The 210,681-nt window shown below is 36.1% G+C and overlaps 3 protein-coding genes across 11 annotated transcripts in view; 2 read left to right on the top strand and 1 right to left on the bottom strand.

Annotated features, from left to right (window-relative positions):
- Positions 1-7,477: 7,477 nt before the first annotated feature.
- On the top strand, positions 7,478-10,214 carry LOC124239374 (prolyl-tRNA synthetase associated domain-containing protein 1). The gene is made up of 2 exons (XM_046661172.1): positions 7,478-8,249; positions 9,368-10,214. The coding sequence occupies exons 1-2, from the start codon at positions 8,166-8,168 to the stop codon at positions 9,800-9,802; spliced, it is 519 nt and encodes a 172-aa protein (XP_046517128.1). The 5' UTR covers positions 7,478-8,165; the 3' UTR covers positions 9,803-10,214.
- Positions 8,258-130,270, bottom strand: CCDC88A (coiled-coil domain containing 88A). 8 transcript variants are annotated; one of them, XM_046661169.1, is made up of 33 exons: positions 129,483-130,270; positions 129,286-129,386; positions 102,553-102,661; positions 93,725-93,794; positions 91,771-91,829; positions 83,916-83,999; positions 82,226-82,366; positions 76,781-76,953; positions 67,180-67,261; positions 64,876-65,034; positions 63,269-63,415; positions 62,525-62,669; positions 59,349-59,533; positions 55,927-56,064; positions 53,593-54,663; positions 51,754-51,881; positions 48,429-48,570; positions 45,067-45,231; positions 41,284-41,445; positions 40,032-40,309; positions 39,662-39,805; positions 36,722-36,908; positions 32,873-33,018; positions 28,992-29,084; positions 28,650-28,864; positions 25,227-25,310; positions 24,038-24,238; positions 23,372-23,443; positions 22,310-22,390; positions 20,194-20,462; positions 19,537-19,999; positions 15,866-15,965; positions 8,258-9,077 (listed from the first exon to the last, which is right to left on the bottom strand). In XM_046661169.1, the coding sequence occupies exons 1-32, from the start codon at positions 129,543-129,545 to the stop codon at positions 15,901-15,903; spliced, it is 5,622 nt and encodes a 1,873-aa protein (XP_046517125.1). In that variant the 5' UTR covers positions 129,546-130,270; the 3' UTR covers positions 8,258-9,077; positions 15,866-15,900. The 8 variants fall into 8 exon arrangements, with proteins under 8 accessions (XP_046517125.1, XP_046517124.1, XP_046517123.1 ...); XM_046661168.1 differs by having other exon boundaries at positions 8,258-9,074; XM_046661167.1 differs by lacking the exon at positions 8,258-9,077 and adding an exon at positions 10,854-15,334.
- Positions 130,271-200,298: 70,028 nt separating this feature from the next.
- CFAP36 (cilia and flagella associated protein 36) overlaps positions 200,299-210,681 on the top strand; it is a 29,346-nt gene continuing 18,963 nt past the window's right edge. The window contains exons 1-3 of one of the 2 annotated variants that reach the window (XM_046663387.1): positions 200,299-200,593; positions 203,644-203,708; positions 204,351-204,452. In XM_046663387.1, the coding sequence (XP_046519343.1) occupies positions 200,479-200,593; positions 203,644-203,708; positions 204,351-204,452 (282 nt within the window). In that variant the 5' untranslated portion in view covers positions 200,299-200,478. The remainder of the gene's footprint in view (positions 200,594-203,643; positions 203,709-204,350; positions 204,453-210,681) is intronic. The other variant, XM_046663386.1, reaches the window with a different exon arrangement.

The following is a 210,681-nucleotide window of genomic DNA, read 5'->3' as shown; positions in this document are numbered from 1 at the left end:
AATTTTTGTATTTCTTTTTAAAGCATAATTTTAAAATATTTATTTAAAGGAATAAATTCATGCAACTTGTTAAAAAACACTAAACAATATTTTCATACTCAGAAAAAGAAAACTATTTTACATTTTGGAGAAATACTGAATGTGAGTTTGTTTCTTATTGAATTGGCCTTTTTTGTTCTTACATTACATCCAACACATTTCAAAAAATGTATTTATTAATATTTACTCAAATCAGCATTTACCATAAATAGGTAAATCAAATCAGCAGGAGTAGAGGAATAATATGTGATTTCTGGTCTCAGTCTTATAATTTTGCTAAAACTTATGCAAACATATTCCACTTGCAAGTTAATTTAATGCATTAAAATCACAAGAAATTTCTCTTGTTAACCAGTAAGTCTAGGACAGAAATTCCTAAGTAGTTCCCATAAACCTAATCCAATCAAAACTAATTATTTTGAAATGCTAGACTTAAAGAAGCTATCTCTAGTCCATACACAAAGTAGGAAAAAATAATCTATGTTATAGTTCTTTTGTATAGAAGTCAGTTTTCTTGGGTTGCTATGAGAACGACCTACAGACCCTGTAATAGCACTGAATATAAGGCTCCATTCATTAATTCCGTGGTCTAGGGTCCACTGGGCCCAGAAAGTTAAGACTGGCTTGAAGAGCAGCTCAGAGCGAGCCTTGCTGGCCTGGCCTCCTTCCGCAGCGGTTCCTGAGTTACAGTGATTGCTGCTCCACCCTGTGTGGGGTTAGGAGGCCGCAGTTACTCACCAGGTGTTTACAGCACAGCCTGGGGCTCAAAGCAGCATCTGGAAACAGTTTTGTGTCCACAGTAAAGCTTCCTTATGACCGTGCAATTTTTAAATGAGTGTTTAAAGGGAACAAAAGGGAAAGAAACATGCTACTTCTCTGCTTAACCAAGTTGTGGCCTATCACACGCAATTTGAAACCCGTTTCCCAGGCAAGAAAACGAAATGTCGTCACCCATTTCATATTTTAATTTGGAGGTAATTGTATTCAGTTTGCCACTTAACTTTTTTACATTTTAACTTTCTTCTCTTTTGAAGTCTTTGTTGAGAATACCCTCAAGTGATCTTAGCTGTGGAGATGTGATTTACATTTCTTTCTATTTGTTTGTTTAATAACATTTTGATCTAGGGGCTGGCCCCGTGGCCCAGTGGCCCAGTGGTTAAGTTCACACGCTTTGCTTTGCTCCACTTCCGCCGGTTCGAATCCTGGGTGCAGACATGTCACCACTCATCAGGCCATGTTGAGGCAGCATCCCACCTGCCACAACTGGAAGGACCCACAACGAAAACTACACAACTATGCTTTGAGGAGAAAAAGGAAAAATAGAATTTTTTTAAAAAATTTTTTATTGAGTTAATGATAGGTTACAATCTTGTGAAATTTCAGTTGTATGTTATTGTCTGTCAGTCGTGTTGTAGGTGCAACCCTTCACCCTTTGTGCCCACTCCCTACCCCCACTTTCCCCTGGTAGCCACTAATCTGTTCTCTTTGTCCACAGGTTTAAATTCCTCACATGAGTGGAGTCATACAGAGATTGTCCTTTTCTATCTGGCTTATTTCACTTAACATAATTCCCTCAAGGTCCATCCATGTTGTTGCAAATGGGACGATTTTGTTCTTTTTTACGGCTGAGTAGTATTCCATTGTGTATATATACCACATCTTCTTTATCCAATCATCTGTTGATGGGCACTTAGGTTGCTTCCACATCTTGGCAATTGTAAATAATGCTGCAATTAACATTGGGGTGCACAGGACTTTTGGAATTGCTGACTTCAAGCTCTCTGGATAGATACCCAGTAGTGGAAAAAAATAGAATCTTTTTTAAAAAAATAATAAATCACATTTTGGTCTTGATCTTTTTAAGACTTGGCTTACATTTCTTTATTTTTTATAACTTACTGATCCCTCTCTTGTCTATAAAACTATATGCTCAACATAGAAATTTTCAGAAGATAGAAAATATATAGAAATATTTAAAAATACCCACAGTTCAATCAGTCAGTGACAACCGCCTCAAGAAATGTGTTTGTAGCAGGTGAGAATTTTAGTTGCCAGCTCTGGTGTGTGGGAAGTGGAGCCATGTCCCTGCCCCCTTGCTCTTGGTGCACCAATCGCACTGACCATCTTTCAGCGCCTCTTCCTTTGTTTGCTTCCTCACCCTTGCACATGGCGTCAGGCTGTTTCCTCTGCCTAGCACACTCCCCTCTCCTCTCTTTGCCCTCTTAATTCATACTCATCTTTCAGATTTCACTTTAAGCTTCACTTCCTCAGAGAAGCCTTCCTTGACCCACTGTACCCACCCCAAAGTAGGTGAGATTCCCCTAGTATAGCCTCTCATAGCATATAGATCCTTCTTCGCACTCGCCACCTAGGCAATTTAACATTTGTTTTTGTGATTATTTGACTAATATTTGTCTCTTCCAATAGACTGTCTCCCTTCAGAAGACAACTAAGTAACCCTTCTATATATGTACAATACAATTTTCTATTTCTCTTAAAAAAAAAAAAAAAAAGGGCAGTGTCCACAAGGGCAGGGTCTCTGTCTGGTTTTGCTCACCACTGTACCTTCAGCACTTAGCTGATCTTCAGTCATATTTTATAGAATTGAATTGAATCTGGCCCAAGTCCCTACGTGCTGGAGCTGGAAGGAAGGTTAACCTGAGGCTGCTGTCGAGATTCCCTCCCAACTCCATGGGACCACGCAGGAACCTGAAACTTAGGAGGAGCCCAGGAACTGAGTGGAGGCTTGGACTGTGGGGTGATTGTCCTCTTCATCAGGGCTCCTTATCAAGTTCAGAGGGCACCTGTGCCACACCAGCTTCGGCAGGGCTGCCCCAAGTGGACTGCCTTCCACTGACAGCAGGTTTCCATCTTGCCACCCACGGGAGGGACAAAATACCAAAGGAGGATGGTTCTCCACCCTCCCAGCTTCCCCACCCCAGTCCTCACGCTCTCTTCTGACTCTGAGGAAACTTAAATTTCCTCCTAGATCCAACTGCTTTCCTCTCCCTTGTTCTAGGAACTAACCTGTATCATCTCCTGTCCTGGGATGAATCCTCCTCCTTGGGACTTTAGAAACCAATTTTTGTGGACTGGGGTTAGGGAAAGCAGATGCTAATATTAGCCTTTTTTTCAAGTTGCTTACTCTGTTATACAGGAAGTGTATTTTGAAGCAAAATTGGTGCCATATTGTCTATACTCTTCTATAATTCACGTTCCCTATTTACTAAATTGTATTTCCCTCTATCCTTAAATATTGAGAATATAATTGAGAATATAGAATTCCTTAGAAAGATGTCACCTAGTTTATTTAACATGTCCCTTTATGGAGGATATTCCTGGTCCCTTAGCACAGAATGTAGGATCCTTTGTGCCTGGCTCCAGCCCGTCTCCTGCTGACAGGCCTCTCTTCCTGCTCTACTATCACATCAAATCATAATGCCCCGGGACACATTGTGCTTTTTCACCTCCATCCCTCAACTTCCAGAGTTTCCTCAGCTGGAGCAGATTTTTTGGGCAAACTCCTACGTATCCTTTAAACCACCATCCTCTTCCCCTAATGCTTTCCCTGATGCCTCCGGGCTCCCAAAGCAGCCTCCTCATGCCACTATCCTTGCATTAGGCACGGTTTCTTGGATTTATCCACTGTGAATGTTTCAGTCCTCTTTGCTAGATTTTAAGGTCTTGGAGGGCAGAAAACATGGCACATATAGATGCACCATAGTGTATCTGGCACATAGAGATGTTCCAAAAGATATATTGAAGAGACACAGATTGCAGCAAGCATTATGTTCTCCTATTGTCTCACTTTCTTTTTGAGTATGCACAGCTTCTTAGGATGGCTTTCAACTTACCTGTCCTGGAATTGCCCTTTGTTTCACTCAATAATGAAGATTTCTAACATTCTTCACCTAATAAGTGCAATGATGCCCAGTCCCCATGGTGTTGATAAATATTTTACAATTTTGGCCTTTTCATTTCCTTTGCCAGGTAGGGTACAGCTGTAGCTGTTTCTTTGCTTTGAGCACACATAAGATGAGGGTACCTTCTTCACGGACCTTGGCATGCCATCTTTCAGCTCTCTTTTCCAGATTCTGTCCTTACCCGCCAAGTTCCCATACCCTTCCTAATGATAGCAAGGGTCTTTCCTTCCACGTGTTCTTGTAGAAATGCCACAAGACTTTGCACTTATGAGGTCTTTACCTGTTTGTAAAATAATTTGGTAATCCTCTTCCAGATGCTTCCCCTCTCCTAGAAACATGAGATTTCATATTCAAGTTGTGATTAGCTATCTAGTTCCTCAAGTTCATCCTGTTAATTTTGAATTTAACTTGTTTCATGTTATTGTTTCCAAAGTAAATTTGTATTTGCTTTGAGGACCAAGGACCACACCAAGGATAACATTTCTTTTGTATTTAATATAGTTCTGACATATATGTTTGGTAAATAAATACCGCATTAAACCTGAATTACGATAGCTTTTAAACAGCAATACAAGGTTCTTTTCACCATAGACAGATTTTAGTTCTATTTTATAATAAAAATCTTTGGGTGTAAGATTCACTTGGAGCAGGATACTTGGTCATTCAACCACACGTAGACTAAAATTAAGAGAACACTAGTGTAGAGGCTGACCCTGTAGTCGAGTGGTTATGTTTGTGTGCTCCGCTTCAGCGGCCCAGGGTTTTGCTGGTTCGAATCCTGGGCACGGACATGGCACCACTCATCAGGCCATGCTGAGGTGGCGTCCCACATGCCACAAGTAGAAGGACCCGCAACTAAAAATACACAACTATGTGCCGGAGGGCTTTGGGGAGAAAACAGAAAAATAAAATCTTAAAAAAAAAAAACAGAGAACATTAGTGTAGACTGGGGGAAAATAGTTTGGGCTAGGGTGATGGAGTGGTGAGAAGTGGAAGGATTTGAGAAACTGAATTGAGATGGATTAGCTGAGGGTGGGGGAAGGGAAGAGAGCTTCATGCCTTGCATAACTGATGGATAGCAGTTCATTTCCAAAGAGATTTCTAGGTCAGAATGATGTGGATTAAGGCTGCCCCAGCTAGAGAAGCCCAAGGTGACCTGGCCTACATGCCAAACTACATGACCCGGTGGATTTTTTTATGTTATGAATTAGGGCTGCCCCAGGGAGAGAAGTCCAGGGCATCCTCACCTACATGCCGATCTATATGGCCAGATTTGTATCTAAAAGTTATATGACCGCACAATAACCAGACCCCATCTGCACTGAAATCATTTAATGACTTTTTACATCATCTTTTCTTTTTCCAGTAAAAATAAGTCACGTACCCGTGCCTTATAAAATTAGCCCTAACCCTCAACTCAGGGCAGCAGCGGGAGCTCTGACTGCCCATGGGTCCAGTCCCCATGCAGCAGCAGCAGCAGCAGGAGCTCTGACTGCCCATGGGTCCTGTCCCCATGCAGCTGCAGCAGCAGCAGCAGGAGCTCTGACTGCCCATGGGTCCTGTCCCCATGCAGCAGCAGCAACAGCTCTTCACTGACCATGGGTCCTGTCCCCATGCTATTCCATACTATTCTCTAAATAAAAGAGCACCACTGCCAGACCTTGAGAGTCCAAGAAATCTTTCTTTCGACTCCTCGGCTCACCGACCCCGCATCAAGAACATCCTATTGCCTAGATCAAGTGCTGGATGCCACTACCAATTTTTCCTCTTTGAATTCCTATTTGTAGCCGTCATGGAGATCCTACCCTTGGTTAGTGTTTTCCTACTTTGGGACATAATTTACACTTCTTAGAATCAGATTCCAATTCTTCTTTCCCCTGTTTACTCTCAGGTCACCATGGTTGGATTTGGGTATTCTTGAAAGTCTTCAAGCATTTAATGACAATCATTTGGGATATGCAATATCTTCAAATGGGTGATCTTTGCTATTCTAATGCTTTATAATTTCATTCTTAGAGGGAAACCTAGTGAAAAAAGTGAGCCCCACCATACCTTATATGCCAAAGTAAATTTTAAATAAATTAATGAATTGAATATTCTTAAGAAAATGGATGGAATATTCTACTGCTGCAGGTTAGCTTTCTAAACTTAGATCAGAATAACTTAAACAGGAAAGAATGACATTTGGTTACACAAAAACGAGTAACTTGTTTAGATAAAACCAAACCAACAAACAAAATCTCTCCTTGGGGCTGGCCCAGTGGTGCAGCGGTTAATTTCCCACATTCCGATTCTCCGCGGCCCGGGGTTCGCCGGTTCGGATCCCGGGTGCGGACACGGCAACGCTTGGCATGCCATGCTGTGGTAGGCATTCCACGTACAAAGTAGAGGAAGATGGGCACGGATGTTAGCTCAGGGCCAGGCTTCCTCAGCAAAAAGAGGAGGACTGGCAGTAGTCAGCTCAGGGCTAATCTTCCTCCAAAAAAAAAAAAAAAAAAAAAAAACCAAAACTCTCCTTAAATGGGAAAAATGAAAACTATTTTGAGGATATGACAAAAAAGGCACTTAACTTGATTATATAAAGAGCTCATATAAATCAACGTGAAACGCATTAACATTCATTCAGTGGCTAAATGAGCTAAGACAGTAACAAAGCTAATTCTCAAATGGGGAAATAAGATAATAAACATGGAAAAAATGTTCTGAGTGATCCTTTGCCCCTTGTCTATGTTTTCTAAACACTCTGTAATGTGGTATATGTTGCTTTGATGTTGACCTGATTTTAGCAGGCCAAGGGTAGCAGCCTGTTGTTGGTTTTACAATCAGAGATCCAAGAATTGGATGGAGTCTTGAAGGGAAACATGGCTTAATAGTTTTAAGAGGTGAGTTAAGCTGCATTTTAAAATTGCGCTATCCAGGGCCAATTTTGGGTGAAACTGTGAAGCCGACTCTGATTTCCTCCTCTTTCATAGCTTTCTTAAGGGTGTTTTAGGAGTGAGGACTCAGATCCTTTGCTGTGTCTTATTAAGAGGCTTCCTTCTTCAGGACTTCAATTTGCGCTCCAGACATAACCTAAATTCATTCACACTAGAGTTAAACGTCCTTAGGAATACCTATGTTTCATTTGGGATTTGAGGCTTAATCTAAATTCACCAATGAAATCCTAACGCGGAATTAATTTCATGCTTCATTCAAGGGGTGAGTGTGGGTTTCACAGGACAGCGGCAAACATCCCAAGAGGCAGGCAAACTACCTCGGAGAAAAGGTGAGTCGTGGTTGCCTCGGCTAATTGTTCGTAGATGAATAATAACAAAAACTAAGAAAAGGTAAAATGTAACGTAAATTACAAACTAAAAGTTGAAAAGTCTTAAAATAATAGGGATTTTGGCTTCCTCCACTTTCCTAGTTGGTTCACAACCTTGGGGGTTCCTGCGTGAAAGCCGAAAGTGGCCTTCTTACACAGAGGGCAAGGAAAAGCTAAAGAAAGAGGCAGACCACTCCAGATTGGTAGGTGGCAGTTTTAATAAGAAAGGGAACTTACAGAAAAGGTTTGTCTTGCCTGGCTGCAAGACGAGTAGATCTCCATGCCCGCTGGCCAGAATCTCGAGTTTGAAGAGTTCACATAGAGGCTTTAAAGAGACTCACCACGCATACAGTCCAGACGGTTTCAATAACACATTGCTGTCTCAAGGCTGCACCCTTCAAGTTGCTCCCAGCCCTGGTACCGTGGGCGGAAAGTACATTCCGAGGACAGGGGAGAGGGAGAGGAGCCTCAGATTGCCGGAGTCCATTTAGCGGGTCAACTGGCGGTTGTGTCTTCTCCATGATTTCCTCCAACATTCCCTAAGCTGGGACGTTGTTACGCGGTTCTGATTCAGTTTAAATGTAAAATATGCTGGAACTAGGAAATCTTCAGCCGGATCAACGTAGGCTATGAGAACGCAGGCGCCACAAGAGGGAGGCGCTGTGGGCCCGGGGTAAGAAACCCCGCACACCTTGCAAGGCCGTCTCCGCGGAAGACTTTCAGGGACGCGCCAGGTGAGGTGGCGGAGGACGGCGCAGCCCCGCCTCCGGAAGGCGCCGGCACTAGACTTCCGGCGCCGGCCTTACTCTCTCTTTGCGCTTCCGTTTCAGCTTCCAGCACAGACGCGGGAGGCCCCGCGTAGTTTATTCCCTGTCTCTCGCCGCCGCCACGACAGCAGCATGGCGGGCGCAGAGATGCGGGCGGAGCTCGAGCAGCGGCTCGACGCCCTGGCCATCCGCACGGAGGTCGTGGAGCACCCCGAGGTGAGGCGCTTCCCCCGGGAGAGCCCGGCCGGAGGGCCTGGGCTTTGCTGCAGCGTCTCTCGGGCGAGGTTACTAAGACCATACGTCCCGGGAGTAATGTGCCGCAGAAAGGTCTGTTCCAGGGCATTTCTCGGGTTCGAGTCCGAAAGGGACCCGATAGGCATATCCAAGGCCTCTCGACTCGGGACTGTGATGTTATTGCGCGAAAACTTGTTTTCCTCTTGGAGCGATTCGATCACATTTCATGTTGAGAACTAGCGCACCATATTTAGAACGTGCGCATCTTAAACTGGTGTAGGATGCTGGTATGTCCACATTAGGTGTAGATAAAATGTTAGGAAGCAGTAAACCGTCTTTGCAGTGTCTGTGATGTGTCGGGCATCATGCATACAGCAGGACACAAGGTTAGAGAGTTTGATAATTTAGTGTATTGATGTGAAGATTTGCAAATATTTAATGGAACCAGTGTGTAACTTGCGAGATGTGGGGCCATAAAGTTTTTACCCAAGGCTTGAGTAACAGCTAATGATAATAGCTAAACATGGTGATCTTAAAAGGGTAGAGAAATACATTGCAAGTCTTGCTCACCTTAACAAATCAAAACTATCATTTTCTCTGATCTTCTTTCCTCCGGTAGAGTCCACACACTCTCCCTCCCTTCTTTACGTGTGCATATTGCCAGCTTTTCTGATGTTCTTTATGTTAGTCCAAGGTCTCATCCTCTCACTGTGGTTATTTATATACATATGTATTTGCAGAGTGGAGGTTGTCACATGGTCTGGATGTAGTAGAATGCTAAGGAATAGGATCTTGGGCTGCTATAAACTTCTGGTACCAAAAGTTAAAAAGGAAAAAAAAAAGAAGCATTTTAGGAATGTGAGGGCTTGGCTAGCACACTGGAATAAAGACTTGGCCTAAGAGAAACTACTGGAGGTCCCATGAGATGAGGAATTGAGATGGCAAAGACTTACAATTTTTTGGTAATTGGCTGGGAATGGGTCTCTACCAGTGAAATCCAAGGCATTAGGTACTCCCTAACCTTGCTATTTTCATCCAGCAAGCTGCAGTGTGTGTATATACATGCATATTATTTTTAAACTTCTCATGATATTTTACAGGTGTTTACAGTTGAAGAAATGATGCCTCACATCCAGCATTTGAAAGGAGCACATAGTAAGAACTTATTTCTTAAAGACAAAAAGAAAAAAGGCTATTGGCTGGTGACAGTTCTTCATGATAGACAAATTAATTTAAATGATCTTGCCAAGCAGTTAGGTGTTGGGAGTGGAAATCTGCGGTTTGCTGATGAAACAGCCATGCTAGAAAAACTGAAAGTTGGTCAAGGCTGTGCCACACCCTTGGCACTCTTCTGTGATGATGGAGATGTGAAATTTGTTCTGGATTCTGCTTTTCTGGAAGGTGGACATGAAAAGGTGTATTTTCATCCAATGACCAATGCTGCAACCATGGGATTGAGCCCTGAAGACTTTCTCACATTTGTGAAGAAGACAGGACATGATCCCGTAATACTAAATTTTGATAAAAATAACTAATTGGGCTAATGTTTACAATATATTTCTGAAAGCAGTTTTTCTTATTTGTAATTTACAAAAAGCATTACAATTGAGGAGACTATTTAGCTCCTTGGTTTGGTGACAGCTTAAATCATTTCAGGAGGAATATTTCATCTTAAAGGAGTTGTTTTTAAAAAGATGTATTGAGGTAGTTTTAGTCAGCTCAGAGATTCCACCCCCCCATTCCCCATGACAATTACTCATGAAGGATGCCTTCAACAATTAAGAATTAACATCAAAACTAAGATTAGTTAGGGGCAGCCGCGGTGGTGCAGCGGTTAAGATCGTGCACTCCGTTTCAGTGGCCTGGGGTTCGCCAGTTCAGATTCTGAGCCTGGACCTGGGCATTGCTTGTCAAGCCATGCTGTGGGAGGCATCCCACATATAAAGTGGAGGAAGATGGGTACGGATGTGAGCTCAGGGCCAGTCTTCCTCAGCCAAAGGAGGAGGATTGGCGGTGGACGTTAGCTCAGGGCTAATCTTCCTCAAAAAAACAAAACTAAGATTAGTTAACTATCTTGCATCTCCTTTAGGGTGTTTATTATACTTGAAAAAAGCAAGTTGCAAAAACAGCATATATAAAATTATACATGACAGTGTGCACATAGGGAAAAAATCAAAAGGAACATAGGAATATATTAAATTGTTAGTGGTGGTTATCTTTGGGGAATGGGAGTCCTTAGGAAGATAACTAGAACAAACATGGGGGTAAGGGCAAAAGCTTTCTATTACTGGCTGGCTGTTTTTAAACTAGTGATTTTTTTCCAATGGAAAATAAGCTAATTAACTTTCTATATAAAAGTGTATCTTTCAAAAATTTTAATCTAGAAAAAACAACATAGGGATGGAAAATATGTCACTCATTATGCTTATAAAATTACATTTTATTTTATTTTTTTTTGAGGAAGATTAGCCCTGAGCTAACTGCTGCCAATCCTCCTCTTTTTGCTGTGGAAGACTGGCTCTGAGCTAACATCCATGCCCATCTTCTTCTCCTTTATACGTGGGACGCCTACCACAGCATGGCTTGCCAAACGGTGGCATGTCTGCACCCGGGATCCGAACCGGGTAACCCCGGGCCACTGAGGTGGAACGTACAAACTTAACTGCTGTGCCACTGGGCCGGCCCTGTAAAATTACATTTTAAAACTAAGTAGCAGCATATACATAGGCCATTAAGAAGGATTTGTTTAGTGCTTGTTCAGAGGTTAGAAATGTGAACATACTTGGACAAATTTCTTCTATCCTCTAAGCTGTATTAAATTTTACTCATCCCCTTTCAATTACAGCATCTAAAACAGTATAAGAACCCAGGATAATGTACTGTCAGTTGTCATATGGAAGCTAGTTAAAAAACAGAGTGAGGAAAATTGACATTTTTAAACCTCATTTAAATTCAAACAAAACCCTTCATTAGTCGAGGGCCTGACATACACTATGCTACAAAAATAGTCTAGAGTCTCATCATGAAAATTCTCATGTTTGCCTGTAGTATAATCAAATGGGATATTTGTAAGATAAACATATTTTCCTAAGTTTGATCACTCAAATAATTTACATCCGGGAGAGATATTGTACTTAATTTGTACCAGTTTGTGTTACTAAAAGGCAAAAGTAAAGACTTGTCATTTCTTGATATACATGATCAGAAACTATATGTCTGCTCATGGCAGAATTTTTATGAAAAGATGTGGAGTTAATAAATATTTTCCATAAATGATAACCTTATTCTGGGGTGCCATGTTGGTTTTTACCTACTCTGTACTCTCTATCTCTAAGAAAGAGGCAATTTTAGGTTGCTTTGTATATAAAATGAAGGTTTAATGAATAGAATCAAAGATACTGAGAACCTTAGATAACTGGCCTAACACTGCCCTCCCTCCCTCATGGTGAAAACAGGCCCAGCAAGATGGACCTGCCCAGGGACACAAGGCCAGTTGCTGTCTCTAACATTCTGCCTCCCATAGACTGTGAGTGAAACTGAAAGAGATTGATTGTACAATCTATTATTGTATTTAAACCTATCTGGGAATTGACAGAACCGCTAGACTCTCTTTTCTTTCTCCCAAAACCTCTAATACTAACCCTAAAATGATTAGGACAGAATCATCTAAAACAAGGTTATGGGTTATGTCTGATAATAGGTTTTCCAGGGCAAAGGAAAAGGAATAACACTTGGCTGAAATTGTATATTAGAATTTTAAAATAATTACTACTTGTTATAAAAACACCTCTTTGCTTTATTTCTTTTTATATCAGTTTGATAAGTGAATGTTAAACAAACTTAACTTTTTTTTAAGGAGAAATAAAGTGAAAAATACGAATGTTTTAAAGAAGACAAATCAACCAAACAATGGTGTCTCTTTTGTTATAACCTGGATTTCTGTGGCTGATGTTAAGTATTGCCAAGTAATAAACATTTTGCCATTCAACTCCAAATTCCTCAGTAGCATTGCTTTTAAAGGAAATGTTACAGCTTTTATATTATTTGATTTCATATTTAATAACAGTTATAAGTACAATGGCAAACATTGAAAAAGAGAACCCTTAGTAGAAAAGAAAAAGACAATTTAAAATCAGGTTTGTTAAAGGGTGTTAGAAGTGCAACTTTATCCATAAGCATTCCTTTTAAGGCATTTTCATTGTTGTCCAAATATCTCAACATGTACATCAAGGTTTATATTATAAAATGGGCTCCTTTTGTATTCATTCAAGGCTTGAAGAAAAAAATACATCTCAGGACTAAGTGTAGTGGAAAATAAAAAGACAGAAATTCACTTTTCTCATAAAATGTAACTTAAAATACAAAAGTCATTTAGGGTACATTACTACTCCTCATTGTAATTCCAGATTTGGTACAGTATCTTTCACTTCCTGACATAAACTCTTAAGACAGTACAAGCTGTCATACTTCATTTGTGAGGTGGCTGCAATTCTGTAATACACACAGTGATTTTTAAATAGGCTCTTACCATGCCTTGCATGAAAGGTGCTACATACAAACCTGTTTCATGAACTCTTTGGTAACCACCAGCTCAAAAACTTGGACCAAACATTTCTACATGGCCAGATGTGAATTGGAGCTCTGGGCTGAAGCTATTACCCTGTAAATTGAATTCCTCCATTTCCTTGGGGGTTTAGGTGTTGCTTTAGAATAGAGCCAGATAACTAAAAGCATGTCAGACCCCAGACAGAAAATGGCCCCAGTTAGTTTCTGGTTGGCCCTATTTTGTTTGGCAGAAGTAGTTTATCTTAGCAAAAGGAGTGACTTCCTACTAAGCTTGCTTCTGACAGTATCTTTTGGAGAAAGTAAAATATTCATGTGGTTATTATTTAGTTCTTTCTTGAAATGGTTGAGAAAGGTGACGAATATGACTGAGAATGTTCATACTTTTGCAGTCTCAAGTGTGTCCCTTGGTTGTCTCTTGAACTACACTTTCTCAGCGTCAGCCTACAGATTCAGTACTTTATAGGCTGCCCTTAAGCATTTTCTCTATTTTAGGATATTAGTGTCTTGGAGAGGTCAAGCTGTGATAGCATTCACCCTCACTGGGCCACCTACTCATTAAATTTCAACTTTCAGTAATTGTCCTGGGTTGTGTCCTAGTTGTGCAAATTAGATGCTAGTTAATATAAATCTAAGTTACCCACTTACTGTATTTAGCTAAAACATAATTTCTATATTTACTTTCAATTTATCCACCTAAAAATGAATTTACATTTTTACATGCAAGTGTCTCTAGACTGCCATGATGCCCATTATCAATTTGATACTTGAATCTAGGGAGTCATGATGGAGAGATGTTTCAAAGCCTAGAGAATACGTTTTAAATATGTCTGTTGTGCAATATTTGTATTTTAGTAAGAATCCTTTGTATTTACATTTACATAGCACCTTTCATCCAAGAGTTTAAAAGTGATTTAACTTTACAGCATTATTTGGTGGCAAAACCTAAGTTAATGGTGGCATTAAGTTAACTAAGTCCAAGTTCTCTAACTTCCATTTCAATTCTGGTCAACTATACATGCTGTCTTCTTTTCATTAATGGTCTTTCTAAAAGTAGACTATGAACACAACGCTGCTACTGGCCTACCAAAAAAAAGGAGGATGAGAGAAGGAGGGAGGAAGAGAGGGAGGGAGGGAGAGAGAGACACATTTCTCATGGCAACCAGGTTAGTGATGAAATACATAGTTCATAAACTACACACTATGGAATAACTCCAAAAAGATTTTTTAGAGCTGGTAATGAGAGCCTAAGAAGTATACTGTTAAAATAAAAAAAGTCAGTATCTTCCTCATTTCAGAACTTTAAGATTATTCTGATATTTATGTTAAATAATGAATTTGTATTAATAAGTATCAATGCATTTTTTGATTTCATAAGAAAATAAAATTGTGATATAAAATTGGAACTACAAAAAAATTGATGTTTCCCTGGGTTAACTAAATCTACTTTTTTTGTGCTTCTTTCAAATGTATAAGGTAACAAATGCATACAAATATTTCAAAAGTACCAATAACAGTTACCAACTTTAATGTAATATTATAAAGGACAAAAACAAAAATTCTTATTAATAAGTGATAACCTTAATAATAATAACTGAGTTCTTGGCAAAATGCAGATCATAGTAAGTTATTTACATTATTTTTGCCATAAGAAAACTTCTTAAGCAACAGTCAGCTCTCAAGTTAAAAAAACAAACACACACATAATCCAATACTAAAGAAGGGAAATGAGTTAAAACACACCAGCTTTATCTTGGGAATGCCATTTGCTGGAAAACCACCCTACTAAAAAAAGTCTCAGAAAAACACTAACTTCCTTGGATCCATGTGTGAATGCTTAGTGTTTCTTAATGGGAAATATGGAAAGATTAATATTACTGTAAATTTTTTATAACTCCTATCTCATTATGGATTCTTCAGATTCATAAACTGAATTTCTTTTGCAGTGCATCAAAATAATTGGCTTAAAAAAAAAAAAAAAACAAATACTAACACATGCAGCCTGCTAACCAAATAAGGCTCTGACATGCCAATACAATGTTCTCTGTATCTTGATATATAGTACATTCCACAACATACTACAGCATTTAATTTAGATTTACACAACTAAATATAAATGGCTAGATTTTGGCTAATACTTAGCAGAAGCATTAAGCAAACATGGATAAATTCATAAACAAATGATGAAAGAAGTAGATTGTTCTTGGAGAACTTCTTGAAACCTTAAAACATTTGGTCCTTAGCGAGAGAACATCCTTTATGCAGTAGATCTTAACAGTACAATGTGTAGTAAGTCCTAAAACCTTCTAAAAATTTTGGCAGTTGACTCCAGAAGTGCTCCTTGATTCAAGGAAGGAATGAAGGTTTGTATTTCTTGCCTGCTCTAGTCACGAAGGATTGTTTAAAGTCTCCTTAAAGATTTTTTAAAAGCTTCCTATAGTTGGGTGTCTTGTTACTTCAGAAATAAAGGCTTCATACTGAGAAACTGAAGGACACTTTTCTCTCTGTATTTAGTTGGAAGGTAGAAAGAAGAAAGAAAATATAAGAAAAGCTTGAAGATAAGAGAGATATAAAATACAGAGCAGCCATATAAGAACAGCATGCACGAGATACAGGTATTCTATAGGAATGAGAATGACAGAAAGTCAGAGACAATTTTTCTTTGAGTGGCTCTTCATACAAAAGGCATTTATTCTCCTCAATTAATTAAGAACATTCTGGGAAAGTTGTATTCCTATCACAAAAAAGGACTTCAAGCTAAAAAATGAATTCCTAAAATATTATTCACTAGTAAAATCAAACTTAAATTGAGGAAAAAAAAGAAAAATAATTTTTAAAGGTTTGCTTCCTGCACTGACAGGCAAAAACTTAGGGCAATCAACTAATCTTGCTTTACTAGTAAGTAAGACAGAAAGTCATGAATTAAGCAAGCAATATTTACATCTGTTAATGCAATTGCACTTGTTCTTATATTTAACTCGGTTAGTCTGTATAAATGAGACTAATCTCATTTACATTTTAAGCAAGAAACTCACCACTTGGCCCACATGTCATGTAGTGGGTAATAGAATTAGGAGCTTTGTTGCTCCCTAGACCTGCTTTTTGAATTTCTGCTTTCTTGTACTTTGTCCACATCTGCAGGAGAAAAGCATTTCATGTTATTTAATCAAAGGCTAAACCATAATACAATTCATGAAGATAAACTAAAGAGCTGTTAATGTGCAGGGCAGGAGAAGGAATCCAACTCTGGGAAATTTGTTAATCTGATAGACATCTCATTACTTAAAGACTTCTTTTTACATTTTAAAAGCTATAAATAATATGCCTTCTAAGTGTCAGATAGGTTTACTTACCATGTTTATTTACTAAATGGTCATATACAGTTTTAAAGTAAAAAATAATCTTGCATGCAGCAGCAGAAACATCCACAATGAAATATTTGTATTACTAAGAAAACCAGGGCCTGAGGCATATTTTATAGGCAAATACTATACCTACTTACAGTGTTATAGCTAAAATTGCTTTGGTCAGAAGGGACCCAATGCCCAACAGCATATGTTTACAATGTCACACAAATAATAAGGGTCTCATTTCTAGAAACCTAGGCCAGGAATATGAAAGCTAATCAGTTTTGTCTAAAACTAGGGTACTGAATCTCCAAATAGTTTCTCAATCCTTTGTGAAGCTGGAGGATATTTATAGAGATGTCTTAAAGGAAAAAAATGCAGCTACTCGATCGAGTCAGAGTTGCTTCATTTTTATCTTAAAAAAAAAACAAAAAAAATTGGGGCATCTCTGTAAGATTTCATTTATAGAAAGTATTATGTTGATTGTTTAAAGTTAGGGAAACACTGGCTTTATATGATTTCTAAGGTTCTTCCCAGTGCTAAAAATTTGATTCCAAGTGCTATGAGGAAACACAGGTTAGAAGCTAGTGTTTTGGGGGAATTTTATGACTCCATAGTTGATGATAATTTCTGGAGGAGATCTAGCCTGTATTCTCAGACAATCCTCAAGACACATGGGCACGGTATGTATCTGTCTCACAAGCACAGTGTGTATGTTCTTTTGGAAAACATGCTATACATCTAACTATAGCTGTTTGGGTTAGAAATACTTCTTTTCTGTAAGTCTAATTTTGTAAAATAATCACACAGTTTTTAATAGCACATGATTTCTCAATGTATTTTGCATAAATATTTACTATTTTAAATTTAAATTGTATGGCCAGATTTATAATATCTAAAAAGTTGAAATAGTTGTGAAATAATCTTTGACTCAATATGGAAAAGAAATAACACTAATTATTACATTTGTATCATATATGGCACCCATCTAATCTCACCCATATTTACCATTAAGTTTTATTATTAGGTTATGAAAAAATAAAAGGGACACCAAAAACATCTAAAATGTTAGAAGTGACTGTGAAACAAGTGACATTAAAATAGATTGATGTATTCATATAGAAAATAGGTAGTACTAAAAAATATGAAAATTTTCTGACTGTGTTCATTTGATTACCTGCACTAGGACCATTTTCAGCAGTAGCAAGCTGTGAGAAAAGAAGTATGGTCAAAGATATAAATGGAAGGGGCCTAGCCTATGAAATGACCTTGTGTAAGTACAAGAGGAGGCTTAATTCACAGAGGATCAAATTTCATTAAGCAAAGATTCTCTATAGATTCTGTTTTCTTTGGCCCAGTTAATAACAATAATATAACATGTATAAAATACTAAGTTCTTCTCCATTTAGTTACATTTTAAAACACTCCCCAGATGCCAGGTTGAGTTACTATCAGTAATATTTCAGCTGAATGCAAATAGCAAAAACACTTGAGAGACAGGGATAAGATATACTCCTCTAGAAGTAAGTGAATCAGGGTTATACGGTTTTTTGGGGATTTTTTTTGTTTTATTCTGGGAGTTAGAGATTTAAGTTTAGCTGATTTTGCTTTAAAAGTGCTATGACCACAGCAAGATAATTTTAAAGTTTATGACACTGGAGTCAGAGTTAGTAAATATTTTCTGCATCTTACATGGTTATTTTTCAGCTAAGAGTTTGTATTTATTCTTAGTTCTAAAATATCTTCTATTAAAAACATACTTGTTTGTTTAAATAGTTACAAATCCTAATTTTACATTTTATTTTATCACAATGTACTCATTTTAGAAAATTCTGTTTTAAGGACAGACATATATAATTTAATAATAAATTATGGAATTCTAGAAGTAATCTTCACCACTTTATAAACTTGCTACCCTTTTTGAACAGAAGTAAAAATGCAAATTTCCAACACATTGAGCATGAATTGGTTTATTTCTCTTTGATTCTATATAAAAAAAGAACTGGAAAAACTACTTAACTGATTTCAAGTAAAAAAGTCATCTTGAAAGAAAGATAGTACTTGAGCTCTTATATTTATCAGATAAAGAAAAGTGCAGAAAAGAAACAGAATTAATACAAATGTTCCTAGTCACTGTATAAGTCACATTTAAATTTGATGGTTTTTTTTTTTAAGAATTACACTAAATTTATGAGTATTAACAATGTTTTAAATCGGAACAATTTTATAAATATGGGAAGTAGTTAATATTCTCTACATAAAGTATTAATTGAGTTATTAGCTATTTCTATGAAAATAAAACAGCAGGACAGAAGGCATAATTAAATGACAAAAGAAAATGACATCTTTTTACATATTTTCCTTACCAATACTGTACATGTGCAATATGAAGTGCACATTCTGGGGAAAAAAAAATGGAGTGAGAGGGAGGGAGGGAGAAAATGAGCCTTATTTTTTGGAAGCAGCAAAGTAACTATGACTTGGAAATGCCTTCTTGGTAATTAGAGCATGCAACTATTTTAACATGCTTCTAGGTATCAGAGTAACAATATCAGGCAACAAGAAATGTGAAAGAGGAGCATGTATTGCTAAGGTTTTTAAAGTCATGCAGAAAATGTACAATGCACTCCATTCATGCAGGCTTTGGTGCAGTTACACATTCACATTTATACACATGCCATTATGTATACATGAACACTATGCCATAATATAAAAATAAAAATATAAACCTAGCCAAATGATACTTTTCAACAGCAGCTCTTCAAATCAGATTAGAGCAGCATAGTGCATATCAAATGACATCAGTATTATATTGTGCAGTTTTGATCATACACAACCATATTCATACCAAACAGTTTGATTATCCTCAGAAACCAACAATGCAGCTTCTGTGTCATCAGGATAGAGGCATGCTGGAGTGATAAGACTACTGCCATCTACAGAAGACTGTGGGTTATTGTTATTAAGGTTCTGATTATCAGAAAACTGTTCATTATCTTTCTGTGCAGCTTTATCCAAAGAGGTAGAAGCCTGGTCAGCTACTCTGGTGACTGGCCTGGGAGGTAACCCGCTTATGTTACTAACTAATTCTGTATTGAGGGATAAAAATGGCTGAGATGGATGAGCCACAGTAAATAACTCTATGCTCTCTTTAGCTGATATTCCAAATGCATCATCAGACACATGAATAGTGGCAAAACTTTGGTTTTGAAACCGTGACCTTTCTGTTCTTGAGTTTCTAGCCTGAGCACAGAGAGACTCTGGCTTATCTGCAGCTAAAGCATTTTGTGCATGATAACCTACAGCATGTGTTGGACTGTGAAGTGTCTCAGAGGACCAGTGGTGTAAACGGTACTCACTAGATGCTGCAGTGATGTTGCTATCAGCAGTAGCTGGTGGTGAATCACCTGACATAGGCAGTCTACTGTCCTTGGTCAAAAAATCATGGATGCTTGTCCTTCGAGTAGTTCCTTCAGCAGTAGAGATCACACTGCTTGCACGAGGTAAAGTGGCATAAGGATTACTGTCTTTTGATTGTCGTGACAGAGAAGTTTCTTTTACTAATTTTATCTTCCCTTGAGTGCCTGCTGTAGGTTTTCCTGGAGAACTACTGAAGTAGGTATCTTCAGTCTTTCGAGGACCAGGTCTCACAAATTGTTCAGGCTTAGTTGTCCGTCTATCAAAGAAGTCTCCTGGGGTTTTTCCACTTACTGACCTGGCCAGCCCACAACTAACTGGTTTGCTTTTTCCCAAAAAGTCAGAAGAAACAGACAAACTTTTCATTACTTCATCTAAAAGATTCTCTTGACTTGAGGACTTCATCTGTAAAAAAAATTATCAAAACAGATTAGTGAATATAGCCATGCTTTTACTCTTCTGATGTATTAGACTATATGATATAAAATCACTACTATCTCTAAACTTTACTCCTTAACTTAAAAAATCGCTCTGAAGTTCAATCTTAGTAATTTAACTTGTGGTGTCCATCTAAATTAAGGTCACCAGATAAAACTAACCTGTATTGAGGTAAGCTTGTTGCTTTCTTCCAAAAATTGTTGTAGAGTAACAACTTCACTTCCAGGGGAACCAGTTTTGATCTTGTGATGTGCTCGACTCTCTAGTGTTTCAGGCATTTTGTGCTGGAGCACTGGACTTGATCTGGTCTGTCTTTTCAAGTACTGGATTGGGCTGCTACCACTGCTGGACCAAGCCTCATGATCATGAAGCAGGCTAAATTCTCCACTGCTGTGGCTTTGTGGCCTGCTTTGGATATTAACTGCACCTGCTTTTGGAGTACATGGTGTGTTAAGAGTTCAATAATAGAAATGAGACTAAAACTATGTAAGTAATAACATTTGTTGACTGGATTCCTATGAATAGCCAAACTGACTTACAACCTTTATTTAGAAAGGCTTAGTAAACCATGTTAATCTTTCATCAGTCTAACAATAGTCTACCATAGCCTGCTTTCTCATTTTGTGAAATTGACAGATATTATAAGCTCCGCAAAGGCAAAGATTTGGCTTTCATCACCATACCTAGAGCCTAAACATACAAAGCAGGCACACAATACATTTGATGAGTAATTAAATGAATAATACATTTTTAAAAATTTAGGTTCAAATAATTATAAAACATCTCACAATTTAGAACAAAATATGATTAAATGAATTTTAAATTATTTCAGAATGTTAAAACCAAAAACTGTTCTAAATGCTAAAAATTCTAATTCTTTGCCTTTCTAATGAAGTCTTTATTCCTTACTTGAAGGCTTCTCTGTTCATCCTAAATGAATAACCTTAGAGAAAAACATTTTTATTTAAATAGCAGGCATATAAAGGAAAGTCAAATGGAGACGTGTAATTACTTAGAAAATTCCAGTAAAGATATAAAATCAAATATATAGTATTTTATTCTTTATTTAATGTCTAAATCATCTAATTGTTCCTGCTTTCCACTGTTGGTATGGTGGCCACATAACCTTAAAAGATTCACTGAGGTTGAGCAACTGTATAGAATGCAAATTACTAGTTCTGAAAGAAAGTTCCCTAAGGTTTATGCTATTCCTTAAGAGTGCTGATTCATTTTGATCAATACCAAACTGTATAGATACATTAGATATATAATATAGATATATTGAGACAAAAAATGCCACTTTCCACGATTTCTTAATCACAGAGAGTAAAGTGGGTCATGAAAGAATCTGGCTCAAGTTATGTAACATTTTATAGAAATAAGATTTTCTTAAATTTTCAAATCAGAAGAGAAACACTTCGTATTTTCAGACATTTTTCTACTAGATATAAGAACACGATTACAAAAATGAAAAAAAATTCCTCCTTGAAATCAGATTTTTCAGATCACTGCAACAAAGTCATAGCATTAATGATAAAATAAAATTACAACTGAAACAAGATGATTTTATAATACAAAAAGCAACTGAACAAACGCATTTACTATAATTGGACAATCCTGGAGTATAGAGAATAACTACTTTAACCAACTTTTATAATCTATTAAACAATTCCAGAATCTGAATAGGCAGTATATCTTTAAGAAAAAAAGGTAGTAGTGAAGGCTTCCAGACATTTACATAAAAACCTCACCTTGGAATGTATATTAAAAAATTAAGGAAAAAATATCTTGAAATAATTCTTTATATGAGCTATATGCATCCATTTGGCTCTTGTTACATACACACTTGTCTTTTCAAATTAAAAAAAATTTCCCTTTATTTCATGGATAAAGTAAGCTAGAAGTATTTCAAAACACTTTCTGTAATGTGAGTTCAATGTACATGCATTATGAGAAAATTAAGGACAACCATTTTCACGACAAAGACAAAACATATGTAAAAAAAGGACCTACAGATATTTTTGAAGTATAAAGATTAAAATAAAAATGTTATCTGTGAAGATGAAAAATGGAAATCAAAATAACTGCTCCTGTTTTTACATTTGTATACATTGAAATACATTTGTATTACAATGTGAAAAGTACAAAATGTTCTAAGGAACCATGTTCCAAATGTATATGATTTGGATTTCATACTTTACCCCAGAAACTTCATCAGTTTCCCACTTCTAAATCTGGAAATGGATGGAGCAATTAATAAATTTACCTACAGCATACCTTTTACTTCATGGATTGAAGCATTATTATTGCTATTGCTAGTGGATGTTCTGCCACTATCAAGGCTGGCTGGTCTCGAAGCTAAATGAAAAAATCAGGAGACAGCGTGATAAAACTTCCAGTTGATGACACTGAACTTTACATTCTGATCACAGAATGCTTTGAGGAAGCACTCATGCATACTTTCACAGGCTGAGCATGCCCACAGAAAGTTGAATCTTATGGATCCGAGAGCAAAGGCATTTCTAGATAGTCAGTTAGACACTTCAGAACAAGACACTTCTGAAACAATAGTTGAGATTTAAAGAAAAGAAGATAAAGTGCATATTTAGATTTGGAAGCGATTTCTAGATGGATACTAGGTCTATTTTAGCTGAATAGAATGACATCCCCCCCCCACTCCCCTCCACCCTGGAAAAAAGTGCTAGTGAGGTCACCTACAACAGATCAGACAAGGAACCCTGCACATTGCAGAGATGCCATGGACAGGAGAAATATGAGCATCTGCACAGTTAATGTCCTGTATTCCTATCCGTACAAGGGAAACAATTGCACAGTTAATGCGGTCCTGTCCTACTTCCTAAAATCTTGCTTACATATGACATTCCTTTAACATGTTATCCATTTATTGTTAATAATTTAGTTTGGTAAGACAGGATTTTCTAGATAGAAATTCAAAAATGTGAAGTGCTCAACATTATAGAAAATGTAGTTTCTTAGAGTTCATCCTTTACCAAAGTAAATGTTTTTTAAATCAATGGTAAAATGTCTCTCTCATAGCTTTAACTTTATACCAAACTGGCAAAAAATTACCTTTGAGCATTGTGCAGACATACGTTATAAATGACCTTGACTAAAACAGAGACTATTTAGATGAAGCAATAACCTTAAAAGGGGCAAAAGGGAGTATTAGATTTGAAGAAATGGCAGAGGTAGGTAGGAGATGCAGGTTAGAGAAAACATGCTTGCTGGCAAGGCCACATTCACCAATTCAATGCAAGAGTCTTAGCATTCCCATTCTGTATGTAATATGTACTCTCTAAATAAAGTTCATTATCTTACCATGAACTCTTGATCCCGTACTAGAATCATCACTAATACCTTGTGGACTTATATCTTCAAAGGATGTAGTATCTACATAAAATAGTAAAATGGATATAAAAATATTTTTTAACAACAAAAAAAATCCCATCATAAAATTTTATTTACATAGACTATGAAAATTCTTTTTCAATCATGTATAATACATCTTGATTTAACATATTGCATAGACTCAACCAGAAACTGGAACTAGGAGTAAGAAACAAAATAGCTCTAATGAGACTTGACTCGCTTAGGGAAAACACCAGAAGCAATGAAACAATCTCCCTTGTGACCCTGCAAAGCAACAAGAGCCTGGGTTGTTCTACATGGTTTTCTCTGTTTGAAGTGGTAGTGTTTTTAGGTTTTTTAAAAGCTTCTATCACTCTCTCCTTTTCTCACTCTTTGCTTGATTTCCTTTTCCTTTTCTTGTTAGTTCATTAGCCGTTTATTATGAAAGGCCTAGGAAAGATTTTAGTTATTTATATGATGCTTTAAATTTCTGAAATAATTTGAAAACTCCCTCAAATCAAATCCAGATTGTTTTGATAATTATTTCAGGTTGATGCTGTCAAAAAAGTACACGTGGGAGAGTCAAATTAAAATTCCTGTTGCCAACAGTTACACCACAGTGCAAATAGCCTATACCTTTATTATTAACCAACTGCTTGGATCTGAAGCCTGTAGAAGAGTTGACAGTTGAAAAGTTGATGGCTGTAGTAGAGAAGGCCATAGCTCCCAATTCTTTTCTCCTTTTACCCGTTGAAATATCATCAGGAACCTCCAAATTCTCAGTACTACCTGTCCACTGTCCTGCTAGGACCATGGACTGCACCAGGTCATTCATGGCTGGGATGCAAATGAAAGCAAATGAATCAGCATGGTTAATGTATTTGCTCTTATTTGTATTTTGTATTATAAATGATCTGGTTTTTGTCTATGGACTAATGCAATGAATATCAAAAACTATAACCACGTGGTCACTTGAAGTATGACATGCATTCAGCTGAATGAAATGAGTAGGCCAAAGGCTGATAAATTTCTGTAAATATTTTTATCTCACCTCCACCCCCTTTAAAATTAGGTAAAGGATTTTACTCTGTACAACTGCCATGCTTTTGTGCAGTCATGTACAATATAATTACAAGCCTTCATAATGTTGTTTTGTGGTGACAAAAATGGAATGAATAAAGGGAAGATGGAGAGCAGTTCTTATACAGCATCATTATTGAAAATGACGAGTCCTTGGTCAGAGCAGGTTACTGAAGAAATTATTCATTTTATGACTCAAATAAGCATACCATTCAATAAAAACCTAAAAGAGATGATATCCAAAGTGACAGACATTTAATGTGATTATGTAATACCCATTCCACTCAAAAAAAACGAAAACCAGAGTATTATTATATAAAGAATGACAAACATTTTCAAAGATTACAGGCCATTTTATTTATTTATTTAATCTACTTCATTAAGGAAATAAATTCCTAATGCTAAAGGTTTTATTATATTTTCTTTAAGTAAATTTCTTTGGGGAAAAAAATCTCTATGGCATATAAAATTAAAGGTTTTGTTTCTGCCAACTTTTAGAAAGCACTGGAAATTTACAAGTATATTACATGTATGACTAAACATATGCATGTATATGTATCAGTGAACATACATATAATGCAAATTCAGTGCCAGTTTTGAAAAAAATATTCTTCCAGCTCCTTGTATTAGAGGAAGACTGCACTTTTCAAAATAAGAAAAACAGTCCAGAGAAAGGTTAGTAAAAAATTAGTAATGGAAGCCAGTGGAGTCATTTGAAAGAAGCTGAACTGTCATAAAGTCTTACACATGGAACGACGGTAGCAGGCCTTCATTTTGTCTTTATCCTTCGGTCTGTTCCTCAAAAAGGGCAGTCTTTTCAGTGCAACCACTTTAATGTCAGAGCATGAGGAAAAACAGAAACAGAAAAATGAAAGAAAAAAGGGAGAAGAACAGATGGGAGTTAAATGTTGAAATTAAGGACAGAAATGAATGTCTGAGTTTCAGCTATGTATGCTATACTAAAGCTATTCTCGTGCTGCTGAGTGATAATGAAATATGAAATATGTACTTTGATACTTTAAAATACTTGAAAAAGCACTGAAGACAATGATGAGGAACATATACTTTGAAAGCTTGGACTGGCTAAAGTCCTATAAACACAGAACTGATTAGAATTACTTATGGAAGGAACCATTTTCCTAGTTAAGTAGTAAAGGTATACCTTTAAGATTAGGGCTATTGCTGGGTCTCAGAGTATACATCATGAAAATGTACAAGGTTTTTCAATCCTTTATTTTCTTTAACGTTTTAAATTATAAGGCTCTATTTCAGAAAAAAATACTGTAGGAAAATGTATATCCTACAAGAGCATTTTAGAAATATACATCAACAAAAACTAGGGTGCCCAGGAGATGTTTAAAACAATCTAGAGAAACTTTTAAAACTTTCATTATTTTCATAATCTTTAATAAAGAAAATAGGAAATTACTTCTTGGTTTAAACTGAATTCTGGTGAATTATTTAGCAGTACCATGGAATTATACACTCTTTTGAGAAAAGTCTTTCAGAAGATGACATGAGCAATAATATTAATTTCATATTGCAAAGGCTGGCGGGGAAAAAGAAAAAAAAGTATTTTGACAGTAATAGGAAGTGCTCGCATGAAGCTCTGATGAGGCATTCTAAAGCAAGCAAAAATGACAGAAAAATATGTGTGTATAACATTTTTAGATATTTTGAAGGGCTTTTGGGGTGAGTTTATTAAAAAAAATCAAAGGTTGCACTGTGCAAAAAAAAATCTGTGAATGAAAATTGGGGTTATAACTACAGTAGGAGTCATTAGCATAAAAATAAAACGTTTGTTCACTACAGTAACTAACATCTTTAAGCTATATTTTAATAAAATTTGAATATAAAAAATTGTTACACCTTTCTGGAACTGCAATTTAGCAGCTAGTGAAACAACCTGCATAAAGATTTAAAAGCATATTGTACACAGCCTTAACTACGCTCTCTTTCAGAGTTTGCCATCATCTTGTAAATAAGCAAAGCTTTTTTTTTTTTGGCAAACTGACAAGTATCATTCATTAAGGAGAAGGCAGTGGACGTACAGCTTTTTAACTTATTTGATTGCTATTAGGAATAGTCACAATTCATTTTAGCTTTTAATTTGACCTATTTCTTTTCTAGGTTGGTAAACACAGCTGTTTTCAATGATTAAAAAGAAACGAACTGAAAGCAATGTAAAAATGGACACTTAGCTAAAACAAAGCTGAGTGGTTGCAGCATGCACACGTTGTCTTGTTTAGATACTTTTTCTGTTTTCAACTGTTTTCCAAAGACTGCTTTACTGACAGACACTCTTCCAAAATGGAGAGGATAAAAGGAATCTTAAATTTGCCAGTGAAGGAATATGATCCTTCTTATAGCAATTAGTTTGTAGATACACAATGTTTTTTTCCCAAACTGTACTGAAATTAAGGGAACGTTAGCATTGTTGGGTTTTGTGTTTATTTAAAAAATTCTAAAAGTGAACAACTGCAGGAAAAGAGAATATTACTTCTGATTTTTATTCTAGATGTTTCAGCAGAGTATGAATGTCAGATTTTATATTTAAAACAAACAAGATGACCTCAAAAAAGACTTGTCATGCCTCTCTTGTGTATGTTCTAATATTTGAATTGAAATATCTTCCTTTAATTAAAAAAATTAAGTATACTCATTACCATTTCTCATTTATTAAGATGTCAGATATTTTACGTCTAAAAGTAGCAGATAAAATTGAATTATCTGGCATCTTTTTAAAGAAAACTTGATGATTTCTATAACAATGCTCAGAGGTTTCATTTAGATTTGGCTGACATGACTAGACAGCAAAAGACCCAGGTAACAAAAATATTATGTGGGGATACAGAATTAAACCACTTTCTTGAGACTTATGTATACACACACACATCCCCCATATGTATATGTACATATGTGTGTGCATGATGTATTTTGTTGCTTATGGATCCCAGTTTTTAGAATAATTGCATATTCTGAAATAGATATGCATATATATTGCATTCTGAAATATACCCTGTAATGAATGTCTAATCCCCTATGCCCTAAAATATTGTCTTTTCAAAGATAATTCTCCTGAGGCCAAAACACTGCCTATAGTTTTCTGAGTGTTTTGAGGTGCCCATATGGAGAGTCTAACCGTGGTGGAAGCAGTAGCCATTTTTGAAATTTACTTCAAAAGAATAGTAATGAAATATGTATATATATATAATACACATAATATATATTTATATAAATATGTAAATTTATAAATGTATATTTTTAAATTTAGTGACTTTGGTGATAGTGTGAATGGATTCAAAGTATCCTATTTATAAATTTTATAAGAACATTGATAGCAGTCAACTTCTTAGACAGCTTCAAAGGACATAGCATTGAATTCTTTGTCTCAAAATTCACTTCTTTAGGCTTTTACTTTGCTCTTGTTTAGCTAAGCACACTAATAATGAAATAAAGAGATTATGAACTGTATAGGGCATGTTATTATGTGTACCTCCACATCTGTAATTTAAAAGTTAAATCACAAGTTTATACACAAACTTATATCTTCACATCTATTTTGTTTTAATTGATCCTTTACCAAGCAATCCCTCAATAATTTTCATAATGTTCAATTATTCCTAATTTGTTGAATAACATTCTCTCAAATTCACACCTATTTATCTTTGCTTCCTCCCAATGTAACTTTGCTCCAATTTGACACCATCGAAGTATATAAATATAAAACCTCATTATAAAATGCCTTATTATACTATTTAGTTATAAATAATTATGAAAATGAGCTCTTATAAATATTTCTCACTTGCTCCTCATAATCACCCTGTGAAGTATGATATAAAGGTAAAAGGCTTGCTCATATTAACAGAACTAGCAAGTGGCAGAGGTATTCTGGCTCTTATTTCAATGTTGCTTCTGCACTGTTTTATCTCCCTGGCCAAGTTATGATATCTCTGTGTATGGTATATCTCTAAACACATAATACAGAAAATCAGATGATTATGCATTACCACAGGATGCAATGAATTTTATAATCATATGGAGTTATTAAGAGCTGCATTCATCAGACTATTACCCCAAAGGACAGTTGAAGTTATTTAAAACAAATCTTTAGAAAGGATTCTAAATCAAACTAGAGATCACACGTTTAAAGAGTTTAAGCACTCACTGCTGCTTTTCTTGGTTCCCAGAGTTTGGCCATCTTCTAAAGAGTTTGAACCTACTGAAGAACTATCTTGACTATCTTGATGGGGGAGTTGAAGAAATCCTTCACTGGAGTCTGAGCGGGTAGGTGTTAATGTTAGAGATTTCTGACGTTCCCGATTAATATCTTTCTTAGACTTTATCAATTTTCTCATTTTTAGAGTAATCCAGTTGCCTCTCCTAATAGAATAATTTAAAAAATTCTTATCAGTGTAAAATTCAACATACACATTCTTCACAAAATTAGAAGTCTTAATATAACTTTCCTTTTTCAAAATAAAAATGAATAAAATTTGGTTAATAGTACCTTCTAGGAGGAGATGGGTCATAAAATTTATATTGATCCATAATTTTCTCTTCTAATTTCTCCTTTTGTCGTCTTAATTCATTTAACTTATCACTATAAGAATAAAAATTATGTTTTAGGACATACATATTTTGTACAGTTATGAATGATACTAAATTATTTTGTGACTATGATCTAAGTTCTCCCCAAAACATAAACAAATCCAGATATCATAGTTGACAACTAAGAATTTATTAGGTTAGTAACAATTATTAGGTTTCTAAGTTTCTTCTTTTCTTTAAATTTACCACTTACTTAAATAAAAGTATATAGGATTTAAAGTTTTAATTTTTCAATAGGATTTATTTGAAGAAAATTTTCCATAGTATAATCTCATCAAGACAAAGGAATTTTCTGAACATCTTTTTACAGAGATTAAACATTATATCAACATTGACTTTTCTCCTATTTTTGGATCTTTAGTATTGCAAATCAATTTTGGAATGAAGGGTAATTTATTATGATTTATATAGGCAAAAATTAACATGTTGGGGGCCTTCCTGGTGGCACAGAGGTTAAGTTCAGTGTGCTCCGCTTCCGTGGCCCAGGGTTCATGGGTTTGGATCCCGGGCACAGACCCATACCATTCATCAAGCCATGCGATGGTGGCACCCCACATACAAAATAGAGGAAGATCAGTACAGATGTTAACTCAGGGCCACTCTTCTTCAAGCAAAAAGAAGAGAAAGATTGGCAACAGATGTTAGCTCAAGGCCAATCTTCCTCACCAAAAAATAAAATAAAATAAAATAAAATATTGGATAGTTTACAATTACAAGTATAATAAACAATCTTGCAACCACATCTTGATGCAACCAAATTTTTTCCTTTATGGCAGAATTATTTAGGCTTAATTTACTAGTAGAGAATTATTTCCTGCCTCCAGCAATGCATGAATATACTAGTTTCACCACATCTTAGTCTCATTTTTATGTTCTTGGTATTACAGTCATTTATCGCTTAACTATGGGGACACATTCTGAAATATGCCTCATTAGGTGATTTCAATGTTGTGCAAACATCATAGAGTGCACTTACACAAACCTAGATGGTATAGCCTACTACACACTTAGGCTATATGGTATAATCTTCCAGGACCATTGTTGTATATGCAGTCTGTTGTTGACCAAAATGGCATTATGTGGTGCATCATTGCATATGTTATATAGGAAACATCAAAGATCACAGACCAAAGTAAAATGATCTCTCTAAAAAAATGTAATGCCAAAGAATACTTACTCAACAGACATTTAGTGATTATTTACAATGAGGAAGGCATGAGGTGTATATAAAGATGAATAATAAGTAGCCTAGCTTTGCTTATAATATAGTAGGAGAGGGGCCGGCCCCATGGCCAAGTGGTTAAGTTCACGCGCTCTGCCGGGGTTTCGCCAGTTCGAATCTTGGGCGCGGACATGGCACGGCTCATCAAGCAATGCTGAGACAGCATCCCACATGCCACAACTAGAAGGACCCACAACTAAAAATACACAACTATGTACCCGGAGGCTTTGGGACAAAAAGGAAAAATAAAATCTTTAAAAATATATATATAGTAGGAGAAAGAAGATATATATAAATGACTATTATAATTCGAGGCAGTAGTGATGTCAAAATAAAATTACTGTGGAAGTACAATAGGAACTTATAAAAGGGAAAATATTTCCCTCTCGGATGAAAGCCTAATGAAGAAAAGAAAGCCTAATGAAGAAAAAAGCCATATTAGATAGACAGAAAAGGAAAGATAAGAATGCTAAATTAAGCAGTTCAGCTGAGGGGAAGAAGTGAGGGGAGTTTCAGGTTTAGATTTTGTCCAATAGGAAATCAGAAGTATTGGAGGTTTCATTACAAAGTGACTTTATGCAAACTTTGCTTTAGGTACCTTAACTGAGTGATGGAACAGGATATATCAGAAAGTATGGAGGTAAAGAAGGCATTCAGGACGGTAATGGGGTAGTCTATTAAGACTGAATTAGGGTAGTGGGAACTACAAGGAACTGACTTGAGAGATTCTATGGAAGAAGATACTTTGTGAACAGACGTTGTCAACACTTATACCACAGTGCCAATAGCAGATGACCTATACCTCCCAATTCTTTTCTCTTTTTACCTGTTGAAATATATGAGGAACCTCCAAATTCTCAGTCCTAGCTGTTCACTGTCACTCTTGCTAGGACCATGTGACAGAAGCATTCAGCTAGAAATGTGTGACATGTAAGATGGATATTTTTAATTTAAATTCAAAAAGTCAGAATAGACACTAATATTTGTAAGTCAACTATATAGATACAATCACGGAAACCTTGGAAATGGAGTATTCACCAAGGATCAGAATTTAAGATAAAGCTTTGGGTAATAATGCCTCTGCTTAAGGGAAAGGAACTTCAAATGCCAACAGCTTTACATACACTCACTGCTTCTTACGCTAAAATACCTCTTAAAGCAGAGAGTAAAGGCATACACACTCCTGAAAGGACTGAAGGTGCAGTCCAAAGTGGCCAGCGCAAATGTAAAATTTCTTTGAAGTTTGCATTTATCTTAAAAGTTCATGAAAACTCTGCCTTTTGCTCCATGATATCCCTGTGTATTAATATAAAACTGTTCCTTGCCCCAAATTTTATATTAAAATTGATGCTTCAAAAATGTATGATGTATCCTGGTTTCATATGTGCTCACCATCATGTACATCATGTCTGAAAGGCACAGACATGTTATTTCATTTAATCCTTAGGATAATCCTGGGAGCAGGTATTATATCTCTATCTTAGAGAAAAAGAAACCAGTGATCAAAGAAATGAAATAACTTGTCTAGGGTCACATAGAAAGTGACTGGAAGAATTTGAATTTGAATTAGGAGCTGTCTGATTTCAACATCTGTGCCATTTCTGTTATACTATGGTGCTTGTCATTTAGGGAACAAAGGAAAGAGAATAATTTAGTAAAGGTGAATCCATGGTGTAATACAAAGACTACCCACCGAGCAGTCTAGGCCAAAATGCTTGATTTTTACCAGATTCCTCCACTCTCAACAGAGACACAATTTACCAATAATTTTAAGCCCGGTCAATTCTCTCTCACACATCTTTCTTGTGTATGGTCTCAACTGCCACTGCTTGTGAATTATTTCTGCTAAATTACTCTAACTGCCTTCTTAAAATGTAATCCTTGTCTCTGTTTTCAGAACCTCCAATCCATCCTCTAAAATGTCATTAGTGGCTTTAAAAAAAAAAATGTAAATCCAATCATATTACTCCCCTGCTCAAATATTTCAGCAACTCCTTTTATGGCATAGAAAACCCTTTGTGAAGTGGCGCCTGAGGATTTAGTCAGTTCTCTGCTGCTCCTCCTTCCTCAATTTTGCTCCAGCATGAAGAATTAATCTTTAGATCCTATGCCATAACACACTTTCATCACACCGCCATGTTTTTGTGTTTGCTGCTCTCTTGGCCTGGTATGTTTCCTCAGGTGAACTCCTATTGAATCTTTAAGTCTCAGCTCAAGCAATCATCTTTGGAAAGTCCACCTTGCCTCTCCCAGACTAAGGTACTCCTTCTCCTATATGTGCTATATTTCTACGGCTTCCTACACATACCTTCATTATAGGAATTATTTATATTTCTCACTTTATATTACTTTTTTCTTAAGAGCAGGACCCATGTGTTTTCATGTTAATATTTCTGGTTATTAGCATAGTTCCTGGAACATAAGCATTCAAAAAATATATGTTGAAATAATAATGGTAAAAAGCAAGAAAAATTAGCATTGAGTATTCTCTGCCACCAAGTATGGCAATGATAAAATCATGAGTAATATTTCAGAGTGCAAAATTATTTGGTACCTACATGTATTGTCTTTGTTCAACATGAAAAAGATCCTTGCTTTCCATATTCTGCTCCAATAGTGTTCTGTTCTGTAGCATTAATGTCTGAATTTGATCTAGTAGATGCCGATTTTCTTCTTCTAAATTTCCTTTAAGTTGGCTTAGCAACTGTTTAAACACAAACTTTTTTTTAAATATCAACATTTACATTTAACATAAATAATCCAAAACATCTGAAAAATATGAAGTACTTCACAAAGACTTAAGTCTTCTGCTATTTGAATAAGTAGACGGTTGAACTTTGATTAGAATATGAGTGATTATTTTAGTAATAATGACAGCTACAGCACAGGGTTGTGTGCTGTTCATACATATTTTCTTGATTCTCATAAACACTGGATTTAACATATAATAAATTATCTAGTGCCCCAAACACTGCTTTCTTCAAAACTATTTAACTTACAGTCTGAAAGTTAGATTCAAATCTCCGGCCTTCTGTTTAAGTAGCTATGAAATGCTGGACAAGTTAGTTAATTCTCTGAGGATCAATGACCTCATCTATAAAATGAGGATAGTAACCCCCACACCCCCCACCCAAGACTGTTGCAAGGATTAAATAATATATGTAAATAAAGGACCTCGTGTCATGCCTATGGCACACAGTAGGTACTTAATATACCTCATTCTTCCCCCAACTACTGTTTCCAAGGAACCTTAAAAGTTTGTATATAGTTTTTGTGGCTTGATTAAGGGAGTCAGGTAACCGTATCAATGGTTGGTATTACTAGCTGATATTACTGGGCTACCAGCAGCGGTGGACTGCTTTTGCTCTGAGGTTAGTAGAAATTGGAAATATGCCTTAGTTAGGCCAGAGGCTTGAGTACAAGTCAGAAAGCCCAAAGTAGTCATTTTCAAAATTTAGCATCACTTGTAGAATATATTTTTAAATGTAGATTTCTGGGTCCTAGCATTCAAATTCAGCAGGTCTGAAGTAGAGCCCAGAGATCTGCATTAAAATAAAAAGTCAAGAATAAGCCTGCCTCCAAAAAAAGGGGAAACAAACATTTTGAAAATTCTCAAAAGGTACATAGAAAAGCAGATAGTATAATACTGTGAATACCCATATACAGCCATCTAGATGTAACTACTGTCAATATTGTGCTATGTTTGTTTTATTTATCTATATATTAAACTGAAATGTAACATATGTGGCAGATTCACTGCAAAACTGAATGCAGTTCTCCTCCTCTCTGTATCTACACATCCTCTTGCAATGTGACTTCTCACTCTTCCCATTAAGAAGTAGAATCTATTTCCCCTCTTGTTGAAGTTGGAATGCCTTTGGAGAAGGAGGAGGAAAGTGATTGTGTGACAGTTCCAAGCCCAGGCCTTTCACACATGTGTCAAACCAGCACCCAGATCAAGAAACAGCACATTAATTGTATTCCAGAAACACTCTGCTCTTTTCAATCACCATCCCTTCCCACAAAGATTAACTACTATCCTGACCTCTTCTACTATGGATTCATTTTTCCACTCCCTCCAAATCATCTTATTACATGACTTAGCCCCTAGCCAAGGGTTTACAGTTGACTCGAGTTGCCACAACCAGCTATGGATAAGTAGGTAGCTAGGGCCCTTTCTGGTCTCTCCTAAGCAGCCTTCCAGACCACCAGTGACAATGTGGGACCTTATGAAGACTCACTATGACTGGCTGTCTAATTCCTCAGATCTTCCAGTTAAATTTCTGATTAGTTTGCTGGTCTGTTACCCACCCCAACCAATATCCCAACCTCAGGCCATCTGAGAGGTGGCCTTTAACAACCCTCCCAGGCATAGGACTTTTCTGTGCTCTGTTCAAATCAAATCAGTCCCTTCCAGTAGCAAAGCTGCTGGTTTTCTTGGCTTATTCTGCACCCTGGCAGAACTACCAGATACTGGAAGTGGGAAAGGGGGAGAAGAATGGGAATGGGAAGAGTTATAGATAAAATGCTTCAGACAACCAATGTTCCTACCTAAAGTTGATTAGTTTTTTAATAAATGCTTCTCAATTTGTTGTATGCTTTTGCTTGAGTTCCAGATTTCCAAAATGGTTGTTTTTGATGGTTTTGTTCAACTTTATTGTTTCTTGGGGAGCTGATTTGTCATGTTCCTCACTCTACCATTCTGTAAATCCATTACCTCAATTATATTTTATTTAGACTTTTATAAATCATTGGCAGAATGAATGTTCGATACTTTCTGAGCTTCACTGGATAATTAAATGTATATGATTTCAAACCAGTTTTTCTTTCTACTGGTTTATAATTTCAGACAAAAAAGCTTTTAGGTATTACTTTTCTGATACCGTCTATTCCTAATTTCATTTAAGGGTTTGCTTAAGTGCTGGTTTCCTAAAAGTTCCGTGAAATTCAGCTGTTCAGCTATATTCAAACTTTAATGATTTAGGTACCAACCACAAAACTTAAGGATTATCTAAGGCTATCAGTATCCTTTTTATATTTCAAAACTATTAACACTTATCATGCCATCATAGCAAGAGGCATGGAATTAACAGAATTGTATACATAAGGCAGATATAATTTCTGCTCAAAATCCTCCAATGGCATACCCATTTTACTCAGAATAAAAGTCAAAATTTTTTTACACTCACCTAAAAGGCAACATATCTGGCCCAAGCACATCTTTGATCTCATCTCCTACTACTCTCTCCTTTGCTCATTCCACTCCAGTCACACTGGCTTCCTCTGTTCCTCAAACACACCAGGATTCCCCTGGCCATAGGGGCATTGCTTTGGCTGTTTGCCTGGAATGTTCTTTCCCTTGATATCCACACAGTAGTACCCTAATCTCCTTCTCAAATCTTTGTTCAGTGATTCCTAACTAAAATTTCAATCTACACTCCCTCATCCACCCTGGCAGTCCTTATCCCTCTTTATCCTACTCCATTTTTACTTGCACATAACTTATCATCTTGTAACATACCATATGTCGCAGACTAATTTTCAAAATGGTTACGGCAGTATTTCCAGTCCATGTGTTCTTCTAGAATCTTGCCATTCTCCATCAAGAGGCTGAGTCTATTTCTCTTCCCCTTGAACCTGGAAGGGACTTTGACTGCCTCAATGAATAGAATATAGGGGAAATGATGCTGTATGACTTTTGAGGCTTGATCATAAAATCAGAGATGGCTTCTGTCTGCTTCTCACCATGTTGTGAAAAAGCCCAAACCAATCCATGGGGAGACCACGTGGAGAGGAAACTGATGCCTCCAGCTGATAGCCAGCATCAACCAGCAAATACGCACTCAACCTTCCAATCTTCCCACTGAGGGCCCAGCTGCAAGTGGATCAGAGATAAACTGGCCCCACTGTACCTGTCCAAATTCCAACCCACAGAATCTGTGAGCACAATAAATGGTTGTTTTATACCACTAAGTTTTGGGGTAATTTGCTACGTAGCCATATGTAACACAACACTGAAACACTACATATTTCACTTGCTTATTATGTTTATTGTCTGTTTCCTTCCACCAGAATATAAACTCCATAATGGGAGAGATTCTTACCTTTTTGTTTTACTAGTACATGCCAGGTGGTCAGTAAACATTTTTTCACTAAACAAGGACACAATTTTACAATTTTCAAAGTATTTGCACATACAAGTTTAAACTAATGGTAAAAAATGTTCAAATTAATGATAAAGGAAGTTTTTCTGAATTACTTGTTAATTTCAATTATCCCTCACCAATTCTTTTAGAAATACCTCACTAATTATATACTGCTATTGTCATTACAATATAATCGTTTATTTTTTCACCATGTCTTGATGCCTGAAGAAGGAAATAGTGATTAAACTTGTTAAAGCTCACCTCACACTGGTTATTTAGCTTGGTGGATGTGATGTCCAACTGCTGGTACTGTTCCTTTAGCTTTGAAAATTCAGCTTCTAATCTTGTTTGTTCCAGTTTGGAATTATTTAGAAGACTTTTTAAGTTTTTATGGTCAGTTTGTAAAACTTCAGTCTCTTTTAAAAGCTGATTATATGTATGATTCAGCCTATAATTAGAAATCATACAAAATTAGATTCTCTTAATAGCTTTCATTGTAATTTACACAGTGTGAAATGCTGTAAATCACATTCAGACATACTTAGAGAATATAAAAGATTCTTTTGCCAGTTACTAAACTTATGAAGAATCAGTTTCTAGTTTGTAAAAACTAGATTAAAAAAAAGTTGAGTACTTTTCCCTTGAAAAGAAATCCTTAGGCATTTAAACACATTGAAGATGTAAAGACACTCATAATTTTATCAGACAAAATTTAAAGTATGAATAAGAAAATATTTAGATTAAAGAATAAAAAAAATTACCAATCCAGTTTTGATTTCATGGAGAATTCAAAGATTCTAAAATTCAACATGAAAATTCAAGAAAGATCAGATGGAGAGAATTAATCAATCTAGTGTGAGATATGATAGTCTATCACTCTGGTGCCAGATAACTGAATATACAGGCTTAAACCAAAATTTTAGTTATTGAGATTTCTGCAGTTGTGGCAAATTATTCGTATTTATGCAGTTCCCAATTATTAATGATAAAGTTTGGATTTTCTGTAAAAATCAAAGTATAGCCTTTTCTGTTTCTTTCCACTATTATACCTTCAGACCAAGGTCTATGATCTCCAAGAGCAGAGATCAGCAAACTTTTTCTGTAAAGGACCAGAGAGTAAATACCTTACACAGTGTCTGCGAGCCACATCTACTCTATAGCATGCTCTTCTCTTTTGTTTTTTCCATAAGCTTTTAAAATGTAAAAATTGTTTCTTAGTTTGGAGGCTGTACCAAATCTGAAAGCTGGATGTGGTCTGCTGAGGTGACTGACTATAGTTTACCAACCTTTATCTTATACCATTAAGATCAGGAACCCACAAAAGGAGGAGGTAGCCAAAAAACCCAAATTTTTGCTCAGGGTAGTACTTGTTCAGAACATCTAGCAACTTACTTCAACTCATTCCCCAAAGAATTTGAGTCAGCTTACAAGAACTATAAATAATAAAAGAATACATTTAAAAAGTCAAGACTAAGTAAAAATATACAACAAAAGGCCAGAAACATACAGTAAATGCTCCATATATATGTTGAATCCATGAAGGAACACATGCCATGAGTATAATAGCTGGTCAAACCTCACTGAGACATACAGACAGCTATACAGTATATCAATACCTATAGATATCAAAGATTTTCCTACTGATGCTTCGGGGGGTGCAGGATATGAATATCATCTCTGTGGCAAATGCTAAACTGAATTCTTTAAGAGAGTTTTTTACACTGTCCTTCAAAGCCAAGAACATTAACACCAAAATGCAATTCAGTGAAAATAATTCTAAAAAGGCCAAAGACAACCCAGTCCATGTAAGAAACTTTCTCGGTTTGGCATTATCTAAGATTAAAACTTAGGCCATTTAGAGGAATGGATAAACCACTGTTCTTCAGACAAGTCTTCATAATTATCTTTTTTTGGTGAAAGAGCTCTTTCAGGTTTGACTTAAAGCCTTTTCTTCCCTTAGAACACAGACATGAGTGCATAAAAGCTGAGTAAGAACAGCTTTGGAAGACAGAAAATATTCTACTCAGGATCTCTCTTCCCTCACAAGGCTGCAGAATCTTCTGGTTCAAGCTCATCACACTCAATTTCTCCTTTTCATTTAGGCTGAGTTCTTTCTCTGGAGGCTCCTCAGTAACATAACATTAGATTCCTAGAAAGCCTACCTAGGTTCACAAACTGTCCCAGTTTGGTTTGAATCCTAACAACGGAAAAAAGGTTAGGTTCAAGATGGGACTTCACAGTAAATGCATTCCCCAATGTTATGTATGTAATAGAAATGACCCTGTCCTTGTATTCTATAGCTTGTTACAATTTGGTCTTCTACTGCACATACTCTACAATACATCCTTCATTCTAGCGTGTTGGTGGGCTTGTTGAAGTTCAAATCCCCCAGTACAGAATTTCTAATTGTAACAACCACTAAATTAAAAACTACTGAGCATGAAAATGAAAAGGGCTCCAGACGCTTAGGGATTTTCTGGTAAAGGAAAAGAAAGAAAAGTTTAATTCTAAGAACGGGTTGTACTGAATTCATAAGAGGACACTCAATAAATGAGCCCCATTTGAATTTTGTATGCTGCCTTTCAGCACTTTGGCTATGGCAGTGTAAGTGAAGTGCTAATGTTTAGGCTGTCTGAACTTTTCAAAAGTTTCTAAAAGACTTCTGAAAATGTATCCTTATGACGCAGTGTGATTACCAGTTGGCAAGTTTTGATTTTACCAAGGCTTCAAATTAAAAAATAATTGCCCCATGCCAATATGAAAACATTAATACCTAAGACAGTTAAAAGTCACAAATCAATCAGCTAAGAAATTATAAGGCAGCTCACTTGTAGCAACTTCAAAAGATAAGAATTGGGATACCAGACTAGTGAAAAGAGAAAAAGACACGGAATCAGGTTTCATTACATTCTGTCTCAATAAAGTATGTAAATACTATCAAGGTACAGAAATTTCATTATCTAATGTGACTTCAAAATGTAATTAGTTGAATAAATCAAGAGAGAAACAATGAGAGAAAACAGGAAATCTAGGCTTTTGTCTGAGCAATTCTATAACCAGGTGCATGATTTTGTCGGGTAATTTACTTATTGCTCTAGGATCTTTAATAAAATTCTAAGTAATGGATGGTACCGCAAAGGGGCAGTATATACTTTGGATGTAATGAATAATACAAAACTAAAATATATAAATATTTATTACCTATCATTTTCACCACAAAGTTTCTTGTATTCTGCAGCTACAGTCTCATGGTTTTTGTTTTCAAGTAGCATTTTTTCTTGTTCTACTTTCAGTGTTTTTTCCAATTCTTCCAACTGTCCTTTCTGTTTTAGTAACTGATTATAACTAGAAAAAAAAGTTAGGTATTCGGTTTATAATATTTCCTTAGAAAAAAATATTTTGTAAGTGAAGGAAACAAGAGTAATACTTAATAAGTATGACATAAAACATGTAAATTTATATAAATTTCCTCCATAAATTATCTCTTAGATCTGTTTAACTCATAAAATTTATTATATTACCCCAAACGATTGGTTTTAAATTAACAACATAAGAAAATATAATAAATTACCGGTCTTCGAGGTCTTTATGTTCTACCTCAAGATTTTTGTGGGCAGACTTTAGCGTTCCATGTTTAGCAATGAGAGACTCATACTCTGAAGCCTGCCGTTCATGAAGAAGTTCCAGCTTTTCATGATCTTTGACCAGAGAATCATAGAGAGATTTCAGGTCCTCTCGCTCTTTGATTATGGATTCATTTTCATTTTCTAAGGAAGATTGCTGGATTAGGAGTTGTGCATTCTGGTTCATAAGTGAGGTACTCTGGGAATTAAGGGTGGAATTTTCAACCTAAAAGAATGCATACTGTTATCAGACATAAGAAAAATAGTGTATGTTGTTCTTTTTTCAAAAGATTACGTTAACTTTAGGAAGCTCTAAATAAATCATAGCAGATATATTCATATTATACTGAGAAAATTTGGATTTAGCATCCCAAAGAACAAGGCTACCATTTAATTTTGATTTTTGGTAGGTCTTAATAATATATATTATGAGACATATGTTTTGGGTTGAATTATTTTAAATGAAGGTGAATAGCAACAATCTGCATTCCACTCATCAAAAAGCACAGAATTTGAAACACTAGTTTATCATTTTCTAGAAGTTGAGAGTTGGTAGAACTGAAAAATTACTTGTGAAAACTCAATAGGAAATTTTCTCCAGAGCCTAAATTAAATTAGTGTTGCTTTACCATTTGGAAAACAGTTGCAGAAAGAAGAACTTATAGATTCAGAGAAGTAATTTCTTTTCTTCTGCTCTTTAAGAGGTTTCAGAGAGTTGCACTTTCCCCCACCTAACTGTTCTATTTGAAAAGATACTGGCAGTGTTAAGTGCAAGATGGATCTTTCGAACTAAGGACAAGTCTGAAGACAAAATTCTCATGCTGTGTTGTTTCCCATTAACTTAACTGATAAGAAAGCTGTAAAAATGAAACAAGGGATGGTATGTTGCAACCATATTCTAAAGCAAGGATTTCTACCTGATATAATCAACTTGTTGAAATGGGTGAAAGGCCATATTAGTGAAATTATCTTTTGTTATTTATATTTGTTGATTGAATTTATTAATATTTAAAGGCTCTGACATTTAAAAAACATTGATATCTCAAAGTTTGGCATAGCACTAAAGAAATATTTTAATTTATCTTCAACTAATTGTTAAATTCACTCACTAAGAAACAATGTTACTATGTCTAGTCATCCTTATTTTAACAGCATTATTCAAGAGTTCAGTTGCATCTCCTCAAAGTATTACATTACAACCTGAAGTTTGGCATTCTGTGTTTGAAGAGTAGTATTCTGCTCCTGTAAGGACACCGTCTGCCTCTGAAGTGCAAGAATCTGAGCCTGCAAGTTATTGTTCTGTGTCTCAAGTTGCTTCAGCTGAGTTTTCAGTGCTTGCTTCTCGGCTTGCAGTGTAGCATTCTTAATAAAGAAAACATACATATTAAGGATAAAAGCAACATCAAACATATTTCTGTTTAACAGGTACTAGAATTTTGTATGAGTATTTATTACCATTACAATCCAAACAAATCCTAACAATCTTAAAAGAGAAAAAGATAAAACATTTCCCCTCTATCCCAAGTTGTAAATAGACATTTAATCCAAGAAAAAGAAATTTGGCCAGCCTGGTGGTGTAGTGGTTAAGTTCGCAGGCTCCACTTCGGCAGCCCAGGGTTCACGGGTTCAGATCCTGGGTGTGGACCTACACGCTGCTCATTAAGTCACACTGTGGTGGCATCCCACACACAAAGTGGTGGAGGATTAGCATGGATGTCAGCTCAGGGACAACCTTCCTCAAATAAAAAGAGGAAGATTGGCAACAGATGTTAGCTCAGGGCCAATGTTCCTCACCAAAAAAGAAGAAAAGAAGAAAAGAAAAAGAAAGTAATAATACTAAAACCTTAATATACTATTGTCTGTCTGCTTTATAAAGTCCAAAAAATAAAATATTATATTTGAAATATATTTATTAACACAAGAAACTAGAATGGGATTTTCAGTTGTATGGTTTTTCTGCTATTTTAAAGTGCCTAGAGTGTGTGGGGGGCTGTGTCTAGCCAATGAAGTGTACCTTTTCTAACTGCACAAAGGCAAATACATATATGTATATATATATAGGTGAATAGTGGTCCCAGGGGTAGCAGCAAAACTAAGTATTTTATAAACACAAATATTTGGAAGAGAAGCAGGAACAATCATAACCATCTGTTTAAAAAATTTAGTCCATAATGGACCTAACAGATGTTACATATTCTCCTTAGTGATTTTTTTCATGGTATAAAACACTCACTAAAATTGTATTTCATTTATAGAACTTCTGGAGCAAATTCAAACAGAACATACCACTTTCAATTTTTCCAGTACATATGACCATATTTCAATTTTATAGTTAAATGGTTGAATTACTATGCAAATCACAGATCACTGTATTTACTGTGATACATATTGAAATATTTGTCATGGATATTATATTTTCAGCATTATTTCTAAACATTTCCAAAAAAAATAAGCATCAAAAATTATAAAAAACCCTCTAGCAAACTGAAATAAAACTTTAATATACAACAAGGCCAGAATTTGTATGTAATTGCAATATGCATAAAAAGTTACAACTGAGTCCCCAAAAATCACTTTTATTATATCTCTAATAGGGAACAAAGATAACATTCACTTTATAGGCTTTCATGCTATATACACCACACGTCACTGTATAAAAGACAAGTCATGATTTAACCCACGTACTATACCATAAAATCAAAGCTGAGGAAGCAAAATGCTATAAGATGGGTTTTGATATTCTAGTTCTCTTTTGTTCATTTGTTCAAATAAAAAGGATGACAATTTACACTGGAAAAATAATTCAGAATACTGATGTATTTACATACCATCTTGGCACACCCAACTGAACCATGTTTCACTCACATATGTTAAGTACTACTCTAGTTTAGCTCATTAGAAACCAAAATGTACAAACTCTAATGATGAGTCTGGGTATCCCTAGGAACAAGAAAAATTCCCACAGTCTATAATGAATAGACTAGATAATTGAGAGTAGAAAGGATATCTCAGAACAGAAAAAAAATTAAGATGGAAAAGTATGAGCTTAGCAAATATACTGGCAAATGCACAAAAATTACCAGTCTAATATTCAGCTAGCCATCTTTATAAACCCATTATCTAAAATGGCTAAAATATGACAATCAAATAATTTTTTTGAACAGAAATTCACTACGGAAATCAACGGGAAAAAAGATTTACCTTAGAGAGTGTTATATGCCAGCCAAATTTTCTGAAATGTAATTATTAATCCAAGTGATAGAGGTGTGTGTGTGTGTGTATATATATGTATATAAATCACTAAATAATAAAAAATAGGTATTCATATATGGCTAATAAATGTATGAAAAGGTATAAAATGGCACACTAATAATTTAAAACATACAAATTAAAATATTTTCTCCTATCACTTTAACAAAAATTAAAAGGCTGGTAATACCCAATGTTCATCTGGAAAAATAGTACTCTATTAGTGGGACTGAAAATTTATGTGATTTTGAAAGTCTAATACAATGATATCAATTAAAATTAAACATAAACACAGACATGAATATATTCTTTGGCCTATCAATTTCAATGTCAGGAATTTACTACCCTATATACATGTTATATGTGGATTTTCATTGCAGCTAAATCTGAAAATAACCTAAATGTCTATCTATGTGGAATTTATTTAAATAAATTATGGTAACATCCACACTATTGAATAATACATGGTCATTAAACAAAATGAGATAGAGCTGTATCTGCTAAAATAGATCTCCAAGATAACAATCAAAAATGCAAATAAAAATATTGTATAGCATGATCTCACAGGTGTAAATCTGTAAGAGAAATATATGTCTATACACAGATAAGTCACAAACATTTTTCTGGGAAGATAACTGTTTACGGTGATTATTTTTGGATGAGAAGTAGCAATCAATGGTGTCAGAGGTTAATTTCTGGCTCTATGGCTTAAAGTTTTCGACGAATGTTAAATTAAAAAATAACATCCACCACAACTATTTTACTTGTTAGCATGTAGATTCTTTCAGCTCATTCATTTTTGAAGGATAAATGTTTGTTGAATTCATTTGATTATTGTTAAATATTTATTGAACTTATTCAGCGAATGTTTATTAAGTGTCTGCTATCTATCAGCCATTATCTACATACCGAAGGCACAGTGGTGAAAAAGACAGACAAGGTACCTGCTCTCAAGGAGCTTTTTTTCAGTAGACCAACAACAAATAAATGAATAAAAAATATAATTTCACTAGTGAAAGTCCTGTGACAAAACTAAGACAGACAGTGATGTACTCGTGTATGAGTTTTGGCTGGGGACAGCTACTTTACTAGGGTAAGGGGTCAGAGAAGACTGCTTGCAGGAGATACACGGTAAGAGAGCTGCATGCGGAGGGAAGCCAGCCGTGTGTTCCAGGTAGGGAAAGCAAGCAGAAAGCCCCTGAGATAGGAACAAATAGAAGAGGTCAATATAACTAGAATTAATTTACTTATTATTCACCAGGTGTCGTTTTGTGTTTTTTAGATATTCACAGATAATAATATTACCCCCAGATTAATAAACAGGGTGAGTGGAAGAGAGTAGTATAGTATAAAGTTAGAGACATAGGCAGGGCAATGTCAGGAAGGATCTTGTAGGACACAGTCCTATAGCTTCTGCACAGAGAATGGGTTAGATTGGAAGGGATGGAATGGAAGCAGGGGAAGCCAGTTAGGAGGATATTCTATTTGTCCAGATGAGAGATGACGGCACCTTAGACTCGAGTGGTAACAGCAGAGATGGAGAGAAGTAGATGGGTTTGGGTTATATTTTCAAGATAACTCTTAGCTCTTCGGTCTTTATAGTATAGAACAAATCAGCCAAGAAAGTATAAAGTGAACAAAGCTACAAAACCAGATTAATTTTCTGAGTTACATATCTAATAATCCTTTATTTATAAAAATCTTTATTTCTACTAAAAATTTTAAATTACTTACATTTCTTTCTACTTCAATTAATCTATCTTTAACTTTCAGAAGCTCTCTAGTAGTTTCTTGACTTTCTCGCTCCCATTTGTTATCTTCACCAGAAGTTGGAGGAGAGCTCTGTACCATCCTTTCCTCATCTTGTCTCTGTTTGAGAGCTTCATAATTCTTTTTCACCTAAGATTTTATTTAAAATATTTTAATCAGGAGAAAAAAAAAATCACCAAAGTTATATTTCTCACAATTAATTTGACTCTGCACTGGTCTCGTGAATGTGAGAGACACTTTATTTAAAAATGTGATAAATAATATATACGATTATCATTATTACCATGATCACAATGTATGCTTTGCAAAATGCAAATCTTTTCCTCCTAGAAATATTAAATATACTCTGCTTATGTGCCACGATTCTACAGTATATTCTGTAATTTCAGATCCTATTGTTTATGATGAAAATGAGAACAAATGACAAGATTCACTGGACACAGACATGTTGCTAATACTAACAATTGTTTTTAGAGCTATCTATAGCTGATTTAGAGATTTCAGAGATTCCCATGTAAAGAACAAATAAAGACTTGACACACGTAATCAGTCCTCTTAAAAAAATACTTAAAGTTGAGGAGGTATCTATATATGTCTGCCCTTTTAAGAAGGATATGCCATACAGAATGAGTTATGTTAATTAATGACTTCTTTATTCAGCTCTTGATCCATATATAATTATCATAACATTTTATAAAGAGGGAATAAGCCAAGATATATCTTATCCAGTGTTTTCTGGTATAATTACAACCAAATCCTATTTTAAGAGAGCCAACTAAAAACGAACTTGGTCATCAGGTATTAGGAAAATTGCCAATTACCTACCAGCTCTCTTCAATTTAAATTGATTACTATTATACTTATCCCGAATCACTAGTTTATTGTAGAAGTTTACCATAAATTTATAAATCAACCCCAAACTTTCTATTAAGGCAAGGACATAAATGTTTAAAATAATTCAAAGTCTAATGCAAACTTTAAGAAAGCTTATAACTCAACAATAAATTTAGCTACTTTTGAGTTAGAAAATAATGACGTGAGACTAAAGAAAAAAGATGCCAAGATAGAATGTAATTTAAAACTTGGCAAGTGATCTAACAGGTGTTTTGGGATTTGGATTTTCCAGGGTTTTTTTTTTTTTTTTTTTTACTTTTAGTACCCTAATAACATAGATGAGTGACATCATTTCTAGTCTCCTATTTTACATTAATTTCCCACAGGGTCTTACTTCTAGACTTAGAAAGGTTATAAGACATATGCCATTACTAACAAGGGGAGCTGAGAGTAAATCTCAGAGCTTCTCATTCTTAGCCTATTGTTCTAACAACTAAGTTTCAAAAATGCTTCCTTTACCTTGTGTATCATAAATCAAAATCTCTAATTTATGTTCACACAGAAAAGGACATCATTTTCCATCAAGGTTTCTTAGAGGCAGCATGGATGTGGGTGTGGCCTTTTCATCTACTCTATTCATCTCTAACTTTTAACTGGGGTGTTTACACTTTTATATTTAATGCAATTATTGATATGGTTTGGTTTAAAACTGCTATCTTGCTATTTGTTTTCTATTTGTCCAATCTGTACTTTGTTTCCCCTTTTTCCTTTTCCCATCTTTTGGATTTTTTATGATAATGGCATATTAATTATACTTCTTTGCCATGCTACCTTAGTGGTTATTTTAGGCCTTATACTATTCATATTTAATTTTCATAGTCTATCTTCAAGTGATATACCTCTTCGTGTATAGTACTCAAAATTAGGACAGTATAAGTCCAGTTGAACACATGTTATTTACAACAGGAAGCTTTCTATTTATTTATTTTTCAATATTTATGCCAAAATGTCTGCAATTGGAAGACAATGATGGAATTTTAAATCTTTACGTTTTATACTTGAAATACACATATACCAACATATTCCCAAACCCACTTATTTCCTGGCTGAGTAGGTTCATGAAGCTGACTTTATTTGCAACCTAGTGATACTGCTGAATAGGGTAAAATATTCAGGAAATAAAGCAGATTAATGAAATATGGCGCCAAGTTTTATTTTATTTTTTAGATAATCCTTTATATGTTAACTAAGCAAAGTTCTAGAATTTCTTCTGTAACAATATATGTTCCACAGTAATGTCTAAGACAAATACCAGCAATGATGGTAAGGGCAATAGGAGAACAAAATCTTTTTCCCTTTCTGCATGAGAAATTCATCTTTGGGTAACTGTTTCTCTGTAAACCTAATAAAATTGGAATGATCTACATTACCAGGCAAGATTGCTTGAGGGAAAAATGACCCCTGACTGAAACTGTTCTTGGACTGGGAGAACTATAAATATCTAACAGAAAGCCATATCTTTGAAGTTCTCTGAGTACAGCAACTCTTAAAACTCGTATATCCATTGTGGAGATCCTAAATCTATGCTTTTGGAGTTGTTGTAAGAGATGATGACTGCTGTGGAGCATGAAATCTCAAAGTCAGGGCAGCTCCTGCACACACCCAATGTGAATCTCATTTCTTGCACTTGAACTGTCATCTGGTGGGAAGATGACTCTTAGACAAGTATGTAAAGATGGACAACTGACAGTGCCCTGCTATCTACTTGTATTTCCTATAGTGTTCTGAATCAAATGGTTCTAAATGTGGCCTATAGTAATCTCGTCTGCCTGAATGTTTAGTTGACTGTAAAACCATTCCTGGCAGCACTGCAGAGATGACAAAAGGGAGAATAAACCAGAACATAATTCTACCAATCTACCATATACTAACCCTATGGGATGGGCAAGCCCCTTTAAATTTATTCATGTAGGGAAAACAGACAGTTGTCCCTGCCTTGTTTACTTCACTAGATAATTCCAAATATGACAAGAAAACAGATACAGAAAAGACTTCAGATTTATGAAATCAGGTTCTTTCTTACACCACACATATGATTTCCCTCTACTTGGCAGCCTCATAACCAGGTCTTGCCTATCAAACTTTTACCTGGATTCTCAATAGAAAAGACTGTCAAAGTGTCAGTATCGCATTGAGAGCTTTTCCCATTGAAATAAGCCTGCCTTTTCCCTATGCTACACCCACAATTTTGATATGTCCCTAACTGCATGGAGGACAGACATACACACATGAAACAGGATTGAATAAATTATAGTGTATAGACAAAATACAGTGTGTCAGAAGTATATGACAAAGATTTAAGAATACTCTCAAATTTAAGAAAAAGGAAGAAATAAACTATTAATAAAATGATGTTACATTTTTATTTTCTACTTTACATTTTTCTGTCCAAATATCTGACAATTAAAATTCTTTCCAAGGAAACCACTTACTGTTTTAAGCTCTTGGCGCAACTGCTGGTTAAAATTTGTGGATTCTTCTAATCGAGCTTCTAAAGCAGCAATTTTTTCTTCTTTTATTTCAAGTGACTTCTTTAGAGTGGATTCTAACTTTGATTCCAAAAGTTTGTACCTACTATCCAAGCGTAAAAATAATACAGTTCATCATTGGAGGTCAGAAAATTACTTTTAAAGATAATTTATCAACACAGATACTGATGCCATAAATAGGTGGCCTAAAATAATCTTTTTTAAAGAGGCAAATTAAATTATCCTCCTCTTACTGCCCCAGTCCGCCTTTTAAACTATCCCTGGTCATAAAGAAACCAATCACTGCGTAACCAGAGCTCCAGAATACAGTCTAGGTTTTCAAAAGCAAATACTAATGCTCAAAAAAGGAATCTGAAAGATTTAAGTCTCAAAATATTCCTTTTAGTTTTATAAAAATAGAATCTATAGAAAGAAGTGGTGGATGGATTTATTATATTATCAAGAATTTGTCTCTGATAGTAATGTGTAAAAGTATTTATACAAGGACATATGAATAGTTAACTCCTAAAACTCAGACTGTCTTCACTAAGACTTTGTCTTCAGGGTATAAAGTACTTGCAGAATATTTTAAAAAGAGAATGATATACTAAAGACACAGAACACTGGTGACAGAGTAGGAAAAGGCAGATAGATGTGAATGTCAGTATTTTAGTTGTCTTTTTAATTGGGAGTCATGTTTAATTATATTTATTCTTAAGATTTTTTCTTTACAAAAAGGATGGTGCATGAACACAGTTTGAGAGTGAATCATAAACTAGAGATTATGATTAATCTATTTTTTACATCTGAGAACAGTGACTAAACAAAATAAAAACCTACAGTATATATTTGAGAAATTTTATCACATTCTGCCTTTTACTGTAATTAATTTCTATGTATGTATTTTCTTCTCAACCAGATTTTAAGCTAATTGAGAACAGAGAACAAATCTTACTCATTTTGGTATTGGCTTGAGTCAACAAACGTTTTTAAAGCATTTAATGAGTCTGACTTTGGATACGTTGAATTTGTGATGCCTGAGGTGCTTCTGGACTGTCCAGATAAAGATGTCTAGTAAGCAGAGAATAATATGGATATCAGGTGAGAGGATGGATGGGAGTGCTCAGAATGAATGAATAAGAGGTCTGAGAATATAACCCTAGAAAACTATACTGAAAGAGAAGACGTTTGAAAAGAACCGTTAAAAGAGCCAACAGTGATGACACAGCACTCTGTTTACAACTCTACCACTAAATTTAGTTGGTTGCAATTTAATATATTTATACATTCAATTCCACAAGTAGACTATATATTCCTTGATGGCAAGAATAAATACCTTAATAACTGTATCTTCAAAGGAGGTCAGAGAGAATGACATCAATTGGAAAGATGAAAAGGTTAGACTAACAAAGGAATTAGGGACACCATCTGAGATTAGGGGTAAAGACAGATGCAAATATACATAAATTCCAAGATGGAGGGGATGGAATGTAAAAGGAATTTATGTCTACAACCTTTTATTTTCTTTGTGACATTAAGGCTAACTTACTGGGTGAGAAAGAAGCTGGTTTAGTGGCTTAAGACACTTCTTTTCCTGATCCCCCAGATTCGATCATAGTTATAAACTGCTCTCAATTCCATTTCCTAAAAGTGTTAGTTCAGTATATACCCTTATCTCCATGTTTAATGCTTTCACTATATAAATAAATATGCATGGATTAATAAATGCATCACATCTTGCCTAGACTATTACAACAGCTTCCTAAGTGGTCTCTGTGCCTCCAAATTTGCCTCTTTTCTAATTCATCTTTCATGTCACTCTAACTTGCACAACACATCTTTGTGCTTTATTTGCATGGAATGCCCTTCCCCATCATTTCCACCTAGCAAATTTCTGTCATTCTTCAAGGTTTAGCTGAAGCATTATCATTTCTTTGATGCTTGATGATTAGCAGATAACAAGAACTCAATTAGCAGATAATAAAAGCTCAGTTAACACTAATTGTATGAATTCAGGTTTGGGAAGAGGCGCCAAGCAGTATGAAGGGCCCATGTGGAGCTGGGTTCATAAACTTGTGACAGGGTCAGTTAGGGCAGCTACATGCTTTACTCTAGTTTTTTTTTTCTGCTCTACTTTTTAAATGTCTTACACATGGCAGGTAATAAATCTGTTTGAATTAAGAAGTGATGTATATTCAGTATCTATATTAAAAGACAGTCAACAAAACTGGCCCTTAACTATACGTTTAACTCAAATAAAAAACATTTTCTCATGTAATATCTGTATAATTAATTCAATTATGGTTGCTTGAATTGATTGCTAGAATAAATGCCTCAAATTACTTCTATTTGTTATTACAGAACTAACCTTTAAAAGTATCTTCGAATATTCTCAAAATCACATAAACAAATCCCATATAATCAGCATTAATTTCTCCTATATACATTTAATACAGACTATAAATACTTATTAGAACAGCAATGAGTAGATGATAAAATACCAATTATATAATTACAAAAATTCCAATGAATTAAAATCTAGTCTACATAAAACAATATTCATAACAACATTCGCTTCTATTCTAGCTAGAATCATGTGGCCAACTAGATGCTCACTAATAGACTACTTGAAAATTAGATTAACTGTTCGAGATAGACTGTAATTACCATGGGAGAATATAAATTTTCTTTAAACTTGTATTGATCATTCTCAAAATTGAAGGGTATCTAACTTAATTTTTTATTTTGTTTGTCAAGCCTTAGTTTTCCACATTATTTTTATTCCTTAATTTCTTCTTGGTATATTTTTCTTTGTTTCATACTTTTCCTCCATTTCTTTTTAAGTCCACATTTTGGCACACAAAATCAATGAAAGAATTGAGACATTTAAGCATGATTCAAATAAGAAATAACTTGCTTAAATTGACTGTACATTTCATGAGAGAGGGGTTTGTTTGTTAATATCTCATTCTACTTTCACAGGCCAATTATAGCCTCTGATCTTCTGCTACCTGAATGGCATCCTGTTTTCCTATTACATAACTGTTTTTATATAATAACATTTTAGCATTTTTTTCTTCTATCAATATTAGGTTGTCTTTATCTGATTTATACTTTTTTTCCTTACAGAATTTTCTCTTAAGGGAAGAAAGGAACCAGAAACAGGGCGAAATACATAAATGTATTCTTGTAGCTGGTAAGAATCAATGGAAAGGGGAAAGGAAAGAATCAATGTTTGAGGGAAAAAAAATATTATTTCAACTGTCTGCCAAACAGACGTAATGCTCACCTGTCATCAGTACTTTGCTCATCATGTAAGAGTCGCTCTTTATTTAGCCCTATCTTCTCAAGCTCATGAGTTAATTTTTCAAGATCATTATTCATTTGTTGAGTCTTCAGTTTTTCACTCACCAAATCCTTATTTTAAAAGGTATACAAAACTCACATAAGTATCAAGAACATAAACATCTAAGAAATTCAGCCAAGATTCTAACTGTCACCATCCAGAAATATGTATAATTTGAACCCAGCAAGACAGGAATGTTGTTGAACTTTTCCTTCATCATTAAAAAGTAGTTAAGCAACAAAACTATAATCTAGTTCAAACAGAATTGTTTTCCTTCTTTTTTTTTTTGCTAATACTTCTTAACATTTTAGTGTTAAAAACTAAAAGAATAAACCCTTTACTTGTGAATACAAACCTTACATTTGAGAACCGTGGAGGGCAAAAAAAACACATATCCACTAACTTTTTAATAATGAGCTAGAACTTCAGTGCATATTTCTTCCTATGAATACATGTTGGATTCGACACCCTTCTCTCCACAAATACCCCTCTCCCAGTGGAAGAGGCTTAAGAGAGAGAGAAGGAATTTGTTTTTTTTGCAGGGGAAGAGTCACCCTAAGATAACATCTGTTGCCAATCTTCCTCTGTTTTTTTCCTTTTCCCCTGCAAATCCCCATTACATAGCTATGTATAGTTGTAAGTTCTGGTTCTTCCATGTGAGCCACCACCACAGCATGGCTACTGACAGACAAGTGGCTTGGTTCTGTGCCCAGGAACTGAACCTGGGCTCCTGAAGCAGAGCGTGCTGAACTTTAACCACTAGACCATCAGGGCTGGCTCAAGGCTTAAGATATTGATCTAAAGAACTAGGTGTAATTCTTAGAAGATCAGGCACAAGTTGTTGTTTATGTCTGTAAGACTGAAGAACAACAGAAAGAAAAATAATGAAAGCCTAATAATGTTCCCTCTCAATGCCTCTTTAATAGAAATGCAGACTTCCCAATGTCACTTTCTGCCAGAATGGGAACCAAGATATTTTCTAATTGAACTTAAAGGGTTATGACACATAGTATAGCACAGGGACAGCAAAAAAGAGCCAAGCACGCTATCTTCTGATTTGCACCAACCATGTTTTCACAGGACCTATTGCCAATCCATTCCTATAAATCTCAGAATTCTTCTCAAAACATAGATCCAAGCAACTACCAATTGTTCAGTCTTGAACTTTAAGTTCAACCTGATTTACATGCTCTGGCTTAGAGGTCAGAATTCATGGGGCTTTGGAGTCTGAAAGATTTGAATTTGAATCTAGCAATCCAACTCTGCCATTTATTAGCTGTGTGATCCTAAGTAAGTTATTTGATGTCTCTGAAGCGCAGATTTCTAATCTAATGCAGATAATATCTATAAAGGATTGGTCATAAAAATTATATAAATATACATAAATGCAACTTATGAAGTCCTTAGTCCAGTACTTGGCACATAGTTAGCATTCAATAAATAGAAGCTACCATGCTTCCTGTTATACTTAGCATTCAGTAAGAGTCTTAATCAAATATTTTAATATTATTTTGAAACAAAAGTATAAAATTCTAATGTAGTAAGTCAGATACTACATGGAAACCTTACTACTACAATTTCTTAAAAAACACAACTTACAGGTACTTCTTAATTTAACAAAAAGTAGGAAATTTGGAAACTACTTCTAGTTCTAATTTCAAGTTTCTACTTTGAACCATAAACAGATAATGCAAATTACTGATGGGTTCCAGTAAAATTTAAAGAAGGCTTGAGTTAAAAATGTAAAAAATATTTGCCTTGAATTCAGGTAATTATATTTACCTCACGTAATGTAACCAAAGTTTTTATATCAATAGTTGCTCTTTTCACAAGCTCCTTATTTTCTTTCTCTAATTCTTTCAGACGAATGCAGGATTCTTTATAAATACCAATCTCTTTGAATAGGGTTTTGTTTTCTTTTTCTAAATTTCCAATTTTCACATTATTTTCTTCTAATGTGGTATCTTTTATTTCTGCTTGTTGTCGGAGTCTCTTATTTTCCTTTTCCAGTTGTTTTTTATCCTTTTCTAGTTGAGAAGTCTCTTGCTCTAATGATTTATTTTCTTTTTCTAGCTGTTCTAGTCTTTTGCTGGATATTTTTAACTCTTCTAGGTTTTTTTGCAATGTTTGATTTTCCATCTCTAAGTCTTGTAGTTCACTCTCTAACTGTTGAATTTTTTTATTGCTGTTTTCTAGAGCTTTCTGTAGCCTTTGATTTTCTGTATCTAAACCCTGGTAGCTAACTTCTAAGCGCTCTGTTTTCTTGAAAGATGCTTTCATGAGCTCTAAACCCTTCTTAAGTTGCTCTTTTTCACTTTCCAGTTCTTTATTTTCTAGTTGCAGCTGAGCCATTTTCATGCTTGCACACTTCAAAGATTCCACATTCCTTCGCAGTTCTAAGTTTTCCTCATCAAGTTGGGAATTCTCTTTTTCGAGGGATTCTAACTGAAAAGTAAGATTTTTAAAGCTATCCAATGTTTTTTTTAATTTCCTATTTTCTCTTTCTAGCTCTGAATTTTCTTGTTCTAAGGACTCAATTTTTTCACAAGTAATTTTTAAATTGGTTATCTTTTTCTGTAACAATTCATTTTCTTTTTCAAGATGATGCAACTCATTTTCAAGTTCTTCTGCTCGTTCTCCTTTTTCTTTATAATGTTCCAATTCTTTTCTAATTTGTCTTTTTTCAAATTCAATCTTGCTTAGCTTGCTACTTGTTTCTTTGATAGATTCATGGAGAATTTTATTTTCTTTTTCAATGTCTTTCACCCTTGCTTCAGCACTTATTTGGGAGCGCTGCCTTAAGGAAGACACAGTTTGATTCAGATGTTCATTTTCTTGTTCCAGTATTTTAATCTAATTTTTAAAAAGAAAGGAGAAAAGTAAAAACTTACTTGAGCAAAAACTAAATATTTTAAATTACGTAGTTTTTCCCTTCCAAAAACTGAGAAAAAAGAACATAAAAGGGTGCTAACATGTCTATGTTACTTTTAATTTTGACAAATATTTACTGAGAGGCCACTGCGTACATGTACTGCCAGGTCATTAAAGTTCATGTCTTTAGGGAGTTCATAACATAAAGGAATGGTTAAGAGAGGTGTATTTAATATTAACTGAAATGATCTTCAGATTATTTATAGTTACATGTGTCAAGTACAGATATGAATATAGGTGACACACACACACATCTCCTTGAGGATATAAGCTGTTACTTTCATTAAATAAATTTTTCAGTGCCTATACACAGTGGTTCTTCAGTTAATATTTGCTGTATTAGATGTGTGTAAATATATATATGGGTGTGTATGTATTAATTTCCCAAAATAATTCTAATTTGGAAACATCAAAATAACAACATCCCCTGGTACGTTTGAAAGCGAATCCTTCAGATTTATAATATGGCCTAATATAACACACTCAAAATTTAGTGTGTTAAATAATTCCCTGAGAACCTTGTAAAAGTACAGATTCATGCTTAGCTCTAGAATTTTTGTTCTGTACTTCTATAGAAATCTGTATTTCTACAGGTGGCCTGAGGACTATACCTAGATAATATAAAACAAACTGTTTTACTTCTAAAACATGAATAGAGATTTTAAAATAGCAAGTCACTCAATCTATCTAGGTCTCATTTATCTCAAGCAAAAAAGGAGAATATCAAAAAACACCTGAAAATAAATTTGAAAGTATCCAAGATGGTTGCTGCCATCACATCTCCCTCTTTAGCAGGGTCAGAGTACAGCTGCATTTCTCCCCAACAATTTCTCCCCAGCTTCACTCAGGGACTTTAGAATTTCCACAGGTTAGCTCTATGGAATGAGCCCTATTCCACAGACACTTGAAAGCACAGCTACTACAAAATTTTATACTAGATAATTATTAACCATACTAACAATTTAAAATATTCTAAGCTCTCCCTTCATCTTTCCTAAAATACATGGGATAGAAAATAAGGTAAAACTATAGTTACTTTAAAATCTAAAAAATTCTAAAATATTTCCCTTTAGTGTTATATGAACATTTTGCTTGCATAAACTTTAAAATAAGGTTGTTAATAAATTTTAAAATAAGGTTGTTAATAAATTTTAAAATACATTGTTTAATAGGAAATTTATGAACCTGTCTCTCTGAGTTTTCTCTAAGTGTTTCAATTGTTTTTTCAAGCTGAGCTTTCTCCTTCATTAGATCCTTGCTTAAATTCTGACAATTCTGAAGACTTTGCTTTTCTTGAATAATCTCATTTTCAAGAATTTCAACCTGGAGAAAATTAAATCATAAAACAATATATCATTAAATATTTTACAACAGTGGAAACACCATCAAAACAAAAGATAATAAAGGATATTGCTGGAAGATTGATGAATAAAGGGTAATCTCAGTTTTAATACCCAAATGGTGAAATTTCAGATTTCAGTAGAGAAATTCTAGTAATATTCCATGCTACTTTTAGCAGCTGTACAAAATATGCAAACATGACTGTCTTTCTTATCCTCTGCATCTTAGAGAGCAAATTTCTACTTCTAAACACAAAGACAAACCCAACAGAAAATGTGATAATTATGTGCTATATGAAGATTGTTCAAATCTTACTGAAAGACTCTTGGCTTGAGTGGATTTGTAAAGTAAAATTTTAATTATAGTCAAGGAATACAGTGAACAACAAAGAAGAAGGGAATACAAAAAGCATGGAGGAAAAGCTGAGAAATGGTGGTATAAGTTTAACAAGGAACCAAGAAGGGACTTGGCTTAAAATAAAAAGGAAAAAGGAAGAAAAAAGGAGAATACTAGAGTAAAAAGGGCCGAACAAAACTCCAGCAAATATTTATATTCTACATTTAAATTTACTTTCAATTACATATTTTAAAGATATAATAAAATATGTGGTTAATAAGTATGAAAAAGCAAATTCAAGTTCAAAATATGCCAAACCATTGCTTTGGTTATTAAGAATGAAAAAGCAAATTCAAGTTCAAAACATGCCACACCATTGATTTTTCCCTTATTATGTAACATTCAAACCAGGTAATAAAAAAAATAAAGATTTAGCTATATATAATATTTCCACTTCAAGTTTAAATATTACTTAAATCCTTATATCAATAAGTGAAGAATTCTAAGAATTCTAATAGTTTGACATAAAGCAAGTTGAATTTTCCTATTTTAACATCAATGGAAGATAACTGCACCTAGAAACAATCTTCCAGCAATATCTCAAAAGCATCAAGTCACAAACCTTATCCAGTAACTCAACTCAATGTTAATTTACATGTCCAAGAAGCTTTTAGCTATTAACTAAGTAATCTGGTTCTTCCATTACAGATTGAAATATGTGGATAATAGTTATTTCATTAAACTCATTTGTTGTTTTACATCAATGGAATTCAAGTGACTCATTCAATTTACAAAGGAAATCTTTCATACAATGAATTTACCAAAAATTACTAGAATTACTAAGAATTTACTAATTAGACTTCAAAGCTAATTTCAAAATCAAATGGTAACTTACAGATCCAATTACAATGACAATCAAAATAAAACTGTACCAAGTTCTAAATGGCCACTCCTACTTTAACAATATATTGATTGTTAAATGCTTATTAAGATTATTTGGTTAATGGATCAAAGACAATGCAAAAACTGTTTTATAAGAGTAAAAAGCTTACAAGAAAATCAAGTCTATCTGCATTACCTAAGACAGTGGTTCTCAAAGCACAGCTCCAAAACAGCAGGATAAGCATCACCTAATAACTTCTTAGAAATGAGAATTCTTAGCCTCCACCCCAGACCTACCCAATCAGAAACTCTAGGCATGAGGCTCAGCAATCTAGGTTTTAAGAAGCCCAACAGGTGATTCTGATGCACACTATAATTCAAAACAATTGGTCTAAAGGAGAGGGAGATTTTCATAACCGAGTCTAGAAACCCAGAATCTATCAAAAGAAAAACTAGACATGGTTGACTACATATAGAAATAAAACCTAATTGATAAGGACATATGAGTAAGAATATTTCTTACAGTATTGTTCACAGTGACTAAAAACTGGAAACAAAAGAGATAGCACATTTGGGGGAGTAGATATGATGGAGGTGTTCATGAAAAAAAATCATGTACATCTTTGTGATACAATTCTATTTATGTAAAATGTGTGTCTGTGTGTGTTGTACGTGTATGCAAAGATATGCAAAGATAAGTTACTTGGTCTCACTGTCGCACAATTGGAATATTTCTGTTCAACCAAAGACTACTTAAAATTCAGGTTTCATAATGCCTAAACTGTGGTCTTTAAATACCATTTCCTACTAAAAGGAACAAGAGCTTTCTGGAGAAATGTCTGTTTCCAGGCCTGAAGCAGAAATGTTCATGAGGAGCGTAGACAAGTTTGTCATGGTAGAAAGCGAGGACACTCTCAAGGAGTTTAAAGGTTGTCTCATAAGGATTTAGGAAGCAGCTTAAAGAGCTAGGACAGTAAGGAAGATAAACGCAGTGGACTGAAACACTTCAAATATTTTTAAATCCATGAGTTCATAATGACACTAAAATATACAACAAACTCACTCATTAATTATCTCAGGAGGATATGAGAAAACCAATTCATTAGTAGGAAACTGGTAAATAAAGAGACAATCAATCATCCTGCTTTTTCTATGAAGGCTGTTGCTCAGAGTAACTGATGGTGGTTTTTTTTTAAACCAACAGTTTTTAAAAGAAGGTTTTTCTCTATAGAAATACTCCAGCTACCAAATTAAGAAGGGATGATATAATTATAATATCAAGATTTTGCAACCTCTGATTAAGGGATCTAAGCAAATGATTTTTCCATGACAACTAACATCACAAAAAGACAACCAGACATGTGCCTTCTGATTGAAATATATATATTCCTTATGAATATTCTTACTAAAAACTCTATTTGAACCTGATTAAGCCTACAGGTAAAACAGGAAATAAGGGGACAAAAGAACTTTCTAAGTGACAAAAAAGGATGTAGTCAGCAAAATCTAGATTGTGGGGAACGCTATTAGACAAACAACCTGGTTTCTTCAACACAAAGTGCTAGGAAAAAAAGAGTAGACCTACAGACTAAAAAAGACTTAAGGGACACATCAATTGATTGAATGTACTGATCTTATTTGGATTCAGATTCAAACAAAATGTAAAAAAAAAAAGCAAATCATAACAGAATTGGAGAAATTGAAATGTTGACCAAAAATTATTAATGTATTAAGTGTAATAATGTCACTGTTCTTGTTTTTAAAAAAATTCCTTACTTTTTAGAGATATACATTGACAAATTTATTACTGATATGATACCATGTCTAGGATTTACTTCAAAATCATCTAGTGATTGTGAGGAGAGAAGGGGTAGAAATAAGACTGACTATAAGTTAATAATGTATGTTTGTTTGAAACTTTCCATAATAAGTTAAAATAATATTGAGGGTATATTAAAAACTGGAAAATAAATGTTCTACCATGGTGCTATTTGTTTATACTTTTACATATATTTTTTAACATTATATTAAACATTAATTTTATTCACCTTTTTACTCAGTCTTTGATTTTCTTTTTCAATTTTCAGGATTTTAGAAGTGTTGCCTTCTGCAGAATCCATAGTACTCCGAAGCTCTTCTACAGTTTTTGTCAAACTCTGGTTTTCCATCTCCAACTTCAATAACCTACTTGATGTCAACTCATTCACCTCATGGCCCAAGGATTTTTGTGGTGCTATAATATTCAAAAATATGTCATTGGTAAATCTATGCTTACTTTTTACTTTTTAAAATATTGAGTGTCAATGCATTACATCACCTGGTCCTTAACTTTATAAATTTTTAAAGTTATACAAAATGGATACAATGAAAAAAATAACAGATAAAAGGAAAATCTTGAATTTGTAATGCATCTATAAGCATTCTAGTGAAAAAAAGTACAAAATTTAGTCTGAAGAGACTAGAGTTCCAGTTCTAGTTCCATGAAAAATTAACTACTCAGCAACATCCAAACCACTTTAACCTAATCTTCGATTACTCGTACAAAATATAGTTACTGCCCTGTGTATCTCATAAAGTCATTGTGTGACTCAAATAAGAAATATAAAGCATATCCTATGCCACACCTTCAAAAATTTAAAGGAAGACAGTTTGAGGGGAAAAAAAAGCCCTAATCTGATTCTGAGAAAGGCAAGACAGTATACACTAGTCACCTTGAAAAAGTCTTTCTGTAAATGAAGAATACCTGCTAAACTTAAGTGTAAAGAGTGACATCTACTCCATTTTGTCAAGGGAAACCATCTAAGTAGATTTCAGCATTACATTTTTTAAAATAAGAAATCTCAGTTTTTGCTTCTGTAAATGATGCTCTCCAGTAAACCAAAATAATTATCTTTTAATAACCCTATAGCAGACATTAAATATTTTGATATAAAAATACTGGGTTTAAAAATGAAATATGATGCCAAGAATTTGTTTTGAAATCCTAAATTTCAGGAACAGAAATGGATAGAAGTACGCGAAGGCATTTCTAGGTCTGTCTACTCTTGTGTATGTTTGAAATTCTCCATCATAAAAAGCAAAGAAATACAGACACACAACATATATCCCCACAACTATACATTCTTTTCAAAATTAAGTAGGCTAAAATATCCCCCAGATTTTAAGTAAAGAAAGCCTCAATTCTTATTTCCAGCTTTTGTTCTAGTCCAGTATGTTGTTCATCATTTATTAGAAGCTGGTATACTAGATAGTCACTGACTTTTTAAATTTCATTAGTTGTCCAAGTGTTCATTAGTAAAACTCTAATTCATGATTTGTAGTCATGCTTTTCAAATAAATAAGATCAGGCTACAATACATGATATACCTTAATAATACTTTCAATACTATGACTGTGATTCAAAGAAGCTTCAGGTCAAACTATGAAGAATTAAAAAGGATGCTTACAACACATTTTTAACAACATAGGAGAATGCCTATGTTATAATCTTAGATGAAAAAAGGAACCTGAATTGTATATACATATTGATATGATGATGTCTCAAATACCGATGTACATGTAGAAAAATTCTGGAAGCAAATTTTTTAAAATATAAAAGTGATTTAGAAATCATCAACGACTTTAATTTTCTCCTTTATATTTTTCCACATTTTGCAAATTTTCTTGAAAGTCCCTTGTATAATTAAAAAAACCAAAAACTATGCCACATTAAAACAAATATTGAGGTCCATGACTCCAGCTAAGATCACTCACAAAAAAACTGTGATAAAATGATGATGATGATGATGATGATGATAACAATCACTCAAATGCTTACTATTTACCAGGTAATAACCATAATCATAATCATTCAAATGCTTACTATTTACCAGGTAATAAGAACCATAATCATAATCATTCAAATGCTTACTATTTACTAGGTAATAAGAACCATAATCATAATCATTCGAATGCTTACTCTTTACCAGGCATGTTCATAAGTATTAACAAATTCAATCCTGACAACAACCCTACAAGGTACTTACTATTATTGTTCAAACCTAACAGATGAAGTAACTCCTGACTAATTTCAACTACTTTAGTAGCAGAAAACATTGAAGTCTTAATTGCTTTCTTTTGTAACTCAATACACAACGAATATAATAAAAAAAAGTTCCACAAATATTCTCAGTAACACATCTCAACAATTTCACTGGCTGAATATGATCATTTACTATGTAGTGAATTTACATGGGATCCCAGAATTTGAAATTAGATTCTCAAGGTAAAATTAGGAAAAGCCCAATGGTAATAAATATGACGAGTCATCTGTAGAAGTAATTATTCTGTAAGCAGCAGTCTATAAGCTCTGTCAGACCTTATGTCTACCTCACCACTATGTCCTTAGGGCCTAGTATAATATTTCACACATGGTATGTGCTTAATAAATATCTGCTGAAGGAAGAAAAGCAGGTGGAATAATCTTCTAATACTGGGTAACTGAGGAATTATGGAACCAATCTAATTCAAATAAATGTGACTTGAGTGTAATTTCAATAAAGTATATCAGTGTTAGCATACTCAAAGCTATAACTCAAATAACTGTATGGTATGTATAGGCCCAGCTTTAAGAAAGAGGACAAGTCAATATGGAGCCTAGGAAAAAACCCAAAAGTTAAAAACATTTCCGGGGTCTTTCATAATCTCCAGGGTATTACTGTGCTAGACTGGTTAGTAGGTATAATCCTAAAGTAGAGACTACATACATTGATGAAAGTAGCCATAAAGATCCTTAACTTGCGTTATTCTGGCTGCACATTCACCTAAGAATCTTCCCACTATGTTTTGATTTCCTATTTAGGTTTGCCTATCGGCAAAGAACATGGTGACTAGCTAATATAACTGTTCTGTTCTATTTAGTAGATGGCTATTATTTCTCAAAATAAATTAATAAACTAGTATTCCAGCTTCTTGTGATATTAATATGAAGTAGTGCCTAAACAACTGATGAAATCTGTTACTGCACTCATAAAGTTGAGTTGTAAGACATGCAAAGATAAGGACCAGACCCAGAAGTGTGAAAAATAACATATTACTCTGTGAAATTATATCTAGGGAGACAGCTGGTCTTCTGAGACATCTCCAGCTAGGGAAAATAAAGAACTGTAATAAAATGTACAACTTCATACAAAATACAATTGCATTTATACATTCATCTATTTAAATAAAACAACACTGGGAATACCTTCAGAAAGTTCACTAGTTCTAGATATTTGTTCTAGCTCCCAGCCAAGATGTAATGATTCATCCATACTTTGTTTCTGTGCCATTTCCAAAGTCATATTTTCTTCCATTAATTCTTCAATCTTTTTTCTATCCATATCACGTTCCTTTTTTATTGGCAGGAAGTAGGGAGAGAAAAGAAAGCTAAGGAACAGTACAATTTCAAGCTAATATTTTATTACTTACAACTTTTGTTTATCGGAAACTGAATAACATGAGGACAAACTGTTAGTTCCTTAAAATTTTCACAGTCTGAAGGCAATAATCAATTATTATAATTATTACTACTGGTCAATTATAATGATCAGGTGTCTGACACTCTTTTAAAGTGATTTTTGGGGACATTGAAAACTCATCTTCCGAGTCAATATATTATTTTAGTGATATAACAAAAGATTTCTGACCCAATGCTAAATTTAGACAAATAGTCTTATTTCTGTATTTTCAAGGCATGTTTACACAATGGCTTGTTAGGGTTTTCTGAAAAGTAGAAGACAAAATTAATAAATAATACCTTCTGTAACAAAAGCAGAAAATTCTACTGTTCTTGTATTTGTATAAAATTGGAAGTGTCTAATTTATTTAGCTATCTCTTCCCTGTTAAAGCCTCAAGGACACTAGCCATCCTTGTCATTATAGGGAAATCAAATGAATCTTAGAATTTTTCCTTAGAGGCCATGTAACTGATCTACCTTAAAATACTCACCATTTCCATATCATGCAGTTTAGCCTTTAGTTGTAAATTCTCTTTTTCTAATTCATGTAATTTATCAGAACGAGCTCGAGTTCCTTCTAACTGGTCTTCCAACATAGTTTTTGTTTCTAATAAAACTTGATTGTCTTCTTTTAATTCCTAGAAAAATTTCAAATAGGCTTTATTTATCACAAATAAGTCAATATCTGTTAGTTTTTTTAAGCTATGAAAAACATGAAAATTCTTTATTGTAAAATAAGCCATTAACTGTCTTTATAAACTATTCTATGCAAGAGTACAGCTACTGAGTAATAGCAATACAGTTGATGTTTTCTTGGCTTCACTTTTTCCCCTAGAATTTAAGCTATTAAGTAAACTAAATACTTGTACTTATATTAGGATGAGTAATACTACAATAATTCTGCATAAAATTGTCCGGGTATATTTGAATTCCTTAGTCACAAGGATAATGAACTAAGTATAAGTAGTCTTCCAGATATTCAAGACACAAACCTCCAAGAATCTGGGCTTAACTCATTTGCCAATAGATTTAAAAATTTTTCTCTATTTAAACTATAACTTGAAAGGGAAAGGTTTGGAGTTTTTGAGTAAAATATCAAGACTTGAACCAAGACTCATATAAATCATAAACTAAGGCTCTATCAATAAATATTTTACATAAGCATCTTGAGAAAATGCTTAAATCCCCTACATATATTTTGATGATATAGGTCTACAAATCTATCTTGCTAAGTGATATACCTGCAGTTTATAAACTTAAGTCAAGAGAAAGTATATTAAAACAGTGGCATCTATAAGGATCCCTTAACAGTGCCAAGCATATGCTCATTTAAATAATTGGCAAAGAATTAATATATACCTTATCTTTGCAGTCTATCGAGTCTATTTTCTGGTAACTTTCAGGCTAACATTTTCTAACTACTTTCTCTTATAATGTTTTCACTTCTTGATTTTGACTACTCCTTCCTTCTTATCCACATTCTGAAATTGACCAAAATCTCCTCTGTTTACAGACAATGAGGAAATTAACTGAGAAAGCAAGAAAGAATGCAGCGGCAAGGACTGTCCAATTCTTGCTGTCAAACTCAACTACATGTAACACTGAACAGCAACCATTAAGTAGGAAAAATTGTTTTCTCTAATTTGTTTATATACATATGTAAAGAGATATAAATTTGTTTATACTTATAAAGAGGGAGAGAAGCACCTTCGTTAATCCTAACCTAGTATTCAGAGTTGAGTAGTGATCAGAAATATATTTTGCTTTCACTTCTAGAAACAAATTTGAAATTAGTAGAGATAAATACTTTATTTTGACTATGCGGCAAGGACTTCAAAAGTCTGCCCTACCTATAATGCTAAATAAAGGAATGAAAGAAGAGCCCCAAAGAGTTCAATAAAATTAATAACCAAAAATCCCTTTTTAAAAGTCTAAGGAATATGCTGATCTATCATAAAATAAACACCTGAAGGTATTTACAGTTTGCTCAACATTTAAGAGTCCCTCCCTTATATTTATTAAGTGTACTTTAAATGCATTTTGAAAATCATAACACTTTTAAAGAAAAAAATTGTGAACGACAAATTACACAACATACCTCAACTCTTGCCTTATAAAATTCAATATCATGTAGCCTCTCTTTATATCTGCTGACTTCACTTTCAAGTTTATCAACTCTGACTGCCTTCTCTCGAAGTGCGTCTAATTCATCTCGGTACATTCTTGCAGAACGAGCATCCGAAAGCAAATTCATGTTCTAAATACAAATAAATATTAATATTTTAAATATTATTTTCTATTCTCAAATTGATAATCCTTGGTTGTACAATTTGATGAATTTACTAAACAAAATCAATGATTTTTTTACTTTAAAAGTATGAATTTTATGGTAGGTAAATCATACCTCAATTAAGTTTTTTTTTAATGGGGAGATAAAAAGACTTTTTTATTTTACCAAGAATAAAAAGTATTTTAAACATATATGTTTATATACAACTATACAAACATGTTTATATATAAATTTTTATATAATGTTCTCTATCGGAAATGTAAGCTAACATCTGTTGCCAATCTTCCCCTTTTTCCCTGAGGAAGATTGTTCCTGAGCCAACATCTGTGCCGATCTTCTATTTTATAAGGGATGTTGCCACAGTGTGGCCTGACTAGTGGTGCTAGGTCCACACCCAGGATCCAAACCTGCAAACCCCGGGCCGCCAAAGCAGAGCGTGTGAACTTAACCACTACACCACCAGGCCGGCCTGCTGATTTTTATAATGCTTCCAAGTAAAATGATTAGTGCCATTTAAGACGTATATTAAAATTCAACCTTTTTTTCTTTAAAGATTGGCACCTGAGCTAACATCTGTTGCCAATCTTCTCTGTCTTGTTTTTCTTCTTCTTCTCCCCAAAGCCCCCCAGTACATAGTTGTATATTCTAGGTGTGAGTGCCTCTGGTTGTGCTATGTGGGATGCCACCTCAGCATGGCCTGATGAGCCATGCCATGTCTGCCCCCAAGATCCGAACCAGCAAAACCCTGGGCCGCTGAAGCGAAGCACGTGAACTTAACCATTCAGCCACTGGGCCAGCCCTAAAATTCACCCTTTTAAAAACCTTCTCATAATCCTTTAGAACAGCAGTTATCAAAGTGTGATCTAAGGACATCTGTGGTTCCCTGGAACCCTTTCAGGGAATTCATGAAGTCAAAACTATTTTCATAATAATATTAACACATTATTTCCTTTTTCACTCTCATTCTCTCATGAGGGTGCAATGGGGTTTTCCAGAGGCTGCATGGCATGCAGTATCTTAAGAGCCTGAATGCAGAAATAAATATGAGAATCTAGTAGTCTTTAATTAAGCTAGGCATTAAAGAGACTTTAAAAAATGTAAAAGAGTACCAAGCTTCTATTTTCTTTTTTGTTTTGGAAAATAACGGTTATTTAGTTAAAATAAAATTTTATGTTAACATGGAATGGATTATTATTTTTAAAGGAATTAATAAATTCTTAGTCTTAGCTTCTAATATAGTAAATACTAGTAGATATAATCCACATGAAACAATCTGCATTAATTTATAAGAGTGGAAAAAAATCTTGAGACCGAAAAGACTGAGACCATTGTTTTAGAGGGAGCACACATAGAAAAAATCCTGCTACCAAGAAGAGGAATAGCAGCCACAGCCATAGCTAAAAACAAAGATTACAACTCCCAGTCTCATTCATCTAGAAAGCTCCCAGTTTATGATCCTGCAAGTGGAATATTCCCTGAATTTAAAATGGCAGGTAAGGGGAAGAAACAACTGTCCAGTCTTACCCCAATCCTTACAATTTATGGGTTAAAGAAGACCTCATGCACTACCTCCAAATGAAAATGAAACATTACAGAGTGATTAGAAGAAGTGAATTCTTAATCTTGGTTCAAGATGAAAAAACATAAAGCTTTAGTAAAGTAAAAATAATTTTTAAAAAGTTTTTATCTTATTTAATAGGAAAAGAGTGAAGAATTAAAAGCATTCTGTCATATATAAGTTAACATAAAGCACCAGCAGAGAGCAGAGACCTAGAAGACAGACATAAGTAGCACAGTTTACAGTACAGCCTCCAAATCCACAAAAGGCAAATACATAAAAAGAGAAACTTGGAACTGCCCCAGTCCCAAAGGCTCCAATGAATCTTAGCAAAGTTTGAATAGTACTGATACAGAAGAAAAGTCCAAAGACCTTGATTTCTAGTTTTGGCTTTGGCATTTTGCAAGAGAGAAACACTGAAAAAGTCATCAAATGTCTTTAAGCCTCATAAAGTAACCTCATAAAGCATTAAGATAAAGGTTATAAATTATAAGGAGAAAAATCAATTTCTAATTACTTAGTGGTCCTATATACTAAAAGTTCCAGGTACAAACCTCTTGCTGCAGCCTTTTTAGTTCTATTTCCATTTGTTCAAGTTCTTGTTTACAGTCCAACAATTGTTCAGTCTTTTCCTCCCTTAAATACAAAAAATATTTATTAAAGAATAAGCTGACAACTTTCAAAAACTATGATCATCTGCATTAATACAAATGTACTGTCATTACTAAATATCTATTTGAGCCCTGGCCCAGGGGAAAAAGACAAAGAAATGGCTATCAGGAATTTATATGATTAGCTGTCATCAATCAAACTCCTGCAAGTTTTCCAGAGGCTAACTTCAATGACTAACGCCCTCACAGTTCATCTTTCCTCCCACCCCCATTCCCACTCTCCCCTCCCCCTCTCTGCACAACCAAAGACAAATACTGGAAGAGTTTCTATGCAAGACAATACTATCTGGATTTGACACTTATAAGTATCTCCAAACTATTTTCAACATTTACAATAGCCTAAAGGAAATTACATGCTGCCACGCAGATACCTAAAATCTTTACTTCTCTACTGATTTCTTCCCTGTAGCCTAAAAACATCCTCACATTTCAACTATTACTTTTTTTCCTCTGTACACTGCTTTACTTTTAACTCCCATTTTCTATCTCCTCTTCAGAGCCAAGTTCCTCAAAGTAAAATCTCCACTCACTATCTCTACTTTTCCACCTTCTGTCCTTTTTTTTCTTTCCTGGTGAGGAAGATTGTCCCTGAGTTAACATCTGTTGCCAATCTTCCTCTCTTTGCTTGAGGAAGATTGTCCCTGAGCTAAATCTGTGCCAGTCTTCCTCCATTTTGTATATGGGATGCCACCACAGCATGGCTTGATGAGCGGTATGTAGATCCACACCCGGGATCCAAACCTGCAAACCCCAGACTGCTGAAGCAGAGCGCACGAACTTAGCCACCAAGCCACCAGGCTGGCTCCCCACCTCTGTTCTTTAATAAAAGGTAAATGTTCATTGTATAAAACAATCTGTTGTTCACATCTCCCCTTATCTTTACATTTTTTCCAAAACCATAATTTTTAATGGAAAAAATTCCGTTGATAGAGGAACCATAATTTATTTATTTAAGTGGATTCCATTTTCCACTATAAAAATGTTTTGGTAAATACCTTATTATACATAAAACACTGTATATTTCAGGACTGTAATGTCTAAAAGTACATTATAGGCTTAAAGGTACTTGATATATACTGTCAAACTGCCCTCCAGAAAGGTCATTACCGATTTATAATGCAACCAACAGAGGATAAAAGTGCCCATATGTGAAACAATTTAACCACTGAAAAATCTTATTGTTCTAATTTACATATATTTGAATACTTAGAAAAGGCTAATTTTGTTTTCCTATGTTTGTGCCATTAAAATTTCTTCTGATAAAAGGCTATTACCTTTTGTAATTTACAAGATATTTCTTACAAATATTTCTTTATGGATTTGTTGAACACTTTTTTAAAAACTAAAAATAAATTTTATTTTTTATTGTGATAACATATATATAAAATTGCTATTTTAGCCATTTTAAGTGTATAATTCAGTAGCGTTAATTACATTTCCAATGTTGTTAAATTATCACTGCTATCTATTCCCAAAACGTCTTCATCATCCCAAACAGAAACTCTGTACCCATTAAACAATAACTCTCCAATTCCCCCATATCCCCAGCCACTACTTCTAATCTTTGTCTCTCTGAATTTGCCTTTTAACGATAGTTCATTTAAGTGGAATTATACAATATTTGTCATTTTGTATCTGGTTTATCTCACTTAGCAAATTGTTTTCAGGGCTCATCCATGCTGTAGCAGGTATCAGAATGTCATTCCTTCTTATGGCCGAATAATATTCCATTGTATACCTATAGCACATTTTGTTTATCCACTCATCTGTTCATGGACTCTTGGGTTGTTTCAGCCTTTTGGTCATTGGGAATAATGCTGCAATGAACATTGGCATACAAGTATCTGTTTGCATTCCTGTTTTCAGTTTTTGGGGTATATACCTAGGAGTGAATTTGTGGAGTCATAAGAAAATTCTATGTTTAAGGGGCTGGCCCTGTGGCCATGTGGTTAAGTTCACGTGCTCCACTTTGGCGGCCCAGGGTTTCACTGCTTCAAATCCTGGGCGCGAACATGGCACTGCTCATCAGACCACACTGAGGCTGCATCCCACATGCCACAACTAGAAGGACCCAAAACTAAAAATACACAACTATGTACCGGGGGGCTTTGGGGAAAAAAATACAAATAAAATCTTTAAAAAAAAAAAAGCAAGAAAATTCTATGTTTAAATTTCTGAGGAGTATTGTCAAATGTTATTCACTTATTTTTTCCAGATGATTACATATTTAACATTTTTTATACAAACAGAACAATCAACTTTTTTTTTTTAAGATTTTATTTTTCCTTTTTCTCCCCAAAGCCCCCCGGTACATAGTTGTATATTCTTAGCTGTGGGTCCTTCTAGTTGTGGCATGTGGGATGCCACCTCAGCATGGCCTGATGAGCAGTGCCATGTCTGCACCCAGGATCCAAACCAGCAAAACCCTGAGCCACGGAAGCAGAGCACGCAAACTTACCACTCAGCCACGGGGCCGGCCCCCACAATCACCTTTTATAAACACTTCTTTTGCGTTCGTGCAAAGCTCTTCTCCACCTCGAGAACATATACATATTCTCTATTTTTCTTTCTGGTTCTTTCAGCATTATTTAATTTTCCATCTGGCTCTTTAACCCATTTGAAATTCACTTTGGTGTATGTGATGAATTTGAATAATTTGTCCAAAAGAGTTATCCAGGAGTTCCAGCCTCATTAATAAAATAATTCCTTTTTGCACTTACTTGATCATTCTATGTACAGCAGTGAGGCTTCCATCCACACCCCCCCACTGACACTGTTTTTCATAAAGTTGATTACTTCCTTATTGCTGTATCCAATGGATTATTTTCACATCTTTTTGAAGAATTTAATACAGTTAACTCCATTCTTCTTGACGCTCTCTCTCCTTTGGCTCCCATGACTCCCCACTCTAAAGGTTTTTCTACTTCTCTACATATTAATTGTCTGAGGCTTCTTTTCTTTTTTTTTTTGCACTTTCAGCCATTTTTTATTTACAGTTTGTGTTCAATGCAAATCAATTCCATAACATGAGAAGTTACTATGAATCAAAGCATAAATACACAAACACAATATACAATCCAAAGTAGAGGTATAGCATTCAGATGTGAAACAAAAGGGAATGTTCATTCACATACACAGTAGCTCAAGATCTGCTGGAGACTGTTGTTCCAGTGTAGGTTTCTAAAGGTGGGGAAAAAAATGACTAGTTATCAAGACTACTGTGGTCATATTAGATAGAGGAACATCTAAGCTTCAGTGTGTAACAATGCAAACAAAATATTTCAGGGAGTGTCTATTTTTAAAAAAGTTTTTGTGCATCGAGGCAGTTGTGAAAATATTTACTTTCCAGAATCAAGCCCACGTTAAGGCTTTAAGAACAGGTTCGAACTCTAAAAATACTGACTGATAACAGAAAGTGTTCCAAATGTGGCTATTCGGATTCATAGTTTTTTAAAAAAGTATTTAAAGAAAAGAGTATGAAAGTTTTTCTGAATTTAATGCAAGTTAAGCTTCCAATCTCCACTTGCTAAATACTTGATTTACAGTTTCAGCTTCTTCATATATTTACCTTTTTAATTTCAAGATTTGTCAATTTTCCCTTCAAAACAGATCACTTTTTAAATTGTAAAAAGTATCCAACATATGCTAAATACAAAGCATTTTGAAATTAGCTGAGGTGAATGCACTTCTACTCTTTGGAATCAGTTCAGCTAAATGAATCTGGTGCTCTTATTGAATATAGGTGATTAGTATATAAGCAAAATTTACTCATTATGCTTGGATTTAGGGTAGATTCCAATCCATCATTAGTCTGGCACATGCCAATTACTACATAGTCAAATGCAATGTCAAATTCAAAGCCTGAGAGGAAAGAGTTCAGTTCTCAAGAGAACAGTGATAGCTTAACAATGTAAAACTTTATCTAGAGTACACTGGCATTAAATTAGTACTGCTGAAACAAAACATTGAGGATTTACAGTAACACCTGGAAGTTCCTTCTAATGTACATAGAATCATGGAAGCTTTTTATATTACCCGTTTTATGGCCTTATAGATTTAAAGAACCAAACGAAAATTGGATCTGTTCCACATCCCATCCTTTATCTCTAGATAAGGTAAAATCTATTCTTATTTCAAGGTAGAGTTTTATGTGTCCATATTTCTTAAGCCACATTTCAAAGAAATCATCTCTTAAAATTTTTAGATGTTGTCTCTCTTCATCTTGTACCTGAAACTCCAGGAAATTTAATACTGGCATTCATCATCTAGTCAAACCCTTCACATGCTCTTCAAACCAATCAAATTTGGGATCCTCAACATATTCTGTGTCAATAAAATAAGGTGTAGAATTAGCAGATTTGATGAAGTCCTGTTTTTTTCCTTGCCACAGTGGACATCTAGATGCCATTTTGATTGGGCTTAGAATATTTAGAAGATGGGGAAGTACAGATGTTTCTTGGCCTGAGTCTCTTAACAGTAGAGATGTAGAAGGGAGAACAAGATCACAGAGACTAGCTGTTGACTGCAGAGCACCACCACTTGTCTTGGTGGTGGCATTAGCTGTATTTGGGGCAGCCAAGGTACTCTGGGAGGAGTTACTTGAAGTTGTTGCAACAGTTGTTTGATTTGAATAAATCGGTGTGGGTAGGAGCAGCATCAGAAGCAGCAGCCCCAGTCCGAGCCTGGCCACCACTGCTCTGCCCATGTCCACTCCGTCGGTGTGCGACATGTCACGCTGGAAATTGGGTGTGTGGAGAACCGCTGGTTCGGCACAGGCACAGGCAAGGTCTCTCTGAGCCTTTTGTTGATTTCACGTTCTGTGCCCATCTTTTGGCTAACAATTATCAAGCTCTCATTATCTGGGCCAGGCACCGGTTTTTTTTTTTTTTTAGGAAGATTAGCCCTGAGCTAACATCTGCTACCAGTCCTCCTCTTTTTGCTAAGGAAGACTGGCCCTGAGCTAACATCCATGCCCATCTTCCTCTACTTTATATGTGGGATGCCTGCAACAGAATGGCTTGACAAGTGATGCGTAGGTCCGCACCCAGGATCCAAACTGGCAAACCCTGGGCCGCCAAAGCGGAACGTGCAAACTTAACCGCTGTGCCACTGCGCCAGCCCCTATGCCAGGCTAAGCACTTACACTCCGCCACACACTTAATCCTTACAAGAGCCTTCTAAAGAAATAGTAGCAGCGATAGCTGCTTATATTTATTAAACACTTATGTACTAGACACTGTTCACTTTACATATTTACCTCACACAACAACCCACTACTTAACAGGCTAGGAAACTGAGCAGCCTTAGAAAGATTAAGTAACTTGGCCACTCAGTTAAGATGTGTTTTGCCAGGATTCACACTTGGGCAGAAAGCCTCTAAAGCTCATGCCCTTGATCAAATGCTGTATCTCTCTAGAGTATCTATTTTCAGAAGTCTCATTTTATGGATGAAGAAACTGAGTAATGTGGCTAATAAATGGTGAAGTCTGCCCTTAACCACTTAAACCCCTTTTTAATGTTTGTGTTCTTCAGATTACATCCTTCTCATTCTTCATGTTCTTCCTGAGCAGTCTTATCTACTCCCACGGTTTCAACTACTATTTATAGGCTGCATGTTATTCTGTACCAGTAAGCAAGTGATTTCAAATCTCCATTCTGCATTGTGGACCAGATAGTCAATTATCCAATGAGCCTTTCCACAGAGATATTTCAAAGGTACCCCAAAATGAATATGTCAAAAACTAAACTTGCCTTTCATCTTAGTCTTATTTCTTTCTCTTATGTTCCCTGAGTGAATGACATTCACCATCCAGATAGACACTGATTACAGGAAAGTGGGAATTATACAAAGACCCTGCCTTGTCCCTTACCTCCTCTTCAACCTCATTGTTACAACCTTCCATCAGGCCTATGCCACTTCTTGCTTGGACTGTCCTTCAATCCACCTTCACACTGCCACCAGAATTCACTTTTTCAATTTGAACACTAAGAGTTGGCCACTAGGCTAGTATCTCTTTAGTAAAACATAAATCTGATCTTGTTCTTCTCCTATGCAAAAAAGTCTTCAATTGGTCCCCACTTTTCAAAGTCCCAACTTCTTAATAAAGCACAGGTGACCTTCCACGTATCCACTCCATCATTTTCAACTTCATTTTTTGCCATGCCCCTCCTTATATCCTATTGAACTGTTGCAGTTTCTTCTGCTTAGAATAACCAATTGAGCCTTTTCAACCTAGTTAATGCCTATCATCAACCGAAATGTGACTATCTCTATGAAATCTTCCTGACACCATTTTTTTTCTCTCAAGTCAGAAATGATCAAAACTCTTTTGGGTTTCAACTGCAGGCTATGCAGACTTCTAATACACCTTCAGTTTCACATTATTTCACTGATCTGTTTAAAAGTTTATCTCACAACAATTTAAAAACGGACAAAGGCTTTGAATAGACATTTCTCCAAAGAAGATATACAAATGGTCAATAAGTACATGAAAAGATGCTCAACATCATTAGTCACCAGGAAATGAAAGTCAAAACCACAGTGAGATATCACTTCATACACACCAGGATGGCTATAATCAAAAAAGTGTACAAAAACAAGTATTGGTGAGGATATAGAGAAATTAGAGCCGTCATGCTTTGCTGGTGGGAATGCAAAATGGTGTAGCCAAATATTTTGAGCTTCTCAAAAGGTTAAACGTAGAGCTACCATATGACCTAGCATTTCCACTCCTCAGTATATACCCAAGAGAACCGAAAACATATGTCCACACAAAAATGTGCACATGAATGTTCACAGGAGCATTATTCATAATAGCCAAAAAGTGGAAACAATCCAAATGTGCATCAACTGATAAATGGATAACCAAAATGTGGCATATCCATATAATAGAATATTATTCAACCATAAAAAGGAGTATTGATAAATGCTACAGTAACATAAACCTTGACAACATTATGCTAAGTGAAAGAAGTCAGCCACAAAAGGCCACATAATGTATGATTCCATTTATATGAAATGTCCAGAATAGGCAAATCCATGGAAATAAAAGTATATTTGTGGTTGCCAGGAGCCAAAGGCAAAGGGGAAGAGGGAATGACTGCTAATCAGTATGAAGTTTCGTTTTAGGATAATGAAAATGTCTTGAAATTAGATAGTGTGTGATAATATACTAAACGAATATACTAAAAATCACTGAATTGTACACTTTAAAAGGATGAATTTTCTGATATAAATTATATCTCAATAAACCTGTTATTTAAAAAAAGAATAGGGGCTGGTCCTGTAGCCAAGTGGTTAGGTTCGCGCGCTCCGCTTCGGCGGCCCAGGGTTTCGCCGGTTCAGATCCTGGGCATAGACATGGCATGGCTCATTGGGCCACACTGGGGCGGCGTCCTACATGCCACAACTAGAAGGACCCACAAATAAAAATACACAACTATGTACTGGGGGGCTTTGAGAGAAAAAGGAAAAATAAAATCTTCAAAAAAAAAAAAAGAATAATTTATATGATAGAAAAATTCTTTGAAAACATGGGATCCATGGAGGCAGAGAGAATTATTAAAAGGAAATCTTTGATAGTGTTAACTACTACATTAAAATGAAATGTATAAGGAATTACTTCTTACATCCAAATCGCAAATTATACTTTTGCTCTATATGTTAATAAATCAAAAGCAGTTATATTACGATGTATCACCCATAAGTATGTTATTAGTTAATTTGCATGTTCTCATTACAATTATTTATTTTCACTAGGTATATGGCAACCTGAACTTTTTTTTTTAAGAAGATTAGCCCTGAGCTAACATCTGCAGCCAATCCTCCTCTTTTTGCTGAGGAAGACTGGCCCTGAGCTAACATCCATGCCCATCTTCCTCTACTTTATATGTGGGACACCTGCCACAGCATGGCTTGCCAAGTCGTGCCAGGTCCGCACCCGGGATCCAAACCAGCAAACCCTGGGCCACAGAAACGGAACATGTGCACTTAACTGCTGCGCCACCAGGCTGGCCCCAACCTGAACTATTTTTATCCACCATGATTTCCGCACTTCATCACTTTAGTAAAGATTCGTCCTAAGAAAATGACTTAAAACAAATATTACTAGAAGAAATCCATGAAGGAACAGTTTTTCAAAGGACATCAAAGCTATTAGATGATATTTGATGCAATGCTAGTTACCGGGAATACCTGCTGTATCTGTGATATTTATATACCTGTTAAAAATATTCATTTACCCGTTAAAAATATTCATATTTACATTTTCCAATCAGCATATGAGAGCATAAACTGTATCAATCTCTTTAAGTTGTTTGGAGTCTTAATAATTTCCATGGCCAAGTAAATTTTATTTAAAAATCAAATTCTAATATGCAAAATGTTAAATGAATTCACAGCCATCATTGCAGTTCTAATTGCATGCTTTATCTAAAGACTGGAGAAGATTGTACTAAATTATATGGAAGAAACTAGTGTTCACTGTTTAGGCTATCCATTAACTGTCAGTCAAACTAATAACAGCAATCTCTTCCCTAATTTTCCTAGTGCAGCTGTTTATAGAATATCCTGGGCGTGTTCATTTCAATAGATACATAATAATGCAGACATCTACCAAGAAAGCTGTATTTTTTTGTTTTCAAATTTTCCTATAGACCGTATATTTTTTCTACCTTGCATATTCAATCACTTTCTTAAACCAATTGCTTTAAATAATCAGTAAATAAACTTAATTGCTATACTGTAGCTTTAAATTTAAAATCTACACTCTGAAGCCCAAATTCCAGGAAAACAAACCAAAAAAAAAAAAAAAAAACCCAAACACAAAAATCCTTTGTTCTTTTTAAAATGCAAAATAAAAGATCCCCAGGAGATAGCGGTCCTGTCTTTACATATGATTCACCAAGAAATGCCTATGTGATATTTTTAGTGACTTCTGCAATAATCTTTGAAAGTTAAATAAATATAATTTCATCAGCACTAACCAATCTGAATATTTACCATTTCTTAGTGCATGGCTCAGGCACTTTAATTACTCAGTGCAGAAGATACACAAAATTATTTTTTTGTAATACTGTATACCAACAATTCAGTCTTTTATAATACTAATTTTAAAAGAGCTAAACTTACTGCTCTGTACCAGTGGCTGCCAGTATTTCATATTTCAAGGAATGTAAAAATAAAAAAAATTAAGGAGACCCCAATTTACCAAGGAAGAACACTATTTTATAAAAGAAAGAATATTTTAACACTAGAAAGATAGGAAGGACATAACTCAGAAAAAAGGGCACCCTTTAAATTGGTAAGATTTAGCATTAGGAAAACCCCATGCCAGTCTCCTTATTTTTCTCATTTTGTCAAACACTAGTGAAAACAGGTTAGCAATGGGGAACCACTAATCTATATTCCATAAGCCTAAAAATATTGTTTAGGTCACCTTTACGACCATATAAATTCAGTGAGCCTTGAAAATTAGCAACTTACAATTCCTGCCTAAGTCTTCTTATCTTGGCCTTAGCATCTGCCAGTTCCACTGACAGATGTTGTCGACTTTCTGTTCGCTTCATGCCTGGAGATCCACAGGGTGATTGTGCAGATGAAGAGGCATGGGGCAGAAAATGAAGACCATCCCGCTCTTCAGAGAGCTCTATTATAGTCTAAGGAAATATAGAAATAACCACAGAATCACTTTTAGTATTCTACATATCAGAGAACTAAACACATCAACACTATATACCGAGTCTAAGTACTATACTACAATATCAAAAACAATTCATTGGTCAAAAATAACTTTGTCATATTTAGCTGTCATTTTTAAAAATTTCATTCAACAGTTCATGGGTAAGCTATTTAGTAGATAACACTAGAACAAAACTTAGTATTTTTCTGTTTCTAATTTTTTAACAAAAGAAATCAATTGTGGTAAAATAACTAGACCAGATAGGAACTGTTGGAAAGGCATGAGAGACTTTTTCACATAGGAAAGAAATTAACCCAAGAGTGATATGTCTACAACTGTGCTGTCCAATATGGTAGACAGTAACACAAGTGGTTACTTAATTACAAATTTAAAAAGTTAAAATACAATTCATTGGTCACACTAGCCATATTTCAAGTGCTCAACAGCCACATGTAGCTAATGGTTACTGTACTGGACAGTGCAGAAATACAATCTTACCATAATTGCAGAATTGGACAACACTGCTCTAGAATTGTAAACAGGGACCTCAGAGAGATCTAACAGATCCCTCAATCTTTTAATTCTGCCGGTAACTGAAGCAGAGAGATTGAATAGTCCATGATCACACTAGTAGCTAGCAGCATTGCCAAGACTCCAGGCCAGTCTCTTGACTCCATAAACTATGCTCTCTTACAATACTAGTTTCAATTTGCTTCCATCTCAATGTTTCTATTATTCTTTCTCTAGAGACCCTCCATGGGGCACAAATCTCCCTCTACTTATCCTAAACCTGAACTTTAAGAGCTATTTAACCTACATGTACCTCACTCAATCATATTTCTCCATTTCACTAATTTATTGGAAAATTCTCTTATTCTAAACCAATTTCTGCTTTTCTTTAAAACTTCTCAGGCAAGCAGAAATTGTCTTCTATAACAATTTCAACTGTCCTTCTATTCCAGACAGAATAGGTGGAATTACCACCTTGGGACCATGGAATCACCATCCTCACTTTGTTTCTCATCACCAAGTCTTATACTGCCCCTCACTTAATCACTACTTTTCTTTCTTTTTTTTTTTTCAAACCACCATCAGAACTCATTTCTTTATCCTTGGGATATATTTCAGCACCTGAATGAAGGTCTGTCCACCTATCACTTTCAAAGATTCCAGTAAGCCTATTGAGAAATCACAGAATGTGACTTGCCAGTTCCTGTTCTTGCTACAATTCCATATCCATTCCCTATTCCATATACACAGGGTTCTCCAGTGAAGGAATCATACCTCTTTTGTGCCGTCCCTTCTTTACTAGCATTACTCCCAAGTCACCATATCTATGCCTGAAGCTTTCATCATCCGACTCCCCCCTTTCCGCTCAATCAAATGGATTATTCCTGGCTACTCTAGAGTTCCTACTCGGCTTGGAACTACAATTAGGCCCTTAAATGTCACCCGTACTTTCTAATTTAACACTACCATGCCATCTTTGACTATAGCTCACCCTTTGGGGGAAAAGGAAAAGGGAACTAATATTTATAGAACTCCTAGCTAAGGAATTTTCCAACAAGATCTCATCCAATACTGTTATCAGCAACATAAGTTATTATGTCTATTTTAAACATAAAGAAACTGAGGCTCATATACATTACTTAAGCAAAGTCACACATTTAATGATAGGTATAAGAGGAATTCAAGTTTGACTCTAACAGTATGTCATTTTCCTTACCTACCATCAGTTTTTTCTATTCCTACTCCAAGCTGATAAAGAACTCTAAGAGAGAGAGAAAAAAATACATAGCCCTACTACAGATCTTGCCATTCATTTCCAGTTAAGCTCTTTCCAGTGCCCATCAATCCTTTTATTGAAATCTTGCTGATTCCTGGCAAATTTCCCCACCTTGGCTGTTGTAAATATATTTATTCTCTTCTCTCTACTTAAGCCTCCAACTGCAAACTGGTATCATCACTTCCAACAAATGACCTCTCCTCCAACTTATCAAAGAAACAAAACCACCTGAGATGAATGCCTCCATTTTTATGCATCCCTTTCTCCCAACACAAATTCCTTACTTCTATAACATTTTCAGTTAGCTTCTTTCTCCTTGTTCTTCAAAGATATACAAGTTTCTTCTATCTCAGAAAGAAAAAATCACATTTCTCTCTTGCTACCCTTCTATTTCTCTTTCAATGCTACTTTTTTTTTTCCTCCTTTTTCTCCCCAAACCCCTCACCCCAGCACATAGCTGTATATTTTTAGTTATGGGTCCTTCTGGTTGTGGCATGTGGGACGCCACCTCAGCACGGCCTGATGAGCGGTGCCATGTCCAGGCCCAGGATCCGAACCAGTGAAACCCTAGGCCGCCGAAGAGGAGCGTACGAACTTAACCGCTCGGCCACGGGGCTGGCCCCTCAATTATCTTTAATCTTGCCTTCTAACATCCCCTGACTCTAACAATGGTACCTGCACATACTAAGTATTTAATAAACATTTATTTCACACACAAATTAGAATTTAATTATATTCTACCTTATATTTTTCATTTACAGTTTTTGTTTTCAATAAAAAAGATACAATCTTTGTTCCGCCTCCTTTGTATCTCTGATCATATCCAGCAGAGTACTGCGCACAAAAAGAGCTGCTCAAAAATATTTAACTGAGTGACTCACAAAATGGAGAACTGAAGGAAAGTACTGAAGACACACACTACATTTGAACTTAGCAGGTGGTGAAATGGACATATCAAGGGCTTCCAATGCCAACAAACAGAGCACAAAAGAACTATGGGCTGCAAAATATTTTTAAAAAAGAAACCAGGTACTAAGAATTAAGAGTATTCAGAGGTATTTTCCATTAAAGACAGTTTGACCTTTCTCTAGTGGCAGCAGTTTCTTGAGCTCAAGACCCCCAAACATTTTCCAAAAAGTCTGACAGGAAATGTCATTAAGGCTTAACTTTCATTTCATATGCCTTCTCTGATCCTTCTGATCCTAGACATTCCACTAACAGCTGCAAGTAACATCTTCCTTCTTTAAATTCCTATAGGCTTTATATATATGTCTTTTTAAGGTACTTAACACTTTCAAAATTTATTGTTATAGTTAATTATTTTATTAAAATAACTTCCCTATTAGATTGTAACATCTTTGGTTCTCTTTCGAAAGTTGTCAGTTGTTGCTCCCAAGCACTCTAGCACAAGATCTTGCAAAAAGCAGGCATTTATTAATATACATTGAAAAATGAACATAAAAAGATACATCAATGCTAAGAAAAACGTTCAGGTAACAGTAATTTTACTTATAGAACTCATTATTAAGGAAAAGAAGGAGAGATGTGCTCGGCGCAATCACGGATTTAGGCAAAGGTATTATAATGGTTAGGAACATAAGCTTTGGAGTTAGACTCAGCAAGTTACTCAACTTCTCTGAGATCAAGTATTTGTATCTATCAAATGGGGGGTTATTGTGCAGACTTAATAAGATAGTATGTGATAAACTTATACCACAAAGCTTGGCAGAAAATAAATAGTGACAACAAAAAAGATCTTAAATTCATTAAAATCTCCTATTTGGTTTTTAGTAAAAGGAGAGAACTGAAGAAATACTTGTTCCACAGCATTAATAATAAAAAAGTAAAGAGCAATTAAAAACAGGGTTACTAAATTAAACTTCCTAGATTAAAGTGAAACAATTATGATAAAGGATCAACCAAAACAGAAAAAAGTTAAAGGGAAAATCTAAATAAGAACTTGTTTCACTCCACTTGAATGATACAGAATTATTTTATTTACATACTGTATTTAGATTTGTCTAATATTTTTCACAATTATTTTAAATTATCTTTTTTAATTAGTCTACTAGTGACCCAAATTGAAAACCAAATTCAACTAAAATGCTTAATCAGGCAGGATAATAAATTTTAAGAGGTTTTTCAAACAATCACTCTATATAGTGTTTCATATCCCTTTTAGTTTTGACACAGATCATGTAAGGACAAGTATTTTGTTCACATTTAATCACTTCATGTGAGATCAAACAATTCATACATGTCCATCAGTCACATGAAACCAAAGTATAGATTTATAGAAGTAATTCCTCAGAAGTTGGAGGACACCTTTCAAAATACCTTTAATATCCTGAAATACAAATAGAGGGAAGTTCTACAAAATGAATAAAGTAGTGAAAAGACACTAAAATAAAAAGAAGATACAGCATATGGTTCCAAAATCAGATTGAAAATGAAATGACCTAAATCTCAGAATAAGTTTGACATATGCTAGGGATGTTTTTCAATTCACTCTTTTCTTCCTTTAGCCTTACTGCCTTAGCTTTTTAAAAAATTTGTCACTCTAAAATATTTTTTTATTTTCCATATTTTCTTCTCGTTTAAGGCCTGAAGAAAAACTGAAAATCCCCATCAGAACTTAATATACTCCATAGAGACAAGAAAGTTTTGTTCAGAAAAAAATATTTAGGAATTTCTTCTATGTAGTCTTTCATAAGTCCCAGGAGTAATCAAATTTTCTATAAATAAGCTCAAAACTGTCTCTCCCATGTAAATGAAACAAGAGATCAAAGCCATACATTCTCCTGAATGGCAGAGTACTTTGGTCAGCTATTAAGAAAATATTACTCACTACCACATGCACTGAAGTCTAGACTCCTCTAAAAATTATAAGCTGCTTTCAAAGAGTGCAGGCAAAAGATCTGGTGCAATTTTAGTCTTTTTTAAAACGCAAAGTACTCTTTTAAAGGCACTTATAATAATTCTCTTTTTTAAAATCACACCTCATTATACTGACTACAAAAATTTGAGATCTTTTGTGGGACATTTGATTCAGAACACCTGTTATTCTCCTTTTATTAACACTTATTTTTCCAACCTCAAAATGTGGCAATAAAATTAAGAAATTAAGCTTAAGCAAATTCTTATGCTTCAAGGCAATGATTTTTCCACTTACATCAATGATATTTTCAGTTTCACACTTTTGTACTGTTGCCAGACTATGGGGATGACTTAAAAAACACACGGGAACAAAATCAGAATAATAACTTAAAAGGAAGGGAGAAAAGAAAACCTAATTGCAATCTCTTTACTAGCAATTTGGGGCTTTTATATACCCTTTCTGGTTCTTGTGTTGCACAAAAAAGACATACAGTACTTTACTATCTGTCCCTAAGAAACAGAGTATCAATTTTTTTTCTTTTTTGGAAAGCAAACTTTCATAATATACTGAAACAAATTTACAAACCTCTGAATGTTCATCTCTCTCATCTATAAGTCTTTTTAGATGCAATGCCATATTTTTCAAGAGTGGTTCTATTTCCTCCTGAGACATATCAGTCACTTCCATCCACTGCAGATCAAATACATTTTCCTGATTATGGGTTACCTTTAGAAAAACAACCAAAATAAACAATTTAAAAAATGACTAGTCCTTAAAAATCTGTTTCATTTTAGCACAAAATTAACTCAAATACCCCATATAATAAAAATATGAAAAGCAAATATGATGTCTAAAGAACATTTGAGATTCAGGAGTGAGGAAGAGGCTACTACTAAAAATTTTTACTAAATATAACCTTTAAATAAATTTATATTTATTTTCCAGTCAATTAAAACATAAAATATTTAATCGAAGACATTCCTAAAGGAAGGTAATATTGATATGTCTGACAACTGCTTTAACAAAATCAATTGAACTTTTCTTTTGATAAGACTAAATTTATCAAACTTGAACTCAAAAGCAAAAATTTTTTACTCCTATAGGACATATGTTATTGCACTTTTATACTTGACAAGCTAAGTCTGTAGATTCTGAAGATGACACTATCACGGAACTTTAGGACAAAAGGAATCTCAATATAAAGATTTTTAAAAGAATGGAAAAATTTTCTAAGTGAAATACTTATTTCTTGCTCTCCATTTCTTGCTGTGATTCTGATATTTTGCTTTAACTTTGACAAGAAACAGCAAAAATAACATTTTCAAGATGGTGGCAAATTTAGTAACTTGCAATAGTTAGCATTTATTCAAAACAAAATACAAAGCTAGCATAAACAAACATATATAAAAGAGCAACTACCAATAAAACTCTATCTTGTAGAGTACTGATATGCTTACTGTTGACAATAATATTACTGACAAAAAAGCTGGATTCTACAAATGTTCACTAAGAGAAAAGATGATATATGGAACACAGTCATTAAACAGAAAATATTTTAAACACTACCAATTTTCGCTATTTAAAAATTCTCTCCTTTCCATTTCCTTAGTTCTCTTTCTAATCAACATGTAAAATTTAATACACTCTAGTTCTAAAAAGTCTTACTAAGCACACAAGATTAAAAGCCCAAGACTAGATAGTACAGAAACAGCAGCTTTTAAAAGCAATCTTAACAAATAAATTATATTAACTTCAATTATTTGACACTGCAACATATGTCCTGTATTTAAGTTTCTATATGGATGTTGCAAATTAATGAGTTTATAATTCAAGCAATATTGTCAATTATAATAACGCTGTGTCAATTCATTCAAAAGAAAATCACTGGGATGACATAACACTAAAGTTATCATCTTACCTCACTTTAGTTTTGAATTACAGGCAGTGATCCACTTTCGGCTGCTTGCATTTAACTATACTATTTATTCTGTGCTAACAAAGACATATACTTCATTCCTCAAATAACCCTTTCTGTCTATGTCCCTATGGAAAAGGCAACGGTACATGTGTAGTTAGCACTGTGCCGTGTGTATAAGATGATTCATTTAAGAAGCTCTCTCTAAAGAGAAAAAGATTGTCTAAAAGCACGGTTCACCTATATTTGACCTTGATCTGTTCTTGCTTATCCTATGACTTTAAGTATTCACGGAGATATACAACTAAACACATCATGAGTTTCATAAAATGTACATAGAAATTGCATACAGGTTATTACCTCTTGAATATGTGCGGCAACTGCTGCTTTCGTATCAAAATCTAAACCTTGAATTCTTTCAATAAATTCTTCTTTTTTCTGACACTAAAAGAAATGAATAAAACAGTCATTCATACTTTATAGGGTATAGTCCTTAATACGCTGTAAGTAACTAAAAACTCATCAGGCTAAAAAGCTTGGCTACGTTTTGAACAGTACAATAAACGTTTTGTTTTGTTCTGCACTTAAAACGGTCTCTCGAATATACTTACCTAATAAAAAGATAACAATTTAGAAATATTTATTTAAAAAGCAAAGCATTGAAAATTTATATTATTTTTATGCTGGAAAATTCTAAAGCGGGAAACCATTACACAGCCCATCTGAGGTCAGTACAATATTATTATGCTAACTTTACAAACAGAGAAGTAAAGAATCAAGAACTTGTTTCAGTGAGGATAAGTTACTTGCCAAAAAACACAGTGAGTCAGTGGCAGAATTCGGAATACAGCCAAAATGCTCAGTCAGTGTTTGGCTATTATCAAACAACACAGCCTTTCTTCTTGGAAAAAAAAATTTAAGCAATTTTTACTTCAAGCTTATAATTCATTCTCACATCTTCATCCTATTAATGCTAATGAAATAAACCTACTTTTGTGGCCCAGTTCAACATTTATAAGGTAATACAATAAATATTTGATTTGTTTTTAAAATAACAAAGTTACCAGGGGCAAAATTTAAGAATATATACAAGTACACATGTATCAAGTGGAATAAAGGCAGCAATTCTTTATTGTGTAACTGCTTAAAAGCTTTATATAAATTAAAAATATTAAAATACAAACAACCTTTTTCTTTCCAGTCAGTACTGAATAACAGTTTAACATGCATCTTAATCTCCATCTCCCATCTACATCTCTTATACTGTAATCCAACTGCTAGTATAACTGTATTCTTGCAGCAACCAAATGAGAAGTGCATACAAAATAGAGAGCACTGCCTTGTCTAGCTTAGTTGCATCTCCTGGGCCAATTACTGAACTACTAGTGAAGACAATATACTAACAAAAAGAAAAATCGGCTCTTTGATCATTAAGAAGCTTAGCAAGGTTCTGATTTACACTCTACACATTTATTATATCAAATCATAACATTCTATTTCTATTGCCATACAATTTAACTTAATTAAACACACTCCCATCAGGGCAGCAAGTTCTATATTCTGCAAAAACAAAATTATTAGGATCACATAATAATATTTAAAATTAAATTACTGGGAATGTACAATTCCTAGTTGTGACTAGCAAGTCAGAGTTTTTGGGAGGATGGGATGAGTTAAAAAAAAAAGAATGACTCAGGCCAGCCCTGTGCCTGAGAGGTTAAGTTCATGCACTCCTCTGTGGCAGTCTGGGATTCACCACTTTGGATCCTGGGCACGGACCTACACAATGCTCATCAAGCCATGCTGTGGTGACATCCCACATAGAAGAACTAGAAGGACTTTCAACTAGAATATACAACTATGTACTGGGGCTTTCGGGAGGAAAAAAAAAAAAACAGAGGAAGACTGGCAACAGATGTTAGCTCAGGGTCAATCTTCTTCACCAAAAAAGCATACCTTTAAAAAAGAAAAAAGAATGACTTTCTGATATACATTTGTAGCATACATAAAATAACTAACTTTTTAAGTACGGTAACCTCAATTTTTATTTTCAATGCTTCCAAAAAATGTTGACCTATGCCTAGTTTCTGAGCCAATGAGCATATAAAATGGTAGGGTTATAATGACTATGTCTCACTGGAGGGTCCTCCAATTCAACTGCAAATCTTTGCCTTCAGTTTAAACAGATACACTTGCCTTTTCTAAGCCCTAGAGCCAATAATTCCCTCTTTAAAGGATGACTATTACCAAAAAAACCCCCAGAAAATAATAAACATTGGCGAGGATGTGGAGAAATTGGAACTCATGGTATACTGTTGGTGGGAATGTAAAATGGCTACAGACACCATGAAAAACAGAATGGCAGTTCTTAAAAAAATTAAAAATAGAATTACCATATGATCCAGCAGTTCCACTTTCAGATAGATACCAAAAGAACTAAAAGCAGAGACTCAAACAGCTATTTGTACACCCATGTTCATAGGAGCATTATTCACAATAGCCAAAAAGTGGAAGCAACCCAAGTGTCCATCAGTGGATGAAAGGATAAATAAAATATAGCACAGTAGTCCCCCCTCATCCGTGGTTTCGCTTCCTGCAGTTTCAGGTACCCATGGTCAACTGTGGTCCAAAACTACTAAATTTAAAAATTCCAGAAATAATTCCTAAGTTTTAAATCGTGAGCTGTTCTAAGTAGCGTGATGGACTCTCATTCCATCCCACCTGGGACATGAATCATCCCTTTGTCCAGCATTAGTCACTTAGCAGCCGTCTTGATTATCAGATCGACTGTCACACAGTGCTTGTGTTCACGTAATCCTTATTTTGCTTAAAAATGACCCCAAAGCACAAGAGTAGTGATGCTGGCAATTCGGATATGCCAAAGAGAAGCAGTAAAGTGCCTCCTTTAAGTGCAAGGTGAAAGTTCTCCACTTAATAAGAAAAAAAAAATTGTATGCTGAGGTTGCTAAGATCTATAGTAACTTTTATTACAGTATACTGTAGTAGTTGTTCTATTTTATTATTATGGTTGTTAATCTCTTACTGTGCCTAATTTATAAATTAAACTTTATCATAAGCATATACGTATAGAAAAAAACATAGCATATATAGGGTTCAGTACTATCCACAGTTTCAGACATCCACTGGGGGGTCTTGAAACGTATTGCCTGCAGATGGGGGGAGGAGGGAATACTGTATATACATACCTTCGAATATTATTCAGTCTTAAAAAAGAAGGAAATTCTCACATGTGCTACAATATGGATGAACCTTAAAGACATTATACTAAGTGAAATAAGTCAGTTACCAAAGGACAAATACTGTATGATTCCACTTATGAGACCTTAAAGTAGTAAAATTCATAGAGAAACAAAGTAGAATTGTGGTTGCCGAGGGCTGGGAGCAAAAGGGATGGGGAATTATTGTTTAAGAGGGATAGAGTTTCAGTTTGGGAAGATGAGAAAAATTCTGGAGATGGATAGCAGTCATGGCTGCAAAACAACGTGAATGTACTTAATGCTAACGAATTGTATACTTAAAAATTGGTTGAAATGGTAAATTTTATGTTTTGCATATTTTTCCACAACTACAAAAAAAAAATAAAAATTTTAAAAACAATATCAGCAAAAAAATTACCTCTTTAAATTGTTACGTTTGCTATCACATCTTCTCAGAAAAAGAAATGCCTTGGCTAGAAGTTATGTATTGTTTTATTTTCCAAAAATGTAATACAATAATTAATGTGTTAAAATTCTAATTTTTTTTTAATTGGTGAGGAAGATTGGCCCTGAGCTAATATCTGTGCCAGTCTTCCTCCATTTTGTATGTGGGACCCTGCCACAGCATGGCTTGATGAGCAGTGTGTAGGTCTGCACCCAGGATCCAAACCCATGAACCCCGGGCCGCCAAAACAGAGCGCACGAACCCAATCACTACACTACTGGTCCAGCCCCTAAAATGCTCATTTTTAAGATGCTTTACCAAAACTGGTAGGAAAAGAATAGATTGTAGCCCTCAAGCTGACCAAGTTCAAAATTGGTTTTCTGAACCAAATACTAACGTTAGAATTTCTTGTAAGGGGACACATAAGGGTCAAAATTGTAATTCTATCTACACTTGACACTCAGTTACTTTCAGTACTACACAACCTGGCCAAAGACCAAAATAAGTAACATTTTTGGTTACTGAATAGCCAGCAATGATATAAAACCTAAATTCTGTTGAAAAGGGGTAAATTTTATAATGCCTTCGAAGAAAGACATTCCCAAACAACACACATTGCAAAACATTTTCCTTCTGTGGGGGATGATTTTGCTTGGGAATCTCTCAACTATCTCAGGGCTCGGATGCAGATCTGTGAAAATTCTCGCTGATGCTCAGAAGTGGTTCAGGAGATGTGCTATCCATTAAAAAAGATTCTGGAGGAACTGGATTGGTTTAGTCAATAACGAAAATACCCAAGCCCTGGCCTTGAACAGTTTTCTTTCTATTCAATGTTATTCCTGTGGCTTATATCCTTGATTGTATAATCCAAGATAAAAAGTCTTTATTATAATTTATTCTGTGAGGTAAGATCCTAGGATGGTGGCTAATTTTGTTGTTTTTGAATGCTGCTTCCCCTTAAGAATTTCACAATTTTTTCTTCGAAAGAAGAAAAAAATTTTCCATTTCCTGACGCTTGCTTCCTTTTCTATTTCTTTTTATGAATATAACATCTTTTAAAACCTATGACCCACTGAATTCTTGGACTCTGGTATGATATCTGCAAACTTTAACTTGCTACTTCTATCTACAAATCACAAGTATAACAGATAGAAACTAATCCTGATGTGGAAAAACATATTTATGACACTTATCTATTATACTAAACATCAGAATTTTAACCTGTTCAACTACTACATGAACAGATTTTCTGTAATAGAGATTATGTTCTAGAAAGTGTTCCAACAATACTTGTTGGCTGATTGCTTCCATCAACAGTTTCTTGTCCTGAGGTACATTTTGGCTCTTCACTATCAACAAAGATTTCTAATTGTTCACACAGTCACAGCTGAAGGCTGACAGGAGATTTTGATTGTTACACATTTGATGTTGTTAGCCTCAGCAGCTCCCAAATACCTATAGGATGAAATCTAAATTCTGTCTTAATATGGCAAACCCAGTACTTTGTGACCCAATCCCTGTCAACTCTTCAGTCTAATCGCTTGCCATTCTCCCCATGTGTGTTACATTCCAGTCATACTTGATGTTCCCTGACAAGTTACCTAAAATCTTTGCTTTCATTTCAAATATTACCTCCTCAGAGAGGCATTCCCTGACACTACTAGCAGACTTATGAAATTATTTCTTCCGTGCACCAATGTATCTTGCATTATGGTAGTTATCACCTCGTACTGTGATTATTTGGTCTGTGCGCCTCTAAAATGGAAACTCCTTGAGCTTTGTACATATATATAAAAAAAGAAAACTTCCTGTTCCTGTCCTTTCTTACAGCACCTGGCACATAGTAAGCATTAAAAAAATCAGGTCATTAACATTTAAAAAATACAGAATGAACAAATATTTTTCAAAACTGGATCCTTCCTCCTTTCTTGGTAGATCTGCCATGCTGGCACCACAATGGATGCATGTCTCAAGGGCTTTCAAGAAAAAAAAAAAGTCTCCTTTGACTACAAAGACTTAAAGTATATACAAAGACTGGTCTACAGTTTTCTTGATAAACTCATTTCACATCAAAGACCAAAGTCTGACAACCCTGCCATCTCCTCACTTCCATAGAAACTGTGAACGATGTTGACACATGTTAGGATTAGGATGATGGTCTCCTTGTGTCTTTGCTTTGTTTTCTACAATTGATAAAACCTATCCTCTCTTACTATGAAAAAAATAAACTTTCCTATATTTATTCTTTCTTTATTCTCACATAAATTTGCTGCTACGGGTTCTGGACATCATCTTCACTGACTAGCTACAGATTACTCTTCACTGACTAGCCACACTTTCCTAAAGTCACTCTGCCACACTGCTAATATATTTCATTTATGTGCTCTTTGAACTATTCCCCTTAAGTTAAAAAAAATTATAAAACTAATAAATTCCTCCCCCATCCTTCACATTGCCCTGTTCTCTCTAAACATCTCAGAATCACCTTTATTTTCTAGCTCACTTTACAATGTTACACCGATGTCTATTTATATAATTATTCTTTTAAACAATTTTCCCATTGTGCCTTTTCTTATACCTAATCCAAATATTCGTCCTCTCTTTTCCAATAATCATTTCAAATAATATCTATCTTACAACCCCTTTCCATATTATGTGACTCTAAAGTACAAGTAATCATAACCAGCTAATAGATTAATAGGAAAAATTAAGAATACTTAGCATTGCTAGAAAATCTTCTTGTTTTAATTGCATGATGACGTTAATGCAAACTATTTTAGAAGGTAGGCTCCTTACGAGGGGACAACTATGTAAATGTTATTTTGATTTATGCAGCATTTAGTTCTATGCATCAATATGAAGAAATATACATATCTGACATTATGTTAATTGATGATTTCTTACACAGCTTCATTAAGTAGTTTTAAGAAAAATATGCCCAATTCATAGCTCTGCTTTACTTCACTGGTAAAGTAAAATGATACAAGGTGTTTTAAAACTTGAATATCAACAGTCATTAAAATGTAAAAAATTCTTGGTCAATTTCTTTAGGAAACACCCACTGGCAGAACTAGAAGAGCTGGGTTGGTTAACCTATCAAAACTTCTAGCATGTTGGAAAAAGGAATGTTATTTCCATGATACCCTTTTCATTTTCCAGCAAGTGGGATACTATTATGTGAATTATAGAAAATAGTAAGATAGAGGGAAGCAGTTTAGAGTCTATAGTCTTTTTCTGCTGTTCTTACAGATGGTTAAAATGATGGTTTCTTTAAGATTTTAGGACTGTTCTCTTAAAACTCCTCGGTTCTGCTCCATTCCCACTGTCAGTTTTAGTAACCGGCAATAACAATCAAATATTTGTTATCACTATGTTATCTAAATTTACATAACATTCATCAACAGAGGGTATTTTAAAAAGCAAATGTATACAAAGGCTCTAAATAATTAAGGACTGTGTTTCTAACTCAGGATCTGATGACCAAATTAGAACAGCAATGACTACGAACACTATATTTAACTTAATATCTACTCAGCTATGAAGTAAACACCTGTATTACACAGTATAAAACTTTGATAACATACATTGTATAAGCATATAGCTCCCAAGTAGTCAGCTCTAAAAGCTAACACTCTCTTGGATATATAATTTCTGACATAGGTATGTATAATTACTAGCAGTCACATTATTTATTTGTTCACAAATAACTTTATTCCACAAAGAACTGAGATAGTTTGAAGGAACACTGTAATCACTCATCCAAACAATGGCTGATTAAAGGAAAAATCAACACAGTATAATAAGTTTTGAAGTCAGACCAGAGCTGAATCTCGACTCTTTGGTCTATAAGCAATATGACCTAAATCTAGAGCAACCATCTTGGCTTGTCTGTGACAGGACCAGTTTACAAATGCAGTCCCACTATGATTGTTAATAGCACCCTTTCTGACTCTCACAAGTGTTTTAATTTGGATAACTTATTTTTAGGTAGGATCACTCTACCTAAACACCAATCTCCTTCTCTGAAAAGAAGATATTATGAGAAAACCTATATAAGATATCATATCTGACACAAAGTAAGCATTCAATAAATAATAGCTGTGTATTATTATAATCTCCGATCAAAAGGGTAATATAATAATAAACTAGACTCGTAAAACATTTTGCAACTTCTGCATCCTTCTTATTGTTAATCCTCCTTCTCTTCTATAACACACACATGCACGCATAAATCATAAGGATGTTTTGAGAGTGGTTTTCAAGAGTACCCTAAGGAAATTTGAAAAACTTGGGGCCATTAGAAGCCTCATAATAAAAGAAAATAATTAAAGATTTTAAATGACATGACCGTCTGACAATATAACTACAGTTTGAAATAAAATAACATAATAAGCATTTTTCTTCAAAATCTCCATAGGTTATACAGTTATTTAAAAATTTCTAACATAGACTTTGAAAACTAATGGCCCATTCTTAAGTCTTTCAGAAACCAGAGCCTGAAAAAAATATAAAGAAGTTATTAAAATGAAAATAAAGAAATATTTTAACTTACCTGAACTGCACAACCCAGTAAAAGCAAAAGCAACTTTTTAACTTCTTCTGTGCCTTGTTCTGCAATGAAAACAATCACTAAGCACAACATTTCACTTTAGTTCAACTCTCTTAGATTGGCAGAATCACTTCTAGAGGTAACAATCACAACAACTTGACCAAAGGATTAAATCTATATAATAGAGAATTCAAAAAAGCAGCTGTGTGTGTGCACAATGTGGTAAGAGCAGAAGAAACCAGCAAGGATCTCAATTTCGAAAGGCTGCCATATAAATAAAATAGGCTTCAAGGCTCTGTGAAATAAAGTATGCTAACTATAAATCTACTACTTTTCCATGAATGATTATACTATACCAGAACACTAATTAACAACTGCTAATATAGGGACATGTCACAAAGTCACCCAAATGGTTCCTAATACGTCTGGCTTCTTTGAGGCCTATTAATGTTTTCTTTCTAAAACACCTATCTTACACGATTCATCTACCTATAAAATTTAAATGCCTTTCAACTGTGTAGATTCATAAGGATCAAAACCTTAAATGTCAGTTACAGTGAGGCTAGCAAAATAAAGGTATATAACAAGGTGGATGAAGTTAATGTTCTATAACAGAACTAGAAAGTACATTCACCATCCAACAGCATTCGATTCAGATTTTCCTAAAACATTCAGGCGGCAAAAAAAAAAGTCACTCTTTTGAGCCAGAATTTTACCATGAGGCCAATCTGTCTATTATAAAGTCCAAATGTTCTTTTCAAACATTTCTTCCTACTCTCCATGAAACAACTTACTTTCTGAGCCACACTGAGCCATACAATCACCCTTCCCCAAACACGCATACATCACACTCCTCTAATCAGAACCCTAGGCACAGTTCTAACATCTCTCTGTGGTCTTCCCTGACCCAACCGGCAAAGATCCCCAACCCTCACTAATCTGCCAACTTTAAGAACTACTAATGGCTCCATATTCTATATGCCTTAATATTTTTATATATCTTTATTTTATACTAATTATTACCTGATTTCCCAGTAATCTGTTTATCTCTCACGAAAACACAAGATCCTCCAGAGCAAAGACCATTTTCTTTATATTCCTGGTCCCTATAACTTGGTAGGTAATTACTAAATGAATGTGGAATCAAAAATAATTCCATTCTACTCACAATCAAATATCCCAGAATCTCTCTAAAGTCTCTCTAAATTCCTAGTTCACCCCATCTAACTGGTAGTTTCCTCAATAAAAACACCTGTTTGATTTCAGTTTTTAGTATGGTTTTATCTTTGTTTGTTTTGACTGAGGGTGGGGCTGGGGTTTGGAGAAATAAACTTGATTTGGGTTACATGTAGCATGTAAGAATAAGTCTTTGTTGAAAATGTTAGGTAGCTGCTAGTTTCCCCAATTGTTCAAAAATTAAAACTCTGAACATGTCACATTTAAAATGTGGTAAAGCGCAGAAAGTTCTGAAGAAAATAATTTAAATGGTTTAAGAAACTGTTTCTCATTCAGAAGTAGTTTAATATAAATTACAACATATCAATCAGTAAAAACTTAAACAACTTTGGCAATGGTAGATAACAGATATCTGAGCAGAAACCTAGAAATTATTTCAAAATCACTTCTTTTCTAAGATTATGGTCCTTTAAGCTTATAACTATATTACCTTCTATACTCGTTTATAAGGAGACACTAAAATTCATCACAGAAAAGTATCAATTTGGTAGAATCAAAAAAATACTGAACTTAACGTTAAACCTAGGTCTGATCTCATCTACAATTTACAAATAGTCTAAGTTTATTTTCTCTCTACAAAATGGAGTGTCACTTCTAACATTCCCTATAGAGTCATGAAAAACCTAGTGTGTTAATGTATATAGGCAAAACCTTGGTAAGCATTAGAGTATTACACAAAGATAAGACTTTACTATCACATTATGCTAATTTTAATACTTACCAGAAAATGGATTTTTGCCAATGATTAAAACATTTGGCAATGACATCATGATCAATTGCTGCAAAGTCTCCTGTAAAAAGATACCCAACCTTGTTATATGGGTAATGCTGACAGGGCAATTACTCAACAAGCTAGAGCTTATGACTGTGCATTTCTCTGTAGGTATGCTATAGCGCAATTTAAAAAGTCTAAAAAAATGTGAAAAAACACATCTAAGGTCTTTAAATGTTTTGTAAATTTAAGTTAATGAGTCAAATAACTAAAATTATAATGCCAGATAGACTTAAGTTAATAATATATCAAATGCCCACAAAATAAAAGTGCCCAAGTTGAACTGGCCTAATACTTATTATTTGGAAATCTGAGTTTTAGGTGTTAGATACTTAAACGAGATTCCTCAATAAAAGATCAAGCATGTGTACTCTGTTGTTACTTCTCTCTGAGGGAACTAAAAATATCAACTGATATCAAAATTAAGAAAGCTAGTTACTTCATTAAAAATCCTGTCTTATGATCATTTCATGAAAGTGAGCTTTTGTTCAGTAAATCATTATTTCTTTCCTCTATTTACAATAGCTGTTTTATTTCCTTTGACTTCTGTGAAACTTTTAGTGACAAGAATATATACACATTCTGATAGTACGGGATGATTCAGAAAGAACTGAACACTTTCAAATTACTCATTTTAGGTAATATCTCGAGTTTGCATCTTTTGTTTATACTACCTCTTCTTTGAGGAAATGAAGGGACACATCGTGTCTGTCATTAGAACCACTAACAATGACATGCTACAAAGGATTTGCGATGAATCAGACCACAGAATTGATAGACATCATGTGATATTATTGAATCTTTGCAAGATTATAGAAATAACTGTGAGTCTCTTTACAATTTGGCTTTCACTACACATTCAGATATAACTAGCTACTGAGAAAAGAATTTTTCCAAGTATTCAATTCTTTCTGAATCATTCTTTACTTAATACTATGATGAGGAAGCGAACAACCATGAAAAGTTAACTAGTATTGCTTTTTAAAGATGTGTAATTCTAGACCCACTGAGGCATTTTCCCATAGCCAGTATGTGGCATGACATCAGAAGCTAATTAAAATTAATCTTTTATCTATAATTCTTTACAGATACGTTTTAGAAAGTTTCAAAAATTTTTCTTCAGCACTGTATTTATTAGCTCTTTAAAAAACTATCACCAAGGGGCTGGCCTGGTGGCCTAGTGGTTGGGTTCGCACACTCCACTTTGGTGGCCTGGGGTTTGTGGGCACAGACCTACACAGCACTCATCAAGACATGCTGTGGCAGCGTCCCACATACAAAACAGAGGAATACTGGCACAGATGTCAGCTCAGTGACAATCTTCCTCAAGCAAAAAGAGGAAGATTGGTAACAGATGTTAGCTCAGGGCCAATTTTCCTTATCAAATCCTTATCAAAAAAGAAAAGAAAAAAACTATCACCAAAAATATACATATATTTAAATAAAAGTACATATTCAATATGTCCATCATGTTAGATAAATACAATTAAGAATATTAAGTGTCAAAAACTGCTAAAATCACTTACTTCAAGAATTAATACTGAATTCAGGTTTTGGTTTTTTTTAATTGTTTTTTTAAGATTGGCACCTGAGCTAATATCTGTTGCCAATCTTTTTTCGTCTTCTTCTTCTCCCCAAAGCCCCCCAGTACATAGTTGTACATTCTAGTTGTGGCATGTGGGACGCCGCTTCAGCATGGCTTGATGAGCCGTGCCATGTCCACGCCCAGGATCTGAACTGGCAAAGCCCTGGGCCCCCAAAGTGGAGCATGCAAACTTAACCACTTCGCCACAGGGCCAGTCCCTGAATTCAGCTATTTAATAAATGAATTTTCCAGTTAAAAGCAAGTTACCTTGAGATAGAATATGCTATAGCTAAGTACGTAACAGCCAAATGGACTTAAAGGAACAAATTTCTAATTCATTCTAATTTTTAGTTTCCTTGTCTTGAAGCAAAATTATCTTTGTATAGTCATACATATTTAAAAGAACTCATAAATAAGAGAGTTATATTATAAAAATCACTTTTTTAAATATCCTATTTAGTAGAGATAATCTAAGTCAGAACAAAGACCCTTCAAATTAACTCTCATAAAGAGAGGCTTTAAGTTTTAACTGATATTAAATTATTAGAAAAAATATTTATCACAACATCACAGATAAAAGATAATTCTCATTTACACCACTTATTTGCAGGTAACATGAGTCAAAATTGATGAATCAACCAGAAAACATCAACTTCTATTTCAAAGGCAATTTATTTTATTGATTTATGATGTAACATTCTATGTCGATACATGGTTAAAAGGAAACTGTCCAAGTGAACAGCAACCTTCAATATGGTCTCCTACCGCTTTCCTCTATCCTCTTCCTCAGCTGGCTCCCCACTTCTTGCTCACCCTGTCACCCCATGCTCTCACGCTAACTCAGTCTCTCCCTAAAGATGAAAGCAATCTCATATATCCTTTCACTACATGGTTATCATCAAAGACATCATATGTTAATACAGTTTGACTTTACACTACGAAGTTTGATTATATTTGGATGACGCAAATTGCTAACGTAAACTGATAAATTCAAATTTACCTCCATGTATCCAAAAATATACTCCAATACACTGAAATCTGAATGCCTAATATAGCGTACTCTGGTAGAGTAGGGTCAGAATGCCTAGGCTTAAATTTCAGCTCCACGACTTAGTAAGTATGTGACTTTCGTTGGGAAAGGTAGGAAGTGAAACAGAAGTTTAAAGTTTTATAAACGATGAAGGCTATTAAACACAAGAGTTAATGGGGAAAAAAATTTACCTTTTACTTTGCTTCCAAATATTAATTTTAAGCAGACACTAATATTACGTAAGGCAGCTAAAAATTATACAAATTAAAAGACCCAAACTATTCTAAAATCTCTGTTTGGCCCCATGGGTTCTCCAGAGGCTTCTAGCAACATTTTTTGTAAAAGTTCCTTTTATTTCCCTATCTAATCTTCCAAGTGACATTAAAAAATATACAAGACATAAAAGAGATCAGAGGCTTAAAAAAAGTGATTGCTATTGTTAAAGCCCTATTATATCAACCTCACATTTCCCATACTTCACCTAGCTCTAAAGATGTTCAGCATTAAAATGCTAAAGAAATGGAAAAAGAATAAATAAATGAGCCCAAGATAAATATGACTTTGTTAAGTAGGAGGAACAAATTAATTGAAGGGGAATGATAATATATGTATACTAACTAATGAAGATACTTCAATTTGTTACTAAAGTGCTAAGAAACCTATAAAAAATAAATGGAGAAAGAAAGAACTTTAGCAATACAACTGAAAGAGGAGAAAGTTTTGAGAAAATCACAATATTCATTCATCAACAAATATTTACTGCATGTTTATTATCTGCCAGACATTGTTCTAGACATTGGAGACACAGCAACGAACAAACAAAAATCCTTGCTCTCATGGAATTTACATTTTAGTAGGACTAGAATGAAAATAAGTAAATGTTTCTGATGATAAATGCTAGGATAAAAATAACACAGGGAATGAGAAGGAGTATTGGTGGAGGTGGAGATGAGGTGAAGGTTGTAACTTTTAAGGTTATGCAAGTATTCCAACATACAGAATTTATTTATTTATTTACTTATTTTTGGTGAGGAAAATTGGCCCTGAGCTAACACCTGCACGAATCTTTCTCTATTTTGTATGTGGGATGCCATCACAGCATCACTTGATGAGCATGTAGGTCTGTGCCCGGGATCTGAACCCACACACCCCGGGCCACCGAAGCAGAGCATGCAAACTTAACCACTACGCCACTAGGATGGCTCTCTAATACAGAGAATCTGAGGGGCCGGCCTAGTGGCGCAACGGTTAAGTTCACATGTTCCACTTCTTGGTGGCCAGGGGTTTGCCGGTTTGGATCCCAGATGCGGACATAGCACCGCTTGGCAAAAACCATGCTGCGGTAGGCGTCCCACGTATAAAGTGGAGGAAGATGGGCATGGATGTTAGCTGAGGGCCAGTCTTCCTCAGCAAAAAGAGGAGGATTGGCAGTAGTTAGCTCAGGGCTAATCTTCCTCAAAATAAATAAATAAATAAATAAATAAATATAGAGAATCTTAGAGTTTTCAGGACAACTAAATCAAAGTTTCACTGAATACGTAGAAATTCTATCCTGGTATGAAGACAGTCCAGAAAGATTTGGAGATGGACAACACTCAATAAAAAGAACAAGAAAGAACTGGCAGAGATTATGTTAACAGGAAAATAACAGTAGAGGTACATTGAAAGATACTATAAGTAATTTCATTACTATTACTTTTAGTTGGCTTTGTACTTTTCTATAAAAAATGGTATATTAACTATATTTTTATCTGAAAAAATTTTTTATTAATATATATTACAAATTTTTGTGAATTAAAGGTCACATTGCTAATGCATTGTAAAAAAAACTATTTCAAGTTTATGCCAGAAACAGACATTATTTAGTTACTATTTAAAGATAAACTAGGCTTCTCCTTATTCCTATAAGTTATCCATAACACTTCCTTCACAGTAAGAAGTTAAACACTTCTGGCAAAGGTCTGGGCTCATTTCCTTTTCCTGAACCACACACTGAGCAAAATGCTGGTGCTAAAACTGCACATTTCTGTAGTACCGAATACGGGTTTCAACAATTTCTAAAATACACTAGAATAACAGTCTCTCCTTTGAGACTTTTATAATCTATTTTAAAAATTTGAACATAATTACATTTATCATACTATTTGTATTTGTCCTTTTATCTGTGCTACCAGTGAAAAGAATTAGGACTACTTAACCATATTTTAGTAGGCTATAGAAAAAAATTAAATGAATAGCATTAAAAAGAAAGAACATCTCACCAAAATGTCAAAAATATGATGGAATATAAAGTATTTGTTGTGTAACAAACAAAGGGTCTTGTTTCCTTAGCTACTGAATTTTATTAATACTCCAAATGTTGCCTATTATAACAGATGTTAAAGAAAAACCTTAAAAAGAACCTGCTTTCTTTGGAAACTAGATTAATGGTACTGGACCTGGTTTTTGTTTTTAACATTAGTGACATCAATCATTCAAAAACTTCCTAATAAATTTAAATTTCCTAATTGTAAAGTGTTCTTTCCTTTTTTGGGCCTCAAATGAGTCAGATGATTATTTTAATAGTGGATGAAGAAACACCTTGCTTCTTTAATATTTATTTAAACTGCAGCCAGTGTAGTCATACCAAATACGAGCTGTTGACAGAGTTCTAAAAACGGACTAAGATTTTTACTTGTAAACTGTGCTCTGATAATCAAATTCACTCTCTCTCCCTCGTTTACAGGAATAAAAATAACCTGTTTAAAAAAATCAGAGTCTAGGTAATTTTATATAACAGCTATAATTTATTTATTTTATGATTTAAAAATTTTTAAATATTTATTTGCAAGACAAAAAGATGCTTGCTATGTATCAAGTGGTTACCTGAAAAGGTTTGAATTGCCACTTAAAGATAATGAGTAGACATTCAATAATTTTCTGATAATCTAATGTTACCAGTTACTTCTCTCAAGACCTCTCACATTACTACATCATTGTTCTTACCTAATTATAATCAAAATTATTTTCTTTAGTTATTTACTTGCCTATTATCCCTCTATTAGAACTGAAAGTTCCATGAGAATAGGGACATGGTCTGCCCTGTTCACCACTGTGGTCCCAATGCCTTGGCAATCAATAAAAGGGAGTGAACAAGGGGGAAATGCAAATGATATTATAATTTTTACTGAGTGTTTACATATTCTAAATTATTAAAATGAAAAAAAGGGAAGAATACTAACACTTACATTTACCTATCATTGCTGAAAAGGTACACTGAAATAATTCCCTTCACTCACAAGCATCTCAGAGAAATCTGTCAATTTTCCTTTCTCCCTGGGAATCATTTTTGTAAGATGACTTTGATACTTACCAACTCATTAAAAAATTTTTTTGGAGACATACATATACTTTTGAATTTTAACCTACCCAAATTCACTTTCTTTTTTGTGAGTCAGAACAATCAAAATGTTCTAAAATATTTTACCTCAAATACTTTTTCTGAGGGGTGTAGGCAATATAAAAAATTTTTTAAATAGTTTTAGAAGGACTTTCAGGGAAAAATCTCACTGTTCCAACAGATAGGTAATTTAACAGGTGACAAGAACTGTATTGATTTGGACTTTAACTTAAAATCTGTCATATATTAAACCAGGCCATGTCTCTCTCGATTAAATATAAGAGAATAAAAAATAATTTCACTAAGTCAAGTAATCATGTAAATAAGATAGTTGATCTATTTCTGAAGATACTTTAGAAGTGCCTGAGAAACATTTTATCTAAGAATACAAAGCACTGGGGGTGGAGGCAAAGATGGTTTGGTAAACTAGTACTAAAGGAAGGAGACGGGGGGTGGTACAAGGGAAATTTCAACACTTAGTAATATTTCGTTTTAAATATCTGAAACAATATTGACAAAATGTTAAGATGTTCAACCACTTCTAGCCTGAATCAGCCTATTGGTATTCCAACTTAGATTAATGAAAACAAAAGGGCATAAGTGGTCACCCAGCAAATGTTAATGAAATATTTTCAGATGTGTCTGAAAAAACAATGGTGACAGTCAAGACAAATCAAACCATTAGTAATAATATCATCTTGGCACTATTAACATTTGGGCCTCTCAATTTTGGCACTAGTAATATTTTGGGCTGGATAATTCTTAGTTGTGGGCAACTCTCCTGTGCCTGGTAGGATGCTTAGCTGCATTCCTGGCTTCTACCCACTAGATGCCAGTAGTACTGCTAGGTGTGACAACCCAAAATGTCTCCAGTTAGTGCCAAACGTCCCCTAGGGGATAAAATCACCCTCCATTGAGTACCACTTATCTAAATTGCTGAAATGATGGATTTCACAATTCCCTCCTCTCGAAATCTCTTTTGACTCTAACATTATTAGATAAACATGATTAATACAAAGATAATTTCAACCCCTGGCTTGGGCAGGAGCAAGACAAAGAACAAGAAAGCAGTAGTTTAATAAAAAAGAATGTAATACCACTACATGCCACAACATGGATGAACCTTGAAATCATTATGCTAAGTGAAAGACATTAGGAACAAAGACAACATATTGTATGATTCCATTTTTATGAAATGTCCAGAACAGGTAAATCTATAGAGACAGAAAACAGATTAGCAGTTGCCTAAGTCTGGGGTGGTGGTAGTGTGTGTGTGTGTGTGCGTGTGTGCACATGGTTGGGGGAAATGGGGAGTGACTGATAATGAATACAAGGTTTCTTTTGGGGTGATAAAAGTATTCTAAAATTGGTTGTGTTGATGCTTGCCCAACTCTGTAAATATATCAAAAACCATTGACTTGGACACTTTAAATGGGTTAATTGTATAGTATGTGAATTATATGTCAATGAAGCTGCTAAAAAACACAAAAAAACAGTAGTACACAATACAGAATTACATTACATTGATAACTAATTTAAGATTCTGATATAGAAATCCCTTTGCCTTTTATGTCTTTTTTTTCCAAGGAGTCTTACTAAATTAGAAAGGAAGGAAGGAATCCAAAAATGCTGGATAATTTTTTTTAAAAATCTTTTAAAATGAATGATTGAGCTCTAAAGAAAGTAAAAAGATAATCCTCAGTTAAAAGATAAAACAAGAAAAAAAGTGAACCAGGCAAAGGAAGAGAAGAAAGAAGCTGTTTTCCTTGGTCCTTTGGTAGAACTTGAGGAGGGTTGCTTCCCTAAGGATCTGCAATAATGTAGTCCCAGTTAAAACATATATATATATATGCATGTAAACACATAAATACATGATTTACATACACAAAAATGCATAAAAAGATTGCTTCTAAGTATTGCTTCTAAAATAATATAAGCTGCTTAAAACAAATTAAATTAAAAGTGGTCCTGGGTTGGCTACACAAAAGGAAACAAATCCCTTATGAAGTAATGCATCCTTGGCCCAGACACAAAGGTATTCCCACAAATAAATTCCCCCCCCAAACAAACTGAGCCCACAATTAAAAAACACACATGCACACACATGCGTGCATGCACACACACACACATATCACTGCCACGACTGCCACAAGAAATTTTTTAAATTTCTGATGACATAAAGGAAGAAATTAAAAGAATGATTAATAAACAAATTTTGACCAAAAATCAAAACCAAGGGACTGCTTGAAAAATACTGTATCAGCATACTTTTAAATAACTCATAAGTGAAATAAGAAATCATAACAGGAATTAGAAAAGGCAGAGAAACAAGCATTTTAAAAATACAACACACTAAAATTTGTGTGATACAGCTATAGCAGTTCTTAGAGGTATACTGACAGCCTTAAGAACGCTCATATTTTAAACTCTGAAAAATTTGTGCAATTTAAGTGAAAAAAATAAAAAGTACACATTTCAAAGGCATAATTCAAGTAGGCTAACAAAGTATTGCACTACACAAACACTCAGGAAACTGAGAACTGGTTTTAAAAACACATAAAATACAATAATTATTTGTAAAGTTAGATAATTATGAAGTCTTTGTATTTTTAACATTGCATAAGAAATAAACTAGGTTATTACTGTTCTATCTCTAGCAAATAGACCGGCACCTGGCATATAATAAGTATTTAGTATACGTTAGGTGACTGATAACAAATAACATAAAAATGTGAATATGTAAGCATTTAGCAAAATACTAGAATGAAAAAAAGACCACTTACCTGGTAATAAAATTTTATCTGTCTCACCAAAATAGATAGATTATGAATTCTAAGTGAGGCATCATTGTTGACTTTTTTATTTACTCGCTGACTCTCCGCTTTAGGATTACTGTTAAGAAACAAAAAGAAAAAATACCTTAAACTAAAATTACATTGAAATATATCTATCAACCTATAATACAGAAGTTATTCTTCACTTCACTTGCCAGCACTCCCAAAGGATCGTTTCGTCCTTTGACCACACTCACACTGTCAATCCCCAACGTTGAATCAGTTCAACCGTCTACACCGAGATTGCTCACAGCACTAGGTGAGAAAATAATACAACCAAACTAAGCTAAAACACCAAATAGGAAGGAACAGCTAGTACTAAGCTTGAGCTCTTGCCATAAAGAACTAGAAAACTTGACAAAACATATGAAATAATTGTTTTCAGGGGCTGGCCCCATGGCTAAGTGGTTAAGTTCATGTGCTCCACTTCGGGGGCCCAGGGTTTTGCCGGTTCAGATCCTGGGCATGGACATGGCACCGCTCAGCAGGCCATGCTGAGGCGGCGTCCCACAACCAGAAGGACCTACTGCTAGAATATACAACTTCGTACTGGGGGTTGGGGGTGGTTTGGGAAGAAGAAGAACAACAAACAAGAAGAAGATTGGCAACAGATGTTAACTCAGGTGCCAATCTTTAAAAAAAATTACTATGGGCCAGCCCAGTGGCATAGCAGCTAAGTTCATGTACCCTGCTTCAGCGGTTCAGATCCCCGGCGCAGACCTACACACCGCTTATTAAGCCATGCTGTGGCAGGCATCCCACATAGAAAATAGAGGAAGATAGGCACAGATGTTAGCTCAGGGCCAATCTTTCTGAAAACAACAACAAAAAACTACTAGACGTGTAAAGAAGCAAAAACATGTGATTCATGACCAGGAAAGAAAATGGATACAGTCAACAGAAACAGACCTAGAAATAAAAGAGATCATGGAAATAGAAGGCAAGGACTTTAAAACAGCTATTATAAATATACTAAACAACATAAGGAAAAAATAAACACGTGGAGAGAAATGACAGCTATTAAAAAAAAAACCAAATGGAATTTCTAAAGCTAAAAAATACAATATCTGAACTGAAAAATTCACTGCATGTATTTAACAGCAGACAGGAAACTGTATAACAAAAGATTAGTAAACTTGAAGACAGAGCGATAAAAAAAAATCCAAAGAAGAGAAAGAAAGAAAAAAGCTGAAATGAATGCAGGAGACTAAGTGACCTCGGGGCAATATCAAACTTAGAGAAAAGTTGCAAGGACAGTAGAATCTCTCCTAAGCCACTGAGGAGTAAGCTGTTGAATGATACTCAGTAGTCCCCAAATATTTTTTTTTTTATTAATGTTATGATGGATTACAAGCTTGTGAGATTTCAGTTGTACATTATTGTTAGTCATGTTGTGGGTACACCACTTCCCCCTTTGTGCCCTCCCCCACCCCCCCTTTTCCCTGGTAACCACCGATCAGATCTCCTTCTCAATATACTAATTTCCACCTATGAGTGGAGTCATATAGAGTTCGTCTTTCTCTGACTGACTTATTTCGCTTAACATAATGCCCTCGAGGTCCATCCACATTGTTGTGAATGGGCCAATTTCGTCTTTTTTTATGGCTGAGTAGAATTCCATTGTGTATATATACCACATCTTCTTTATCCAATCATCAGTTTCTGGGCATGTAGGCTGGTTCCACGTCTTGGCTATTGTAAATAATGCTGCGATGAACATAGGGGTGCAACGGACTCTTGAGATCTCTGATATCAGGTTCTTAGGATAGATACCCAGTAATGGGATGGCTGGGTCATAGGGTATTTCTATTTTTAACTTTTTGAGAAATCTCCGTACTGTTTTCCATAGTGACTGTACCAGTTTGCATTCCCACCAACAGTGTATGAGGGTTCCTCTTTCTCCACAACCTCTCCAACATTTGTCGTTCTTGGTTTTGGATGTTTTTGCCAATCTAACGGGGGTAAGGTGATATCTTAGTGTAGTTTTGATTTGCATTTCCCTGATGATTAGCGATGATGAAGATCTTTTCATGTGTCTATTGGCCATATTCATATCTTCTTTTGAGAAATGTCTGTTCATGTCCTCTGCCCATTTTTTGATCGGGTTGTTTGTTTTTTTGTTGTTAAGCAGTGTGAGTTCTTTGTATATTATGGAGATTAACCCTTTGTCGGATAAGTGGCTTGTAAATATTTTTTCCCAATTAGTGAGCTGTTTTTTTGTTTCAATCCTGTTTTCCCTTGCCTTGAAGAAGCTCTTTAGTCTGATGAAGTCCCATTTGTTTATTCTTTCTATTGTTTCCCTCAACTGAGGAGTTACAGTGTCCGAAAAGATTCTTTTGAAACTGATGTCAAAGAGTGTACTGCCTATATTCTCTTCCAAAAGACTTATTGTCTCAGGCCTAATCTTTAGGTCTTTGATCCATTTTGAGTTTATTTCAGTGTGTGGTGAAAAAGAATGGTCGATTTTCAATCTTTTGCATGTGGCTGTCCAGTTTTCCCAGCACCATTTGTTGAAGAGACTTTCTTTTCTCCATTGTAGGCCCTCTGCTTCTTTGTCGAAGATTAGCTGTCCATAGATATGTGGTTTTATCTCTGGGCTTTCAATTCTGTTCCATTGATCTGTGGACCTGTTTTTGTACCAGTACCATGCTGTTTTGATCACTGTAGCTTTGTAGTATGTTTTGAAATCGGGGATTGTGATTCTGCCGGCTTTGTTTTTCTTGCTCAGGACTGCTTTAGCAATTTGCGGTCTTTTGTTGCCCCATATGAATTTTAGGATTGTTTGTTCAATTTCTGTGAAGAATGTTCTTGGGATTCTGATTGGGATAGATCATAACCTATTACTAGAATTATCTTGATAACTACTATGGGCTGCCTTTTCATTTTGTTGGTTGTTTCCTTTTTTGTGCAGAAGTTCTTTAGTTTGATGCAATACTATTTGCCTATTTTTGCTTCTGATGCCTGTGCATTTGGGGTCATATCTGTCATTAAGTTCTTCTTAAAAACCACTTTATAATTTTCTTTAAGAAGGCCTTTTATGAGATATATTCTTAAGTGCCTTCTAACTTTTGCTGTTAGAGTGAATATAATATTTTAAAAATATATTTGCTAATAGATTATTACTGATATATGAATGCTATCAATTTTTGTGTATTGCTCTCATCTCTAGAAACCATGCTAAACTTTCTTATTCTAATAGATTGGTGCTCTAATTCTAATTCTAATTCTAATCTGTTGGTGCTCTTGGAGGTCTTCCTGAACATAATTTGTAGTTTTTCCATATTGATAATCAACTATCCCAACACCAATTACAAAAGAGTTTATAATTTCCCACTGATCTCTATGATATACTAGATTCCCATCTTAAGTGTGGGCTTACTTTTGGAGCCTATTCTATCCCATTAACCCATCTGTCTATTCCCGTGTCATTAAAACTCTTTTTAGGGGCCGTCCTGGTGGCACAGCAGTTAAGTGCACACGTTCCGCTCTGGCAGCCCAGGGTTCACTGGTTCAGATCCCAGGTGCAGACATGGCACCGCTTGTCAAGCCATGCTGTGGTAGGCATCCCACATATAAAGTGGAGGCAGATGGGCAGGGATGTTAGCTCAGGGCCAGTCTTCCTCAGCAAAAAGAGGAGGAGTGGTGGCAGATGTTAGCTCGGGGCTAATCTTCCTCAAAAAAACCCCACTTTTTTTATATTACTATAGCTTTATTATCTTGATTCTATTAGAGCAAGCTCCTCTCTTTTGTTTTGGTTTTCTAAATTGTCCTGGTTAGTCATACATACCGCTCTTTTCTATGAATTCTAGGGTATTTATAAGGTTCTATGAAAAACTTTGTTGAGATTTATTAAGATTTTATTAATAATATTAATTTGATAAAGACTTGGGTTTTTGTTTGTGAAACGGATTTGTTTTATATTACATTGTCTAACTGATCACTGCTAGTGTATAATAGGAACATTGTAGTTTTTGTAAATTGCACTTATTAACCACCTTTCAAAATTTAATTTACTAAGTTCATTTTCTTGGGTTTTCTAGGTAAAAAAATCATATCATCAGCAAATAGTTTATCTCCTTCTTTCCAATCTTACATCTCATTTCTATTTCTTTACTTACTGTATTACCAAATAATAATGGAGATAAGAGCTGTCTTTATGTTGTTCTCAAATTTAATGGGACTACTTTTAGTGTTTTACCATTAATGCATAACGTTTGCCATAATCTTCTGATGGATACCTCTCCTACAAGTTAAGTTCCCTCCTGTTTCTATTCAGTATCTGAATGGGTGCTGAATTTTATCCAGTTTTTCCTGTACTATCTACTCCCATCTGATTCTTCTCCTTTAATATTTAATGTAGTGAATTATATCATTACTAAATAATCCTCACAATCCTAGTCTATTTACTCCATCAGCCCTCGCCTATTATAACAAGTATTCCCCTTTTTGGGTATACAATTCTTTCATCGGTCTTCTAATACATAACTGGCTATTTTATGCCTCTCACTTTCTCACTAGACTGTAAGCTCCTTGACAGCAGGGACCATATTTTATTCACATTTTTATCTCTAAAAATTAGCATATATCCTAACACAAATGTTGTCTGAACAAATAAAAATAATAAGCAACCTGAGACAAACCATATCACAGTGTTTTAAAAATTGTTGCTTTCTAATTAGAGTTATGAGATGACATTCTCCAAGTTAACAACTCACTTGTCAATCTGGAACAGATACTCCCTACTAAGGTTTGTGTCCCAAAGATCAGTTGAATAAGAGAGTCCTAAACTACAACGTGAGATCTAGAGAACAAGGGAGGATAGTAGTAATGCAGGCCAAATCTGACCTGTGACTGATTTATGCTTAGTGCCATAATGAAATAATGAAGAGCCCAAGGCCAATGAGAGCATAACTGGAAACACAGGTCTCTGAGGAAAAAGCACAAGTCACAACTAGTTACTTACAAAAACAAGGAGACTATAACGCAAAAGTCAGATCATGTGTCATGGTAGACTAAGACAAACAGCAGCATGGTCAGGAAATCATGACGAAAAACCCAGAGAGCTGAACGGAAAATACTGTTTTATATAATCAACTCTGGTATACTTTTTTAGTCAGTGAATTCAATACTCATCGAGTACCTACTGTGGCCATGTTACTTAACATATAAAAGCCTAGCCACGGTATCATTGTGAAGAAAAGTATAGCTGTAATTGGGAGAAGAGAGCAGGAACAACCCTAGTAACATAAATGTTAGGTATATCTACAGTTATGTGAATTTCATTTGCAATCATAGACATTCAGTAAATATCATTCCTTTCTAGCCTCCTTCCATCTTTTTACTTCTATTCTTTTTACTCTATATTCGAATTCTTACATACCTCTCACCCATGACTGTCTCCTATTCATATAGTGAGAACATTTAGCACTAAAAATACCTTAGAGATTACCTACTTTTACTATAAATCAGAAACTCGCAGTCCAAAGTAGTAATTTGCCTAAGATCTTACAGCTTTTTTCCCTTACTCTCTTTCAACCTTTTCTCTTATAGGATCATTCAGGAAAACTAAGAAAAGACTGATTAAAAAAAGGTTTCAGCAATGCTACATACAAAAACCATGTGTACAATGAATAATTGTTTTTATTGTATTGTTTGAGCACATTCCTAATTTCTGTTTTCACAGTGAATAAACTAATGAAGATTCATTCCCCACCTCAGTTCATTACAGTGATACTTATTATAAACCTAGGTATTTATTTCTGACAGCAAATATTTAAGACAGATTTCAACATTACTACTGAAAGTGTATATAAACTAAAAAAAAACTGTACAAATTTATACTGCAAACCCATTTTTACATGACAATATACAATCTGGATTATATCTTGGGATAGATGCATAATATTCTAATAAACATGTGTGACTTCATTCCCACTTTAACAAATTTTATAAAGTAAATATCATCTCTCTCCCTGACAGAGTTGTTACCAAGTTTCTCTGTGTTCTTTAAAGTAATTTTTTGAAATAAAGTTTTAAAGTTTCTTTTTAAATTTTATGTCCAACACTCCTCATATGATATTTTGAAATTTATTCAGTTGCCAGAAAGGCCTTATAATAAGTCTCCTTTGCATAAAGCTCTTCTAAGAATTATCAAGCTATAAGAATTTGGAATTTTGGTCTGCTCAAAATCTTTTAAGAGTTTTTTGTAAAAAAAATGTTTATATTAAGTTTTTCCAGCCTTTGAGAAAGACTGCTTGTAACAATAAGCCAATTCTAAACATAAAAACAGGAAACTGTTTAGTTTTTATGTGCTAAAGATATCAGATGAAATTATTTCAGGAATTTGGGAAAAAGTGAAAAATGCAATTTACATAAGCTAGAGAAAGTATTTTTAAAAATTTACAGAAAAGCTCTATAACACCTAAAATTAACCTCATATTCAACGGGAATCTTAAAGATAGGGGAATGAAAGTTTTCTGCATCCTTTTATAATACTGTAGTGCTTTGTGTTTACAAATGTTTGCTATGATTACATTGGTTTACTACAATCTAGTAGACTCACTAGGAAATCCAACAGAATAGTGGAGTTCTTTAGAACAGGCTGATGCCCCTGGATGTTATATCACAGTCTATCTATGAACTTTCCAGACTTGGAGACCAGAATAACTGCTAAGCACACTAGGCATGGACCTAGAGAGCAATAAACTTTCAATTACAAGGCTTGGGTTTCCCACTTGAAGCATGTCTAATCTGAGTTAGGGTCATACTGACATATGTTAGGATCATGGAAAACAGGCTCTGTCACCCCAAGAATGTGATCTCTTTATGTGAGAGGGACTACCCTCAGGTAAAACTGCCTGAAAAGTCCCTCAGGTAAAACTGCCTGAAAAGTCCTAATCTCCACTCCCATGAAAAACAGTTGAATATTTAAGGATAGATGTACTGAAAATTATGCAAACAAGAAAATTAGTAACTTCAGGAAAAATAGTATTTTTTAAAAAAGAAAAATGTAATGATACACTACTTGCCTCTGCAAGAAACAGTATATAGTTATACAAATGTAAATACTGATTACTGATTTAACTAAACTTGTAATAAATATGTTAGGAGGAGAGGGTAAGAAGAAATAGAGATGGGGCATAAAAAAAAGCTAAAATCTCATCTACCATTATCAGGAAGTCAATAGATAATGTCTAAAAGGGATAAATCAAGAAATACTAGGGTAGGCATATTATCACTATATATGGAGCTAAATGACAGAAGAAATTCCTCAAAAAAAGTTAAAAGTTTTTACTCTGGGGAGCAGAATTGAGATGTGGATAAGGTTAGGGCAGGCGATTGCCGTTCTTCATTATGAACCTTTTGGTATTAACTAATCCTTTTAACCATATAAAACATTTTTTAAAGAGGGGAAATATACCCATGAAAAAATTCCGTATCATGCAGCCTGTCCATTCAACACTAGAGATTCAGAGTCATAAGACATGTGTGAGATTATGCATAAACATAAGAAAAATAAAACAATATTAAAAACGTCTCTAAAAAGTATGCATTCTATGTAAAGACAGCACTTCATTCCTGCGTGTATTTTAAGGCTTATTTCTTTATACAATAAAAGTCACAGTACAATAATTTAAACAAACTGGGTATAGCATGAACCCAAATTCTCTAAAAGGAAATTGATTATTAAGTATTCTAAATATTCTGCCTTTCCTTCATGTTCAATACTTAAAATGCTAAACAAAGATTAACTCAGAATAGACAGTCATAATTAATGACGTCTTGATTAAACTCCTTTTGAAAGCATATCTTTTTTTTTTTAAGTATTTATCTTCGGAAAGCCCTTTTTCTAAAAAAAATGATGAGCTACTGAACGATACACGTGATATGTTAGCAAGTACCTTTCTAATCACACATAGCTATTTCCAAGCCCACATAATCTCAAATCAACCATTTCCTTTTATAAGATGAAAACTGAAAAATGCTTTAGAGGCAAATATCCTAGCAATATAGTTCACATCTGTCCAGCCAGAAGTTAAATGCAACATGGCAGTAAAAAAGTGCCTCAAGCAATTCCACATTTATAAATGACCTACTTATGACAAGATGCATTAATTTCTACAAACAGGAAATAGTATTATCTACCACTGTATACGGTAATTTTTAAATTAGGGTAAAAGATGAAGGAAAAGTTAGCAATTCTGCAACACTAGTACTCTAAGATTTGGTCATTATATAATCAAGGATTATGTCTTTACTTATTCATTAACTAATATCTATGAGAAACAGATATCTGATAGTTTTAATGGCTTTATGCTCTTCTACCCAGACTGCAAACCTGTTATGTATCCTCTTGGACCATCTGTTTAGTGTTGGTGCTTAATAACTACATGTGCTCATGTTTTTCATCATGCCACTAATTTAAAACTAGTTGTATATGAACGTTTTTCATTTTTGAGATATTTTATATGGAAGCATATAATTACATAACATTATATCACTATGAAACATTTGAAATAACTAAGTTATTTGCATATCTAACTTCAAATGTTCATATATCAGAATGACTGTTTTATGAAAAATAATTAACTGGCTAAATATCATCACCATTTAGGGTTATTTAAATAGTAAGTTTATCTCAGCCTTGAGTATAATCAAGGAAATGAGTGGTTTTAAAAAAACGCATCCCTTCACCTTAATTTCTCCCCCTTCTCACAAACTCAATTACTGTGCATGATGGCCAAAAATAAAATCTAACATTAATATAATCTTTTATATACCTACAGAATATTTTCATGTATATTAACTAATTTAATCTTCACAATGACTGAACAGTATTCTTGGAGAGGTAAGTGACACATAATTACCACATAGAGATTATCAACACAGCTCCCTTTGTGTACTTTCTCATAATTTAAGATACATTAAGTTACCTCTTCAAAAGTTGAAGAAATATCTACGACATTCTCTAGTTAGCCCAAGACAGAGCTAGCAGTACAGCATGATATTCACTGGTTTAACAAACAGAACTAATGCTTTGATTTAAAAATTGCAAATGGACACAAAAAATAAAAATCTAATACTATACATACATTTAACTTCGGTTTTATCTGAATTGGATAAAATGATGGAAGATCTACCCTTTACTTGTTAGAATAAGCCAACATGAGCCCTTCAAATACTAGGCTGGTGGTTTTCTAACTTTTTGGTCAGAAGACCCCTTTTCACTCTTAAAAATTATTGAGGACTCCAAAGAGCTTTTGTTTATGAGTTATATCTACCTATATTTACTATATTATAAATTAAAATTAAGAATTAAAAAATAATTTTTTAATCCATCTAAAAATGTCAAACTCATTGTATATTAACACAAAGAGCATTTTTATGATAAATTTTAGTGGGGAGTGACATCCTTTTACAACTTACTAAATCTCTTTAATGTCTGGCTTAATAGAAGATCTGGATTCTTAAATCTGCTTCTGCATTCAATGTGTTGTGATACATTATTTTGCTTGAAGTATATGAAGAAAACTGACTTCTCACAAATATACAATCAGAAAAAGGAAGAGTATTTTAATAGCCTTTTCAGATACTTACTAATATTCTTCTTTGATACCATGAAAATTCAGTAACGTGTACTTTATTTTCAGTTGCAATGTGGAATCTGAAACCATATCGATGAACTTTTCTTACTGTTACACATTAAAATCCATTGGTCTATCTGGCATGTTGAATAGATCTTTTACATATGCATGATTTCTTATCATGCCTTGGTCATTTTGAAAATGTTGGTTCACTGAGTTATAGAGATTTTTCCAAATGTTGTACACTTTATCATTCAATACAAAAGAATAACATTGATTAATATCACCTCCAATCTCATCGGAAATGTCTTTAAATATTGAGAAGCTACCATGTTCGTGTTTTCTTTAATTCAGATTTTATCAGTGACAACACACACTGTCAGCTGTTTTCCTTGAAACGTCAGGCTCACCTTGTTCATTTTTGAGAAAATGTCTCTTGTCCAATACTCAAGTCCAAATAACTAAAGTTTGCTTATGAGTTGTTCCTTCGAGTAAAAACAGTGTTCTACAACATAGAGACTTGTTCAGCTTACAACTCAAAAAATTCATGAGTACTTTTCCTTAAGATAATCATCACACTTCATTATGCAACAGAAATGTTTTATGCATACTTCCCATTTTGTCCTACAGAATGTTAAAAAGACATGTACTCAAGGGTCAAAACTCAATAAAATAACTTTTACTGCTTCATCAAGGCCATTTTTAAGTGGAACTGGATTTCTTTTCAACTGCAAGTACATAGTGTGAAGAATACAATGACTACCAGTATAATTTGGTACCACTCCTTCATTCATGCTAAGGTTTCAGTAGTTTTACCCACCTTTGTTTTTGTACCATCAGTGCTTTCGCAACAGAGGCAAAAAGGTAAATGATATCTTAATAGTATTATGAAAATAATTTTGACCGGACAGACAACCAGACCCCGGGAGTCTGTTGATCTCACTTTGAGAACCACTGTATTAGGCAAATCAATTCCTGTTCTTGGTATGGAGACCTGAGCACTTAATATTATGCTAATCAGCGCCTTCATAAAGTAACGCAACCTTCACTTATATGAAAAGTCAATCACATTGCCAGTAACTGAAACAAAGATTGTTTATAGCACCAGTGAACATCACTGATCTGTGATGGAACCTTACCCATTGTCCCTAAACCTTAAGACAGGGTCAGAGAAGTTTGTTTTAATTTGTTTTGATCAGTATTCTAGGGCAGTATCTGCTCCAGATCCAGACAGTCCTAGAGACTCAAGAAATCTCAAACTGAGCTGATGTATACATAGCTATTTTCCTTGATCAGTGACAGACTTAACTACTATCACTTTCACTCCCATACTATCAATTCAATAGAGTAAGGATCCTTAACCTGAAGTCAATAAACTCTCACGGGTAATTTAAATAGTTCACTTAATTAGCAATGCCAGGTAACATTGTCTTTTTTTCGGGGTTTTTTAGGTGAAGAAAATTGGCCTGGAGCTAACATGTGTCACCAGTCTTCCTCGTCTTGTGAGGAAGACTGTCCCTGAACTAACACCTGTGCCAATCTTCCTCTATTTTGTATGTGAGATGCTGCCACAGCATGGCTTGATGAGCAGTTTGCAGGGTCTGAGCCTGGGTCTGAACCCATGAACCCCAGGCCACCAAAGCGCCCAAATTTAACCACTACATCACGAGGCCAGCCCCTCATTGTCATTTCTGAGAAGCAATAAAGACCTCCAAAATGAGGAAAAACTTTAAAAAGTATTTTCCAAAGTATAATCTCTTCTAATTAATGAACTAAAACATATAGTCATAGAAACTTACCTCAAGTAAGAAGTTTTTAAATTCAATTAGAAAATCCTTTTTCATCGTCAGTTTCTCTAATACTAAAAAAAAAGTCCCCATAAAAGATAACTCTAAGAATATGAATTCTACTAAGAGCAGAATAAGACTGCCACAATATTGTTTTAATTTGCCCTTTTCAGTGTACCATAAAAGGGCCCCAAAAGATCACAAGCTAACTTCATCATAAGCCCACCAATTAAAGGCAAAATAATAGACGCCTATTAAAAAAGCACTGCTGGGGCCAGCCCCGTGGCCAAGTGGTTAAGTTCACACGCCCCACTTCCACGGCCAGGGGTTTCACTTCCGCGGCCAGGGGTTTCGCCAGTTCCGATCCTGGGCGTGGACTTAGCACTGCTCATCAAGCCCTAGTGAGGTGGTGACCCACATAGCACAACCAGAAAGACCTACAACTAGAACATACAACTATGTACTGAGGGGCTTTGGGGAGAGGAAGAAAAAAAAAGATTGGCAACAGATGTTAGCTCAGGTGCCAATCTTTAAAAAGAAAAAAGAATTTAAAAAAAAGCACTGCTATTTGAACAACAGAGAAGGAAAAACAGCCACACATACAAACAAGTGTAGTATTGAAACAGATGTGATGAACTGAAAACCAAGTCAGAGGGAAGGCACACAAATAGGGAGGTAAGGAATTATTAATAGACAAGGTAAAGAAATCTGCAGCATGGTCTACAAATGGCCCAAGAGAAATAAACAGTTTGGGGGACCTCCAATTTAATTAAATGGGTCACTAGTTTTTAAAAGACAGAGGAATAAATGACTTAAGATTTTAGAATATTTTGAAAGGAGCTGTGAACAGCAAAGTTGATGGATAATGGGATGTTCAGAAGAAAAATGTGCAATACTCAATTAATACTGAACTTAATTTCTCCATTATAGAACTAAACCACAAAAAAACCCCCACAAAAAAACCCTCTGGAGAACTATGTAAAGACAACCAAGATTTTCTTCTAGAATTAATAACTCAGTAACAGGCTATGTCTTCAAAATAATGTGTAAAAGAGAGTAATTATATGGATATTCTCAGAAAACAGAAAAATTTATTGAGGACAGCAGTGCTCAATCTCTGAAATACTGTTTTGAGCTCTTTCTATTAGCACAGACAAAACTTTGAATCCTTACAATTAATAGTATGTCACAAAGATGGCTAAATTCTAACAATTGAGTAATTAAAACACAACTTAGTTTTCAGAGAATTGTTAAATCTCCTAAATAAGTTTTATCCTAAAAACACAGACTTTAAAGCATTCCAATGGCACAAAAGAATTGAAATAACACATCGTCAAAACTATTTTACTAAATAAATTCAAAAATGAAAAATGCACTATCTAAAAGTCATGAGAATTTAAACAAGAGCACAAATACACAGCTATTGAAATGTTTCTCATACAAAATTAGGCATCATTGCCAAAACATATTGCTATATTATACACTTAAATGTTCTTAGCTGCAAGTTAGGAAAAATAAAAAGAAACTAAATGTCCTTATTTTTTCATGCAAAATTAGGTATCCAAACTCCACATCACTTTTTCTATAAATACATAATTTTAAGGATAGTTTGTCTGCTCAGCTTTAATCATGGCATCATCTTTCATTCTTCCCTTTCAAACACTATATCTAGAATTCCATCAATGCTTTTGCAATAGTTCTTGAATTTGCTCCTTCTTCAATCATACAGTCCACCCTGATTTAGGACCTCACCACAAGCATAGATAACATTCATCATTATCCATTTGTCTTCCTTACTTGTCCCTGCCTGTTATCCACCTCTGTTTCAAGCACTAACACAATATAAGTTTCACTGATTCACTGATGCATTCTCAGTACTTACAATAGTGTGCACAGTATATGCTCAGTAAATACTGGATGAACAAATGAATTCCATACTCAATCCATTTTGCAAGTTAATGCCAAAATGACTTTTCTAAAATAATACTTTTAATCCCCTAATAAGGAATTTTAAACAGCTTTCCGCTGCCTCCTATATGCAGTCTAAATTATACTAGTTAACTTTCCATTTTCCCATAATCTGACCTACTATCTGCCTAAGCAACTTTATATTCTACTATTCCCCAACTTGAATCCACTACTATAGCTAAGTCCCCTCACCATCTCCCAAATCATAAAGACAATATGCTTTTTCCTCAAGCTGCTTCCCTAGTTTAAAATACCCTCCTCTTCTCATCTATCTCAGCTACCCAAGTCCAACCATTCTTCAAGGTTTGAATCAAATCTAACTTCCTCCCTATCTAGGTTTCCCTGACTATCTATACCCCTAGAAGCCAAATGGGACTTCTGACTAACTTCTAAACAGTAGGGCTACCTAACCTACCCCCACTAACACATGCACACACACTCAAAAGAAACGTATAAAATTCACACAAATTAAAGAAAGAAAGAAAAAAACCAAACTAATAACCAGACGTTTGTTTTCAGATACATGCTTGGGATCATTCACCATTTACTATAGATGCATCCTCATCAGTTATTTACATTCAACACAATACTTAAGTTTAAAACAATAAAATGAGATACTACAAGATTCTGAATCATCACGTGTATATTCCATTTACAAAGGTAGACATATAGTTTAAGTCATTTGCAAAGATTTTAAACAAAAAGTTGGAAAAAACTGTTAACCTTCAATTATGAGAAAACAACACTCCATTTTCCCTGAACATTCAAGTTAACTGAGATTTTACTGTGGTTCACCCTTTTTAATCAATCTCGGCAAAAACGGATTGAAGTACTGCCTCCACTGGTCTTTCTCCACAACTTCTCATCCTCCACAATTTTGTAATAATCCAAGTCTTAATTAAGGACTAGGACCCAACATCTAAAACAAAACCATCTTCCTTGGGTCTTTACCCCCCAGGGAAAGGAAACAGTCATGTTGTCAATAACAATGTGAAGTTCAAAATATTTTTCTAGCCATCACTAGGAAAGTAAGTCACATCAAGAATACACCATATTTTAAAATATCCTGAAAAACCATTGAGATATTCCACAAAATTTGATCTTTAACACAAGGATTACGTTAAAATAAAGTTACAATTACCAGTCTACTTCCTTCTCCACTATTACATTTCTCTTTACAACACTGTTAAAATTAGCTATTTATTTCCCAGCTTTCTATTTTAATTCAAAATACTCATTTCTACCTTTAGTGGTAATCAAGAGATCACAGCTTCATGAAGAGTAAGGAAGTTCCTTTTCAACTCTAGTTATTTTCACTCTATTCCATTTTATCCACCCATTAGCATGGTCCAACCCTGACCCTAAATCACCATTCAGAATTGCAACCTCCAAAATCTCAAATCTGAAAGTCCCCTCTGACCTCAATCTCCTATTTCACCCTCTCCCACTCCCTCTAAACTTCTTTGTCCTTATTGCAACCTCCAGTCTATCAGCTTCCTCCTGCTGACACCTGCTTTCCTCCTCACTTTAATGCTCACACTCTATTCACTTCAACTATTCACCTGAGAATATTCCACCCCACATCTACACAGCAATTCCCAATTCTAACTAAACGCTACAGATCTTTTTGTCAGTTTCTGAGCAGCTAAGCATAACTGGGTAAGTTATTCAACCATGCTGATTGCTCCACTACAAATGTGTGGTTTCCAAATCTCACATAAACCATCAATCCTGCATGACAATACTTGTAATCTCATCCTTAACTGACTCCCTTTGTGACTTCTTCCCAGCAGCCCTGTGAAATTTTTCCACTTTCCTCAAACTTTTAATGTTGCTGTTTCCTAGGATCTGTCACTGACCCACCCTCTTTTGCATTTTTTTCTTCCGGACACCCATTCCCTTAGTTTCTGTTACAAACTTAAAAGCTAACTTCCATAACTCTATCTCTATTCTAGACCTTTCTCCTGAGCACCTACAGTATCTACCTGCCCAGAAGATGTTTCTCACTATTCACCAGACATTCCAAAATAAACCCAGAACTTATTTTCTACACTTTCCCTCCGCTCAACTTTTCATCCTCCTGTAATGCCTTACTTAGTAAGTGAACTACCATCCACTCTTCAGCCAAGGAAAAACTTTGGTAATTATCCTAGACCCATCCCTCTCTCATTGTTCATGTCAAATGGGTAATCAAGTCCCATCACTTCCGGGTTATCTCTGCCATATCAACGCAGTTTCTAACTCCGCTCTGGCCTTCTTCAGCACCAACATCTATCCTTTTAAAAGGCAAATACTGTCTGTTTCAATTCCTGCTATGATTTCTATAGCCTATATTACTGTTTTTCAAGCTGGAGTAAGGTAGTGACATCTTTTAAAGAAAGAAAATTATTGAGGATCTGTCCACAGACATCCTAAGAATCCATGGACCTAGTTTTTTGAAAAAGGCTTAAGAAACAAGTCTTAGTCTATGAAAAAAAATCTTTCAATTGTGAATTATCACTGCAAAAGAATATCGTTATTATCTCTTGAAAAATAACTTAAATTACCAAAATGAAAACACAGAAATTGAAATTCCTAAAGTACTCACAGAACCCCAATAACATATGCTTATCCAGTTTAAGAATCACTAGTTGTGATCATTAATTTTATGCGTCAACTTGGCTAGACCATAGTGTCCACATATTTAGTCAAACATTATCTAGATGTTCTGTGAAGTGTTTTTTGGATAAGATGAACATTTAAATCAACAGATTGTGAGTAAAGCAGATTACCCTCCATAATGTGGGTGAGCCTTATCCAATCTTTGAGGGCCTTAATGGTACAAAGACTGACCTCCCATTAGCAAACTGCCTTTAAACTCAATGCAAGTCTTCCCTGAATCTCCAGCCTGCCAGTCTACCCCATTAGATTTTGGACCACCCAAGCCTCCAGAATCTGAATGAGCCAATTGCTTAAAATTGATTAAAATCTCTCTCTCTCTAAATATACACACATCTTGGTGTTTGTTTCTCCAGAGACTCCGACTAATACACGTCTCTTCAGGAAAAAACCGAATCTTCTTAACATGATATCTAAGGACAGTCTCCAACTGCCCTCTCTTCGCACTCATTTCCCATGTGCAAGAAGCATATAATCTCTGCTTTGGCCATACAAAATACCTTACAGTTCCCTGATTCCACCACTTTTATTCACATCTTCACGCCTCTTCTTTTCATGCTATTTTCTTTGCTTAAAATGTCCTTCCTCCTACTCCCACTGTTTATGACTCCTAGTCACCCAATTGCTCTTAACTTCCACATCCCGATTCAAATGTCCCCTCATCCAAGAAGCCTTTCCTCCAGTAAATAATCATTTTTCTCTTTGTGCCAACATTATATCAAGAACATAATTCCATAAATAACACATATATCACATTGCAATTTGTTTACAAATCATTCCCCTTACTAGTGGGCAAAGACCATACCTTATTTAGCATCATATCCATAGCACCTAACAGATAGTTTGTCATATAATAAGCACTCAGAAACTATTCACTCAATGAACTGAACTTGGAATAAACCCTCCTTTCATCCCTCTCACTGAATACTGTATTTAGATCCTGGCAAAAGAGGTCTCTGCCCTGAGTCCCACTCTGGCCCTCCTCAGGCCATGTCCCTCACCCTGGGCAAGGATTTCATGGAAACAAGAAGTTGTATCTACACACTCCCTCTTCTAGATGACACAGCAGTTACCTGGAACTCTGGAATTTCTTGCCCAAACACCTCTAAACCAATTTCACGGCCTGTGCAGGCCTCTTTCTCAGGTCTGTCCTGAGGATGGACTATGCTCTAGATGTATACCCTCTTGGGCCACGGAGACATTATTTGGAGGAGAGAGTACCAGAGCTTGGACCGCGAGCATGCACACAGGATGTCCACAGTCATGCAGTGAGACTTCTTTGTGGTGCCACACAGAGCTAGGGATGGGGGGAGGAGTTTGGGCCCTGCCACATTCTGACATGAAACTATGAGTTCATGAATTCTAAATTCCACAAATTCTAAACTTGAATCTTTCCTTTTAAGTCATTATCAAGGTATTTTTATCAAGATAAAAGACCAGAATATATTTAACAATTTGTTATCCTGGTTTATAACCTTTAAATACTTAGGCCTATTGTGGTAAATGAATGCTTGCCCTAGGTCTCACCAATGTTAGGGGAAGGCCTCCTCTCACTCAGAATAAAGTTGATGAATTCCATTAACCTAGTTTTATTAATGATCTAGCAAAAGAGAGTTAATATAGGAATAAAACCAGGAATAAAGAGAATATTAAGGTTATTTCCTAATTTCAATACTGGTTAAGCAACATATTAACTGGCTGATCCAGGATTTAAACTTAAAATGCTCAAGTCCATGTTTTTTCCACTATACCATATTGACTCTCTAAAAGTTGCTAGTTTACTAATGACGAATTTGAATACTAGACAGACACCTTTTTTTTTTAATTTTTATTTTTTTCGGATGTACACATTTCAAATTCTGTATACATTACATCATGTTCACCACCCAAACACTAATTATAGTGCCTCCCCTCACATATGACCCTAATCACCCCTTTTGCCCTCCCCCCTACCCCTTCCCCAATGGTAACCACCAGTCCAATCTCCAATGCTATGTGCTTTTTTTTTTTGTCGTTTTTATCTTCTACTTATGAGTGAGACCATATGGTATTTGACTTTCTCCCTCTGACTTATTTCACTCAGCATAATACCCTCAAGGTCCATCCATGTTGTCACAAATGGCCAGATTTCGTCATTTCTTATGGCTGAGTAGTAGTCCATCGTGTATAAATACCACATCTTTATCCATTCGTCCCTTGATTGGCTCCTAGGTTGCTTCCAAGTCTTGGCTATTGTGTACAATGCCGCAATGAACATAGGGGTACAAGTATCTTTATGCCTTTGTGTTTTCAAGTTCTTTGGATAAATACCCAGCAGTGGAATAGCTGGATCATATGGTAGATCTATCCTTAATTTTCTGAGGATACTCCAAACTTCTTTCCATAGTGGCTGCACCAGTTTGCACTGCCATCAGCAGTGAACAAGGGTTCCCTTCTCTCCACACCCTCTCCAACATTTGTTGTTTCCTGTCTTGTTAATTATAGCCATTCTGACCAGAGTGAGGTGATACCTCATTGTAGTTTTGATTTGCATTTCCCTGATAGCTAATGATGTTGATCCACATTGGAAAAGAAGTGAAACTATCACTCTTTGCAGACGACATGATTTTATATCTAGAAAACCCTAAAGAGTCCACTAAAAAACTTTTAGAAATAATAAAGGATTACAGTCAAGTTGCGGGATACAAAATCAATGTACAAAAATTGGTTGCGTTTCTATACACTAACAACGAAGTAGCAGAAAGAGAAATTAAGAACACAATCCCATTTACAATTGCAACAAAAAGAATAAAATACCTAGGAATAAAATTAACGAAAGAGGTGAAAGATCTGTACACTGAAAACTATAAAACATTGTTGAAAGAAATCGAAGAAGACACAAAGAAATGGAAAGATATTCCGTGCTCTTGGGTTGGAAGAATTAACATTGTTAAAATGTCCATACTTCCTAAAGCAATCTATAGATTCAACGCAATCCCTATCAAAGTTCCAACCACATTTTTTACAGAAATAGAACAAAGAATCCTAAAATTTATATGGAACAACAAAAGACCCCGAATAGCCAAAGGATTCCTGAGAAAAAAGAACAAAGCTGGAGGTATCACACTCCCTGATTTCAAATTATACTACAAAGCCATAGTAACCAAAACAGCATGGTACTGGCACAAAAACAGACACACAGATCAATGGAACAAAATTGAGAGCCCAGAAGTAAACCCACACGTTTATGGACAGCTAATATTCGACAAGGGAGCCAAGAGCATACGATGGAGAAAGGAGAGTCTCTTCAATAAATGGTGTTGGGAAAACTGGACAGCCACATGCAAAAGAATGAAAGTAGACCATTCCCTTACAACATGCTCAAAAATCAACTCAAAATGGATTAAAGACTTGAATGTAAGACCCGAAACCATGAGACTTCTAGAAGAAAACACAGGCAGTACTCTCTATGACATTGGTCTGAGCAGCATATTTTCAAGTCCCATGTCTGACCGGGAAAGGGAAACAAAAGAAAAAATAGACAGACACCTCTTAATATAAATTAAAATCTCAAATATTATTTTAAAATATTGAAACTTTATTCTTAGAGTGGTACCAATCTGTTTCATAAATCCTGAAAGAAGGTCAACTGGTGTTCTTCTGAAAGAGTATAGTTAAGAACTGGTCTTCCTTTCTATCTATCCTGTGAGGACTAATTTCCCATAATTAACACATACTACAGAGAGAAATTTCGTTTAAAAAATTTGAAAATACTCCCATATGTAGCAACTAGTTCATCTGTTCTCTAGGTTCTATAGCTTAATTGGATATGAATCATACTGAGAATCAGACAATCACTATGGACTGCTCTTGAAGACATCATGCCAACGTAAGGCTGTGGACAAAAACCTCAGTAAGATGAACATCATCAGGAAAGTTACTGGAAACGAAACTGAAGGCACTGGATATTCTAATACCACACAAAACCATGGACTATGATTTGTTGTTTTTACCACCTCATCGCAAGCAAAACATAACACAGGTGGGGAAAATATCCAATAAAGGTAATTAAAACAAATAAGGGGAGAGACAGAGAACAAAAGGAGAAAGAGAAGACAAACTAAAAAAGTAAAGCAAACTGAATTCTACAATACTAAAACTAGAGAGCGTGCTCAAAATTTTGAAAATTAATAAAATTATAAAATGTCTTCATTCATTCCTTTGACATTTACTGAAAACTTACAACACACCAAATCTATGCAGGTGCTAGTAATACATAACACAAAGTCTCTAGCCTCTAAATACTAATTACCTAGTAGTTGCATCACTTTAACAATTTGGTAAGGTAGATAAAGGATCATAGGAGAGAGAGCAATTAACTCTGCCAAGGGACTTCACAGGGTGTTAAAGGATGAGTAGGAATTTGCTTGGCAAAAAAGAGGGGGAAGGCCAGTCTAGGGGGAAATGATTATCATAATAACAGAAATAAAACAGTAAAGATATCAACAGCTAATATTTATTGAACACTTGCTATATGCTAAGCATTGTGCATAAATTATCCTATTTGATTCTCATAATAACCCTGTGATTCTCTTTTTATCCTGTTTATAAATGAGGAAATTGAGAAGTAACCTGCTAAAGATCATACAGCTATACAGAGGTGACAGCAACAGAGATCACATAAAACTAAGCTGTGAACAATCCTGACTTGTTTGAGGAAACATAAATAGGTAGGTATAGTATAGCACAGGACAAAAATAATGACAGCAACCAGCACTGGGGATAAAGTGGTCAACAAAACAGAAAATAGATACTATCCTTGCCTTAGTAGAGATTATGTCTACTCCAGGAAGGAAATATTATCTCCCATCTTATGGACATAGGAACTGAGATCTGGAGATGTTAAGTAAATTGTTTAAGGTCACATGCTAATAAGTAGCACAGTGAGAACTGAACCCAAGTCTGTCTGACTCAAACCCTAAATTCATTTTACTTCACCACACAGCCTCTCTACGACGCATTCATACAACAGAAGTGTATCAAGAACCCAATGCGTGTCAAGCACTATGCTATGAATAGAGAGATGAAAGATATAGTCCCTGGCTTCAAGAAATTCATAGCTTAGTTGGTAGAGTCAAGCATACCAAGAACTGCAATACAATGAGAGAAAAGCTACCACCAAGTATTTATAGGTCATATAGAAGCACAAGGAATACTAAGCCAAGGATGCGCTAGGGAATGGCAAAGAAGCAATGATGATCAGTAGAAGTCAGTTAAAGAAAGCAATAGTGAGGAGGTGGAAGAGTGTTCTAGAGAAGGATGAGTGTGGAGAAGGGCATGGAAACATACAAGAACATAGCCTGTCTTTGGGAACTATGAGTTCGCTCAATTTTAGGCTATGCATTGAGGAATGGTATTATGCAAAGATGAAACTAGAGAAGCAGGCAGGAGCAGGATCTCAAAGGAGTCTGGATGCTTACGCAATGTGTTTACTCTCAAGGCAGAATAAAGCTATTGAACCATTTTAAAGATAGGAGAGACGAGATAAAATCTGTCTTTTAGAAAGTTTCATATGATCACAGATGAGAAGACAACTTGAAGGGGGCAAGCCCAAAGGTAAGAAAATCAGAAAGGAGCTACTACATTAATCCAAGAGTCAGTGACACATCTGAGAAATATTTGGGAGGTAAATCACAAAACTGCAGAATAAGATAGCAACTCTGACTATATCATGAGTGAGTTTTTAAAGAAGCAACAAAAACAAAACTAGAAGCAACAAAAACAAAACTAAACAAAACTATGAGGCCCAATGAGAAAACCTGACAGTGACCATACCAAAATTGAGAGTCAATGCCATACTTGGTAAGACAACCTATACATTTTATAAGTCATTTCAGGGTTATTATAGTCCTAAGCTAGCACAATCTACTTTTGAATCTTAAGCATTGACAGAATAAGGAACATTTCTCAGTCAACTTCCTCTATTAGATAGGCAGCTTCTTTATGTACACTTTATGAAGCTGCCTCTCAGGAAATACTTAAGCAGAAGTTGGATAACCACGTGTCAGGGGTTTAATTAAAAATGATTTTCATAGTAGATGACTTCTAAAGTCCCTTCAAACTCAAGATTCTAAAAGAAGAAAAGTCATAACAAGTATATCACATTTACCAAGTATTTCAAGTACAGATCTGTATACCTATCTAATGGAGTTGAATCATAGAGAATAATTCTAAATATTGTTCTGATACTATTAACAAATTTTCTCAATACTTAAAACCCTAACATATCCATATTTTCAACTACTTAGGTAATACGAATAGCATACTTTTTAAACTTTGAATTATGAAATTAACAATGTCATAAATTCCTTAAAAATTTACAGCAAGTAATATTCAAAATTGGTTACAGAACTGCATGGTATCTCAACCATGAAAATGATTATTTCTACTTCACTGTCACCAAGCCCTATGTCTGATAACTAGCACTGAGGAAAAAAGATTTTACACAGTTGAAGTAGGAAAATGCCCTGCAGCATGCAGAAGAGCTGGCCCATCATTCCAGATCTCTAAATAGCTTCCCCTTCCCATTAGTTAAAGAGGACTGATGGCATGTCACAAGCTCTTACAGAGATTCTTTGATTCAAGGAGCTACTCAATGAAATCCGGGATTCATCTCTGAACATAGTGAATCCCAAGTCAGTGAACAGACTCCAAAATTGCAAAGCAGAGACAGTAAACTGGCATGAAGAAGTCAACTCTCTCCTTTCAGATTCTAGATCAAAAACGGCAAATCTGGAGTCGCTAAATTAATCAATATTCTTACTCTTAATAAACACTTTAGATGAAAAAAAATTTTCCACCATGAGGCTCCTATAAAAAATTCTATGTCACACCTGAAAGCAAGAATACAACACTGACAGGGAAAAAATGTAATTATAAGAATATGAACAGATTTCCACTTCTGCCCAAGATGGAATAACAGGAACCAAATTTACCCTCCTGCCTGAAACTGGAAAAAGAAAAAAGACATAATATATGAAGTGTTTCTCAAGACGATGGACATCAGGCAACAAAGGATAATAGACTGGATAGATGGGAAACACACAAGATGAGTCCTACAACTGCCCCAGCTTACTGCCTTGAAAGAATTTCTAGCCCACAGAACAGGGATGGGAAACCCAGGCCGAGCACAGTGGTCTCCCTGAGTTGGGAAGATGCAACTTAGTCTGGAGACAGCAAGGTGAAGGTCATGTGCAAGGCAGAATACCTAAGAGGAGAGAGCTGCACAGAAAGATCCAGAGATTTGCAGAGGGTATCCCTCAAGTGTTCAGCTAAGTACTTATCAGTATAGACATGTGAGGAAACTACCCCAGGAAGTGAAAGAACCATCAAAATGGATTAGAGAAAACATCACCCAGAGCATACACAGGTCCAGGAATAGTTTCTGTTCCCACCAGCCAGAGTACTCAGAAGGGTTCTGCCTGAATAGTGCAACAAAGTGGTACTCCCTAAAATAAAAGCAAGATCTGAAAAGATCAGACCGTTTCCAAGTAACTTAACTGCATCCCAGAGCAAAGCTCAAGAATATTTAATGAAATACAAAAACATCCAGCACTCACCAACAAGGTAAAATTCCAAATGTCTGGCATCTAATCAAAAATTACCAGGCATGCAAAAGCAAGAAAACACAATCCATAATGAGGAGAAAAATCAATCAGCAAAACCAACCCAGAAATGACAGAGATAGAATTAAAGGACATGGACATTAAGCCAGTTATAACTGTATTCTATATGTTCAAGAAGCTAGAGAAAAGACAAGGTATGAAAGCTATAGACATGGAAGATATAAAAAAGACTGAATTTCTTGAGATGAAACTACAGTCATGTGTCACTTAACGACGGGGATACATTCTGAGAAATGCGTTGTTAGGCAATTGTCATCATGTGAACATCACTGACTGTACTTACACAAACCTAGAAGCTATTACCTACTACACACCTAGGCTATATGGTACTACTCTTAGGGGACTACCATTATATTTGCAGTCCATTGTTGACCGAAACATCAATATGTGATACATGACTGTATAATGGCTGAAATGAAAAATACGCTGGATGGGGTGAACAGCAGATTAAATATTTCAGAAGAAAAGATTAATGAACTTGGAGACATGGCAAGATAATCCAAAATGAAACAAAGAAAGACTGAAAAAAATTGAACTGAGCATCAGTGAACATCAAGCAGCCTGATACACATGTAATCAGATGTCCAAAAAGTGGAAAGAGGGCAAAATAAACATATTTGAAGAAATAATGTCAAAAATTTTCCAAACTTGATAAAAACTACAAACCCACAGATCCAAGAGCTCAACAAACTCCAAGCACAAGAAACATTAAGAAAAATATATAAAGTTTCATTTGCAAAGGGTTCTCACTCACAAATTCTATAACCAAACGTAATATAGAAATTACTTAGACTAAGGCTAACTTTTAGGTTAACTCCCTGGGCACAGTTTCAACTGACAACTTAATCAAGTACATTAAATCAAACATTAATTTGAATAAAGTGCTTAACAGAAATCTTAATGATTTCAAAAGTAGCAAAATACAGATTTTAAAACAATGAATATTTTGTTGCCCCATTAGGTAAACAATTTATTAAAATAAATTTTTGTTGATCTTATTTTAGCAAATTATTTTTTAAAAAGCCAAATCATACTTCTTCCTTTTTTTCTTAATTTTCTTTTCCTTTAATTTATATAGGTCATTCAGAACAGAATTAGGACACTGAAAAAACTTTTAAAGAAACTGAGAGGTGGAACTGAAAACAGAAGCAGATTTGAGGTTTGGAATGGAGCTAGTCCTCCCAAAAAAACAACCTGGCAACCACTATTTTGGAACAGCATTACTTTCAAAATATACATATATATTTTTTTAAGTATAAACTGTACTCAAAGTGGAAAGTGGCTAAAGTGTCTGTTTTTAGCACTTCGGTGAACTATTGAGGACTCAAAAGAATCTAAATATTTTTTGGAAAAAGAATCATTCAAGTAAAAGCCATTAAAGTGGAAAACTAAAGTAATGTTTTTTCCTATTTTTGTGAACACACCTTTTTTTAGGGTTCAGCATACAAATTCAAAATTTTCTGTCTAAAAACCAGCAAAAAAAGAGACATAGGGGAGTAAGTTCCGAGTATCTGCTGTAATGGCTACCCTTCCTGTCATGTGCATTGCCTAAAATAGAAGTCAATTTAATTATTCTACCCTTTTGCTTAGGATATAGTAGAATATTTCAAAGATAAAAAATAGTTCCATGGGAGAGATGCCAAAAATATATTAACTATCCCTGGAAATATTAATGTCTACATTCTTTTTTCCTTTCTTCAGGAAAAAGATATATACACACACTTAGATAACATATATATTTCTTTGGGTGTCTCCACAAATAACACACTTTTGGAAAATGTATAATAGTATAATACTTCCCTGCAGGACCAACAAATGCATGAAAAACAGCACACTAATCTCTTTGAGCACACAGACTAAGAAATTACCACTGGAACAATTATTTATGGATTTGACTTCTACCCTTTTTTACATAAAAAAAATCCAAACAGAAAAATAATTTCCAATAAAATACATTATTGATACTTTATATGTTAGGTTATTAGTCTACTAATAGAAGACATTCTTTAGTAACATTTATTAGTAATGCACTAATTCTCACATATATAAAAGGTAAGAGTGTCTTGAAATTTAAAGTGCCAAACTACTCATAATCAGATTCTATTCAAGAGAAATGAGGCTAAATATACATTATTTTGAGCACAACTGCAATATTCAGAGTTTGATAACCTACACTGATGTACTCGCAATTCCTATATGTTACAATACTAATAGTGATAAAAATGGAGTTATTTCACCGATCCAGCTACCAATATGATTTCAATATTCAATTCACATCTCAAAAACTTTCCTAATTAATACAAATCCAATATCAAAAACAAAAAAAACAAAGATTTGCCTACTAAATTATTATTTAGTTGCCATCAAGATTTTACTTATTTGCATTTCAAAACTAGCTCTAAGAATACCTTAAAATGATCCCCCAAATATTATTCTAATAATTCACACAATAAATCATCTAATCAGACTTCAGTTATTACACGCATTTAAATTACTTGCTACAGTTAACAGTACTCACCAATCAGAACTGTTGTTTGAAATTCTCTCTTTTGAAATCTGTTATTACTTCACCAGTTTCAAAATTTGAGCCATTTATTTTTAGACGCAAAGGTTAATAAGAAACATTTCTGCATCAAATGTGCATAACTTCATAGTAAAGACTTCCCCCTCATCCCACCCCCGCCCTTAGGAAACTATTCTCATTCTCTCTCTCTCATTTTACCAAATTATCAAAGAGGACACAATGTGGTTTGGATTTCAGCACTGAAGACAATAAGTGACAATACATTGTTTGCAGAACAAAAATTAAAATCTCACGATTTTAACAGGTATAATTACTGGATTGTGATAAATGGGCTGAGCATGTAAGATTATCACTCCTTTCAAGATCCAATTCTTAAACCACCTGAATTTTTCTGGCCAAAGAACCAAATTACGAGCTTCAAACACAGTCTCTAAATTCACAGTATCCAATTTTCCAAAGAAAACAAATTACCTAGAAAAGAAGAAAAGAACACTTACATTTGGAGCATGACCTGGTTCAAGAATACCCCATCCACCAAAGCCACATATTCATCCAGGTTGGTCCCATTTCCTGCAGCCAGGGGTCCAAACGTTTTAACCTAGAACAGAACGATCATCACGACACGAACGCCCACCTCCATCTCTGCAGCCTCAAATAATGCAGTAAAATATACAATAAAGAACACCCCACTTACCCAAGTGACCAAGGGGCTGGTCATGAACTGCTCCAAAAGCGGAGTAAAAATCTCGTTCTCCATTTTACAGATAATGTATTTGAAAAAAGGAACTACCACAAAAATACGCCTGGGGAATTGGTCACTAAACGTTGAAAAAGTAAGTAGAAATCAATAAAAGTCCATTTTGGCACGGGAAGAAAATCCCATCGTGGAGCGAGGGGAAACTCTCCCTTCTCAAAAAACACCCCAGAGGCAAACGAGCCCAAATCCCGAGAAGTGGCTTCGACAGCAGCCACGAGCGGCAGCCTGCGCTGGAAATGTCTGTACCGGGCGAGGAGGGGCAGAGAAAAGGCATCTGGAGGAGGAGGAAGGGAAAGGGGGCTGGAGCAACAAGACAAAAAGCCCGTCAAGGTTGCCCAGCTCCCGGAGGAGCCAGACCAGAGAAGCTGCCCCTAATGAATTAACCTCAACGTGGGCTAAATGAAACACCACGTTAGATACCACGTTTAGGGTTCCGAGCGGCCGCCAGGCTTGACCTCCGCGTTCTGCTCAACACGTTCCACCCACCAGTGGGCATGGAGCCGCTTCGACCGCAGTCTCCCCTGCCCGCAGCCCCTCACCACCGACAGGCAGGGCTCGCCCCTTCCCTCCCGGCAGACACCATCCCTCCGCCGCCCTCAAGCCTCGCCTGCAGCCCCCTTCCCCTCCCGGGGGCTGGGGGCTTGCATGGGTGTCCTAATCCCCCCGTTTCCTGAGCCCCGCCAGCCTTTTCAGAGCGCCTCTGGCAGGCCCTGGCACAAAATCACCGCCGCGCTCCAGCCTCCTCCGCCCTCTCTGGAGGAGCCAGAGTAACGGCCTCAGAACCGCAGTGCCGCAGCACACCCCGCTCCTCGCCGCCCAACCAGCGCAGCGAGCCTGCCGTCAAAGGAGCGCGCTGCTCCCTCCGCGCCCATATCCTTCCGCCGACTCCCCGCCCCTCCCGCGCCGCAGCCTCTGGATTGTGGGAGAAGAAAACCGCTGCATGAGCGCGCTCCCGAGAGCGCGCGACCCCGGGCCGGCCCCGCCGCCGCCCAGATCCTGGCGGCGGGCGCGGGTGCCGGGGCGTGCTCGCTGCAGCTGCTGCGGTGGCCGGCGCCTCTCTCGCGCCCCGGACGACTGCTAGGGCCTGGGGGCGGGGTTGGGGAAGGCAGAGGAAGGGGTCTGTCTGCTCGCTCGCTCCTGCCTAATGATGGTATATTTCCTCCCCGAGTGCCTTCTTTGATGTCTGGAGGAAAGGGAACAAAATCTTTCTCTTTTAAACATGAGGGATGCAGACGGCCTTTTTCGGACAGTTTGATTTGATCTGTTAAGCGTGCTTTTGCCGGCAAAACGGAATAGAAAATCTCACTGCAGCAAATAGCCCAGGAATGACTTGAGCCGCAAACTTGGTTTGTTTTTGGTTTTGTTTCTGTTTTCTTTTTCCTTCTTCTCCTTTTAAAATCCAGTGCACTAAAGCATGAATTCTCTTCAAGTTGCAAGTGAATGTGGCAGGATTTTAAATAACCAAAGCTGTCTTTCAACACGTTGGTATTCCTTGACTGGAGCAAACTTGATTTAGACGTGTTGGACTATTTGGCAATTGAAAAAAATCCAAACAAAATCAAGAGCTACTAAGAGGAAACATTTGGAAGTCATCCAAGTTGGGTGACAAATAAACAGATTACATATTTGTCATAAATCTCTATGCTATACACGACTGGAACCATCAAAGTAATTTTAACAGTTCCCCAGCAAAATGAAATGTTACTCCTCTTCATTTCAAAGGAAAATAAAGACCTTTTCCCTGGGACATGTAAAACACATTTTCTTGAGAAAATAAATATAGTATTATAGTTTTGCAATGTGTGCTGTTTTCATTTACATAAATATCTACTTTAAGTACTTATATTTTAAATTAGCGGTAAAAATGTTTGTGTCCTAACACTGAATTAAGAAGTAGCACAATTTCTTAATTAGGTAGTTGAGAGCCTGCGCTCTAGAGTTTCCCTGCCTGGTTCAAATCCAGGCTCCGATATTTACCAGCTGTGTGAGCCTAGGCAAGCTACTGAACCTCTCTGTGCTTCACTTTCTTCAGGTGTAAAGCAGGAATAATAATAGAGTTAAATTAAATGGCAACCTATAGTAAATGCTCTATAAATGTTATTGATGTTGTTTTGATCATTATTCCCCCAAAATGAAGAATCTTTAGAAAAAACTTGAAATGTAACCTCTCCTACTTTGTTGTACTTAGAGGAGAAAGGATCTTGCTTTGGAGAGCAGAGAAATGCCTTTCCAAAATCATCTTCATTAAAATCAGAATGCATTCATGTGGCACTTTGCTAGGTAGTGTACAGAATAGAACCTTGCATTATCCTGGCCAGTAGACAAGGTAGCAATCTTTTCCTTCTGCTGTTGATGACACTTCATCACAATCCTTTGCTTGGGAATGCAGACCAAGAGAGAGCAGACACCAAGAAGGAAGCATTGCTTTCAGGAGTAGCCCAATGCCTGACGTGTCCACTTTTCTTCACAATCCCTCAGAAGCTTGACTAAACAACATGGAAGCATTCAGGCCTATACTGGGGTTTATCTTAAGACAGACCAACCTGCTTCATTCATAGACGAAAAACCCATAAAATATTGACACCAAGTACAACAAGTTAAGGGCATTTTGGACAGTGATGACTGGAAGGTTAGCACAGGAGTTGTACATTAAGATAGCACTGTTTATCCACTTTACGTTTGGTAGCTAGCTTTCACAGAAATCTGGATTCCCCTCTAGAGCCAGATGGCCCCAGATGCTTCCTGGTCTATCTTTAGGTTTTACACACACACGCGCGCACACACACACACACTCAACAAAGAAACATGAGGAGTTAATTGTAAAAACAGGAAGCTTTAGACCAGACTGAGGTCTGGAGTAACTTACTTGGAAACCTACCAATTCACAATTCTCTACTTTAACAGCAGCCTTAGAAATGCTTTATAATATCTCAAGAGTACAATCAGGAAACTTCTTTGTCTGGCAAAAGAGGGCTTGTACCTTATACACAATTTAATGGTCTTTGAATTGCAACGTCCTGTAAGATTAAATCCAAAAGTTTCCTCCTATCCTCCTTTCACTTAGGAAGAGATTTCTCAAGATTTCTTCACAGTACTTTAGTTTTCTACCTTGTAGTCATTTATTTGTCCTGAATTCACAGTTTCTTGGATGGTTAAATCCAGCAGGAAAGGACTTTGGAAAATTCATACCCATCTGGATGTAGGTTATTTGCTCCGCTCCCTTCTAATTAGAGGTTAAATGGTTGGAATAGACCGTGATCCCATTTAGGAATCACCAGAGAAAGATTCTTGCTCATGTAGTATTGTAATTGAGACTGTCTCTGCAGGTTACACGTACATAACGCTACCTGCATACCAAAAGCACCTATGTCTACCTCTGTCTTGATCTACACTATGGGAAGTGATAGACTCACTCCAAGCCGGGCTTCTTGGTCACAAATATTTCCAAAGCTAACCACATCCAGAAACTAGTATAATAAAAATAACACAAATATAGAAGCAGAATGGCACAGTTGTTTATAACAGCCCCAAAGTGGAAACAACACAAATGTCTGTTAACTAATGAATGAATAAATAAATAAAATGTGATATATCCATACAATACAATATTGTTTGGCAATTAAAAAAATGAAGTAGTGATACATGCTACAACATGGATGAACCTTGAAAACATTATGCTAAGTGCAAGAAGCCAGTCACGTACTTTATGATTCCATTTATATGAAATGGCCAGAAGAGATAAATCTATAGAAATGGCAAGTAGATTAGTGGTTGCCTGGGTCTGGGAAGGTTGGGAGGAAATGGAGTTGATGGCTTAGGGGTGCAGGGTTTCTTTCTGAGAAAATGAAAATATTCTAAAATTAATTGTGGTGATGGATGCACAACTCTGTGAAGAAACTAAAAACCATTGAACTGTGTAACTTAAATGGCTGAATTGTATGATGCTAATTATTTATCAAAAAAGCTGTTTAAAAAAAATGGCACCATTGCCTCATGAATATTTAAAAAGAAATGCCATCAAGATAACTCGTCTCACATAGACTTGACAAAAGTCCTCTTCATCTAATGAATAAGATTTTGAACTCACCTAAAAACATAGAAGCATATGTTTTAGTTATCCACCATAATTTTAAGAGAAATATAATACAATGAGAGAGAAACGGACAGAAATTAGGCAGGTTGCTTAACTTCCTTGAGCACCAGCTTTTTCAGCTGTATAATGGGACAGCTGAAATTACACAGTGGACATGTTGCTCTGTCCTGTCTCTCAACTGGGCAAAGGAAAGGAAAGTTGGAAAGAGATGACTGGGCAGAGAGAAGGCTCCTCCTCTCAGTCCAGTCTTCAGTTGTTCCTCTCAAATGCCCTAATGCTGTGTTCGAAACAAAGTCAACCATCTCAAATTCTTCATCACATTCCATGCTACCATCCCCGTCTGAAATGCTCTTGCCTAGTTTCTAACCAGGTCAACTTCATTCATCCTTCAGGATTCAACTATCACCTCTCTGTGTGACATTCCTCTTCCTCGGGTTGAGTTGACCACTCCTTCTTTTGTGCCTGCATAGTATATAATCTCTTTTTATTTCTGTAACTCGCTCTCAATGGCATGTATTTGCTGAATGCTATTCTCCTGAGTAAATGGGGAACTTCTGGAGAGTGACCTTGTTTTATTCATCTTTGTATCCTTGGCATTTAGAGCAATGCCTAGCTATTATGGGTACTTTCCGTCAGTATGTCAAAGAGTCTTCCTTCAACCACGGTAACCAGTTTAAATTCCTAACAATCCGCAAGAGTTCGCAGCAGAGCAACTTCCAAGAAGAGCCTAGTTGAACTTTGTTAAATCTAAGTAAAGGGCATAACTCTAGTTTGTTATCCATTTTGCTTTTATTAAACAAAGTGATGACTAAGTGATTTCAAATGACCTAATGACCTTGAGGATGTGTTAGCTGGCAATTATTGCTTGCCAGTGAATTTGAAGAACTAAAAAGACATTTTTCTCTCAGAGAAAAGCTTAGAGGAATACATAAACATCACATAATCTTTTATTTCTCAGACAGCATATAATGATATTTATCCTTTTCAGTATCCAAACTGTCTTTATTTGTTATCATTTTAATGGAAATCCTCTAAAAGGTGTTACAATTCTCTAAGCTTTATTCAACAGCTTATTCTGAACATTAACCTTTTCTTAAAGAAATACATCATCACAATTGACCTAAATGATTGTATTGTGCTTTTAATATGATGATGTGTTCAGAAGCTCTTAAGAAGTGCAAGGGTGTTTGAGCTACACTCAAGTCCCCAGACAACTATGTTTTGAGTTTTTATTTTAATTGAAGAGTTTTTCTATCTTCTCTCTTGGCTCTTGGTTTTTGTTGCTGATCATATCTCTATCGATAATTCCTATTCTAATTTGCTGCTTCTAATTTTCCGTGTGCCAGGAGTACACAGATTGTTAAAACAGTCTGAAAGAATTAATAATTTTTGTGTGAGGACCTGATGGGCTCTCCTGTGCGTAAAGTCTATGAATTTGTGACATGCCCAAAGTGTCTCTTGGTGTAATGTTTTCAGTTACTTTCAGTTCCTGGTCTTTACTTAGGGAAGGTGGTGCTAATCTATTTCTTTTAACCAGTTTGCTGTGGTATGACACGAAATAATCTTGTAAATTAGTGGTATTTCCAGGGTATGACTATCCTAGCATGTGATCAGTTCTTTGGGTTTACATAGTTCCTCCTTTAATTCCTTATATCTAGACAACGGGCGGTGACTCATTCGTGCTTAGAATGCTGCTAATGGAAAGATACTAAGCAAATGGAAACCTGATAGAGGAGGAAATAAAAACATGTGTAGAAAAGGACAAATATTGTAAAATGGACATTTAAAAGGTGAAAAAAATCACTTCCCTATTCTGACTGTAAGACTATTCCTAACCTCTACTATTTACCCATTTATATCCTGAAGACAGACATTAGCAATACCTAGTTAACACAGAACCTAGCCTAAGTCAGACCAGATGCTGGATCATTAGTAAAATAGACAAAAATTCCATGGGGCTGGCAATACCCTCACAGTGAAGATAACAGAAATATGATTGATAAATTATATACAGTGACACAAAAGCTTAAGCCCTTTGAGAACTTAAACACGAACTGGCTATAATTGGGTATAACAATACCATTTTTTAGGGCATCCTTTGAATTTGCCACACGGCATTGCCCTTAAGATAGTCAGCAAGTAGGTTTCCACATGAAGCACCACTGGTGCTTTTAGGCTACTGAAAATAAATATGGGCTAAAATAATTAAATATTTCTAATCAGAAAAAATATATAGATTTTCTTCTATATCAAAAATACAAATTACAAATGATGATGTGTTACAAATGAGGAAATATGAAGACATTTTATTTCCTTCTGTTGAATGATAATAGGAAGAGATGTAGAAAAGTGTATACTGGTTAAAAAGGCAAACATCAAAGATACATATCTGATATCCTGCTGTTGAAAGTTAAAATTCACATGAAGCAAAAAATTTTAAATGTAAAAGTTTTTATTTCCTAATTTTCAATCATCAGGCACTGGTTGAATATTTTCTTAAAATATTAGCTTGAGAAGTGTTCTCAGACTCAATTTTATTCCATGAATTTTGTAATCGAAAGATCTGTCTTTGGTTTCTTAAACTAAAATAGCAATATAAAATATTCATTTACATGGAACTAAACGTGTTTCATATTTTAAAAATTATTTTATTTTCTTACTATAAAAATAATATGTTTCATTTTCCTATTTGGAAATATCAGCAACACATAAAGAAGAAACAAAAAAAAATCAAACCTATAATTTTACCACTCAGAGGTTAATATATTGCTGCATTTATTTCATATTGTTTTAAAAAACTCTACCACTCTCATCACACCATTAGAAAATGTAGCAATGATCAAAGTTTGAACATGACTCTCAGTTTAAATTACTCAATAAATAGAATTCTAATGTATTTTTAATAATGATACTCATCATATTTTAAGTGTGTAGAACTGCCAGTTTACCAGTTTTTAAAACATCAAACCCCAAATTCCCGTAACCATATCTAAAACTTGACTAATAAATCTTGCAAAAGAATAAAAATATATTCTCTGAATGTAAAGTAAAACTGAAGTTATGAGTTCTATATTTGTCAGTGCCTTCTCACCTTCTTCATTAATCAATATTTATTGAGCTACCATATGTGTGAGATAGCATACAAGACACAGAGAACATTGTATCTAAATGAGGCCAAAAGAAATAACATGGAAAATATATCATTTAATCAATTAGTGCAAAAGTCAACAAACTTTTTCTGTAAAAGGCTAGCTAGTAAATATTTTAGGCTCTGTGGGCCATCAGGTCTCAGTTGCAACTATTCACCTCTGCTGTGGTAGCATAAGCAAACATAGACAATGCATAAAGAAGTAGGCATTGCTCTAGGCTTTTGACGGTGAACACGATGTAGTCTATACAGAAGTCAAAATATAATGATGTACACCTGAAATTCATATAGTTATAATCCAATGTTACCTCAATTTAAAAAAAAAAGAAATAGGTGTTGCTGTGTTATAGTAAAACTTTGTTTACAAAAAGAGATGGTAGGCCAGGTTTGTCCCCCAGGCCATAGTTTGTCAACCTCTAAACCAGTATTCACTGTTTTTAGACCGGATGCAAGCAAAACAAAAAGAAGGACTGAATTTTTTTCCAGTTAATTAATTAACATTATAAATAATAAAATTAACCATCCAACTATATTGTATAATTATATTCTGGAAGTGCAGAAGAGTTGGTCCACAAGTTGCCTGGAAACTGAATTCCGTTATTCTAGCGTGCCAGATATAGTTCAAATTGTTTTCAATCTCTGATCATGTTACCATTGAAAACCTTTTTCCTGGATATAAAACAATTTTGGGGGGAATTCTCTTGAGTTCCAGAAGGAAACAGGGGGCACCCTTGAAGAGTTTAGGTAAAGAGAATTTAATGAAGGGATGACTTAGAGAGGTATGGGGAGTTAAGTGAACCAATAGAGGGTGGCAAAGCACCCAGGGGTGAGCAATAGCAGGGAGCACTTCCATCTCTAGGCCTGAAGGGGCAAGAGGAGGAAACTGGGTTACCAGAACCCTGAAAGACTGTAGTCTCAGAAGAGGAGCCACTGGATAAGAGCTGTGTCCACAGAAAGTGAGGCCACTGCCGTCATCATGATGCAGAGGGAAAAAAATGGGAAAGAATATCCCAGTCTCTCAGTTCTTCTCACTTTTATTGCCGGTCAGCACTCCCCATGGTTGAAGCCCATGAGAAGCAGAGAGCAAGAGAACCTGGATGATGCAGTCCATAGACATTAGCCCCCAAGCACAGAGAAAGGCAGAGAGATATTAGAACTATGGACCCCCAGAGAAGACTATCCAGCACAGAGCTGCATATGAAAAGTGTGGATAACACCTCAAACCATTTCTATAGATTCTTTGATAGCCATACAAAATGGCAATTCTTTTCAAATTAACAGAAACTTAAATCTTTGGTGGAATGCCATGATGAAACAGAGGGAGCTGATAGGTATGTTAACAACAAAATGTCATGAAGTTTGTGGCATGTAGTTTGACATATATGATCTATTAATGCAAGGTGTAGACAAATTTTTTTTTTAACTGACAAATATATAGTATCAGTGCCCTTGCACATAGTATGCACTCTATATTAGTTGAATGAATAAATTTGTTAAAATATTTTTTTTACAACTTTCATTTAAGGACTTGATTTTTAAGTAACAATAAATATAATTTATTAAAAGAGGTTATTTTAAAAGAATGCAACAAAATTAGGTTAATGTGACTATGGGGCACTGTGATTCTCTTGTCTGTGTCCCTCACAGCAAAAACTGGAAGCTCTACACACAGACCAACTTTCACTAAAATCCATTCACTCAACATTTATTTAGAATGTATCCCCATTCAAAATTACTTAGTCATCATTTTGTTTAATAAAAGCGAAATGGATAACAAATCAGAGTTATGCCCTTTACTTATATTTAACAAAGTTTAATTAGCCTCTTCCAAAATCATTGTGAAATCAACATGGTAGTCAGCCATGGTGGTAACTGAAATAATGTTAGTAGGTAATACCAACTAGATCTCCTATATTTCACAATATCTTAATCATGTGAAGACTTTGACTGTAAGTTAGAAAGAAATCATTTATGTGTAATTGTTACCTTTCACAAACTCGTACACACCTTATGTGGAAATTTACTAGGATAAATCTAAAAACACAGGTTTCCAAGTCTTGGATTGGGCATATTGCTCCCAAAAAGCTTTAGATCTCATCCACCTTCTTTTTAGTTTAAGACATGGCACTGGTGTATCAATTATAGTAACAGCTGCAAACAATTTTTGAGTTTTGGTAATCCTGAATTAGTTATCCAACTGTCTCTGTCTCCTTTATTTTCTCTTTTATTTGCTACAGCCCTATCTAACTCATACTTGATTTTTTTTTAACAAGGGTCATAAGAACAATGGCCATATTTTTCCTGTGGTTCAATGTGAAAGCACTTTTCTCTTACTCATTTTGCAAGGGCATATCAAATTACATGGAATTGGCAAAAATCAACATGGTTTTGTGAAGAGCAAATCCTGTCAAACTAATTCCTTTTCTTTTCTTTTCTTTTCTTTTCTTTTCTTTAACCAACTGCAGAACCTGGCAGATGGTATAGCAATGATCACCTCTACAAAACATCATCTGTGTCTACTTACTGGTTATATATCATGTGTTTTTAAACATACTGTGGTGCTCAAGCCTGAGGTAGAATCATGAAAGGAATGCTTCCTCTCCCCTCATTGCACTCCTGAATGCTGATCTCAGCATAAAGGCGTCAATGAGACTGGAATCTGTTACTGAGCGTGCCGAGTACACACAGACTGTAGACCATCCCCTGTCTCCAGAGAAGCACGAAAGTGGAATTCCACCTGGTCTAAAAATCAAGTGACCTGATGCTATCAGGATTTCTCCAATTACAAAAGCCATCATATTCCTGTACTTCTGTCCTAAAGAATCCCCATCTTGACAAATACTACAAAAACACTGGCCACTAAGAAGTGGTGAAGAAATTAAAATTCACCAAAAAATTCCTATATATTTCAAAAATAATCTTTTCAGTAACATCTGATGCTTCCTGAACTTGCGAGAAGAACCATCCACACACCTTAGCTGTATTGTCAGTCTAAAATTTTATCCAAGGTGCTTTGTCCAATATGAGAACTTCCTATTTAGTTCCTTTCCTTTTGTCAGTTCAGTGAATACACGTTTTGAGTATTTATTACATGCCATGCGCTGGGGATACTAACATGAATAAGATATTTCCTTATGACACACGAACCCTCAGGGACCTTACAGTTAGCTAGGAAATACAGGCAAACTGACTATTCTGAAACAGTGCAATATTTGCTCTATTTTGATATGTAGGGAGACACAAGGTTCAGTTGTTTTTTTTTTTCCTTCTTCTCCCCAAAGCCCCCCAGTACATAGTTGTATATTCTAGTTGTGAGCGCCTCTGGTTGTGCTATGTGGGACCCGCCTCAGCATGGCCTGATGAGTGGTGCCATGTCCATGTCCAGGATCCGAACCAGTGAATCCCTGGGCCACTGAAGTGGAGCATGGGAACCCAACCACTTGACAACAGAGCCAGCCCTGCAAGGTTCAGTTTTAATGGGAAGTCAAGAAAGGCTTCACAGAGAGGTGACTTTTCAGCCAAGACTTGAGTGAAAAGCAGGTGTTCAAAGGGGAGGGAAAGTCCGGAGAATTTCAGGTGGAAGAACATCAGAAGCGACACATCAAAGTACAGAAGAGCATGGTGCGTTTGGGGAGTCATGAAGAGCTTTATGTGGCGAAAGAACACAGTTTCGCAGGGGTGGAGAGTGGTGGGAAGTGAAAATTGAAGTCATACTGTGAAGAAACTGAAACATCGTACTAAAGAACTAGCCTTTATACTATGGGCAATAGGGCTCAATTGAAGCTTTAAAAAAAAAAAAGGAGGGGCCAGCCCGGTGGTGCCGCAGTTAAGTTCTCATGTTCCACTGCCTCAGGTTTGGATTCCGGGTGCAGACATGGCACTGCTTATCAAGCCATGCTATGGCAGGCGTCCCACATATAAAGTAGAGGAAGATAGGCACAGATGTTAGGGCCAGTCTTCCTCAGCAAAAAGAGGAGGATTGGCAGCAGATGTTAGCTTAGGGCTAATCTTCCTCAAAAAAAAAGGAATGGTATCAGATTTCCCTTTTAAAAAAGAAAATTCTAGGGGCCAGCTCCATGGCCCAGTGGTTAAGTTCGCACACTCTACTTCAGCGGCCCAGGGTTTCGCCAGGTCGAATTCTGGGCGCAGACATGGCACCCCTCATCAGGCCATGCTGACGCGGCGTCCCACATAGCACAACCACAGGCATTCACCACTAGAATACACAGCTATGTACTGGGGAGCTTTGGGGAGAAGAATAACAAAAAAAGATTGGCAGCAGTTGTTAGCTCAGGTGTCAATTTAAAAAAAAAAAGAAAATTGTAGCAGCACGGGGGAGTGCAAAGAGGTGACAGGGCAGGCAGAGAAACCAGACAGGAGTTCCTCCTACTAAAGTTTTATAGATTCAACTTATGCTGCTTTATTTGTTGCAAGTTTAACACCGACTTTCTGGACCTTTGTTGATAGACTGGAGGTTATGAACACTACTACCAATCCAGCAACTTGTTCATGTTGCCCTCTATTGGCAGAAAGGAAAAGAAATTACTGTCTAGGGCTTTATTTCATTTGCCGACAGAATTTCAATTTCCTTAAAACAATGTTTGTTGTGTTTGGTGATATAAAAACACATGCCAGCATTATGTTACAAATATATATGTAGACCACCACTGAGGTTTTGAATCATTCTCCCCAAATTATTAAACACAACTATGTACAAAGTTTTCTCCTTCCTTGAAATTATTCATAAATTCTATTGCAACTGTGTGCCAGTGACTGTGCTAAGAGTAGAGGATACCAAAAGAATCTCAAGGGGGCCGGCCCAGTGGCGTAGAAGTTAAGTTTGCACTTTGCGCTTTTTGGCGGCCCGGGGTTCGCTGGTTTGGATCCCGGGTACAGACATGGCACCACCTGGCAAAAGCCACGCTGTAGTAGGCGTCCCACATATAAAGTAGACGAAGATGGGCATGGATGTTAGCTCAGGGCCAGTCTTCCTCAGCAAAAAGGGATGGATTGGCAGTAGTTAGCTCAGGGCTAATCTTCCTCAAAAAAAAAAAAAAAAGAATCAGGGGCAGTTTATAAGAATAAAATTAAAATACTATTAGTGTGGTGGTCTCAATGCATAAATAACATTAATGTGTTATACAAAATACTCTATGATAATACTGCTAATTCACATCTGTGTCTTGAATACTTATTATACATCTTAATGTATTCAGTATTAATTACATTAACAAACACTATAACTTATGTTTATATAAAGTGACTTGTAAGAATATGTCTTCGTTGCAGGAAAATCAGATACTGCAGATAAATACCAAAAAGGATAAAAGAATAAAAGAAAGGAAAAACAAAAGAAAAACTTGGGGAAAAATTCCATCCACATTCCCATCTACCTACCTGCTTCCAAATTGTCACACACACACCACTCACACACACAATCACACACACATACAAGTGGGGTCATATTATAGACAATATATATTACCCATTTTTCCCCACTTAACAATATACAGGACTATATTTACATGTTAATAAAAAGTTTTTAGAATATAATTTGAATTAGATGGAAACCAACTAAAATTTTTTTCCAGCTTTATTCAGATATTATTAACATATAACATATGTAAGTTTAAGATGTACAACACGGGGGCCGGCCCTGTGGCCAAGTGGTTAAGTTCACACTCTCCGCTTCGGTGGCCCAGGGTTTCACCAGTTCGGATCCTGGGCACAGACATGGCACGGCTCATCAAGCCATGCTGAGGCAGCATCCCACATGCCACAACTAAAAGGACCCACAGCTAGAAATACACAACTATGTACTGGGGTGGGGGGCTTTGGGAAGAAAAAGGAAAAATAAAAAAATCTTTAAGATGTACAACATGATGATTTGATATATACATATATTGCAAAACGATTACCACAATAAGGTTAGATAACACCTCCATCCCCTCACGTAATTACCGTTTTTTGTGTGTGTGGTGAAAACGTTTAAGATCTACCCTCTTAAAACTTTCAAGTATATAATACAGTATTGTTGATTACAATCACAATGCTGTAAGTCAGATCCCCAGGACTTATTCATCTTATAGCTGAAAGTTTGCAACCTTTAACCAATATCTCTCCATTTCTCCCACCCCTCAGGCCCTGGTGACCCCCTTTCTATTCTCTGTTTCCAAGAGGCTTTTAGATTCCACATATAAGTAGAAACATATGGTGTCTGTTTGTCTGTCTGACTTATTTCACTGAGCATAATGACCCCATGGTCCATCCATGTTGTTGCAAAAGGCAAGATTTCTGTCTTTTTTATGGCTTAATAATATTCCAGTGTGTGTGTGTACGTGTGTGTGTGTATATCTCTTTTTCTTTACCCATTCATTTGTCATCCATAGACTCTTAGGTTGTTTCCATGTCTTGACTATTGTGAATAATGCTGCAATGAACATGGGAATGCGAGTATCTCTTCAAGATCCTGATATCATTTCCTTCAGATATATATCCAGAAGTGGGATTGCTAGCTCATATAGTAATTTAATTTTTATTTATTTACTTGTTTGTTTGTTTGTTTTGAGGAAGATTAGCCCTGAGCTAACTGCTGCCAATCTTCCTCTTTTTGCTGAGGAGGACTGGCCCTGAGCTAACATCCATGCCCATCTTCCTCTACTTTTAATGTGGGATGCCTACCACAGCATGGCTTGCGAAGCCATGCCGTGTCTGCACCCGGGATCCAAACCTGCGAACCCCGGGCTGCCAAAGTGGAAGGTGAGCACTTAACCTCTGAGCCATTGGGCTGGCCCCTAATTTTTAATTTTTTGAGGAACCTCCATACTATTTTCCATAGTGGCTGTACCAATTTACATTCCTGCCAATAGTGCACAATTATTCCCTTTTCTCTACAGTCCCACCAACACTTATCTCTTGTCTTTTTGATAATAGCCATTGTAACAGGAGTGAAGTGATACCTCATTGTGGTTTTGATTTGCCTTTCCCTGATGATTAGTGATGTTGAGCATCTTTTCATGTACCTGTTGGCCATTTGTACATCTTCTTCTTCTTCTTCTTTTTTTTTTTCGGTGAGGAAGATTTGCTCAGAGCTAACGTCTGTGCCAATCTTCCCCTCTTTTATGTGGGACGCTGCCACAGTGTGGCTTGATGAGCAGTGGCTAGGTCTGTGACTGGGATCCAAACCTGCCAACCCAGGGCTGCTGAGGCAGAGCACACAAACTTAACCACTACACCACTGGTCCAGGCCCTGATTCTCTGAATTTTTAAAAATATTTTTATTGTGGTAAAATGTAAATAACATAAAATTTAATATTTTAATCATTTTTAAGTGTACAATTCAGTGGCATTAAGCACATGCATATTGCTTGCAACCATCACCATTGCCCACCTCCAGAACTTTTTCAGCATCCCAAACTGAAACTCCGTACTCATTACGTAATAACTCTCCATTCCCCCTCCTCCTAGCCACAGGTAACCACTATTCTACCTCCTGTCTCTAGGAAGTTGACTAATTTAGGTACCTCATGTAAATGGAATCATACAGTATTTGTCCTTTTGTTTTGACTTATTTCACTTAGCATAATGTCTTCAAAGTTTATCCATGTTGCAGCTTGTGTCAGAATTATGTATCAGGAGTATGAAAGCCCAGCTCCCTTGTCTCAATCTGGGACAAATTCTGAGGTAAAACTAACACCCCAGAGTTCCGCTGTAGGATCAGGCTGAAGCCACCCTCAGCAGGACTTTGACTGAGGTTGCACCTTTACTTGGCTTCTCTCCCTTCCTCATCCTGCTTCTCACACTCGCATACTATTTCTCCAGGGAGCACTGTCTCAACAAATCACTTGCACTAGAATCCTCGACTCAAGGTCTCCTTCCAGGGAACCCAACCTAAGACATCAAGAAACCACTCGTATCTGGGATACAAAAATATATAAAAGTCCTTCAAAAAAAAAAAAGGGGGGGGAAATGCAGACTCTCTAATAGGAAAAAGGGCAAAAGACTTGAACAGATACTTCATAAAAGAGTGTATCCAAATGATCAATAAACATATGAAAGGTACTCCACTTCATTAGTCATCAGGGAAATGCAAATTGAAATCACAGGGCATACCACTACACACCTACCTGAAAGACTAAAATGAAATTACCAAGTGTTAGTGAGGATGTGGAGCAAACAGCTCTCATATTGCTGGTGGGAGTGTAAATTGATATTTGGAAAACTGTTTGGCAGCATATACTAAAACCAAATGTGCATGTCCTATAATACAGTAATTCTACTCATAAGTAAATATCCAACAGAAATGTATGTCTGTGTATACCAGAGACATGTGCTGGAATGTTCGTGGCAGCACTGTTTGTAATAACCCCATACTGGGAACTACCCAAATGCCCATCAACAGTAAAATGGATAAATAAATGGAATACTGTATAGCAACAAGAATGAATGATCTACACAGAACAATATAGATGATTCTCAGAGTATAATGTTGAGTGAAAGAAGCCAGACACAAGCGAATGCATATTGTATAAGTCCACTGGTATTAAGAACAAAAATAGTGAAACTAATCTTTACTCTTAGAAGTAAAATAGTGGTTAGTTACCATGGCGGGTGGGGTAGGGATGATAGTAGCAGGAAGGAAGCACATGGGGGGCTTTTGGGGTACTAATGACGTTCTCTTTCTTGACCTGGGTACTGGTTACCCTTGTGTGTTCAGTTTGTGAAAATTCATTGAGCTGTACACTCTGACACGTGTATATAGTTTATGTGCCTATTTCTATAAAAAGTTTTTTTTAAAAACACTGTATATAGTTCAAAAGTAACTTCTGCTAGAATAATTGAATAAACTATTATACAACAATGCAAAGGCATATTATACAGCTGTAAAAGAGAATGAGGAAGATCTCCATGAACCAGGATGGACTAATTTTAGGATAAATTTTTCAGTGTAAAAAGCAAAGTGAAAAAGAGTATTTACCTTCATGTAAGGGAAAAGGGAAAATAAAATGTATCTGTGTCTGCTTATTTGTGGAAGAAGGAGGAGGAGGAGGAGGAGAAACAGAAAAGGAAAAGGAACATGTTTAAATTTATCTGAATAATTAATCAATAAAATTTTTAAAAAGAAAAAAATAAGGGGGAACTTGACCCTTCAGATAATAAAAACATATTATATTTTAAAGCTACCATAATTAAAACTATGTATTTGGCCAGGAATGGAAGAAGAGAGGACAGGGGAGGAAACAATTTCCTATGCTAATAGATGTAAATTGGTACCATTTTTCTGGAGTGCGTTCTGGCCAAATGAATCAAAAGCCTTTAAAATGTGCATCCTTTTATTATCTGCAAACTACTCTTATATGACTCAAAGAGAGAGAGAGAGAAAACAAATGTGGAAAAAGTCAGTATTTGGTGAACCCAGTTGAAAGGTAAACAAGTGTTCTTTTTTACTATTCATACAATTTTTCTGTGAATTCGAAATTTTTCAACACAGAAAATTTTGTTTTTTAATGTGCATCTTTTTGACCCACAAGTTCTAGGAATTTATTCAGAGAACAAAAAATGTGTACAACGAAGAATGTGGAAGGATGTTCCTAGCAGTGTTGTACATGATAGTGAAAAACTAAAAACAACCTAAGGATTTAAAAGCAGAAGCATCTGAGTCATTGCAGTACGTGCATACAATTAAGTACCATGCAATCATTTGAAATCATCTTGGAGAGTGTATATATTGTCATGCAAAATTTTCATAAAATATTCTTTTGTTAGTGAGAACCCTTTGTTTGCAAGTAACGGAAAACGACCTGAGCTGGTGCGTCAGTTATGCCTGCTTCAAACCCACCCTTCCATAGTGTGCCTTGTGGTGCTGGGGCTAGGACACTCCACCCATTTCTTTCTGATTCTTCTTCCAAGCCTTTAAGTTTTAATAGTTCCAACTATGTCCCTTTGTTCCATCCAGCCCTAATGGTGGTATTTGCTTCTTGGAATTGCTACCTCCATGATACCTCACTGTTTTCTTTTTGCCTTTTCAGTTCATCAATACCTAGTTAGCAATTCTTTTTTTTTTCTGCTTTTTTTTCCTCCCCAAATCCCCCCAGTACATAGTTGTATATTTTAGTTGTGGGTCCCTCTAGTTGTGGCATGTGGGAGGCCGCCTCAGCATGGCCAAATGAGCTGTGCCATGTCTTCACCCAAGATCCAAACGAGCAAAACCCTGGGCCACGGAAGCAGAGCATGTGAACTTAACCACTCAACCACGGGGCTGGCCCCTAGCAATTTTTTACATCAAATTATTTCTGTAAAAATAACCACTGTGGTTTCTGCCTCTTGGCACCCGGCTTGAGCCTAAAAGGAGAATGTATTATAAGGATTGAATGTGTCTTGTGGAATCCAAGGGCAGAAGTACCTCCGAAAGAGCATGGGATAATAAAATGGTTAGCAACCAGGAACCCAGGAAATACCTTCTCGTACCTTGTCTCTGCTTCTCTGTTTAACTCTCATTTCTCTGCCTAACAACTATCTCTGCTACTCAGTTCATATGGTCTCATGAACATTGGTTTTATTCTATAGGCTATAACATATTACTGTCATTATTTATTTTGTTGATTAAATTGTCTCAGATTGGGCCATTGGGACTCCCTTCATATTGGTTCCTATGTTCTTCCAACGTGCCCCATAATTCTTTTGACCACATACTTTTTGGCATTATAAGATGTTCCAGGCTTCTCTTGTTCTCTCCATTTTCCAGCCCTATAACCAGCTATTTCTCTAAGGAGCTTTGGTTTCTTTTTATTTTTTGGAAAATTGTGCTTGCAGAATAAAATGTGTATACCAGGTGTGTTTGCCATTACTGGGATATCATTGCTTCTAGTCCCTCTCAGCAGACAGAGCTGAGAAATATATGCATATATACATACATTAATATCTACTTACATATAGTATACACGTGCACACACCTCTATTTCTTCATTTCTATATTTATGCAAATCATTAGTTCACACTGATACTTTATTCCTCAGTTTTGTTGAGGTATAACTGACAAATAAAGTTGTATATATTTAAGGTGTACAATATTATTTGATATATGTATACATTGTGAAATGATTACCACAATTAAGTCAATTAACACATACATTACCTCACATAATTATCTTTTTGTGTGTGTGTGGTGAGAATACTTAAGATCTACTCACTTAGCAAATTTCAAGTATACAATACTTTGTTGTTAATTATAGTCACCATGCTGTACATTAGATCCCCAGAACTTATGCAAATAAAGTGAAACTGTTCTTTCTTTTTCTTTTTCTTTTTCTGGGGAAGATTTGCCCTGAGTTAATACCTGTTGCCAATCTTCTTCTCTTTTTTTTTCCTCCCCAAAGCCCCAGTATATAGTTGTGTATTATAGTCGTAAATCCTTCTAGTTCTTCTTTATGAGCCACCACTGCCACATGGCTACTGACAGATAAGTGGTGTGGTTCCCTGCCCAGGAACTGAACCCAGGCCGCTGAAGGTGAGTGCACTGAGCTTTAACCACTTGGCCATCAGGGCTGGTTCTGAAACTGTTCTTCTCACCCTCTTCACTGCATCTATGCTCAGATTTTTTGTTCTAACGGCATGCTGGAACGTTTCCACTGGACACCTAGACTCCCACAAGGGTACTCTCATCTGTGAGTGACTGTCAAAATTGATGTTCAGTGGAGGGATGATAGTGGAAAACTCCTATTCTGTCCTCTTGCTCCTGATATTTTTTATTCCAATCCAGCATCATAGGGGTCATTCTAGTCTTCCTCTTTTCCTTATTTGTAATTCCTTCTTCTGATGCCGCAAATACTAAGAGAATGAAAACTTATTGGGTACCTACTCTCTATCAACTCCACTTAGTGCTTTACTTACATAGCTCATTTAATCTTCATGACAACCCTATGGTAGGTAATATTTTTACCTGCATTTTATAGAAGAAGAAAGTGAGATATCAAGAGGCTAAGTAATACTGCTAATTATTTATTAGGTATTAGAGCCAAGATTTGGACCTAAGGAGTCTGACTCCAGAATTCATGTTCTTGACCACTATGCTCATCCTATTAATAAAATGTGAGGAAGCCAGCACAATATAAACCAATCTCACCCATACATGAGAATACAATAGTCTAACCAGAGAAATTTTAAAAAATTACGTGTAAAATCCCAAATAGTAAAACTAGAAGAAAATGTAAGTGAATATTTATTCAGTCTCAGAATGAGAGAGAACTCTGACCTTACAAGTGCCCACTCACTAGCTGCATCAGTCACTTCAGGATATACCCCCTCTTTCAGTGTGGCACGAACCAGGTTAAAAAAAGAATTGTAGCTCTGCGTATTTTTTTCTCAGTGATCATTCTTGGCTTGTCTGCCTTCCTCCCTGTTTGAGCTCTGTTTGCATTGCCTTCTCTGTCAACTGATCAGCTTCGAATTTGAGCTTCCTCTTCTCATTGTCCAGTCTGAATTTGGCATCCTGACCCTAGACTATTGGTCTTGGCACTACCAACCCAGTAACTCCGTAGGAAACTGACCTGATAATTATCCTCTTGGCTCTATTTACTGCAGCCTCATGCCCACTTCTCACCCAGGAACTCAGGGCTTTACCACGCCTCTCAGGCCCCATCTGTCCAAGACAGCAGTCTGTGGTGAAAAAGTAATGGAAAATATAGATGCAAACAAACAAGAAAAGATGGATAGATTTGACTAAACGGTGAAGAATAAACCTTCTATTCTTCAAGACAGCATACAATTCTATGATTCTATATATATATACACATCCATGCACATATAAAATAACTGATCTTTTAATTGTTGACATTTCTTAGTATTAATTTATATAGTATACTATTAATTTTTCTATAAATTGATATTTTGAAAAATTTCAAACCTATAGGAAATTTTAAATAATAGTACAATGAACACCCACATACCGGTACTTCACTTACATTCAGCAATTAAGAATTGAATTTCCTGTCAGATTTAAATATTTATAGTCTACCTCCCAAAAATCATGTGCATTTTGAATCTTACCACATGCCATATGTTTCAGCGGTCCCATGACCACCCTACATTTGATGATTTGCTAGAAGGACTTATAAGACTCAATATCAGTTTATACTTATGGCTGAGGTTTATTACAGCAAAGGGTACAGAGCAAAAGGAGCAGGAAAAAGATATGCATTGGGCAGAATCCAGAGAGATCAGATACAGGCTTTTGAGTCCTTCCGCATCAAGGGCCACATGGAATGTACTTTCTCTCCAGCAGAGGACATGTGCAGAATGCCTCCACTCTGGGGAGTCAGTTCAAGTCTCAGGGTCCAAGGCTTATTATGGAGGTCTGGTCACTTAGGCACATTCTGGTACATGATTATTCATGGCAACCGAAACTCAAGACCCTAACAATGAAACTAGTGCACATCAACAATCTTGATGTTTGTGCAAAGCAATTCTGACAAGCTGCTAACACATAGCCCAGGGCTCCAGGTGTATGCAACAAACTCATCAAAATTACCATAAAGCACCTTCCAAGGACCACACACCTGGGATTTGGCAAGGGTCAATCACAGGTCTAGGCTTCCTGGAAGATATGCAAAACATAGGGCTATCAGACCTACTATATTAACTTTTCATGCCATACATTTGTTTATGCTGCTCCTGCCTTTTGAATTGCCTTTCCCAGGAGCCTAGCTCAAGTTTTACATTCTTTCCAGGCTTTCCTGGAGCAGGTGCTTCCTAAACATGCTTGGTGAAACAATCTTGAGTAAAGCCTTCCCAGACCTGTTCAATCCAGTGATCTCTTCCTTTTCACTGTTTTCCGTTTATTTATTTTACAGTTAATTATATAATGCCTCCATTATGTTAACAGATGTTAACAGATAGTCATGTCTTGAGCCACTTTACATATATTCTACCACTCCTAGAACAGAATATTGGTTGTAATTTATGCTTAATAAATATCAGTTGATGCTGATTAATCACTGGTTCAAAAAGTACCCTCCTACAATTTAATTTTTAATTCATATATGAATAGAAGGAGTGGATTAGGCGGCTTTGGCTAGCACATATGCTGAAAGGAGTCTGCCCTCGTACTAAACGACATAAGAAAATTCAAGACTTCCAGTCTTGTAAAAAAATAATTAAAAAGAAAAATGAATTTTTAAAGAACATACATTATAGAGAAGAAATGCCTTTGTTGTATTAACTATTAGAGACTGCAGTATGTATGTTATATGGCACTGATTAAAGACAATGGAGAATAGAATTCTAGAAGTGAAAGTAAACCAAGATGTTCCTGTTGATGACTTAAAAAAAATTGATGAGAAAAATGAGACTGTTTCAACCCACCTAATGTGAAGGTCTGAGGGTTAGGTGAAAGAAGTCATGGCAACCCTGGAGGTGTACTAAGTTGGTTTATTGCTGCAAGTAACGACACTAGACAAGAGAGACCTGTGCATCCCCTACATGTATAGTGTCAAGTCCTATTGCTTGGGTAGTTGCACAAGCTGCCAGGAGAGGATGGTGCTTCTCAAACTTTACGGTGCACCAGAAGCATGTGGAGGGCTTGTAAAACAGACAGCTGGCCCAGCTCCCAGAATTTCTGATTCAGTAGGTGCAGGGTAGGGCCAAATGATTTGCATTTTAAATAAGCTCCCAGGTGATGTTGAAGCTGCAGGTCCACATATCACACCTTGAGTATCAAGGTACCATATCACTCGTGCACACATGACAGTATATATTTTCAGTATCCTAACTGCAATTCTCAGCAACCAAGTAGGTCCTAAATAGCAGAACTCAGACTTAATCATTCACCATTCCACATTTATTTTGGTCTTATCCACCTAAATGAGGCCACTATGTTTCATATATGAATAGTAGTATATATTTTTTTCTACAATAGCACTTCTCTTCAGAATATTTTCTATAATAGAATTTCATACTAGAAGGTTGCTAATAATTACATCAAAGTGTCGCTGTTAACACTTAAAATTGCAACTGATACCATTCATCCATTTTTAATCAACACTGTTATAAATTAGTCATCATAATACAATGATCAGATATCATACTACAATCTATTATTGTCTGAATAGCGATCTTGCAATTTGCTCTCTTTGTTCTTCTTTGAAGCTTCTTAGTAACTGAGAGAAGTGGAAAAACATTGGTATCCACATTGCATGCGGTCAGTTTTTGACTTGGCATTTTATGTCTGACAGACACTATGTGGAGTGAGCTATTACCAGCAATCTGTTCCTTCTGCCCTCCAGTAGGCACAGCAAATAGGATGTTTTCCAACTAGGCCGTAGGTCTCCTTGAGAGCTAAATACTACATATGGCATTTGTTGAATCATTTTATTGTCTACAAGACAGAGAGATATTTATCAGGAACATCATTCACCTGGAAAATCTAGGAGCTTCTTACCTGTAGACAGCAATTAAATGTGTAAACAGGCTGTTTCCCCTAGTCCCAGATTCAATTAATTTCAATGACTAAGGAAATTTATTTAGGTTATGATAGTCGTTGCTATGGCATCTTGGCACTTTTTTGGGGATCAATGTTTGTCCGCCTCTGCTTATAAAAAGCTTTAGATTTCCATTTTAATGGTATTACTTGGGGGGAAAACATTCCAGAAAGTTCTTGTGCTAACAATTCTACGTGATCTCTTTTACAGAAAAATAGGAAGTGAATCAAAGGTTATGTGTCACAAAATCTTAAGATATAGAAAGCTGAATTTTTCTTGTTTGTCATAATATCTAATTTAATACACACAAGCCAAAGAAAAGCAGGGAAAGGAGAGCAGGAAGGAATTTGTGGGGGAGGCCATGACCATTATAACTTGGGGCAGCTTGGCTCCACCCTTTCGTTTGATAACTGCCCTCTCCCACCCACAAAGCACAGAACAAGTGACTCAGACTTAGAGTCCTCCAACCAGAGGGACTATCCGGGGATTATTATGGAGAAGAGGTGACACAAATTGAGATAATTCAAGTCTTTCCCATCAGGTATTGGAGGGGCCCCTTCCTCTGGGGTCATGGAGCTAAATGGAAGTGAAGCTAGAGGGGCTTGCGTGTCCCGTTAAAAATCTTCTCAGAAATAGAAGAGAAGACCAAAACAGAAAAATCGACCTGTGAGGAAGAAACACAAAGCAGAGAGAGAGAGAGAGAGAGAGAGAGAGAATGAGAAGAGCTTTCAATAACCTTTGAGTCCCTGGGTCCAGGGTGCCTATAATCAGATCCTTCCCCGTCATCCCCAGGACCAGGATCCACTAAATTCAGCTCCTTGCTTAAATTAATTTGAGTTGGGTTTCTGCCCCTTAACTAATAGTAAAGCATATTACATTTAATCAATTTCTGAGTCATGACGACTATTTTTAAAATCAATCTCACTTCTGTCCCTAGGAGGAAAAAAAATACTGTGGGAAGTAAAATTAGATTTAAACATTATTAGTTAAATGTGTCTGATATTTTGTCTGGAACTTGCTTGAGAACATACTAGTTTGATGTAAATGTGTGTACAAATTAACCTACATCCCAGGGATGGTGATTTAACATTCTGAACAGCCCCATCAGTAGTCCACACCCCAGGCAGGGGTGACTAGTTAGCAGTTGAAGGGCCCTAATCAGTAGTCCATCCCTCCAAGGAGGCTACTGCAGCATGTTACATATTGCTATCTGAAATGCACTGTAAGAGAGGTTTTTTTTATAGTGAGTGTTAGTCAAAACATGTTGTACAGGTACTTCCACTTTGCATAAATGGAGTATAAGAGTCTGGCAGCCCAGAAGCCCAACAGCCTTTGAAGTAGCATCGAAAGTCTCCAGTTCTAACTTGTTTATTTCCATGTTGCCTTTCTTAACGCAGAATTCTTTCACTTGAGCTGGTTGGAAGGTTAGACTTCTTCTGTCAGAATACGATTGTGTTGGCATCCACATGAATCTTCCATGCAAGTTAGCTTGTTAGAGTGCCAAGAACAGGCAATGTGGACTTCACTGAGCTTAGAGAAACCATTTATAATGACTATTTTCTTTTGGCCTGTTTGTTCATAATACATCTTGGGATCTGTGGAAAATTTAGGTCTGAGATTAGGTTTTATTGTAATAAATCATAGTAACAGTGTGGAAGGAGAGGAAGCATGGCTCCTACCCACCTCTAATCTCTGGTAGACACTGGTATCTTGACTAGAAGACGCTGACAATTTCTGAACCAACAAATTGGCTTAGGTCAGATCTCAGTGGTGAGAAGCTACTCCATGCCGTCTCATGACGAGATTTTCAAACATCCCCTGGGTTTTTATCCAGTTAGGTTTATTGACTGCTGCTACAAGAGTCACACTTCTGTGATCTCTTCTTCCTGGTCTAATCCAGTTTAGTTCCTGGGTGTTAGTTTGCATGTTTGCTTACAGTCCACCTCTGCTTTTAGATTCAGGCCAACTCACGCCCACATCTGAACACTGCACAGATTATCCCTCCCCTTAAACCTCTTTCATTTTGCTTGAAAGTGTTCATTTCTACTTTGAATATGGAAAATCTTTACTGCTGTATGTACCACTAACAATAATCGGTCCATAATTAGAGTATCCTGCACTTTTACATAAAGGCAGAATTTATATGACTAAAATAGTCTTTAATCTTAAATACTATTTCACCATGTAATTTCTTGAGCTTCAGCTGTGAGTATGTGTTCTTGGAGCAGAGACCTTTTTCTTTGGAGGCAGCCTAATATATTGATATAGTAGAATCTTCTGCCCAGTTATTAGCTACTCATTTTAGGAAACTGAAAAGAATAGAAAGGTAATTCCACTCCCTGCTGGAAAATTACGTTTGGGCTCTTTTCACTTACCAGAGGGTATTTCCAAGGTTTTTGTATTGGCCTGAAGAAAAATACATAGGACCCAACAAGAAATTAAACTGGAGCTCCCCAAGGGGGTGAGGAAAAAGGTCTGATTTTGGCAGAGACCTGTGTCCCTCTTATACACAGTGTGTGGATTGGGGAGATGTTTGCATGGGGTCCCAGAAGGGAGTTGGATACTAGGTGCTTTGGCTTGGGAGATTTGCCCAAGCCCAAGCTTGGCATGGAGGGAGTGGAGCTGTCTGTTTTCAGAGGAACATTCCTGGTTATGGAGCACTGAAGTGGTCACCACAATGGTCTTCTCTAAATGTTTTAGACTTTCTAATTCTGTCCCCTTCATTTCCAGTATTACCCCAAGATTGTGGTAATGTATATTGCACAACTGTATCATGGAGCAAATTCACTCCTATCATGAGTAAACGCACGAGGAAATAAATCTAGATTAAGCTATTTACAAAATATTTAAGCCAACAATTACTTCTTGAGGATAACTATATAGTATGGAAGGCTGCATCTACATGAAGTAGATATATACTTTGTCTACATCAGAGATTTCTAATGAGCAAGCTTGGTTCCAGCTGAGATATTGACTGCCCTCAGTCCTTGAGGCAGCTGGTGAACCCCTGACTGGTTGTCTTCAGCCGCAAAGAGCCTCTTCCTCTTGCCCCAGTGTGCCATACAAATACTGTATTATCATTTCTATGTGAGCCATTTGTGTTGAGAAACATTGGTCCACATGATTTGTAATGTTTTATGCAAAAGGCAACAATGTTCTTTAGCTGCATCTCTCCTACTGACCACATAATTTTAAATAATTGCTATGTAAATTCAAGAAATACTTTATCATATGGAAGAGCAGACAGAGTAAAAACAAGATTCAGCCCAGAAGATATCTACATTCCTATGAATCAGAGACTCTAAAATTTCTAAATAGCACTTCTATCCAGAAGTAAAGGTATTTCAGGAAACAGTTATTTTTTCTAGTTCTATAATCATAGAAAAGTGGAGATTAACGGCTGAACAGAAGTAAAATTCAGAAACTAAGAAGTAAAATTGAAGATTTGAATTCAGTCCTTCTTTTCCCTCCATGGAGATCAGATCTACCTTAGAGTATCTGATTCACCCAGTGACTCCATCTGAAGTTCCTTCCTTCCTTCTTTCGTTCCCACCTTCACATTCAATGGAAGGTCCTGCTTCAGGAGGGTCAGATTTCTGTACTCTGTTTCCTCCCAATTAGAGAGGAAACAGTGTGAGGGCAGTGATTTTTCTACCCTGGTTGCACACTGAAATCACTTGGAGAATTTTTTCCCAAGTCTGAACTTGAGTCTTACCCTAAATCAGTAGTTCTTAAATGTTGTCCCCAGACAATCAGCATCGGCATTACCTGGGAACTTGCTAGAAATGCAATTTATTGGGCCCCAACTCAGGTCTACTGAGTCTGAAATTCTGAGGTTGATGCCCAGCAATGTGTGGTTTAACAAGCCCTCCATGTGATTTTAATGCATGCTCAGCTTTAAGTACACATGACCTAGACAAATTAAATCAGAATCTCTGAGGTGAAGCCTGAGTAAATGTATCATCTCAGGTGATTCTGATGTACAGTGAGCATTGCCACCCCTACCCTTGGACAAAGCCCCAGGAATTCAGTAGAATTCCCAGTCTACCAAGTCTTCACTTCTCACATCTGACTCTACTCTTCACTTCCTGATACTCCCCTCAGGTAAGATTTCTAGTAACTCTCTGGCAGATTTTGGAGTTGACTCCTGCACTTATTCCTGACCTTGGCTAGACTTCATATTTTAGATCCTTGCCTAAATTGGTTATTTATTTGTAAATACCTGAGAAAGTGAAAGGCCAGGTCCTATAGTTTTTGTTTTCTGAATCACCTTGTAAGAAATTCTCAGTAGAAACAGAATTAATACTCTTACATTTTAGAGTAGAAATTCTTTTCTTAAAAAAGATTTTATTTTTCTTTTTTCTCCCCAAAGCCGCCTGATACATAGTTATACATTTTTAGTTGTGGGTCCTTCCAGCCGTGGCATGTGGGATGCTGCTCCAGCACAGCCAGATGAGCCATGCCATGTCTGGCCCAGGATCTGAACTGGCGAAATCCCGGGCCACTGAAGCAGAGTGCGCGAACTCAACTACAAGGCCCCAGGGCCGGCCCCAAAAGCAGAAGTTCTTAATCTTGGGTGTATATTAGAATCACCTTTTAAAAACTCCTGATGCTCAGCCTATATCCCAGACCAATTAAATCAGTATCTCTGGGGGTAGGAGCCAGACATCAATATTTTTAAAGCTCCCAGGTGATTCCAATTGGCTGAGAATCACATTCTAGCAAAGGGGACTCAATCTTGAATAAAGAGGCACATCTGGGAGGGAGAGAAGCCTCTCAGTGCCAACAAAGAATTGATACTCACATGCACACGTTTGGCTTGTAACTTTTTTTTTAACTGTCTTCTCTCTCCCTAACAGAACTGGATTGGCACCTTTCACATACTTTTAGGCTGAGAAAGGGAGAAAAAGATAAAGACTAGATGAAGCGAGTATGACAAGTTCTTGATAATCATTAATCTTTTTTTTTCTTTTTCTCCCCAAAGTCCTCCAGTACATAGTTGTATATTTTAATTGTAGGTCCTTCTGGTTATGCAATAATTATTAATCTTTATGATAAGAATTTGGAAGTTCATTATACTATCTACTTTACTTTTTTTGTGTATTTGAAAATTTCCATAATAAAAAATATTGCAACTAAACTTTTTAAAGTTAAAAAAAAACCTTTTCAGAAGTGGGGACATTATTATCAACCTACAGAAATAAAAACGATTATATGAGAACACTAAGAAAAATTGTACAGCGGGAAATTGGATAACCTAGGGGAAATGGACAAACTCCTAGAAACACACAAACTATGAAAAGAGACTCAAGAAAGAATAGAAAATCTGAATAGACTCAACACAAGTAAAGACATTAAATCAGTAATCAAAATTTTCCCAGGAAAGAAAAGCCCAGAACCAGATGGTTTCACCAGTGAATTCTACCAACTTCAAAAAAGGAGTTAACACCAGTCCTTCCAAAACCATCCCAAAAAATAGAAGAGGAGGGAACACTTAATAACTCATTCTCTGAAGGCAGCATTGTTTTGATACCAAAGTCAAATGAAGACATCACAAGAAAACTACAGATCAATATCCCTTCTGATTTGGGGATGCAGAACTCCTCAAGAAAATACCAGAAAACCGAATTCAGCAGCATATTAAAAGGATTATGCACCATCACCAACCAAGTGAGATTTACCCCAGGAAAATAAGGGTGGTACAACACAAGAAAATCAATGTAATATAGCATATTAATAGAGCAAAGGAAAGACACATGATCCTCTCAATTGACAGAGATGAACCTTTGACAAGATCTAACAAACTTTCGTGATAAAAACACTAAATAGGGGGCTGGCCCCGTGGCCGAGTGGTTAAGTTCTCGCTCTCCGCTGCAGGCGGACCAGTGTTTCCTCAGTTCGAATCCTGGGCGCGGACATGGCACTGCTCATCAAACCACGCTGAGGCAGCGTCCCACATACCACAACTAGAAGGACCCACAACGAAGAATGTACAACTATGTGCCGAGGGGCTTTGTGGAGAAAAAGGAAAAAAATAAAATCTTAAAAAAAAAAAAAAAACACTAAATAGAAGAGAACTTCCTTCACATGCTAAAGGGGATATATGAAAAACCCACAGCTAACATCATACTCAATGATGAAAGACTGAAGGCTTTCCCCCTAACATCAGGGACAAGACAAGGATGCTCATTCTTACCACTTCTATTCAACATTGTACCGAAAGTTCTAGCCAGAGAAATCAAGGCAGGAGAAAGGGGGAAAAAAGGCATCCAAACAGGAAAGGAGGAAGTAAAATTATCTCTATTTGCAGGTGATACGATTGTATACATAGACAATTCTCAAGAGTACACACACACACACACACACATACTATTAGAGCTAATTAAAAAAATTCAGCAAAGTAATAGAACTTAAGACCAACACACAAAAATCAGTTGGATTTCTGTACACTAACAATGAACAATCTGCAAAAGAAGTTAAGAAAACAATTCCATTTTTAGTGTCATCAAAAGAACAGGGGCGGCCCCGCCACCGAGTGGTTCAGTTCGTGCGCTCTGCTTAGGCGGCCCGGGGTTTTGCTGGTTCGGATCCTGGGCAGGACATGGCACTACTCAAGCCACACTGAGGCGGCGTCCCACGTGCCACAACTGGAAGGACCCACAGCTAAGATATACAACTACGTCCTGGGGGGATTTGGGGAGAAAAAGCAGAAAAGAAAAAGAAAAAGAATAAAACCCTTAGCAATAAATTTAACCAAGGAGTGTAACTTATAGACTGAGAACTGCAGCACACTGCTGAAAGAAGTTAAAGAAGACTTAAATATAAATGGGAAAAACGACGCTGTAAAGACGGCAATACTCCCCACATTGATCTACAGATTCGATGCAATCCCTATCAAAATCTCAGACCTTTTTCGAAGAACTAGAAAAGCCAATCCTCAAATTCATATGTGATCTCAAGGGACCACAAACAACAGAAACAATCTTGGAAAAGAAAAACAAAATTGGAAGACATACTTTCCAATTTCAAAACTTACTACAAAGCTACAGTAATCAAAATACTGTGGTATTGGCATAAGGAGAGACATGCAGATCAACGGAATAGAATTGATAGTCCAGAAATAAGCCCATACATCTATGGCCACTTGATTTTCAACAAAGGTGCCAAAACCATTCAACGAGGGAGAGTCTCTTCAGCAAATAGGGCTGGAAGAACTGGATATCCACATGCAAATGAATGAAGCTGGACTCTTACCTCACACCTTACGCAAAAATTAACTCAAAATGTTTGAAAAATCTAAATATAAGAATTATAAAACTATAAACTATAAAACTCTCAGAAGAAAACATAGAGGAAAAGCTTCACGGCCTTTGTCTTAGTCCTTTGGGGCTGCTATAACAGAATACCATAGACTGAGTGGCTTGTAAACAACATTTATTTCTCAGAGTTCTGGAGACTGGGAAGTCCAAGATCAAGGTGCTGGCAGATTCAATGTCTAGTGAAGGCCTGCTTCATTGTTCAGAGTCTTTTTGTTGTGTCCTCACATGGTGGAAGGGAGGAAGGGAGCTCTCTGTGTTCTCTTTTAAAAAGTGACTAATTCCATTAGTGAAGGCTCAGTCTTCATGACATAATCACCTCCAAAGGCCCCACTTCCAGAAACCATCACACTGGGGGCTGGGTTTCAACACATGAATTCTGAGGGGACACAAACATCCAGTCTATAGTAGCCTCAGATTTGGCAATGGGTTCTTAGATATGATACTAAAAGTACAAGCAACAAAAGAAAAAAATAGATCGGACTTCATCAAAATTAAAACTTTTATACATCAAAGGACACTATCGAGAGTAAAAAGACAACTCACAGAATGGTAGAAAATATTTGTAAATCATATAACTGATAAGAGTTTAATATCTAGAATATATTGAGAACTCACAATTCAACTACAGAAAGATAAAAAGCCCATTTAAAACATGGGCAAAGAACTTGAACATACTTTTCTCCAAAGAAGATATACAAATAGCCAATAAGCACATGAAAAGATGTTCAACATTGTCAGTCATTGGGGAAATGCAAATCAAAACCACAAGGAAATACCACTCCACACTGAGGTTGGCCATAGTTTTTTTTCAAATGGAAGATAAGTATTGACAAGGATGTGGAAAAATTGGAACACTTTTACATTGCCGGTAGAATCGTAAAATGGTGCAGCCACTACGGAATATAGTTTTGCAGTTCCTCAAAAAATCATACACAAAATTACCACATGACCCAGCAATTCCATTTCTAGGTATATATCCAAAAGAATTGAAAACAGGTATTCAAACAAATACTTGTACACAAATGTTCATAATAGCACCATTCACAATAGCTAAAAGATGGAAACAACCTAGAGGTTCATTGAATGATGAATGGATAAGTATCCATTCATGCTATATATCCATACAATAGCATATTATTCAGCCATAAAAATAAATGAAGTACCATTACATTCTACAACATGGATGAACCTCAAAGACATTATGCTAAGTGAACAAAGCCATACACAAAAGGCCACATTTTGGAACTAAAAGGAGGTGACAGTGGCACAACATTGTGAATGTACTAAATGCCACTGAATTATACACTTTAAAATGGTTAATGATTAACTTTATGTTATGTGAATTTCACCTCTGTTAAAGAAATACTCTTAGGCAAACAGAAATCAGTTAAGAGATGCAAAAGTAGACCAGAAAAACATGATGGATCCCATGTGGTGACTGTAGTTCAGCCGTTGTTTGTCACCATATGTGGTCCTCCTCTTTGAGGGCTTCTAGACTATGCAAGGGGAAATGGCTCTTACATATTCAAGTGGAAGCACAAACAGGAACATTGTGTTTTGTAAAGTTAATGTGATGACATCTGTACTCTCAAGCTGCTGAAGCTCAAGACATACAGGATAAATAAAGGCTTTAATGTTATAAGAAACTTGAGGGATTTATAACCAAAATTCTATAAGGATTAAAAGGAAGAAGCAATTATGTCTTTCAGGAGAAAGTCCAAAGGAGTTAAGAAGACAACTTTAAGTGAGTAATGGTTATACACTTCCTCTCTTCAAATCTTCACAATAATCCTAAGAGGTAAAATTATCATCCCCATCTATGGCAAAGAGTACTAGTCTTGCCTCCCCACCCATATCCATTGTATTTCCACAGAGTTAGAATTATTAGCTGAATGGATACCCACCCAAAATAAAAACAACATTTCCCAGACTCTCTTGCAGCTAGCTGTGGCCATGTGACTAAGTTCTGGCCAACTATAGAAAACTACAATGTCATGTGGCAACATCTGGGAACCTTCCTGAGGAGAGAACTAGTGAGTGCTTTGTCCCTTTTTCCTTCTTTCCCCTTCCCTCCTTCCAGCTGGCTGTAATGTGTCTCTAGAGTAGCTGACCTGGACCATGAGATAATTTCTACTTTAGGAATAGAAGGCAAGCATGGCAGGACAACAAGACAGGAGCCTGGGCACCTGAAACTATGGAGCACCATACCATGCCTAGATGACCTAATTCTGGATTCTTGAGAGAGAAATTCATTATATCTTGTTTAAACCAATCCTATTTGGAATTTTCTTAGTGTAGCTAAATCAAATCCTAATGTATACCATCTTACAAATGACAAAACTGAGAAGATCAAGCACACAGATTACACAATCAGAAACTCATGAAGTGAGAATTCAAATCCAATTTCACTTAATTCCAGGGATCATGCCATTTCATCTTTGCAGAGTCTCCTTTTGGGATTCTCCATGATCTGGTCACAGCCTGCATTTCCAGATTCATCTTTTGCCACTTTCCCATATACCATAGGTTTAGCCTTTTTGAGAGATTTGGAGCAGTAGAAAAAAGGACAGGGGAAGATAGCATTTGAACAGAGTTTAGGGTAGATAACTTATGTTTCCCCAGACCACACTTCAACAGGGTTACAGCAAGGTAACAAAACAACGACAAAAATAGTAAAGCAAAGCAATGTGCAGAAATCTCCACTCAAAAATACTTCCATTCTTGTTCAATCCTTGAGGGATGTCTCATGTTTTCAGAAGAGACTTTGTGAGGTTTGGAGATCAAGCAATTCAGCTTCTGGATTCAGGTGACAGCCCTGACTACATTTTTGCTCTACCCATGATTGTCTCATCCTTCCAGGGCATTCATGGGTGTTGCCAGGGATATCATTCACATTATGGTCTATTTGAATGGCACCTCCTGGAGTTGTGCAAAGTGACAGTACTCAATGGAGCCCCTTGTTCTGTTTCACTCAGAAAGTCAGCATACTAATATGGAGGAAATCATCCACCTCACAGCCTGTGTTATGCCTGTAAGACCCCATAAGACAGCTGCCTGATGTGCTCAGCTTCTTATGACACCTCTAATAATACAGATCTTTCAGTTGGCTTGTTTTTAATTGCATCCCCCAACATCAAAGAAATTACATGCTGACTTATGATGGTTGCACTGGCAAACAATCTCAGGGACATAGATCACGATACATTTTAATTTCTCTTTCCCTTCTGGTTCTTTATCCTTGTCCTCAAACCAAGATGGTACCATTAAGTCCTGTCCTGCACATCAGGCTAAACTGATGAGAGCATTATTTGATATATATTCATTCAATAAATGTTTATTGAAGATTTACTACCTATCAGCCACTATGTGAGAAGCCCAGGTCCAGTGGTATCTGCCGTCAAGGAGTTTACAATATAAGGGTGGAATTTGGTGTCTACTTGGCTTCAGATGCCAGCCTCTGCATCATCTTTTCAAAGAAGCTTCACGGGCTCTCATGTACATAAATCCCATGTTGGTCCTCTCATTTACCCACAAATTGTGCCTGGATATGTTTGAATTTGAGTCAGCTACACAGATCTTTTCTTTGAGATTCCGGATACAGATAGGTAGGATTTCCACAGAGAGAGAAGAGGGGGAAGGACGATTGGCCTCACATTCATCTAGCAACTGGTCCCCGCGGGCTCAAATCAGAAACCTAGGGATAATCTAGACTCAGTCCTCGCCTCTAATTCGTCACTAAATCCTCTAATTCTCTCTTTTAATAAGGCTCAAATTCATCCTTTCCTCTCCATTTCCACTGTCACTGTTTTAGTTAGGCAAACATATGAATTAAAGATGCATTTTTATGTGTTTGCAATAACCTCTGTATTAGTCTACTAGTGTTGCCATACAAAATACCACAGTGGTTTTAACCACTGGGTGGCTTAAACAACAGAAATTTATTTTCTCACGGTTCTGGAGACTAGAAGTCCTAGATCAAGGTGTGGGCAGATTTGGCTTCTGGTGAGGCCTCTCTTCTTTCCTTGTAGAGGATCACCTCCTCTCTGGGTCTTCGCATGTCCTCTTTGTGTACATGGAGAGAGAGGGAGATCTCTCTGGTGTCTCTTCATCTTCTTGTAAGGAAACCAGTCCCATCAGATTAGGGCAGCACCCTTATGACCTCATTTAACCTTAATTACTTCCCTAAAGGCCTTATCTCCAAATTCGGTCACATTGCCAGGGTCGGGTTGGGGTGGGGGGTTAGGACTTCAACAAATGAGTTTGGAGGGGACACAATTCAGTCCATAGCAACCTCTACACTACAGTCCAAGTGATCTTTCCTAAACACAAAGCTGATCACGTCACTTCTTTGCTTAAAATCGTTCACAGTTCTGTGTCACTTAGGGTTCTTTGGTAGAGAAACAGCTGACACTGATCATCTTAAGGGGGTTTCAGGAGCTTACAGGATTGAAGCGGGGACTGAAAAACAAACTTGGAATGAGGCAGTTCCTGAGGGATTCAGTAGTAGGGATCCCTGGTTGGTCTAGTTTGGGTACTTATGCTGCAATGAGTGGACTCTATATGCCCCCTCTCTCCTTATGTTACAGTGATCAACATACAAAGTCCCTGGTTGCACAACATCATGAATGTACTTGATGCCATTGAACTGTGCACTCAAAAATGGCAAATTTTAAATTATATACATTTTACCACAATAAACAAAAAATTAGTGGTGATCTCGATGTAGCCAAATACTGAAAATTTTCAGGAAAGCAATTTTAGAGCAATGAAACAATAAATGAATAATGAATGTAATAAATAAACAATGAAGCAATAAATATGTAACTTTTAATCTTTTTAGGGATTGAATGACACATGATCATATATGGAATTAAATAAATGTGATCAAGTTAAATAAAACTGATGCAATCGTGTTTGACTTTGGAGGTAACAAAGAGAGAAAGACAAAGAGTCAGAGAAACACAGAAGGTGACCAGACGTTGACATTTCTTCTTTCCTCCAATGAGGAAAACACTTTTTTCAGGTGTTGTCAGTTTTAGTACTTGGCACTGAAAGGACTTTTAGAAAGCATCATTTCTAGCACAAAGCAATATTTTCATCAAACTAACTTAAATTAGTCTAAATTAGTATTACTGGAAAAATATTTCTTGATACAGTATTATATCTCTAAGATTTGCTTCAAAAAAACCCTAGAAACTGGAGGAAATGGAGAAGTGTATAGATAAGGCAGATTGGCCATGATCAGTCACTGCTGAGGATGAGTTTGGGTTCATGGAGATTCAATACACTATTCCTTCTACTTTCATACATGTTTGAATTCTCTACAATAAAAAGTTTATTAAATCCTTAAAAAAAAAAAAAACAAAGTTCCAGGACAGAAAGTGTAGTTGGTCTAGTTTAGGTCACACGATCACCCCTTGATGATGCCAGGGAGAGGCGAGAGGAAGGTTTTGGGGGGAACACTCCTTTGGTTTATGTACCAGGAGAGCACTTGGATTTATCATCCTGTCAGTGAGACACAGTAGTGAAGAGATAATTCCCCCAGTGGACAATTAGTAAAAGGGATGGTGACTGAGTAGCCAAATAATGACAAATGTCTGCTCCTTTGCATGACACATGGGGCACTTTATCAACTTTCCTCCTTCTCCTGTCACCCGTGCTGCACCCTGCACACCAACAAGTCCAGCCACCTTGTGTTATGTATCCTCTCTCTCTTGCCTCCGTGTCTTTCCACACATCATTCTGTCTGCCCGATAGGTCCCTCTGCCCCTAGTCCCCAGTGAAAGTCTACTCATCCTTTAGATGTCATCTCCCTTGACTTTCCAAGCAGAAGGAGGTAGACCTTGGATAGTTCTCAACTCTTTGTCTCACAATAATAGTTAGAGCAGTGTTTCTGTCTCAGAATCAACTGGAGAGCTGGTTAAAACACAGATTACTTGGTTCTATCCTTAGAGTTTCTGATTCAATAGATCTGGGATGGGGTCCTGAGAATTTGCATTTTTAGGAAGTTCCCAAGTGTTGTTCGGGGACCACACTTTAGGAACCTCTGCTTTAGAGCATTGGTGTCCAAATCTGACAACATATTGGGCTCACCTATAGAACTGTTACAAAATATGATCTACTGCAGGCCCACAGAATCAGATTCTCTGAAAGTGGAATCCAGTAATCTCATTTTTAATAGATTTCCCAGCTATTATGTATGAAGTGTTCTTGACACAATTTTTTGGATAAGCATTTGGGGACCATTGTAATAGTCTGTGGCAACTGATTAGTCAGCCCCCTGAGCCTCCTTAAGGCAAAGTGACAGAAGAGTCTGGTGTATTTCTTCCTAATACGACAGAAGCAGCCCCAAAAAAGGATGCCTTCTTACTGTTTAAAAGATTATGTCAGTGAAGAGTAACATAATCTTACACAAATATTCAGAAAATATTCATCTTTGTTAGTAATTTAAAAATATAAATTAAAATCAGGTAATTTCTACCTCTTAAATGAGCAAAACAGTAAAATAATTTAGTAGAAACGCATACTCTCACTTATTGCTGTTGGCATGGCACATTGATATACTCTCTTTGAAAAGTAATTTGCTAATCTCTCCATCAAGAGCCAAAAAATGTTTGATTTTATAATTTCAGTTCAGTGACTGTAATTCAGTAATCTCGCTTCTAGGAGTCAATATAAAGCAAATAATGCATAATACACTAAAACTATTAAAATTTATATATTGTCAAATGCATATAAAATGTACATATATATATATATAGCATTATTGTAATAGTAAAACACTGGAGGCAATCTAAATGTCTAAAAATAGAGTATTGGTTAAGTAAATACGTGTACTTATTGAATATTATAAAGAAATTTAAGTGACTGGTTACTTATTTATTCATACAAAAAATAAAATAGTTGCCAAATTGTCCCCAAAGTGTTATATTAATTCGCACCCTTTCCAGCATTGTACTTGTACTTCAATGACAATGAACATTATCATTTAAAAAAAGCTGTCAATAGTATCTTGTGTTGTTATATTACTTTCACAGTGGAAAAACGCTAAAGTTATATTTTTAAAAGATTATGTCAATTGGGAGGCATGTATCCAGGTGCCATGGTTCAATATCAGTGTTTTTATTTCTTTTAATTTCTATAATTGTGTGTGGCTTAAATTTTGAATTAGGTTAATTCAGGATAGCTTTTGCCCCTAAAAAGAACTATTCGTTGAAGGCCTACTGGTATCTGATTTGTTTTCCTCTTAACACTGTATATTTGGTTCAGTTAATCCTGATTGCCCATAAAGGACAAATTTCTCATACGTGTATGTTTGTATTCATCTAAATAAGGAATCATATCTAAAACATATCATGAGCCTTTAAAATGTTCCAATATTTAGGCCCACTAATTATATTTCTGAAAATAAATGCTAGGGCTATAATCCAAAATGGTTATGATATTTCAAAATTATCCAATAATAGAGGAAGTTTAAGAAAATTATATTTACGAGGTGGTTTAAAAACATAGGAAAATGTTATAATGTTAAATAGCAAAAGCAGTAGGTTAAGCTTGAATGCTTATTATGATTATAATTGTGTAAAATAACCATTTAAAATACTGCGAAACTCTAAAATGCTAAGCTAGTTATACTTGAAGCTTGAGAGATAATTTTCTTTTTTCTTTATACTTATCTATATTTTCCAAATCTCTTTTACAATGAGCATATATTACTTTTATATTTAGAAAAGTAAAAATATATAAAGACTATTTCAGTTGAAATTGACAGAAACACAACTCAAATTAATTTAAACCCAAAAGGGAGACGAGTTGAAGGGAAAAAGAGAAATAGGGAGAGAGAAGTTCATGGAAGGATTTGGCTTCAAGCCAGGTGGAAATTCTATCATCAGGTCTGGCTCTTCCACCCTCCCACAATGTCTCAGTTCAGCCTCCTCTGTGTAGTGACCTCATTTTCTTCCATCTTCCAGGCTGCCAGAGAATTAGGTTGCCCACAGCTCTAGGCTTACATCATCTGCTTTAGGAATCCCAGTGGAAGGAGACCTCTCTCCCCCAGTGTCTACATATCAATTCCAGAGAGGGATTCTCATAGGCCCTCCTTGGGCCACACATCCACCTCTATACTAATCACAATATCTGGGGAAGGGAGTATTAAGATTGGGTGGGCTTGTGACATATGCCCATATCTATTCCAAAAGAGAAGATCTGGTACCAGAAGAGAGAAATAGCATGGTAGTCAGCCAAATGAAGAAAGATATTGGGCAGCACAGTATGCCATTGTAGTTCACTATTATCATCTATACTATTGCCTTTCTGAATGTGCAATTCCAAAAATGTCCCATACAGAATTTAATGTAACACCTCCATGTACAGTTCATCCCCCAACGAGACAACCCCAAGTCTTGTCCAGTGACCACATTGTCTTAAAGTCTAGGATCTCTGGGCCATATGCTTTCCTCTTGGTCAGGGGGAAATGGGGTTCCTCCTGGTCCTACAATGCAAATATCATCTAATTTGCTTCCCTTCCAATAAGTAAGTTCTTTAGTGATTCAATCTTGTTGCCCCAGTGTGCACACGTGAGAAGTAAATCTCCCTCACCCATCGTATTCCAGGATGGCAACCACTTTAGCCATGACTACTTGTTGGCCTGATTATGGAGCCTGGGTATTGCCTTAGGCTTTGAACAATCACAGGCTTGTTTCCGAGTAGAATGTTTCTGGCAACGCAATGCCCTTCAGATCTCAGCTGGCTTTTTATCAATTTTACACCTGGGGATTCTATAAACTAGGCACCAAATATCAGAAATCTTACCCCCACCCTCAAAGTTTCTGTCTCTTAGCAACAGATCTTAGCTTTGCCCATCCTATAGGCTCTCAATTTACTGTCTCCCATTATGGTTAACCTGCCCCTAGGCTGTAACACAGTGGGTAGTGTTTAGCCATGTGCATGATTTCTAATTATGTTTGTCAGAGACTAGCATAGTTGTTTAAGAGAAGGGGGTGAGGGAAACAGCATTCCCAAATTTTTACTGAGTTTCTGGTGTGTTTCCTTCCTCCCTCCTTTGTATTTATTGTAGATTGGAGCATAGAGTTAAGCTTTTTCAAATCAGCAAGAAGAATTATTATTAGACCCTCAGTGGTCCTGGATTGCTGGTTAGAGGCAGAAGGGGCCTCCCAGAATGCTGTTGCCTTTCTGTTTTCAGACAGATGAGCTTGCATTCAAGCTTGTCCCTTCATCTTAGCTTAGCAGGGCTTCTTTCTAGCATCTCCATGTTTGCATCATCCCAGTTTTTCAGTATATCCAGAGAAATGGGGTACCATGCTTGATTGGACCTGTCATGTGCCCACCTCTGAGAGGGTGGGGTTTACTAGAGAAAGGGAAGAGGGATGGGAATCTGTGCCAAGGTAGACTACAAGCTACAATGTAACTTTTTTTGTTTTGTTTTTTTTTTTGGTGAGGAATGTTGGCCCTGAACTAGCATCTGTGCCAGTCTTCCTCTATTTTTTTGTATGTGGGTCATCGCCACAGCTTGGCTTGATGAGTGGTGTGAAGGTCTGCTGCACCCAGGATCTGAACCTGTGAACCCCAGGTCACTGAAGTGGAGCACGAGAACTGAACCACTATACCATCGGGCCGGCCCCTAACCTTTGTTTTTAAAAACATTAGCACTTCATATAAAAATCATCAGATCTAAAACTGAAAATGTATGCGTAGAAAAGATTCTTAGGATCACAACTTCATGTTTAAAAATTACAAGGTGATTACAAGGTGATTTTCAAACAGAATGAGAAAGAACCAGAACCAGAGAACAAGGAAAACAACAGAAGACTGTCACCTTGTCTCACACAATCAGAAACGCAAGAGCCAATCCTGTAAATATTCAGCAACTTCCTTAACTTGTGTCAACTGGCAGCTTGCAAATGTCTGACAGGTAGGGTCCAAATTTCAAAGGTACTTTTAGAAGGTGCATTAATCAGCATTATATCTATCATTCTCATCTACATAAACGTTTTGTTTTTATAACATTGTCTATTTCTAAAATCACCTTTTTGGGTTTATATGAGCTTTAGTGACTACCTATATTAACAACCTAGAGGATTTCCCCTTCAGTCAAGAGCTTTCGACCAGCTTTGAACTTCTTCACCCAGAAGCTCTCTTGGTCCCAGCCCTTTTGGTTTTGCATCTTGGCTCTTGGTCTTGTTTTTCCCCATAGCCCCAAGTCCAATATAGATCCGTGGAATTGTGGACCTGGCCCCTTTATTCAGGAAGAGAGACTGGAAAATATAACTTCAACATTGTGGTAAGTTTTTTGTTTTTAAAAAATAAACTTTTTATTTTGGAGTTATTTTGGATTTATAGAAAAGTTGCAAAGATAGTACAGAGAGTCCCTGTATATCCTTCATCTGATGTGCCCTAATGTTAACATCTTACCTAGCCAGGGTGCCTTTGCCCAAACTAGGAAATTAACATTGGTCCATTACTATTAACTAATCTCCATACTGTATGTGGATTTTACCAGTTTTCCACTAACGTTCTTTTTCTGTCCCAGGATCCAATCCAGGATAGCACATTGCATTTGAACTGCTACATTTTAAAGCAAATTATTTTCCAAGTCTTTAACAGTTAAGCTATGACAATTATGAAGAGTATGGCATTTTAATATTTAAGATAAACTATTCGTTAGCAAAAACAACACAAGTTGTCAAGATGCTACTTGTTCTCTGATTATGAGCTCCTCCGGGAAAGAGTCTCTATTATTTACTTGGCACATTTTAGCTATATTTAGTTTCATACATTCTCCACAGGATGTAGTTTTCACAGCATTAAGAGTTGAGAGAAAGAAAATAAAATTCCAAGCATTCTAACTTTTAGTGGAAAACAATCTCATTCTTCCTAATATCATTAGCAGGGTCAGGATTTTATTCCAGTGACATGCTATAAAGGTAGTGGGAATATAATTTATGAATACATTACAGGTCTGATCCAATCATCACAGTCTAAGCCACAGAAACCACAAAAGACCACAGAAACAGATTCTTGTTCAACCAACTTCTCCAGGGGGAAGGACACTTGCCAAAAAAACCCAAAAGTTTTCTCCAGGAAAAGAAAGCTTTTTAGGAGTAATATCTGGAGTGATTTGGGGGAAAGTGAAAGTTACTTTGAAATTTTAAATACAGATATTTTCAGACATATAGAGGCTATCTTGATATAAGGCGTGTTTTTTTTTAATTGTCTTTGATCTTAAGAGAATAGTATTTTAAGTATTGTAACAAAAGAGCTACAAAGAATTCTACTTGAAGTCAATTCGAAGACTTATCCAATCCAAGAGAAATACAAAACTTTGCTAAGTGTATAGTCAATCTAGTTCCTGCCATAATTAATAATTATCCTCAGGTGCTGTCATCAGTCATGGAACGACGTGTAAAATTCCTGTAGAAGTCTCTTTTTGTTTTTTTTTTGAGGAAGATTAGCCTTGAGCTAACATCTGCTGCCAATCCCCCTCTTTTTGCTGAGGAAGACTGGCCCTGAACTAACATCTGTTCCCATCTTCCTCTACTTTCTATGTGGGATGCCTACCACAGCCTGGCTTCCCAAGCAGTGCCATGTCCGCACCTGGGATCCGAACTGGCGAACCCGGGCCACCAAAGCGAAACCTGCAAACTCAACCGCTGCACCACCAGGCCAGCCCCAAGAAAGACGTAGAAGTCTCTCTTTTTCTTCATCTCAGAAAAAAAAAAAATTCAAGTCTTATCTAAAGCATTTTGTAAAACCCAAAGCAAGCAAAGATAGATGAGAAAAGCAAGGAGAAACAACAAAATATTTTGCCAAGCATTAGCCTATAAAAAAAGAAGGCAAATGAAGATATTATGTATTTAGATTTTTATTTAGCAATTTGCTTCTGGAGAAATAAGGAATATAGTAATTTAGCTAATTAATAAAAAAAGGAAAGAAAACTGAATATTTACATAGCACCTTATTGCTTCCTAAGCACTTGCATGTATATAATATATTGAACAGTTAACTAGTGACGTTATATTTGAGGCACAGCTGCCTTGGGCACTGGCACAAAGTATACAATGTCTAACTGTCCTCTGAAGCCACTTTAAATGTAAACTCCTCTGGGAAGCCTTCTGATTGCTCCCAGCCCCTTACACTCTTTCCTCTGTGCTCCCAAGATAAATGACCAATATTACATCCTTCTAATGTAGCACCTATAACATCGTCACCTCTTTTAGGGACAGCATCTTACTCAAACTTTTATCTTCATAGGTAAGTGGCAGTGTTATGGGCTGAATTGTATGTCCCTCCCCCAAATTCGTATGTTGAAGCCCTGACCCCCAGTCCCTCAGAATGTGATTGTGTTTGGAGATCGGGTCTTTTAAGAGGTGGTTGAGTTAAAATGAGGCCTTAAGGGTGGGCCCTAACCCAATCTGCTGGTGTCCTTATAAGAAATCTGGACACACAGAGAGACACCAGGGACGTGCATGCACAGAGGAAAGACCATGTGAGGACACAGCAAGAAGGCAACCATCTGTAAGCCAAGGAGAGAGCCGTCAGAGGAAACAAAACCTGCTAACACCTTGATCTTGGATTTCCAGCCTCCAGAACTGTGAGAAAATTAATTTCTGTTTAAGTCATCCAGTCTGTGAGATTTTGTTATGGCAGCCCTAGCAAACACATACAGATGGTCACCGGTAAATGACATGATCAGTAGTTATCATTATTATGTATATTCCTCTTTTATATAGATTATTTATGCATATCCTTAGCAAGTTTTAGGAATTTATGTGCCTCTGCGTTCATGTCTCCTTTATGGTTGTCTTTAGATTCTACGGGTATCTGTTTCTTTGTGTGTTAGGCAATTGACTGAATTATTTTTTTAATGCTTTGCATTCAAGAAATTTTGAAAGGATTCTTACTCATTACGAAGATTTCTGTCATGGGTAAAATTGTTTCCCTGAGGCAAATAATTTAGTTCTACAATTCAATGGTACAAACATTTATTAAGATAAAAGGGATAGAAAATTTTTAGGATTCAAATTAATTCAGGAGATAAATAGCTCTGAATTTAATCATACAATTAATTTTTCATAAACTTAATTTTTTCATAATTCATTTAATTTTTTCATGAGACAAATAAAGAGTGAAGAAATGAAGTTAAAAGTTGATAGTTTTTGATAAAACCATGAGGAAAGCATTCTACAGAAAAAACTGGGTCATAAAATTTCAGGTCTGCCCTGTATGATTTGCAGAGCTAAGAAAAAATGTAAATGAGATCATGTCATTCTTTGTTCTCAACACTGCAAGGGCTTCCACTCGCATTTATGTTGTCTTGAGGGCTCTGAGGGTCTGGCTCCAGACCACCTGTTTTGATTTAGTTTTCTACCTTGTTCCCCTTTCTCTCTGTTCGTTAGCCTGAGAAGCTTCCCTGTGGATCCTGAAACATGCTGAGCTAGTTCCTTCTGCCGGGAGGACTGCTTTTCCTGAGGGTCACATGACTCACACTTTCCCCCTCATTCCAATCTCTAGTTCAATGTCACCTGATCAGGGAGCTCTTCCATAATCATTCAGCTAAAGAGCATCCCTTGTCATTCACTGTCTCTTTCACATGGATCGTTTATTAATACCTGGGCATGATGTCTTTAGCGGCTTGTTGTCTCTCTCCCCTCTACCAGATTTTCAGCTCCATGAGGACAGGGTCTTTGTCAATAAATGTTGGTTAGAAGTGTTGGAAATTTGCAGCGTCAAACATTAAAGTCTGAGACAATGTTACCGAACCAGTTTCATTTTTGCCCACTGCCTGGAAAGCCAAACGCTGAGACAATGAGACTGCAGCAGAGAGACGGTTTTAATCACAAGGCAGCCACTGAGAAAGTGAAAGCATGAGTCTCAAATCTGCTTCGCTGAAAATAGGGACTCAGGGATATTTATGGGGTAGGGGGCAAGGTGGTCTGAAGTGTGGAGAGAGGTGGTTGGAGGTGAGGAGAGGTGAGGTAATTGATGATCTGTGACAGCGTAGTCAGACTTCATGGCTCTTCGTAGGACCCATGTTCACAAAATGGCAGCATTAGCATGATCTGAGGGTGGAGTTTTTAGCCTCTTGACATCAAAAGGTCACTTATCAGACATCTGCACATGCAGGGTTGATGGGTTGGTGGTCTCAAATGGCTGGAAATGGACAAGGGGTTCTAATTCCTGAAAAACAGCTCAAATACCCATTTCCATGGTGATCCAGGCTCCAGGGAGATGTTATCCATAGGAACCTAGTGGGAGTCGGATGGCATATTGCCTAAACAGCACAGTAAGTCTGGATGGGTTAAACAGCTAAAAGCTAAAATCAGTAATTGCAAAAAGGAAAAGAACTTTAGTTCCTAGCTACTTAATCATCAATGGCTGTTTGCCTGTTTCAACAACAGCTTTCAATATTCCTTAATAATGATGACTATTGCAGTGAAGTAGTTAAAAAATGCTGAAGTATCCCACTGTAGAGTACATTAAGTTGCCCCAGGAATCTCCGTATTTGTTGTTTTGTACTGTGTACTTGATCCTTTTGAGGGTGTCTCATCTGCTCACAACTTTTATCCAGTATCTTGGAACTGCCCCTGGTCCTCAGAAATAGATCCTTGGTGGCTATACAGAGGAACGCTGTCCAATAGAAATATAATGTGCACCACATATGTACTTTAAAATCTTCTAGTAGCCATATTTTTAAAAAGTAAAAAGAATGTCAAACTAATTTTAATATTTTATTTAATCCAAGCTATCCAAAATACTATCTTTTCAACATAAATACAATTATTGAGATGTTTTACATGATTTTTTGTACTGTCTTCAAAATATGGCATTTTACACTGGTAGCACATCTCAATTCAGATGGTAAATTTTGACAATTTGATAGTGAGCTATAGTTCTACCAAAATAATAAAGTTGTATGTAATGGAAAAATAATTTACATTGTTTCAGTTTTTAAATTTAAATTAATAACAATTAAATAAAATGAAAAATTCAATTCCTCAATGTACTAGCCACATTTCCAGTGCTCCATAGCCACATGTGGGCCTTGGCTTCTGTATTGGACAGTGCGGATGTAGAGCATCTGACCCTGCCTCCTGGTCATACTTGATTGGAGCAGCAGCAGCCTTTTGACCACAGCTCAACCAATCAGATTCTCCCTCCTAGGAATTTGAATTCTGAACTGATACACAGAGACAGGAGAATTTTGGCTCTGAGTATTGTTAGTGGCAGAATTCCAAAAGGAAGGTTTGTGAGCAGCTGTTGTCAGGGTCCCTAGAGCTTCTTTGTCTTCCGTCTTTCCAGAGGCCTCGTTGGTGGTTCAATACTTTGGATTCTGTGAGAGAGTCTAATATATTTCCAATGAGTTTTTATTTTCCCTTGAGCCAGCTCAAGCTGGTTTCTGTTATTTGTAATGACAATAATAAAAAAATAAAATGAACAAAAAATTTTAGCAAATTTTCTTTAAAAGGAGATACATAAGAGGACATAATTATGCAGAAGGGCAGACACTTATGAAAAATTGCTTTGACTACCTTAGAAAAAAATCATAATTGTCCAGGGTGTCATCAACTCCTAACAGAATGGAGCAGGGTGTAGATAATTCAAAGCAGTAAATTGATACAAAAAGAGCATCTATTTGATTTTGGAATGCATTTATGTGAATTGGGGGGTGGAGATGGGGCAGAGTAGAAACAAGATACAGCTTCCTAATTGTTTTACAGAGAATTTAATCAGCATGAATTCTCCAAGAATGACGTTGATCACACAGCAGGTGCTTGATAAATGCATGTTGATTAATTGACTTAGAATATACCAGCTGTCGGTGAAAGAATGTGATCCACAATCAAACCATTTGACAGAAGAAAGCCAGGATGGCTTTTTAAAATTAGTAACAACACGGAATTCTACATGCAAATAATCCAGAGATGGGGTTGCTGTCTTTGGTTCCCTTCTTAGATGAGAATAAGATAATCATACTCTTTGGGGGGAAAGTATTTAGAGTTTAAGGCTGTAAACCTAGGGAAGCACATTCTCCAGTGGAGAAGGGAAGGGTGCAATAATAAAGGATCTCTCCTGATACTGGGGAGCTTTGATTTTTCTTCTTCTTAGTATCAGATCAATATTTAAATTTTATGGGGTCAAAGAAGAGAAGTAAAAAAGGGTTTTAGAATATCACATTTAAATGGGTGGAAGTGAATCTAATTAAGGCTCTCGTATTATTACCAGTTTACAGAAAGTATCAGATAAAGAATGCACACAGGGATACAATCAGCCAACTCCAGAAGATGGAAAATTCTACAGAACAAATGACCTGCTTTTTCAACAAATAATAAATTCTAAAATTATACTGTAAATGCCACAATTACATTTGGAGGATAGTGCCATCTGGTAGAACATTGTTTTAGGCTGACATACAAATTCTGAGATAGAGAGTGGCATGCAGAAGTTTATTGGAGAGATACCTCTGAGGAAGAGAGGAAGGTAGGATTGGACAGTAGAGAAGCTGACCCCAGTGAGGTTTCAACTGAAGCCTCAGTCATCCAACGGGGAGTTCTGGAGTGGGGATGACCCTTCAGAGTTGTCCCAAATGGAGGCCAGGGGCCAGGCTTTGTACTTCTGCCTTGGCCAGTCATTCAATATGGGCTCCCTCCCAGTAGTGGGTATAAGTTTAGAAAAGGCGATTCCTTACAGCTAAGAGATGTTCCCAGCAAGGCATGCAGCTGTGAGCCAACAACAGTTGATATTCTTGGCAGCTGGAGGATGACAATGTTGACCCTGAAGAAGGACTCTCGATGGAACACAATAGTAGTCACTACAATAATGTAAAATAGAGTTAAGTCCTGAGATTACTAGTGACACTTAGCTGTTATTCAACCCATAATTTGCATAATAACGGCTATTTTGTTTACAAAGTCTAAAAGAATATTTTTTGTTGGTAGTGTTGGCAAGTTGATTCCGACTCCTAGTAACCTTATGTACAACAGAGCAGAACCCCGCCCTGTCTTTTTGCGCCCTTCTCTCACTTTCTGGCACTATATCAGACAATGCTCTGTTTGCTATTTACAGGGTTTTCATGGCCAATGTTTTGAAAGTGGGCAGCCAGGTCCTTCTTCCTAGTCTGTCTTCGTCTGGAAGCTCTGCTGAAACCTGCCCACCATGAGTAACCCTGCTGGTATTTGAAATATCGGTGGCATAGCTTTCAACATCACTCAGCCACCACAGTACGACAATCAACAGACAGGTGGTGTGGTTTCCTGAAGGAGAAACAAACCCAGGCAGTGGTGCCAAGGGCACCAAACCTAACCACTGGACCACCAGGGCTGGCTAAGAGAATACTACTTTACCAAAAAAGTTCAGGCATTTTTTATCAATTATCTGCAGTTGTATATTTTGATGCAGGGAAATAAATTATTGTGTTATATTCACTTGCTACACATTTTCATTATAACACCATTTTTGGAACCCTGGGCTTAGGAGCACTTGCTTCACTTTGCTCTCAGGCTGCCATACTTGTTCTCCTCTTACCTCACTGAACACTCCTTCCTAGCCTCCTCTGATGACTTCTCATCTGTGGCCTCTGAATTTTGGAGCACTTTTAGTCCTCAGATCTCTTCTTTTTGTTTTTTTAAAAACCTTACTTTCATTTCCTAGTGTTTCCATCCAGACTCATGGCTTTAAATATCACGTATACCTGGATGACTCGCAGATGTTTATCTCCAGCCTGGTTCTCTTCCCTAAACTCCAGACTGGTACATTCAGATGCTTACTCAACAGCTCTACTCGGGTATCTACACACATCTCAAACTTCACATGTCAAACCAAACCCATAATTTTCTCCCACTCTCATCCCCTGATAAACTGCTTCCTCCTGCAGTCTTCAAAAATCTCAGCAAATTACAGCCCCACTATCTCAGTTGCTAAAGCCAAAAATCTTGGACTCATTCTTGAGTATTTTAAAGAAAATTTTGGACATTATGTCAATTCATTCATACAAACTTCATTGTGCATCTCTAACTGATGACTTTTTTTTTCACATAAACACCATGTCTAACAAAATTAATGTAATTCTTTAATATCATTTAATAACCAGTCAATATTCAAATGTCCCTAATTGTCTCAAAGATGTCATTTTACAGTTGCTTTGTTCAAATAAGGCTTGAAATAAGGAGAAATTCAATTAACAAATAAATATGAAATATATCAGGTAGTAATCAATACTGCAGAGTAGGAGAGTAGACACTACAAAGTGGAGGGGACGAGTTGATTGGCTATTTAAGTCAGAGTGCTCAGAAAAGTCCTCTCAGATAAAGTGACATTTGAACAGAGATTATAATAAAGCGTTTTAAGGAGGACATGGCCAGCTGTGTAATATGCTTCAGGTAGGTTACAAGTAAGGTGAGGACTAAGAATTGATCTTTGGATATGGTAACACAGAGGTCATTGGGGATGTTGACCAAAGCTACTTTTGTGGAGGGGTGGGGATGAAAGCCTGATTAGAATGGGTTCAGGAGAGAAGAGGGGGAGAGGGGTGGAGACAGTAAGTATAGACAACTCTGTGGAGAAGTTTTACATATAGGAGCTGACAAATGGGGCATTGGCTGGAAAAGACAAAGTCAATGGATGTTTTTTTTTCCAAATGGGAGCTATTACATTATGTTTGATACTAATAGGAATGATTCAGTAGGGAGAAAACATTGATGATACAGGAAAGAGAGAGAACAATTGTTGGAGAGAGGGCCTTGAGTTTGTGGACAGGGATGGAATCCAGTGTACAAATGCAGGAGGTGGCTTTAGACAGGAAGACCAACAGTATATCCATGGTTACAGGGGAGAAGGCAGAATATGTGGGCACTGATGCTGGTAGGCAAGTAGATGTGGTGGGAGATGTGGAAGTTGTCTGTTCAGGGAAGTAAATAGCAGTCATTAGCAGAGGTATCAGGAGGTGTTGGAGAGTTGAAGAGAGTAGAAAAGGAACGAAATAGCCCTCTAGGAAAGTTGGAGAGTAAATGGCCTAGGGAATGTACTGGGACTTTATTAAAGGCCCATTTGAGATTGAGGCCATGAATTTGCAGTGCGTGTCTTCTAAATGGTTGTTTTTCTCCAGTCACATTTAGCTGCTGGATTTGACACAGGAAGAGAGTTAGATTTACCTAGGCTGGAGCATGGTTGTAAAGTAAAGTGGAGGGAGAGAGGGGTAAAGGATTTGAGAGTGTACGCAAAAGAATAATTACAATGATGGACCCTGGAACACAAGCTGGGGAATTAGAAAAGAGAGAACATGAAGGGGAGTAATGAGCAGTGAAAAGATGATAATGGATGCTAAGCTTCAGAAGGAGCATCGTGGGCATCAAGGTATAGCAAGAGTGAGTGGAAAAATAGGAGGCGGTGGTAGATATAAAGCAGAAATACATAGTTAAAAAATAACGAATGGGAAAATAGGCAGTCTTGTGCACTGATAGTGGGAACGTAAGTTGGTATCATTCTTTTGGGGGGCAACATTGAAACATCTACCAAATGTTAAATGCCTTTGGCCTAGCAATTTTTCTTCCTAGAATTCTTCTAACAGTTATAAGTTGCACATTTGCATAAAAGATACCAGAGGGTTCTTTGCAGCATTATTTATAACAGCAAAAGACTAGAAACAACCTAAACATCCATCAATAGAGGACCTGGTGAATAAATTATGATATGACTCTAAAGGCTGGCATACTACACAGCCATTACAAAAGAATGATTCAGAAAATCACCATTTACAACCTCAATGTAACTGATTTAAGCAAGGATCATTTGTGGATACTAACACCATTGAGTGAAAGGTGGCTGGAAAACTAGATATTCACACTGTCTGGAAGAATCACTCGGTAGACTATTTATTGATTACAAAGGGGAAGGGTACTTTTGCATTGGAGAAATCTAGCCAACACCGTATGAAACAAATGATCATCAGCATCATCAACAATGAGACAAACTGGCATTATGGGTCTTCTGATGTGATGCAGTGGGAAGTGCACACTTTTCCTATGATATTCTTACAAAAAATGTTTAAGCTGAATCTAATCAGGATGAAGCAATTAGATAAATCCAGAATGTAGGACATTCTACAAAGTAATTGCCTGGACTCTTAAAAAATGTCAATGTCATTAAAGATAAAAAAAAAAAGCAAGGGGCAATAAAGGAGATATTTCTATTACATGAAAAGAGTGAGCCTGGATTGAATTCTGAATAGAAAAAAAAGCTATAAAGGACATTTTATGGAATATTTGGGTATGGGTTATGTCAGAGGTATTTTAGAATCGATATTAAATTTCTTGGGTCTGATAATAGATTGTGGTTTTGTAAGAAAATGTCCTTGTTCTAGGAGAAACATGCTAGTGGTGAATTGTCATGCTGTCTACAATGTGCTTCCAAATGACTCAGCAAAAACAAAAGAGAGAAGTAAAGCAAATGTGGCAAAAAATTTTAATCATTTGTGACTCTAGATAAAAGGGATACAGGCTTTTACTGTCTTTCAACTTTTTCTGTAGATTTAACAATTTCTGATTGTCATATTATTGTCGTTGAAACCAAGATTTTCAGCATAAGTGAAAAGAGATGAAAATATAAAAGGAAACCAGCCAAGTAAAACTCTATAATCTTAAATTTGGACAGTCTTTTACATGATCTGTACAGCCCCTGTGGAAAGGAAAATGAGATCCTAATATCTAATTTTCTTATCAACAATATTTACATTGTTCTAATGTCAATGATTGTTAGTGGTTTTCAATTTTTAGAAGCAGCCCATGAACAAAACAGGGAAAACTTAACTATGGTTACTAGAGAAAATATAAATGCCAACCTTTATAATGTGAAAGTGAAGGTATAAGCACAGAAAGCAGGAGGAAGAGGAGAAAAGCTGGAAGAAGAGGGGAAGTAATCTTCTCACCTAATACAGTGATTTAGCAGTAAATCAAGAAAGAGCAGTAAAGGCCATTGTTTAGAATTAGGAAAGCAACCATCAAAAAGCCTTGAAACGGAAATAGTTAAAAGTGGTTCCTTCTGGGAAATTGAATTAGGAGTGGGAGCGGGTGGGGCAATAGACTATGGCTTTCATCATAAAGGCTATTATATTGGTTTTTTCCATGTGTGTGATTATTGTGATAAAATGTTTCAAAATAGGAAATTTTAGTAAAGCAAGGGGAAGGGCTTACGATTCATAGTGCCTGTACAAGCACAATAAAAACTCGGTTTTAAATTGTATCAGTTTCACAGAGATTCCAGGGTAGGATTGGTTATTAGAGGATCTAGCTGTGAGAACAAGAGAGGAGCATCTTGTAGAGGGGGAGGGGAGAGGTGATGGAGGAGAGGGAATGAGGAGGGGGAGGAGAGAGAGAAGGGGAGGAGAGACAGAGAGAGGGAAATAAGCTTGTTGAAACATATAAGGTCTGGCTGTCACAGTAATTTTGAGTATGGTACAGTGTATTAATCATATTATTCTCTATCCAATGGTATCCCAGCAACTAGGAAGTTGAGCCAAAGCTCTGGGGAAAGATTGCTATTAATTTTTTTAAAAAGTGAAATGCCTGGAGTCTCTGAAGTGTGAAATGCACAGAGCAGCGCTGCTCTGTAGACGCCTGGAGGAGGCGGGGAACGTTGCTCTCCTCTCAGCAGTCTAGGAACACCAGCTGGATAGGTACCACGAAGGAGTCTCCTGGGCCTCACAGGACTCCTTGCAGAAGCACATGCAGTACCTGGTGAATTCAGAGAGAGATGAGGTCTTGCATTTCTGTGGGTATAGGCTAAGCTAGAAAAATACTGTTTTCTTAACATTATTATAACCCACAGTAGCCATAGCCTGGTGTGGCCTATAAAAGCATGATCTGCACAGCCGATGTTATGGCAAAAAGCACTAAGGGAGACAAACAGTATTATATTATGATTAAAGATACATTTAAAAATGGAAACATGAATGCTGTAATGATAAGTCTCAGACATAATCCAACAATAAAACAGAGTTTTGAACTGACAGAGATGCAAGGATAAACCTTTCTGGTTGCAGCATTACGGGGGATAACAAGGGAGTAGATTATACTATTATTCCATATTATTTGCTGCCCTGCCTATGAAAGGATTATGTTCACCACCCTATTGACATCGGGTTTAGCCTTATGACTTGCTTTGGCCTGTGGAATGTTTGCAGAAGTAATGTATGCCCCACATCTGAGAGGAAGCTTTAAGAGACAGCCTGTGGTTCAGCTATGAACCACTGTTTCTCACATAGAGGCTGCTCCTTCAGCCTACATCCTGGAATGAAGATCTCAGAACACGGCTTTAGCCAACATATGCAGTGAATGACAAATAAACCTTTGCTGTTGTAAGCCACTGGGATTCAGGGGGTGGTTTTGTTCCACAGAGTAACCTAGTGAAAGCTAACTAATTTATAGCATAATCTTCAAACCCTTTTGCTACCAACACCTGGAAAAGTTAGTTGAATTATAACAAACATAATTTTAAATGCATGTTTAAACTCTTCCAGGACCTCTAAATTAAGAGGATACTGAAATAAAGTGTAAGCACTTGAAATGATGCTACAGCTATAAACAGTAATAAGAAAAAGAAAAAGAGAACTGCAATAAATTAACCTAAAAAAATCTTGAAGTGGAAATGGGTAACATCTTAAAGGCAAGCAAGAAAAAGGGAAACATTAAATATAAAAGCAGAAATGAACAAATTGAGTAATAGAAAAACAGAACACTAAATACATGTACCCAGTGACTCCACAGATTTCTTTAAACCTTGTTTCTGGGATACTCCCCCTCCCCGTTGTGGTCTCTCCCTCTTACTACGAGGTTTAATTTACAAACTGTTATGGGTTTGATGTTCACTTTGATAAAACTAATAAATTTTCAGTCCATTAACAAGTAACGTTTAGTAACAATGAATTAAGGTTATATAGAGAAACTGTTTAAATTCTGAACAGATGTTTATACTTCTTTTTAAAATAAAACAATATCTTCTCCATCAGAAACTGTACATCTTGACCGTAGAGGTGTCATGATCTAGTCAGTGTTTTTCAGTTGAGTGTTTCAACTTACTGGTGAATCATGAAGTCAATTTAACGAGTGGAAATTTACATTAAAAAATAGAAGAGAACAGAATTGAAAATGTCCGTGCAATGCATGTGGCAAAGATAAATACTGCTTTGTGAAACATTGGTTTCAGTTATATTATATGTGTGGGTGGGAATGTGTGTGTGTTCTAGGTTGATATCAAAATGTATGTCTTGCTGTAGGTGGGTTGGAGTCAAATAAGTTTGAAAGTCACTGACTTAGGTCTTTGTAATCAAAAGTAACATTCAAAATATTTCATAACTGGTAAAGCTTGGGAGCAGCCCAGTCAGAACTAGAGCTGACTGCAGTGTTGGAACAGGGAACTCTGCTATGCCAAGGGTTACCCCTTTTATTACTGCATTCAGAGTCCCAAAGAACGAGTTAGGATGGCCAAGCCAGCAGTGGCCTTGGGGCAGCGGCTTCACGGGTATATTAGTTTTCTATTGTTGCAGTAACAAATTGCCACAAACCTAGTGGCTTAAAATAACACAAATTTATTGTCTTACAGTTCTGTAGGTCGGAAATCAGGCAGGTCTCACTGACTGAAATCAAGGTGTTGACACAGCTGTATTCCTTTCTGGAGGCTCAAGGGAGAATTTATTTCCTTGTCTTTTTCAGCCTCTAGAGGCTGCCCACATTCCTTGACTTGTGGCCCCTTGCTCCATCTTCAAAGCCATCAACATTACATCTCCGTCTCACCCTTCTTCCATAGTCACATATCCCTCTGACCATAACCGGGAAAAAGCTCACTTTTAAAGATCCCTGTGATCAGACTGAGCCCACTGGATAATCCAGAATAATTTCCCCATTTCAAGATCCTTAATCACATCTGCAAAGTCCTTTTTGCCAGGTAAGGTAACACTTTCACAAGTTCTAGAAATGCAAGGAATGAACATCTTTGGGGACCATTATTCTGCCTACCACAATGGGAATGGAAATGGTTCACTATTTGAACAAGCAGCAGGGCCACACACATGCCTACTACCAGAATGGAACTGAATACAGGTTGTCCATGAAATGACCCCATTGGAGTCTCTATGCAGTACTTTGTGAATGTGTGTTGACTGTTCACCTTGTTACCCCCACAAGGAGAGAAGGGAAAGCTTAATCTACACAAACCAATATAAATTAATCCACTGCTTTTCCCTCTCTAGTGTTTTCTTAGAAGAATTAACTATGAAATGGGGTGACTACTTCAGACCCAGGAGAACTATAAGAGAATTGTGCACAAACTTAAGAAAAATTTCTGATAGAGATGTTCTTCTTTTTTACCACACGTGAAAATTTTAAATGCATATCTATGAATTTATTATTTTTAAATTAATTTTCATTGGGTATATAGTATGCCTTTCATGATGACAGCAAGTGGCAGATTTAAAAACATAAAGTTCCAGAAAGTCATTCCAACTTTTATAATTCTAAATCATTTCATAATTCTGAAAGAAGTCTCTAGAACAGAATTTCAGAGTGGTACCCCACAATATATAGTCATAAACTTAAAATGTCTATGCACACACACATATATATACACCCTGGCAAGGAGTAAAGTTAATTTTAAAAGTTAATGTTTTAGGTTCATAAAAGTTTTAAAATTAAATGTACTTTACAGTAGAGAGAATTTTCAAAACAATCTTGGAGATAATCCAAACACGTTTACCCACTCAGTAATCATCCTGTTCAGTATTGCTCACTGAATGTTTTTTCTGCCAACGAAAAAAATAGGAATTAACTCATTTTTGAATCATATAAGCCTCAGAACCCCAGTGAACTCTAACAAAGCATTTTGTGAATCAGAGTGAGAGTGGAGGAAATATTAAAAAGTTAAAAAAAATTCCACATCAGGTATCAACTGATGGTATCCTGAGCCTTTTACAAATGCTAGTGGATATGTCTGGGTGGAATACGAAAAGAAGCTAATTTGGGGACATAACTCTATAAGCAGTTTCACTCAGTTGGCTAAAGATATTGAAGAATGTTAATTTACGTACCTTTTTTACTTTTGGTGACTCCTTTTCCTTCCATTATAAAGCATACTTTACATATAATTAGTAAGTCAGATTTTTTTCTTCTTATGAACTCATTGTTTTTTGCTACTTAGGCAAAAGAAAAGTTTTTATTGTTGTTCCCTTACCTCCACCCTCAATTTTAGAGACAAAATGTTTTCTAATTGGAAAGGTGCATCTTTTTCAGAATCCATGCTGGCCTTTCATCAAGTTAATTATCCATGTGTCTGCCCCTGGACCTGTTCTGCCCTGTCCATTCTTCTCTTTCTCAACCATCTTTGGCTCCTTTTCTCAGTCTTGTGCTACTGCCATCTTAATATTTCCCAAGCAAGCTTTCCCAAGAAATGATTGGAAAGAAAGTGTTTAGTGCTATACACTTACCCAATCCATTCAGAAGTAAATTTATCAGATGTGATTGATTAAAAAGGATTATCATCTACCTAATTGATAATATTATCATGCCAGTTATTTTTCTGTTGGCACAACATCATACTCTCTCTTCTCTACTTTATAATTGCAGGGGCTGGAAGCCTGTAACTTCATTCCCCAGAATCCTTTACCAACTAGCTTCTGGTCAGGATTGGCCAATGGGACTCACTGGTGGGAGAAAAGAAGAAGCCATTCTAGTCTGGTACCAGTGGTAGAGGTGTCTCAATGGCAGATTTGGCACTGACCACATGGTGCCCCTTCTGTGAAGGTGGATTTCCTGCACTGACCATACAGTAACCTCAGGCAGCAAATGCAGCTGGAGGGCTCCAGCCTGAGAATGGTGGTAGCAGCTTTCACATCTCTGCGTAACATTCCTTCTTTTCTCCCCCTTTCTCCGCTAGCCCTTTCAACATCTTTGTAACCATTTCCCAGAATTAAATCCCTTTGTGTTTGAACTAGGTATGGTGGTTTCTGTTTTCCTGACTGGAATGATTGGACTGATTATAGACCAAACTATTCCCTAAACTTCCAGAGCTTGGGGAAATCAAGATGTTTATAAGTGAAAATAGTTTAACATTTCTCTGGAAACCACTCCTTCCCACAAATTGTTATCAGGTACGTTTTATGCCGTTCTTAGCCCCAAGCACATGGGTCTCCACCCAAATGCAATGGATCATGGACTTTGACGGAGTCCTGTTTCAGGGGTACAAATGGAATACTCAGTGTGTGGTTTGGACACCCTGAAAAGTGCTCATGGGCAGCAGTGAAAGTCTTTAGCCTGTAAACAGTACAAATAGCTAGGTTTATCTGCTGTTCAGAGACCCCTCAGCCTGAGGTCTCAGGCTCTGGTGGTTCCTTGAAAATTCATTGAAAATATTTAGTAATTTACAAGTGGGGAAGGATGTTGGTCAGGCAATAGAAGGTTTAGGCACCTAACTGAAGATGGAGTGGTGGTTTAGGTGCTTTCCCACCTAATTTTTCATCTGTTTGACAAACATGTCCAGTAGGACCCTCTCAAAGCCTATGTCCAGCCTTTGTTTCACAGATCAGGGATTTGGGATGCAAAACCCCAAAGAGAATAATATTAATTAGGGTTAGATTTCCTCTGGGTGGTTAAGGTCACATTGGAGAGGGTTCTTGTGGCTGCCATGATGTCTTGGCTCCTCAGATTCTTCCCACTAGGATCAGACGATGCATATATATGGGTGAGTCTTTATTTAAAGTCTCTCTCCCCCTTGAGGTCTGGTTTTGCTCATCATTATACCCTCAGGGTAAACCAAAGTGCTACATATATTCATTCAGTCAGTCCTTCATTCATTCAATTAACATTAAATGCCTATTTTATTGTCAACACACCAACATGACAATAACCTCTTCAAAAGTTTCAGAAGTATATAACAACAAATTTTTAACATTCTTTTATTTATTTATTTATTTTGAGGAAGATTAGCCCTGAGCTAACATCTGCCACCAATCCTCCTCTTTCTGCTGAGGAAGACTGGCCCTGAGCTAACATCCATGCCCATCTTCCTCTACTTTATATGTGGGATGCCTATACAGCATGGCTTGCCAAGCAGTGCCATGTCCACGCCCGGCATCCAAATTGGTGAACCTGGGCCACTGAAGCAGAACGTGCACACTTAACCACTGCGCCGGCCACGTGAACACTCTTAAGGTGACTTTTATTCTAACAAAACCTTCCATATCCATCCTTGAATGTCTAAGCAGAACTTGCTATTTCTAAATTGATTTGCAGATATTCTGGAGCGTGATTTGCCTATGTTCTCCCATATCTGCTGGCAAGAGCCGTTTATCTATATCTGATAGCCCAGTGCTCACAACTCTAGTAAGTCTCAAACTTTAATGAACATAACATGTATGATATGAATAGGTATTACTTTTAAGAAAATAGACAACAAAAGAAACTTCCATTTTGGGGAGAGGAATATAGAATACTTTAAAGAGTTTACTAAAATGCTTAGAAATAAGGTAAATATATAAAATTGAAATAACATTCATATATACCAACAATGCTCAATTTGAATTATGTAATTAAAAAAGAATTATAATTTACAATAGCAGCAGACATGAATATATGTTAATAACTGTTAGTGGAAAATATATTACTAATGTGAAGAAAATTAGAAGATTTTCCTGAAAGATATTAAGTTCAAGAAAAGTGGTACTATATTTTAGAAGACTTTTTTTTTTTTTTTTTTGGTGAGGAAGATTGACCCTGAGCTAACATCTGTTGTCAACCTTCCTCTTTTTGCTTGAGGAAGATTGTCACTGAGCTACCATCTGTGCCAATCTTCCTCTATTTTGTATATGGGTCACCACCACAGCATGGCTTGATGAGCAGTGTATGGGTCCACACCTGGGATCTGAACCTGTGAACCCTGGGCCTCCAAAGCAGCACACGCAAACTTAATCACTATGCCACAAGGCCAGCCCCTTAGAAGACTAATGTTTTAATGTCATTCTCCCACAATTAATTAATATACTTAAAGCAATCAGGCAAAATCCCAATAAAAAATAATTTGGAAGAACTTGACAAAATAATTTTGAAATTTATTGAAAGAATAAATAGGTAAAAATTGCTAATATCCTAAATAGTTATCATAAAAAATGATCTAACATTACATTAATTTTAAAACTACAATCATATAGAAATAAGTAAATGAAAAGGATTGTCTCATGTTTTATATTATTTTCTGTGTTTATATTATTTGGTTAGCAAAATGTTTTCCCAAGAAAAAATGCAAGTTGAATTTTATATTATAAATTGTAAGTTAGCAGGGATCAAGGTAATAAGATTATATTTTATCAAGATGCTAGACTAATCTCAGTTACTGGTCTGAGTGAGGAGTAGTATCTTGTGCCCACTCCTTCCTGAGGAATTCATGAGTTGCCCCTCTTGCCACACTTAGAATGGCCTCCACCACCAGATTCAGCATTTTTATAAGCAATTTTCTTTAAGATAGAAAAACATATTTCAAGACATGAGTTCTTCTTTTAAGAATCCAGCCAGTCCAATATTTCAATGCTTTCAATATCTGGATTCCAGTCACAGATTTCATTTAAAAATGGCTTCTAGTTTTTTTATATTTAGGCCACTACCATTATTCTCAATTACTGACAATTATGATTTGATTGATGAATTAACTTATTAAATGATGAAGCTTTAGCTTCAAATGAATGGTTACTCCAATCTCTCTAAAAATAGTACTTTGTGATCTGTTAATCAAGAGATAATTCACTGTAATATTTCCTTGATCCTATTAGGTCATTTGAAACCATGAAACTTTTCAAGTATACATTCAAATTGCTCCTAGAGAAATACAAGAAGCAACACACGCAATGTTGTTACAATTGTATACCACCAAATCGTAAAATTTTAATAATAATGGAGCTGGATGTGGAGACTACATGTAAAACTGGTGCATGCTGAAGTGCATCTTTTTAGCAAGTTCAAAGTGTAATTACATTAATGGATTCAGTAAAATGGCTTCATCTTTGAAAAGCAGTTCAGTGATATAGCTGCAATTTCCATACTAAAGTGCCAATTCTATTCTCATGGAAGTTCTCATTAAAATTTCTTTTGCAAATTCTTCTTGATTATTTTTCACCCATGACCATTTTATTGATATAATTATTCATAATTATACATGGCAACATGTTCATGTCCGATATTTAAAACAAATCACTTTTTTTTTAAAGGAACTAAGAAAAATTCAGTAGGTTTGGATGCAAAATTACAAAGACACCTAATGCCAAGCTAAAAGCATATAAACAAAGAGGAACAACGACAACAAAATGCCAATGACAGGAGAAACAGATGCTTCTTGGAATGGCAAAACAAGGGGGCTCAAACGGGAGGTATGTATTAAAGCAAGTTTTTTTTTTAGATTTTTAAATTTTTCCTTTTTCTCCAAAAGCCCCCCGGTACATAGTTGTGTATTTTCAGTTGTGAGTCTTTCTAGTTGTGGCATGTGGGACGCCACCTCAGTGTGGCCTGATGAGTGGTGCCATGTCTGCGCCCAGGATTCAAACTGGTGAAACCCTGGGCTGCCCAAGCAGAGCACAGGAACTTAACCACTCGACCACGGGGCCGGCCCCTAAAGCAAGTTTTTAAAATGAAAGTATAAATAATTTTGTAAAAGTGAGCAGAGACTGATATTGATTCTCAGTTGGCAAAATACTGGAAAGTGAAATTTATTTATGCGTAATAAGGAAACGTTCAGTGGTGAAAACAGTCTGGGTTTTTAATGTATCCATACTGATTAAATGTCATAATTTGAAGCTTTTGCTGTTCAATATGGTAGCAACTAACCCATGTGGCTACTTACATTTAAATTAATTAAAATTAAATAAAAATAAAAATTCAGTTCCTCATTTGCACTAGCCACATCTCAAATCCTCAGAGCCACAGTGGACACTTGCACACCTTGGACACACAGAAAGAGAACATTCCCATTGTGGCAGAAAGTTCTGTTTGACAATGCTGTGATCCATGATGAGGAACAGAGTCATAATGAAGCTTTATCAATATTATTTGTCTGGAAGTTTACCATAAATAGTTTTTTATTATCCAGGCTTTGACTTATTTCTGGAGGCAAGATATACAACTAGCTAAAACAAGGGTCAAATTTTTTATTGCTTTTTTCCCCCCAATAAAGACTTCCTTGGAATATTATTATCTACCAGCACCTAAGAAATGCAATAGCTTATTGTGAAAAATATATAGGCAGCAACTTTTGACTTGGTATAACATTTCAAATGCTGAATCACTAGGCATAATTTTATTCTATCCATGATTGCGCAGAACAGCTGAGAAAAATAAAGGATTTTGTCTGCTTTATGTAATAGTATAATCCATAGCACACCCAGACAGAGATAATCTTTTATAATGGGTTTGGCAGGCATTTCTTTAACATGTTGGGGTGGAAAAAATAACTGTTATTATGTTCTTTAAGGTTTTGAATTATAAAACATCTCTACTGTAATACAGCATTTATTTATTTTCATTTTTAAATTTTAAAAATAGCATTCTTTTTAGAACTGCGTTAGGAATGTAATCATAATAAAATAGATAAAAATCACTACATATTTATTCTGGAACATAAAATATAGAAAATGTTTGGATGTTATCCAATTCTTTTATGAGCTAAACATAAGTCTGACACTATAATCCAATAAAGATGTGACACACCAAAAAAAAATTTATAGACAAACCTTACTCATGAATATTAGACACAAAACAAATAAAATGCTAGCAAACCTAGTTCAAAATATATTAAAACTTCAACGCATTGAGGTCAAAGAGAATTTATTTGAGACTGGAAAACTGACAATATAAGGAAACATTGATAAAATAACTGAATCAATTGATTAAATAAGAAAAGTCATATGATCCTCTCAGTAGATGCTAAAAGGCCACCAGATGAAATTCAAAACCCATTTATATTCTTAATAAAACAAATTATTATATAAAATGAAAATAAACATGATGAGTATTCCAAATAAAAAGTCAACTATACACAGTACAGATACATTCATATTTTTATGTCATTTTTAGCCAGTGTAATGAAGTGTGACACAGAAATAAGAGAAATAAACAGTGAAAAGGCAACACAAGAATTTTATATATTTTTCAGATTATATAATTGCAGTGCAAGAAAATTAAAAAGAGCTAACTTAAAGCTATTTCTCAATAAAAGAATATAGAGATTAAACATTAACTCTGCAAAAATCAATATATTTCTGTAAAATCATCAAAATCCAGTTAAAATATATGTAAAATAAGCCTGTTCCCAACTAAATTCTTAATGCGTGATGTGCATGATCTTCATAAGGAAAATTGCAATCCTTATTGAGAGATGTAAACGGAGACAAATAAATGGGGGAAACATCATGTTCTTTCACGGCAAAAATAGATATCGTAAGGATTTTGACTTTTTTCAAATTAACATATAGGTTTGATGCAATTCCACTTAAAATATTATTTTTGGACGCCTTAAGAATGATAAAATTTATAAGAAAAAGCAAACAAAAAAGATATTTTATCTGATAATAAAATACATCGAATCATAAACTACATTCCCATCAGATAATTAAATACTTTACTATGCTTTAAAACAGTGCCTTTGACTACTCTCCCCTGCCCCCAGAGCTGATAAGAAACCAAGTTTCCTGAGACCCCTGGGTCATCCTGAAGCTGCCTCTTGGTAGGTGCAGGTTTCTTCTGCTTTTTCTTTTTCCCTGTGGTCTGCCATCTGGTGGCCTGAATCCACAACTGCGTTTCCACTGCTGCAAGAGGCCTCGGCTGGCTGTTGCTGCTCTTTGTTTGGTACACTTTATCTGGTTAGTCAAGGAATTAGATGTGAGGGCCTGGGTCAAAGGGCACTAAATGACATCTTCCAACCTTACTTAAAAGCACTCTTCTGTAAAATGACATGATGTCTAGGTCTGGCAAAAATGTGGATCATTGTTGAAGTATGGTGTTTCTTTTGTTTATGTTTGCAAATTTGTACAATAAAAAAGTTAAAAATAGAAACAGAACAAAAAATCATTGCTCTCACAAATATAAATGACCAATTAATATATGAAAGAATTCTCAATCTCATTAACAATTAAATGTAGGCAAATATGGAAACGCAAGTAAAACAAGTAAATAGTTTTTACCTTTCAGATTAAAAAAAAGCACTAATGCACTAATAGTTTTAGTTGTTGAAAAGGTGTGGCAAAATAAACACATGGTCTTTTGGTGAGCGTATCAGTTGGTACTGCCTTTTGGAAGGCAATATGGTAATACTGATGGAAAATTTTCTTGTTCCAAAAATGTTTCATATCCTTCCACCCAGGATTGCACTTCTCTTTTAAGAAATTGCTCAGGCAAGAATGCAAAAATACTGTACACTGATGTTTACTGTAGCATTGTTTATAAGAACAAAATATTGGAAATGAGGATGAATAAGATACTCATTAAATAAAGGTATATTTATATAACGGAGTACCATGCATCCATTTAAAAGAACAGCCTTTTAGGGGCCAGCCTGGTGGCGTAGTGGTTAAGTTCATGCACTCCACTTTAGCGGCCTGGGATTCACAAGTTTGGATCCCAGGCACAGGCCTAACACTGCTCATCAAGCCATGTGGTGATGACGTCCCATACAAATAGAGGAAGGTTGGCACAGATGTTAGCTCAGGGACAGTCTTCCTCACCAAAACAAAAACCAAAACAAAAAACCACACAGTCTCTTTGTATTAATATTGAAAGATATCCTTGGGAAAATGAAGTAAAAACAAGTTGTATAAATGGGAATGCTCTCATTTTGGTTAAAGAAGATAATAATATATGTTAATATGTGCATCTTAAAAAAATCTGGAGGTCAATAATCACAGAATTACAGTGGTTTTCTTTAGGTGGTAGGAAAAGTAAGAGACTTTTGCTTTCTTCATTGTATAGTTCCGTAATGTTTGAGTGTTTTCGAATGCACATATATTACTTTTCCAACAGAAAAAGCAATAAAGATAAAATTTAAAAGTGCATATATAAAAGGGTGTTTCCCTGCCATCCTTAAAAAATGTTCCATTATTAGGCCTAATTCCCTACTGCCTCCCCATCAGGATGGTTCCAAGCCAGGATGGTTCCGCCTCTTCTGAAGGTGGAAGAGGCTTTGTCATCCTTTTTTGTTTGACAGTGTTGATCTCAGTGTCCTTTGCTCCAAATATGAATCTCAAAATTTTCTTTACCATTTATCCCAGAATATTATAAAGGAAACTAGAGCATATAGGACACTCAGTGGCTTCCTTACTATGCCAGAAGCCTAAACCATCAAGTTCATCAAGCCCAAACTAGTGGCCTCCACAGTGGGTGCACAAGACGAACCATTGGCACTCAGGAAAACAGTATCAGGATTTCAACTTTATTATTTTTATCTCACCCTTTGTTAATTTCAATTTTTCAAGTTTTGCTTTTAAAATGATATATTATAATTATTTATATTCATATATGTACATGTACATGTATGTAGTTCATTAGTAAATATATATTCACATATTAAGGGGAGTATTTAAAAAATTTTTTACTGATGGAGTATCTGGTCAAAAAAATTTAGAGGTAGGGGCTGGCCCTGTGGCCAAGTGGTTAAGTTCGCACGCTCTGCTGTGGTAGCCCAGGGTTTCGCTGGTTTGGATCCTGGGCATGGACATGGTACTACTCATCAGGCCACGCTGAAGTGGCATCCCACATGCCACAACTAGAAGGACCCACAACTAAAATATACAACTATCTACTGGGGGGATTTGGGGGAGAAAGAAAAATAAAAAAAGAAGATTGGCAACAGTTGTTAGCTCAGGTGCCAATCTTTAAAAAAAAAAAAAATTTAGAGGCCATTGATAGGTACAGCTTCTTTTCAGAGAACTAAAAGCAGATCTAAGGCACATACAAACATGTTTCATAAATTAGTCATCCTCACCAAAGTCAGCAATACAGTAATTAAAAGAAAAAAAACACCAAGGCCGGCCTGGTGGCATAATGGTTAAGTTCGTGTGCCCCACTACAGTGACTGGGGGTTCGCACGTTCAGATCCCTGGCGTGGACCTGTGCACCGCTTATCAACATGCTGTATCAGTCATCTCATGTATAAAATAGAGGAAGATGGGCACAGATGTTAGCTCAGGGCCACTCTTCCTCAGCAAAAAGAGAAGGGTTGGTGGCAGATGTTAGCTCAGAGCTAATCTTCCTCAAACAACAACAACAACAAAACAAAACCCAGGAAAATAGGTGAGAAAACACAATGGAAGACAAAGGTAAGAGTCAACTTGGTAATAAAAGGGAGAAGAGAAGAGAAGAAAGTAAAACAAGAAAATTATCTAGAGATCTAGAGATAGTCAAATAAAACATTGAAAAAAAAACATAACGAATAAAGAAAGGGAGATGAAATAAAAAGAAGAAACAATTCACAAAAGGCCCTGAACATTTAGAGATGAAATGAAAATCAGTGAACTATCCTCCAGTTGGAATTTAGAATGTACCATACCCAGAGGTCTTTATTCTGGATGTCCAGCATAGTGCTTGGCACATGGTGTGCACTCAGTGACTAAAGAAAGGATTTTAAGCTATGACATTTTACATCGTGTGAATATGCTTAGCCACGATTTGAAAAGTTATTGTGGTTTTGTTATTTCTTTGCCGCTATTTTAAATCAAGCTGCTGAATATTTTATAGTTTACAAGGAATGAAAAACAAGATTTTGAAAAGAAAAGTCTGCGATGCTACGTCTGCAAATGCATTAGAAATCTAAGAATTCATTGGAGAATTTGAAGATATGGCAGGTAATTATTTATTTGCCAACCCATGGAAACCTCCTCCATCCCTTAGCTGTTATATAAACCAAATAACCAAGTAAGAATATTTGCAAAGAACCTATAATTTAGAACTTCTAAAAAGTCTTTCTGTAGCCAGAACAAAAGCAATTTATAGGATTAAAGCGGTGACCTTCTTCTCCTCTCTTTACTTGAAAGCTGAATTCATACCATTTGGAGTAGCAATTAGGTAGTTCATTAGTGATGTTTTATATGTTCTATAAATTACATATGAAAATGACACTTCTATTGCAGTGGTATTTTTAAGCCTATTGCTAATAATAACTTTAAATCATCTGATCTAGAATGCAAGTATGCTTTGCTAAAGTTAAAAAAAAATCTGCTTTGCCAGTTGTCACACCTTTGCTCTCTCCCCAAGGGGCAGAAAAGAGAAATGAATTATTTTTAGGCAAACATGAGACACTGGACCCTCAGATCATCATTCACATATTCATCAAACATTCATTGTGGGTCTCTTAGAGCCAACCATTGTGTTGGAGTTGGAGATACATTTGTAAAACGAAAGAACCTGCTTCCTCTGAAATTCACTATCATTTCTCTATAGTCTTCCCTTGATTAAATTAGCTATCCCAAAGTACCTGATAGCTATTTGTGCATGTGTATGGCTGTGTACACTCATGGATGTAAAACAATAATAAACAGGATAAGTATTGCTTAACATTTAACTATGATTATTGCAGAACACACAATACTTCCTTTTAAGAAAACCCCATAGGTACAAATGTTTTTAAAAACTGCATACTGTGTGATTTAGCAATTCCACCTTTAGGAATTCTTCTAATGATTAGGTGCAAAGATTTAGTTACAGGGATACTCATGTAGAATTATTTTTTAAAAAGCACAAGAAACAGCCTAGATCAATTTTGGATTGTTTAAATAATTTTGTTATGCTCATACAATGGAAAAGTAGGTGCTATAGACTGAATGTGCCCCTAAAACTCATATATTGAAATCCTAATCCTCAATGTGATGGTAACGGTGGGGGGAGGGGCGGCTTCGGCAGGTGATTAGGTCATGAAGGTGGAATCCTCATAAATGAGATTAGTGCCCTTATAAAACAGACCCTGGAGAGCTCCCTTCCTTTTCCAGCTGTGAGGAGACAGTGAGAAGGTGGCTGTCGATGAACCAGGAAGTGGGTTTTCACCAGACAGCAAATCTGCTGACTTCTTGATCTTGGATTTCGTAGCTTCTAGAACTGTGAAAAATAAATTTCTGTTGTTTATGAGCCAGTTAGTCTGTGGTATTCTGTCATAGCAGTCTGAGCTTAGACGCCAGGTAACATTAAAAAGGATCATGTAGAAATATCTTCATTGACATGGAAAAATTTTCGTAATAGCTTATAAATTGAAAATGGGAAGTTACCTTGTTGCTTAAGTATCAAGTACAGGGAAATGCAAGCCGTGACTTTGTTCTGACTCTGGGCAAGAAACTTGACCTCATACAATCTCAGTTTTCCCATCTGTTATGGGCTGAATTGTGTCCTCCAAATTCATATATTGAAGTCCTAACCCCTAGTACCTCATGGAGATAGGGCCTTTAAAGGGATAATTAAATTAAAATGGGTCATTAGGGTAGGCCCTAATCCAATACAACTGTGTAGGGAAGGAAAAAACTTTTTCTCTACCCTTTTATGTTTAGTATCTGGGGCATGCAAACTAAACTGACAAAAAACACATCAACAGGAGAGAAGACATGCGATTTTATTAATACTTAAAATTTTATGCACATAGGGGATTCACAAAAAAGAAATGAAATAGTCAAAGAGCAGACAGAGGGGCCAGCCCCGTGGCCGAGTGGTTAAGTTTGTGCGCTCTGCTTAGGTGGCCCAGGGTTTCACTGGTTCAGATCCTGGGCATGGACATGGCAGTGCTCATCAGGCCATGCTGAGGCGGTGTCCCACATGCCACAACTAGAAGGAACCACAACTAAAATATGCAATTATGTACTGGGGGGATTTGGGGAGAAAAAGTGGGGGAAAAAAAGAAGATTGGCAACAGTTGTTAGCTCAGGTGCCAATCTTTAAAAAAAAAAAACAAAACAAGAGAAAAAAAAAAGAGCAGACAGACTTGGGGGCTTATATACCATTGTAACAGAGGGTAATAAATTGTGGAGAAGTGACTAGGAAATATATGGGGGTAAGATATGTTCTAATGGAAGACAAGAGTTATTTTAGTAAGGTCTGTTTATGCAGACTCATCTCAGCATTGACTCCTTGTCTCCAGTGATCAGAGTGCTCTCTTCTCCTCTTCCTGGTACAGGGAGAGTACCTTTCTCATGGGAAATTTATGCCCTGCTTTTATGCAAATGGGGGAGAGCAGAGAGCTTTTTCTGTGTCCGTCATTTCTCAGTTGCCTTCAGCTCAAAATAATCAGTGGCATATTTTGGGATATCGTTCTTATCCCCTTCAACTGATGTCCTTATAAGAGGAAATTGGATACAGACGGGTAAAGAGGAAAGACCATGCGGACACAGTGAGAGGGTGGTACCTACAAGCCAAGGAGAGACGCCTTAGAAGAAACCAACCCTGCTGACTCCTTGATCTCAGACTTCTAGTCCGCACAACTATGAGAAAATAAAATTCTGTTGTTTAAGCCACCCAGTTTGTGGTACTTTGTTACAGCAGTCCTAGCAAATTAATCAACCATCTATAAGATCGGGAAAATTTTAATACCATCTTTAGTTAGCTTTCAAGGTTGCACTGAGTCAAAGAGATGTAAATCCCTTTGTAAACTATAAAGCAATACACAAATGTGAGTAGTTGTTATTCACATGGTTCCTGACAAACCTGGAGGAATGCAGTCATCTTGTTAAGAGTGAGCTTTATAACCCTTTAGTAAGGCAGAGGCTCTGTTCCCATATGGGGGATGGGCAGAAGCAGGCGATCTCAGTAAGACTGCAGGAAAGAACACAGTAACTTGCCAGTGAAAGGGAGAGGCAAAATAAAGAGAATGGTTTCTTATACCCATGCTGCAAGTTGTTTAAAAAAAATACCTAAACTACATATAATAATAATAGCTAATATGTACTGAGCACTTACTAACTACCAAGCTTGAGCTCAAGTACTTTTTATAAATGTTCTCTAATTAAATCTCTTATCAACGCTGTGGTAAAAGTATTGTAGCTGTATGTGTGTGTGTGTGTGTGGGAGTGTATATATATATATGTTTACTTGCGTGTGTGAGTGTGTGTATGTTATCTATTTTGGTCTCTTCCATTACAACACATATCTTCAATACGAAAATTTGTTCATATGTAGTAGACCAAAAGTAATAAAATTGCCAAAATGAGAAGTCATGGTTTTTCAAGAGATGACTATGTTTTGCACTACTGCAGAACGTGAAAAGCACTACCTGACTGAACAAAGCGCCTATGGTAAAATGCACAACACACACCCACCTCGTCTTCTCACTCTTACTCCAGCGCACCCCACGCATTGCCCTAAGAGTACGTGCACTGTTCTTTTGTGTTTATTTCATGATAAGCATATTGAATATTAAACTGTATCAGCATCCTGGTTATAAGAATCTCAAGTAGGGGCTGGCCCCATGGCCGAGTGGTTAAGTTTGCGTGCTCTACTTTGGGTTTCGTCAGTTCGGATCCTGGGCGCGGACATGGCACCGCTCATCAAGCCATGCTGAGGCAGCATCCCACATGCCACAACTAGAAGGACCCACAACTAAAACACACAACTATGTACCGGGGGGCTTTGGGGAGAAAAAAGAAAAATAAAATCTTTTTTTTTTTTAAAAAAGAATCTCAAGCAGTGAGTAAAAAGAAAAGACAAGTTTTGAGAAGAAAATTGAAATAATAAATTGTTCTGAAATAAATGAGAGAATTTGCAGGCCTAGGGAATCCATATTGCCCAATTCAGGAAGAATGCTGAGAAAATAAATGAAAGGAGAGCTTGTGCATCCCAGTTATCATCTGCTTCAGGTGGAACTGGAAAGTACTTGGAAGAGACTGAAGATAAAGACTCTAATGCCAAGTAACGCCAAGTACAGTTGGATAGTACTTTGTGGCCTATGAGGCTCATTAGAAACCCTACAAGCAACTTCTTTATGAAAGGAGGAAACTGGCAGAACAAACATGGGATTTCTATTTTCAGCTGGTTTAGAAGACAGAAAAGCAGAACAATAAACCGCAGTAATCCACTCTGGCGTCACAAAAGTTTAGCCTAAGAATGATGATGTTCTTCTTTCCTTTTACCTCTTCTCAGTAATTAAAAAATCACAATGCTTTACCACACCCATTTCCAGCAAGTGGTGTTTGGAGTATGGCTAACCACTAAGAAAAATAGTTAACTTATTACCTCGCATTTAAAGTCAACACGTAAAATATGGCAAAAGACACAATGAAATAAATTAAAAGACAAATGACAAACATGTCATTGCAAATGTAACAAAGAGTTAAAATTATTATAATGCATAAAAAGTTCTTACAAATCAATAAGAAAAAAAAGACCATCCCAATAAGAAATGGTCAAAGGATATGAAAAGATATCACATGAAGAAACACAAAAGGCTAATCAATGAAGCAATGCTCAATTTCAAATTTAAAAACACAAATTCTGTATCATTTTTAACTTAGAAGATTGGAAAAGATATTTTTCAAAAAGATTTTAAAAAATAGGTTTAGTAACTTTCCCTTTGGGGATTAATTCAAAGGAAATTACAAGACTAGGGTCCAAAAACATATGTGCAAGTATGTTCATTACAGAATTGTTTATGAGTTTAAAAAATTGAAGTTATTTATTCTAGCATTGGGGATTGGTCAAATAAATCAAGGTATATACATTCTTTTACTTAGCAATTCTGCTAGAATCTACCCCTTGGGATAGTCCATAAAACCAACAGTTCTTAGAGACACCAAGATGTTTATTTCAGCAGTTTGTACAAGGGAAAAATGGCATGTGACACCCACACCACGAAGGGAGCAAAAAAACCCTGCATGCTAATGATCACATTTATGCATCCAAGTAAGATACTGTGTGTACATACACACATGAAATAAAAATAACAAAGTGGTAGTCTATAGAATACTGCGCAGCTGTAAAGGATAGTTTTATATTTTTATATGGAAATATGACCATATATGAAGAGAACATGACCCCATTTATGTAAATATATATAAGGTTGTTTAGAGATATTTCAGGACGCCAAGTACGTTGACAATGACCTTTGAAGACCCATTCCACAATGGACCCCCATCTAAAAGTTGAGTTGGTGTTATTTGACATAAGATTTGGTTACATAGACATTTATTTAAAGCAATATTAAGTTTGATTTTGCCCTTGAATAGCTCCCAATTGTACTTTTCCTATTTATGCATGGAAGATTAAAGACCCGCCTGGAGCTACACAATGCAAAGTGCAGAGCCAATCAGCAAGTCTTACAGAGCTACTTTGCTGGGTTTTGTATTTTCAAACAATCCTTGAATCATAAACGTGTCGGGGGCAGTGGGTGTGAAGATGCTTGGGACTGCAGGGGAAGCAACTGTGCACGGAAGCCTCCGAAGGTCTTCCAGTCAAAGGCCTAGTCACTGGGGGCCTCCCTGCGACATTTCTGCGCCTTGGCTCTCACGCACTTCTCAGAGGGGGTACTTCGACAGTCCTTCTAGGACCTCCAGCCAATGGCTACACTTCTCCTCTCAGCCCTAGCAACTCCGGGCCAATGGGCGTTAGGTTATCTTTCGAGCCACTGTTCTTTTCCAGCCAATCGTAAACGTTCTTCAAATGCCCCTCTCCGAGGTGCGCAGGCCCCAGGGAAGCTGGTTTCACTTCCGGGTGGCAGCGACGGGCGGCTACGCGTGTTGCCATAGCGACCATTTTACGTTAACTGGTTTGTAGCTTCCGTCCAGGTAGCCGGGAGACTTCGGGGGCAGCTCTTCTCCCCTTCTCTCTGCGCTCCCTGCGGCCGAAAGGCCTTAGTGCGCTTCGCGGGTCTTGCCTAGGGTTCCGCGGCGCCCCGCGGGGGTGGGATGGCTGCGGAAGAAGAGGACGAGGTGGAATGGGTGGTGGAGAGCATCGCCGGGTTCCTGCGAGGCCCGGACTGGTCCATCCCCATCTTGGACTTTGTGGAGCAGAAATGTGAAGGTAAAACCCAGAACCCGAACCAACAATCCTTTCTCGCCTCTCACACCAGCAGTCGGCAGGGAGGTGGTCATCACACACCGTGTCTCATCTGCCGCGTCTCCACCCCTGTCCGCCAGATTTAGAGCCGGTTTGTAGGAGGTATTGCTGTTGCTGCGCCCGTGATCCCTTAGTGGAACTGAAAACAGGGACCGAGACTTCCCTCCCCCGGGCCCGAGCACACATGCCAACAACATTAGACTTCAGTCCTGTGTTGAGTCTCGGACCCCATCCTGCACGTTTCTGCCCTGGGCAGGTGCACTGTTTGGGTGGGCTTCAGCACTTTCCCGGAGACCTGGAAGGAGAGGCGTCAGTTTGCCTGAGTTCCTTCTGATCCCAACAGTTGACTGCAAAGGGAGGCATGTGGTTACTCCAGCAGGCCCAGAGCTGGTGATCCGGGTGGCCTGTATGTATTCCCTTTATTGAGCTCCCTGACTCTCGGCTGTACCAAAAATGGGGAGTATCTTCTAACAAATGAGGTATATAAACGTGCCATAAAATTCCCTGTGAGGGAAGGGCACCTCCAGGTTCTGAGGAGACGAGTTGGAGCCCATTCACGGAAAAGGAACCAGAAATCACGTCATACGAATGAAGGCCGGCTGTTATCGCGGTGGTTTAGCGGGGCAAGACTTGGAGGGTAGTAATATCCATCAATCATTTGAATGTCTGTCTTATGTTGGAAGGATTAGACTTGTTTTGTAAGGTTCAGTGGGATAGAGCTAGGGTCAGTGGGTACAAGCTATAGGGAAACAAATTTCTATTAAGGAAGTGTTTCGTAACAGAATGGATCCCAGATGAGTTAGCCTGCCTCCGAAGATAATGCGTCCCGAGGCACTAGCAGTGTTTGAATGGATGTGACCGCAAATTAATGGAGATCTTTTTTTTAAAGCCTTCATATTTCCTTTTTCTCCCCAAAGCCCCCCGGTACATAGTTGTGTACTTTTAGTTGTGGGTCCTTCTAGTTGTGGCATGCAGGACACCGCCCCAGCATGGCCTGACAAGCGGTGCCATGCCCGTGCCCAGGGCCCAGGATTCGAACTGGTGAAACCCTGGGCCTCCGAAGCAGAGCGCGCGAACTTAACCCCTCGGCCACGGGCGGGTCCTAATGGAGATGTTATAGAGGGGAATTAAACTATCAAATGGTTGGTTATCCTGGAGGACCTTTTAAGAATTCTTTCAACTCTAAAATTCCATGAATCTGGTAAAGATGAAATTTAGTTTGATCACTGAAGCTTTTCATTATATTCTCATTGCCGTAATCAAAATTCAAATAGTTTTTATTAAGTATTGTTTTTACAGGTAATTTTTTAAAAGTTCGAAATAACTTATTTGTGCTTTTTTTAAAGAATTTAAAATGCTGTTATGAGACTGATGAAATATGGAGTTCTGACCTCCTTTAGGAGAAGAAAGAAATTGTTACGTTTTGATTCCATTTACCTCACTGCTGAAAGGAAAAAAAATTAAAGCATTGTTCTTCCTTATATCCCCAAACATCAAAAGGGGCTGCATCTCAGTAGTAACACACCTGATTGTGTAATTTTACAGGGAAGCAGTAATCCTCAGCTTTATGAAGATGGAATGTAGTAATTTGATTTCAGAATTAACTGAAAACAGCTTAGGTAGTTGCTGTATTGCGTGTATGCCCAGTGTTATATAGAGCAGATGCCAGCAGTTATGGAAGTAACATCCCAGTGACAGTTAAAATAACAGTGTTTATATACTTCACTGACTTTACCACCTCAGGTAATTTGAAGATTAGTTTTGTACAACTTTGTGATATCAGCAGTTATTTCAGCAAACATTTATTGAGTGTTCTTGGGCCAGAAGCTGGGGATAGAAAGATGAATACAACAAATTCCTTGTGCTTGAAAGGTTTATATTTAGCAAAGACAGGCAGGTAAATAAAATTTAAATGTAAAGTGGCAAATGTTATAATAAGGCTAGGCACATGGTGCTGTGTAGTATAAGAGTTCAGAGGAAGGGATCTAACCAGCCTAGGAGTAGGGAGTGGGTAGCAGATCACGGAGAATGTGCCACCTGCAATGTCTGGAAGAATGGTTGGGAGAACGGGGGTGGAGTAAAGGCAAAAAGATCTAGGGAGAGATGGCTTGAGCAAAGGCATGGGGCTTTGAAACACTGTGTTATGTTTGGTGGTATTCCAAGTAATTGTGTATTGTTAAGAATGCAGAGTTTGGGTTGTAGAGTGGTGGGACATGAGACTTGGGATCCAGTCTTTGAGGGTTTTGTCTGGCCTTCTAAGGATTTTGCACTTATTCTCTAGGCAAAGAGCAGTCAGTTAAGAGTTTTAAGTAAAAAATTACAGAAGTTAATTTTACGTTTTAGAAAGCTTATTCAGTGGGAATTAAAAAAAAAGTTTATTGTTTACAGTTCATGTATTTGTCCTGTTTCCCTAATTAGATTGTAGCTTCTCGAGGGAATATATTTCTTTCTAAGCTACGTTGTTTCACATTTGTTTTGATTTTATTTATTTTAACTTCATTATTAATTTATATGTAAAAAAAATGTCCTAGTCACTTTCAGTAAAGTTTGCATCAGCAGAGTTTCAGTATGGTAAAATAATCTGGAGCCTGTTGTAAAAGGAATTAATGTTTAAAAACTATTAAAAATAATATTCCATTAAAAGTTTATAAAGACGTTGTTGTCTTATTGATTGAAAAGTAGAAAATTAGTGTTTGTCTTATATATGAAGTAGATCTTAAGTAGGAAAAAACTTGTTTACAGTGAACACTATATATATATAAACATATACATACTTTTTATACTTTATATATGTACTTTTTATACTTTATATATGTGTATATATGTGTAGGTATATACTTTATATACATATATAAACATATATATACTTTTTTCTTTTTAAACCCAAGAACTCAAAGTTGAAGAGCTACATTATAAAAATAAGAGTTCTATTTGTAAGATGTAAAGAGTGGGCTTTTATATTTGTATTAATGAAATGATTTTTTTTTACGCTAAAAATATTCTTTTAAATTTAGTTTTTGATGATGAAGAAGAAAGCAAATTGACTTATACAGAGATTCATCAGGAATACAAAGAACTGGTGAGTATTTTTTTTCACCGATTTTTAAAGGTAATTAGAATAATAATTTTAGTTCTTCTAAATTAAAAAAATAGATTTTTTCCATTAAAATTCTTTGCTTAAAAAAAAATCAGATCTACCCTAATAACTACCAGTTGCATCAGCCTCCAAGTGTTCTCGGAACATCTCATCCTTATGACTTCTTATCTCTTTTACCCTAGAATCTAAGGAATGGGTTTAGGACAACTATTTTACCCTTAAAATGCAACTAATCTTGCATCTAATCTTTAAATTTTGTTCTTATTCTTCTGCTGATGCATTCAGGCAAGTGTTAATTATTTATTTCGCCATGGTTGTCTTGTGATTTTTAAAAATGCCTCTGGGTAGCAGAAGAGTTGTACTGTATTGAATGTCATAATCTGGACTTCCGTTATTTCTAGTAGAAGAAATAAAATTTCATTTAATTCTCTGCAAAAATTTTAACTTTATGCTGTTTGTTTTTTCAATGAAGGACATTGTCACTGCCACGTAATATAATTTTATATAGATTAATAATTGCAAGCAAGCTTTTGATTACACTTTTCTAAACTCGATACTTAACATGAAAACTATCATTTGGAATTTTTCTATGTAAATTATAAAAGTTAAACTTTCTCTTTTTAGGTTGAAAAGCTGTTAGAAAGTTACCTCAAAGAAATTGGAATTAATGAAGATCAATTTCAAGAAGCATGCACTTCTCCTCTTGCAAAGACCCATACTTCACAGGTTTTTGCTTTTGTGTTATTCTGCTAACATATAGTTTTAACAAAAATGCCCAGGGTTTCACTTAAATTTTCTATGTTTGATTATCAAAGTATAATATTCTTGACATTGTAAGAGTGAAAAGCTAACTCATCACATATGGGTTCTTTTTTATAACTACCTTGAAAAATGATAATTTGAGGCATTAATGAACTGAGGCAATTAAAAAGGAACTTTCTAAACTCAGATCTATAATAGATCACAGGGTTTATTCAAACTACTGTTTTATTTATATAGATCTCTGACGGTTTTGCCCTTGCCCCCTTTTTAATGTTAGCAGATCCAAATTACACAGTTGGGGCTTCCTTCTCTTGGAACTACTTTTATTGTCTCCTTAGTTGTGCAGTACTGGACTGAAGTTGATATTACATGTATTTATAACTAATATTTACTGACGGCTCATGCCAGCTGCTATTTCAGCACTTGACATATATTATCTCATTTAAACTTCCTGACACCCTTTAAGTAATTGGTATTATTTTACTTCCATTTATGAATGAGAAAACTAATGCACAGATATATTAAGCACCTAGTGCAGATCCACAGCTAAGTAAGCAGTAGAGCCAGGATACCAGCCCAGGCACTCCAACTAAGAGCCCTTGCTTAGAGGGTGAGGACAGGGCTATGTTACTACAGCCCAAATAGCCTTCTCAAAATTTGCTTTAGCTTTCCCATCTTCTATCAAATAAACTATAGTTCCTTAACGAGATGGTAGTGAGGATTTTTTGTGACGTGACCCCAAATTATATTTTCAGCCTCTTTTTTTTCTGCTATAGTTCTCCAATACATTATGTACCACAGTCTTCCAGACCACTCACTCTTGTCAACATCCTTGCACCTGACTTTGCTCATGCTATTATTCCCTTAACCTGGAACGTTCATCCCCTACCTCTGCACCCACCATCTTTTCCTTACCCAGAGAAATCGTTCTCATCATAGGGCCTGGCTAGTGTGTTAGTTCTTACAGCAGCTTTCCTATCTCTCTAGTCAGACTAGTGCTCATGCTACTTCACTGGCTACTTTTACGTTTTTGGTACTCTACCTTGAATTACAGTTTCTTACAAATCTGTTTGCCTTATTAGACTGTAAGTCCTTTGAACTGTTTTTAGTGTCTTTGCATTCCCAGCATCTAGCACAGAGATGATAACTTAGTTCCCAGTAGGTGTAGTTCTCAATAGATGTTTACTTAAATTATCTTCTTATTGTGGCCCAGAAGAGGTTGCTTTGACTAGTACTTGATCCTGTACTTCCTGCTACAGTTCTTTTTTGTACAACTTTTGCTTATTTAACGATCACCTTTAATTCTAAAGATAGAAAATCTTTAATATAACATGATATTTAAAAAAATATTTAAATGTTATTGATATGCCCACACTAATGTAACATCTGATTTTATTAGTTAATAATTCTATAAAGCAAAAGTTGTTTTATGGTTCACTAATAGCTTTTATTCTATATATACTATAGTTTTAGTTTAAGGAATAATAATAGGCATTATTTTCTTCTCCTTTTTAGTTCAATAGGAAGAATTTGAAAATTATTAACTAGTCTTTAAATTTCTTTTAATACATTGGTATTTGTTTTTATTTTCCTTGTTTTCCAGGAATATTTTCTGCTTCGGTTAATATTTGTCAACCCCATTAATTAAGCCATTGTGAATGAGTCTGAATTACTTTGTGAATAAAGATTTTCACAGTTTAATAGTAGACACATCCATCTTTTGTTTTCAGTATCAGGATAACTTTATTTGTGAATGAAGATGTTCAGAATTTTGAAATGTTTTCAGATCAACAGTAACACGTCTTTCTCTTTTGTTCTATCGTACAACACCTTTTGATTTGTTTGGAGTTGATTGTAGTACAGCCTTGTTATGTACCAGGAGGCCAGCCTTTTCACACAGACAGACCTAGATCTGAGTCCTAGCTCTTCCGTTTACTAGCTGTAAGACCTCGGACAAAGGTTGTTTTACAGTTTTCCTTTCCTATCCATTCTGATTCTCAGTTTGCACATCTGTAAAATAGGGATAGTATCTACAGGCATACCTCATTTTATTGTGCCTTGCTTTATGGTACTTTGCAGATATTGTGTTTTTTACAAGACCCTTCACTAGCAAAGAGGTTATAACTCACTGAAGGCTCAGGTGATGGTTAGCATTTTTTAGCAATAAAGTAGTTTTTAATTAGGCATGCACATTTTTTTAGACATAATGCTATTACACACTTAATAGACTACAGTACACTGTAAACATAACTTTTATATGCACTGGGAAACCAAAAAATTCATGTGACTTGCTTTATGGTGATATTTGCCTTATGGTAGTGGTCTGGAACTGAACCTGCAGTATCTCTGAGGTATGCCTGTACTTTGAAAAGTTTTTGTGCAATTTAAGAAATAATTTTTATGAAACATGAGCACAATACCTGACATATATAAAGTGGTCTATAAATGGAAGCACTTCTTAATTAACAGTAGCTATTTTGGTAGTTGATTAGCAGTGTGCTAATTAGGCCAGGGTCATGGATTTTCAATCCCCATGTGGACTAGTTAGCTTTATTCTCTTCTGGAGCAAACTCAGCACCAGATACTGAATAGCAACATGACTGAATCAGCACAAGGCCATCACCATTACCAGAAAAACAGCTCAAAGCATGTTATGTACTACTTTGCAGTAATAATCTAATCTTTGTACATAAAGATCAGAATGCTGATTGTATTATGCCAATATGGGGTACCTAAAAATGAACTCAAGAAACCAATTGCTTGCCTTGAGTAATTTAGGAGGTAATTTTTATTTTGTTTTGCTTTTGATTTTTTACACTAGCTGCTAGATCCCATTGAATTGTACTGCTAAAAGCCAGCTTGCAAAATTCTTTTTACATGGTTTGGTCATCATTAGACCTAGACCAGTGTCCTGGCATACTCTTGTGTATTAAAGTCAGCAGGAGTGGCAAGGAGTGCATCACATGAAGAACTCTAGTTTAAAACAATAAAATCTTTTTCAGAGGATGTTTTCCTGTTATATATGTGTGCTTTCTTAAAAAATGCTTGTGAATTAGGATATCTTTCTAAACAGTTCAGAAGAAAATGATAATAAATACTGATATATTTATTAATTCAGTTGTCTTCAGTTAATATTTGTAATTTTGTAGTCTTTTCCAATTGAAATAGGCAAAAGTGACTTGCTTCATTGTTATGTGATCTTTGGGTAAGGCTCATTGATTTCTATGTATTGCAAAAGCCGGGGACTTCTATATGGCAAGAGACAATCAGTATTTTTTGCTTTTCTTTTTGTTTCTTACTTGATTTGCTTTGACTTTTATAACATAGAAATTAATACTTTCAGAAACGTTTGTATTATAATAATAGTAATTTGGGAAAACCACACTTTTTCCCAATAACTTGTGTTGTTGAAAAGATTACATATACGGTGAAACTTTCATTTTCTAAAAATACAAACAGGATAGTTAACAATATTTTGTGTGAGTGCTAGTAAGATTTCAAAAAATTAATAGACTTTATTTTATAGAGAAGTTTTAGGTTTACAGAAAATTGAGCAGATAGTACAGTGTCCCTTATTATAAACACCTCTCATTAGTGTGGTATATTTGTTACAATTGATGAGCCAATATTGATACATTATTATTAACTAAAGTCCATAGTTTACATCAGGGTTCACTCTTTGTGTTGTATGCTTCTGTGGATTTTGCCAAATACATAATGTCATAGATCCATTATTACAATATCATACAAAATAATTCCACTGGCTTAAAAATCCCCTGTGCTCCACACATTCATCCTTTCCATCACTGCCCCAAGCCCCTGGCAACCACTGATCTCATACAATTGGGATCATACAGTTGTAGCCTTTTCAGACTGGCTTCTTTTGCTAAGCAATATGAATTCAAGTTTCCTCCATGTTTTGTGTTGTTTGATACTTCATTTCTTTTTATTGCTGAATAATATTCCATTATATGGATATACCACAGTTTGTTTATCCATTTACCTTTTGGAAGACATTTGGTGGTTTCCAGTCTTTGCTAATTATGAATAAAACCACTATAAATCGTATTTAGGCTTTTGTATGGACATAAAGTTTTCAATTCATCTGGGTAAACAGGAGTAGATTGCTGGATTACATGTAAGATTAAGTTTAGCTTTGTAAGAAACTGCCGAACTCCCTTCTGAAGTAGTGTACCATTTTGCATTTTTACCAGCAATGAATGAGAGTGCCTGTTGTTCCACATCTTCGTCATCATTTGGTATTGTCAGTTTTTTGGATTTTAGGCATTCTAATAGGTGTGTCGTGGTATCTCATTGTTTTGCTCATTTTTAATTGTTTCCTAATTGTTGAGTTGTAAGAGTTCTTTGTATATTTTTGATACGTTTCCTTTATCACAGTATGTGTTTTGCAAATATTTCACAAAATTTTCCTCTGTGGCTTGTCTTTTCATTCTTAACAGTGTCTTTTATAGAACAGAAGCTTTTTATTTTAATGAAGTCCAGTTTATCAGTTTTCTTTCATGGATTATGCTTTTAGTGTTGAATCTTAAGAAGTCACTGCCACATCCAAGGTTATCTAGATTTTCTCTGTGCTACGTTCTAGAAGTTTTATGGTTTTGTTTTTTACATTTAAGTCTGTGATGCATTTTGAGTTACAGTAGTTCCCCCTTATCTGTGGTTTTGCTTTCCATGGTTTCAGTTACTTGCAGTCAACTGTGGTCTGAAAATATTAAATGGAAAATTCCAGAAATAATTCATAAGTTTTAAATTGCATGCCCGTTCTAAGTAGTGTGATGATGTCTTAAGCTGTCCTGCTCCATCCTGCCTGGCATGTGAATCATCCCTTTGTCCGGCATATCCCTCCTGTATACACAACCCACCTGTTAGCTTGTTAGGAAAAAACATAGTATATGTAGAATTCAGTACTATCTGTGGTTTCAGGCATCCACTGGGGGTCTTGGAATATATCCCCCATGGATAAGGGGCGACTACTGTAATTTTTGTGAAAGATGTAAGGTCAGTGTTTAGATCCATTTTTTTGCATGTAGATGTTCAGTTGTTCCAGCACCGTTTCCTGGAAAGATGATCCTTTCTCCATTGGTTTACCTTTGTTCCTTTGTCAGAGATCAGTTGACTGTGTTTGTATTGGTCTATTGTTGGGTTCTATTCTGTTCCATTAATCTATTTGTCTGTTCTTTCACCAATACTGTATTGTCTTGATTATTGTAGTTCATAGTAAGTCTTGCAGTCAGGTAGTGTCAGTCCTCTGACTTTGTTCTTTTTCAGTATTGTGTAGCTATTCTTGGTCTTTTCCCTTTCCATGTAAATGTTAAAATCAGTTTGTTGATATCCACAAAATAACTTGCTGGGATTCTGATTGGGATTGTTTGAATCTAAAGATAAAACTGGGAAGAATTGGCATGTTAACTTAGCTTCTTAGCTATGAACATGGAATATCCTTCCATTTATTTAGATCATCTTTAATTTCTTTCATCAGTTTTTTAGTTTTCCTCATATAGATCTTGTGCATACTCTATTAGATTTATTCCTAAGTACTTCTTTTTTTGTGGTGCTAATGTAATTGGTGGTGTGTTTTTTATTTCAAATTCCAATTGTTCATTGCTGGTATATAGGAAAGCAGTTAACTTTTGTATAGTAACCTTGTATCCTGAAACCTTGCTATAATTACTTATTAGTTCCAGGAGGGTTTTTTAAAATTGATTCTTTGGAATTTTCTGTAGACAGTCATGTTGTCTGAACAAAAACAGTTTTGTTTCTTCCTTCCCAATCTTTATACCTTTAATTTTCGTTTCTTAATGTATTAGCTAGGACTTCCAGTATAATGTGGAATGGGAATGGTGAGAGGGAACTTGTTACTGATCTTAATGGGAAAGCATCTAGTTTCTCACCATTAAATATGATGTTAGCTGTAGTTTTTTTTTTTTTAAAGATTGGCACCTGAGCTAACAACTGTTGCCAATCTTCTTTTTTTTTTTTTCCTGCTTTTTCTCCCCAAATCCCCCCAGTACATAGTATATTCTAGTTGTGGTCCTTCTAATTGTGGCATGTGGGATGCCACCTCAACATGACCTGACGAGTGGTTCTATGTCCACGCTCAGGATCCGAACCAGTAAAACCCTGGGCTGCCTAAGCAGAGTGTGTGAACTTAACCTCTTGGCCACGGGGCTGGCCC

This window comes from Equus quagga, chromosome 5, assembly GCF_021613505.1.
Source record: "Equus quagga isolate Etosha38 chromosome 5, UCLA_HA_Equagga_1.0, whole genome shotgun sequence".
In the NCBI taxonomy this organism is placed as follows: domain Eukaryota; kingdom Metazoa; phylum Chordata; class Mammalia; order Perissodactyla; family Equidae; genus Equus; species Equus quagga.
The sequence above is the reverse complement of the archived record's forward strand: the minus strand, read 5'-3'. Positions and strand labels throughout refer to the sequence as shown.

Bases quoted from the DNA above. Each gene is read 5' to 3' on its own strand.
- LOC124239374 (XM_046661172.1), top strand. From the start codon at position 8,166: ATGGCGGGCGCAGAGATGCGGGCGGAGCTCGAGCAGCGGCTCGACGCC. The intron at 8,250-9,367 runs GTGAGGCGCTTC...GATATTTTACAG, and splicing joins AGGTCGTGGAGCACCCCGAG to GTGTTTACAGTTGAAGAAAT.
- CCDC88A (XM_046661163.1), bottom strand. From the start codon at position 129,545: ATGGAGAACGAGATTTTTACTCCGCTTTTGGAGCAGTTCATGACCAGC. The intron at 129,387-129,482 runs GTAAGTGGGGTG...GTTCTGTTCTAG, and splicing joins CCAGCCCCTTGGTCACTTGG to GTTAAAACGTTTGGACCCCT. The intron at 39,806-40,031 runs GTAATTTATTAT...TTTTTTTTCTAG, and splicing joins CATAAAGACCTCGAAGACCG to TTATAATCAGTTACTAAAAC.